The following is a 206,937-nucleotide window of genomic DNA, read 5'->3' on the forward strand; positions in this document are numbered from 1 at the left end:
ATTTACTAGAGGCTAGAAATCTAGACAATGGAGACAACAGTGTCCTGAGCAACAGTATGCAGCATAACCAAAGGACACTATGTTGTCTGCACCCTTTCTTCATTCAACCACAGCTAGAAGCTAAGCAGAACATAGCTCTTCCTCCTCACGCGTCCTGGGCAATTCACTGCCTCCACCTGAATATTGCTGAAGACCAGAGCTGCTCTCAACTGTTCCTGGAGACAGGATGAAACTTTGTCAGACTCCTTCTCCACACTCAAAAGTTGTAGTGCTGGCTTTAAGCATAGGTCTAGGACAGCAAAATGACTGTAGTGCACCAAATCCATACAAAAATCAGGATCCAGCTGCTAACACTGAAGGAAAACTCAATAGGACCAGTAGGTATTGACGGAAGTGATTCATTCCAAGCTCCAGCAGAAGTAGCAAGTTCAACACTCCAGAGACATCTCCTTCCCTTCCCCACACTAGTCCCCTTCTTTTGGCACGCAGTAGGAAAGCCTTGGCTTAGCCACCTCCCTCCACACCTTTGGAGCAGCAAAATCCAAAATCACCTACCCTGCTGAGAGACCTCAAGCAGACTTCGGCATTGCACTTCGGTCAAAAAGGCAAGTTCCTTCACTCCGGTCTTTTAAGACTATAATTCTACCTGCTTTTTCCAAACCTGTCCATATTTAAATGAGCCTGGGAAAGTTCAAAACACCACCTAATTCAAAACAGCCAAAACAATTCTTGGGACTGGAAGGAACTTACTGAGGGATGACATCTTGTTTGCTGGAACTCCAGCAACTACGTCATATAATCTCTCTTCATAAAGGTTAAAGTTCTGCCCTAAAACCAGCCTGGTTTTTGTCCCCATACTCTTCCACTGCACTGTTTCACTTGTGGTTAGAAATCCTCCTTAGCGTTACCAGACCGAAGGCAGTTCATGGCTGCGTAATACACACCTGTATTTTGGCAGTGCATTCGGTTAGCTTGAAGAACTCTTCTCTCTTCAAGACTTTTGCCATCCTCGCACACTTCTTTGTTGCTTTTACTGTGCCAAAGAATGCAGGTTCTTAAATTTGATCTTTAAAGATTCTCCTGATCATCTTATTAGGCCTTTTTTCTACATCTGTCCAATGTTTAAACAATCAGGGGAAGTCTGCACTGAGGCCATCGTTGCACATAAAAATCTCACCGTTGCCCTGGATAAGAACATTACCTCCCAGCTTCTCCTGGATTTCCTCCCTGTGATGCAAACCACAGTCATTTTTTCCCCAGATGCAGCCCTCTGGTGGCTTGCAGTCATTCTATGAATGACTAGTGCATCAAGGTATTTCTCATCTGTCATCTCAAATGAAGAACTGCCCTCAGTTATTAGTCCCTGAAGTCATGACCTTTCATTTTAAACTACTAAAATTCTATTAGTCAAGTCTTAAAGGCCATCTTCTTGGATAATATTCCACTATTCTATTTAGTCATGTTGTCCTTCCCAGTTTGTGTCATCAGCAATCTCATTAACCTAAGCCTATTCCTTGTGCCAGTCGTCTTTTGTTTTTCTTTAAAAAAAAAAAAAAAATAATCAGTACCAAGATCAATTCTTGAGGAAGTCTTATGAAAAACTCTCTAGCTCAAAAGTTTGACCATTAGCACAACTCAAGAGAAGAGCTGCTTCCCTCTGAGGCAATGCTTTAGCCACCTTGGACCTTGCGGACCAAACCGCCAATCTGAGCTGAGATTCATGAATCTTTCCTTAGCAGCAATTCACTCCAGTCAAGAACCTTGCCAAGAAAGATGCACATTGAGTAGATAGTACACAGTTGACTATATTTGAACAGGTAAGTAACATTAAAGTTATATTCACTTATCTGTGATATTGAAATACTTCATTCTTTACCAAATAAGAAAGCATTTCCACTGATACCATGTTTGTCTTAGAGCTTCACCTCAATTCATAATGCTTCTGGTCCTGGAAAAAGGTCATACTTGTAACTTTATAACATTGGTTTTGATCATAGTTGGTACCTTTCTCTCCTGGTTCACTTTATAGATAATGAAGACATCAACCATGGGACAGCACGCTATTTTGTTTTGTTAACAGAGAGACAACATGGTCAACCTCTACTTTTGTAGTCCTACAGTTAGAATTTATTCACTACCCAGTTTGTTCATGCTAATGACAAACATCCATTGGGCATTTCAGGTATTCTTGCCAACAGAGCTCAAATTTATGTCATTCTGTTGATCAGTTTCTGTATCTGATAATTAAAAATTTAGCTTGCCTAGAGATACTTCAAAAAAGACTTACTGGTTTCAAAACCTAAGCTCAGCAACTAAGATTACCCAAAAAAATACTCATTTGAAACAAAATCCTCATTGGATGTATGAAGGGTTTTGATAGAGATTTTAATATTACAGAGGCCCAGAGAATATGACTTGCAGTGGATTTAACATGCTTTCTTTCTCATTTCAAGCCAGAGAGAGCTCGTATGTATGAAGTACAGATTGGTGCCTTTACTGGAAGAGTTGTCAAGTGAAAGGATTAGACGAATTTTTGTTAGATCATCTGTGGTACAAGAACAACTTGTAACCGCAAGCCTGTCATGAAAAGCTTTTTCCACTAAACTAAAAGTTTTCCTCCCTGGCTGTTCACCATTCTGTAAACTTATTTCCCTATTAAAAGGACAAAGAAAAAAGTTCGAGAATACTTAATAAAACAATCTTTTAGTAAACAGAAACTTGCATTCTTACATACTGACAAGTATTGTGGTGCAATATGTTTCTCCAATTAGAGCTCATCTGAAATTCAAATACCTTATTTCTTTTACGTGGTTAATTAATGCAGTTCATGCTCCAAAAATAAAAATTAACAATAAAATATTTAACTATTCATCCCAAAAGAGGTCAGGAAAAAACAAGTCAATATAAAGCATATTTAGTAATCAAAAATTTGAATACTACAGTGAATCTTGTTTTTATTCTCTCTGCCTCCGTGAAGAGTTCAGACATGCAATGGCTAAAGAAACACAACAGAAGAGCTTTGGGGACCGTTGTTCGTAACCTTTAGATTCAGACAAGCCTATCTCCCTACAAAGAGAAAAAAATAACAGCTAATTTCCAAGACAAAACACCCAGGCTTCCAAAACTCATTAGGCATTAATTCATACACTACATTCATGAGCCCATATTCCTAGTAAACATTAACGGGGCAGGACGGTGGGTGCACCTTGGCAAGCAGTCAAGGAACCACAGAAGCACATATGCTGACCAAAACCGCTAGGGCCAACCAGCCAACATCCACACTAATCCCGTGTCAGGGATTTACTTGGAACTACCTTTAGTCTGACTCATAGACTCAACCCCCCGCAGCACCTGGAAAGGTTCAAAACTGAAATACCCAGCCAGTGCTCTCCCATCTTTACTCATTCATTTATACCCCAGCCAGTCTGGTGGGTACGTTAGGAAACTGGGGAGAAGGCAAGAGGACCAGTTCTTCACATGTACCAACAAATGACTATCCTCATAACTGCAATGGCTTAGAGCTTCGTCCTACGTGAAGGATCTCACTTTCCTTTTCTGATCCACTACCGTCTGTCCTGCTGTGAGCTTCTGTGAACGTAATTTTATGTATCAATTTCCTGAGACCACACTCAGAAAAGATGACTGGGACAGAAAGATTAAAGGAAGTGAGACAAAGATTTGGGAAGAAAAGTTTCGATTTGTTCCCCTGTTCAGTCATGTTCTTCATCTGAGCTCTTGGAAAACTTCTAACTTATGCCACAAGCTGGGGTTACCTGTTGAACTTTTGAATAGCAGTTCTCTTTTCCACAGTGATGATTTTCTAATAATTAACAAGGCATTCTTACTACCTGGTGATTGTTTTGCCATAATTTGGAGACAAAAGATTTTACCAGATATCATTTTCTCTGTTGCTCTTCACCAGCCTACACGCAGGTCACCACAGCAGTACGGCAGGAATAACTCCAAGAAGTGGAACTGCCAGGTACCCTTTCATTTCAAAGAAAAGTAGAAATTTGTTTCTCCCTGATTTTTTTTCCCTCTTTCAAATACCATATAGTAAAATTACGTTTATGACAACCTGAAAATCTGCATTAGTTCTCAGGGAACTGGGAGAACCCCACAGACTAATCATTCAGCTACAAAACCAACAGCTACATTTTTCTGAAATAGCTCTGACATATCAATAGAGATTTAGGAAGGATTGCCATTATTTAAAGAAAACTGAAAAAGCTGTTCAAAACCTCTCTGTTTACAAGCAACAAGAGTTGAGAGATAGAACAGCCTAAACACATCGGGACATTGCATCTGCTCAATCTACAGACTTCGTGAAGCTCTATTTAAAGCCAGTGCATACGTTTCAATAAAAAAAAAAAAAAAAAAGAAGATATTTTCTTTACATTTCTGCTGTCTCAATCTTTTTCTTCTTTTTAGCTGTCATTCCCTGAATCTCACACACTGAATATACCTTTTCCAAGGACAAAATCTGTACTGCAGGCTGCGTATTTTTTAATCAAAGTTACTATTTACAAGTATCTTGAAGAAATGTTGAGGATTTTCCCCATCTTTGACTTCCAAGCCTTTAAATTTGTTATCTTTTCAAAAACTAAATCACAGATCCTCCAAAGTATAACAACATCTAAAGGCAAAATACCTTACAAACTTAGGGAGTTAGAGAATTGGAAAAGAAAACAATACTGAATATAAATTTCAGATTAATCTCTTATTGCTAGGCTTGAGTTCTGAAGTTCATGGCAAACATGCATTTGATTTCAAAAGGGCAAATAGTCAACACCCTGACTTCTAATTGTTCTGAAATATCTCCTGGCAGAAAGAAAACTAAGAGTAATATATCATTTGCTAAAATACTCAGACTTTGGAATAGAAATTCTCAGAGTGGTTTTCATGAAAAACAATATGCAATTTGAAAAGTAACAGAAGTTCACATTAAAATGCAGAAAAAAAAAAATCTACAGTTTGCTTTTTTTGTCATCAGTCAGCACTTTAAAAACTTTATATCTCGCTTTACATCTTGCATGATAGCTTTTTCTTAAAATATTCTGAATTAGCTTAACTTGAAGATTAGTATTTCACTCTCAAAGAACAAGATTTTCAAAGCTTTATATTACATTTATCTCAAAAAAAAAAAAGAAAAAATAAAGAGGCAAGACAAATTGTGGAAGAAAATCATATACAGAAGTAAGAATACATGCATTATTTGCAACAAGGTGCAAATCTGAACAGCAGACGAGATTTTCCCTAATACACTGATTATATTAATAGCTACTTGAATACCTATTTGAATAATATTGAATTTGAGTACTATGAATAGGGTTCCATAAAATCAAATCTAACTGAAGCAACATCTGTCATACTAAAGGTGTTGCAAAAGTCACATCTGTAATTTGCAAAATTAGTTCCTTTAAAAGTGTGAAATATTCATCACTCACCGTATTTTTAAGATTACGAGCTCAGAACTTTATGAACACCAGATTTCATTAAATCCCCTTGTTGCATATAAAGACTATTGCTTACAGAGAAAAATACTGATGTATTTTCCATTATCTCGAATACAGCAGTAAGTCTGGAAGTAAAGGCACAAACAACTGCATACATCTGCCAGCTCCCTGCAAACCCTGCACCAAATTACAGGAATATGGAATCGGTTACTTTTAGACCAGCATTCAGGCTGAGTTACTACTTCACCTCATTTCACCTCAGATTTTGAGAGGACTCTTCACCACCACTCCCCTCCACCTTCAACGCACACTAGTAACAAGTTGTTTATAGTTCTGCTCTGATCAGCACTAACTAGAACTAGTACTTCAAATTAATTTGGGAGATTTTTGAAGTGATATTTAACCGCATTTTCACCCTACGAAGCATGCAAATGCTTTAGCATTGTCATTGACAAGGTTTTAAAGTATCTGCAGGCTGTATTTACTAAGTAAAACAACATGAATTTACTACAAATCATCGCAAAGAGTGAGAAGTATTTATCATACTTTATAAGTTAGTGTGATTTTCATGTGACAACTTATTCATGCATAGCTGGAAAACGCAAACAATCTACCAAAATGGGTACTGGTACCATTATGTCTTATGCACTGGAAACATACTTTATGGCAGTAACTGCTAGTAAAATCGCAATTGCTATTTAAATCTCAGTTCTGAAATAAATTGCACACAGATAGGCCACTATGACAAGAAGCAGCTCTGTGCAGAATTAGCGCTTCAGAAGCTGTTTTTATCTCGCTATTTTATCAGTGTAACGTGACACATTATCCTCTGAGGATAAATTGATTGAACAATATTAATTTCTCAAAACAAAATGAATAGCCAAAACACATGAGGGGTTGTCTGCTACAGGTGATAGTTTATATATTATTTTAGAATACGACTCTTCCATAGTACATTTCTTTTTCCTGCTGAAGAAGTAGTTCTTAACTGATTTTATAATCAGACGCATGTTGGCTACTAACATTAGTATATACAAACATTTCCACAAAATTCGACATTTTATTTTTATATAAAACAATTTAAAACCAACAGGGAATTCTGGACATTTCATTTTTCCTTTTCACCTAAAAGAAGTTTGAAAAATAAATTATCATCTGACCCACAACACTTTAACTCTTCACTACCAAGAGCGCATTAGTTAAAGTAGCCCTGTGCAAGACAGAGTGAACTCAACTGCAACAGAAGATTGTGCAACAGAATTGCAATTATTAAATGCAGAGAAACGCTATCCACCTTGTGCTCTTTGTCCTAAAACGACACTCTCTTCTCAGAATAACACATCCTCATGGTCCCAGCTAAACAATGGAACGTACAAAATTTAACTACCTTCTTACAAAGTTTCTTTATTTTCGATTTTACTAAACTCAAATTCTCTTAAAAATATATGTATTTTTCCTTCTCGTAACTTGACAATAGCCTAAAGTTTTCTATCTATATGTATTTCTACATATAGAACTTTATAATTATCACACCTGTTTGAAGATACATGTACATTCCATCCCACCCTGATGATCTGAGGTACTAGTACAATGAAAAGAAATTTTGACACCTTTGAACTTCTAAGATACAATAAAATGTATGACCTGCATACTGCTCTGTACTACTCATTTGATAAAAAGGACTATCTATATTATGTGAAAGCTTTCCCTTAAATCAGAGATACAAGAGCAAAATATAAACAACAGCATTTATAAAATTGGAAATTATCCCCACTGAAAGACCACTGAACATTATTAATAAGTCTTCGCGCAATATTTCATAACTAGAGGAAATCTTTACTTATTGTAATGTGCAAAAGACTGAAGTGGAGTTTAGGAGCCTTCCTAAATAACAAAGTAAAGAGAATGAGGATCTGTCAAGGGTTTCAAAGGGTCTTGGGTTTAGACCCAAAACAAATCATTGACATAGAACGTGTAAAATTATTGGCATAGTCTTTATTTTAAAGGGATCTCTGCAAAACAGTGAAAGACATTTTCCTCAGAAGAAAAGGAACTAGGCATTAATTCAGAAGAAAACTTTTGTAATACCTATTACATTATATGCTTATGCAAATAGAAAAATACTAAAAAGCTATGACACCTTCCCAGGTCAGGGTCCACCTTCTTCTTCAATTTTGTTTTCAAGGACACCCACGACATGTTATTTGGCTATAATAATCACTTGAAAGTAGCTTTTTCTAAACAAATGAGCAAATACCTGTCTTAATGAAACCCAAGCGCAGCAAAAACTGAAAAAGAATCTCGTTACAACTAAAACCAAGATGTATTGCATTGTTCTTCATTAAATAGAGTGAATAGGAGGATAAACACGGGCATAGCAGATACGTTAAAAGAGACAGTTCATTTTTAATAATCTGAGATTTATTAGTAAAATATTATCAGTTAAAATAAATGTTTATATACAATATAATTGGAAATTCTAAAATTAATGTATTTTTCAGGGTTTAGGCATGCATTTTCATCCAAATTGTGATTGTTTGTGACTTTACAATAATATCTTCCAGGTTTGAACACCTTCTCCTAGGTTGACAAGATGAAAAAAAAAACCCACCAGACAAAAGCGGAACTCCATAGGATGTCAGCAAATCATTTAGCATACGCAAAGATCAATTAAGTACTTAATCATACACTATAGTCTCCAGTGCCAAATCACAGATATTATTCAAATATATGAACAGTAATCAAAATTAACATTTGTTTCTTCCTATGCTATTGCAATAATATGGCATCTGAATAAAGCAGCAGCGTCCTGGTTTAAGCACTTCTACTCTGCTTGGTCAACTCAGCAATACCCAGAGAGTTTCTATTACGACTCAAATGAAAGCAAGTCTTTTTCATTCAAAGATCTTAGTTTTCACATTTCGGAGGAAATTTTCTTTTTCCCTGAACTCAGGTTCTTCAGAAACAGGTTAGCTTCTTCCCAGCTCTGTGTACAGAAAAGACTACATCCAGGCCAAACTGTAAGAAAACCTTAGGCTTTAGGTTCTCCACAGCTCTTTGTGCACGTGAACACATCAGGAAAACAGAAGACCAGGGAACTGCAGCGTGTAGCTAGAAAGTTTATAAACCTTTCTAAAGAAGAGATAAAATAATCCAAACTCTTTGTTGCATATGACTAACACTCTTCAGAATATGGATATCAAAGCATATGTACAATAAAAAATACCTAATTTTCATAAAACATCTGTATAAATATATTTCCTTGACACACTCCTCACAGTGATTTCTGTGTGTAAATTAAATGTTTTAAATGTACAGTTGTCAGAACTTTGGGTTTATCTTCATATTTCTATTAGAAACCTTCCTTTGTAAAAGAAAGTTTTAGATAAGAATACTTATACAGAGCACCCTGGATTCATATCAATAAAAGTATTAAAATTCTGATGTACGTATTTGAAAATAATTTAGTATTTTCAAATAGGGATTGATAATCTGCACAGTTCTCATTCCAGTCGTCCTTGTTTAGCATCACCTATTGCTCCCCATACATCAAAGACAAACTCATCTGGAAATGCAAAGTCTCCAAGAGTTTCATCCAATGCCACTGCAAATTCATCTGGGTTTTTCTTGTCTCTTCCAGCTTCCACCATTGTTGCAGCTAAAAAGCAACACACACAAAAAAATGTAATTATCATGAAAGTGACAGCTAACATATATAGTTAGTTTTTCAATGCCTATTTTCAAAACCAGGTCAGCTTAGGGAGATGTAAAGCTTACCTACTGAATTTAGGATTCAAACGGAATTATGTACTTAAATCCCCCTACACTAGCTACATTCTGCTCTGATAAACGGGAAAGCTTCCTTGGAGTGCTGATTATATATTCTTCTGTTTGGCAGAAGTTTAATTTTTAATTCAGCGACCGTTCGTTTTAATGCTATGAAATTATATTCTGTATTCATTACTGAAGGCACACGATGCACAGGTCTAAAACCAAGGTTAAGCACATCTCTTCTGCAACAACGAGACCCACACCAGTTCATCACCAACTTCAGTGAGTTGATACGAGCTTGCTGATCTCAACCAGATCAAAAGGCAAACCGGAATGTTTTGCTCCTTTAAACAACAAGGTAAAAGATCTCGGTAAGTCAGAGTTTAAAGTGGCCAAGTTTTTCAGAGAAAGCCAAAAGGCGTAGGGTTTGAACATGGAAAACAACATACAGCCTGCAGAATAGACACATGCAACCAAGCTCGTGTGGGATTGCTAGCAACAACCCGTGTTTTACGAGTTTAAATGTTGAACATGACCTGTAGTTAGAAAGGAGTAATGATAAATGGGCCTAGAGAAAACACTCCCTACTTTAGGAAACAGGAATTCAAATGCTAGGCTCAACTAAGGTGTGTAAAATACAGAGACAATTAAAATCTGTTTTGTTAAGAACTGGACACAGTATGTTTGGAACTGGCTGAAAGAAGTCGTACTCTCAGGAAACCACCACATGACCTCAAACAGGTTTGCATAATTTTTCATCTTAATTTGATTTAATTAACTTTAGCTTAATTTTTTAACCCACAAAAAAACACCTCCAGGTAGCAAAGAGACTCAGGCATTTATTGTGAGCTACATTATTCTTCTGCTTGGATCTATGTTTTTTTCCATACTATCTAATCTCAAGAGTAACTAATTTCAGTACAAGAGTTTGCTTCAGTTATTATTACCTCCAGCTCTGAAAAGCAAATCTTTAATTTATAGCACCCTCAAGGCTGGGAAAGTTTGTGCTCATGCCACTAGGAAATGAAAAAGATCAAAGTCATTTCTGAAAGTCTCAGCCAGGTGGTTCAAACTGTGCAAAAGTAAGGGAAAGGCCTTGCCGTTGTGCACAATAAACCAGAGCCACCAGTCTAGGAACACCTTGGTACCCAGGAAAGTTAAATCACAGAGGTCTGATAGCACAGAGGTAGACCGTGATAGCTTGTATACCCACGCTGTCTGGCATTTTCTCTTATTTAACACCCAAGTATCAGAATTTATCAAGTTTTAGACTTTAGTTCGGAAATGGCTAAACTGGGGTTGCTGCTTAGGACTCAGTCCTCAGCTGCTGTGCTCATCCCTCACCTTCAGCCACCGCACAGTTCTTCAGATTCTCAGGCAGATTACAAGTCTATCCCAAACAACACTGGATGCTGGCAAGCCAGGGATATGAGAGCAAATGAAAGCTGTGAGGGCTCAAACCTCTCTCAGTCACGGCACCTGCACCTCCCTGAAGGGTGAACAGCATCAGCACAGGAGTTTCTGCTGGTTAAGCTAGGCCAGGAGAACTACTGGCAGCAGATTATCATGGTTTGAGGGATGCAGAAGACTCTAGAACAGCCTCAGCACAAACAGCACTGCTGAATGCAGTTTATTTTCTGAGCTCCTGCTCCACGGCCTCTGTTCATATTCACAGGAAATGAGGGTATTGTACAATAAATGAAACCCTCAAAGTCTGCTTCGTTTCATGATTACCTTACACATCTGCCTTGAACTGCAAGATGTCCTCCATCTTTTCTTATACATCAAGAAACCACCAATTTCTTCATAAGTATATAAAATTCAAGTGTCACACTGAAGGATTTTATAGCCTCCAGCCTTTTCTCAGAGGGATACCCGAGTAGAAAACATGTCCTACAGCGGCTGAGAAAGGGAAGGAAGTTCTGAATCCACAGAATCACGGAATCACGGAATCTTCAGAGTTGGAAGGGACCTCTAGAGATCATCTAGTCCAACTCCCCTGCTAGAGCAGGATTGCCTAAACCACATCCCTCAGGGCTGCATCCAGGCGGGTCTTGAAAATCTCCAGAGAAGGGGACTCCACAACCTCCCTGGGCAGCCTGTTCCAGTGCTCTGTCACCCTCACTGTAAAGAAGTTTTTCCGTGTATTTGAACAGAACTTCCTATGTTCTAGCTTGTGCCCATTGCCCCTTGTCCTGTCGCTGGGAACCATTGAAAAGAGCCTGGCTCCGTCCTCCTTAAACCCACCCTTTAGATACTTGTAAACATTAATCAGGTCCCCCCTCAACCTTCTCTTCTCCAGGCTAAAGAGTCCCAGCTCTTTCAGCCTTTCCTCATAAGGGAGGTGCTCCAGTCCCATAATCATCTTGGTTGCCCTACGCTGGACTCGCTCCAGTAGTTCCCTGTCCCTCTTGAACTGGGGAGCCCAAAACTGGACACAGTACTCCAGTTGTGGCCTCACCAGTGCAGAGTAGAGGGGGAGAATGACCTCCCTCGACCTACTGGCCACAGTCTTCCCTATGCAGCCCAGGATGCCATTGGCCTTCTTGGCGACAAGGGCACACTGCTGGCTCATGGATAATTTGCTGTCTACCAGGACCCCCAGGTCCTTCTCCTCAGAGCTGCTTCCCAGCATGTCCGCCCCTAACATATACTGGTGTTTGGCATTCTTCCTTCCCAGGTGCAGGACCCTACACTTGCTTTTGTTGAACCTCATTAGGTTCTTCTCTGCCCAGCTCTCCAGCCTGTCCAGGTCACGCTGGATGGCAGCACGGCCCTCTGGAGTGTTGGCCACCCCTCCCAGCTTGGTATCATCAGCAAACTTGCTGAGGATACACTCTGTCCCCTCATCTAGGTCATTAATGAATATATTGAACAAAGTGAAGACCACCTTCACTGGGACAGTCTGCTCTCTACTGCATGCACTGTGTTGTATCAACATGCCAAAATCTCTCTGATAAAAAGGGAAACTTTCCCAGCTCTGAAGTTTTATTAAATGTATTTCATATTATTTTGTTCACTTGAAACTCAGCTCAAATTTATTGACAGCTATGAACTTTTGGCAAATAATGTTTGCTGTTATGCAAACTTGTTACAAGCTGTGAGCAAACTTGTGCCATGTTTCACATTGTAGATGTCAGCAGCAGTAATTCTGAGGAAATTTGACGTTTTGGTTTTAACTACGTACAGACATAAGGCTTCAAACTGAATCGCAGTGTGCCAAACTACACAAAGCAATTCAAGGAAAATTTACGTAAATCTTGACAAACAAACTGCTGTGATGGAGACAGTTCAAGTGTAACCCAGCTTCCCGGGCACCACTAGTGGTTCTCAAGGACTCTCAAGACCTGTTTCCCTGCCAGAAGAAACCCTGTCCCTGTTGCGTTGATTCTTTCTGTGTCCCCTGTGAAGTCCCTGGGACGCTGACTCAGAGGAGTCTGGGCAGGAAACAGGCATTAAATTGGGGACTCTCATTCCTGACAAGTGGGAGACAAATATTTGTCCTACCAACGCCACCCTATATCCCCTGACACCGTGGTATAAGAAGGTACCTGCAGAGGAGCAATCCTGGAGGTAATGAGGTGAAGGCTGTAATTTAAACTTCACGGATTTCTGGATATGAACCAGGATACGAAGTTACTCTATAGAGACACTGGGAGAGGAGCCGAGGGAGAAGAGCTGCGCAAGGTGACACAGGAGCAAACATGCCTAGATACAGTCACCCAAGATATTAAAAAAAGTTGCCATCAACAGAGTGAGAATGTAGACAAGTGCTCCAGCAGAAAGAGTGGGAGCAAGGAATTTAGCGAGGTTTAAGATAAATTAGTCGATATATGAAAGAGCCATATGACACAGACAGTTGTGATAAAACAAGGTAACACAGCATTATATTACAGCCCAACTGTCCCAGTCGAAATCCCAGAATTACATAGTAATAAACTGTCGTTAACAGAAAGTGTGACTTCAAACATAATTTTCTTTAAAGTTTGAGATTCCCAAATTATTAAACAGCACCTTAAAAATAGTTTATTAGAGATTTACCAAACTTGAAAACAAAATCCACTAAACTTAGACAATCAAGACAACTTTTCAATCCAGTCAAGTGGGAGCGGGAACGTGAAAGGAGCAGCTTCAAACAAAAGTGTTTTCCTCTGTATTGAGCAACCGTAACCAGCACTACCAGGGCGCATTTAAAGTATTATATTAATGAAAGCACACTCCCCTTCCCAGATTCACCCCATGTAGCGAAATCCTCGCCTGCGGAGAGCTTGCAGGATCGTTTTCGACAGCTTGGTGCTGACCTCCAGCGTCAGCCGCCCCGCACTACCGCCCGAGCCACCCCGCCGCACTGCCACACACAACAACTCGTACCGCCGATGTACGCGAACGCGCAAATCCTGAACCCCGCTTCGCTACGTACGCGCGCTACAGCCCACCGGTCTGCTCTATCGCCCAGCGTACGCGTTCTCATTTCCCACGGGCAGGGGAGGGCATTCCCTCCTCGACACAGCTGTGCAGAACACCCATGTTTACACATTGACATTTGCAATGCCTAATTCCCAAGGCAAATCAAAAACTACCGATGGCCAAGGCATTTGGCAGATACTCGCCAACTTGAAGAAAACTTTACTGGTTCTCGGAGGGTGACAGCTCCGTGCCAAATTGCCTCCTCTCCCCTCCCTTTCCCCCACTGCTTCTTGTAACAGCTGCACAATAAGTGATTACAGGAATTTTATTCCAATAGACTATTTTTCCACATTCCACAGAGCCCCAGTTGTTTTCAGATTTTATTGTGGGTTTTTTTTCCTCAATCTCACTTCAGGCAGTGCTCATACCTGAGAAATTTTTACATAAAATGTGAAAAGTTCAGCAAACTTAAAAGTGATGAAAAGAGTCAGAAGTCTTCTAAACTTGAAATGAGAAGCTCACTAGCAGGCTTCTCAGAATATGAATAGTATATTGGCTTTTTAAACCTAAACTTCAAAGATCTTTCACAAAATCCGTATTTTCACTTTTGACAGACAGATGCAGCACAAGCCATGAAATCTATGATCTACCTGCCATTGTTATCTACCTTACATAGGGGTCTTGCTACCTATATCCTATCCTCTAACTTCTAAAAAAAAATAAAAAATAAAAAATTTCAGAAGTCTTAGCAGAAACTTCAGTATTTATCTTAACTTTTTATCAGAAGTTTTGCCTTCATCAAAAGGCAACAAATATTATTGTTCTGGCCTGACACTTTAAACGAGCTTAAATTCACATTCAAGCATCCTTACAACATGACAGAAAATGAAGCGTAACATTGCAGTTTCCAGTGTTTAACATCACTTAGTTTTAGTTTCATGTTGAACGCTGTCAGAACTGGCACTCAAGTATCCTTTCTTCTTGTTTCTTTTTATTAAGTATTAATTCCTCTTGAAGTGGAGAAGTTTTCTTGTTTAACCAGACTTGCTACCCTTCCCTTTTTCACAAAACTCCCATTATTCTCGCAGAGTAAATGAACATAAACAATATACCCCAGAGCGTATACAAGAAAATCCTTTGGGAAAGGAAGTCAGGTGACAGGAGGAGCAGAAAACAACAGATTCAGGGAGAATATCGCTTTAGTCCAAGCATTTCAAGATAAAAACCTCTATCCAATATTGCTGGGCTGGCTTAGTGAGCCAAGAGAAGAAGCTTGGGTAACAAAAAGTTTAAACCTGTTAAGACATTTTGACTGGACAGTAAGTTTGAAAAATAAGCTTGAGAGTGGAGAAGTGGATTCGAAATTCTTCTAAAGAGAGTTGGAGAATATGCAAAGATATGCAATTTCTGACAATATTATAGGGAACAATAAAAAGGAAATAATCATCCAAACATATGAAAACAGAACGGAGTACCAGTGGGTGAAGAAGCCAAAAGATGCTGAAAGAAAAAATTGGACAGGAAGCGCTTTTTGCCATCACTTTTCCCCATTAGTAGCATTCTGGGGTCGGATCGCATAGATCCAGGCTTCCTCCCACCCAGAATCTTTGGGATCAAATATAGTCCATAACAATTCCAGCCATCAGTGTTTTTCACGAGCACCGCTTCCCGAGTCCCTATTAATCAACTGCTTATGTTCCTTTACCAGAAAGCACTGACAGGATTTAAAATAACCTGAGTTATCTCTCAATGGCGCAATCATGTTATAAAGAAGGCTGAAGTCAAGCCTTGGCCCAATTTCTAACATGCCCATAAAACGGCTGAGGAACACGTTTCCAGAGCCAAGTGTCCCTTCTGCAGATTAAGTCCAGTTTTCAGTAAAATAAAGAGGTAAAAAGGTAAAAGTGCATTCAAAAGGCAGCAGCATTTAGATCTCTGAAAACAAGAAACTGTGCCAGAAAAAAAAAAGTGTATGCATTTCCATTAAATGATTTCCAAGCATTTTGCTCCAACTTAGGGATTTGTGTGTAGATTCAGTCAGACATTCTTGAAACTGTCAAGATACTTAACTATGCAAAAATTAAGGGCTTTATCTCATCTTTAATTCCGTCTGTAATTTTACATTATTTTTTCTTTCCTTTCTTCCTAACTTCTGGCTTAAAACTGGGGCACTGTTTTAGAATTCAATCACACCATGGAAGTGTCATTTTAATGGAGATGAAAGAGCAATATTAACTGACATCCAAAGCTTCTGACAAACAGAACTGCATGGGAGTGAGCAATGATTGAGATTTTAATCACTTGTCTGCTGTCGCATTGTGATGACTTGCATTTTCAACTAATCTGGCTTGAGTAATGAGTGAAATTTCTAGCTGAGTGGTGATTGGCATTCTCTGAATGAATCCTTTCCTCATATTTCATTTTCACGGGTGACTGATCACATCCAGAATATGAAAAACTGACATATGTTAATTGAACAGATTTGTGGCAGGTGATTAGCTCTCCTTTCCTAAGGAGTCCTAGAGCTGTTTAATTGTTTAAAATTGATAAAACTTTTTTTTTTTTTGTCATCACCATTAGATCTCAACTCTAAGATTTGAACTTTAGGAAATGGCTTCAAAAGTGCAAACTAAACCTACATGAACCCTGTAGTCTTTGGTTCCTGACAGTTTCTCTTTGTTTCACTGCCTTTTGGGGAGGAAGAGGAGGCAGCAGTGAAGGGCAGAACAACCACCCAGTTAGGAAGAAGAGAATATCGTTGAGGACAAAGACCTCTTCCTTCTTTGAGTGTTCTTTTAAGGCATTCTTTGAAACTTTCCAAACTACATACTGGGAAAAAAAAAAATAATCAAGGATTTCACGGGAAAACTCTACCAGGCGCTTGGCAATCAGCTCAGCCATATGTGCTGAAAGTTGAACTCCTCAGTCTACTGTACAAGGGCCATCCTGTTACGGTACCGAGAGCCAAGAACACAGGGAACACCAGTTCCCACAGGAACCTGTTTCCCTGTCCCAGTAGACATAGCATACCTCAACATCCCAAGAAACCATGCTCTAGCCTAGGCTCTCGGGACTCTGAGCTGTCAACACCAAAACCAGAACACCAACCCCAGAAACCTACAGCTGCTTGTCCCTGTAGGGCCAGGAGCCTGGGGACCTTGGAGGTAACCTGCAAGGCCAGGAGCTTCCAGAAGGCCAGCTCAAGCTGGGACTGCAACAGCTGCAGGACAAAAACAGCTCCCAGAGGGACGGCTGGCACGAGGCTCGGGAGCTTTGAAGCCTGAGCCAGAGACGGATGGAGCAGCGGAGGCTGCAGGAGAGCGAGAGGACATGGGATCTTCCCTAACCTAAACAGAGGGTCAGCACCTCGCAGGGCTCCCGGGAGCATATCACATGGCAGGGACATCACATATTAGAGTCCCTGCAAACAGAATTTTTGAGAATTTTTAGTTTTCTAGGAATTGCAAAGTTAAGATATTACCTACAAAACAGAATTCACAAGTTTTGGGCAGCTCCACTCCCACCTCTATGCCAGGAAGCCACGTCTACCGTAGGATGGGCGACAAATAATACCTGACCTGCAGTTTTTCCTGTGAGAAAACATGCAGAAGCTGCCAATCAGATGCTTGCTGGTAGGAGCAGCCAACAAAGGACTTTTGGCTATTCAGATAATCTCCTATTGTTCTCATTCCTCCACGCTAAGTGCTGCCTGTCCAACCCTCCTGCTTTGCCCTTAGCTTCGTGCCAGACATGTTTTCTCTTCTGCTTTGCCTCCTCCACTTCTCTCTCATTAAAGCTTTCTTTTCAAGATCGCTTTCCATTTAACTTATCCTTTCCTAATGCCTGGCTGATTTTTTTTTTTTAGATATTACCATAACAGTTAATACCTTCCTCTTTGTCTCAGTATTAGCAGTTCCACAAGGTCGCGTGAGGACTACACCCAGCCACAGCTGGCTTCAGCAGTGCTTCTTACCCAGCTAGACTCCAGCTTCTTCCCAAACAAACAGAAGTTCCTATTTAGTTGTTGTCAGATTAACAGAGACAAGCAACAGCTGCAAGGACAAGTTTGGTGCAGTTCTGAGGAACTTATGACACCAGGATTGAATAGTTTCTTTCACTATCAATTGATGATTATGATAGCTAGAAAATATTCTGGAAAACTTCCCACGTTCTTCGCAACGCAGGCTTTAGAGAATTTGATAGATTTGTGCAATTACTCTGTCAGTTCCCTTGCTAAATAGTTGCCCTTTCGTTGATGAAGATCTCGGATTCAAACTTTGATATGTCCAAACCAAGGGGCAAAAGAGCAAAAAAATAAATAGACATGCTTATCCTTAAATGTGGTATGCACAAGCTTCACTAGAAAAAAATACGCCAGAAAGAATACAGTGATGACAGGTAACAGCAAACAACTAAGTAACTCATGCAATAGTGTATAGATAATATGCAGGAAAATTAATTACATCATAAGGCTTGTAGTGAGAGATTCTTTCATCAGAGACACACATTTGCAGAAATACAGGCAAGTTTTTGAGACTGCATGCTGGACAAACTTTGCTTCGCTTACATCAAGAGATTAAAGTATTCAAATTTTAGACTACAGAAAATGAGAAGTTATTTAATCTTGTAGTAATGTAGCTGTTAAAAACTCACCTAATTCAATATCTCTTATCCCCATGTATGTTTCAAGAAGCTCATCCACTTTTTTAATTGCTTTTTCTTCAACTTCAGTTGGCTGTGTTGAAATAAAGGGAGAAAAAGAGCAAAAGTATAATTATATCCATGCAGATAAGGTCTAATCTACCTTAAATTCACCCATGTAATGCATGACATCTAAATATAGGCTCTCTGTTCCCAGATTCCTCAGCCCCATCCTATCCCTGCAAGCCTTCAACTTTAAATAAGCATTTCTCCCTGCAGAAGGCAGTCGTCTTAAGTCCCACAAGCTTTGTAACATCCAGGTTTTTCCTTCCTACTTTACCTTATCAGCCTTGGGAAAGAATAGATCAGGTGCTAGATGATTAAACTATTGAAGGGTCTCAAGATAACCATACCATTTCCTCCACAGTAGCAGGGCCTTTTGTTCTCAGCCGAAGTGTTTCTCTCCCTCTGGAGATTTTAGCCTCCGGCAGAGTTCTACCTTTGGACCTTGGTTCCAGCTTTTCTAAAGGCAAAAGAAAAAAAAAAACAACAACAACAAGAAAAGAATACCAAACAAAATTAAGTATACGGTACGTCAGAATATGATATATAATATAATACATATGATAATAGTTTTGGCTATTACATTACCTTCACTTTTTATTCTAATCAGCGTCTAGACGTATGTAAAAATTTAATTATAAATTAACTGTATTCTCAGTATAGCTTTGCTGATGATTTCTTGTCTTCAAACTTTGGCATCCACTTGACTGCCCTGAAGTTAGGACTTCCATTAACCAATATACCTTTGCAGGCCTATTGGACTGAACTTCACGTATACACTTTGTACAATTTTATTTCCCTATTCTACAGAAAAGTGGGAGTATTTATTACTTAGTATTAGATAATGGCTGAAGTCACCAACCAAATGCTGATTTATCCTGGTCTTTACAAGCAGATTACGGAGCAGGTTTAGCATTGCAACATCTCCACCTTTCACTGATGCAATGGTGCAAACTCCGCTGCTAAACAGGTCATCATGAGCCACATTGAGTGGAGCTAACAATTTGATTACTAGCAATCACACAGGTGAAACATCCGTAAGTAGATTTCCAGGAGTTCTTCTATTGGTTTCACTGAGGTCGTGATTTTACACCTGAAAAATATCTCTGCCAAGAAAAGTTTACCCAGTTTTCTTTACCTGAATTCAGCTTTCCTTCTTTAATCTTGGGAAAGGGCACCTCAGTTAGCAAACGGAGTATAGAATCATTTAAGATTTGGCTTTCTTGTTCTAGGACATTATTTTACATTCAAGAGTGGCAAGGCATTAATTTACTGACTGACGTGTGAGTTACACAGTCAATCTGGAAAGTGCTAGAAGAGAGAAGACAATTTTGCAGAACTGTTTTTAACTGTGCTGTTTTCTCTACCAGATTATTCCTCCTCTTAGCAGTAGGCCTTTCTAATAAGCTGTCCTTGAAGGCAAGGCTTTAACATGCTATATTCATTTTGCCCAGGTAGATTCCCACTCATCATTCTTGCATAAGTAGTCAAAAATCCAGATCATTGTGCTGAAAAGAATCTTAAAAAGTAAATTTTAATTGTTTTTATTTTAAAAAATAGATATGGCACAGTCTATTACATATATATTTAGGATCAACACTTTTCCTTAATCCTTTTATTGCTTCAAGGACAGTTTAAAACATCCTTAAGATTGTCATCATCTCTGCTAGACTTGTTTCAAAAAGCCATTCCTGATACAACATACATCTTTTTCTAGTTTTGTCACCATTGGCACCTCAAAACAATTTGACGTAACCTTCGCTTGCAATACTTTAGACCAAAACTCTCTGAAAAATAATTTCTATGATGGCCATAGTCACATAATTTAAATTTAAAGTTTGTGTTATGCTGCCTTTGCTCAGTTTCTATTAATTTTCCACCAGTTTGTAGAGGGCTAGCTGGTGACCGGTAAGGACCAATCTTATTCAGACAAGCCTTTAATTCTGCGCTACAAGCCTCGCCTAGGGTAGCCGAGGCAGTCTGTGTGCACGTGGTAGAAAGATATTCAAGCAGTAAATTATATTTATTTCACGTTCTGCTGAGAGGAGGAAAAATAAACGTAATTTCACACACAGACTTGTCTCTTATTTCTATACCCTCACAAACTTGTGTTGAAACTAACGGGAATTCAGCACCTCCTTGTCCAGCAGGATCTGGATCTTGTTTGTCATCTCCTCTGGGGCTATTCTCAGCGTGCTGCAGCTTAAACACTACCGTGAATATATTTGTGCCTAAAGTCTAACTGCACCTAAGGCTAGAGGCGGGATATTCTAACCTATTGGGCACTGAAACTTTTAAATTAATTTCTGTAGGGTTAAAAAAATAACATGCATCTTCCAAAAATCTGTCCAAAAAGCTCCGATTGCCTCTTAATTCGGTGCCAGACAAAAGGTATTGCCACGGAATTAGCATCTACATCATAGGCAGACTAAAAGGTATCTTATCTTAATCACCTGACTAAAGCAATTGCTATTAAATAATGGCTGAAGTCATCAATCAAATGCTGATTTACCCTGGTCTTCACAAATAGACTGTGTAACATGTTTAGCATTGAATACAAATTATAGATCCATATTAAAAAGGTATTCCTATATTACTAATTGCAATACTATACATATGTAATACTACTTTAGCGTAATGTATAACATACACATTTACTTAACAGGAGTATCAATTTATATCCAAACACATTTCAGATTAGCTCATAACCCTCGTTCATCACAGAAACACCGAAAGCAAAAAGAAACCTTCAAATTTCTCTCATTTTCAATTTCTGCTGCTATTCTGACACCAAGTGTCAAGACTGGTGTATGACAGCAGTTGTAAACTACTAACAGATTGAAAAAAAGATTTGAAAAATAAACATTTCAAACTTGCTGCTGTGGTGAAGACAGTGATTTTTAATTTGTTGTTAGTGCAGGCATGCACAAGGACTCATATACGCTCATAATTTAGCAGTATCTTGAAGTTTTTTATTACAGAAAAATGCTACATGGTTTGGGGGGCAACATAAAAAATTGAAATAATAAAAATTAAAACTCAGTCTCTACTTTTTTTTTTGAGTTTACTACATTGATAAAACTAACGTATGTAAGGATTAGCAGTAGATACGCATTCCTCCTATGTAAGTATCACTTTCTCAGAGCCGGCAGGTGGTAGGTAGAGACAGAGCTTTGCCCTACTGCTTTCTTCCAATTCTGAGTATATCTCCTGCATGATTAGAGATCCACAAAAAAAAGTTGGAGAGAGCAGGCAGGCATGCAGCAAAGGAGATGCTCTAGGGAATCCCAGACAGTGTTTTCTGCAGCATCCTTCTGCCTTTGAGACTGCAGTCCCCAGGAAAGGGTTCAGAAATACAAAAGTCTGACACACAGGGGTGTCTAACTGGGGTTATGTACCAATAAAGGAAAAGAGAAGAGGATCAGTGTGTTAGCACTGTGTCTGTGAGAGAATTCCTGTACTTATTTCGCATCATCGTGTGGTGGCAGAGGAATCGAGCAACTGAGACTCAGGCTGAGGCAGCCCATGCCAGGATGACTGCTGGAGAAAGCAAGATGGAATAAAATCCGTTCATAAATTTCCCACTTGAAAGAAAGAAAAAGAAAAAAAATACACTTTTTTGTATCAGTTATGCTACCTAGGGTGGACACCCGCCTGCAATCTGAAAACAAACTCACAATGCAATGCAACGTTGGGATTTCGACATCCAGTGAACAATGTGGACAGTTGGGTCACTCACCAAATGCTTTCATAGGCTCTATCAACTCCAGCTTAAACATCCGACCTTTCTCCAGATCTTTTAGCATTTTGGCCACTTCGTAATGCCGACAATCTGAAACATTTTTTCCATTTATAGTCTCTATGTGATCACCCACGCAGATGATTTTTGTTTGGTCCATAAGGCTACCTTCTTTGATTCGCTATTGTTAAAAAAAAAAAACCACCAAAGAACAGAATTAGAAGTATTTCCTTAAAAGATAAAGAGGTGACACCACAAAGTTTCAAGAATGCCAGTTAACAACATCAATGGCATTGAGTTTATCATACCAGCAGTGCGTTTGGTCTATAAGATTTTCATAAAACCTATTTTAGAAAGCATTATTTTTCAAAGTATTTTAATAAGCATTGAATATAAAATCAACAGGAAAAAAAAAAAAGAGAATGCAATCATACTTAAGAAATTAAGGCTTCCAATTAAGCTAAATTATTGTGCTTTAAAACTGAACCCAAACATGTCAGTAATGTGAATGTTTAATTGCATTTTGCATTTTTATTTTGATTTAATAGCTTGACAAGCATAGGAACAGAACTTTTCTCTTCACAAATACGGTCCAGGGATATGTGTGTGATATACTAAAAAATGACATACAATAAAGGGCTAGTCTTAATAAGACCCATCTATGGCGATAAAACCTCTACCATTTTCCTTATCAAGCTATACAGATGCATATTAAAGTATTTCCTCTGAAATAACAATAAAGAATAATAAATTATTCTAAATGTCATCTCATGGAATACAAATGGTCTAAAGGTCATAAAATGTAACATGTTAGTATTGATAGGTTTTGTGAAGAGGAATTTTAAAAGTGAGAAAAAAGCAATTTTAAAATATCTCTATGATTTATCAAGTCAATTCAAGGACACTTAAAATTTCAGTTATTCTGTTATTGTTGTTATATGCTGTCATATTTGTTTATGATGTGCCTAAATCATGTAAGCCATTATCCTACGGCTATTTAATAGAAAAGCTATGACATAGTAGAATATCTTGTATTTTGTAAAGATATGAATTTCATCCCAATATCTTCATTAATAGCGTACTTTTCAGTAAAGACTGATGCTTTTCAGGCTAATTTTGAGTGAGAACGCTGAGAGAAGGGAGATAAACATATTACCACCTACTACTATAACACCTAGCCGAGCTGCGTAACTATCTCCGAAACCTGCCTGTGGTGTGTGTGCGCACGCCTGAGCCCACGTACGTGCCTCCATCTGAGAGAGTCCGTGGGAAGTGTGACAGTGCTCCGCGTCCTGTAACACACTGCAATAATTTTTAGCTTCAGGCTGAATTTAACTCTTTCGAGCACTTTATTTTTTTTTTTAACCTAGATTAAAACCAAAAAGAAACCTCATGGGGAAGGGGGGGAGGGGGGCGGGTATCGAACGCACACCAGAAAGCGGGTCCCAAATGCATCTCTGTTACCAGACGTCAGGATTCAAAAGCGTGCCCGCCAAACTTCAATTAATGTTTCGTCTAAGTGTTAAATTCATTTCTCACATAGTTTTTCTTCTTCACTTGGATCCTAACACCAAAACTGTTACAGTAATATTCACTGCCTATGCTATTTGCATCATATCTAAGATTTTTTTTTAACATGACTTAGTTTTTGTCATCACTCCATGTTAACTGACAAGAGACAGTCAAGCTACACTGTCACGGTAATTAAGATGCAATTCATCTGCCTGCATTTCAAGTGCTCTACAGTCCATTTAGAAGCTGGGATCTATATCTCCTATGCAATGCCTAAAATGCATCGCACCACCCCATTTTATAATGTCTCCTTACACACCAGTCAATCATGCTTCAAGTTCTACTGTTGTTCTTTGAATGGCTGATGTCATTCCATAGTACATCTTCCCATCTGGCCACATTTGTGAAAGTAGAATGACACCAAGTTTTGTTCTTAGTAAGGCAAAACAACATTCGATTTCATAGGAAAAGAACCTGCAGTTCAGAGTGTCAGGTTTAAAAACTGGCGGGGTTATATATCAAACTTAGAAATGGCCCTGTTACTCAAAATGCAATGAAATTACTACAGCCCATAACGGCTTTCAACAACCCACAGATAGGTAAATTTAATATTAATTCTTAATTAAAAATGGAACATAGTAATATTTTTTCCATTATTATATGTTTATAAACCTATAAACAAAAATAATTCTATCAAACTTCAAAGCAGAGACAGTCTTTGCTTAGTCATTTACCTAGACCACCAAGTATAAAAAAGGTGCAGCTTTTTCTTTTGTATTTTCTATGCTGTTTTAAAAAAATCCATTAGCTAAGCATGCAACAGCAACAAAGCAAGCTCCTAGAACCCCCTTTAAACTGATGCATTCCCACAAAGACTGCGCCATTTTCATTATGCTGCTTATTAGCCCAGCACAAGGACAATGTTCAGGCAATTTGTTCAGGCAAGTTTTATACAATTTACTGGAAACTACAGCCTGTCTTGCTCATGCGGGGAGGGTTTTCCAGTCTGCTGGGATTATGCGGCAGCCTGCGTGATGGCTGTTCTCTCTCCCCGTGTTACCCGCCGAGCACGGGGAGTGACACTCCGTACAGCGCTGCACACGTGAGCTCTAATCGCCGAAGCACTGCTCTTTCAACGCCTTCTTTTAAAACACCCCACGAGCAGCAGCGTGACCGAGCGCTGCGGGCTGCACGGATGCTACCACTAGAAATCCAAGAGTTCTGTGTCGATAAAAATGAGGCTATGATTTTGCCAAACTGCTTACTGAAACCCCCTCTGCATCTCGACTTTCTCAAGCGTGCCCTCGATCACATTTTTCCATGGCAAAGACAAGCAAACCTGTTTCTAAACCCCGTCTTGTTTTATATCCGTGGTAGCTAAGGAACGACTGGAGAATACAACCTCTCCATACAAGAAGCTCCGTTTACGATAGCAATGAGAACAGCGATTGAAACGGCAGTAATCAAAGATAATTGCCAATGCCTCACTATTAACGGATAATTGGAGGAGATCAGGACAAAGCATCTAAAAAAGGCAGAAAATGTGATTAAGGTTCCTAATACCTAATCTGGCAAGAAGGCAGCAGCATTTCCTCAGCCTCTACTTGTCTCAAAACATACTATCTGGAGGTCACACAGAAGAGGAGGAGGAATGAAATTACGGTTAATATATTGTAGATGTTACTGCCCGTAGTTGCTACTCAAGTTAATTGTGGTAAATTATGTTAATCTGTATCGTTAACACCTTTTAATTCACCCTACCTAAGGCAACAATACGGGCAAGCTGAAAAAGCACCGTACTTGCACCTATTCTTGTAACACAAAGGCTCCTGCCCTGAGAACAGTCATAAAGACTGAAAGAACTTGATCTCATTATCACACGAGTGACAGATGTTCTATAAGCACCTAATGAATGACATCATAAAATCACTTTAAAAAAAAAAAAAAAAAAAAGAGGAGGCAGACACAAGCAGTATCTAACACCTACCACCTCAGGGTAGGTCGGAAAATACAATGGTCACATTGTAAAGCTGATACCCGTTACAGAAGCGATGAACAAATGAACTAATTTTGAATGACACGCAGTACAGAAATAGCTGAACTAATTTTGAATGAAGTACCTAAAGAAAGGCAACTTTATTTTTAACTTCTCATATAGATGATAATAAAAGATTTTATAGTTCTAAAGGATCATTAAAACAACAATGAAGCTTTTATAGTTACAGAAGCTTCTATAGAATAAAGCATTTACCTTTATAAACGGGCAGCCAGCTCCATTGTCTGTAATGGTAAGTCCAAGCACATCATCAGTTTTAAGAATTTCCACTTCTTTTCGTTGTCCTTTTATGTGGGCAAATATGAAATCTTCAAGGCCAATTTGCGCACCCAAGAGCTTGTCCATATCGACTTTGTGAGTGTTCAAAGTGCAAAACATGATCTGCGTGGGAGGAAATCAAACACCTTAAGTTTAACGGCGTATTAGGTTTAGTGAGCTTGATAGGAAGATAAAAGGAGAGCATAGTTCTGGGCTCTCTGACAGATCCGGAGCTGAAATGATGATTATTCTCCTTCTCCAGCTGCCCCAGGAGAGGTGACAGTCTCCATCCGTGCGCATGACGGGAAGCATCAATAGCTCAAGCTCTGCAGATAAGAGCTGTCAGGGAGCAAAGGAGAGACGTATCTGTGCGAGCAGCCCCTCAACGGCCCGTCCCAGAACACCCGCTCCGACACAGGCACCTCGAGCTAGAGCTGAACAGCTTGTGCCAGAGGTTAGAGTGAGCAAAGCAAAGAGTCACCACCATCTTCTGCTTCATCGTTCACCCACCTCAAATTCCACGGGATTCAAACATCACGAGGGACTGCTTCAAAATGTAAGTGCTCGAAAGCAGTTTCACGGAAAAAAAGGGGAGCTCATCAAAACAAAAACATCAGGAGAGAGCATGAAACGTTTAACATTGCTCCACATGTTCCACCATTAGCTCAGAGCACATTCTCTCCAACAAGCTTGCTTAGCTTCCTACCCTTCCTCCAGCATTAAGTGGGGGTCATCTCTGTTCCAGCAAATGTTTTCTTCATAAATCAGCCTTTCTGAGGGATTTCCCTTCAGCACTGGGTGTCAGGCACTCCTTTTTCTCCCTATGCTGATACTAGCGGTCCTTTAACAGGGAGGCTCGTTGCCCTGGGCACAGGTGGGATGAGACTAACCCAGCTGGACCGCTCGGGGCACAGACGATGCTTTTGCCCCCACAGTGCGGCATGGAGCAATTTGGCCAGTTTGGGCAGGCTTTGGGCTCTCTGCTTTTTGAGTACAGGCTGTACCAAACAGCCTAGCCAAAAAAAAAAAAACCAACCCAAAAAATGCTCCTCCTTCACAGCCAGAGTAACTACACCTGCCCCACTCCTTTCCGAGCTGCCGCTGGCGCCGAGGGAGGGACACCCTGCCCACCTCTTCTCCTGGGCAGCAGCCAAAACAGAGAAATTCTGCGCTCCGAGAGAAACTTGGAGAATCCCTCAAATCCACTTCGCTGCGGCAAAGAGCAGCCCTAAAGACCATCTGTCACATGCAACTGGAAGCAGGGGAAGAGGAGGAGACTTGCCACCGCATTTAGCCCTCCAGCACAGGTGTCAGAGCCACAGCTGCAAACCATCAGGCAAAGGCTCTGCTGCCAGCGGGACACACGTGGCTCTGACAGGGCAAGAGATAAAAGTAGGTACTTTTTTACCCCTTGCCTATATTTGATGGATAGTGTTTCCCTTCAGAGCACACCTTGGACCCCTTTGCAGCCCACTGCCCGCAGCAGCTCCAAATTCAGAAGCAGAAAAAGCACTGCCGACACATGAAAAGAAGTACATGGTGGGAAGCCAGCTTAGCGTTTGAGGAAAGCCAGCAGCAGGATGTCGCTCGGTGCCCTTCATCTTCGCTCCTGCTCTAGTGGCAGTCCCTGGGGAGCAGCGGGCCAGGCCAGATGCCCCAAAACCCAGGCACAGACCTGTGTCCCCAACCTGACGAAACCCCTGTGCTTCACTGGAAACACAGGGTCTCCTTCCGCCTTCCCACACTATGCTTGTGAAAGTTTCGGGGGTTTCTGCAGCAGAACACTTCAAATGCCTTTTCTTTCCTTCTGGCATCACTGGATGACAGCAGAAAAATTGAAACAAAAGTCACAAATCTATTCGAATCTATCCCGGGTCAAATAAGGGGTGAATACTTTTTCCCAATGTATTTCACAGAGAGTATTTAAGTTTCTGAAGCTTTCTAGAGCTTACATTTTATAACTATGGGGGCTTTGTTAGTAAAAAATGAAAGTTTAGTAGTGAGATGATGTTTCTTGATGAGGGTGGTCTTGTTTAGTTGTTGTTATTTTAAAAAAACAACACAGCCCTACTTCAAAGGCTAATTGCTTATCTCATATAATCCATCAAACACCCACTGCAACCTAATGCTTTACTTAAACAATGACAGCCATAACAGCACACCCTTAGCAGACTTTAGTTTTATTCTCTCGGGCAATGCAAAGATTTTCAGTTAACCAATACTCAAGCAGGAACCTCACCTAGAGAAATTCAGATGGTTTTAAGTAGAAAATTAAATTTTATTTTCTAAATAATAATAATCTCTAATCATCAGCCTTTTTCTTAACCAAGAAGGTTCAATTCAAACAGACTATACAAAGTTCACATATACATTTTCAGTTCTCTCTCAAGCTACATATTCACAACTGCAACTCGGTTCTTGTTCTTACAACGAACAACAAGCACTATATGTCTTTACATTTTAGACGTTAGCATCCTTCATCTGACCTTGTCGAACAGACAATCATCTAGTAACTACCGTCACACCTTTGGATAGATAAAATTGGCAACAGAGCAGAAATGTGATATTTAGAAACTCGATCCAGAGCTTCTCTTTTTAGACCTTCATCTGGATGGCATTCCTACTACAGCCTATAAGTCCGCAGAATCTTCTGTGAGTCAGTTCTGTGCTAACCACAAGGCTGAGAGAGCATCAGCCAGTCAAAAATAAAACTTAAATCATTCTTTATCCTCTTTAGCGAACAACTGTTTTTTTCTCAGAACAGATATGTGCAAAGAGTAATGTACTAAAGATGTATCTGCCCAGGATAATACACAGTTACACCATCTATCAGTTACAGCACAGCTTTTTTTGTACATTACTGAGACTTGCCAATTCAAAAATTATATTTTTTCATAGATTTTATGTAAGTTTAATATAGGTACACAATAGCAGCTTATATACTTAAATAATTAATAACAGCTACTACAGTACACCTTCCATTCACTCTAAGTTTGGTATATTTTTGATAGTAATTTTCTCACCCAGAAACGAAGCAAGAAAAAAATTCAACGTGCAATTTTCATTAAGTCTTTTCTCTCTCTTCTTACCCTCAACCTTCACATGCATTTGATCTTTAACTCAGCATACCAGTGCTGTGACATTTCATGCCAACTTTAGCAAGATACTGTAAATCATAACTGTTACATCAGTCACGAAGTATCTAGGATACCTCCTTCACTGAGAGACTTATCTCCTGCAGCACACAGAACAAGGAAATTCCATTCGGCTGGAAGGGACAGGAGGTTTATGCACAACCTTATAAAATAGATTTGTCAGATAGGATTACTAACAGATTACTCCCTGCATCAGTATTTTCAAGAGGAAGGGACTTTTTATTAGCCAATAAAAACAGGGTTGCACTGCGTGTTATATAAAGAAACAGTATTACCTAAGAAAAAGAGGGTTACGCTATGTGTTATATAAAGTATATATGCAGTACCATACTGCATACCCCGTATATTAATTACATTCTCATCTTCCATATTAAGCCTACACCTCGAGAAGAACTGAAAAATAAGTTGACTGATAGATGACATACTCAGAAGGTATTAAAAGTGCTTTTAAAAATCAGTAGATCTCAGATAACTTTACAAAGAGAACTGAAACACTTTATTTAAGAGGTGAGGAAATGGGAATTCTACTTCTGAGCAAGATGTAACACCCACTGACATATTTCCCTACATACGTAGGCGTCATTACATCAAGACATCACCAACGCAGTTTCTAGGTACCTCACTCACTTTACCCTCCCTGAGGAAAACGTGTGAACCTCGACGAGCTGCAGCAACAGGAAGAGTAACCAAGTCCCCCAAGGTGTAGCGTGCTTGTGGTACTCCACCAGGTACGCAACTTTGCCTCCCCAAACACATTCAAAGTACTACAAAATAAGCATTCAGTGTTTTGATTGTTCTTTTTTTTTTTTAAACCCAGAGCACACAAGAATTACAGCGTAAGTTCTTCCATACAGCTTAAAAGTATCTGACAAACAGATCATTAACACAGCAAGCATCACGCGTAATACGGGTGTGAAATTTAGGCTCTGCCTAGGGGAACAGCAAGCAAACTATTTGTTGCCATAGGGTTGGGAGGAGGTGGTTTGTAGGGAGTGTTAAGTTTGTTCATTTAAAGTCCTCAATCTGTAGGCGAGTTTGCGAACACTTTGTTTCAACAGATAAGCACATACGCTAAAACTCTGAACATTTTGGTGATGAGGATTTCATAAGCTGACCCTTTACTCTAACCTCCTAAAATACACTTGTTATGAGGTCACTTTTATTCAGAAGCCTAAGTTTCAGCAGCGGCTTATTTTTCAGCATTCTTTCATAAAAGTTTAAATTGAACACGTTTAAATCAAACACTTCTATGAAAGTTTAATGCGGCACAGCCTCACAGTATACTTAACTGTATAAGTTAATGAGGCAAGGCTCGTGGAACAACAGCCCAGACACAAGCCCGGCAGCTGAACTCTTGTTACTGGAAGAGAAAGAGGGAGCTGCATTTCTGCCCTTGGTGCTACCGGGAAGGTCTCCCTTTTCCTATATTCCCCTTCTGAAGCAAAATTCCTTCCACCGTGACTGAAACCCCAGCCTCCACGGGCTCCCGACGGACACACCCGCTGAGCATTCGACTTACCTCACCAGCCCCACCATACGTCACCTTCCAAAGCAAACAAAATAATCAAAATCGCAAATTATGAGTACACAAGCCAAAAGTCCCTATAGCATCTGTGGTTTACCATTCCCTTCTCCTCTGGTCAAGAAATAGCTCTGCTGCATTTGCACTTTAATATCCACATTCCCAGTGCCCGATTAGCTTTGAATACTTTAAAGCCCTACCATGTGCTCTCACAGGAGCACACCACCACCAAATGCTCTAACAGACCTACATTGTCCTTTGGTCAGTGCTCATTTATTTATCATACAGGCTGCACTTTCATCCTTACAGGGAATATAACACTCCCTGTCACATTTCCTGACAGCCACAGTGCAGTAGTGATCCTAAATGGCCAAGCCATTTGCATAAGCAAACACTTTTTCAAAATGCTTTTCCTACTTCATCCTCCATAGAAAAAATGGGGGAGATATTTATATTATTTACGCACGTAGAAACGTACACGTAACTGGGGATGGGTTGTGTTGTTAGTTAAGAATTGCACCTATTTATACTTTTTTTTGGCTCTGCGCTTCTTTGTTGAAACACTGTTGAAGAAATCAAGCTAAAAGTCAAGAACAATGCAATCTACCCGTACCAGCACTCATATTAATGTTACAGGCAATCCATTGCTAGAAGCCATCTTCATTCCTCCTCCCTGAGGAAAGGACATTCACGTTGGACCAGGAAAAGAAGAAACGCTGGTCACGGTAAAAAAGAGGTATGCAGAAATGCAGGCTGAATGTCAGTTTCAAAAGGGATAACTAAGATATATGTTCACCTAGGAAGATGGGTGAGGAATAAAATACCTAGACAAGAAACGATGAGTACAGGAAAAGCCTCAGAAAGCTGCTGTTATGGCTCACTCCATAGATGCCCAGCAAACATCACAGGAGTGAAGGAGTGTCCCCTTTGAAGCTACACCCGGTCGTGTTCTGCCCCCACCCTGCCCAGCTCATCATGCGGGTCCGCACAGAAGTTTTTGTCAGCATCTGTCCAACAAATACTGTTTTATACAAGCTTTGCTGTGTCACTGTTGGCAGTCAATCACAGATCAACCACAGAAGCCAAACTCAGCTGGTCCTGCGAGATGTGACACAAAGAGGAAAGGAGGGGCTGTAACCACGCAGAGTCAAAAGGAGAAGCGACAGATTGCACGCATAGCTCATCCCGAACTGTACCAAAACACTTAAGTAGGAACTTATCCAAGAATCCATACGCTTGCCTACACTGCCATACTTGCCTACACTACACATACCGTATTAAACGTATGCGCTTCTGCCAGTTATCCAAATGCTCCCTGCACTGAGCTCTTCCCCTCACCCCCCCACGCTATTTTCCACCTCGGTCACTACAGGGCAGAGATCTCTGTGATAGTACCTGTTTCCGAAGGCATTCCGGTATCACACTGCCCACAGGCTTCGGCACAGCTAGGTCACCGAAACTCTCCTAGACAGGTAACACCTGCAAACGGCATTTGAGTACCTCAGTGTCTTACAGTTTGATGAGGTGTAGCTTCTGGCATTGTTCTTCACACCAGCTTTAATTAATAGATAATACCATTTAAAATGTCTAGTCTTTCCTTCCAGCGAGCTCAGCAGTTGCTAAGAAATTCACGGTTCATGGCACTCCTTGCTGTTCGCTGATCTATCCTACTTTTTCTTGTCCATCCAAAATTTTGTTGCCAGACATTGTTGGCCCAGGTTCCTCGCTCTGCTGTGCCACCTTTACACCAGGAAATACTTTTGATCATTGTTTTAATTTCATACAACTACGTTTCTTAAAGCCAACTGAATTTCTTGAGTAAATGATTTTAAGTTCAACGCCTATAATTCAGCAACAATTCTCCATCCGTTTTTATCCGTAAACCACATTTAAAAACAAACAAACAAAAACAAACACAAAAGCAAACAAACAAACCAGACAAAAAAAAAAATCCACATAGGAATAGGACAGGAGAGAGAAAAAGAGAAAAGAAGAAACTTCTCTAGTTTAGCAGAAGCTGGCAATAGATGCCCATGAAACATGTGGTGCTTCCTCTAACACCTTTGGGGGCATCAGATGCCAGATCCAGCCACAGAAATGGGAGCATACCATTCATACCAAATCGAATTTCTTGGTGAATGCTGTTCTTTGTCATGTCGGTGGAGCCAAAAGATCAGTAACAAAAGTTCAGCAGCGAAAGGAAGAAAATTAAATAGAAGATAATCTGGCAATTATGAGAACTTGAGAGTAAAACTGGAGATGGAATAGAACAAAAGGGGAACAGCAGCTCAGTGTGGAAAGAAAACAGAGAAGCTGGAGGTCAGACAGCAGCCGGGAAGGTCTGGGAAATAGGCGCATTGGCTGGCGATGGTACTGGTGCTTCTTAATTACTTAACGCAACAGTGCCTGGTTAAACTGTATTCACAGCTACAGTCACTGTTCTTTTACAATTTACTGTTTGAAATGCTGCTAGGTCAGGCCCCAGCAGACTCTCAGGACAAAGCCTGCAGTAGTAGTCTTTACTACTTCAAAAGAGCCAGCTACAAGTAAGAAAACAAGCAAAGGCGTAGAGCCACCGGCAGGCAATAACGAAGCGTTAGCGCTTGTTCCAATTCGCCACTCAGAGGTTAAGGTTCACAGAACCACGGAGGAAGAACTCGATATGGCCACCACCTTTTAACTAAGAGAAAACAATGCGTTTACAAACACAAATGAATCATTATCCAAACAATGTTTAAAACTTGGCTCAGAAAAAAAAAAAAGATCAAAAAGGCAGCAGTTAAAAAAAAAAAAATTCCTGTTACAGATTTAAATAGCCTCACTTAAACAGTGGGCCTTTTAAAAGTAATTACCTGTCAAAGCAGAAAACTTTCCAAACATCACATTCAGTTGGAATTTTAAAACGTAGTCAGATTTAAAGCAGTTATAACCCCTGTTGCCTTCATTCTGGGTATTTACCTTCATGGGTTTTTTTGGGTGGGTTTTTTTGGGTTTGTTTTTTTTTTTTTTGAATGTGGAACAAATCACTACAGTCAATAATTCCTGCACTGGAAATAATTATTCCACTCAACTGTAATACAAACGGTTTGACAACTGTAACACAAACGGTTTAAAAACTGTAATAATGGTTTGACAACTGTAATATAAATAGTTTGAAAGCTGTAATACAGATGGTTTGACCCAGTGCTGAAGAGTTGTGTCGAGCAGCAGGCTGGCGGCAAGTTAACCAAGACACTAGAGATATTTTGGTTAAAAGGACCATTGTTTTTCCGCGTAAAAGTTAAATGCAGTTATGCTCATATCCTTCCCCGTACGGCAATGCCCGTTTGGAACGCGCAGAAGGAATTTTTCCCCCCAGAAGCCGAGGATACCCACGTCCGCCACAGCTCGCACAAGGCCCTTGCGGCGCAGAACCGCCCCAGCCCTCCGTGCCCCCGCACGACCCGCCGAGCCCCCGCCGCCCCCGGGCACGGGGGGGGCCCTACCTCGGCGGGGTCGATGCCGAAAGCCTCGGCGATCTTGGCGTAAAGCTCCCGGGCGCTGCCGAAGCCGCCGACGCGGCCCGTGGGGCTGCCGTGCGCCAGCTGCGTGTGGAACTGCAGCCGCGACGCGCTCGCCGACGGGGCCGGGGCCGCCGCCGCCGACGGGGGGGCCGGGGCCGCCGCCTCGCTCTCCACCAGCTTGGAGGTCTCCCTGGACCTGTCCTTCTTCTTGCTCCTCAGACCCAGCGGCATCTTCCGCGCCTGTAACGGGCTCCCGCCGCCCCCGGCTCACCGCGCTGGACTCTGCCCCCGGCGCCGCCCCAGCCCGGCCATGCTGCCGCCAGGTGAGGCCCGGGACCGGCCGCCGCCCCGCCCACGGCCCCGGCCCCGGCCCCGGCCCCGGCCCCGGCCCCAACCCCGGCGAGCTCCGGGCCGCTGTCCCGGCGCCGGTGAGAGCCCGCGGAGTGCGCCCGGCCGCGCTCTGTGCCCCGGACGCCCGGGGACACGGCGGCTCTGCCCGCGGCCACAGCGGGGGCGCGCACCGGGGACCCCCCCGCCCACCGTAGAGCTACAACCGGCCGTTAGTAAAGCAGAGGGACTTGGGAGAGAAGCTCTTCGCGTACATAAATGATCCTCCCTGGACACGATACTGGTTTGCGGTGTTTTTTCCCTAAATGGAAGCCAAGGGCACTTTGAACTGTACCAAAGGCTGGTGTGGTCCATTTTCTGGCCAATACAAAAACATCTCTTCCACTTTCTTCTAATTATCGATTATATAAAGTGTATACTGTAAAGTGCGTTTATGTACCTTTAAAGTGTTTCCCTAAATTGTACACAAACCCTGATCATCAAGGCCAGGCTGGATGGGGCTTTGAGCAACCTGGTCCAGCAGGAGGTGTCCCTGCCCAGGGCAGGGGGGTTGGAACTACATGACCTTTAAGGTCCCTTCAAACTCTAACCACTCTGCAATTCTATGATCAAAAGTTTATCACTAGTTTATCTACTAATAATGAAGTACTGAATACTGATGAGAATAGGTTTATATCCAGGATATCAAAGAAAACGTGCTGTATACACGGACTTCAGCCAGCTCTTGGTTATTTACCACAATTGTACATAGTGTACCTATAAACCTCTAAGGATTAATAAAGCAATAGCCATATAAGCAAATTTTAAGAGGCTTCCTATTGAACTGGACAACAGCTTTGAAGTACTGAGATTTAACATACAAATAGTTGAAAAGTGTATTTTCTAACATTTATTAGGTTTAAAATGTTTCGTTCTTCACCATGAAACATAGAAACGTATTCTATAGAATAAGTTAGATGTTGACATGTTACCGAAGACATCTTCCGTGCTCCAATACAACTACATTTGCCTCAGTGGAACTGCTCCATTTCCACTGGTGTACTGAATCCACTCAAGATGTGAAGAGTGGGAATTTCATAAGGCAATATCCAGCACTTCCAAAGGAACCTGCTATAAAGCTGCAGAGAGAAGCAGCATTGCCTTACCACATCTTCTGCCTCTCACAATAAAAAAGACAAACCACAGGGGAGAAAAAAACCACAAAGGATTCTGGCGCATGGAGTCAGACCAGGAAGGCACAGAGAAGTGAATTATGAGGAGGCAGCCTGGAGGCAAAAGTTTAATGAGCACCTAGAGCATCTCAGAAAATACACACAATTTTTAAACTGCTGCTGTTTTTGGGGAAAAAAAAAAGGTTTGAAGGCAGTTGGATTTCATCTTTCCAGATGGCACATAGTAAATTTAACCAAATACTCAAAAATGCCTTTTATCCAGTTCTAATCTAAGACAACTGGATTCAAGATTGTTATTAATTTTCTAGTCATCTCCACCAATAAAAAGCACGCCACAGAATAATCTTACCATCACACTTTAATAGTTGACTTTACAGTCCAGTTTGAAACCAGAAACCTTAAATTGAAGATATCTCTGAACCTGGAGGAACTGTGTGTACTTTTTCCCATTACTGGAATGCAACTCAGGCAGCACATTGGAATAAATTGGATGAGATTGCAGTGAGGTGAAATTAGACCAATTATATAATAGTACCAAACTGTTCGTGTTCGTTCTGATATTTAGGGGTTTTTGCTGTTTTGCAATTTTAAATGAGCCATTTCTTTAAATACATGCCTTTTTCCATTTACTAAAATGTATTACAAAGGAATTGGTGACGTGGACAAATATTTATGTCTGGTCTCTTACCAACCTTGATGTCTACTAACTCACTCCTTATCTTCTAGAAAGATAATTGAATCAATGTTAAAAAACAGTAAATACTGTTTCTGGTCACTATTGATGTTATGAATTCAGTTAATGTAAATGAAAACAGTCAAGTTTCCATAGAGTGACATACAGAGGTTATGCGGATTTGTTTTATTTTAAAAACTCAAGGACATTGACAAACCCCTAATTTAGATATCTGTTGCAAAACTTTCTTCGGTGAAAGTGTTAATGTTTCCATGTTTCATATGGAGATGGATGGAAAAAGGCAGCTGAAGTTGTAGAACTATGCTGATCCTACTTACAGCTTGGAGGAACAGCATCAGCTTTTAACTACAGAAAGAAAAAAGGAGACCAACAGACCCGACCGAATAAACTGAAGATCACATCGTACTGTTAGATACGAACAGTATGGAGCAGGTGTACGCTATCATTATTTACATGATGTAACAGGTGAAATTAAACCTTTTTGCTGTTGTAAATCAGAGGAAAGTAACATTGCACATATGCCAAATTATTCTTGAAAGCCAAACCTAAAACAGCATCTACATGAAATTGTCATTAGCAGCCCCCAGCTCTGGCAAGAAACTGCGAAGGAGTGTTCAACACTCATTTCACCTCTCCATTACTGCTACGTGTACTTACTTTTTGATAAGCTGCAAATGCTTTTCCACTAGGAAAATACCTGCCACCATTAGTTAATGCACATCAAAAATAGACCATGAATCCAAATAAGCCTCCAGCAATTTGTGATAGCTAGGATCCAAAAATTATTTAAATTTCACTACTTTCAGTAAGTGACATTGTCAGAGAGTTAACCATTTAAATAAAAATGTTAATAATCCATTATTAACCATGGTTTTAAGGGAAAAAATAAACCACGTAAAAAAGGAAAAAAAAGGAAAAACAGGTTTCAGTCCTTTTATCCTATGAGTAGATTGCACACTGCAGGTTTTCACATTCTTCAGTTTCTCAGCCATAGTCCTTAGAATGTGAAAATAGTGGAATGCAACAGCCATTAAGCGTGTGGAGAAAGTATGAGGAATAGAAGAGAGTCATGTTACTGGATACGAAATGCCACAGTGCTATACTGCAAACTATAGGCATACAAAATTGTTTCACTACACATAAAATGTAAGTATACAATCCCTATCTATCTGTGACTTAGGCCGTTCTCACCTGCAAGCATCTATCTTTCCATTCATCTATGTTGCAAATGAACCACTTGCTTAAAACAATTACTGGTATGACCAGAGAACAAAGAGCTGCTTTTAAGATATTTCAGGACCTTACTTTGTTCAGTCTAATCAAAATAAGGCTGGGAAGAAACGTAGCTGGTGTTTGTAAGTATCTATGATAGCATTAAATTGATATAAACTATCTAAACAAAAGAACATTGATAAAAATAAAACTGAAATCTCCTACTCATAGATTGCGTTAAAAATTATTTTTAAACCATCAGAGGGTGCTGCAAAAGAAGGCCTTTCAGTAAGATTGCATTTCCTCCTCCATTTTAAGACCGGAGTTCAAATAGGAGCGCCTGGGACAGGAGGGGACCAAGCTCCATTACCAGCACTTACTGGTCTTTTGAGTCCATACTGCGTTTTGAGTCCATCCTACGTTAAGTATCCATATTTTGTCTCTGACACATAAAAAACAATAACTAGTAAAACCATCCTCTGACTTAAATTTTGGAATTGTGACTTCACAGGGAGCAGAAGGGGATCCAAGGGTTTTTTATTCTGCCTCCTATTAAAATCAGTTTGTTGGCATATAAGGAAAATAAAAATAAGTGGTTTTCCTGGACTGCTCTCAGAAGTGATTCTAGGTCCTTGTTACACTTGGTCACAGCTTTTCTGGCAAGGGCTGCTTCTTATTGAATCCAGTTTATCAACCTTTCTTTGGATATAAAATACAAGCAGTTGAGACACTTTTTTGATCACACCAGAAAGTACTTATCCGGGGAAATGCTATACTGCCTTTCAGGAGCTGGCTGGGTGGGGATTTTATTTTTTTAATTACATAGGGCCGCAGGAGTTTGCAGATGATAATGTGTCCTTGATAAAGCAATCAGGCATGACTAACAAGATTGCTGCATTGCTCCTCCCTTGGGTAAGCCAGTAATTCCAAGGGAACAAAACAAGCACAGGACAGTCATACCTTCTAGACCCAAGGGGAGCAACAGCAGAGCTCTACCTGCGCTCTTTAAAGAATAGAACAATTAATCAGAAGAGCCTGAAGGAAACAAATCGTGCCATCTAATAGTCCATTGCTGAGCAATTTGACAAACGAAGAGCTGAGGTTCTGTATTTCATGAGATTAGTACTGCTATTTGCCCATTTTGCATGCCAAACGGTAAGTGAATATATGAACACCCTGGTTCTATAGGATTTGTTCGGTAAGCCATATAATAAGAACTATTAATGCCATCTGCAAAGGAGGACTAGCATTTACTGACTGGAAAGGGAAAATTGTCTCTTGATGGTATTTACAGTAGCATGTCCATGTCCCATATTTTCTAGGTCTAGCATATGAATTAAAGTGAACAGAATTTCACCCTGAATCACAGCTAATTTCGCTGGTGCGGCAAAAGCTATTCTACCCCCAAAATGTTACCCATGAGTCAGACCCCAAAATGTTCCTCGTGAGTCAGACTTGCACATAAGATGAGCATGCTAGGAAGGAATGAAGTGCATTTAGAAATTTTACTGACTTCAATTCAGGAGCTGTCAGTTGTCTGACACCTCCAGACCTTCTTAGAAGCTTCATCAACTACATAAACTAATAAAGGGGGCCAGGAGAGCCTGTCAGCACGAGAGCTGCCATAACCACTACAACTTGGAGCTCTGTTAAATGGATCCCTATGGGAATGATAATGTTGAAGTCAGGGGAATCGACTCCAGATCTGGCAGGGAGTGCTTTTCAATTGCAAGACTGACCAGATCTTCACATATTTTTTTTCTGTTCTTCTCCACACTCATCTGAGTTTAGCGTCTCTCCCTTCTATTGCACATTCCACTCTTTCTGCCATCTGATACTACAAATACCATTCAGTCACGCACATAATTTTCTCAAACCCCTGTCTATGAAGTACTTGCTACTGGATAATCATGTCAGCCAAACACACAGATCGTCGTCAAGTATGCAAGTGCCTAAAGCAGTGAAATAATACAATCTGTCATGACAGAATGAGAGACATTATGATTAACCAGCCTAGCACTTTTTAAAACCAGTCAGTTGTCCACAAACAGAGCAAAGCCCTTACAAAGGCTATGAACTTCACTCCTTTATCTCAGTAGCATCCCAGATACACAGTTTCTAGAATCAAATTTTAAGACTGCATCATCACATTAGTGAGACCAAGTCATCGGGGAGTGGCAAAAGCACCTTAAGGGCTTAAAGATGGAGGGGGTTTACAGGACTAAGATATTTTGAAAGACTCAAGGGTTATAGACTAAGAATAAAAAGAGACATAAATATGTCGAGGATCATACAGCCTTAACAAGGAAAATAGGTTTGGAAACCACTATTGTTTTCCTCTCTCAATGAAAACTAAATGCCAGCCAGTTGCACCCAGTATGTCTGAAAAAAAAAAAAAAAACAACAAAAAAAAACAAACCCCAACACAAAGCATGACTCATTAATATGGGAAGTTTAGTTCATGCAAGCATAGGCCTAGTGCCACTTACCAAGAAGTAGAACTGATTCTTGGCCAAATGCATCTCCCTTTCCAGGCTGCTGATTTGTTTTGGAACAGGCCCTCCAAAAACCATAATCCATAACTAATAGCAGATTATCCAGTCAAGACAATGGTGTCCCTCCAGTCTTTAAGCAAAACTACGCAAGGTCAAGAATATCATGGCACACTGATACCCGTGCACCGCTCAACCAGGGTCTTTAAAACCAAGGCAGCTATAGACCTTTTCTTCACCCATGCTTTGGCTCTTCAGCATTGAAGGTACAACTGGTCCAAGAGCTTGAATTATTTACTGCACTATGCATCAATCTGATGGATGCCTCCTCCCTATGCTTGGATTTTTGGGAATCAGACATGGATACTGTTTCAAGCATTTACTAAAAATACTAGAACTATCACATCTGAGAATTAGAACACTGATAATCTCATTTGACTGATCACAATACATATTGCTCATCTTCAGCACTGTTTGCGAGGTTTCGAATGAAGGTCATATTGACAATAGGAGTGAATACTAAAAGAGGACATAGAAATGAAGAGAAAGCTTCTACCCTACGAAAGGCAAATGGAAGCAAGTTACAAGATGAAGGCAGTAAGAACAATATTGGAGACCCAACCCCAGTTAGAGTCTGTTACTTCCATAACAAAGTAAACAGGTCAGGACTCAAAACCACTCCAAAAACACATCTGTTCAACACACCACAAATAGGCTTCCACAAGTTTTCAGCATAGCTAATACAAAAAAGGCTTGACGGAAGAGTGGAATACTAATATCCCCATGACATCAGATAGCCTGCTCTGGAGCAATCACAGAGTATAGCAGAAAGGATAAATGGTTGTAATGTAGCTTGCCCTATTCTTCCAACAGCTTGAGGTTATCCAAAAGCTTGATGCTGGGGAGATTAAAAAAAGGTTGTTTAGAAATACAGGTTTTCATAGACTTGTTGAACGAATTCCTCCACAGCAACCAAATGACTTTTACTTTCTATGGCACCTAAGCAACCTTCAGGAGATCAAAAATATCCTTCTCATCCCAGCTTCATCAATGTCCAATTTATTTCCATGTATTTCAGTATTTAGAGATATAGTAGGTGACCGAGTATTTGCCTCCTTCTCCCAAGTAGCCTTTATTAAATAATCAAGTGTTTTTTAAAACATAGCTTTTAAGTACATTTTTTGGATTAGAAAAATATTAATTTTTGTGAATCCTGGATTAGATAGATATTAATACTCATATTTTGAAGTAATTCCACAAGCTATTTTCTGCAACATATACTTTGTTACTTCTCCATAAGAAAAGAAATACAAGCATTTCATACCAGTCCTATAGTTCTGTATTTTGAGCATGAAAACAGTTGGAAAAGTTTAGTTTGCTATACATATATATATATACATACCTCTAAATACACAAGATACTGCAATTCCTCAATTTAACACTACTCCTCTTACCTGAAGATGGTTACAAAAAATAGTTCTAGTTGCTGTAACTTTTTTTTTTTAACAAGTTAGACTATGGTTACAATATCTTGGATTACAAAATGCTCAATTCCATTAACTTTTAAACTGACAAACAGGTATTTTAGGATGATATGCTTTTAAAGTTGTGTAGCTTATAGCATCTGCCATCATAACAAAAGATAAGAGAAAGTTAAAAACCAACTTTACATTTTTTACTTAAAAACCACATAAGAAATGTAATACGGAACATACTGAAATGGGAATTTCTTGAACAAACAATATATAGTGTTAACAATATGCGTAAGCACTAAGCAGCAATTTCTTTCTTTTTGTGATACTGCTCCAGCAATTGTTTAGTTTCTTGTAGATTTAGGACTACAACTAACTAACACTGTATGAAGAGATCTGCAGTTGAAAAATTGACTCAAACAGTGTCTCCCAGAAGTTCTATTTCTTTGATGAACAGAAATGGGATTCTTCTTGTGCTCATTAAAAAGTTATTGTAAGTTAAATCCCAACTTCCATATGATTTACTTTCCTGCAGAAAATCACATATATGAAGATAACACTGTTTTTTCTTAAGCTACCTTACAGAGCAGGTAACTACTAAATTTCCACAGGCAAAAGGCTGACAGCAAGTCTTACATATTTTCTTATGAAGAAAAATATGAAAAAAAAACTTTGAAAATGTTGTTAAAGCACTGTATTATGGTTTTAAACTCAAGTAATAAAGCACGCCTGCAAGGCATTTCTTTCACCAAAATCATGCCGCAATCAAGGGAACCAGCCCTATTACTGTAGTATAAAACTAGACTATTACAGAGGGCTTTCAATTTCCCTATACACCTTTTAACTCTAAAGACAAGTAGCTCATATTTGTATTCAAAAAAAGACTCCATTCAAGCATGTGAAAGTTTATGGGCAATCCCTATCCCACTTTGTGTCTTAAGCAAACTCTCGTTTAGCTAGGACCTAGGCTTTTCCTTCTTCATGGGAGTAAAGTTCAGCCTTTGAAAATAATGAATACTCAAGATCAGTGTGAACTTCAAATACCTGCACTAGCTAAATGCTTTTACAGTGTTCTTTGTGCATCTTTCCACTCAAGCATAGACCTACTCCCTAGGGATTCACGCTGTCCCATCAGTACCACCCATCTTTGGGCTAAGCCTCATTTGCAGGACATGGCCCATAGCACTGTCTAGTGAAAAGTGCTAAGTCCAAGTTCACAGCATCATTTAGGTTGGAAGGAACCTCTTGGGATTATGTAGTCCAACACCCCTGCTCAAGCATGGGTGCTAGGCTACAGCAGGTTGCCCAGGATCATGTCTCAGAGCTACTGAGAAGAGCTTGGCTTCCCCATCTTTATTACCTCCCATCAGGTATTTATACACAGTGGTAAAATCCCCTCAAGCCTTTTCTTCCCCAGGCTGAAAACCTCCAGCTCGGTCAGCCTCTCATACATGGCCCTGTGCTAGACCTGCTCCAGTAAGTATGTATCCTTCTTGCACTGGGGAGCCCAGAACTGGACGTAGTATTCCAGATGCATCCTCATCACTGGATCATCTCCCTCACTCTGCTAGCAAAGCTTTGGCTGTTGTTGCCACAAGGGTGCATTGCTGGCTTACGGTCAGCTTGTTGTCCACAAGGACCCCAAGGTCTTTCTCAGCAAAGCTGCTTTCCAGGCAGTGAGCTCCCAGGGTGTACTAGTGTCTTGGGCTTTTCCTCAGGGAGCAAGACTTTGCATTCCCCCTTGTTGAACTTTATGAGAATCCTCTGTCCAGTTCTCCACCCTATTGAGGTCCCTTTGGAAGGCGGTACATCATCTGGTGTTACCAGCCACTCTCCCCAGTTTTATATGATTTGTGAGTTTGCTGAGGATGCGCTCCATCCCATAATCCCGGTCATTAATGAAGATGTTGAATAGTATTGGCCCCAGTATTAAGCCCTAGGGTACACCACTACTGACTTGCTTCCAGCTGGACTTTGTGCCACTGATTACACCCCCTTGTGCCCACTCATTTGGCCAGTGTTTAATCCACCTCACTTTCCACTTACCTAATCTGTAATTTGTCAGTCCGTCTACTAAGGTCAAGGTAGACAACATGGACTATTCTCCTGTGACCTCACCGTAGAAGGCAACGAGGTTGGTCAAACACAATTCCCCCTTGTAAATCTATGCTGACTACTCCTGATCACCTTCTTGTCCTTCATCTGTTTGGAAATGCATTCCAAGAGGATTTTCTCCATCACCTTTCCAAGGACTGAGGTGAAGCTGACTAGCCTGTAGCTCCCTGAATTCTCCTTCTTGTTTTTCTTAAAGACAGGAGTGCCATTTGCTCTTTTCCAGTCTACCAGAACATCTCCCAATCCCATTCAAAGATAATTAAGAGTGGCCTTGCAATGGCATTAGCCAGCTCCCTCAGCACTAGGGGTGTAACCCGTCAGGCTCACGGACTTCCAGTTTAAGTGCACCCTAATCTGGTCCTCCACCACTGAGATTCCAGACTTCCCCTCTGGTCTCAGGGGCCTGGAATTCTTGAAGGCTTGTTTCACTGGTAGAGACTGATGCAAAGAAGGTACTGAGCACCTCAGCCTTCTCCACGTCATTTGTCACCAGTTTCCATGCCCTATTTCATTTGAAAGCAGACCCACCATTTGCTCTTTATGTACTTGTAGAATCCCTTCTTGCTGTTCTTCCTGAAGGCTGAGGAACTATCCCATAGCAAATGGCTACTCTTGCTCATCAAGCCACATGCCCTTTGCTAGACTCCCAATGCAGTCCTCACAGATTCTGGGGCAATAAAGAAAATGCCTTCATTCCACTAGGGAGTGGTTCAGGAGTCCAAGCTGACTTTCCCAGCCTATGCTTTGTGCAGTGGAAGGCAACATACCAAAATTACATCTTTCATGTTTTGCTCTTTAAAATATCTATACATTTGTTTATTTCTACTTCTATCTCCAATTTCTGTATAAATTGGTAATGTTATAGATGCCATAGAGATACAAGAAATAAAGTACTTGAAGGCTCAAGTACTGTATCAGAAATATGCACTGACTTTGTAAAAACCAACTACATTTTACATTAGGCAAAATAATGAATAAACTTTTCTGATTAGGAAGATGTAAAATAAAATGAGTGGTTTTCCCTGTAAATTTTACTGCAGAAGTCATCTGTATGACTTGTACTTAACCCTTTTCTTCTCATGCAGCATTACAGTATTCCCCCCCACCCATCCCACAAAACAAAAAAAACAAATATTCCACTAGTTGTTACAGATTGCACTTTTAAAGCACAGACTTGCCAGTCTTCTGCATTTCCAGTGTCCTAGTTAAACAGTTGACATACACAGTCTTCGTTTTATGAAACTGGAAGATTTCGCCTAAGTACTTCTTTTGACGCTGGAGAAATGTTATCTGGGAAAATTACTTCAAACTCTATAATTAAGTCTCCACGTTGGTCAGGATTTTTGGGAAACGGCAAACCATATCCTATAATTCTTCTTCTCATCCCAGGCTTGACAACTTCATTTACTGTCATGGGTATGGTTCTTCCTTCTATCGTTGGCACATTGATAGAGCTGCCACACAAAGCCTAAAGAAAGATTGTATCAGGAGAAAAAAGAAATTGGTCAGAATATTATTTGTACTTACAAATTAATTTGGATTATTTAGAAAAAACTAGCGTTCTAAAAAGTATTTCCACTGTGCACTACTGAGATGTTAAAATTCAAACACAGTGCCCTCTCTTCAAAAGGGAAGGGCTTCAATTTGTCATTGAATATCATGGAATTTACCAACCCACACAGTGGCCACTGGAGAGTAACTAAGCTTATATATCCTTCAAAAACTTTATCAAATAAAAAGGTAGTTGAGCAGAGAGCGAACTCTTCACTCATACTTCTCTAGAGATGTCCAGCTTCTAAGTTTCCATTGGAAATTTTGAGTCCTGTTCCATTTTTGTTTGTTTGTTTACATTGCACAGGGCTTTACTCTAATATATCATCAACCCATATTATACCAAATAGCAGAACAACATTTAAGTATCTATAAGCAGATGCATACCGAATTCCACAGCTGTCTTAGGTGAGCATTTGTGATGCTCAGAGAAAAGCAAACAACTATTTTGGTGAACCAAAACTAAAACATCACAGACTTTCTCCTGCTTTATCCAATAGTTTGTTTTCATTACTAGGATCTCTGATAATAACATTTTCATTCCTCCAACTTCACCTGATTCAGTACACTATGTCTATAGTGATAATGTCCAATTTACATAACAGTGCAATGAGTCTAAATAGGCTTTATCTATGAAGGAACTAGATTACCCACATCAGCATTAAATATTGTCTTTTCTCTCTCCTTCACCTCATTTTAGGTGCTTTATCTCACTTCAGATGTACTTTTAGTTAAGAATCCTTTAAGAAGGGAGCTCATAACGTACACAAAGATTTTATTATGCAAGCAAGAGTTTATTTCTCCACCTAATGCTAATTAAGAAGAAAAAACACAACACACAGAGCACTACATTATCTTTTAAATAATGACCACGTCAAAGCTTCAGACTCTTAAGAACTCTGCCCAGTTGTCTCATTTTTCCTTTTGAAAGCCAATGTGTTTTGACTTGTAACAGAATTTTTAAAAGCTACACCATTTTTGTTATTATTTATAGCTTCTATAACACCTGTTCACAATAATTTATCCTCATGAAATCAATCTCTATGTACTTTGAAATCACACTGAAATAACTTATGACATAAAAAGGCAGACTTAGAATTTGCTGGCAGTGAAAATACTTAATACATTTCTACTTTGTCCTACAGAAGTAGCAATCATATCACAGTAGTAAGAAGCATACTACATTGGATGTATTTGTTGATTGTATTTGTGTTTGTTACTTCAGTCTAATACATATTTAGCTAGAAAGGTAAAGTATGACCTTTACTCTTATTCTTCCACCCTCATTCTCTTCCACCTCCATAGTGAACAGCTTGAAATAATACTCCATTTTTATCAAAATAGCTAATGCTTTCACTATAAATAACTGTGCTCTGCAGCCACACACTGACTTTACAAGAGTGAAACATTACTTAAAAAAAAAAAAACAACAAACAAACCACCACCACCATCCAAAACTTTACTGCTGCCATACAGCTTGTGCAGTGTAGCCATTGTTTCATATTGTAACAGGTTTAAACATTTATTAGAGTTCTACCAAAAGAGAACCTTACCTCCCTTAAGCTGATCTTAACAGGATAGATAATATTTGATCCATCTCTCTTGAAGTGAGAGTGAGGTTTATCTTTAATGATAAAAACAATATCAGCTGGAATTGTGTTCGGTGTTTCATCGCCTTCTTTTGGAAAAGTGATTTTGGTGCCTTCTTTCCATCCTCTTTTTATCTCAATAGTAAGAATTTTGTCCTCTGTTCGGACACTTCTACCATCTGGGTTAAGCCTTTTACGAGAAATCCTCATCCTTTTTGTGCAGCCATGATAGATCTCTTCCAATGACACTTTAAGTTCATGGATTACAGGGGGATCTTGTTTACGACGCAACTGGCTACCAACTGTATTCCTTTCCCTTGGAAACCCATTCATACTAAAACTAGTGAAGGATCCAAATGGATCACCATCCACCTCCATGTCTTCAGTGTCTCTGCCACCAGGCATCCTCCTTCCAAAGAAGATCTCAAAAGGATTTGTGCCACCAAAGAAAGCTGCAAATGTAGCATGTGGGTCACCATGGAAGGAGTACCGGAAGGTACCACCCTGTCCATCAGGTCCTCCAGCTCCTCCTTTCAGACCTAAATAACACAAATAAACGAAGTGAAAAACAAATGGAATACTAGTATAAGCTTTCCTATTGTGGAGTGTAATTATACCAGAACTGATGAGTCAATAATGTGTGCAGTAGTGTGAAAGGTCTCCTTTTCAATGAGGACTCACCATCAGACTATGGAGTACCAACTAGTAATTCAATAGCTTGAACAGCAACAATGTTTCTGAAGCTCTAGAATGGCTTCTACTTCAGAAGACAAGTATTCTGACATTGCCAATTTTATTTCATATGATTGAAGCCAGCTATTCAAAGAATTAGCATCTTAAAACAGAAGACAGGTCTGCCTGACTTCATCTTTTTTTGTGCTGCACTCTGGTGGGAGCTGCTTCAAGATCACTTCTGGGAAAATTATGCAGTATCACATGCAACGTTTTCCATAGTCTTCATACCTCAGCTTTAACCCAGTACTTTAACCAGTATTAGTTAGCTTTACCTCTGTCTTCCTGCAATTCAGTTTGAGTAAAAGGTAACATGCCAATAGTCAAGCAGCCATATACTTCCTTAATGTTTAATTCAGAATCCCAAACTTATGACAGCTTGCGTTTCTAAGATATAAAATAGGTAAGAAACCTGGGAAATCTTTTCAATCCAGACACAAATAAAAACAGCTTGGAAGCTCCTACGGCCCATTTGGGTACAAAAATCTTGCATATTTGTCACCATCTCTGTGCAAAAAAATCAGAATGTTCTCAAATAGCTTTGTTCTTTCTCTTCTTTCTTCCACAAGGACAGATCTAAATCTCATTTCTTCCTGATAAGAGTTCCCTTACAATTCACACTGGACACTCCCTTTTAATTCCTGCTTTCTCATTCCAAACCCAGCTAAAAATCAATTTTCTTAAATGCCTCTTTCCCAAAAGATGATCTCCAAGTACTTCGTTGTAGTAGTTAGTGCTCTCCTGCACTGACCATTTCTGGATACCCTCTCAAACTTTTAAGATGAAAGACTGAAAGTCGTCTTAGAAGACTTTTATTTCTAAACTTACATTTGGTTACTCTTTTTTATTTTTTTTATTTTTTCAATCTTACAGCAGCTCAGCACTACAGCTGCTATCCTACTTCCATAGCCGTAACAGTGTAAAGGCTTATATTAATGAAGCATGCACTCCCTCAATTTGGAAGTGGTTGGTTTGGGACTTTTTTAGCTCAGTGTTTTTAGAACTTCCATGCATAAGCTTAGTATCAGTTATCAACGGTAACCAAGTAAGACATTAGAATGAGAATGCTTTCCCCATCTCAATACCAGACCATTTTAAAATTACTTAGCAACATGTAGTAAATCCTTCTTTTGCAATACTGTTAATGTCAAAAAAGCAGATCAGGGGATTTAATCTGTGATAGAAGAAGGACACCTCCCAGAATAGCTAGCCAAAAGCTGGTATTGAAGGTACATCAAGTTCCTGGCTGTCAAAACACTGAGGTTTCTTCCTTCCTCCCACCCCAATCCCTGCCCTTCCCTCACAACTCCTAGTTACACTCTCAAATGCAACTGAAGAGCTTTGAGAGCAATTGAGGCACCAGGAAGTATTTTCAGATTCACCATTCTAAAAATTCACATCTTGGTTTAATATTATGCCCCAAATAAAAAGAAATCTATGTTTTGAACCTCTGTCTTCAAGTACGCAATACCAGGATGCCAAAGGCTGCATTGCTTTATATGCTTTAATTCAAACTCCTTGTTATTTTGGGAAAATAGTTATGATGAGCTGCTGCAGAGGAATCGAAAATGCAAATGAATCCACCACGTAAAAAGGTTTTTAAATGATACACAGAAAGGAAGCAGGGGGTGAGAAGGAAGAAGTGCAAGAAGGCAAAAGACCCAAAGGTCTGCTGTGTTATCTACATAAACACTTTTTTCCTAGAATGTTTCAGTAACAGCACTAAAGCTTTAAATACATGCACTGGAACAAAAGACAGAAAACTTGCATCCTCTGTAGAAGATGAAGGTCTTCTACATTAATTTATGGATGTTAACAATTGTATTAAGTCTTACAGATAACAGAGGACCGAATTTTATTATGTGTTGATAAGAACCCACAATTTTCCCCAAAGTACTGCTATTTAGGTTTCCTTCCTTATATTAGTAAAAAACTTGTCCCTGAGTGAACAGCAATGAGTGGACCTACTTGTCACAACAGAAGTAATCATTTCATGTGGAATTTCTGACACCATACATTAAAGGGGAGGGATGTTAGTGACTTCCTCTATTGCTCAATCTTAAGACTGAAAGTCACGGTGGTAAAAAAATAAAACAACCCTCATCCTCTCCAGATAACCATTTTAGGATAAATACGACATTTCTGAGGCCTCATTCTCTTGGCATGTTATCACTGTTTACAATTAAAGCTAAAAAATTGTTCTGGTATTTCATGACATCAGCCAAATTCTTTCCTCTCCAGGCAAGAAGCCAAGGACAACTACAGACTGGACACCTGGGCTTCTGCTCAGGACTGTCCTGCATAGATCAAGCAGACTGTCCTTTAGCAAAAATTTAAGAAAAGAATAAATATCTTCCCAACCGCACCTTAAAAAGTCCTAGGGCAAGGGAAGACAGCAGTAAGATATCGCAGAAAGCTATTTACGGGTCATACAAACTTTTTCAATTCAGTAACTTTTTGCCTGTCAAGTATCTGTAATTTTTTTAAAAAAAACATAAAAACACATTAAAATAAGAAATTAAAACTAGATCAGCATTAAAACTGTGCAATACATTTTACATTTAAAAAGCTGATGAGTCAAACTTCCAAGCAGTACAAATACATTTGCCTAAAAATCAATACATACCATGTTTTCATGCATCATCTATGTTTATTTTGCTTCATTCAAGACAATTAAAGTGACCAATCAGAGCATAACAGAGATATACATACCTTCCTCCCCAAACTGATCATAAATGTCTCTCTTTTTGGGATCACTCAGCACTTCATAAGCTTCTGCAATCTCTTTGAATTTTTCCTCTGCATGGGGAGATTTGTTCTTATCTGGATGCCATTTAAGTGCTTGTTTTCTGTAAGCCTTTTTGATATCCTCGTCAGAAGCTCCTTTTTCAATTCCCAGGATAGAATAATAATCTTTCCCCATCCTGAGTGTAAGAAGAATTCAGATTTTCCTTGCTATAAAGAAAGCAGTGTCCAGTGTCTTAGCAACGTAGAGATGCTAGAGAAGGAAAAATAAAAATCAAATTTGGAATTGAAACAAACAGAACTGTTATAAATCAACAAACTCCCTGATAAATTAAAGAAACACTAGACAGCTTCTCCGTATTTCATTCCTTCCCCTGTTGCTCATTTATAAATAATTATACACAGTGGACAGAACACAGCCCGCTTTAGAGTCCTCCCACCTACAGTACGTGTCTCCGCTCTTTCTAGAACGACAAATAATACAGGACGTCACTTCCCCGACTGCCCCAGCTGAAACAGTCTGCACAGCTTTCACTCTCTCACACACACACATGCGCACAACACACACACACACACAGAGAAAATGCTGAACTTCTATTTCCTCCCTTCTCAAACAACTAGAAAGTTTAAAGGTTTAATAGTGTGATACAGTCAGCTCTAAAGACATAACTGTCCCAAGAGAAATGCAGTAGCCCATATAAAGTAATTATAGCATTTTACTTCACAGTTTCTATAGAGACAGCTGCACATGTAACTGTTTTCCAAATATATCAAGATGGATTTGCACCCTTTCCAGCAGAGTATGAAGTATTTTACACCCACCTTAACTACAAAGCATCAGAAAACATAACTTACTTTCTTTAAAAACAAAATTAAGCCACCCTCAACCAGAGTTGACTGCAGACCTTTATTATTAAGCAGTAACAAATCAAATCGGAGGAAAAAATATCACTCAATTTACAACAACTCAAGCCACTCAAAGCAGACCAAAACTGCGTTTCCTCCCCACTTCTACACAAGAGGCAACATCAAGACTATTACAGAAGCAAACAGCTTTCACCTCATGAGACAACAGTAATGGAAAAATACCTGGTTCTCACACATTTGTTTTATAATACATAGTGAAAATTTTACTATTGAAGTACTTCTCATGCTCTGCAGAGGGAATGGCATGACATTTCAGCCTGCAAGATTTCTTTTATGTCTCAGTTAAAAGCTATAGGTCAAGAAATCATCCTTACTTGTCAGCATGGTGATAAACTTCACGGCTGATTAGCATAGCTTGAAAAATACTCCTCCCTGGAACAAAGTATTAATATGCCAGTTTTGCTCATACCTAGAAGCTACCTGCTGTAGGAAGACCTCTCTAGGCTCAATTATGACATTACCCGTATGAAGACAATTAGGCTGAACTGCCTACCTTCTAACCATAACAAAGTTTAAGCAAAGTAGCATGTAACAGTCAAGGGACTATCAAACTCAAGTGGAGCACACTAACCTTCTGATTCAGGGAACATTATATTTGAAGGTGTTTTCCAGAACCTGCTCTAACTTAAGAGGCCTGATGAGAAGAGAAAGAAATTTTCTCCTTAAGAGTACTAGAAAAAGATTTGTGACTTTTTTTAAAAAGGCAAACAAAAAACAAAACCAAAAACAAGCCACCACATATGTGTCATCCCTCTATTCCTCACATCATATCTATTCTTTTCCAGTTTCTGCACCAGAATTGACGAGATTCCCTCAATGCATCCAGGATTTGCTTAGTTATTTTCTTTTAAATTTCCTCTTGGAATAGGGGTGGAATAGATGAAGACAGAGCAGTACAAAGAAAAGATTTCATCACAATATTTAAGAAAGCAAGAACTTTTGCATATCTGTAGTTATTATTTCAAATGCAACAGAGGCCAAAGGGTATTGAAAGAAGGAATCGACTACCCTTGCCACCAAGTCTTTCGGGACTTACTTGCATTTTTGGAACATTGGGAGCCACAAGGTTACAGAATCAATTATCTTTACAGCTGAAGAAGGAAGCTGTAGCTGAACTCCACATGGAATAAAGCTATTCTTTAACTAATCACCCTTTTCATCTTTCTTTAAAGGGTGCTCCTTTTGTTAATTTACTATTAGTATTTCAGGCAAATTCTTGTAGACCCATGTCCTAAATTTAATATTTTCTCCACAATGGAATTCTGAAAGCAGTAGGTACAACAGTTTGAATTAAAGCAGGAATTCAGTTGATTTAATACAAAATATAATACCACTCCCTAAGAAGCTACTTTACATACACATTTTAATGGGCAGTTTAACTTTACCACACTCAATAAATGGTTGCAAATATGACAAGTTGCCATCCAAACACAGCAGTTACTACAACTCTGAGCAACAAAAACAAAAAACAAAATTCATCACTATTGACAGAATAAGACTTAGAGCAGCACTAAATTCTCTTGCAAAACTAGCAGTACAAGAAATTATTACGCTCAGCTGTACTCCCATGATATGGTTTGAGCAACCACTGGTGGGGTCATAACTGATATCAATTGAAGTATTCCCACCAGTGAGGGTCTGATAAGGACCCCATGATATATGTGTCACTGTATTGTCAACACAATAGAATTGTCAAAAAAGCGATAGCTCAGATTAGTTTCAGGACTGTATTTTTCATTAAGTTTTTCAAGACCTCTGATCCACCAGAGGGGCAGAGGGTGCATACGCTCGCTTAAAAAACAAGGTATTAAAAATGTCTCCCTTTGAGAATATTATATTAAACACTTACCTCTTCTTTTACATATCAGAAAAATACTCAAGGGTCTGCAATTAGCCAGGCTTAGTGCTCCCCCCTCCCCATTTTGTAAAACATGGTAATTAGTTTCACAGGTTTCATTAAAAAACCCAATAGTCAGGACGACTTCTTAAATCGAAAGTTTCTTCCTCTTGAATGTCAAAACTTACAGAACAAATCCTGGTAACAACAACAAAGTCACACTGGGACTTTTTGCTGAAAATCAGAGTGAGTAAGTGTTCAGGCATCCTTCTCTCCCTACAGAGGAGAACACGCTATTCTGGCATAAGTGCCAAATTATACCCTAATTAGGTAAATTATTCCCTAAAAATGAAATTACTTAAGATTCTGAGTGAGATGTACAGCAACAGATACATTATTTCTACATCCTACCCTGCATGAGATCTTCACATCAGAATGAATTTACAGTCTGGAATTTCATATCTTCTAAGAGCTGATGGGATAATCGAAGCACCTCCTTCTAGAAAGCACGTTCTTTCTTTTTCTTCCATGTTAAGACCTTCCTTTTATCATATAATCAGAGATCTTCTGGAAAGATCTTTTTGGCTGCAGTTCCTCTCCGATGCTTATCAAGTTCTTTAGACAATTTGTAATAGATTGAGAGATAAGACTATCTTAAAAATAGTGATTTTTTTTTTTTTAAATTAAAAGACTAGCATGCACAAGAGTCCTTGCATTTCAGTCATCACTTACTTCAGAGATTGACACCTTGTGTCCAAGTACCACAAGACACCTCTACTCTCTGCACATCTGCTCATCCACAGTTCTAATTGCAGCATACTGGGATGCATGCTCACCCTTTATTTGGACTTTTACTGCAAAGAGAGGTGGTTGCTGTGATTTGGTTTGTTTAGGGAGCATTAAGAGCACAGAACCCAATAGATCCTATGTAGCCAAGGGCGGCCTCGGCTGTGAGAAGCCATCAGCACAAGTGCATCCTGCAACTTACTCAAGCCTCGCAGAAGTAAGCCACTAACCTACATATCCATAAAATAGTTAAGGCCATAATCTAAGACTTCGATTAAGAGTGCCCCTGAGTGAGTGCTAAGCAACTTTTTAGACATACAAATCAAGCAATGCACTTGGCTGTGACACCACCTCGAAAATGCTATTAAAAAACCCCACCACCAATTAGTTACCTTTCTTCCTCATTCTACCACATCAACATTTATCTGACTGATATATCACATTATGAATCAATGAACCATATATACCTATATGATGAACCATCAGCTCTTTGTTTACACAGTCTTCAAATACAACAACTGCATTCCATTTCAGGCATACAGAGAAAAAAGTTTTTATCATCGTTGTATTATCAAATGGTATCTATGAAGCTTTTGCTTGTATTCAATTCTGTAAACCAACTTTCTTCCAAACTATGCTCAATATTCACAATACTACAAAAAAAAAATTAATTGCAAAATTCTGACTTTAGTAGAACCTGCCCTTCCTCCCAAATACCTTATTCGAGGGTGGGCGCAGACATAAATAGGAGAGTATTTCAGATGTCTGTGTAGTATGTAAAATTTCACATATTACAGAGGCATCTGACATACAAGACTTCTATGATGGAAGAATCCTAGCTGTTTGAACATATTACTCTGATTCAGTCCACTTCACATCCATAAACTTTCATGGGGCCTGTCACTTTGTAGACACCGGTGAAAACAAGCACGCTTCCGCAGGAGCAGGTTTTAAGCATTTATTTATTTATTTATTTATTGCTATGTGTATCATGCTAAAGAACTAAAATGTCAAGCAAAGCAAAGATTTTTATCCACCTGTTTATCTACAAGACGTACCTAATAAAGACCAGATCTTTGGCACAATATATCACTCCAAACATTATGTTTAATTTTCAAATAAATTCTGTATATTTTTCTGTTATTTTCTGAATTCTGCTAGAATACGAATCTTTCAGTGCGATATTCCTCGGGACTTGTTAGCTGCTAAGTTTTTAGGATTTCAGTTCAAGCTTTTTAAAGTTGATTGGGGAAAAAAATCTGTGCGTCTTCAACTGTATAAAATTACTAAAAAGCCAAATACACAATTTATTAAAATATTTTATTAATTCTCAGGAAGACCAAATAAAATTTTAAAACCATATAGAACTTGCCTAATATAAGCCCACTCTTATCTGCAGAGTATTTTCTATGTTCTTTGATCAAAAACAAGAAAGTGACACTAACTTTTGTAATACAAGACTTCAGTTTTTTAATTTAAAAATGTCTACGAAATATACACTAGAAAGCTGAAAATTGTTCCTTCAACAGTTCACCTTCACTTCCGAGACTGAGTTTGACTACCCTATTCAGCATTCAGTTAGTATTTCAGTAAAGTGGTTGTTGCTTTTAAAATATCTTTCCCATTAGTCTCTCTGAACAACCACAGTTTAACTCACGTACATGTGGACAACTGCTACACATAACAACTTTGGCAGAACAGCGGGAGCAAGGTCATACCACTTCCAGCTCTTAGAATAGTTGCATTCATAATATTAACTTTGAATTAATTGCTTTCTTTAAAGAAGCCTTCGTAAGAATAACTGAAATTAAGATAAAGACAAGGAAACATTCACAATAACAGACACACTGAAATCAAGTTCTAGATTAATCATGAATTAGCACCAATATAAGGTTATTTTAAGGAAAAGCTTCTAGCAGAACTGTGTCATTATTCCCTGAAGTATCTGAAGTTGAATAAAAATGCTCATTATTTCCTTTAAATTAAACCATTTCTTCTGTATTTCTCACCTATTAAACCTCAGAAACAAAACCCAAAAAGACAGGACTAGATCACAGAACAAGTTAAAGAGCAAACAAAACCACAAAGGCAAATTCCAGACAGATCACAACTATAAATATACATGTGCACATAAATGTCAAGGCAGAGGAGCCAAATTCCTCCCCAGAAAAAACTCTTTCACAATTAAGTATCATAATATTTGCAAACCCACTTTAACGGATGAAATAAATTGACATTTATCTACAATGTTTTGAAGAAAGGCACATCCATGTACAGCAGAAAATTTCGTATAAGATCCCCCACTGTTTTCCCAGAGAAAAAAATTTTGACAAAGACTTTTCTCCCCACCATTTTTAACTGTATGTAGCTGTTGACTGAGCTACGTTTATACTTTTGGACTGTGAATAAGACCCTGTACGTGCAAACCCCATTCATGAATGCATTAGAGTTTCACTACAGAAATATTCAGTACCTGGTCTCATATAGAGAAATAAATTTTACAGTTTACAACAGAAGGAACAAATAAATTTTTTTTATATATCTAACATAAAATGCAATGTGAAACCTGCAGAGCTCTTTCTAATCTATCCATGGCCCTAAAACAAAAGCTTCATCTAGTCACGCACTTCATACACAAGCAACTACCCAAATTTATCAAATGCTTACTTCAGTTCTCTGTACAAACATGCTGCTACTGTGATGGAAGTAAAAAGTTTATAGTACATAAGGATTCTGGGGCTGATTTTACAAGAAAGTAAAATACCACATAAAAACTTAAAACAATTAATAGAATTACAAAGTTATAATAGACAGTGACATTAATTTTGTTGAATAGCATACTTGAGTAATTAGGCACGCTTATATTTTCATATTGCATACATCGTGTCTTTGAGACACACTTACTTTTAAAAAATTCAAATTGAAATGCACACAAAACTATTTACGCCAATCTGAGTGCTACATACATCATAATTTCTTCCTGAGGCACATGCAACAGTGCAATTTAATGCAATTCACTGGCAACTGTTGACTTTTGATTCCTCACAGATTAAAAAGGAAGAAATGTAGTGGAACAGGTATAGTCATCTTTTACAAAAATATCTGGCTTCCATTAGAGATATAGCTAAGTCACTGTGAAATAGTACTTCATAGGACACATACCTACTACACTTTCTATATTTAAAAGTTGATAGTGTTGTCCAGAAAGATCTGGTCTGATTATTTTTGATTCAAGAAGAGATATTAAACTAAACTGCAGAATAGAAAGTTATCCAAGACAATTAAACTCACTATATTTAAGTTATACCAGCCCTAGCATCAACAAAAATATTTTCTATTTTATATTGGCAGTATCTGCTTTAAAATAAAGTTTATAAAGATGAAGTTATGCTCCTGCCAACAGGCCAAAGGACACATTTCTAAGGTCTTCTGTGGGTAAGCTTACTTTAAATATACATTCCAGAGTTGGCATGAATTTACAGCTCAAGTTCAAATGTTAAATCTCAAAATGCACACTGCTATCACTAAGAGATATACTGTTACCACTTCTGAACTTTCAAAATGAATTCTTAAGCCTGTGATTCATGCAGCCTTCAATTTTATTTGGAAAATCTACATGACAAGACAGCAGGCACTGTTAGCAATTTTTTTTTTTTTTTAAACTTACTTTTCTTTTTCTTGTTACTTTGGTAATGGTAGGCCAAATGCTAGAAATACTATGCACAACTGAAAACGTCCATCATATTTTCCACATTAAAACTTACTTTTGTTTATTTTATATTAAGTTCTAGGGTTGGGTTCTTCTCTTCAGCAAATCATTATTCTCACTATATATATATTACGACTTATGTAGAAGTACAAGCAATACTAGAAAAAGAAAATAAACCGATTTAAATCTCAAGTGGTTTTTATATTATACATGGTTACAACTATCTTCAAAAACACGACTAGGACACTAGCCACACATGCACACTGATCCTTCATCACAACATAGCAAATTTACATGTCATTAACATAAAGAATTGCTTTCTCATACCTGATTCCTGTCTACCAAGTCACAATCTCTGCTATAGATGAAGAACAAAAATACACTTGGAAGAATGTTCCAAATTTAACTTTCCACCTCCGAGGGGGAATGAACATCTTCTTGCAAGTACGCAAAGTTTCTAGGACTCAGCTATGAGGTATTGCATAGATGAAAAAGCAGCTAACCCCCCTTACTTCACAATGGCGTGATCAACTACTTCAGTCAAGTACCAGACTTGCACTTAGAAAAACAAAAGGAAACATCCAAAGTATGGTCACACAAAGCAACACACACACGAAGTATTTTCATCTATAGATTAAGGCTTCCCTCCTCTGAAAGAATACAGATTCCACAAGTGCTTTTCAATTCTTTACTTAGATCCAGTGTCCTTTTCAATACCCACCCACATAAATTTCTGTAAAAGGACTCTTCCTCAAAACAAGCTGATTGGTCAACCAGGAAAAATGCCAATCATGCAAAACATTTAACAGGTTCCCTCATGTTACTGACTACGCCTATTTACCACACTCACTATTACAAACTTCAAGTAGTTAAGGACATTGTTGCCATACATACTTTTGTAAACATCTACATAGGAAAGTGTACTGTGTTGGTAAGGAAAAATATCTTCTCACTGTTGTTACAAAAATATAATCAAATTCATAAGGAAGCTGAAGTTCTGCTACCTCCACGGAAATGTTCTGTTTTGACAAGTTCTGCACAATTTACTATTAAGTTATCAGTTTGGGGCATAGAAAGCAGAAAAATATAGTAATTAAAGTTCTTCCTTTCAATTTTATGTAAAACAAGCCTGGATTTTTGTCTTAACTACTAATCACTCAGGAATTTATCCAAGACTCGAGGAATTCTGTCCTGAAACAGCCTGTATGCAAATGATGAGTTAGACTTAATCACACATTTATCACACTGTAGCAGTCAGGTTTCTCCCATGCCACCAACCTTCCCAAGTTGGTTAAATGACAAGCAAAGATGTTAATTACGATGAACAGTTTAAGGCTTCATAATTTTTCACTGTTTCCCTCCAATACTAGTTGCTTTTAATTTGATTGTATTAATGTTTAAGTTTTATAGCCTTTCTGGTAATTGTTTTAAGAAACAATATACTGCTGCAATACAAGTCTTTCAGATTCTCAAGTGGTAACATACTCAGACACTAAATATGTTTTCAATATTGTCACATAGGAATATTTTATTGGTTATACATGTGCCACAGTCTTCCATATTACACTTTTCTCAGGATGAATAGTATACCACATACTAAGATAAGGCAAAAAGGCAAAAAGAAAAGGCAAAAGAAATACTGATTAATTCTGATCAGTGTCAAAAAGAATATAAGATTGCTTGGTAGCAAAAAAAAAGAAAAAAAAAGGCAGCAAAAGAAGTGTTAGGACTTACTAGGAAAGGAATAGAGAACAAAACAGAAAGCATTATTATAGTATCATATGAACAGTATAGTATCATATGAACCGATAGTACATCTATACTGTAACACTGTAGGTCTGCTCCCCTCAACTCCCCAAAACCAACTATAATATTTTTTTTTAAGTGTTCAGAGAAGAACCATAAAAGATTATCAAAGACAAGAAAGTGCTTCCACATGAGAAACAACTGAGGAGGCTTGAGTTCTTCAGACTGTAAAAAAGACAGAAGTCACAGAGGTCTACAAATGATGGAGAAAGGAGGAGGAGACATGAACTCTTCATACTCCTATCTAAGCCAGAGCCACTATGTGAAACTAGCAGAAACCAGTTTCAACAATAAAATTAAGAAGTTCTACAAGTGATAGAATTGTCTGTCAAAGGACACTGAAAACTCAAAAATGGTTTCAGTGGGGCACTGAAAAAATACTGTAGAAGAGATACACTGCGAGTTTCTCAGCAGAGAAGTCAGAGCCGGAATTCCCTGAGCTGCAAATATTTGGATGCTAGGAAGGTGGAAAAGAGGACCAAGCCTTTACTCTGTTCCAGTTTTCCCTGAAGCATCTACTTATGGCCACTTTTGAATGCAAATTACGGGGCTAAACAGACCACTTAATGGAAAACCAGTCCAGCATTCTCTAGATGAGCACCCTCATTAGATTCATGAAAATCTCAATATAGTGCAATTCAGCCACTTCCATGTTCTAAAGAATGAACGCTTGCTAACACAGAAGCTTAAAATGGCAGCATTGGCACTATCTAATCAACCTCAGTGACAGGCAAATCCCGTCCAACTGTAAGCATTGGAAATCCGCTTCAACTAACAGAAAAGAAGTGTTTCAGTACTCTTTATCCTAGCATGCTTCCTTGTCCTGTAACCGGAGTATTATTTGGTGTATGTTTTTAAAAAAAGATTCAACTCATTTATTAGTACTGCCAAGGAGGGTTGGTGGGGGCTTTTTTGTTTTGGGTTTTTTGGGGGTTGGTGTTTTGTTGTTTTTTTGGTTTTTTTAAATGTACATACACTAGAGGCATATTACTTGAAACTGACTTAAAACTACAGTCCAGGGTACCACTCGCAACCATCCTGTCTCTTTCTCTCCTGCCACCTCTCCATCTGTTCTCATGAAAAAAAGTACCAGTTGCCTATAGGCTCTAAGATAATTCAACACATACCCCCCAAAAAAAAAAACAACTGAAAAGATGTGTAGACCTCTACTCTCATCTTCCTACCTGCATATCTGTTTATTATACAAACCTTGGAAAATAAGCAATGGATATTAAGGTTATCTGTATTGTTTTCCATCTAAGTGAAATAAAGAGAGGTATTGTTTACAATAAGCAGACTTTTTTAAAAACAGGTGTTTAGTAACACTTGTAAGGATGTTTCTATGTTCCCGTTTTCAGTAAAAGTGAGGCTTAATTTGACATTAACACTCGATGGATTCAGCCCCACTCTTGCAGCACAGAAGGGGCAGCAATCTCCCTACAAGTACAAAGAATAACCAGCTCATATGCTACTCTTTCTACAGCCCAGTATTCTCCACCCCACAGACAAGGGCCAGCTGGCACAAACCAAAGTAACATTTGCTCTGGGCTAGTTGAGACTGGACACAAGGCCAGCCAGCTCAGACCCTGGGAACTGCGACTGGCTCCCTGCCAGTTCTTCCACCAAATGAATCCTGATGCAGAAGAACTCCTGTGACCTAACAGTAGTGCTATGTACTGATTAACAGGAAAAGGACAATGGAAAAATAGTGCTGGTTTCCACAATAACCCTTGCTGACTTTCCTTCAAGAAACTGGAATGGAAAAACATTTTTTTAAAAGGCATTTTAAATGTGTTTATCTCAATGTGCAACCTAAAGTTAGTTATCACAACTACCTTATCAACCAGGAAACATTAGGATGGGCAGACTGTTTCATTTAATATCTATCTCAATAGAAGTAGCACACAACAGCTCCTCTTTTAGCCTTTCACCTGTAGAAAAGGGAGGGTATCTGCCATCTATAACAATTTATTGGTGTTTGCCTTAACTATAGCAGCAATTCCTTCATTCACAGCAAAGGAATCCTAAGGGGTTTCTTCCACCAAACAATGTAATTAACAACCTGTTGTCTCAGCAAAGAGGCAGCACCACAAAATTCAGGGCACCTGTAGAATAAAGACAGTCCTTACAGGTTAGCTCTGGCTAAAAATCTCTGGGAAGTTGGCACTGGCATGACTCAGACATGACCTAATCTGAACCTGAAGTCTCTCTTTCCAATGGTTCTCAGCCTATCACTTAAGTATTTGGAATCATTCTATTTCAATAATAATAATAAATAAAAACGGCCCCAACACACTGCCAGTTTGGAACATAACACATTATAGAAATATTTTCCTAACAGTGAAGATGCTCTACAGCTTTATACTGAAGAGCGATAGGCTCGTCTAGAATTGTACCACTACTTCACTCATGTTCCATAATTAAGGAAAGACAGAAGTCATGTCTGCAAGGCATTTTTTCTTCTTGCAAAAGTATTAGATTTTTTTCTGGCATAGTTAAAAAGCTATCGGTAAACAGAACAGCTGAGAGAAAAACACTGAATAAACATGACACTGATCATAGTTATGGGTCACATGTAAGAGGGGGAAGGGTAGGTGGAAGATGCCTGCACAATCCTTATCCACACTCTACTTGGTTATTTTTTTCCTGTAATAATGACAGAAATTAATAGTTTCCAGCAGAAAATAACCTATTTTCTCAGTCTTGATGAAGAAAGGAACTCCAAAACAAATAAATCTGCTTGAAAAAGTGACTCGGCTACACTGTATTGTTTTTAGTTGCTATTAAACTCAAACAAGATGAAGGTTATTAATGCATTACCAAATAAGGAGGTGCACACATTTTTGCTGTGGACATGTGACCACACTCTTCTTACATAAGCAAAAGGAGATGGTCACACTAGATGCTTTTTCCAGAACGCGCTCATCAAAATCCCACCCAGCTGCTCTGATTCACACAGCTAGTTTCACACACAAGGCTGAAAGCACACGCACCGAACCGTTGTATAGACAGGAATTTCATAAGGAGATGTCAGAACAACTCTGTTTAAACTGGGAGGAGAACATATGCCAGGACACGTAAACTCACTTGATTTAAGTAGAAACAATAAGAATATACTTCTGTTCACCTACAGAAGACAGAAATACAGGCAGTCCTAGTTATATTTATCAGAACCTGCTGTAATAGAAGTCAAAATAGTTGCTATTTAGTCTTTCAAATGTTTCAACCACATCCCACAGCTCAAATCAGGTTTCTTAGTTGGTTTCCCCTGCCCTTAGTCAACCTAGAAGAGTTTTGGGAAAAGAAGATGGGAGGGGGGAGATTGAAGTTTGATAAACCTACGTTGCAGCTAATCTCTTTAAATGACTTTATTCGTCTAGGTTAAATAGTGCTAGGAAAGAAGGTACAACATAGAAAGATGAACAATTAAGCAGAAAAATATCTAGATGTTCTACAGTGATAATGTTTTAAAGCAATGGCAAATTTCAGCATCTATTCTACTAACAAACTATAGAAATTCTATAGTTTCATGAAAATTTTCCTTCAAACTCATAATAAAAGTTTTAACTTCGCATGGCAGCAAGTCCCAGAAAGACATTTCACTATACAAAGCAACATATTTTCTTCTAACCTTTTACCTCTCCCTTCTGAAAAAATGCAGTATGAAGAATAGCAGTGAATTAGAGGACACCTGCAAATAGAAATTACCATTTCCATGACTATTTAATGAAAACATTAAATAGAATCAGTTCGCTCATAGGACATAACCCTAACAGGCAACAACCTGTACGAAGTAAACAAAAGATCCCCTCTTTATATTTTCTGCAGAAAATACCAATCCACAGCCAAAAGGTTTACAGGTGTATGTGTTTTTTAATTTGTTTAAGCTAAACTTATGGAACCTCCTGTTTTCTTGCTCTTCAGATCAAGTCATATCATGACATCCACATCACTAATTTTTTTTTTTGAGTGATATCTGAGATTAACCCAACAACATTCATATCTTTCCATGTCTATGCAGCATTGTTATTGAGGGCTCATTTTTAAATACAACTGGGCTTTTGATGATTACACAAAGATACATTTAACCACCAACAGATACTGAAGTGGCAGTTAGGATTACAGCTTTCTCTAAGGTGCCTCTGGATATCGATTTATTAAAGAATAAATATCCTTACACATTCACAAACTTCACTACAAACATTTATTTTTCCCAAAACACATGTGTAACCCTTACAATAAAGTTTAAGAGGATTTTCAGTTTAGATAAGCGTGTCATAATCATGGTTTTATGGACTGAAGGGATTAGTCATTTAGAGCTTCTAAAGCATCTCTTCCATTTTTCCTTCCTCACCCTCAGAAGATATTTACCTTTGCCATTTTTTTAATTGACTCTGTGATATATGTACAATTTATTTAAAAATAAGGTGCTCTGAGTCACAAATTAACTAATAAAGACACTAGCTGCAATTAATATCAGAAAGGCCTATGTAATAGGGAAATACACCAATCCCTTTAATTAAGTCTTTCCCATTTTGACAGGAGAATTCTGAACATTACCGCCTTAATTCAACACAATATGTATTTACACACTTATTAACAGGACTTGAATACACATTCTCCAGTGTTCTGCTGATAGAGAAATACAGTAGACACTTTTATCCCCTACAGCTACTATTGCAATAGTTATTTGTTCTCCCTTTAACAGTCCCTCAGTCCCCATCTCTGCCCTTCTTAACCCCCATTCATGTGCAACTTCCATGCTAAGCTCCATCAACCAATTTATTTCAAACAAGGCCTTTCACACTCTCCACCATCTGGGAGGAGTTTTGCAGATGTTAACAGCAAACAAACTCTCTGGGCTCTCGAAACTTTCCTTCCCATGACATCCACACAAAAACATCCACCCTCCTTGAACGAGTAGGACGCTGAAGACTGATGACCACATTATCATGCTGACTAATATTATCCAGCTGCCTTTTTGCACTACATTCATTCTACACAGTGATCCACTGTCTCATTGCATACTTCAGTTGTATTTAAGGAAGAAGTAAATGTTCTCTGATTTAGACTTCTGTATTTGTGACACACCTAATGCAATTTGATAGCCTTCTGTAAACTAGTCAAAATTTCAGAGGCTAGTCATGTTAATCTTTTACTGCTCAACTGTCCTCAAGACCAGAATGAAATTTGCTGGTAGACTTCAACAGAAATCTTGGGGCAAAGACGCCCCTCTTCCCTTTTAAATTTTACTATTATATTTTCTTTCAGCAGCTTCAACCCACTTCTAGCTTGAAATCAGATACATATGAAATACAATTCACATGAGTAAAATTTGCAAGACAAGTGCTCTAAAGAATCTACAATATTTACACAGCTTTTCTTCAAATACTTAATATAGCAAAACATTTTTGCTAAGAAAAGCAGCATGACCAAATGTAAGCCAAAACCCACAAAGACCTGGGGGTTTTTGAAGCTTACTATATAAAAGTTGGTACACAGGGGACCAGTTAGGGGCTTAAGGGGCAAGTTCACTCTTGCCCTTCCCCCAGAAGGCAAGAGGAAAGTTGGGTTATCATCACTGAGTGAAGGCAGATGTGAGAGCAGCTGCAGAATGGGCTGCCCTTCCTCTTCAACACTCCCATCCCCTACACAAATACTTTTTCCTGCCCCTTCCAATTCCTTAGTAGCAACCCGTGCCTCTGCATTTGTCTGGAATGAAGCATAATAGGAATATTTGCTGACTAAGCCAACACAGACAGCCACCACTTGTATCATCCCGGGTAGGTAAATTCTGCACAATGATAGTTTTCTCAACTGCCTATTTCAATCCTAAAAACTGTTCCCCTTGACCCCCATCTCTCTCAAAAGAGAACATAATTATGAGCATTCTCTAGATTTTGTAGACAGTTTAAGTTATGCTTTAATATTAACTGTTTTTCCACCCATACATTCTCTTTCAGATCCAAATTGTGGATCTGAAATTTGTAATTACTACTTCACTGCACGTGTAATAAATATGAAAGCTCATGACAGATCAACAGTTGTTTGGATATAAAGCATGTACTGAATCTTCTCTCAGTAGTTACTTAAGGGAGTTTTCTACTGATGATGTTGCAGATCCTGGACACCCTTTGCCAGTGTGGGAGCACCAGCTGACAGCTAGGATCTGAATCAGTTCATCCAAATCTCACAAAGTGATGAAATCACCAGAAATCGATTGCAAATTTCCCCACACCAGCAAAGAATTGCAGAAAGCACAGTGGGCAGATGTAAAGCTATCACAATGGTTATCCTTCTCTGACAGTTTGAGACTGTAATCACTCTTCCTATATAGGTGTTTAGTGTACTAAACCTCCAAACAATCCAACAATAGAACTCAATGCAAGCATGCACTGAAGTGTCTTAGCTTATGCAGAGGATTTTGGTGAGCTCCACACTTTTACATCTATGCTTTTGCAATGCCTGAACTAGCTAATTTAGAAATACAGAGTATCTTTTGGTAGAAGTAAGGATTCCTTTATACACACAATACTTGATTAAAGACAAACAAAAAAAAAAAAGTGTTTTTTTTTTTTCCCAGAACTCACGACTACTTAGGTCTGTGACAATCCCTGCTATACAAAAAAAGTTTTCTGACTTGTCAGTTATCATTTGAACGAGCTGTTTCTCAGTAATTACATCTACCAGAATGTTCTAGTTGTTTTCAGTAATCATCAGGCTATGGCCTGAAAACCATGAGAGATGTCAACATCTAATAAACTTTTTCTAATCTCCCAAGGAAATACTGAAAGACTTCTTAAAACTCCATATTCTCTTTACATATTATGTTTTTAACATCCAATTATTAAAATTCTGAAAGGTAAGTGGTAGAAGATTTCTCTACTATACATCCTTTAGTAAGAACGAGTTACTGTAGAACTGAGGCTTATTTTTCTCTTGCTCTAGCAGCACAGTGCAAATATTTGCTTACCAATCTACAACATTTAATTTCTTAGAAGGCAGATCTGAAAAATCAGGCAATGAGTAATTTTTGCAAGTGAGAAACCAGACTAAGCTGGCATATGCTGCTGTAACAAGTCAGCAAAGCATTTGAAAGAATATTGCAGTTAGCACTGTTAAGGGGTTGCATCCTCACCCTGCTCCATTAAGAGATTAAGGCAAAGGAATTAATCCCGTAATGATAATTTTCTCAACAGAAGTATCATTTAATAAAGGGAAATGGAGACAGAGTGCTTAAGAGACATGGCTTTCTAGCAGATAGGTTCTAATCTAAGTGCCATCATGGGAAATACAGATAGAAGCAACTCTAACTGTTGATAAAGTTCATTAGATCAACTTAGGAACAGTGAAAATAAGGGCATATTTATATAGTATATAATATTAAAGAACTTACTTCTCTGTAATTTGCTACACTTCATGTAGTAACTATCTGAAAGGCCTAAGAAGTACAGTGACTTCACAAATTTGGAAGACTGAGGAATCATATGTATACTAAATATCTTACCTTTCCAATGAAGCAGCACCTCAAACAGTAGTAAAAAGCCACTAAAAATTAAAAAAATAACATTCACTTATCACTAGTTGTTTATGAATGCAACTAGAACATTTACAGTACCAGACAAGAGTGTTTTCCTTAGCCCAAGGCATTATAACTACTTAAAAATATCATCAGTGTTATATAGCTACTGGCTCGTCTCACAGAACTCAGCAAAGAATCATTATCCCATTTCGTAACAATAAAAACCGAAGTACGTAGACGCTCCACATCTTCTAATAAGCAAAGAGCCACAAAAGACATAGCCAGTAGCCAGTATTAGCTTCAATGCATCATAGTCAACTATTATTGCTCAACTTACTTCTTTGCATAGCATGGCTGGTATACATAGCCAAATTCTCAGTAACAAAGGAAATGAAAAAATAGTTCAAGGTCAAATTATTGTTTAGAAATAGCAAAGAGCCCAGCATGAAAATTAAGTTCCCGCTTTCCAAATCTATTTTTGCTTCCCCTCCTCCCCCACTTAGCACTTTAATGGAAAGTATATGCTAATTCTTCTGAACAGGCTTTTTCAGCAGAAGTATCTCAACAGCAAGTTTCACCTAGCTCTAATAATACACGGTAATCTGCCTAAAAGCATGTAGGAATTTTAATTTTGTGTAATATATTAATCTTAAAACCCTTTTGAACTACGGTACTTCAAAAGTTTTATAGTAGGAAAAAAATCTAGCACACGTTTTCAGCTTCCTTTGGTGGAGTTATCTAGACTGGAGATGCAGGATAATCTGACCTCAGCAGCAGCACTGCATCTTAAGGTCTACTAAAATGATCGCATTTATAGACGGCCAGAATCAAAGGGACCAATGAGAAAACAGGAACTTCTTAAGACAGCATGGAACTACAAGGCTAGACAAAAGACAAGACAGCAAGACACCTTTTCTCATATGACTTCAACATTTGCTCCCTTCCCGCATATAGCCCAAAACTACTCAAAGTCCAAAACAACAGTTTCTTAATTAGAAGTTCTGGCAGAGAAACACAGACTCATTTAGGGTGGAAGACACCTCCCATGCTTCAGGTTAAAAGTACACATTTAAAAAAAAAACAAAACAAACGTGGTATTTATGTAATCGAGGAGCCCATGAAAAGCTACAGTTAGATACACATAAATACATTTTTAAAATTGCAAAGCATCCCCTCAGAATAGTACAGAAAGCAGTTTCACGGCTTAGTTCCCCTTCAGTATTATCTAGTCTCTACTGTTATGATAGCTAAGTAGATATTCTATGACCTTATCTAAATGTGAAGCCTTTGCAACACTGTCATCCATACTCAGCATGACAGTTCATTCCCACCAGGTCACAGGACCTAAACAGGGCGCTGATTAAGGCATTACTGGCTCCAATTTTTCATTAAGGCTTGTGTTTGCGCAGCCAGGAAAAAAAAAAATCCCCTCCCCGTGGTAAGAACTATACAATACAAAACTGTGTGACAGGAGTGATCATTTTCAACTCAGAGATAAACAACGGCGGCCACTGCAGGAGGATGCAAGCAAAGCTCGCCGAAAGGTGAACGGAAGCAGCCTGCCCCGTTCCCGGGGCGGTGGAACGGCCGGGAAGCCGTTCAAAAGAAGGGCCGGGCCGCGCCCGAAGGGACAAGCCGGGCCGAGCGCCGGGAGGAGCCGGGACGGGCCCCGCCTCTGCCCCCTCGGCTCAACGCCGCTACCCCTCCGCGGGGCTCGGGAACAAGCCCCAGGAGGTGCCCCTCGCCTCTCCGGCTACCGTAAAGCCCGCGCCGCCAGATGCCAAAGCTTCTCCCCCTAAAAGGGAGCTTGTGTTACAGTTTTCCCCAGCTGTCACACGGCGGCCACCACCGACAGCGCCAGGCACCGCGGCACGACGTTACGAGAAGCCCCTCCACAGGGCACCGCCGAGCTAAGGCGGGGAAAAGGCCCGGCTTCCCCCCGCTCCTCTCGGGGCTAAGGACAGCACCGCCGCCACCCTCACCTCCCGCTCCTCTGCCAGCCCAGGAACCCAGTCAGGAAGGAACAGAGTCCCCGGAGCGCCCAACGCCTCCCCAGGCGCAGTCTAACGCGGGCAGGCGGCCAAGACGCAGCGCTACAGGTCGCCCCCGGGCTCCCTCCCGTTACCCCCCTCACAGCACTCACCCGACCAACGCCACCTCAGCCGCCCCCCGCGGCCAACCGTGCTCCCTCCCGACAGCCCCCGCGCCTCAGGCACCGCTCCCACTCGCGCACCCCGCGGCTCGCAACCAAGTCACGCGAGATCTACCCGGCAACCCGCCCGCGCGGCCCCTGAAACGCAGCGCCACGCTCCCCACTCCCTCCCCACCCCGCACCACGTGATGCTCACAGCCTATCAGCATGTGCCTCCGACCGCTCGTGCTGCTATGGAAACATCGCGAGCCTCTCCGCCCCCCGCCCCGCACCCCCCCTCGCAGTCAGGCGGGAGGGGCGGGGCCGGTCGAAACGCCGCGAGGGTTCTCCGCCGTTCTCCGGCGCCCCAGTGAAATCTCGGCCCCAGATCTCGCGAGGTTACGCTCCGCTCCCCTCCTCCCCCTCCGCCCCCCCCCCCCTCCCCGAGCACGATGCCGCGCAGGAATGTGAAAGGCGCCCGCCCGCCGCCATTTTCTTTCTTTCTTGGCAGGCAGCGAGCGGGGCAGGAAGCGGTGGCTGAGGGAGCATGGCGGACTATTCCACGGTGCCCCCTCCTGCTTCGGGCGCGCCTGGGGGAGGCGGCGGTGGAGGTGGAGGAGTGAACGATGCCTTTAAAGACGCGCTGCAGAGGGCTAGGCAGGTGTGTGTGTGTGTGTGAGGTGGCCCTGACAAATCAATGGGCCCTCCGGTCCCAGGGCCTGCAGGCAGCAGCTGGCCAGGCCGCGGGAGGAGTTCGCGGGCTGCGCCCGGGCGGCGCTGGGCTCTGAGGAGACCCGAGGAGGGGTCCGCTTCGCCGATATCTGTCCGTGAGGCGGGTGGGGGGGAGTTCTGTCCTGTCCCCTCGTCCCCCGCCTTCCCTTCCCTTCCCGGCCGGGGAAAGCTTTTTCCAATCAGTCCCCGGCTCCCTCCGCTCCGCCATTGTCCGTGGTGCCCCGGCCCGGCGGGATCCCCGCCATGGTGGGGCGGTGGGGGCGAGGGGAGCGGTGGGGTGGCGAAATCTCGGCCGGCGACTAGCGGCGCCTTATCGGTAGCCTGGCGGGCTGCTGGGGCGGCGGACGGGCCGGAGGGAGGGCGGCTCCCCCCCGCCGCCCGTATTGTGTGGCCCGAGGCGGCCTGGGTGCCCGCTAACCTGCTCAGACTGGTTGGGAAGCGCCGCGGCCTGCGGAGCGAGGGCGTCCTCTAAGGAAGTTTTGTATCCCCAAGTTTTATTTGTAACTCTTGCACCACGGGCGATGTTTTCATTATTTCTCGGGCAAAAAAAAAAAATAAAATAATTCGCCTCGTCTAGTAAGAAACCGTCGCGGTTGTGGCAATATTTGAAGAGCCGGTGTAGTCGGGATTACTAAGGTTTGAATTAGTTTTAGTAGTCAGGCCCTCTGAGATACTGCAGTGTTTTGTGAAGAATAGGTAGAAAAGGAAACGTCCCTTTTAGAAAAAAGTTTCTGGTGTTTTAAGGGGTGGGTTTGCGGTTGTTTTTTTTCCACCGATGGAGAAAATACAGGAAACTTTGCTGTTAAAGGATGAGCACAGGTCTCCTTGAAGACGTTAAAAAATAAAACTTATGTGAGCAGAACTGTTTCCACCAGCAGCCTTCTCTTTACTTTTTTGGAGTTATTTTAATATGCATTCTCTAAATTGCTTAAAATCGTTTAGAAGATCTGGAATTAGTGAGGTCTGACTGATTTTTTTTTTTTTTTTTTTTTTTACTCACAACATCTGCCTTTTGTTTAGATTGCAGCAAAAATCGGGGGAGATGCTGGCACATCAATGAATTCAAACGACTACGGTTATGGAGGACAAAAAAGACCTCTTGAGGATGGAGGTATGCGCTCGTTAACTGCTGCATTTGTTTTTGTTGAGTATGGCCATGGTGCCAGAACGATTGCAGGTGGTTTTTTTGTTCGTGTTTTTTTTTTTCCCATAGCACAGCATAAAAACATCTTGTTCTCTTTATAGATCATGACATGCTTTTTCATTTTCAGTTGAATGGGGAAATTTGTTTTAAACCATTGTGCTCTAACATGAAGTGAATGTAAGCCAGTTTTAAAATGTTTTAAATGTGGCTTAAACACTGTAAAGAGGAAAAAGTATCCTGGGGAGGGGGGCAGATAAATTAATGGTTGAGAAACGCTTACACAGGTATGTCATTTAAGTCTATTGTTGTGTAGGACTGATTACAGTTTGCAAATTACAATTAGAATAGGAAGTGATCACTCCTTAAATTCTATTGTTTCATATACTTTATTACTGCACAGCTTCAAATAAAAGTATTAATGCATTTCATTGTAAAAGCATAGGACTTTAAAAAAAGACAGGAAATTAAATTTTCTACCTTGTACACACTTTTGCTTGGTCTAATATTTAAGCCTATAGCATGTGTGAACCCTGCTAAGATCATACTTAAGTCGTCTAACTTGTTGCAGCTTTTTTAATTTGCCTTATATTGGAGTAAAGTTTTCTCCTGAAATGTGTGTGTGTTGTCTTCTGTCTTTTACTAAGCAGCCAGTTTGAACTTAACAGGGTTTGATATGTTTAATATACACACAAAATCGTGGATAAATTACGGAAAGAAATCTCTGAGCTTGTTGAAATGTTCTCATAGGTCTCACAAAAGAGCGATGGCTTTTTTTCCTTTAAAGAGGATTGAAACTCAGTCTACAGAATGTAACTAAGGCTTTATATCAGGAGTTCTTGTGTCCTGTAATAAAGTTGGGTTTTTTTTTTCTATTAAGGGTGAGGTTTTTAATATACAAAAATGAGCTAATGATGCTTCAGATGATATATGTAATGTATTCTTTTTATTTTATGTGTAGATGGCTCTTGGACAAGTCCGAGCAGTACAACACACTGGGAGGGAATGCCCTCTCCTTTTAAAGGCAGGAATTTTTATTTATTACCTGTGTTTAGTATGTAAACATGACATAAACTAGTGGATCTTTCTGGATTGACACAAATATTTCTTGGAATATGTGTCTGAGTTTTTGCTGCACATAAATTATGGTGGTTCATATAACCTTTATTTTGGGGTGGGAAGAAAGCATCTGAAGTTTATCTTTTCAGATATAGGTTAATTATGCCTTTTATTCCTTTACTGTACAGAAAGGATTTGGATGGTAGTGATGTAGTTGCTTTGAATCTGCTTTTTTTTTGAAGTTTTATGCTATGAAATGCTTGATATTTGGATAGGAATTTCATATCAACATTCGGATTGAGATTACATTGCCATGTGATACTGTTGTATTTTCAGATGTTTGATCTAGATTTGTCGTCATTGTCAGAATTTTTTTTCTTTAAATCATTGTTGATTTTTTGGTATGGATTTGATTTTTTTTTTTTTTCTTTTTTACTATAGAAGCATCATTAGCTTGAGCAACCAACAGAGCTAAACTTTGTTCCTTGTCTTAGTTAAGTTTCAGTGACTGGGTATCTATGAGCAATCTACAATGTGTTCTGAAAACTGCCTTTTGTTAAACTACTGAATAGATAATATGGAAAAACCTAACATCTTTTCAGCTACGCTAACCAAGTGCTAAGTGTTCGTGAGATTCTTTCTTTTATTCAGATGATCAACTCCCTGAAATTGGAGGAAAAAAAAAAAGAAAAGGAAAAAAAAAAAAAGGAAAGGGGGACTAAAATACACTGGAAAGTTGCAATTCACACTAAAAGGTGTAAACACTTCTTGAATTTCTTGGCAAAAAAAATTTAAAAAATCTTAATTTTGCAGATCAACCAGATGCTAAGAAAGTTGCTCCTCAGAATGACTGTAAGTAATTTTTATTTTGTTGCCAAAAAAACCCTAAACAAGTGTGTAACATTGTCAGAACAAGAATTTGAAACAGTGTTCTGGTAGGTGATCCTTGAATCAGTAAGATCAAAAGAGTGGCTGGGGGTTTATGTCTTATTTTCTTGAAGAAGTGTGAGTCTGCTTTGTAAAACTGACAATGTTGTTAGCAACAGCTGAGAATCTTTTTAGCTGTTTTAAAATCTCTTGATAACACTTATTAAAAAGTCAACTTGGACAAAAGTTGATACAGTTAAGTTTTATTACCAAAGGAGAAGCTTAGTTGTAAATTATGCTACTTGTTTGAATTTAATTGTAACGATATTTGTTTATAGCTTTTGGAAATCAGCTACCACCGATGCATCAACAGCAAAGGTAAGAGTTACACTAAAAGGAGTTTTCATTTTTACTGAAAGAAAGCATTGTCAAGAAATTTCTCTGAAAAAGTGATATCAATGTATGAAGCAGTTACTCTCTATCTGTGTGATTGGTTGAAATTTAGCTTCAGCAAGTCCCAAGACAAACACTTAAAATGCATTTGCATTGCTGTCTCTCTTTCTTGTCGCAACCTAGGCTGTGCATCAAGCTTAGTAAAAGGAAAATGCATTACTGTTTTTTACTGCTTTAGCATAGGTAGCATAAACAGAAGCTGGAAGTAGATGTGAAAGGGAAAGGGCTGACGCTATCCTGTAAACAAAAAAGAAAGCTAATGGATTAACAAAATAAAAATAAAAAAATAAATTCAGATTTAACATAGTGTATTGCTCAGTCAGCTACATTTGATACAACTTAGTAGTTTTCTCCGCTCGTTTCTTCCCTGAACAACCACATGCAACTATTATGCTTTGGTTGGTTTTGGTAGATGAGATGCTGGAATTCGTGTATTTTCAACGTACTTTGGTGGATATACAGATGAAACTTAAATGCTACACTAGCTTTTTCTGTACCACGCATCTGTTAATAGTGAAGAGGATGAAGGAAAACTTAGATCAGTTTGTATGATACTTGAAATTTTTGTGGTCACTTTTATATATTGTTAGTTTACTTAGTACTGTGCTTGCATAATGACTTTTAAAATGAAGGGGAGGCAAGTAAGCCAGGGTGATGGTGGGGACACTAGCTTTCTTAAATTTAATGGTGGGATATATATAAATTTAATGCCAGCTTGGTCTCTGAATAGTCATTGTGTTCTGTTTGTAGGTCTGTGATGACAGAGGAGTACAAAGTTCCAGATGGGATGGTTGGATTCAGTAAGTAGTGTGGATGTGGTGGTGTAGTGTAGTGAGGGATGTTAGCAGTTGCTGATAATACAAATAATCTTTCTATATTTTCTTTCTCCAAGTAATTGGCAGAGGTGGAGAGCAGATCTCACGTATACAGCAAGAGTCTGGCTGTAAAATACAGATTGCACCTGGTAACTATTTGTGGGTCTTTTTTCTTTGTTTATTTTGGTGGGGTTTTTTGGTAGAAAGTTCAGAAGGCTGATCATTGCTTTTAATTGCCTGAACCTTCATTTAAGGTATATTTTAGTATTTTGTGCTAATTGTGATTATCATGATCTGAAGAAATGTAAAATGTTGTGATTTTTCACTTGATTATTCTACTTCAGTGAAGTTACAGTAGTTTGTATATTATGTTTAATTTCATAATCTGTTTCTGTCTTAACTCTACTGCTAAATTGGTTTTATTTTATGACCATAGATAGTGGAGGCCTGCCTGAAAGATCATGTATGCTAACTGGAACACCAGAGTCTGTTCAGTAAGTAAAACAAATGCCATATGTTCATATTTAATGGTGCAATACACTTCATTTTTTAGATCTAAGTGTAATATCTAGATTGTATGTTTATAATATTATGTTTTTCCTCTATTAAAGAGGCAGTCTGGTGACAATTAAATGTACGCGTAAGAAAAAAGGCCCTGAACCTGCAGTCAGGTCCCTCAACATACTTGGAATGTTAAGACAAAAATATGGAACTTAAACTTTTTTTAAAGTCCAAATCTTGTTGTGGGTAATACTTATCTAACCACGCACTGATTTTATCTTGAGAATGAAATGCATGAATGGATACTAAAAAGAAATGTGTGCTAAAAAGAAACTTCTTTATTAACCTTAAATTGGAAGATCACAGGGAAAATATGGAAAAACAATAACGTGTAAGAGTAGGAGTTGCTCAAAGCCCAGCTCATCAGAGTTCTTAAATGTCTTTGGTACAAATTAATGTATACCAAAAGTTATGAAAGTGATGACTGTGTAACACCTATCAAAAAAGTTAACTTTTATCTTCCTGTGTTCAGGGAAGAGGATGATAGGAGTGAGAGCGCTGGGGTTTTTTACTGGCACAGAGGTTATATAACCTCTTGAAGACCAACTTACCCTGGGTTTGCTAGGAAAGGTCTTAAGTGTAGTTAGTATATTTGCTATTACGTTGCTTATGTTAGCTGCTCTCACTTCACGTTTGCCGGTAAGGCCTACAGGTACATGTTTTCCTTTAGGAAAGCAGACTGGCATTCTTCTCTTATGTTGCAGCCAAGCGGGCTCCTGTTAATGAAGTCATTCCTTTATGGGAATTTTCCTTCTAATTATAGTTTATTCTGCTCATACATTAGAGGGAAGAGTTTTTAACTAATGTTAGCACTGTAATCATGGTTTTACTCTGATGGCAGCTGACTTACGTGTGTGGTGAAGCTGTACTTGCTTTTGTCCACTATCCTGGTAATGGTTACAAGTACAAATGTTCTAACTTTGCATGCTGAATCAAAAATAGATCTGCCTTAAGATTGGCTATTAAAAAATTAAGGAAAAATTACTGTGAAATGAGGTATTACCTGAATTACTACTGAAATTAGGCAAAGTTAGAAAAAGCTTTGTCTGGTGATTTTTGTTTGTTTATTAATGCACTAAAAAGGGTAAATTATAACAATTTCATATCTTCTAATTGACACAGATTATTTTTAAAATATTTTAAAGGACAAGGTTTCCATAATTTTTTTTCTGAATTATGGTTTGATCAATGTAACTATTCAGGGGTGATGGTCGTGTTTGAGGAGGTAACTTTTACTTATGTGTGTTGGGTAAAGACCACCTTTTGTATTCTGACACTGGGGTGGTTTTAGGTCTACCACATTATCTTCCAATTAGTTTCTTAAGTTACCGTTACAGACTTGCTGAGTTTGCCTCATATTTCTTAGTGAGAGTAATTATATTTCTTCTACAGAAACTTTTCAGATGAAAAAAAAAAAAATTTCCAAGCAGAATAGGTGTGGGCAAGTGATACTTGTAGGAATAAATGTATTTATAAATGTATGTATTTCTTAACAGATCAGCAAAAAGATTACTTGATCAGATAGTTGAAAAGGGGAGACCCGCACCTGGCTTTCATCATGGCGATGGACCTGGAAATGCAGTCCAAGAAATTATGATTCCAGCAAGTAAAGCAGGATTAGTTATTGGAAAAGGTGGAGAGACAATTAAACAATTACAGGTATACATGTATCTTCTTTTAAACATATGATAATATCCAATTTGGATTTGAGTGGGTATTGACCTGCCTTTTGTGAAATAGGAGCGAGCAGGTGTCAAAATGGTCATGATTCAAGATGGTCCACAGAACACTGGTGCAGACAAGCCCCTTAGGATAACTGGAGACCCTTATAAAGTTCAAGTAAGGAGCCCTTCACAGTTCAGAGCATTTTAAAATCCATTCTGATGTTTCATTACCTAAATGAACTTTTATTCTTCTTTTAGCAAGCCAAGGAAATGGTGCTGGAGTTAATTCGTGATCAAGGTGGCTTTAGAGAGGTGCGCAACGAATATGGGTCAAGAATAGGAGGAAATGAAGGGATAGACGTAAGCATGGTTGAAAAACTTGTTCCCTGTATTTTGAGATGTTAACATTAAAATGTAATGGTAATACCACTGGGTAATATCTGGTAATACCACTGAAAGCTCCTAACCAGATTCCAAAAGTGGTTGTGGCATGTAAGTATTACTTGATCATTGCTAAAATTTTGACTTTAAATGGTGTGCAGCATTCACTTTACATTAGTAGCAGTTCTGAACTGTTTCAGCTAGCTGGAGTTTTTTATCAAATAAGCAAATAACCTTTATGGCTAAGTATATAATGTCATTATAGAAATTGGACTTTGGCCTTTACAGAAGAATACTTACCTATTTTGCAAGTCATGAGCTTATAACTGTTCATCAGAGGTGAGGCTGAAAGTTCATCTGCTAGAATCTGCATTTTAGGCCCATTAGAACTCTTGTTCTTTGATTGCGAGAAGCATAATGGTCACTGGAGTAGCTGCCACTATGAGAACCTGTAGCGCATGGGATCTCTTTCTTTTTGATCCCTTTGTCCAGTATTTGCTAGGCTTATGACTTGATACTAAGTTTCACACTTCAAAAAGCCTTAAGTCGCATAGGGCTGGCCCTAGTTTACCCTTCTGATATGTGACGCTTTGTGTGAATTTGGTGGGAATGTTTGCATCATTGACATACTGAGTTATTTTTTTTCCTCTCTAAGGTCCCAATACCACGATTTGCTGTAGGTATTGTAATTGGAAGAAATGGAGAGATGATAAAAAAGATTCAGAATGATGCTGGTGTTAGGATCCAATTTAAACCAGGTTGGTCATATGTCTGTAAGTTTTTGTGAATTGAGCGTAAATTTACTGGTAACATATACTGGAATAGTTCATTTTTATTCCAGATGATGGAACAACTCCAGATAGAATAGCCCAAATCACAGGGCCTCCTGACAGATGTCAGCATGCTGCAGAAATTATTACAGATCTCCTTCGAAGTGTTCAGGTTGGGTAATATGTTGTTTCTGTTTAAAATCTCCTGCCAGACTTTTGGAAAGACTTAAAATTTTAAAAATGAGCGTGTAACTAAATAATTTAATGGTATCATGTGATTCTAGTTCGAAGTTCAGTCTGGAGTATGTTTGCTGTTATGGTTTTGCAAGTGTCAGGATGATATTGATAATACTGATTTGAAGTCATGGTAGTTCTTGATCTGGCTGGTTTTAGAACTACTACTTCTGTTGTCTTGTATTAATAGCCAATATGTGGTTACTTTGGGTTGTAATTCATGTTTAAAAGACAGTTTTATCTCTTCTGTAAAAATACCGCTTTAACTATAGAAACTATCTGAGTAGGAAATCGGGGGTTTGTCTTGACAAATGATGTGATGTAACCAGTTGGCATTAATAATTTGTTTGCAGTAATATATATAGAATGTGCTAATTTGTTGCTTTTTCTCTTTAGGCTGGTAACCCTGGTGGACCAGGACCTGGTGGTCGAGGAAGGGGTAGAGGCCAAGGCAACTGGAACATGGGGCCTCCTGGTGGATTACAGGAATTCAATTTTATTGTTCCCACTGGCAAAACTGGATTAATCATTGGCAAAGGCAATATATCTTATATATATATGTGTATTTATGTGTAGTTTAAAATACTCCCAGCTTTTCTATTTGTACAAATAGCCGTACTAGAGAGATGTTTCAAGAGAAGCCTTCGCAAATATTTTCACGTACAGTAGAGCAACATAATACTGCTAAATCATAACACTCGTAATATTCTTTTCAGATCTTCCTCACCAAAGCGCATACCCCAGTAGTTTTAAGTCAAGAACCAATCAATTTATCTAACCCTTTTTTTTTTTTTTAAAGTAGTAAGTACTGAGTTACGTTGTTAGTGTTTGGTAGATTCTTAAGTGATGTATCTTATAATTAACTTGCGTTTGATAGTGCTTGATTAGCCTAATGTTACTGCGTCTGTAACTCGCTTTTAAAACTAATTTTCACATATTCCAGTGAAGATCTTTTACGGTGGGATCCTTTAACAATTTTTTATGTGTGTGTTTATTAGAATAATTACTTCTCAAACAATTTTGTTTTAAAAATAGTGTACTGTATGCTTCTAAATGAAACGCTTGAGTTATCTTATCTCTTGTTTGTAATGTGTTTTCCGACACAACGGACAGGCTGACATAGTTCAGTTCTTGCCCTGGGAGGTTGATGGACTTTTTTGTTTTGGTTTGGTTTTTTTTGTTTTTAAATGCCAAACGACCCCTGTTTTGAAAACTTTGTGTCTACTAATGATAAAATTAACTTCTCAGGATCCTATAAGAGGAAGAACTAGTTTAGGGAATTTAACTTTCTGGTTTTAGTGCAGTGCAAAAAATGTGGACTTTACCAGCTGGTCAGGTTCTGGTTGTTTTTTGTCATCTGTGCTTGCCTACTGCTTTATAGGGAGGTTAGGCTTTAAGGTTGTATTTACTGATGACCGTGTGTATCGGTTGTTATTTGTGTCTAATCTTACATCTTTATATGAATGCAAAAAATCCAGGCAACATTGTAGGAATTCTTTACTGTTCTGAGCAACAATATTGTGGTCTTCTAATTTAAAAAAATAACTTATTTTTAGTGGTTTATTGAAATCAAAGCTCTATACTACACTGAAGAGGTGTTTTTTTTAGTTACTGTTAGAATGTTCTTGTATGGCTGATAAGAATAGGTGTCTTCTCACTTCTCTGTCTTCAGCTTCCGTGCAGTTGACTTTCTCTGATTTGAATCTTAGTATTTTAACTTCAATGCATGTCATAAAAGCTGTATGTTGTGTTGTAGGTGGTGAGACTATTAAAAGCATAAGCCAGCAGTCTGGTGCTAGAATAGAACTTCAAAGAAATCCTCCACCTAACGCGGATCCAAACATGAAGATGTTTACTATCCGTGGAACACCTCAGCAAATAGATTATGCACGACAACTTATAGAAGAAAAGATTGGAGTGAGTGTATTTTGGTTTACTATTGTAGCTAAACAGAATAGGAAGAGAGTCTCCTTTGTGGAGCAGACTTCCAAATTACTTAATTAGATAATATATTGATAATAATAAATGGTAATCTATGTTTAAAGTAATATAAACATGATGCTCCAAAAGAAGCAAAAACTTGAAATGGAAAGAAACAGTTGCTTACTTCAATATAATATAGTGTATTTTTTAATGATGTGTTGTTGAAGGTGCACACATTGTGCATAATGAAAAATTTTACTTCAAAGATATCCTTGATACTGTTAAAGCTACTAAACTCTGTTTAGGTAGAGTTTTAATCCAAGTTTACACAATTTAAATTCACTGCACTTTTGTTTGCATGTGTATGCATGTAATCAAATTTACTACCTGTTTTTTGTACCTGATGTTAGGTTTAATTAGCAAGATTAGCATCAGTTTACTTTAAAACACTGGTAGTCTTGTTTTAGTTTGTGCACTTTTTTAATGCAACTTGTGGAAAAGTCAATGTTTATTTGTAAAATTCTTTGTTTCCTCAAGAATGAACTGAAATAAATGTAGCTTTTTAGATGCTATTACTGCCATGGCTGCTTTTAACTCTCTTCCTTTAACTAGCCATAAGCCTAACTAATCTTCAGAAAGACTTTTTGTTTTCTCCAGGGGAATGTCTTTATTTAAAAATAATCAAACCTTTTAGATTATATTCTTAAAGTGTTTAGATTGATGCTTATAAACTGGTGAAAAATTGAGAACTTCAAGGTTTGTTTTCAGCTGTGTGCCACTCTTGTTACAGGGTCCAGTAAATCCATTGGGCCCACCTGTTCCCCATGGACCCCATGGTGTTGTTCCTGGCCCACACGGACCTCCTGGGCCACCAGGTCCTGGTGCTCCCATGGGACCATATAACCCAGCTCCTTACAATCCAGGGCCTCCTGGCCCCGCACCTCAGTAAGTACTGCTTCAGCTGGCTTCCTTTTTTGTAGGGTGACCTGGGACTGGCTTTCACTCTGTGTATGACTTGATCTTTTGTAGTGGTCCTCCAGCTCCGTATGCTCCACAAGGATGGGGAAATGCTTACCCGCATTGGCAGCCACCAAATCCACCAGATCCAGGTAAGAAATGTCACAGTTGTACTGTAGTGTGCATATACTTTAAGTACATAATTTTGTCCTTCAAGTATATATGTTTCACAGTTCATGTGTGTTACACTTGGCAAATGTGAAAAAGCTCCTATTCTTTGGGCTTTACTGATTGTCAGTTTACGTGTGTTCTACGCTTCCTGCATGTTGCTAGTGGGATGTTGAAATTCAGTTATTACAGTTGGAATATGTTCTTTACTAAACATTACTGATACTGCATCCCAGTTTATGATACTTCTTGCAAGACTCTACTTCTTGCAAGACTCTTGGTTAACTGATTATTTGCAAATCAGTTCATTTTTCTTACAAGGGATGTTTTCACATGAAGTTCCTTAATGAGGATGTGTTTTCTTTCCGTAATAGTCAATGACTTCGTATTTTATTTTAAGCAGTGCTCCTTACAATCTCACTGATCCTGACTTTGAATGGTTTCTGCTATATTACGTATTTCCAGCTTTTGTTGACCTATATGAGGATTCTTTCTTAGGGTCTGATGCAAATGTATTTTGTTCAGCCATTTATTGAGGGATAAAACTTCTGTTGAACTGCTGTTAATACAGTAAAACTAGTTAGGAATACGTGTTGAGCTTTTGCTTATAATAGTTTTGCGCTTTCTTCTGAAACCCATCTTTGTAGAATCTGTTTCTTCTATTTCTGTTTATCTTCATGAAGACTGGGAGTCTTTACTTAATCACAATTTCCCGAAGTTTTAGTATCCTGCTTTTCTTTAAGTTACATCCTTTGGTTGGACTAGAGCATATGGGGAAACGGAACTGCAGTCACAGAAGGCATGGTAAGGCTAGATGCTCAAGTCACTTGTACCTCATTTGTTTGAGGTAGAGCGTTTTCAGAACTTCAGCCAAAAGATCACAATTTTATTTTTGTTATAAATTGAATAAATATTTTCTGATAGCCACTGGTCCTGACACAAGTTTCGTTAGTGAAAAAGGGGATGGCTTTGGAGGATGTTACAATCTACGGAGAGTTCTGTTCATGTTCAAGTCTTATATATATCCTTTCTTGGCAAAGAACCATCTCTGGTTTCATTTCCTTAACTTCTATAAAAGGTACCTCTGCATGCATTCAGTTCGGTATTTAAAAATGCCTATTGTCATTATTTAAAAAGAATGATTCACAGTGAGTTGGCTTGAAGTCTAAGCATACCGAAAGTGTAATTTAATCCAAAACCACTGCCAAAACGTTACAGCCTTTTTCATGCTGCCTTTTCATTTTTTATGAAGTCGTTTGTCTCCATAAAGATCTGTAAGAAAAATGGCAAATATCCACCTTGATGTCATCTTGATTTTATAACAATTTTTTGGATAAATACTCTCTAAAAAGTTAATGAAGTTTTCCTATGTGCAATTGAAGTTGGTGTTTCTTTTGACTAGCATTTATTTGGATGAGTTTTGTACAGTTGTCCACTTAGTTGCTCATTTCAGTGTAACAAATGGGTTATTTTAGTTTTTTTTCAGAGGTGCTTTCTCCAGAACCATGATTGCCTCTTGTCACGTGAAAGTGGAGCTAGTTACTACAGTCAGATTTCTTTGGAAATTTAATGAGTCCTGCTCTGTGTTCTTCTGTTCTAGAGAAGTAGCTACTAAGGGGAAGGAGGGGGGGAACCGAGCAATGGCTTATTTGATATTTGCAGGTAACCTTAGAATATAGTACGTGTTAGTTTAAATCCGCTATTGTTGATGGAAGCAATGTAATTTGAAAAGGAAACAGCATGTTGACGTTGTTTTCTGTATGCTGATAGTACTGTGTGTGTTTAAAATGGTTACATCTGACTTCAATGCTAAATGAAATACTGCAAAAAATTTGTGTAGTGGATTTCTTCTCCCTGAATGCCTTTTTCAGGGGATTTCTTCTTTCTCTTCCATTAGTCACTCCCTTACCTATTTTGTGTTTCGGGCGGAATATATTTCAGTTTCTGTGTGTAGTTATTTTAAAGTATCAGTTGTGTCTATGTCCTCATGTGAAGTTCTCCCCTCAGTTGGCTGCATTTATTTGCAGGTATTTTTATTCTTTCAGGATGCAAACAATGTTAAAGGATGCTGGTTGTGTTGTAGAACGTTATGTTCTCTAATAGTAGATTTGCAGGTTTTCTGGATTGCTAATCTGGTAATGTAATCAATCTCTGTGATTCAGCAAGAATAAGCCATTCCTAAACGCTATATGTGAAAAACTGAGAAATAAGGCTCTAGGAAGTGGCATCGTTGGCCTACCTAGGTGTAGTTAAAAATAAGGGAAACATGCAGATAGCTGCAGAAGATGCAATGTTGCTGCTATTTGTTATTCTAAAAAGCTGTAAGTAAACAGTGATGCTTTATAGCCATGTGTGGGGATTCAGGTTCTTAAAATACTGTGTGGTTTGTATTTTACTGTTACCTTAAAGTTTAACGGACAAGCATTGCAAATACCTAGTAAGATTTGTATTCTTCCGTTTCAGAAATATGTGTTTGGCATGCCTCCTCCACCTGTGCCAGTGTCGTTAGTGTGAGGTTATAAGAAAAGTGAAACTACTGAAATTGTTTGGTCCTAAAATGATTCATTGTTGCTACCGTTTAGTAACATGGCTGTTTGTTTAAACTTGAAAATCTGTTTCTGTTTATCACATTTAAAAATTAGTAAGTGACATTGTAGTAGTAAGGGTTCTAGAATGATTCTCTCTCATCAGTCCTATGAAAGTATACTTCCTACAGTACACTTGTCTGAAACCTGATCAAAAGTTTGTGTTAGAAAGAAAAGATACTTACAGGATGTATATGGTTATTTGGTATAGATGAATTTTTCCTTGGAGGAAAATATGAGTGCTTAGGACAGGGTTGAGGACAGCATTCCGTTCATACTACTTTTAAAATACTTAATGTTTTGCTTTCATAGGTAAGCCAGGAACAGATCCCAATTCAGCAGCGTGGGCAGCTTATTATGCTCACTACTATCAGCAGCAAGCACAGCCACCACCTGCAGCCCCTCCTGGTGGACCAGCTACAACCCAAACTAATGGACAAGGTAGCTGTTAACTAAAATGAATAAATTTGTCATTGCTGGGGGTGTAGATGTCCCATTGTTTTTTATTGTTGTCTTCATATATTGGGTAAACTAATTGTAAGATACCTGGTTTTCTTGGAAAACTCTTGCTTACAGCCTTCAGTATTGCTTTTCTTAATTTCAGCAGTAATAAGGGTAATGTATTTCTCTTGTAATATACTCCAAAGAGAATTTTGCTGCTACTTGAGCTGACTTAATTACGTCTACATAGTGCAGTCACTCATAAGTAAAAATGGAATGAGCCAAACTGTTAATTGCCGTTTGCTTAAATAGTTACATCACTTCCAGGGGTTTTAGGACAATTAAAATTGTAGTATTTTGTTGTATTGGTATAATTGTTATGCCTGGATGAGGCTTACCACTTAAATTGTAGGTAGTATTTTGTACTGGTGAGTGGTGTGCACTTCCTGAATCTCAAAAACATGCTGAATGCTGAACAATTCTTTGTTCCTTTGTGGTGTCTTTTCTAATTGTTTATATTTGTAGTAGCTTGTACCAGGTAGGTTTATAGTGTCAGATTTGAGTGATGTTATTGTTACTGAAACATTCAGCTTATGATTTGTAAATTGTTCTATGTAAGAAACAAAACCCAGTAGTTTTATTTCAACTCTTCTTAATGTAATTCAGGAGATCAGCCAAATCCAGCACCAGCAGGGCAAGTTGATTATACCAAGGCCTGGGAGGAGTACTACAAAAAAATGGGTATGTGTGCAGGGTTTTTTTTCCTGTTGTTGCATAGTAGAGTGGTTTAGGAGACTTGTGTCTCGTTTGAGATGGGGGGGGTTACCCCAAAAGAATAAAAATGCATAATCCATGTGTCTTCTGAACCATGTAGTGCTAGAGGGCCTGAACCCTGCAGAAAAACACGACTTAACAAATTTGTGTAGTGTTAAAGGCATTTACTTGTACTCATGCTAGTAATGAGCTTTGCAAAAATACTTTATACCTAATGAGATATCTATATTTGATCATTTGGAAACAATGTATTTTAAATACTTCAATCTGAGTATTTTTAAGTATATTTTTAAAGTATATTTCATAAGTTTGGGAGTTCAACTTTGATCTACTTTATGAAGCCACTGTTTGTCTTGTTTGGTTAATTGTTTCCTAATGCTTTTAAGATTACAGATGTGGTTTTTTTCTTGTAACTTGCTCTCTGTGTTACAGGTTATTGAAGCATCATAACTGGCTTTCATTTATATCATGCCCTTTTTTTAAATAGTGTTTGCTTTGCAGCAATTAAGAGCTGTGTTTAAACTGCAGGTTATATGTTGTTTCTGGCCTTCTGAAAATATTTTGCTTGAGCTGATCTATAAAACTGAAATGTATTTGCTTGTTAAATTGATAATTTCATCGTTTACTGAGTAAGGAAAGATCTTGATGCATTGTCAGAAGATGCTCTTACCTTTTAAATCATGGGAATGTCTTGCAGGTCAGTATTTTGTCCACAGTGTCCTCCCACGGATATTTTAGTTCATGAAGATTTGTATGTTGATGATTAGTGGGTTTATGAATGCCAGTGCTTTCCCTGGTATCTCTGTTTGACCAGACATACAGCAGCATCTAGTTTGGATTTTTTGTTTGTGTGGGTGGGAGGGTTTGGTGATTTATTTTTTTTTTTTGCCCTCTTCCAACTGCACCTCTTTTTTTTTCATGGAATATTAAATAGCATTTGGAGTTAAGATGAATAGCATGTTTAGTTCATGTTACCAACCTTTTACCAGGTTGATCTGAAATTATTTGCCAGGGCATAACTGCCTTTATTCTTCTTTATTTTGGCACAGCATAAGTGATGAAATGAAGCAGAAAATATATAACGATGATTTACTTCAAGAATTGTGTATCAGACTAAGAAAATTGCAACAGAACTCCCTGACACGTGATTTTTAAGATGTGATGGGCCTTTCCATTTTTCTTTTCCTGTTTCATTTTACTGCTTTTTTTTCAATTTACTGTCTGTTAGTTCAGCTTGCATTCTTCAATGCAAAGTTGTGGGGTTTTTTTCACTGCCTTTTCTAAGAATAATTTTGTTGGCAGGGGCTCTGCCATCTTTCTGATTTGCTGTCTCTGGAAAGCAAGGTCTGGGTTGCACTAGTCTTGCATTTGCTGTAATTAAATAGTAGCTAGTTATAAGGTGTTAGGGTAGAGTTTCAGGGAGCAAGTCCAAAGAAGAGTGTGAACCCAAAAAAAATAGACATTGGGATATGTGAAGAATTGCTCTTAAAATGCAAATTAAAAAAATCCCAAGACAACAATCAAAAAAGAGGAAAAGCAGAAGGGCAGTTCTGATCTTAATTTCTTTTTTTCAGTTCAAATTGAGTTCTTTACTTGAAGGAGAATTCTTGATGTCTGGACCTGTGTAACTTGACTGCGTAAATCATAAGAACTTTTGTTTCTTCAGCATGTTGAAAATCTTGTAATGAAAGATACCATGTGCCTTCCTGCTGGTGTGATATGACTTGGCTAATCACAGAGAACACTTTCCTATTTTTTTCAGTGTATAAAATATTGACTTAAAAATAACTTGTTTTCCAACTCGCAAATACAGTGGCAAAGTCCATCTCCTTTTTCAGACTCTTGGTTTGGTCAGGGACTATTGCTTTGAGTAGCAAATACAATTAAAATAAGACTGAAAAGCACTCTCGTAAGTTACTGTACATGGATCTTGTAGGTGACAGACCATCTATTTTCTTGGTACCCTACTTAATAAATTCAGAAAGTCTGTTTTAAATTTCCCTCAAGTATTGTCAGGTAATGGAACAGTAGTTTAGCTTTTTGAAGACCTATAGATGAAAGTAATAGAGAAGAAGAGCTGAAATAATGATTTGTGTTAACTGGTCCCTAAAAATTTCCCAAGGATAACAGTTCCCTCTAAACATGAAGTCACTTCAGTAAATTATCTGTACGGCACTACAGGAGTTTGTAAAATTATTATTTAAAGTTATTCTAATATCTTGTGGGCTTGATTTATAGCTAAGGGGTTCCATAATAAAGTAGAAGAACTGTTCTTTAATGATTCCTCAGCATTCTATGCTGCAAAGAGGACAAAGAATAGTTTTCTCTTACTAGAATCAGCCCTGATGATTTGAGTAGTGGAAGAACTGAAGAATCATCTGGCACTTTCTTCCTTAGCCCTCCTTAATGGGGAGGTATTCTGTGTTTCTTGTATTTCCTTTGTATGTAGTTTATTCAGTCTTGGTTTTTAGTGTTCCACTTGAATCTGGATATTAATGAGTGTGTACTGTCTCGGTGCAGTTCTGTACACTGAGAGGAAGTTTTGACTAAACTGCTCAATTCCATGTGTAGGTTCAGAATTACTTGCAGTACTTGTAGGAGAATGCTGCAGCTAAAATACTTTGAATTTTTACTAACCCATTTCAGGACAGAAGTCCAGTTTGAGCAGATGTTAAACTTCCTGTAATTGATCTATTATTTGAAATTCAACACTGCCTTGGGATAGCTAGTTCAACGTCAGCAGGTTCTTAGGTCCTAGTGCACAAAAAATGTCTTGGCTTTGACATCAGGCTGTGCTGACAACTATGATATAACTAAATAATTTGTAAGTAGAATTACTATCTCAAATAGTGAACTTGTGTATCCTGGGATAATTTGTAACCATACTAAAAATAATTTTTGTTAAAAATAATTGATGAGAAGTAGAAATTGTAAGTTGCGGGAAATTTTAAGTATAAATTGTGTAAAATATTATTTCAGCTCTTAAGATTTGAAGAAATGTACGTCATTTTTTCTAGGAAAACAGTTGCTTTACTATTTAACCCAAAAAGTGATGCAGAGGTTTTTTTTAATAAATCTGCAGTGTAAGTGGAAAAACTACGGAAGTTGTATGGAGAGTTGGAAAATGGTAGATTGTATTTTGAAGATGTTTAGGATAGTGCTTTGCCAAATGTTGACATTCTCTGCTCACAAGGTTTTTGAGAGGATTAGGAGAATACATGTAAATGTTAGAGGAGTGTGGATAGTTAGTATTCTTCATGTGAATTTTCTGTGTAAAAGTATTTTAACAAGCAAACAAAACCAACCTTCTGTCTGATAGCCTAGAAAACAGTTGTTAGAGTCTTTGATGCTCATGTTCCCCAGAAGGTTGCTCAGTGGCCTTGTATCCAAATAAATGGTGAGGTGGCTTCAGGTAGGACTGAAAAATTTCAGCCCTGGTTGTGTGGAAGCTCCCCCTTTTTCTTGATAGCAGAACAGAAGATGAGGTGCACATGGAATTGGACGGGGTGCAGGCTTGCATTTTACTTGGATTTATTTGATGTAGTGTGATTGGATGTGGCTTTTTACTTTTGTGGGGTTTTTTCGTCATATCCTAGAAAAATCTTGGGGCGCTTTTTGGTAGTATCCTAATTCTGACTCTAAAACTTTGATTTGAAAAAATAACCCTTTAAGAATACAGATCACAAAATCTAATGTCCTATCACAGTGGTAATAGTTGTTCTGTTTTGGAAGTTCAAGAAACTTATAATGAAGCACTCCACATAAAACCCTTCTATGTGGATGCATGCAAGTGTGAGAACAGTTGATTGGATAGAGGATAGAGAGTGTTGTTCTGCTTATAGTCAGGTACATTCTGCAGTGGTAACTGCAGAAGCACCTTTCAGATAAAAAATTGTGAAGAGGATGGTGGTAATAAGTGAAGTGCATTTAATGTTTCTGAAATAAAAGAAGGGGGAAATTACGTAAAGATGTCTGTGACAAACCTTCCTTGGAAGAACAGCATGTCTGAGGTCCTAACAAGTTGGCTGTAATTTTTGTTGATTTTGTTGGAAGGACCGGTAGTTCTCAGATGTAAGTTTGGGAGAGTGTGTTTGTGTACATGTATGTGTGTACATGCTGAGTAAATGTTTACAAAAATTAATGCTCTCTTTGAAAAATATAATCTGCAATAACCTAGCAATTGCCATTAAGAAGGCCAAAATTAGGGGAATGAATGAACTGGCATCTGGTGAATTAATTAACACAGTCTGTACAATAAGATAAAAGTCAATCTAGGTGGATTACAAAAAAGTAATCTTGCCTGTTGACCTGTATTTTAATTTAAACACTTCTGATTGTTTAGGTCAGCAGGCTTTAAAAGACTTCTGCTCTGGAACATGATTCAAGAGGTGGACAAAACATCCTTATGGTTCCTCAGTTTTGCTTTACATGGGAATCATTACATTAAAATAATAGGATGAGTGGTTAGGTTAAAAAAAAAAAAAAAAAAAAAAAGGCAGCCACAAGATTATTCAAAAGCCTTGGAGGAGTATTGCAAGAAGCTAGGTGACGTTTGTTAGGCAGCAAGGTTTTGAAATTTTCTCATTTCTATTGCAACAACAAAGCTGTATAATTTTAATTACTTGTAGGTCAAGCAGTTCCTGCCCCTGCTGGGGCCCCGCCAGGTGGTCAGCCAGATTACAGCGCAGCATGGGCTGAGTACTACAGGCAACAGGCAGCATATTACGCCCAGACAAGTCCACAGGGAATGCCACAACATCCTCCTGCACCACAGGTATAAAGTTTAAGTGTTTTTTGGCTGGCTTACATTTCAGTGGTTGTAGATATTTTTTTGCATGTCTCCTGCTTTGTTACCTTTGGAGTATGCATCTTTTTTCTAGCAAAATAACTATCAGGATAATTAATAGATGACACTGTTTACCTGGTAACTTGAGTTCTGTATCTGTCCATATGTTTGGTGATTATGGTTTTTTTTAAAAAAAAAAAAAAGAAAAACTTTCTCCTCCCAGGGTTTTGAAAACCATGCAAGAAGCCACCATCATTTACATTAACCAATTTTTCTTTCTTAAAGGCTTCACTCCTGAGTTAGCTCGATATAAAGGATTTTCTTTAACTTTTTGTGTATCTCTTATGTATCTCTTCTGCACAGGGCCAATAATAAGAAGTGGACAATACAGTATTTGCTTCATTGTGTGGGGGAAAAAACCTTTGTTAAATGTATGGATGCAGACGCCTTGATGAAGATCTTAATTTTGTTTGGTTAAAAAAAATAGTGTTTTTGAAAATGTACAAAATATCTATCACTACTGATAGGAGGTAATATTTCTGTGTAGAAATGAAAAATGGTTTGTTTTTAGTATTAGTGTAGATGTACACATTCCAGCAAATGTATTTGCAATTATGTGGTCAATGCTTTGTGATATAAATGTACTTTTTCAATGTATACTTTATCACTTTTAAAATGCCTGTTTTGTGCTTTACAATAAATAATATGAAACCTCCTGTGTCGGTAAGTTGGATATGTGGGTATATAAAGAATTATAGGATTGATTTGCAACGCTGAATCAAGGTACCTGTACACAAATGAGATTTTTTTTCCCCCCCCATGAAACCTTGTTGAGTTTAAAAGCTTGTCATTAGCATGTTTTTCCCCTCTTGCAGAATAGTTGTAGATGGAGGATCTCTTTCATTCATTGTATTTTGCTGCCTAGCACCAGTAATTTTGATACCTTAATTTTCTTTCTATTTGATTAAAACTGCATGTGTTTCAGAAGGTTATCTTTTGGCATACTTCCATTGCATTAACAGTGAAATTTCCTTTTATACATGACCACTGTTTCAGCCCTGTGCAGCTGCTATAACAGATAACTTTTGTTCTTAATTGAATACATCAAAACTGTTCCTGCATAACTATTTTATGGATTTTTTCAGACTAGTTATAAAGATTTAAGTGTAATGTGCTTAAGCCTTCAGTTTAAAGTAGTCCACTTCAAAATTCAGTGTAGAAAAGTCAATGTGGTATGCATAGTAGTTAAAAAAATTGCATCTGTCCTTAAAACGCTGTTTTGTTTGAGTGGTGGGGAGTGGTTGAGAACTTCCTGCAGAGCAGATAACTTCTGTTTTTGTAAATACTCAAATATTTGAAACAATTGATTATTTTTTTTATATATACTTGAAACTTCTTGTTGCTCTAATGCTCATACTAAAAATCTGATTCTCTTGAAATCCTATGTTTGCTCTTTGCATATTTATTGGCTCTTTGCATATATTAGACTACATGCAATACAGTCTGTCTTGCCATTGTCTGTTGAAGTGCAGGTTTGATCCAGCCAGTATAGAACTAGCTCTATAGGGGTGAGGAGGACTGTGCTGTGTATCATCCTTGATTGTTCCTTCAAGGAGCATTGCACTGTAAGTACATCAGAATGACAAATTGATGAACTGCAACAGTATCTTTTTGTCAATGTTCCACATAATGAAAATGCCATACTTGTGTGACTATTATGTTGGAATACAGTGCTGATATCTTAGGAAATCATAATTGCTTCTTAATTCAGAAACATAGGTTTGCGTATATATATACATACACATAATATGAGTTTTGTGGGTAAGTATTCTGGAAACGTTTAGCAATAGCTAAAGAAAATCATGTTTCTGTTTATCTGAGTAATAGCTTTTTTTCATTAGTACTCCTGAGACAGCTGTTTCATTCAGTGTTTTAAAGTATGCATATTGTAACATTGAAGTCTTTGGAACCACTTGTTAGACAGAAGTTGTCTTTGTCTTCAGATAGTCTGCAGATATGTAGTGATGTAGGTATGTTTTAAATAATTCTATAACTGTTACTTGCTTTATCTTTTGGAACACCATATTGTTGCTTTGAGAGTAAATTCTTTTAGGGTGGCTGCACAGAGAAGTAGAAGTTAAGGCTTGAAAATTGAAGTAGTTTATTCAGGTAATTAGCAATGTATGTATTGTGCTGTAGAAATAGAAGGAATTATTTTTATCCCTTTTAAAATTAGGAGTTATTCTGGTAGCTTAAAAAAGGCTAGGACAGTATTTTCTCTCTTTAGTGTAGGGTATGAAGTTTAATAGCTCAGATATTTTGCATGGTATTTTGTAGATAACCTTATAGAATGGTGCATTTATTATGTACTAAACTGAGCAAAATTAAATTCACTGGATTCTTTATCATTCACAAAATGGAGGCTGTTGATTTTGATTCATTTAAGGTATAAAATCTTTATTAATTGCAAACAGTGCAATTATTTATACTTCACAGTGCCTTCCCAGACCTTCCACCTTAGGTTCTGCTGCAAAAAAGCAACAGGTAAGCACAACCTAAGGAAGTATATAAATTAATATATTTCAGTACATTAATGTTGTCCCTGTGAGATCTTTGTGGTTGTGTATTGAAAAGCAATCTGCTGCTTCCCCAAATGCATTGTTACTCACGGTTCCATTTCAGTGGAAAGTCTTTTAAGTTTTTAAACAACTGTTTATATTTCTAGGTAAATATGTTGGTTTTTTGGGTTTTTCTTTTTTTTTTTTTTTTTTTTTAGAAAATGTGAGTAGATTGCAGTAATTAAACTTGATCAGAATAAGTAATTTTTGTTATTTTTCCTCAAATAGCTAATTGTTGCAATTAAAGAATCAAAACCTTTAAAAATATATAGGAATTACCTTGGTTAGAAATGTCAACAGCCTTCACAAATGTTTTTTATATTAGGGCACTATTTCCACTTAAGCCCGTAAGACCTAAGTATAAAGAATATGACAACTTGTTGTTATCACTGAACTTGATAACTTGTCTTACAGTTATAGTATGTTAGTGGAATTTTTAGATAACTTAGTTTGCTTATTAATACTTAACATGGTAGGAAAGCGTATTTTGGAGTTTCAGAGATCAGTATGTTTTAACTGAAAAAGCATGTGCACCAATTAAATGTTAACAGTACAGCAAATAATATTTTATCTATATAGCAGTCAGTGTATCCTGTTTCTTGATACTTTAACTGAATTGCTGTATATTTTGATAGTTTAACATGTTTGTATGTCTTATAGATGGTCTGGTACAGGTTTTTGTTTCTGGTTTTTGTTGTTTGTTTTTTTTCTTTTTTTTTTTTTTTTAGCTTAAAGTAAAGCAGCATCTATTTGGTTTTTTGTTGATTATTCTGTTTCTAAAATGTGCTGCTCCTCTTTCAAAAGTCCTGCTTATCTGTACATCAAAGAAAAATATTCAAAAATACTGCCTTCATTTTCACACACAGTGCTGAAGATGCTGCAAGCACCAAATCATAGCTCATAGAATCAGGTCCTGAGATAGTTACTACCAGTAAAGAGGAATCCTTTGAGTGTATGCCATTGGTGAGCCGATGAGCATGGACCATAGAAGGGCTCCATGTAGAAGGTAAAATTGGCAAAAACATAACAGATTTGAAATGTATCCCATACATAATGGTGTAGGGTATAATTTTTTGTTTTGATCACTTTTCATTCTTTAAAGTATTATTTGTTTGACCATAAATGTTCCATAATCTGTTAAGTTTCTAAACTGTGATTTAATAATATAAACCATCTATTTTAATTTATATTTTTCTAAACAGCCAAGCTTAGATATATTGAATTTTTGAACTAAATTAATAGCTGTGCTTCAGTTTCTCAAGCCACTTAATATTTCATCTGTAGTTTAACATGTAACTTCATTTTTGATGTGAGAAAAGGTTAGGTGTGTACCATTTGGATTTTGATACTGTGAATTTAGTGTTGGGGTGAGTCGTTTGTTCACTTCCTTTTACATGATAACTGTTGTTCCTAAAATATCCTAACAGTCTTTCAGTTGTAAATTTAGCCAGTGGGAGGAGATAGAGAAGAAAAAGCCAGTTTATTGGAGTAATGTTAGCGTGTGGAAGATGACATATTCTTGTGTGTAGCGTTTGAGGTGTATTGACTTTCAGCTTTCTCACTGCTGGGCTTACAGACATGTTATTTTGTGCTAAGTATAAGTAGTGCTTATTTTTCAACTGTCTCCAAACTCATAGTTCTTAGGAGAACAGAAAATAGATTATTGGAGTTCTTCTGATCCAAAAAGATAACTGGACTTCCTTAGAAATGTAACGAACTTGTCCAAAAGGTGTCTTTAAATGTTTCCTGCTTCCCTCCCTTCCTCCAGTAGAGTCCCACAAATTAAGTAGAATGTGAAGAGTACAAGAAGTTTAAAAAGGAAGCATAGTGTTCAAAGTAGGAAGAGCATTTTCATATCGCTTTCTGCAGCCTGTACTTTAATAGGACATGAAATAAAATGTCAGGTGGATAATGTTCAGTCTAGCATGATCATAAGTCATCTATTGAAATTGTCCAGGCAGACAGGTTCATTATTCACTTGCACAGCCTATCTTGCAATATCTCCTCTTTTTTACTAGTGGTATTTTATTGGATGATAGAAACTGTTTCTCCACTGTTTCTCTTCCAAAGTAATTTTGGAGTTTTCCATTGCATGCTAAAAGCTTTTTAATTTTGCTTTTTTCTGGAAGTGGGGGGAGGAAGGGAGGACCGGGCTTTTCAGAAAGCATACAGTTGACAGGATTCCCTCTTCCCTAGTAATAGCTTATAAAACTAGTATGTATGCACAAATATTTCTCTTGCGTGCATGTGAAATGCCTTTTCGTCCTGAGAAAAGTGTTCTCTGCAGAAACTACCCGTGTGTAAAAAGAAGATTGGCTTTAAAAGGCAACTGTGATGGGAACAGTGTCTTAGGGAGATGCAGCTTGGACTTGAGGTAAATTGAATGCTTTACAAAAATGTGGTTTTGAGCTTGCATTGACATTGTATGTAATATGGGTACACGTTAACTGTATAATGTTTTTTGTATGGTTTTTCTCAATAAATGTAAACTGATGGATAATAATAGCAATGTTTTTGTCTTTTTTATGTTCCTATCCCTGCCTTTGTGAGTTTGAAATAACAGCTTCAGAGGAAAGATATTGCAGCAACTAGTAGTTCTGTGAATTAACATCACCCACATGAAATGAAGTAAAATATATTTATCTGGCTATTAGGATAAATATCATTCAAAGCATCATGCAGCTTATTACCATTTTTTTCAAGATGCTTCTGAATTTGTAACTATTTTATTAAGGTGAAAGAGTGACTTGCAATAGGTAACTGTACAAAAAGCAGTCAGCAGATTCAACCACAGGAAAATTTCTTTTTGAAATGACTGCATAAATCTAACTTGCTGCAGCTTACCTTGTCTTTATGTTAAGGCTTATACACGTTCTTTAGTTTAAAATGTGGCTATTGTTTGTAAGATTACTCCTACAGAAGCTTAAACTGAACAATGAGATGGTGTTAGCACGACGACATTGGTGTTGGTATCTAGAGGTCTTAGAGAAAAAGAGTACAGTAGCCTTAAGAAGACAATGTTTAGTGATGCAGCAATAAATCTATTGCATTGAAAGAACAGAGATTGAGAAGCAAGGCACTTCCTGAAAATGTTTTTCTTAACGTTTGCTTCCTACCAACTTTAGCTATGATAGGCTCATATTTTGCCAACAACTGTTCCTGTATCATTTAAGCAATGAAAAATGGGAAGTTTTACAAGCAAATGTTGGTACTGTAGAGACTGCTACGAGCCTTACTGAGATTATTTTTTTATTTTGGACTATCAGCTGCATAGGCTGATAAGAGCATAAGTTTAAATCCAAGCCCATTTTGAAACAAAAAAACTAATGCTCTTTGAAACAAAACAACAAAATTGAGCAGTTACGTCATCTTTTATTCTTTAAAAATAGTACACTGGGGTTTTTGAAAATCATTATCAATAAGTATTTCCTTTTGCCAGTTCAGTGCCTCTGGGTTAAAGTAAAACAGCTTAAATATTCAGTGTTCATGCAAAATATGCCAATAGATTTACACTACTACACAAGTTTCCAGATTGTGTATTTAGCTTTATACTATTACACAACAGATGGTCTTCAAATGTGGGAGACTATTATAATTCAGCTTTTTTGCTTAGTTGATCTTTCATACATCGATTCCTTCTTTTTAGCCTTTAATAGTAATTTTTGTATTGCGCAAGGAACCTGGACGCTCTCACAATTTGAAGGTTATTCTTATGTGATGCAGGAATGACAAATCAGTGCGTATCCTTGCTTTCTTTAGTTGGCCCCATCAGAGAAAGAGATGATGCAGTAAGAAAGTTTTGAGGGGAAGAAAGATTCCAGCTAAAGTAGAGTATTAGTAGTCATCAGCTAGAAAATAAGAGTTAAGAGAAACAGATAATTAGATTTTCATAATAGGAAAGATGCAAGAAGAGTGAGAATTAAGCAAATTAAAAGGCTAACTCTTACTTTCAATGGTGAGAATACAGGTGCTAGCAGATGTGCCTCTGTTGTTGACTGCTTTACACATATATTCCCCTTCATCTTCTGGGAAGGTTTCTGGCAAGTAAAGGCAGTAGGTTTCTCCTCTTTCAATATATTGATAGTCCTCAGAGTCCTGCAACATTTCCCCCTCAAACCACCATGTAACTTCAGGTTTCGGTTCTCCAGTAATTTTAACTGTAAATCTCACTGGCTCGCCATCGACAACTGATGTGTTCTTCAGTGACTTCTTGAACCAGGGAGCTCCAGATCGAGCTTGATCCTCCTCATCGTCACAAGTAGAACCATTAATAATGCTTCCCTCCTCCTCTTCTTCCTCTTCTCTTTTCTGTTTTAAAATAAGTTGATTTAGAACACTTAAAGCAGCAATAGCAGTATGATGGCTAGTGATGCATATTTGATTACAGAAAAGTTACCATGTTTCTGAGAAGGGGGAACGCCACACCTGTCCTCACTAGGTAACATAATGCACTGAATCTGCACATGGAACAGGCAGTAAAATGGATTTTAATGAGGCTGGAATCTTGGGGTAAAATATAGGCATGAATGCAGATTCCATTTTCAGACTATTCAAAGGATACAATGAACTTTCTTTGCATTGTACTCTTCAAGACATGTGAAAATACCAAAAGCAATTTTACATTATTGCAGCAATTCACAGCAGCTGTTAAAACAAGTCTAATGTTCCTTTTATGCTTCTGGCAGCGTCACCATCAGTGGTGATCAGATGCTAGATTAAAAGACTCTTAGGACTGAAGAAAAGGTACTTTGTAATTTCTACCTTCTGTAACGCTGCATCGATTTCTTTTTGTTCAAACTGCATGCGTAGTAACTTCTGTTCTTCAATTCTCCTCTGCTCCTCTTCTTCCCTGGCTCTTGCCATTTGCTCAAAACGGGCCTTCATGTTTACTTTATGAGTAAACGGAGCCTCAGATTTCTTGGCTGGTCTCACATCTACCTCATCATCCTTGGAGGGGAAAAAAAAAACAAAGTAGGACTTAATTCCTTTATTATGTTTTAAGTGTATATGATAATAAAACTAGTTTTGTAGAGCGGTAGCTCTTAACAGCAAAGCCACCTAGAGTCCTGTTTTTGTCAGAGGTTTGTTTGATGTTGGGTTTAAGATCAAGTCTCATAATAGTTTATCCCAGGGACAGGGCAAAATACTTGCAAAGTTAATTTCAAAAATGCTGGGCAGAAAAATACTCCTAAAGATTTCTTTTCATATAGAAGTTGAGTACCGTCTTGTGGCAACGGTAAATCCTTAGTGACTTGACTTTTCATGCCACGATGTTACGGTGGCTTCAACACCTAACACAGGTTGACCTTAGAAACACAATTGGCGTCAGTCATTAAATTAAAGCTCAAAAAGATAGGCTTTGAGCCGATACTGACGTGACTGACTACTGTGGGAATGAACCTCAGGACGAGACTCGGACCAAGCTGCCTACGGTTAAGTTTCCTTCACTGGCACGTGATTATGTCATGAAAGCTCACGTTGGTGTTTTGGGTCACAGAGCAGAGTGTTGACTTGGTTAGACCGATAGTTTCATTTCTTGTAAAAACAAGAAATGCGTGAAAAAATGTGACAGGTTCCGGTCTGAAGCATAGATAAGCAGGCATCCTTTTCTGCTCTACCCTAAGAAACAAGATGATAAAAAGGCTTGATCTTCATATGGGATTGCTGTGGGGGTTTTTTTAATTCATACAGTGGAGAATGAGCTCAGGCGGAGAAGCAATGCGTGTGATGATCAATAGATGAATTCTCAAACACGAATGTTTCAAACCCTCAGGCTGGCAGGTTGCAGCTTGTTAAGATGCCGAATTGAGGACTTTAAGCAGAAAAGCGGATCTCTGCTTGAACAGATGACTGATAATAAACTGGTGCTGTTTTTCTTCAGGGATGCTGAGGTGAGATTTCCTCATGCATCCAAAGGGGGGGACCAGGAAAGAAGGGAGAAAATCATTTTGGAAACGGAGCAAACTTTGGTGAAAGCAGCAGCATTGTCCCCTCCTGGATCGTTAGTGTGCTAGTCAAGTATATTATTAACATATACAGAATGTAACTTACCTCTTGAAATTTTTCAGCTTCCCTTTCTCTTATTTCTTCATCCATTGCTCTTCGCTTAGCTCGCTCTTCTTCAATCTTCTTCTGTATTTCTTCTTGAGACAATTGTCCTATTTTTTCAAACTTGCTTTTTAAATTCTTCGCCTGAATAGAACCACTTCTTTTTAGCTTTATTAATTCTTCATATTCTTTGCTTAGCTCAAAAGTTTCAGACTCTTCTTCCAGCTGTTCAGAAATTACAGAATGCGTTAAGGTGGATAATGCCCTAATTTTTACTACCTATTCTTCCCACAGATGGGTGTCACTTAATACACTTCACCAGTTCTCTTAGTTATTTGAAATCAGCACAGAGACCCTTTCCCTCTAATTTCTTTTTTTCCCCTTGCTGTTCTCAGGATTGCTGCATTTGTATCGCATCCAAACTAGATACAGATTTTAAAACATCTTGCTTGAATGTAGCCTTTGTTCAAGGATTGCTGTCAACAAACCACCCTTCACAGGCTCAGAAAGCCAGACACCTAGCGATACAAAAAACTTAGTTATCAGGGATCCATGATTTACCTCTCTGACTTACTTGCAAGATGATAGGAAAGAATTTTCTAAAACCTACTTTGATAGACAGAAAATTATTACTTTTTTTTTAAATTCAGTAAAAAGCTTTCAGGACGTCATGCCTGGAAAAGCAATGGCAGTTCTGGATCCCGTAGTCAAACCACGTCTGAAGCTGTAATTGTTGGTGCTTTACTCCCTCCTTTTATGACCTCTGACTGACAGTAAGGATGTACACGCATTTTACTTGGGTGTCCCTGTCTCTCCCTTCTTCCCCAGGATGTAATACAAAATTTACCTGAGAAGTCTGCAAGCTAGGGCCTTTATTACTCACTCCAGCTTAACAAAAATAAGTAAGTGTAGTCCTGTAACATTCAAAAGGGAATAATAAAGAATTGCCGCCCACAACTAAATGAAATGGAAGCGTAAAGTTCATGAACGTGGTGTTTTAGGCATTTGGTATGCAAAGCAAATTTTGTGTGTGATTTTTAAAACCAACTGTGACAGTCTTCAAACCCTTGATACACTGATTAGACATAGGTTGAGGGCACTGTAATTCTTTCCTAATTAGTTAACTCAGCATTCCCTTGAGGAAAAGAAAGAATTTTGCTCTTTCCTACTTTCACTGTTGTATATTCATTTGGGAACTAGATGTTTCTGTTCTCCCAATACTGTAAATATTACAAAATCGGTTTAGTAATACCGTAGAATTTTCAGAAGTGACTGTAAAATAAAATCATAAATTTGAAATCGTGCTTTTACTTTAAGGGCAGCAAGGGATAAAAGCATTTTCCTGATAGATCAGTGATAAAAAAATATGTATCTTATTATATATAATGTTACAGATTTCAGTAATTAACCGCAATGATCTATTATATTTTTATTCCTAGAATCACAGAGTAGAACCATAGAATACCAGGTTGGAAGGGACCTCAAGGATCATCTGGTCCAACCTTATTCAGAGCATGCTTAACATATCCTTTGATAAACAAACCTCTCCCATTTCTTGTCTCAACTGTTGAAATTCTTGCTTCTCCATTTCCAACTTTTGCCTACGCTCTTCTTCTGTGCGCCTCTTTTCTTCTTCCATTTTTTGTCTCAGTAACTCCTCAAAATTAATTTCCAGTTTGCCAGGTACAAGAGATTCTTGAGAAAATGTTTTAAACATTTCTGGGGATTCATCATCCAGCACCTGCTGGAAATGCAGAGCATTAGTGCTACATCCTGAAGGGACCTGTGATGAGATCAGTGTTGCTCAGACATAAAGATAACTGAGTATTTTGCCACACCTGCCACAGTACAGTAAGATCCAATATGACGACATGGATATTCCTCTAATATTTGGGGGATGTTGTATTTGCTTTAGCTCTTTATTATTACAATATGAAATTTCTATAATGACTATGAAGGTGTTTATTAAAATGCGGCCTTTTTTGCAAGATAATGGAGAGGATGTCCTCTAAATGCAGCTTTGGGACCTGAAACAATTAACTCCTGTTTCCTTCACAGACCATCATTACAAAAAGTGCTTGTGTTTGAATGCCATTGCTCTTAATGACGGAATACATACATCTGTAATCTTTTTCTAAGCAAACTGAATTATATTCCTGTTTGTAAGCAAAATTAGTATTCACAGGAAGGATAACTGAATGCAGTTTTCTACAAGAAACTCTTCTTCTGCACAAATTGGTTATAGTAAGTTAGTTGCCAGTTGGTTGCCTTGCACAACCCAGCAGCAAGGCTTTCCTCCCTTCCCTGTCCTCTTCCCTGGCTTCGGAGCAGGGCTGGGCTTTGATGGTCATTCTTGAGCAGGTTGCTTATTTTGTAGACTCATTTATAAGAAGATGGTAGGGCCCAGGAAAGGCGATTTTCATTACTTCCAAAAGCAGGAAGTGTAAGAACAAGTATTTTATCAGACTGAATTTGCTGAAGCAAAGCATTGCTAAAATATGAAGCTGTGTGCTACAAAAGTGGCCAGGTAGCATGACATGAGTTATGCAGGAAGATTTTAAAATAACTTCTTGATAAAACCTATACATGTTAAAACATGTATACATTACATGATAAAACCTTTACATGTTTGTGCATGTAACTATGTAAACAGTAACAGAGAGTGTCTCGACAGGAATGTTCTGTAGATAAATGCGTGAGATGAGGTCAGGTACCCATCTGGAACTGCGTGGTCATGTGGCTTGAGGCACTATTTCGTCAGCGCATGTTTGAAAAGCCTTTTGGCAAACATTGACGAGCCCAACGTGCCTTCAGTTGTAGGCATTCCCAACAGTAGTAACCAGTCAAATGCTAAAAAGAATTAAAGGAGCAAAACTTCCATTCGAGAAAGTATTTTGGCTAGCTTTATAAAGAAACAGAGAATAAACATATATATTTTTTAAAAGATTCCTTGGCACTCCCTTTTCTCTTTATTGCTACTACTAACTGCCATTGCAACCTAAACATTTCACAGCTCTTTGTGCCATCATAGTTCATGCTGGTGTCTTGACCTACTTTGCCCATATCCTTTTTATTTGTCACAGCTCTTCCAACAGTTTTTTTGACTCAATCCCACTTAAATACTACTATTCACTATAGATTTCCTACAGATTTTCCCTCCAAGTAAGCTTACAGTTGGACTTCAGCCCCACCATGCCTTGCATTCTTCATTCGTTTTGCATAATATGAGCATATTTGTTGAAATTGTGTTGTGGGGAAGCGGTATCAAAAACCAAAGCTGTAAACTATTTCCTTTAATGAAAACAATGCATGGCCACATCGTTTTCAGGGGCTAACCACAGCCAAACCAGTGAAGAAATGTGAAAGTCTCTTGCTTGTGATGCATTAGTTCGTATGCTCGTCACTTTGAGAAGATACAGAGCTAAGTGAGTAGGAGAGGCATTAATTCAAAATTTACCAAGGCGTTATGTATCAACTGTAAAAAGCTGTGTGTACGCGCAAGCACCAGCAGCTGTCTGCTCGTATTTTTGAAGCAGTAAATTATGAAAAGAGAGTAAGCCAACTTATTCCTGTTTAAAAAACACAGCAAGAAATTCGGCTGAATTGTGTGATGCGCAAAACCCTTGTGGTTAGTTCAGTAAATATTTTAGCCGTATTTTGTGAAGCGAGACCACACTGTTTTTTTCTGCGAAGTGGGAACAGAAGGTAGTGAGAAATAGTCCCGCGACAGCCATAACTGCAGCACAGTCAGCCAGTTTTCAGTGGGCAAACGGCGACTGATAGGAAGTGGAATGTTTTTTAATTCTTGCTAAGACAGGTTCTTTACACAGTCTCTAATGGAAGGAGACTGAGAGGGATGAAAGATGAATGCATCTGTCTGAAAGCGATCACCCTGATGGGGGGATGCGTGGAGGGAGAGGTGTAGCACAAGTAAATGTGAAATAGGGAGATCCTTCCAAAAGGAAGCGGCTTTTCTGTTTTCCAGCAACAATATTACTACTTCTATGCGCCTATACTTTCGAAACTAAACTAAAATGAATAAACATGAAAAAGGTTCTAAGATAACTACTTAATTTAAATGCTTACATACAAATTGAATGTGAGGCTTTACTACTTCTGAAAGGGACGACTAATGTGTTCTTACAACATGTAAAAGCACATCTGCGTTGCTACTACATCGTGTAGCTGTGGAAAATAGGGAAAGCACAGGCTTACTTTTCCTGTTACAAGTAATAGAGAGTGTGTTGTTTGTATTCAGGATGCTAATTAGCAAAGTTCTCAAACGTGTCTATGCTGAAAATACATTGCCAGTCAATTTTTTTAAATTACTGAATGTCTTCACTGTGTGCTGTTACAGTGCGGTCATAGACTCTCTGCTGCATCTAATGGATTAAATCCTGCTTCATCAGTGAGGTTTTTCTTGCCTGGACACTTGAGCTCAGGTTCTTGCTATACTGAGTCAGAGAAAAGAGATTCTCAAAAAAGCAGGAAAAACCAGCAGACAGCACGCACTTTCTTTGCTTTCTGTTAGTTGTCTGCTGGCTCTTTGTAAAAATTGTAATGGCAGAAGTCCAGCAGCACTCATTTTTTTTTTCTTTTTGTAGTGGCGTTAGCTTCTATTTTCCCTCTTTGCAGGTATGAGAAGACGCTATTTTCCATAATTGCTTACCAGTACAATATCAAATATAAGTTTACACTGTAGTTTCTCTGGGCTGTCTTTCAGGGTAGAGGTCTTGTCTTTGGCCCAACTTTCAGGCAGAGGGAGCACTGCTGGCAATATCAGTACTTGTACGAAGCTTTAATTTGTCTCAAAAGCATTGCTTTGAATGATGAAGAAAACTTTGTTAGGCGTGCAGTTGGTCTTTCCCAATAAAACCACAGAGGGGAATGTAGGAAGACTCTGCCGGGTGGGCAGGTTATTCCACAGTTCTGTATGGCATGCCTTGCCCTTCCTTTTGAAACAAACAATACTTAGTTTTAGTTGGTAGTTGTGTAATTTAATACTGTATTTCCTAACAGCCACCCGTAAGTAACTGGCTTACACCCGAAATCCTGCTGAAACTTGAAGTTGTTGGAATAAGCATGAAGAATACAGTGAAGAGCTCCGTGCTTGTTATTTTATATAAATAATGCTGTTGCCACCCTCTGAAGTCAGGCATCTTTCTCTGCTTTCAGGCAGTGTCAGTATGCCAATCCTAGGACCCTGAAAATTGGTCTGCAATACAATCTTAACTCAAATTTTAGAAGTCGTTGCATGTCACAAATATCTGTATTTGTCTACGGAAGTTCTATATTACGAATTATTCTAATGGGAAATGCCACAAGTTACTTTTTCTGTTTCTCTGAACAAGCAATGAAATGCAATAAAACCATCAATTAGCTGAGTTCAGTCTTAATTTTTCCTTCCTAAGGGGCTACAGATGACTATAAAATTTGTACTTGTGGTGAGCAATGTTCTAGTGTGCCATTAATTATGCTTTAGTAACAGCTGATCGGTGGACACCCTGTAAAGGTAGGGAGATAAATTTTGAGAAGTAAAATGAATTGCTCTTCCCCCCAAAAACCCCTAACTAATCCTCCTCGGGAAAATATTTTGCTTTCCAAGTTTGTTGCATCTAGTGTAATAATACCCACTAGATACAATATCTGGTTTTGCCTAAATTATTTGAAATCCTTTGTAGGCTTGCTGTTAGGATTGTTCTGTGATGATTTTTGGTAAACGAAGTTGATGAGTTTCCCCCCCACACCCCTTCTAATAAGTAGTGAGGTGAGCTAATTAACGAAGGAGCTGAAGCAGGCATTCCTAACTGTATTTAAAGCTTCTTCCCAGAGCTGCTTTCTAGTTCATTGGAGACTTAGGTAAAAGTTATACTAAACAAAAAAGCCATACCATGTTCTTCCTTGCTTCAGCAAATGCTCTTTTCTCCTCTTCTATGCGTCGTCTTGCGTCTTCTTCTGCTTTCCTCTTTTCCTCTTCTCTCCTCTGTCTTTCCATCTCCTCAAAACTGAGTCTGAGTTTACTAGGGCGGAATTCTTTAACAGAATTTTCAGATTCTTCATCACCACCTTCATTGATCTTCAGAGAAGAGGAAGAGGAAAAATAGAACGGACTTATACAAACATAAAAATATTCTTTCTAGTAAATAAATACTCCATTAATTCCTTTCTGATCTTTTATAATTTTTTTTTCCTCCTGGAGGAAAATTGTATGAAGAGTTTGGTAAGAAACATTTTAGTCTCAATTTTAGCCAGGCGAGGGAAAAAACGAACATATTTCAGTGTCCTCTATGCAGCTTCTATAATTTTTAAAGATCCTTTGAGTGTGTAATTCAAAGAACAACGTGTTATCAGGAAAAGGCTGAACAATTAAGTACATATTTTATGGTCTCAGGGTTGGATCCTTTATTGTAAATCGCTCCCTATTCACTTTCTTTACATCACTTTCATAGACCTTTATTCCATCAAGCCTTTTTGTTTGCATATAAATTGTTTTCACCAATGCACTTATCAGTTAAAAAAATGCTGTAGAGTTTGATAGCAAAGCTAAACCTATTAACGTTTTGCTGTTACTCCAGACTGAGATGTTTGTTTCTTTTCTTTTTAGACATTTAATCATCACTGAAGAATGGGAACTGAGATACTCTGATCTCCTCACTGTTACTTGTCTCCAGTGAACACTTATCTGCTAAGGGAAGCCTGGGGTTTGCCAACTGCAATCAAGAACAAAAGAACAAACCATCTTCAGAAGATATCTCAGAGTACTTTATTTGTTTATGGAGGAAATTGGGACCTGTCAGAGTATCGGTATTCCAGATTTCTCTATACTGCAAGCAGCCCTGGGACTGGTACGTGGGGTGGCCAGTTAAGGGAATTAAAGAAATCTTTTATTTGGAATTTGTGTAGAAAAAAGAAAGAACTGAAGGAAATTAACTGCTGAACTCTTCCTTTAAGAAAACTTTTAACTTCAAATTTTGACGACCAATGACAGCAGATAGAACTGCATGCTAGAAATAAGGAATTTGTAAAGTATATTATTTGGTTAATAAACACATATACATAAGGGTGGGAAATGTGAACAAAACTTCATTTAGAATGGCTAGTGACTTCATGAAGTTCTCTCTCCTTCATTTTCTTCCTTCTTCTCCTTCACTAGTATCCCCTGCCCACCCCCAAATAACAAGAAAAAAGTGCGTTATTGACAGAATGTCAAGGTCACTGGTGCAGAAAGGTGAAGTGATTTATTGGAGGTGGAGATAAAGGAGTAAACTACAATTTGTGTATCTGCCTAAACCTAGAACCCTCTCAGTTTGGACCAGCTGGGAATGTAAGTGTTTCAGCTTTCTGGGGGTTCTGGGGTTTGTTTTTTGTTTTCTTGGAGAATATCAGTTTCCTGAATGTTTTTGAAATACAGTCAACATAGTGATCTCGAGCTGTTTGTCCAAGAATGCCCATTCATAATTATACTCTTTTTAAGTTAGGAAATTCCTAGAAATAATATTTTTGAAGATTTCACGGAAGATTAAAATCTCATTTCTCATTAATCTTCTTTGTATGTGAATTAACCAAGTCATAGTGATCATGATTGTACAAGGGAAAGATATTTAAATACAGAACTTAAAAAATGCTTTTGGAAATGGAGTACAGTGAGGAAATACAGAACTAAACTATCTGGTATATCTTATGTTAATCCTAAGTGTCTGATTCCTTTAGTGTGCTCAAAGAACAAACTATAGTGAGGTCTGTTTATAGTTGATGTAGAATAAGTCTGGCTTATGATAAAGAACACGTTTGGAGGCAGCCTTGCAAGTAATGTAAAACAGGAATTCTGAGCTACACTTCTGACAATCTGGGGCTTCATCTAGTAGTTCCTACTATATTGTTATTTATGTCAATACATACAAGAGAGCTGACCTGTCTGTTTTCCCTTTCTTCATAAGAGGAAAGTTGTAATTGATGTATTTATCTATTGTATTTATAAATAAATATGGGAGTAAGAAATAGCATTCTGTTACTACAGAATGTTTTCATCAAAAAAAACTGGTTTCTGAAACATCTGAAGCACTATCTAAGAACAAAACAGACAGCTAATTGTCTACTTGGGAACTTACAGCTTAAGGTGCTACAAAGTAGGTATAAAGCCTGCTAAGATTGCTGGCAAATTTAAAACATGTAAATGCCCCGGTTTTACTAAAAGAATGTCTAAAGCATTATGCCAGTGTGGTTACTGAGTTAGAACTAAGGCCGAAAATTAATGGTGATGCAATTTTCAGACTCTCAACAGCTTGAAATATAGTTAAGGAATAAGAAAAAAGAATCAGATACAGGAAAGAACATAAAAGCATATCCTATGTGAAAATTCTGTAACTAGATGAACAAAACATGTCTTTACCATTCTCTGTCTAGCTTCTTCAAAGGCACGTTTTTCCTCTTCTAAACGCTGTCTCGCTTCTTCCTCTGCTTGCCGCCTTTGATTTTCCTGTCTCTGTCTTTCAAGTTCCTCAAATGTTACTTTCAGCTTACCCGGAGACAGAGACTCTTGTGTTTCATTCTCTTTATTTTCACCCTGTGTAAGAAAAATGAAATAGTTATATCTTACATAATAGCTATTCATTTCTCAGCTATTTTTAGATGAGTGGTTTACCATGACATATGAAAGGCACTTGGTTTCCTTAAGGAATTGTTTTTGTTCGTCATATTTTAGCTTCATTTCTTCATCCTGTCTCTCTCTTTGGTCTGCTCTCTCCTTTCCTGTGTTCTCAAAGTTTATTTTCATCTTCCCAGGTGTTTTGGTGGGTTTTACAGGCACTACTGTAACTAGCAGTGAATCATCCCCTTCCTGTCCAAAAAGATATTTATTATATTTTCATAAAGCGTGACTTCTAGATATCAGTTTCATTAAGAAATGAGTCTGTTTTTACCTTTGTGCGCCAAAGCTTCCAAGAGAATTACTTGCATTGAGTATTACCAACAAGAATAAACCTATCTGCCTCAGGCAGTCGCTAGTTTTCTTGTAACATCTGAAGAGCATCAAGGCTGAATTATATTTTAAACGTAACTGCTCGCAAGCTCCTTCATTTCTTTACATATTTTCATTAACTGATAGTTATAAATAGTCATGGTTTGGAGAAGAACAGGTGAAATTTTGGATACATAGCAATTGTAGCCATGCTCTAGTTCCAGTCTTGTATTTACCCAGTAAAGGATATACTGCGGTTGGAATAAAGCTAGTAGTTCTAGAGAGCAGTATACAGTTTGTCAGTAATTTTTTTGAAGGATGTTGCTGCTTCAAAACTCTTTTCACAACTTGTCAAAATACATGTTACCCTTCTTTTTTTTTTTTTCCACAAAATACCATGATTAACGGGGATACTGTCAAATAACTGGAAACTAATGTTTGTTTGTCTTTCCAAAACTGTAGTAGGAATGTGATTTTCTTGTGTTAGTGAAAGGCAATAGGATCTTTGGACCTAGCTTTTTGAAATTAAACATCTATTTGCAAGACTTAAAATCCAAATCCATATGGTAAATTAGTGAATTAAAGAAAAAAAAAAGTTAACTGAGGAAGGTGTTCAAGCAATCCAAAGCCATGTGGTGAACTAGTCAATTAGAAAAAACAGTGAACTGAGTAAGGTGTTCAAACATCTGTATATTGACAGAATCCCCTTGTAATTTCAAGTTTAAGGCAAAGAGCTTTTAAGATGACAACTTTCCAAAGCAAGAGGACTTAGAGTATCATTGCCAGTGTATCTCAAATCATTCTGGCGGCTTTGAATATTTACATTTTAGATGTTTTTAAGCACAAACTATTCACAGTGCAGACTTAAATAAATTCACTTCAAGTACAGACATATGGTTTCATATACTTTAAAAAATTGTTAGCTTCTTGGTTGAAGTGGTTGTGTGCCCTTTTCCCAGCCCAAATTACAATAATAAAACAAAGTGAATAAAAATGTAGGTGAACATTTCTTTAAAAAAATCTGATTACCTCTGCTGCTGATTCAGTTCCCGTATTGTTAAAGTCATCAATCTATTAAATGAGAATTTCATATGATTACATTACTTTGGCTCTTTGCCTTAGATTTGCAAACATAGAACTGGAAATTCTTATTGTATCAGTGATATGTATGTAGCACTTAAATTCACAGAGATGGTAATGATTGAACCTTTGCTGGAATACTTCAGGTAGGTTAGCTTGTTGAGGAAGAGGGAACACGACATGAAACATCATACAGAAAGTATGCTAACGCATTCTTAACACTTCAGGGTGAACCGAGTGCTTTAGATGTCCAGTCTTCATGTAAGCATTCCAGAAATGTGTAAAAAGAAGAAAAGCTAAAGCAAATTAATTGATTGTTTCTGATTCAAGTGACATTATCTTCCCCTGAACTCCTGCAAAAAGCCTATTGCTGTATTTGCTTCCTATGGTGTCTTTGTATGTTTCTGTCAAAAACTAACATACTTTCTAAAATTCTATATGGTATGTACTTCTGCCTTTCAGAGTAGATGAAATATGTTAGGCACATTTCCAGTTAAAAGTCTGATTTTAACAATGTTAAAGGTCTTAGTAGAAAATACTGTCCAAGTCCTTGTTGAAAACTGGCTCCTCCTATAGCATTGTTTTTCTCTTCTTACAACAAAACCAAACCAAAATTAAGGACTACTGTCTTTTGGTTAAATAAAAATTGGCTTATGGTTCTACCGTGTCATTTAGATGTTCACTCTCACTGCAGTATTTGCAGCACTGAAGAAAACTTACAAATGGAATTAAACACGATACCCCAATGCAAAATTCTACAAAAGACAAAATTTGCTTTATTGGCATCACCAAAAGTTGGAGTCTGTTCACATGTATATGTAATAAAGATTCACAAAATAGCAAAGGAATAAAACATGATCTGAATCTTCGTGATTTATGATTTTTACTACGTTATTATCTTCTCTTTTTTGCCTGCTGATGGCGGTTTCTTAGTTGTTCTCGCTTGCCTTTGTTCATCTATCACTGAACTGTATGCACTAATCTCTAAGCAAAAATTGTCTAAAGTAAGGATCAGTAAAATACAAGAAACACTTTTAAATTAGTTCAGTGAATTCTATAAACTCTTGTATGCCTATGACACCAAAATTTTTGCCTGATTCGCATTCCTACCAGGGTCATGCCTACCTGGTTTCATCTATAACTCAAGTTTAGTGCTTAAAAAAATTGTTACCATAAAGAAGATGAAGATTCTCTGAACATTATTCCCCACTTCCATCCCATCAAGCATTTTCCATGTAAATCACCACTATCATAAATCTTAAGATCAGATCTTTCTGATCAATGTAAAACTTCTTTCTGGTGTTGATTGTTTACAGTTATATCCTGACTATTGTGATCAGATGAACATACCTCCTGTGCTTTTTTTGCTAATTCTCTTTGGATTTTTCTTTTCTCAATCATGTCTTGTTCAATTCTGCGCTTTCTTTCTTCTTCCGTTCTTTTTCTTTCTTCTTCTTGCCTTTGCTTTTCCATTTCTGCAAACTTGCCTTTAACGGTTCCTGTGAATATGAAATACACAGTTCAGTAGTTCCTGAATTATTATCTGATACTTATCTAGTGAATTATGTGAGCTTTAAAATCAGGCCTCTCTCTTACCTATGAGCTTTGGAACATAACCTTTTTCTATTTTAGATGATTTTGCGTCATCGTCTTCATCAGATCCAAGCAGTTCCTTCATCTAGTTGATGAAACACAGAAAGTAAACTGTCTTTATACCTTAAATAAAATTCCAGTATTATTGTCGTAAAATAATGTGAAAAGATTTTCACTTATAATATTGAATATTAAAATAACACAAAATATTTGCAAAGACAATAACCTCCTGCTTTCTCCTGTTCCATTCTCTCTCTCTAACATATTGTTCTTTTCTTCTTTGCTTTTCATCTCTAGATCTCCTTTGATTTCTTTCTTCCCTTGCTTTCTGCATAGCTTCAAATTTATCCTTTACATCACCCTTGTGAAGCTTGGGCACATAGGATTTTTGGACGGGTTTAGATGAAGAAAGCAGAATCTTGGTGAAGATATAGAAGAAATGAAGATAAGAAAAAGAAAGGTGAAACAGATGGACAGAAATATTCTGATAGATTGGATTAGAAAGAATGTAAGAACGTAAAACAGAAGTGCGTTTGGGATTATGAACTTCGTGCCACTAGCCATCATCAATTAACCATCATTGCATTTGTTCATAAACAGTCATACATACTAAAATATCCAAAGCAACATTTAACATTGTATTAAGCTTAGGCCATAAGTAATTGTAATAAATAGCTACATAAATAATTATATGAACTATGTGAATATGCATTTTCAATTACTGTGGCTTTTTAAAATTAGATATGGATCTATATTGGTGCTTTCAATCATAAGCAGTCACCTGCACCCCCAGCATTTAAAACCGATATAAAGACACAGAGATATAATACAATATCTATGTTTTCTTCTGCAGCAGTTCAACAGCCATATATGGTTTTTAAATAAATAGTATTATTTGTTCATTTAAAACTTCCAGTACATTATACACTTACTTTTTTAATAGTGAGAGAAACTCAGAAGTCCAGTGATTTTATGTTATAAAGTGTCAAAATCACTGGACTTGCAGGACTGTGATATTGACACAGCTACTGACGCTTCTTTGCCAATGCCGACTCTGCATGTGAGGAAGAGAAGTTCCCACTTTTCAGAACTACTGTGGAGTTTTCTCTCTTTTTACTGTAACGACTGCAGGAATGCCTCCATACAGTAATGCTGAGAAAACTGGCTGAGAACATTCCGTGTTTCATATTTTCCACCTAAGGCAATAGTATTTGTTCCTGCTTTTGTTCCTGGTGCTCAGTAAGTCTACGAAGAAATCTTTGAAGTAGCCTAATATTTACATTTTAGAATTAAATGTGAATGTTGCCCTGAATTTCCCCCACATCATTTGAAGTTTCTTCATATTTTTTTGCCTTTATTTTGCCTTCCTCCTTCAGTTTTTTTGTTTAATAACAGTAAGAATGTATTTCACAGATTCCATCACATCAGATACTTTCCTTAAGCTACTTTCAAGCGCCCTTCCATTGTCTTAAAATAACAGCAGTACCAGCAGACTTACAGTATAATTGTTTGTCTTTTACAATTGTTTGTAATTACTCTTGTTGCAAGCGTCAGTTCTAAATTACTACACTACTTTGATTACTTTAAAATTGGTACATACCTCAGTTTTCTGTGCAATGTCATTCATGGCTACTGCGCTGTGCTCTGCACCTGCTACGTTTAAGATTGCTTTCAGTTTCTACCTGAAAGAAACAGTTGTAGTTATATTCCTTTTTTTTCCTTTTAAATGATGCTTTAACCATCTCCCTGTAAATAACATTGCATAGGCTGAAATCGATGTATCACAATTTCATTTGGTCCTCTGAGGCCTTTGAGGACATGAATAGGTTCTAAGTATGCAACAGTGATTAAAAGAACAAGCTTATGATTCACTATTCATGCTCATAACCCCTCTATATAGTCCTAGATATTGGGTTTTAATTTCCATTTAAGAAAAAAAAAGAAAAAAAAATAACTTGGAGCCAAGCTCTGGCTGCCCTGTTTGGTGTGTTACGAAACTGGTTTCCTCCCTGCTCGTGCTAGCAGAAAGGAATGTGCTCTGCACCTCCGCCGCTCCGCTTCAGCCTCGCGTACGAGCCAGCGAGCTCAGGTTGCACCGAGTTTGTGGAGTGCTCAGGCCAAAACCCCGCGGCCTCCTGGAGATGCTGCTTTGCCTTTATACGGCTGAGAGGAGGAAAGATGGCCCGGTGGCCAGGGGGAACCAACCTGTGTTTCAGAGATGCAGCTGGATGGATCTCCTGCCTGGGTGTACGCTCTTGCTTGAGTCGCAGCCTGGCTGGCAACTCCCTCAGCACTTCCCCCAACATGGAAATACAAAATAACGCTTTTCTTTCTCCTGGGGCTACTCTAGGGGAAGCTAGTGCTAAAAACTACAAAATGAGTTAGGTAAACCGCATACATACCTTGGAGAAAGCATTTGTATCATTTAATTGTGTGCTGGAAATTGCACTGCATTTTTTAAAAGAAAAGCATTACAAATTTTAAATTACTCTGTGTATTAGAAACCTAACAGAAAGGCACTTCAAGTTCAGGGCAAGCCTTTTCCTCTTTTTTCCCCCCCTCTTTTTTTTTTTTTTAAATCATCAGGTGTATCGAAGCTCATGGGAGGAAGGAAATCCTGACATGACTGTGGTGCTATTCCCTTCTGCACCGTGCCGATGCCCTGAGTCCCAGCCAAGCCTAAAAACTCAGTGTGTCCAACATGGTGCAAACAAACGGACTCAAAGGCGCAAAGTAAAAAGGGTAGAAAAGGAGCTTACTGCTGGAAGGGACTTCTCACTGGTGGTTTAGAGGAACTGTAGTCAGGGTTTTTCATGATACAGAAAGTTCTTAGTAGTTCTGAGCCTGTAAGTTCTCTATTTCTTAATTACAAACAGATTATAAACATGGGAAATTTTATGTGATGTTAAAAATAATGAACATTAAGAGTTGTTGCCATATAAGCTCTTCGAAAATACACCGTCATCAGTGCTCATTGGTGCTGCTGTAGCTATACACATCAGATGAGATTCTTAGACATCCTGGGATGTTTTTCCAAATGAAAATAGTCACAATATATGAAACAAGCATTTAGCTACCAATCCCTGCCCTGATTTACAAATTCCAAACTCTTAAAATTCAGCTGCAACAGAGGTGTCCAGGAGAACACTTGGGAGTTCCTTTTCAACAAATGAGTATAGAAAGTCATTCCCCCCCAAATCAGAGCTGACAAATACCTCATTTGTAGACTGACGCCGTTCAGTTTGCCACTTGTGAGCGCATGAACATAAAAGTACTAAGTGTTAATTTCCATTTAGACTGTTTCAGATCAGCAATGGCATGTGAAAGTTCTGTTGTGTCTAGAAAGGCAGATATCTCAACTAGCATTCTTGTGGTCTGAAGGTCCCCATGTACTTTAATATCCATTTGCATATTGTGCAGTTGGGTTTGCACGTCTTTGTAGGCTTTAGCCTACTTCATGCGTGTAAGTAAAATCCCCATTGTGATCAGCGTAACAAAACTAGTTAAAATCCTTTGACTTCCTCATTTTTTAAGTAGGTCTTAGAGAAGTTCTCCTCTGTTCTCTTTTTGTTTCTCTGCTTTTTAGATTTCTTCTTCCCTACTTGTGGCTGATAGCCTTTAGCCTTGTACTTGAAATACAGAGCTGAATAAAAGGCTTACTGCACGAACCCATCAGAAAACAAAGGAACGTCATGCGTTGGTACAATTCATGCACCGAAGTAGCCTGGGACATAGAGACCTTCCAGCCTTCACACGGGGCTGGAGCAGTAAGTCCCAAAGATAATCTTTCACAAGGAATTCCATTTCACCTAAACACCTCAAACGAAGGTTATTGCTAACCTTCACTGCAGCAGCATACCCTCTCTATATGGCTTCATCTTAATGTCGTTTGAAAACTGACTATTCCAGAGTCTGATTTGCTTATCATGTGCAATCAATTGTAGGAAGAAGATTAGGTTTACGAGTCCGAGAACGCAATTTAGCTCTTGAGCTAAACCTTTGTCTTGACCCTGATAGCTCCAATTACCTGAACCCCTTGACAGTGCCACTAAGACTGCTGACAGCAGAGAGACCTACCCTCAAATGACAAATCTGAAATTTTCTTTAGAAGTGCAACTGTTGGAAGAAATTTCCTTTGCAATTTCCTGCTGTCTGAATGTCCAAAAATGTGCCAGTCCAACAGGTTGTGGGCCCTCAAGATGGCAGGTACATTACTGCCATTTGGATTACTGCCATATCTCCTATTACTTTAGGCTACTTTCCAGTTCCTTGGCATGACTAACTCCTAATATGCTCGAAGGCTAGCCAGCTGGCTCTAAGACATTTTGCATCTGCAAGTCATCCTGCCTCCACCGTCGATGCTAAAAGATATGGCTATAAAGCAGCAGGGCATTACTAAACACGATATCACCCATGTTTGCACTTTCTTCCCTCCCTGGGGCAGTTAAACCTCGAGCGGGGACAGCAGCGGGACCCTCCCTCAAGGACCCCTCAAGCCAGATGAGTAATTTCCAGTAAGGACAATTTAGTACCTTTCAGAAAAAAAAAGAAGCACTTCTTGAGTTTTGGCTTGGGTCTGTGAAGCTGTGGCCACTGCTTCAGGAACAACAGCAGCGGATTGAAGCTCCTTTGTATCTGCCTTATCGTTAGGAGAGGATCCACACATTCGATGCGTTGTCGCTGAGAAAACCAAACTGGCTAAATCAAGAAGTCCTGACACCTACAAATCGTGGAAGAACAGTGACTCCATCATCTGCCGGTAGCTTTGCACAAAGGAGGTGGTAATAAATTTTCCAACCCAAGGAACTTTTACATGTTTTACTTTCTAACAAAAGCTACTTTTAAATAAGATATCTTCCTAGCCTTTTCAGAGGAACTAATTATATATTTAAGTTGTACATACATCCTTCTTTTGTAACAAGAATTTTCCCACAGAGTTCATCTAATACAAGTAATGCTTGTTTTTTAGGGCAACAAAGGTCTACTTGTACATGTACTTATTTCAGAAGAGATCTGTCCTGTTATGAAGTTGTCCAATCCTTTATTTCCCGAGATCAACATATCTCAGGAAAAGCTGTAAGAGCTCCCCACTGAAGCTTCCCACTCAGAAAAAATTGAAAAAAATCATTATAATGTCAACCATAACCGTGATGAAAGATGAACTCAGCTCGTTACTAGGCTTTCTTTGCCTATCCAGTCTCATCACTCTAGCATTCACCTGACACCAATTCTTTTTTTTTCCCCTGCACATTTTACCTTTCCTATGATTAAACGAAATATCTCTGGTGTTACAACGTTTATACTGAAAGTACTAGACTGCAGTTCCCCTTTCAGAGGAGGTCTACACCGAGACTTTTCCTAGAAGAGAAACTTAACGTCCATCCTTTGATCAATGGTCCTACCTCTGGAATTGAACGGAAGAGAAAATGCCGTTACTAGAATGGCTTGACTGGCTGTAATGCAGAGAGTGATCTCTAAGAAGTTTCAAGGGAAATTTTAATACAAAACCAGTAATGTGTAGGAAACTAGGCAACAGATTGCAAATACTCTGAAAAAAAACCCGCACCAAACAATAAAAAAACTACTGTTCTCAAGCATCCTATGTGTTTGCTGTAAATGGGTAAGCTAACACCTCCAGTGTCTCTTGAGTTGTTGTGGTCGTAGCACTTTTTCAACTTTTCACACAGAATCCCTAAAACCTTTCTTTAGGCAAAATAATCAAAGTGAACAAAGAAAACCGTTAAGGGCACACAGAAGGTTTGATGGCTCACAAGCCCCAAAATCCATCTCCTTAGATTTAATTAATTTCCATTTCTGAAAGGAGGTCAGAGTCCTCAATTGATCGAAAAATATTGTGCAGCTTTAACCAAATAAAAAACCCTGCCACTAAATAACAAAATCCCCCTTCATTAGAAAACACAGATCTTGATCGTCAGCGGAGTGATTACCATCCTCACACGAGGCACAGAAAAACACCAGCATTTTCCTGACCTGAACACTACTCTCTACAATAGGGGTACGAAGCCAGGGCTTTAAACAAAGTCTAGTTCCTCTGTGATTTCTCCGTTCGGGAGGCCCCTGCTGTCCTACGGCTACTGTGAGTTATAAATAAGCCCTTCATGGCACGGGCTAAGTTACGTTTACCATCTGTCTCCTCTTTGTGATCTACTTGCAGGGAAGACTCCATTATATAAGAAAACCATATTGTGAGAGTTGGAAACTCACCACTTGCAGCCAAAGCGCTTAGGAGAGGAAAACACAGTCCACAGTGTTAAAATATTTAACGAAATATTAAATAGAACTGGAAAGAGGAGGGGAAAGAGAGCAATGGCCATCATTTATGTCCTTACTGTAACTCATCTGGAATGACACTACCAGTTGTTGTACTAAATTACAGATACTAAAGTAGATACTAAAATTACCGTGCATAGAGGAAGATCCTGGACTGGCATAAATCGTCGGCTCCAGGGAAGCCAATGAGTTATGACAATTAACACCAGCTGTCTAAACTTCACATTTTGTAAAATACAAAATACAAAGCTACTTCCACTTGCTTGTGTCTCCTTCATTCAGTCTTTAAATTAAATGCTTACCAACAATTGATGCAGATAATTCAATTTCATACACAATCTTTCCTCAATCTTTGAATTTATTGCACTTCAACACTTATTAAGTCTTATATGATAGTAGAATAGTCCTTGCAGATATGGTGTTATTTATAAAACATTTATTATAAAGGATTTTGTCTATGTCTGTTTATTTAACTATAAATACTCTTAATGTGACAGTGCCATGTAGTCCAACTGCTGTGTTAAAAAATAAAATCACCCTTCTCTGTAGAAAAGGTCTGTCTGTTAATTCCTTACTCTCTTCACAGACTGTTACAGGGTACGTAGGTTCCACAGCAAACATAGTAGGGGCTGAGAGTTTGGTCTGTTGTGCGGGGGAAGCCCTGCTGAGATCGTCTGGCCCATGATTTCACGTCCCAAGATATCTGCTGATCCTAATCGTGGGTGTCAGCGAACTGTGAACTGAGATCCCCAAGAGAAAAACCAGCATATTTTGCCCCATGCCATAGTTCTTCCACCCCCTCTTGTGTCACAGCAGCTGAAAAGAAACAGTATGATTTGAGCTCAACTTTTGTTGACTCCACTGACAGGACCTCAGACATCGGGGTACTGGAATGTGGGATAAAACACGACATGAAGCACCACTGAAATTTGCTTCTTCCCTTCTCCAATGACAGGACACAGCCTATCTGCCTCTTCTCTGGACTCCTCGTGGTCAGCTCAGACTGAACACAGCGGTGGCCACTGTGCCTGTGCCATGCCTCTGCCGCAGAGGAGAGGTCTCCTGGCTTCCTGGAGACTGGCTGCTGCTTCCACTTGACCAACCCTACTCTGATGCCCATGAAAACCAGGTCGTGTGCAACACCTTCATCTGAGCGGACATGGCCACCTTTGGTGCACAGCAAAGGGTCCCTCATATTGCTTCCTGAACTGCTCTTGCACCGCTGCCAACCTTCCCCTCTGTTTTCCCACAGCCAGCTTCCAGAGGGCTCGGCCATGGCGCCGTTCCTTGTTAAAGGAGTTTCGAAGCTGAATATCCAAGTATGGTAAATGACAGATTGTCCGACTTCTTTCACGGAGGAAACTACTCATTTAAAATATTCCAAATGCAGTTAGAGAATTCCTTAGGCACGTCTTAAACCGTCAACCCAGTTCTTGTATTTCACCAGAATGCGCTTTCTACGTATACTAAACATACTGCCGTACCTCTGTATTTCATTAATACACTTGTCCCTCTTATAAGGCTAATTATTATTTTACAATTTAATTTAATTGGACATTTTCCTAAGAGATCTAGGGTCTCTTAATACCCGAGATCGAAGGTTGAGAGTACTCTTTTGTAGAATCCAGCTACTTGCTGATTACTTTCCGAAATACTGATGCGTTTTCACTTAACGTGCCTTTTTTCGCAGACGTTTATTGCGCTAGCAGAAGCTCTTATTTACCTAAAGCAAAGTCGACAGCAGCTCGTTCGTAAGCTGTCACGGGAGCCCAGTACGTCCTTCCAGGCGCGGGTGCCTCACGCCCGCAGGTGAAGCGGATCCTCGGGGCGCTGCCAGCCCGCTGCCGAGCGCACCGGCGGCGCGGGGCTGCCCTTCACGCAGGCACCCGCCGACTACGAACGCAGGGGATTTTCCACTAACTTTTCCCGGAGGCACACCACCGCCCGGCGCAGACCCACACGGGAGCCCGCCCCGCGCCTCCCCGCAGAGCGCCCGGAGCCGCCCCGCTGCCGCCCGGCTCCGCGGCGAGTGGAGGCGCGAAGGCGGGCGGGATCCCCCGCCGGGCACAACCCCGACCTGCGACAATTTCATTTAAAACCCGTCGCCCCGGTGGCGGGGGCAGCGCCGTGCCCCTGCCCGGCCGCCGAGCCGCGGCCCGTGAGGGGACCCCGCCCCGGGGGAGCCCGCAGCGCTCGCCGCGTCCCGTTATCCCTTCCCTGGCCGCCCCCCCCGGCTGCCACCGCAACCCAGGGGGCCTCGGCGCCGGCCCTCGCCCACCGCGCCCGCCCGCCCGACCTCCGGGCAGCCGCTGGGCCCGGCCGCCCGCGGGGGCTGTGAGGGGGCGTCGGGCGGAACGGGCTCCCCGGCGGCGGGGCCCTGAGGCGGCGGGTCCGGCCGAGGGGCTGCGGGGGTCAGCGGGGCCGGGCGGCCGCGGGGGAGCGCCGGGCCGAGCGGGGCGGGGGAGGCAGCCCGAGCCCTCTTCTCCCACCCGCGGCCGGCGGAGCCGCTCTTACCTGCGAGCGCTGCCCCGCCGCTGCGGCTCGGCGCGGTCCCGGCTGGCGGCTGCCGAGCGCCCCTTGGCTGCGGCCGCCGCTCCGGCGCTGCAACTTTCCATAAAAGTCGCGACGCGCCGCCGGCGCCCGCATTCCAGGCGAGCCCGGGGCCGCGGCAGCTGTCCCGGCCCGGCCCGGCCCGCCTCGGCCCCGGCCCTGCGGCGCGGCTCGGCACGCCGTGCCCGGCCCCTCGCCGCGGTGGGGGGCGCAGCCCGGCTCCTTCCCCCCCCTCCCGCCCCCCCGGGCGCGGACAGCCGCCCGGCCAACAGGGCTTATTTTGGGCTGGAAGCACCGCGGAGCTATAAATAACCGGGGGAGGGAGGCCGCCTCGCGGCTGCGGCTGAGAGGGCCCCGCGGGCGGAGGGGACGGGGACCCGCCGCCCGCCCGCTGCCGGCCGGCCCGCGGCTGAGGCGGCGGCACCCCCCGGCTTTGCCAGGCCGCGGGGGCGGCTGCCCCAGGTGATGGCAGCGTTCTGTCACCCCAGCAGCTCCTGGTCACCACGTACTTACAGCCACCGCAGCCTCTCAGCGGGACGCGCCGGGCTGGCAGCGAGCGCTCCACCGCCGCTGGTGCCTGCCCGGCCGGGGGGAGGCTTTATACCCGCCGTGGTCAGGCCCCGGGTCGTTTTATGGCAGACGGAGAGCAATCAACTAATAATAGTAATGTGACAGTTAGCCGGTGGAGCGGAGGGGAGTCGAGCTAGTGCCAGACCTGCGGGACGGAGAGTGGCTTCGGCTTAAAGCAGCACCTTTCGCGGGAAACTTTGCGAAGCAGAGGCAGGAACGTGATTTTATTACATCTGCATGCGTTCCTTTTCCTGCCTAAAGATGGCTTGTTTCCTACACGTTCAACTGGAAGGTCCCCAGTGCAGAACCTTCTTCCTATCTCACTTGTGTCTGCCACGCTGGAGCCTAACTTCAGCTGGATTTAGAAGTATTAGGACGATAACTGCACAAGCTTTGGCTTTGCAAATCCGAACAACAGCCATCAAAGTTAAAACACAAAACGTGCTTGTCTTCTGAAGGACAGCGCAGGAGCTTTCCCGCAGTGCACCCTCAGAATAGCCATACTCCCATTTCTGAAGCAAAGGCGCAAGATTTCAGTTAAGGTAGGGCTTTCAACTCTCAGTAAAATACATTTTCAGCAGATGAATACATATAACAAATTTGGGCAGACCGAAGCATGTATACATCGCCCTTCTACAGCAGTAAGGATTAAATACTTCATGTTGTCCATTTCATTTGTATTACTCCACAAAGGAAGTCTTATTCCACGACTGGAGCGCACTAAGGCAGTTTGGTTTGGAAAATATCCTGACAAAACTCTTCTCCTGAAACCAAGAAAAGAGACAACAGCTCGTCTTAGAGAGATGACGGCAATTAAACCATCTGGGTTAATAGCGTGGGCAGGATCTCACCAGCCACCAACCACTGCCTCTGTCACTCCACTTGAACCTACTTTGTCTGCATCGTGTCTGCAAGCCACCACAGCCAACCTTAGGCCGGGGGGTTCTTCATTTAAGGCCTGAATCACTTTTTGGTTTCCAAGACCAGAAACACCAGTATTTGTCTTTTTGGTGGATCACTGGCCGATACGTTGAAAATGTCTTTGTGCTGTGGACCATTTAATAGAAGCAAAATTAAACAGGCCGACAAAATCAGTTTGAAATGAACAGCTCAAAAGCTGTTTCCATTCAGTTTCTTTTTCATGTATACAATAAATTTTGTAATAGTTGGGTTTTGTTGTATTTCAGGGAGCAAATTCAAGTTTTAGATACAGTTATATGAGCAACAGCCATTTCACTGAATTATTTTATTTAATATACACAACTGCATTTCATGTAGGCAATAGAAAGTTCACAAATACGCTTACTCTGACACTTGATTTGACACGTTTACTTTGATAGAAACCAAAGGCTACAAAAGTGAAGTATAATAATCATTAAGAACACATTAAAAGTGAGATTATTATAACAACTAAATTACAAATGATATAAATATTTGATTCTTGTATAATCCCTACACATTCAACATCTCTGACCTCAGGAGTACGGTTACGGCAGAAGAGGATGGCTTTTAAATTTAGCTTGTTCTTATTAGCATGGGAAGTGGCAGTCAAAACTATTTAAAAATTTAAAGATTATAAACTAAATTCTGATTTTGATTATGAATTCACTAAAGGGGAATTGCACCATGCTGTCAGTGCTTTTGGTGCAGCTCTGGCACTTGTGTTTTCAAAGATGGTGGACTTCTGAAATTCTCAAGCCCTGAGGCTTGTTATCAACAGATGTTCTTTATACAGCCTCCAGCAAAAGTGCCCGAACCTTAGGTTATAAGAGAACTGATTCCAGTTCTGTGTTGCAAGGAGACAGCTGTCTGCTGTTCAAACGTACAGCTCCGTCTCCGGAGTTAGGAAGGACTGAAGATGTGAATGCTTTTTGGAAAAAGGTCCAAAGAGACCCAGAGGAGATCAAAAGCCTCCCCACATGTACCTGCACCTTTCCTCTTCCTCTCTCTTTTTCCCCCTTCCCCTCTTTCTCTATTTCTTTCTTCCTTTCTTAACTGTTTCTGAATCAAGTATTTGTTGGTGGTACCTTACAGCAACCAGATACTGTAATCCTTATTTTGGATGGGAAATACATCTGTCCAATTTCCAACCTGATTCTATGGACTTACGAGAGCATGGAATTGCTCCTGATTTAAAGGCACACATTTGTTTAAGACAGATGTTATCAGGTTCTTACCCGTTTTCCAAATATTTTGGTGTTTCATTAGACCTTGTTAATTCTTTTGTTTAAAAAAATCCTTTCAAGTTTCAACAGAAGAGTGACTTAAACTATCTGGAAACATTTATAATCTCGTGCAATGCTGTTGCACTTTCTTCAAGAGCTTTTTATAAATAATATGAAAATCAATCACTTAAATACACATTTACTTCTGTGAAAAAGTGCATTTTTGTTTTTCTGTTTTAAATGTTAAGGTGTCATTTTCTTCACACCATTTTATTAGACCAGACAAACCACAGCAGACAGTTTCCTTTGACACACTGCAACCTCCCGCATTTGCTGTGGAACATGCCCTTGGCTCTGGTACTTCTTTTTCCAGCTATTCCTATTAATTCTGAACCCAACGAGACACGTTATTGTTCCATATAATTTCATTCATAGACTCACAAAAAGCTGCCAAAATACAGATACTTTGGAGTGGTATGATGAGGGAGGTAAGTATGTTTAAGCTAAGTGAGATGGGTGAAAAAACCTTCCCATTCTGGTACGGAAGACATACTTTGCAGAGAAAAAAGTGTAGGTTGGAGCATGGGGCCACGTTCAGCAACTTCAATAGTGGAAGAAGCCAACAGCAGCATTTGGAACTTCTGTTTTATTACACATAGAAGTATACTTTTTTTTTTTTAAATAAAATACAGTCAGTTGGCATTTCACACAAGTCATATGACACATTTTCATCATTTTCATATTTATTCAAATGAGCACAACAAAGGAGCAAAACGTCGGCTTCAGTAAAATCTATGGAATTACACAGGCCCTCTTTTTCAAGCATCATTGTTTTGGGTTCTGTTTGCAAAAAAAGTTGAAATATTTCTAATCAAAGTTTGTTTCAATATACTAGGTTTTAACAACATGCTTCTTAAGTATTTGAATATTTAGAATTACTCTGTAATTACTTACACTCTATTCCTTGACCCAAGATAGATTCCCGTGGGCTGGCTTTGTGTGGCAAAGCGTATCTAAGGGTAGTTTAAAAGCCTAAGAGAACCATGAAACATTGTTGCACTTTACAGAAATTCAAAGATTATAGATCATCATTACTTATTACCTTTAGCACAGGAAAAAAACGTTACTGCAAGCTCCCTCCTGCCTCCTTAGTGTGCTGTGCTCCTAGCTAAAGTTCAGGGTTCCCTATCTGAGCCACAGTTTTGCATTGTACGTACGTGGCCACAATTGCTTAAATTTGCTCTTAAACAGATACCTGACTTCCTACAAGGAAGGGAGGAAGACAGAAATGCTTTTAATTATAAAACACTGCCTTTGATTCCGTTTCATGATTAACAAATCTCACCATACATTCTTATTTAAAAATAGATCTTGAAATGCTACATATGAGCTGAGAATGGTATTAGTTTATTTACGATCACAAGATAAATTACTAACAGTTTTAGAAAAAGGAAAAGTCATAAATTAATTGATGAAGCTAGCATAGCTTTTTGAATATAAGTAAATGCTCTAAAACACTTTCATGATGTTTAGATACTAAAAAAAAAAAAAAAGTAAAAAATGCATACTGGAGGTGATTCCAGCCCAAACGGTGCCTGCATTCCCTACATCACTCTGTTACACGGTAGTACAAAATGAGTGCTTACACCCACACAAATGTAATTTCAGGGCAGTGGCAACATGTTTGATTTTGTAAGTGTGATTACTTTATTGCACGGGTCACATGAATCAGAGACTGCACATACCCCAGTCCAAACACCTGCTAGACCTAGACACACAATGATTTGGAGACTCTGTAATGAACATTTTGTACTGTAAGCCTTTAAAGTAAACAACTCCATCAGCTTCACTTACAAATTATCTGTGCAAAAGTACAGTATTTCATAAATAAACTTTACCCAAATATTACAGAAAAAAGCTTTGGGATACATTAAGTATAAATACAGTGCCAGCTGAGCTGCAAATTTAATTTAGGTATATACAGTAATATGCTCACCAGTTCTTTTCGCAGATGTACGTTTAACCTCCCTGAGTCCTTTTCCACACTTAGTGACATGATACATTTTCAGATGCTTGCTCACTAACAGCGACCATAGCTTCGGGGTTAGAGAGAAAGGTGGGAAGGAGTACGTCAGAGCGCACTCCATCTCACTTCTCATGGATTTTAAGCTTACTGTACTTTTGCTTCTAAGAGCCCGCTGGTCACGACGTGCTCATGACCACTTACACAAGAACTGACATGTCTTAGTGAATCTGCTCCAAGATAAGCCATTAAAAGTTCCGTGTGTCGGATTAATAATTGCATAAGATCTTCAGCCAAACTCTCCATAGATGAGTATCTCACCTTTTCAAAGTCAAAAATGTCTTTGAGGAAGAAAAGCACTTGATCCTAGTGGGGAAAAAAAAAAAAAAAAAAGGAAAAACTTGTGTTCACTTACAAGAAGAAAAAAAGCATGCAACGCTTTTTCACGCATTTCCTAAAAACATCCATTTATGGATTCTTTTGTGCTAAGATAGAAGTGCACTAAAATAGACTTTGCAAAACAGTTCTAGGCTTAAAAAAAAAAAGATATGAAAATATTTATTTTCATGGTTTCTTAATGTTAGTCTTAATGTCAGGAAAATGCAAATGTATGCCTATAAATAAGATTCCAATTTCTTTAAATCTGGAAGATATTTTTTCTAATTTAAGATAATTGATAATTAAAAAAAACATTGCAAACCTTGAAGAAGCAGCATAGGTCATAAAGGGAATTTCTAGGGCCCAGAAAGCCCCACGCCAAAACAGGGCTGATATGTTCACATATGGCATAGAAATGTGCAAAAAATCCATCAGGTACCTAGTGATGTAAAAATCACAGACAAAAGTTACACAGTAAGTTTAATATAAATCTCTGTGACATAAAATTAAGTCTTCAGAAAAGCTTAACACACCTACAGCTTTTACTTTGGCAGTACTTTGCATTTTAAATATTCTAAGATTAATAGGTATATACAATCTAGTCTGACTCCCATATGACAGATCAGATCATTTTATAAACATAAAATATCTGCAAACGTCCATCCTGTTGTTACTTTTACAACCTACAGGTACTCGTAAAATATAACATAGTATAAATTTATATCTCATATATGAATGTACAGATAATTTTATATACTAATAAACATTTATAATTTTACAAGAACAGTTACTTTATAAAATAATAAAAATAGAAAGTAATCATAAATTAGAACGTGAAATACCATGTGAAACTGCCCATAAGTAAACTTAAAGTTCATCAAACTGCTTGTGGTACAGTGAGTCCGAGTCCCTCCATTCCAAAGCCTTCCACGGTGCTTAACTTTATCTACTTTTGAATGACTCCAGCAGCACTGATGAAACTAGTCCCAAGGAGTAAAGTTGCTCACGCATTTACAAACTTACAAATAATGAAACTTCAGTATGCAAAAGAACTACAGAGTAAGGTAGTTCTGCATTGAAATAGAGATTAAAATAATAGGTTACTACAACATCTGTTTTGGAGATATAATCCCTTTATATAAAACTAGTGTAGAAAAGATCTATTTATATAAAATTCCCAACCATACTGACGCAGGGATGTAACGTCTCAAGTCTTGAGACATAACGGTAGCTGAAGACCTTTTGCAAAATACCGACTGCCGTTGGAAGCAACTTTTTTTTACAATTAAATGTTGTCTTCAGCAGTTAGGAGTGATGTAAATAGCTGTTCTTAGAATCAGAATCATACCACCTCGCCTGTGGTATGCAAACCCTAAGGGCTATGGGTGTCCTGTAGCAAGCCTCAACTCTGCTTTTGGACTGGCTATTACAGAGATGGGGCATTTGCCTCCTAGATCTAATAAAAGCCTCTAAAGGGGGAAGCCAGGAGCTGGTGGCGCAGAGGAGTTCTACTTCAAAATCTGCAGAGTTCCTTCAGTGCCAGGTCAGGATGCAGAAGGGGCTGAAGGAGGCTGCAAAAGAGTTCCTGCTGCTGGAGAGGAAGGTGGTACTTCAGGTAGGTAAAGAGAAGGAATGAATTTTATCTAGCTGTGGAGATGATGCAGGCAGATGGGGTTGAGAATCCTAGTGCTGGCAGGTGAGATACAACATTAGTGACCTTGGTCTGCAAAAGTCCGAGGTACATGTGTGGGGCCAAAGAAATTACTGTCACCACCGTTGACTGGACCTAAACTAGGTTGAAAATCTTTCAGCTAGGAATTTTTGCTAAAAAACTAGTATTAGGGCCCCATGAGCTAAACTTCTACAATTGGCCGTCTCTCGTCTAAACTAACACATCTACAGGATTAAGGGTTGGTCTGTAACTTATTTTGCCGAAGCTACAGGACAGAACTTCAAATTCTTAGGAGCTGCTCAGTAACTTTGGTCCACATAATTTGCAAGGCAACTTACCTTCATTTGCTGTCTTTTCTGCTTCAGTACTGACCAACAGCTTGAAGCCACGGCCTAAACGTAAAAAAAAAAAATAAAAATGCCCAAAGCCCTGTGTAACTTCATTATAAGAGAAATCATCTTTGATCTCAAAATAAGTGATCTGCGGAATACCGTATTTCTACATTTTAGGGATTTGTATTTTCTTCAGCTTCAATCTTGTGATAACACAAACTATAAAATATCAGCTGATACAAATACCTAATTTTATACGCAGTCATATTTGTTACTCTCAGATCTTACTTTGCAACATTTTCTTTAGTTTAATTCAAATGTAATTTGGCATCCTTGCCTGATTTTGCAGTTGCAACAGTTAGCAACATTCACTGGGTTTAACTGAGGACCAGTCTCTTATATACCAAAGTGTGTGCTCAGACATAAGTAACTATTTTAGATATTCAGCAGCATGTGAACACATTGAAATGTCCTTTTTCATTTTAGCAAAAACATTCTTGCAATAGCTTCAGATTCAGCTAAGGAGTTTTGTCCAAATATGGACTAGCGAAATACAATATACCAATAGGTTTTTCTCCCCTCAGCTTGTAACTATCCTCTGGTCTGCTTCTCCTTCAGTCCTGCAAGATAATTTACTCCTCACAAAACACAATGTTATCACATAACTGCAAAAATAAATACATGCATGTTACCTTTTTTTTTTCCTTTAGAGGGTATATTTCAATTGGAGGAAAAAAATAAAAGGAAAACTAGCTGTTTATAGATATTAATGGATGAGAGTAGTATCTCTACCAGCTGACCATAGCAGTAGCCTGTATGTCTGCAGCAGAGGGGTGAGATGTATTTGACAAATAAACAGGCACATCTGAAAAAGTGTGAAATATTACCAACATCTGAATCCCTCTATTGCATTAATTGACTTTTGTTTGCTTGCAACGTTGTGCCTTATTGCTAAATCTCTGGTATCTAACAGCCAAAACCTGTTATCTAAGATGTGGCTAAAAGAAACTTCCCTTCTAAAATTCTACTTCCTCAGAGAAAACTCATTTTTGCAGGACAAGTTAAAGTATTTTCTCCAATACATTCAATCGTTCTGTATATCTTGGGCCCAGACTGGTAACTTTTAAATTGCTATTATGAAAAACCTGATAACACAATCTATCTATTTCTTCTGAGGAATATTTCAGGTATATATTCAGTTATACTGGAAGCTGAATTAGACTTTAGATGAAGGATGGTATAGTTTCTTTGCTTCAAAATTAATGCAATTATTAAGACAATATACGCAGTCTTTATCCTGCAGTTGTTGGATTTATTCTCATTTTTACATTGTGCTTTAAGAACATAAAGCGCAGATCGCTGGAAGAACAGTTTCGGCATATACTGAAATTTTATATCAGAATGCTCACACTGATGTTATGTTGATCATACCACCTACTTATTGTAACGTACTACAAAAAAACAATTATGAAAATTACACATAAATACTTACTGTTTCTTTAAAAGAGGAATTTAGCCAGCGGTTATTTACTACATTCTGTATAGATATTGGTGGGTTTTCTAAATCTTCAAATGAATCCATTAATATGAAGTCCAGAACGACATCATAAAAATTCAGGTTTTTCACCTATGTTAAATCAGAACAGGATCTAAGTCACCTAGTTTCTCTTTCAGCAGTGGAATTCAGCACACCCCATATTCTAACTCTGTATTAACATGCATATTTATAATTGTTTTTAATTAATATTAAAGATACTTTGTCAGTAAAGGAGAAGTTAAAAAAATATTACATGCTTTCTGGTACTAAACTGCAGTGGTGGATGCCATTTCTCTAAATCAGCAAAGTAAACAAAAAAAGATCTGCCTTTCCCACCATTCTGAACTGTAAAAATTTATTTTTAGATGTTATGGCTTGCATAATGAAGGGTAAAAGCACTTTTCAGAAATTCAAACTCACCCCTCTAGCAGCAAGTTCCATTTCAGTATTATCCCAGTGATCTGTTTGTTCCAAGAAATATATCATTTCATCAAAGACATCTTCAAATTTCTTTGGATTCTGTAAAGTAAAAGCAAAGACCATCAAGCAAACTTAACAAGAGAGATGGTTTATTTACACTAGAAAGTGACTTCTGGTAGAAGTTACATTAACAATAAAGCACTAGTTAAAAAAGGCTTTTACCTTTCGTGCTCTCACAATTAAAGCAGACAAAATTTTTCTTCCACTCTCAGCAAGAAATATTCTGTTTGCTGTTTCTGAAAGAATTATCTAGAAAAGGTTTCAGAAAATATAAACGTATTAATTCACAGGTTATACAAAGTGACCTTAAACACGTCTATCAAATTTAATATAATTATAACCACTAACATAGTTGGCAAGTTCCTAATAAACCGTTGGTGCAAAGGTTCCAAAGCAACTCCTCTGCAAATATGTCCCATTTTAGAATTACAGCAATGTAAAAGCAACAAGAAAATATTTAATTACAGAATATGTCATAAAAATGCTCACACAGGTAGTGCATTGATAGTTTCAATGCTGTGTACTTTAGGCTTAACAAGACAGACAAAGCGCTCTCCTTACTATTTACCTGAAAAGCTTGTCGAATACAATGAAGCTTAGCAAGGAAGTCACTGTCTCCTAGACATTCAAACATTTCAGTCCTATATAAAATAGAAAAGTTTTCAAAGACCAATAAAAAAAAGAAGCACACGAAAATTCAACTAAGTCTAATTCCTAGAAAAAATACCTGGTAGAAGTAACCTCTGAAAAATGAGTTCTATGTAGAATATTTAACATTAATTCTTGCTTTTCTTGGAAATAATTAAGTAGACATAAATCAGTACCTTAAGACTCGCGAATAAATTTTGCCTTCTTCTGCTAGGTGCATAGCTTCTTCATACAATGGGCAATGGCAAAGGGAATCTAGACCATACGTATTACGAATCTCTCTGTGCTCTGTAAGCTGAAAAAAATATATTTTTTAAGTTCATTAAAGAGCTTGCCAACATAATTTTTGTAAAGATAAAACAAATTAAAGAAATTTTCTTGATATTCTACTGAAAGATATATCTTTTTCTGCATCTGCTTAAAACAAAGGGGCAACACTCAACCAGTAAACAGAAGAGAAACACCACACTATTAACAAGACTGTTACTTCGTAACTTTCAGGAGTTTAATTAATAAAATGGACACAACTTAGCTTTGTTTTTAACTTGCCTAGTCAAATCTAATGGGTCTCAAAGCTGTTAAAAAATAATTGTCGGGACACAAAGAGCAGAATGATTGCATCATGCAAGTCTTTAGGAAGCTGGAAATAGTAACGTGCTCCCACCCCTGGTTTTATTTCACTGGCAAATACCCCTGCTGGTTACCAAAGCACATCCTACGAAGCACGAGCATCCAGCATTTTACTACAGGCTCCCAATAAGGTTTTCATTATTGGCTGTTTTAATTCTGTGGTTATCACATAAATTAACATGAACTCGTAGAGATTTTTAGAGCAAGAAAACCCCCAAACACATTAAGAAATTAAAGCACATAAATAATACAGAGAACTCCTGTTTACAGGATATCATATTTAATCCACAAAACAATGGCTAGCTACAATTTCCACTACAAGCATTACATCATATTATTAATGATGCAAGAAAAAAAAAATATCAGAGGCTTACACATCCTCGGTTTAGTTAATGACCAGAAAATGAATTCTAACTTTTGTTTTTTAATTGAACTATATAGAAGTAGTTACCCTGTATCTTAGAAAGACTAAAAAAAAAAAACAAAACCAGATTAAAATATCACTTTATGTTAAACTTCCATTAAAATTTTCAAATAAATATATGCTGAAAAGTTTTTCCTGTCACTGAGGACATACAGGCATTCATAAAGACATGAAGAAGTATGCTTCCAGTGTGCCCTCTCCACAGACTTCAGTTGAGCCAATTACAGCAACAATTTGGCCAAGTAGACTTGGCTGCTAAAGAGAAGAATACAAGCACGTGCCAATACCTATTTTTGTCCATGTAAATATTTAAGCACATGAATAAGTTACAGAGATTTCAGTCCAGAGCTGGTATTCTGACAAGTGTCACACATCGTTAGATGGTGTATATTTGCTGGAAAGTGACATTTTGAATCACTCATACCAGTATCCCTTTACTGTAAGCAAATACATACAATTCCTTTCATAAAATTGTCAGGTTCCATCTTAAATTGACTTGTTTGTGTAAAAACAAAACAAAACAAAAATATAAAAAACCTCTATTCAATCTGCATTCCTATACAGATTTCTATAGAGTTCTCAAATTGAGACTCAAGCGACAAGATGATAGCCAGGGAATAAGTGAAGGAATAAAAGTTGTAAGGTCCACAAAATGCTATACTTAAATGAGTAATGGACACTTTCAGAACTCATCTAGCTTGAAAGTATTTCCATTTAAAAAATATGTATTTGTTTATCAGTTGTTTTGCTTGGAAGAACAGAGCAGAATAAGCTGACTTCCTAAAAAAGATTTACAGCTATTAAGACCAAAGATTTTATTCCAATTTAGCAAGATTAATCATGGCTCCAAATTGTGTTTTGGATTCGCTAATTCAAAAAGCCCACCTGAAAATTTACGTTCTTACTAAACAAAGGAAGCCACACAGCTTTTAATTGAAAATATATGTGAAAATATATGGGAAAGAATAATTTAACCAACTAGAAGAAACAGGAATATATTGATTTCTTTCCGATGTGAGAAATCAATATACAGACACACACACGTATATATACACACAGGTGTTTATAGTGTAATAGTTAGAACAGGTATAAACAAGAAAAAGTGAAAAATCTTTACTCCAGAATTTGTTTTTCTACATTATGGTTAAGAAAGTATTAACTGCGGAACAATACATACATATTTTCCAAAATAAAGACCAAAACAGAACACAAATAAGTATACTAATTTATTTCTTACCTGATCCAGCTACTACTGAAGCCATAAAACTTTCCATTTACTTTATTTCATTTGCAAAGCATGAGAAGAAATAGGTTGTGAACACATACGCACTTTGTAAACAGCTGCCCCTCTCTTGGAGATAATAATTTCTGTGGTAAAAGGGATTATATTAGTTTTCTCTAGCGAACTTCAGGCAGATCACCTTCTTCAGATATGACTGACTGTGACTGAATTAGGACTTGTGATTTCTACAGCGAGATGCAGGTAATCTCCATCTGCTGCCAGCAAGCCTGAGATGACAACATCTTCAGCACACGGAGATGCCTGATCACAGCCCTTGTGGTTACAGATTAGCATAGAATCTGATACCTGGCAGTTGGGTGAGGCCCTTGATTATATTTAGCTTTTTTATTTGTTTAAACTTCCTCTCATGCTAGCAGATGAAATAAAATAGCTGTGTTACTGCTGTAATGCATATTACTGAGCACAAAGGAAGAAAGCAGTTAAATCAACCGGCTACTAAGTGGAAGAGAAGGGTATAACTATTCTTCCGCTGAGAAGATGGTTTTGATTACAGATCGAAGTTAGTCCCAACCAATAACATTTGGAAAGGGAGTGCAAATTCCTCTATTGCTGACTTCTCTTAGCATGCACAAAGAGAAGAGGAGAAAAAAACGAAACAAACTGAAAAGCAGAAACTAAAACAACCTCTAAGTTTAACTAGAAAAGGTGATTTCCACACAAGCTCTGAAGCTGCATCATAACGCTCCTGGAGTCATCACGGATTTTTTTTCGATGCTTTCTAGTGTTTAAAAATATATTTATATACAAGTATTTTATATGTAGATATAAACTATATGTATATATGTAACATACAGTATTTTATTTTAAATGGTCTTGCAAACATTCAGTAACGGCCATTCTTTTTGAGATGAAATAAGGTGAAAGCTTGCCTATATAAACATTCTGGGTATCTCAATCAGTTGAAGATGCTTTTGGAGCATCCACACATCCACATTTCTAACATAGCAGAGTTCAGCTATTGGAAGAATGGACAAATCATATACACTGTTCAAAAACGTTGAGAAGCATACAACATTTTCTAGATAAGAACTTCTCAAGCTGACATCAAAAGGAAAATAAACTCTTTCATGTAAAAGCCTCCAAGGACTTGTTACCTTTGAGGAAAAAGGTGAAGAGAAAGGTTAGTTTTAAATGAGGTGGTTCAGTACAACTACCTTATACTAATTGGCATACATTAATGATATGTATTCAGATACCTGCTTTTTACCTCACTATGTACCCCTACGCACCGCCTAACTTTCCTCAACAGCAGTTCAGTATTTATCAGAAGTTAGCAGAACGCCCCAGCATCCCACATCCTGTCATCACAGCTAAGTTGAACTCTTGAAAGCTTCTCGAGTCCTTTCTTGCCATTCTGTAGTGAACACTTCCTTGCCCAGCCACTGCCATTTTGAAACTCTTAGCACACCACTAAGGATGAAAAAGTGCTCCATGCATAGCTACTGAAAGTTGTAACACAGAGGTTAGTGATGATGGACCTGACATGGCAGCCTCTGAACATCTGCTATTTCCTCAGTGTCACGTGGGGTCACATGAAGAAGGATATGAAAACGCAAACAAAGAAGAGATGAAAAGATGAATCACCCCATAGCAACAATCTAGTCTTGCAAAGCTTTACTTCTATCCATTCAAGGCTCAAGAAAGAGATAGCAATTGCTGGTGACCACTGCACAGGACATTTATGATGACCCGCAGTGAATACTTCACTTCATTATGTTGCAAGAGTACGTATGTCTTCAAAACTCCAAAGCTTGTAGGGATAACTTGTGCCTCTACACAGAGTGCTGCGAAGCAGCCCCTCAGGATTACCAGATGGATTGGTTTTGTTCAGATACTAATCAGTTTTCATTGGACGGTTCAGCTTTAAGGTTGCATCTTCTAGTAAAGAGATGCTGAAACCATTGTTGTAAAGCATCAAACCTCTGGAACTTGCAATAATTTTTAAGCCTGGGGTTCCCCGACTACTCTGGTCCAACAAACAGACTCAGTACTCTCACTTGCCACCCACAAGTTGCTTCTTAATAAATAGAAAAAATTCTCAGCTGTGCATCAAAGACCTTGTTGACCACCAAAATACATGTGAATGTAGCAAAAATAAACAATCCTAGATCTTTTAGGAATTCTCACTTGCTCCTCCTAATAAAAAGGTCAATTGAGTGGCACAGTCAGCATTCCTTACATTTTGAGAAACTATGCTATATTAAAATGGCTGCTGATGAGCTCTGTCTCTGGGTATCTTTATCTTTTAAAAGATTTATTTTTTTTTTAACTTAAGTAGCTGCTGGAACATGAAGAGATGTTGGTGATTACTAACTGAAACACTTGAGACGGTACTTTAATAAACTGAAATGATAGAGTGGTGCGTTCTTCCTCATATCTGGAAGAAAACAGGAAGGAATTTCATGCCTTTTCAGGAACTCTTTCTACACTTACTTGTATATATTACAAGACACCTGATAAATTTTCTTTGAGGAAAACACACATTCAGAACACGATTTTATCTCAATTATTGCTGCAACTTTATTACTTTTAAGCATAATGAAGAATGTGAATTCACTATGTTGTGTGCATCAGTGGTAGCTGACAGGCAGAATACTCCGCGGCTACGTGCTCTCTGGTACATAGGCTTTTGCCTACGTAATACCTACATGGATTTATTGTGGGACAAAAGTTAGTTCAGTGCTAATATATAGATTTATTACAAATGTCACACATATTTCCTAAGAATTAAAAACTGTATAGTATGAGAAGTCAGCATATAGGAACACACTGACTATTAGAGGAAACTCCTCTTTGTCCTAGAAGTGAAAACATTTCACATACTATGCAAATACCACACATAGCTAAGGTTTCTGTTAGAGGACAAGGATCAACTCCAGTTTTTTTTATTTTATTATTATTTTTAAAGCTTTCAGGGCACCATTTAATGACTTGTTGGCCTAAGTTTTCCTATTCATAGCCACACAGCAAGCAACCGCAGTTGTCCTTGGAGGGAATCAATGGAATCTGGTTCCTGTTCACCACTCTTCATTGCCACATGGAAAGCTTTTCCCCACAATGGAATCTTTTTAACTGGGGCTACAACTATTAGGATGCAGAAGACAAGTAACAGAGAGGAAAAAAATGCCCAAACCACCACAAATGAAGCATGAAGTTTGAGGAATTTGTTAGAAAGAACATAGGAACAGGAGGTGTTTCTCAAAGCAGAACAGAACTTTTCTGTTGCCTATACCACCACTGATATTTATTGGGAGGTGGAAAGCTTCTGATAATGATGATATGAACACACAAGCTTTATCACTGGATATCACGCTTCACTGGACACCATGAAATCTTTTGAGTTCACACACAAGTTGTAGGTGGTAGTTAGTGGCACTTTGGGTACAGGTTCTTCAAAGAAAGAGTATTACTGTTAACAGAATGAAAGACTTCAGGGATTAATTCTTTTCCTCTCTTTCTTCACATGTTTTAAGACTATACATACGAGGCACCTCCATACCTCACTGAAGTTGTTAGAACAGGGAGCTCCATACAATTTGCTACCCAGGGCATGCTAGACTGCAGGACTGCTGTACCATGTTTGTTTTTGAGGCAAGAGAATAATCCACGTCAAATTGGACGGATAACATGAACATGGACAGAGTGTCTAGGATGAGAACAATAAGACCTGAGAAGATCAGATTAGCAATTATGGTCACACTTCTGAAGACAGTCAGAATATAGGAGAGCACATCTCTGATTTTTGAGATCAAACAGGAAAAACACAAACTAAACACCTCACAAACGGTACAGGAATACACCTTACTATTACTTGCCAACATTATTCCTTCTGGTATTCCCTGTTTCAGGAAAGGAATAAAACATTTACCTGGAAACCAGAAAAAAAGGTAACCCTACCTTTCAGTGACAGGGCTCTTTTTGAGCACTTTCTGAATCTAAAATTCAATTTCAGTCCCTTTGAAGGTTTCAGTGCTGTATACAAATAATTACAGGTGTATGGAAACTGGTGTTCTTTCCCTGTTATCAAAGCTTGCTCCTTCCTGCACTGTTTTAATAGATTTGAACTGAGAAAAAGACAACCTTAGTAAAGCAATTACTGATAAAAAAAAAAAAGCAGCTAAGGCTTTATTCACAAGTCTAAAAAAAAAATAAATCTCCTAAACTTTGGAATGAGTTAACATTTTAATAAAGAAAAGTTTCTTTGATAATAGAACTACAGATTTGGTTCTAGTCAAGATATGAAAATAAGACACAATAAATGCATGTGCACTGACAATGGAGAGGCAGCAACAAAGCTCACTGTGAGGGAGAGCGGGAAAGAGCTTCTATTTGAAATATGGAAAAGGAGCCAGGAAGGGGAGGGTGGAGACCTTTATCTGGCACACTCACTGCTGTATTCTTGCCAAAGGTGGTAGCTATTTTAATCACACAGCAGGTAAGTTAGCAAAAATATGAAAAAGATATTAACCCTCATAAACACAAGTCGATGGCAGATAGTCTCAAATGGGGAAGAAAATACCATTATTTATCACAGTATACAGTATCAGTAACGTAATTAGGGAAAATGGTTGTGCTTACCATCCCTTCTGCAGTGCTTCTGAGAGCCTATGTGTGTTTAGGACAGGAAGTCTGTCTGAGCTTGGGGATGGCAACTGTCTGTCTAAATCATCTTTATAAGGATTTGGGCACCTGCATATTATAGCTGTCCAGACTGGCATTCTGTATGAGAAGTCATCAAGTCCACGATCCTCAGCATCCTCTTGATCATCAGCCATGGCCAAGATGAAGTTTTGGCATAACCTACTGCTACCCTGTAGAGCTCATCAAAAGGGCATGTGATTTAAAAACTCTCCCAACCGTCCCAGTTTTGTACAATTCTTTTCTTGAAAGCCATCTTCCTATGTTTTGTCCCAATATAACATAGCAAAACATTCTTGTTGCCTCCTAAGCAGTATCCCTATCAATTTCCATCAAAACGTCTATGTCTTGTTTTAGGATTCCCTGTGTCTTTGCTCTTCTCTCTCCTGAGGGCAATGAACTAAATTTGACTTGACTGTGTGTCAGCTCTGAAACACAGAAACAGCTTCCAGTCTCTAAAACCAGAGTCACGCAAAATACTTAGTCCTGCTCCTTGGGACAGGATGCAATGTAGAAGGAAGCAGGGTAACTGTCAACATGCAGCTTGTACCATGATGTGACCACAAAAAATGCTGCTACTTTGTGATTTACAGGAAGGTGAAATTACTAGTGATTCCAGTAGGGCAAAAATCACACAGCAGCATACACATATACACGTATTTCAGATTTAAAACCTTTGCTAAACATTTCTATCAGCACACAGAGTTTAAGGTAGTTACCAAAATTGTAACTGCAATCAGGGAGCGTACAAGGAAAGAAAAACTGCTTATTTGTACATTAGCTCAGGCAAATCCAAAGCTGGAAAAGCCTCAAATCTCTTAGCTTGAAACATTCCTCTTTTTTCCAAGTGCAAGAATAATAAAAGTAGATAAGCAAGAAGCAGCTACCCAATATCATCATATCTAGAATCAAAAAATCTGTTATGTGAATTCTAATCCAGTTACAGAGTGATCACTGTTCTCTACTAATAGCTGAAATAAGCTGAGTAGTACTTATTACTCCTTCTCCTTGCCATAGTTATTTGCAGTACTAACTTAAAGCATTTTTCCCCCTAGAGGATGGGCAAAACTTTACATCAAGATAACACTACTTTCATAAGAAATGACCAGTTCACAGCTTTATTTTACCTGCACTACACAATGACACCCCAGTAGCTACTACTAGAGAGCTAACTGGCCCTGTAGTTTAAGCCCAGTGGCTCATATTTAATCCAGAATTTTGATGGTGTTCTGGTTTGAAGACCAAACTTCAAGTTGTTTATGGCTTTGTTAATCTTCAGGACTCCTATCAGCTGAGAATTTTAATAGATTCTTCAATAAAACCTGAGAAAGGAGATCAGAGAGCTTGTTCTATTGGCAAAGGCTAGAACAGCTGGAAAGGAAGAGAAAATCTTCATAACTTTGTTCTGGAAGAAAGAGATGACAGAAGTGGCTTTGAAATATGAAAACGTGAAGAATATTTTCAGGATATGTAAAGACAGTTCCATTGCTGGTTTTGACTCAAACATTTCTTTAGCAAATACTGAGACAATTTAGCTTCAGGATAAGATGGTTATTTTGCTGAGGTGACACATCCTGGGGTTTTTTGGTTTTGGGTTTGTTGTTGTGTTTGGTTTTTTTAAGCCAAGCAACACAAATGAGCATAATGGATTGTTCCCATGTCCACATACTTGCAAGCACACTAGGAAAATACATGCAAAAAAAAAAAAAGCTACAGAGTGTACAAATGATAACGGTTTACTGCTCCTCTCAAGAGCTGATAAGAGTTGAAGGAAACTTGAATTGCAGTCTTGTCCGAATTACAGGAAAGAGTAACCAGTCTCTGTAGACACAATCTTAGCTAGGAATGAACGCTAGGCATACCATCACAACTTCATCTGAATTACTAAATCAATATAATCACAGTTTAATGTGAATTACTAAATCAAGGTAATTGTATCATGGAAAAACAAACCATACAACAGGCAGTCAAAAGATTATTTCAAAGAACGTGTATGCAATTCTCTCTCTTTTTACAACTGTCTGAGTTTAGTAGCTCAGTTGTAATGCATACATGATAGCAATATCTAACACAGAATGTATCTATCGAGACCAATTGCCTTTCCTGTAATTTGGAGATGAGTGCTATTCAAGATCACTTCAGCTCGTGAGAGACTATAAAAGGAGATATTCCTCATTCTAGTAAGTGTGTTGCTGTATATAAAATTCTTTCAAATACTTCGAGGGAGCTGTAGCAGATTTCAGCTAATAGACAATGCCCTGTTATCCAAAGATTATTTCTTTATGAATCCTCTGTAGTCTTATCCAGGAGGATTAGGGAAATTTAGATGAAGTATATACTATTGTGCATGGAACGTACTAAAATAGGTAGCTATCAATTTCTAATAATTTTGTCTCCAAAAAAAAAAAAAAGAGAATATAAAAATGAAATTCATGGTGAAAGGAACTACTAGAGGCTCAACTAATTGTGCTTATTCACTCATGCAAATCTGATATATTTTTCAAAAGCAAGTTCTTTTTAGGAGGAGTTGGGGAAACATTCTGCCAGTGCACAAACAAACAAAAAAAAAAAGGCAAATTGATCCTAACTTCATTACTTGAACTGCTACGAGGCTGATTACAACTAAGCAAGGAATGCTTCTTTTTTCCCCCTAAGACAAATACACTTTGTTTACAATAGCGAAAAAATTAAGATTCCTCTGTTCTCTGTTCAAATAGATCAATGAATCTTTAAAGAAGCAATCTTTAAGAGTCTTACCTCAGCTGTGGAAACAAAGGAGTCTGTTGATGCAATGCTTAATGTATCTCGAAGGCAGAAGTCATCCGTATTATCCTTTACAGTAATGTCTGTATTTTTATCTTTAAAATAAAATAAAAAACCTGATTATTAGACTATCAGAAAATTCCATTAAAGTCTTGAAAGTGTGTTTGATGTATACTATAATGTAGTACTTCATTTGGAAGGCACAACATTGTACTACTATGAGGGTAAATTCTCTTATGACCCGCTAACATATATAGAGGTGATTGTATTTACCTGTCTTTAAAGTGGACTTACATCTTCAATGAAGAGAGAGAAGAAAAATATATCTCCTCAGGGGTTTTGCCTTTTCTTTGACAGACTTCTGAAGATGTCTCTATCTGAAGATGTTATTTTGCTATATCGATCTAAATCCTCTGTTGAGTTTTTAACTTGGCTGTGTTATGTAATGCTCAATGTTTTAGATACTGTTCTAAATGAAAGCCATTAATAAAAAACAGGTTTCAGCCTCCCGTGAATTCATTTCATTTTCTGCTTCTCATGCCTTTTTTCACTTGCTGGTTCTTCAGAAGAGCGAGTGAAGTTTTTAATCTTCTCTGTATCCTCTTTCCCCAGCAAGCTTTTCCAGAAGCATTTCCTATAGTACTAGAATTCTTAACGCCTTTAAAATAACTGATATTTTATGCTTAAAATCATCTGCAATACAGTTTTTCTCACTTTTCCTTTATTTTAGTCTCAGATTTCAGCTGTTGCACATATTATTAGCATACATGGTTTTGTTTTCACTGTACAAAAACACTTTCACAGAAGGATTAAATTCATAAGTCAGACTTCGGCTTGATGTGCCCCATACTACACTCTCAGTAGAGCACAGGCATTTATTTTGGGTTATTTTACCTTCAGACATTACACATGCATTGCTAAAATCTGTTTTATTTCCAACAGTTAGCAGCAACCAGCTACCCAATGTCATCCAGATCTGTTGCTACGGCAACACTTCATAAAAAACACAATTACACAGCAAAGTGGCCAAACGCCAATATAATGGAATGGTTTACTCATCAATTGAAATGCTACAAATCCACATAATTTAACTATTATTTCAGTGGTCGTTATGGTTTTATTAGTTACGGACTTGGAACGACAGCTCAAAAATTGCACATAACAATAAATATCTGTCTTTGAGACTATTCACTGAGGGAAAAAATTATTAAAAGTTTGGACAAAGATTTTACTAGAGTGAGTTAGGCAGTTTCCAACTTGTAATCACAACTTCACCAATATTCATATGAAGGTCTCTGTTTTTTTCACATCATTCTTAATAGCTTGTTCTTTTTTCTGACCTCTTAAAACCAGGAGAAAAAGTACAGCAGCATCTAAGTTGGTTGAGAAAAATAACCACATACTGGAATTTGAAGAGCTGGAACAGAAAACCAAACTGTGGTTTGTAAAGCATTTGCTTGAGGTCTGGTAAGAGCAGACAGGTAACATGATGTTTCCTTCTTACTTCTAGCTCATAATTTGCATTAATCCCCCTCTAATATTACATCAAATGCTTTTCTAATATCGCTTTTTCACATAAGCAGTTGCTGAAACTGCAATAATACCGTTAAACATAGGGTAGTACAGGGATGTACACCTGGTTGCAGATTTTTCCACTGAACCTCTCCTTTTGGCTAAGTTGTTTTCCATAATAAATTTGCTATTAAACCAGAAGTTTCTACATCTCAGTTAGAAAAGCCCTCTAGCACCCAGTTCAAGTGCAATTCAAAGAAATATTATTTTCCATAACCCTCCCAGTCTGTAGGCAACATGCAACACTTACTTCATGAGAAATAAACAGCTATATTAGTAAGTAGCAATGCAAATCAAACTCCTACAAGAGCAAAGCATGGGCCATACTGGTAAAGATCTTACTGATGGCTTTAATGAAGATGTTAAGGTAAGGACCCGGCTCTTAGGTACACAAAGGGCAGCTGTCAAGTAGTCTCATATATCAACTTATTCACAATCCACGAACGTCTCCACCACCCTCATACATCACAGACTGAAGCCTCAAAGACTGTGGATATTGTCTTATAATTACTGTGCTGTTGCTGTTATATGCGAGTTTATAGCTCAGTGACAACAACACATCCCCCCACTGAAGTATTTAACACTGGGCTATGTGACCGATTACATATAAATGGGAATAATGCTATTTACCAAAAATTTATTCTGCATATACATAAAAAAAATAATTGGTGTAAGTGAAGGAAACACACAGGTTCTTCTGTAGAGTTTGCTGCTACAGGTTACATGAAACTCTAGAGACAGTCAGATTTTGAATATATTTATATTTGCCAAAGAAGTTGTAATTCCAAGTTTTCTAATATGGGCCCAAAACTGTCACCTAGCCAGTATGTTTTTAACATGTTAGTTGAGTGTGCAATCTCTGTGTTTTCACTCAAAGAAAATCCTCACTAGTACAAAAAAGGCACAAAATTCACATGCTATGGCCAAAAAAAAAAAAATTTATTAAAAAAAGCTTGGCTATGCTGAGTGAAATAGTACCTTTGGTAAGTGATACGTGCATAAAAAGCACAGACCCCACAAAGAAAACAAAACAGCCTTGTCAGTTATTTCTGACTTTCTGGCCACCACCACCCTAATACCCTAAAATACCCTTAGCTAAGCAGGTGCCTATCAATACCCACACTGTGCAGAAAGCACAGCATTATGAAAATGTTAGGGTGAAAATTAAGTTACAGCTGGAGTACATACCATGCAAGTACCAGGAGAACATTCTTAGACACAAGAACATGAAGAAATAGAGACAGCAGCACAACGAGACTCCTGGAATGAACAGCTGCGAGAGGAACCCACCCACCAGCGCCTGCAACTGCTCCCACAGTCATCCCTAGCTCTCACAAGTTTAATACCTTCAGGAAAGGAATAGTAGACACTATGTGAGCTTCAAATACACTTTACTTATTTGAGGAGCCTGGGATTTATTTTGGGTTCATTTATATTTGTAAAGAGGATAACGTAGAGTTTCAGATACGATACTGACAACAGTAATTGCCATAAGACTCTTGGTTGCAGTGCCTTAAAATCCATACATGGTTCTAAAGTTACATTAAGGGTATTAAAAAATGCTAAGAACACGGAGTATTGCTAAAGCTTGTGAAATTAATCCTAGCTTTATAAAATTTTGCAAACAACTACCTATTTGAAACGAAGCAGGCTAAAAAACCCCAACAAACCACAACAAAACTACTTTCACATCTATTCAGAGAGTACTAATCTAGAATATTTATTTGTCTTTCGTCTGGTAGGTTCACGTGGTAAGACCGACCACAAAACCAACCCTCTAAACTCTCACAGCAAAATCTGACCTTAGAGATGGAACTACATGTGAATTAACTTTTCAGCACTCAATTGGGAAGTATTTGCCATCAGATAATGTTTTAAAATTCTGTAAACTGTTTATATGTTATCTTCCCTCCAACCCTGAATGAAACATGGCATGAGTTCGCAAGTGAGTTTGGCGCTTATGTGCAGCAGTTAAAAAAGGAAAGCACTTACCCACTGGCAAAGAACTCACTGTGAGTTAAGGAATTTAGTTCTGAGTGCCACCGTTAAAGCCATGGTTTCCTATTCTCCCCAGCCCTCCCACTTCAGCAGAACATCAGTGCAGTAACACATCACAAGCAGGAAAGCAGGATGAGAAAGGAGAGACTTGGTAGACTCCAAAGAAGAGAAAACCTTGCAAAGGAATCCTCTTATGAAAAGTCAGGGCACCCCAAGAGCAGCGGGGTCCCAGTACTCTGTCAGGCTACCGCACAGCCAGACACTGTGTTGTGCGCTAGTCAAGCCCCTCAGACGTGTGGCTTCATGCCTGGACAAAGGAGTTACAATAATCAAGTTCAGAGCACACAGAAACATTAAGTATTACATAATTCAGTTTCAAAAGAATGTGTCACAGTCTTCTAGCTAGTCACAAGCGCCACAGTGGTCTGTCACCACTGTTGCTGAAGCATCCAAAAGCAGCTTTATTTACATTTATAAATAGTCATCACTCTGGGAGTGTTGACTGAATATTCATTACAAAAATCATCAGTCCTACCAAGTAGCTACCAATGTATTACATGAAGTCTTACAGGATGCTCCTAGAAAGCAGTGAATTTTACTTTATGCCGTTATTTATAAAATGAAAACAATCCCAACCATCAGATCATACCTTCTGAGGACTGGGTCGTATAGTAGCAGGTTAAAAGAGGCAAGCCAAGAGTGGAGAAGGGTGCCCACACACACCTTTCTGGATTTAACAGTTATTGTTAAATTATGTGTTTACATTCACCACTAACACAAATATCTGGGTTCAACAAAGTGCCTATAGCTCATTGTATGTAAGCAAAGCTGTTACTGACTTCAGCACAAAAATATATTCCATGTCAGGGTCTTTTAAAAATATCCAACTAAATCTTGTACTTTACCAGTACGTCAACATGCACCACGAGTTAAACACATTTCCTGATTCTTTGTTGTGTTTGCAATTACACCTTCCTCCTCGTACTCACAGAGCTTTTTCAAGGTAAGTTTTGGCTGAGCTAACTGCTGAGCCTTCAAATTACATCCTTAACAAATACCTTAGCAGTTTTCATGCAGAGAATAATCTCGTTTTGTGCAAACAGGAGGCCAAATCTTACTTCCTCAGTAAAGCTGACTCCACTGAGCTTTCATAATAGTTTCCAAGTAGAGCTGTAATCTTTAAGGTCCACATAAAAGCCTTCCACTACAATACTCTCACACAGGTATAAAAAGGCCCATTTTCCAAGACACTGGATGCTCACCTAATTATCACTATGCAAAACACAAGATGTTCTTCAGTCACACTGTGTTCTGTATTTATTACTTTGATGTTATTTTTAAGACAAAAGGAGTACAGATGATTAAAAGATGAATTAAAAGCATGTGTATAGATGACACTAATAAATTCTTCATGCTTAAATACAAGTAAGTAGAGAATGCATATAAAAATTGAATAGTACAACCCATTAACTTTACGTACACAAGCAATAAATCCACCTGAAAACCGAAATGTTCTTATTTGCAATATTTGCCATCTGGAAGAAGATGCAACTCACCTAAAATATAATCTTCAAGAGATTTTTCCACATACTTTGGAAAGAAATAACAGCACCTTCTGGGATGTTTATAATAATTTGGTTATTTTTAGACCTTCAATATACTAACTTTGTCCATAAAGTTATATTATCTGCTGAGCACTACATTTTTAATGATGTATAAAACAAAACAACATGGCTACTGCTGTTATATTCTAAAACAGTAAAATTAAGCACCTTGAATGCTCTCATTTAGCAAAGGTAAAGACAGCACAAAATGCTTGTGCATAAGTAATCATTTTAGTCTCTCCAAGTAAAAATCAAAGATACTTAATAAAGGAATTTAAGTATAATGTATTTCCTGTAATCCACAGGTATATTACATATCTCAAGAGTATTAGGAAATATTATACAGCTTTGATATTCTTGAATGGTGATAAATCAAATGATTCTTTCAAGATTTAAATTTGCTAAAGAACTCTTCCATAAATTTGCTAAGTGAACTGGAATATTTTCTGATAGTTGCAAAATTTATTTATGTTTTAAGCGAAGAAATTATCAAAAGGCTAGAAATACCATTTTGTTATAGAGAATGTGACCTGTGGAAGCTGTCCCTGAATCATTGTGGCATGCTTTATCGTAAAACCAACATCTCAAAATAGAAAGACCATGAGGAACTCTGCAATTCAAATGTCAAGAAAGGGGCAGAGTAAACACACGTAGTGCTAGATTGACGAAATCTGAATTATAAAAAAATAAAGCAGCATCTAATATGTATCTTATAACCTAAACTAACACATCATATGTGCTGACAGCTGAGAAATCAGCTTAGTAAACACACAATAAATGTATGCATATGTTTACTTCTCTGGTTTATTGCTCCAACTCGGCTTGACACAGACGTATGATCCTGAAACACACTTGAGATGTACATCCCCTGTGAACTACGTGTCACTTACGTCTCTCCCTATCATACAGCTTTTTATTTCTTTGAAAATGTAAACTTTGATTATTTGCAATTGCACATTATAAAGTTTACATTTATACAGTGTTACAGTTTTCTGCAACTTCTTTTCTTTACCCTGAAGCTAAAAATCAGCTGATCTTCCCTGATTTTAAAGTTCAAATCCCTATCCTTTAGAGGAGAATTTGATTTCTGACCACCCTCCTGTTTTCAAGTCCAATAGTTTAGATAACAATTTCTGTACTTGTATTTGATTTGAGAGAGAAGATCTGGCAACCAAGTTCACTCAGCTGTCTAATCTGGACAGGCCCTATTTAGATGAATGTGCAACACAAAGTTGTCACTGTTTCCTCTTCGTAGGGGTACTCCATTCTCCTGCAGTTCAGAAAGCATCACATCTATTTTGGCCACAGCAAAGTCTAGTTTGAATTCCAGTGCTGCTTATTTTAAAACGTAGCTGTTCACTGGGGATTTATAGCACAGCACTGTGAAGACTGCCAGATACCTTAGTCATCAGATTTGAACGTCACTGCCTTTTCTTAGTTCTTCACATCCTAAAAACAAGTGCAACCTACCGCTATTTTTGCGCAGACACGTTCTAGTGACAATGGAATGGTCTGTTCAACCATATTCAGTGCAATGATACGTTAACTCATTGTGATGCAGAGTAGATTCAAAATGCAATGTCTTATTTACAGAAGATGGAAGTACGAGGTTAACTTTGAGGCTTACACATCTAGAATTATCTCCTTTAATACCTTTCCTATGCTAGAGGCCTCCATAAGCAGGGTAAGTAGAAAAGTCTTCTCACCAGACTTGAGAGAGGAGTCTCAAAAGTAAGTGAATTTATCCCTTTGGTCTCAGTTCTACTACACCTTTGTAAATCTACTGAAAGCAGTGAATACTTAAAGCAACATGTTTACACAAGTGCACTGCTCTTTGCACTGCCACCTTCTTGGCTTTCCCACCAAGCATCATTTCATGGAAGAGCAGATAGTAGCACAGGCAGTGATGAAAAAGGACAAGAAAAACCAGCAACTGTTGCTCTTCCATTAAAAGAAAAATATACTACCTAGCAGGTGGTAATTCCACTTACGTGTACAAAGACAGTATCAGAAAAAAAAAGACTGATACTTTTCTATCCCGGAATTAATAGAAAGATAGAAAGACAGAACCAACTATATTACTGGTGATCCTCAGTGAAATAAACATCAGAAGATATCAAATATATATATTTGATTCGGACTAGCATTTGGATTCTGTACTCAGAGCGGAGACTCTAGCATATTTGAGACAGGCAAACTCTGCAGGTACAGCATAATAATCCTAGTCTTTATTTGAATTTCAGGGCAGATCTGTTTTACAGAATTCTGCAGACTCCAGTCAAATGGCTTGGCGATGTGACTAGCTTCTGCAAACCCAGCTGCACACACAGAGCATACAGTTTAAGAACCTAAATTAGCAAGACAGATACTTAACTTTAAACAATAAGACCTAAAGAATATCTTAAGTGCCCTACTGATTGGGGCCTGCTTGCATTCCACTTGCCCCAGAGTAGGAAAGAATGAGATAAGAATCCTTAAAATGTTGTACTGAATGAAGAGTTCTTCCTCTGGATCTTTAGTTTACTAAATAACATCAGTTACCCAACTTAAATTAAAAAACAAATTAATAACACTATAAGGTTGCTAAATACATTAGTAACAACACATTAATACTTGAATTATAATGCAAGTAACGATTAGTGCAACCTGACCCTGGAAGACAGCCTGACACTGATTAGCAGCTATACAAACAGATGTAGTTAAATATATAGTCAATACATAAGATATCGATGGTAAATTAAAGTAAAATAAAACAACGCTTGAATAATAAATAATGTACATAATTTAGGCTATCTGGAAATATGTATATGTTTACCTTTAAATACTTGCAGCATATCTGCATGTAGAACAAGGGCAGCTTTAAATAGCAGTAGAGAAAATAAAGGCTGGTGTGATCGACATGTGCTCTTGAATCAGCTACACTACAGCACTTTGCTACAAACAGGATTATTAGGTAAGGTGGGACATAGTGCACAGACCAGATATCCCATACAGAATTAGAGAATTTACAGTAATTTATTAAAAAAAAAAAAAGTTAAGCTTGAGCAATCAAAAGAGAAATAAAACACATCTCAAACCCAGTTAATTTTTTGCAGCATAAATACATGCATGAGAGAAAAATAACACGTAAATAATAAATTTTACTCTCTGTGTTTTTATTGTTCACAGAACCTTTTGCTATAACTCTCGACGAAAATGGATTTACTCCTATGTACAGGTTCAACATTGAAACATTTCAAGCCGAAACAAAAGTTTAAGAGAATTGTAAGATATAAAAAGGCCTTTAGGAGTGAAATGCTCACACAAGCTACTTGAGCCTCCCAGCAATAGGGTAAACATTTGAAAAAAGCCCCACAAACTATATACCTGGTAAATAAACATGTATTGCTGTAGTGATGGGGTATGGCTAGTGCTAAATAACAAGCCCAGTAAACGAAGTTGTTGAAGACTGTGCCATGTGGATACGCTAAAACAATTTATGTCAGACTGATGAGTCAGAGCCTTTGACTTAAACAGCAGCAAAATTTAAACATAGTAGACACATCAGTTAAGAAAAGTTGTTAGCTTCTTTTTAATTTTAAGCTGTTGAAAATGAATTGCAGACAGAAGTTTATCTATTTTAGTCCCAATAGTTTTGAATTAATAAAGCAACTATAGTGCAGAGAGCTACATTTGCTGATTTTATACAATTCTATCAATATTCCATTTTGATATTGTGCTCAAAAGCAATTGGAAAAGCTCAAAATGTTGTTTCTGCACTTTCAAGATTAATCTACCAAGCTAAGAGAGCTGTTTTCCTTTGAAGCCTTCTCAAACTCTAAACCATCACTGTCTGTATCTCCCCCACCCCATTCTGGCTCTCCTTCCTTCATTTTGCCCAAGAAAGTTTCAGACAAGCCTCTCTTAAAAACAGACTTTAATACAAGAATAAATTGTTTTAGTAGAACTTCTAAAACAGGAGTTAGCCCTATGGACCAAAACATGTTCTTGATCATCAGTTTATATAACCTCATACTGCAATACTCCAGCCAGAAAAATAAACACTTATTCCACCCTCACTACTTGCCATCTGTCTGGTATGATTTTTTCCTGCCTCTGAAACATTTATACTCACAAGCTATATAAACACATAGAAGTTAAATGTACATACATCCGTTTTCCTAAGAAAAAGAATTTGTAAACTATAACTTGTTAAGAAAATACTACAAGAACATACAAAAGGAGAGGAAAAAAAAAAAGCAAGCAACTTCGTGCCTTTGGAAGGCTGTTTCCACTTATTCCATACTTCATTTTTCAAAAGTGTTCAAAATGAAGGCAGTGGTTATTAAATCAAGCCCTGACGTGTGGGAAAATGATCAATTTTCTTTACACAAAAAGAAGGTAAATATGGGTACTTTTCTAAGAGGTTTAAAAAAAAACCACGTAGAAGCTGTTGACTAAAACTAAACGTTAGAGCAGCCAACAAAAAAGATGCAAAAGGAATGCTCAAAAAATATGCTTTTAAAGTAGTCATGTGTGTTTGCAGTTGTGGGGTAAGTGATAAACACAGTGTGCATTAACGAGTCATACTTGAATAGTATTGTGAGGCACTAACTGCATAAACTGCTGTACATCGTTCCTTACTCATGTGAAAACGTGGAACAGCTTCATTATATTTTCCCCTTTTTATCAGGGATTTAAAACTGACGGGCAGAGAAGAAAGGAAAAAGAGAAAGTAATTAGAGGCTGCGCATGTAACTATGTGGAACCGGGAAGAGATGTGGGGAAAGAGGACGACAGCTGCTCACATGTTGTAAGGAATGAGCAGAAACAGTTGAGAAACAGCAGATGGGGTTTGTGTTAGAAGAACTGAGCAGGGAAGCACAGGAACAGCTAACTAACTGAACAAAGTTTGGGAAATTAAATCAGGTAGGTGGATTGTGGCTCTATTACGAGCAGCCTTTACACCTAAAAGAATAGCTTGTATTTAATTTGAAGAGAAGCTCCTGAGGGTGAGAGACAGCCTAAGGGAAAGGAATAATCTGGTCAGAAAAATGAGCAAAGGTGATTTTTATAAACAACAGTGAAGTCCATGACAGAAAAGCAAGTTTTAAATGGACAAGGCAAGACACAAGAACATGACAGGAGCCAAGAAGTGAGAGAGACAAGGGCTTAAACAAGAGTTTTGGTGTGGACAGAAAGAAGACAGGTTTCAGGGATGCCATTTAAGGAAAGGCAGCAAGGTGTATAAATAGCCTGCACGGTTGGATCTAAGAGCAAAGCTGTTGGGCAAATGGTAACAAGGGTCCTCAAAAAGCAGAAACAGACTCTGATCTCACTGAAAGCGTTTTCAGGAATTTCTACCTATCGTACCTCCTAAGCTAACATACAATAAGTGACTTTGTGTTCTCCAAAACTGGTTCAGTGTACAGTAAAATAAATTATCTTGAGCCACTGCTGAAAAGGCACTGCTCATCTGTTTCACCATGCAATGAAATGGCATCTAAGCTTCAGCTTTTAAGATAAACACAAACACATGCTCCAGGTTACCAAATACCAACATAAAGATACAGATTATCAAATACTAATCTTTTTCAGTACCAGTAACTTCACTGCAGGCCCATGCAAAGCTATTTTGTGTTTTTAGTATAGTATTGCCAAAATTATGAGTATCACTGAGAAAGCCAAGCATTACAATCTTTTCATAGACACAACATTTGCAGAAATGTTTTTGTTTACAGTTTCAAGTTGAACTTGTAACCACCAATCTTACTCTGCTATTCAACATTGTGCTTAGGTGCCTTCCGGTAAAGAATTTTGCTGAAGGTGATTTAGAAAGGAAGCATTATTAATATTGGACAAATGTGCCTTCAAAGGAAAGGCTTAAATATAATTGCTAGTAGAAGACATGGTACCCAATTCAAACATCTGCCCTTTGAGTAACTACTGTGAGTAGCTGCAGCAATAAGTTGCAATTACAAGAGACCTCACAGTAAAACGCATTAAGCTTCAGCAGTAATTTCCACAAACTGTGATAGCCAAATTATGTTCAAAATATACATTAATTTTTTTTTTAAAATAGGACTGGAATAACTTTTCTGGGCTTTTCCTCAGACTTAGTAATACTGTTTTCTTTCCTTTATATAAGCATTTATTGGGATGAATATACTTCCACACTTAAAAAAGGAAAAGCTATTGTTTTTTTTCGTTTCGATTTCAAATCGGTTTCAGCCACTAGAAAAAGGTTTTGTCCTTCTACAAGAAACAAAGAAATCATTTAAAGTAAATTTATCTTCAAGGAGATAAAGCAAAGACAAAGCAAGCAAAAAGTTTTCAAGCTACCATGAAAAGTTATGGTACTTTGAAGTTATTTTATAGTATGTACTACTAGAGCACACCTAAGTAAATTACTACAAATTGCTCACCTCCTCACTGGAGCATAAGAATTATAAACAGAAACGTTTCTTGTCCATAACCAAATAAAATATAATACTCTGAATCTAAAATTTTTCCATTAGCATTTCAGAGTCAGGAAGGAAAATGCAGGCCCTAGATATTCATCCATGGACAGTAAAACATCAGTGAAGTCTGGGTTAATAAAATATATAAAAAATGAGCTTTCAACAGCTTCAATGATTATGCAAAGATTTTTTTTTTGTTTTAAGAGCAGTTGGAGAAAAGGTTTATAATATGTAAATATGTTCTCCAAAGAGTTTTGTCACTAGGTTAAAGGCTGTGCTTATTCTCTCCAAAATGCCAGGCATAACTTTGAGTGTGAGAAGAAAATTAAAAAAAGAAGCAGACAAACCTTCCAACAAAACCATCCAACACCACAGACCTTTGTGAGAGATGTTTTAGTGCACTAGCTCAAGCAATTAATTTGTTTTAAATTGTATAATTAATATAAAATAAAAAGTAAGTATTTTTAAAATAAAAGTGTAACCAATGCATAGGTTTTAATATTATTATCAAAAAGTTTAAGGGCCAGTGTGCACGAGTCACTATTAGTTTGAGTGCCAGCATTCCTTTTTACGGTAGAAATCAAAATAATAATATGAAGTATTAGGAATTCAGGACTGACAAGGAGCCCTACAATTTGAGAATTTTACCCTCTGACCTGCAATTCTGCTTGTAAGTAAAGCTATTGTTTCTCTCCTAACTCTTTGCATTCCTCTCAAGTTAGCTTGATTAACATTTCAGTCTGCTAGAAAAGATCTAAAAAGAAAAAAAGAAAAAAAGAGAACTTTCTTCAAGGACAGACTACAGAAAGTATTGGAAGCTTTTAACCCTCTACACCCTCACATTCACCACTCAGAAATAACAAGATGAATATCTTGTTTCACAGTTTTTTGCCAATTGCCTCCTTCCTGATTCAGTGCAGCTTATGCCTGGCTCAGGAAAGCCTGTTTCTGGGCTTCTCATGTTGTTTCACAGTCCTAAGAGGATCAGCATGGAAACAACCGCAGTTTAGCCCCATATACTTGCTTTAATTTAATGTTCAGAAATATTTCTGCTATAGAAATCCTATTTTAGCTTGCTGGTTTATATGATAATTCTGAAAGTCCGGTGGAGAATGCAAAAAACAATGAACATAATTGCGCTCCATTATTTCATCTATTTAAAATGCAAGTCTTTTCCAGGGCTGTATTTGTTGTTTATAACTCAACAATAGCTTACAGAGTTTAAGATTATTATTTGCAGTTCTTTTTGTTATTATTATTTTTACTATTAATAGAATTCTACAGGCAGGGAGAAAAGGTATTTATTTATACCTGTATCTTCTGCACTTCTAAAAGTTGAATATTTAGAGATATCTGGAAGAGAAAATATATAATTTACATATAACTAGGAAAAAAACCCCAAACATTTGGAGGTGCTAATTTACACAAGAATCAAACAAAAGGCAATTAGACTACAGCAGGCAACCTCTTCAAGTGATGATTGCCTGCTCTGACAAGTCACCTTTTACCTGTCACAGCAGACAGAAGAAAAGCACTTCAGGCCACATCACGAAAGGCAGTGGCTGCAGCAAAAAGACAGTGGCTGCAGCAACCGGCTATCGTACTCCCAGGTAACTCATTCCCGACTCTCCCATGTAGCATGCTACCATAGTCTCCTCCTGAAGGCTGTTTCTCAGAGCTGGCTGGCAAACTGTTTATTGTGCCAACCAACTTCAACTAGTAAGTGGGATCACAAAGTGAAAAGCAAGCCTCTGGTAAGATTGATCAATGTCAGCACTAAGACCTTAATTTGATTAGGTAGAGGGAAATGATGATCTGGGAAGAATAACATTTAAAGGATTTGGGAAGGAGCAACATCTATGACTAGTAGACAAGTAGGGGAGAGAGTGGTTTCAGAAGCCCCAAAGTTTGACAGAAGATTTTACACAAAGTTGAAGACCAGAAACTGATGGAAGTTTTTACCTTTGTAAGTTTCCCTGCTGACCAAATTTGGAGCTCATTATAACCCAAGGTTTCTGAATAAGAAGTGCTAGTCAGACATTTACGTAGCAAGTTTTTGATAACACTTAATAGCATTTGTCCAACTGTCAGAGCCCTGTCTCCAGCTGTGGCTAATCACAAGTGCTTCAGATGGTGAAAACTGAAGAAAAAAAATCCACAAACCATATCTAACAATCATGAACATCAGAGAAAAAACAAAGCAAAATGCTTTCTGGTTACCATTGTGGGTCAACAGTTGAAACTCAGAAGCATAAGAGCTGGTTATAAGCATTCTAATGACAAGCTGCAAGTGTTATGAAACTATTAAGGACAACTAAGGCTTTTTCTTCTGCACTCCAAGGCCCATGAAAGACAAAAAATTAGTGACAATAAGGGGAAATGCTTAAATACCAGGAAGACCGCAATGACCATTTACCCCCAAGTCCATCTCTTCTTCTCAAAGAGGAATAAAAACATCCCTCAAAATAGCATTTAAAATAAAGTTTTTGTCTAAAAAACTGAAATACCCTTGACACGCTTCAGAGGCAACTTATTTCAGAACTTAACTTGTTTCACTTTAACAATCAGAAACTGGATCTAGTTATGACTTCAACAACAAGGTCTACAAATCCCCCGGCACCACATACCTTTTCCATGTGTAAGTAGCTATTCAGAACAAGTCAGTCACCTCTCAGTATTTTCTTCAATAAGGAGCTGGACATACGCAACTTAAACCACATATTATCTTGTTTTTCCAAAACATGGATCATTTTTATGGCTTGTTCTGAGCTGTCTAGTATTTCCATATCTTCTGAAATACGAACAACAGAACTGGACACAGTATTCTAAAACCATACAAAAACAAGATCATATCTCTGCCTCTATGCTGATGCTGTCCTTTTCACACAGCCAGAGATCAGCAACTGTCTTTTTTCTACAGCACCGTGCTGAGAAATTACACTGACTGCGATACATAATTTTCCTAATGCATTCCAAGAGTGTTTTTTTTATTACTTTTCTTTTAAAATCTCTCATCTAGATGTACAATCCATACTTGCCTGAATCCAAATGTAATTTGTTAGATTGTAACCATTTAAACAGATAAGTCAGATCAGTATTGCTAACCTTTCCTTTTCATTCAGTGCTTTTAATGCCCTAAATGATTAGGTTTTTTATCAACTTCCAGCTCTACAAATGATTGTCATCAACTACATAGTTGATAAAATTACAGCATTTGACCAAACGTCTTCCCTAGAAAGAAAACCTTTCCCTTAACAGTGGACAGAAGTATAAATAAATGTTCATGTCAGTGAGCTCATTCTTATCATCCAGTGTATGTATGCTGTATCAATCCCCCAAATTGCAGATCTCTCAAAAACCTACAGTCCAAGAAAAATTACCTACCACGAAACCATAACAACTGGCACCAACTTCACCTTTTATTCTCTTGCCTGCGCTAACAGAACTGCAAATTAGCAACTCTTCTTCCACAGGCATGATACTTAACTTGGATGTTGTAGTTTTGGGGTGCCTTTTTTTTTTTTTCTTTTTAAGATTTGGAACTAAATTGGCGATTTCCCAATCATTTGGAACATTTTCCACTTCCCAAGGTCAATGAATAGTAAATAATGGATTAGGGTGCTTTCTTCATCTAGCTTCTTCGAGAAGTTTTGGGTATAAATCGTCCAGGACTACTGATTCTGATTTAGCAGATGCTGCCTCTTTTGCCACAAGTGTTCCTACGGAACAGAGGCGTTTCTGTTTCTGTTCAGAACTGTCATTTGTATTTTGCAGTAGGATTTTATTCTTATTCTTAGTAGCGTAAAGAATGCTACACTATCTTTTTTTCTTTTCGCCATTGAGATTTCATAATTTTCTTGGACTTGCTTATTCGTGTGGCTCATGAACCCTTCCATTCCTGTTGTTATTAATATATGCACACACGTGCGCGCACACACAAAAGAAAAAAAGTGATCAATGTTTATTCTAGCATATTTCTAAGAGAGTAATACAAAGCTGTGAATAGAAGTTAAACAAAATAAGTATTACATGTTAACATGCACATTTTGGGGTAGTAAAGGAAAGTCTGTTTTCATTTTGTTTCACTAGATTAACAAATTAAAAAAAAAAAAGGGGGCAGGGAGGAGAAATAAATCCATAAGACCATAAGAGAGCCTCTAGGATTCTCCCAAATGTACTTTTCTGTCTCTCCTAGGAAAGTTACCAAAAAACCGTCAATCTCAAAAACATCCTACTTCAAACATTCATACACTACACTCAGTGTCATATCCTAAAGGAAAGTAAATTATCTAAGAAGTGTTGAGTGAAGAAATGTTTTTATATCAAATATTGAACAAAAACAAGCCTCTGTATTAAATCTTGCAAGCACCACAGTGCTTGGAGGTAGATGATGTTACTCTGTTTGTGTTCTAAAACATTCTGAAAAAATGAAGCATTCTTTAATATATTACTTGCTGTTCAAGCCACAAATTCAAGATACTGATGAAAAAGCCCCAAATCCTCAACAGTGAAAACACTACTCACTAAAGCACTTCTTTACTTGTTTTCCCCACTCATCTGGGACAGCACAAAAAAAATAATCATAATAAAGTAACAGACACCTACTCAAGAGATCACAAATTATTTCTACAAAGAACATTTGAAAGGAATTAAATTCTCAGAACGTTCTTGATAAACAAGAATTCAGTTATCACATCTAAAAAAATAAAACATCAATTTAAAATACTTCCAGGGTAACCAAGCAAAACAACAGCTAAACACATCGAACATCACATCGAGTCCTTTGAATACCGTTACATTAATTTTGCCTGAAGACAGAAATAACAAGCAAACTTCTAATTTAATAATGGATATACAATGCAACTTTATTTAGAGCTTAGGGTTTCAGACACCAAAATAAAACATTAACAGGTGTACGCAGACACGTCAGAAAGCCAACTCTGACCTAAATTTAATTCCGACCTTACTCAGGGCTGTGTTTAGTAGTTGCAGGATGACATGAGGGCTAAGAGATGAGAGTACTGCCACCTTGCGCCAGTCGAGCTGAAGCCTAACAAACAAGACTCAAACTAATCCCAGAACACGTTCTGCCTTTAAAGTCTGACAGTTATTTGAGATCAGACACTTGATCATGAATTATGAAAGAGCATAATACTATCAGTCTTTAAAATCTTAAGCCAATTCTTTAAATAAAAATAATCAAACTAGCTGTACCTAATCAGCACGTCTGGCAGCAACTACTCATTATATTTGCCATTTTAACATCCTGGGTTTTGCCACTGTGATAAATTTCAATCACCAGGGATAAAAGCTTTGGTAAGGGATTCAGACTAAGCATTTCAGACTAAGTTTTTCTGGTTTGGTTTTGGATTTTGTAAAAAGTTAGGACACACCAAAAAAACAAAAGTCCACGCATACGCAGTTTGACAGTTCAAAAGACATATAAAACTTCTTTTGAAACACTCTAATAATACACCCACACTATAAAAAGGGTCATATATTCTTACTGCATAAATATTTAAATACCCAAGTCAACATAAACTTTAGAAACTTAAGAAGTATTGTGAAAATTCTCAAGTACAATACAATACAAGCACTACATCCAACATTACATAATAATGTAAAGAACGTGATATTTTTTCTGTTTATTTACTGATATATATAATTCTGTTCAGTGGATATTTCAGTGACTTCTCCCCCACCTCCGAGTCATTATTACGAGCAGTAAAAATGTAAAATAGGAGTACTCACCAATATCATTAGCTAGAGAAGCAGGATCAGAGGCCCCAAGGGTGGCTTCAAACTCCTCCTGAAGACGGTAAGCTCTTTGAAGAAGGGATTCAAGCTTATGAATGAATTCAGCACTAATAATATCCTGCAAGAAGACAGACATTAGAAGATTTTCTATTTGTTTACAGTCTGTAAGATTTTTTTGTAAAATCTAAGAATATTAAGCCTTCAAAGAGCAAACCGTGCCACGTTAATTTCCTACAAAGCACACAAGGACATTGTCAGATGAGTACTGCAACATCCAAAATATACACACTTTTCTAAACATACGTGTATTTTATTTAGTGTAATAAAATCTAAATTTTAAAATACTTTAAAATTATCTGTGACGTTTACTGCACTAGAAATAATGAAAGCCACACAAGTATGTGTTTATTTCAAAATATTTTTAGCATTTAGTTCATAGGAACAAAGGAATACAAATAAAGTTTAAGCACATTATTTGCGAGTATTCATAAACTGATCATCTTTCCCAGGACCTTTATCTTTGCTAAGCAGATATCCTCTCACAGTCATAACAGAAACAGACGACCCAAGGGATTTTGTGCAGAGAACTAGTATGCTTGGTAGCTTGATAGTACAATCCAGAAGCAAACACTGATGTAACAGCAATTGCCAAAAAATAAATAACACTAATTCCCTCCCTTCACCCTCCTCCACACAGTAGATTATAGATTGAATATACTCACTTCTACACTTTCTTCTGCAATTGCGTCTCCTGCTCCCAGCTTAATGGAACCACAACTTGCTTCATCTTCAACTTGCCTGTTACGGAAGGTTAATGCCTGCTCCCATCGGCGCAGCGCTTCTTCAAAAAGCTCCATACCTAGGAGAGATCAGGAATACCTGATGCACACAGCTTCCATACGCATTCACATATTAGAGTCACCGGAAAATATGTAGCTAATAAGCATGATTATAGCAGAGATGCTACAGCAATTCCCAGTCTAAAAAAGAAATATATATATATATATATATGTCTTTTTAATAAGATAAAAAAGCTCACGTTATGATCACAATGTTCAATGTATGTTTTCCTATTTACTTTTTAAAATATTTTTATGGATTACTACTACAAATATAGGATTAAAAAAAATACGTATTTTGAAAAACTAACTCTAGATCAACTAAGATTTCATTATTTTATGGAAACGTTCTTAGACACGTGCCAACAGGACACTGTGAAAGAACACCACAATAATATTGTGTGTCACTTTGCCATGAAAACAAGAAGTTATTTACATTCATTGTCGGTAGATGCTGAATATTCTTATTATAACTTACCCATCAAATATAAATTTTCGGGTGTGGTCACTGGAATATTGACAAGCTTAATATCATCTTCATCTGCTTTATCCCAGGAATTAGAATTGGCACAAGCACAACTGTGACAAGAGGTGGCACTCTGAACCTTAAAAAAATAAACAAATTTTGAAGCGCTGTTATATAGAGTATCCTTAAAACTACATTCCTGGCAAAGTACGTTACATCCATGCTATCTGCCTAGAAACTGCTTTTACTATGTAGTAAGCACAATGGCCTTCTCAGCATCTCTAGCCTTCTGCGTAGCTTGTTCAGGAAAGCTGTTTCAGCTCAGTGAAACCATTAGGTGCACATTCAGTGCAAGTTAACGGACATTCAAGAGCCTTAAAACACTTTCACTCACCGAGGCCAGGCTTTGAACTGAACCAGAGTATTTACTGAAAAGTCCTCCATTTGCATAGATACAAGACTGAGATCCTTTTTCCTTGGCAGAGCTCAGAGAAAGAGTCAAGTTTTGCCGACTACTGGAACAACTAGAACCTAAAAGATACACTGATTTTAAATCCGCTGAAAACTCAAAACACTGTATCTTTCGCTAGTAAGATCTATCAAGAATTAAATTTACTTTTTTCAATAAAATCCAGTTTAGAAGCAAACAACTATTATTCTTTAATTTATAGTTCTACATGAGAAACTACAAATTGGAATAGCCTATGTCTATAATAATAACCACACATTTGAGCACAATTATTTTCCTGTTCTATAAAGAATTAAAACTGCTTTTCTCAGTATTGAGATATGTCCACAAGAATGGCAAACCCCCTATTGATAAAAAAAATTTTAATACAAATTCATGATTAAAACTTCAACTTTGAAATTTGCACAATTTCTACTTCAACAATTCAATGCTCAGCATGAAAGGAAAATAGTTTGGTTTACTACTACACACTGTTACGCACACCCATCCCCTCACACCCCTTTTCCTCCCCTCCAAGAAAACAAAAAAAACCTGGGTTTTCCTTCAAGTACCTTTTTCTGATGCAGCTGCTTTGGTACACTCTAATACTAGATGACTTGGTTCCCATGGTGGCACTTTCTTGTTTTTCTTTCCACGTCTTCTTTTAAAGTGATGGGCCAGAAAAATAAGAGATATTGCACTCACTGCTGTTACCGTGAAAAGCTTCTTTAACCCAGGAGAAAGCTTTATCTGAAAATAAAAGAATATGACTTTATGGAAAATATACACTCCTTCACTCCCACCTTTCCTCCTTTTGGTGTGTTCAACCTAGGCTATAGCTCGTCTGAGGGAAATAAGAGATTTTTTTTGTAATTTCTTTTTAATGCCAGGACAACACAGGGCTTCAATTAATTCCCTAACAGCAAAAGAATACTGAGAAGAAACTCAGCCTTCACAACTAGACTATTTTCTTGCACTGTGAAAGAGCAGAGGATGCAAAAGCTAACATTTGCATGGTTTTTCAATTTGGGAAGAACACATATTAAAACATATTTCTCTAAATAAACAATCTTTTTTTGGTTTTTACATTTTATTTTGGATACAGATCAGTCACAGGTTTACAGACATTTAAGCTGGCAAATAAGAACCACATATACAAGCAACTGCAACGAAAAACCATTAACAAAGTTTATAAAATTCAAAGTGACAAGATATACAAAGAAGAAGAAGCCATTTAACTGGGAACTAGAGTCCACATTCACAAAATCTTAAGGAAATCTATGCTGCTTGAGAAACAGACTGCTGGGAGAAAACCCGATCTGCAGTCCATGGGTCTAATATAGTGTTTCTGAAACATGTTTCCTCATATGAGAGAGCGCTGGCCACACAGTGTACCACCGCACTCTGGCAGTCCCTGGTTGCTGTGCAGTTGGCTAATACTATCAGACTTGTGTAATCTAAAGAAGCATTAAAGGCTTTGCTCTGCCTTGAGTTTGCAATCAACAAGTCAAACATCTTTGACTTGAGAACCCTGTCCTTAGTGGTACTGTATCTTGACCAAGACTGAAAACCTAACACCGCACTCTGTGAGGAAAACGAAATCCCCGAAACACAGCACACATACTTACAAAATACTATTATATTTCACAGAAAAGAGTTAATAATCAAATAACTGAGGTTAAAGCCTCGAAGCTCACAGAATTAAATGCTAGAACTAAAGTTTCAAAGAACTGTAAGTGGATTTTTTAAAATTTGTCTGTGCCTACAAACATCATCATAAATAAACTAACAGTGAAATGAAAGCCTCTAAGAAGAAAGCTATCAGTTGCACATAATGGACTCGCATGCGGTATTTAAAAACGATACGAATACACTGCAACGGAAAAAAGAAATCAGTGATCTTGCCGTGAAAATTTTAAAGTATTTTAAATACAGAAAAACGGTGAAAATAATCAGATGCAGGTAAGACTGAGAATATCCCATTCTGGTTTTATATGCAATAAAACTTTGAAAAGCATTTATATACAAATATGAAAAATGACATAGCTTTTGCTTACAAGCATTTAATTGAGTAAAAATAAAATACAGTCATATTCATGACATGGGTTTTAAAAGCAGAACTTTCTTAGGATCTGCTAATACCTATCTTAAAAAATAAATAATTATTGGCATTCCTAATTATAAACTTTCTTTTTCCTTTTAGTTATCCTTGTCAATGATTCAGCATACACAGAATGGAAAAAAATCTATTTTACCATATTTTGTACAGCCAATTAGAGACTTTTTTTTTTCCTCCTGTGTATTATGGCACCAGAATACGGCTCACTCTTCAAGAAATTTATTCTCTGAGGGATACAACTGAAGCCTTAATATTTTCTCAAGTAATTCTGATGTATTTCACTCTATCTCACATACGTAGTTATAGGCAAACAACGCCTACCTTCTCTGAATCTCTGCAACACAATTACAGCTCCTCCTCCCTGTCTTTGACACGAAGGTGCTCTAGGGACAAATCTTATGAATCCCTGCAGACAAGGAGTATCAGCTTCACAATACTTACAGCTTTTGACAACCTGAAAACTAAGATCATAATGTACTCTTTGCCCAGATTTGACTGACTGCTATCCATGTTGCTACAGCGAAAACTAACCTATAATATCAATGAAAGAAAATAAAAATAAAGCACTCCAGGGACATTTGTAAAAGGAAAAATTGTGATTAATAAAGCCTTAGATTTTCTTCTAAGATGATCTTTCTGTAACTAAAACAAATGAACAAAATCAGCAAAAAGAACTGAACTGGTTCAAAAAACAGCCTGCTTTTAAAGAATCACTACCTTGTTTTAGTCGTGTGCCACTTAAACAGAAGAAGTGATGCAAAAACTAGAACAAGGATTTTTGATTTACATTAACGAATTACCATCCAGATTAATCTGGTGAGTTGTATCAGCAATCTAGAAAGTATTTCAGACGACACTCAGTACTGTTATTCAGAAGTTAGTGACAGTTGTATTTAAATACCTAAAAAATTCTACACCAAAACAACTTGAAGATTTTGATATTTGATTCCATGAGAATTATTGTGCTGTTGCAAAATGAAGACATACAGACATTGCAGATAAAGCAATCTCTTCAGTCCGATGTATGATGATGCACTACATGTTTATTAGCAAAAAAAGACCAAAAAAAATTCTTATTTTAGTTCAGTGTTCTAAATAAACTAAAAATCAAGGTATTCTGTACAAATTTAATTCATGTTAAGCTCAGGAGAGAGAATACAACATTGCAATTAAACTTCTAAATGCGTATCAGAAGAGACAATATTTAGACAATGTGTATATTACCTGGTTAAGAGAATAATACCAAGAAAGGGGAAGATGAAATACCCGTAAAGCTACTGTCTTCAGAGAAAGTCGTGTCTCAGTAACAGCTTCTTCTGACATGGCTCCTTCTCTCCCATAACCTCATTAAGTGGAACTATCTTGAAAACAGTCACAGATGGTCTCTGGAATACTCTGTCAAACGAAGGACACATACTAAATTATGCAAGAGAAGCCCAGGACACCTTTCTTCTGCAAGCTCAAGCCCCTTACATAACAGGTATATGACTTGTTTGATTGATGTTTCTGAACAGAGATAGGACTTGTGCTTAATGAGAAGACAGCAAATTTGCTGGCTCAGCTTAGGCCCTGTTCCTTCCAACTGCTCTGTGCAGAGACCTGGATCTCCAGAGGACTCACTCTGCTTTTATCACTTATTATATTCTCTAAACCATACGTGGCAACAATCCTGTTTCTAAGACCGTTACTGTCGGAAGAACATATTCGCCAGCTAAAAGAGTTAAAAGATTTGAGGGTAGCCAGAAAAAGTTTATCTCATTCACAGCCCCAATTTTGTTGCTGACACAAGAGGAGGGATAAATGCTATCGCCTGAGGTGATCTCCCTCATTGGAAGGGACGTCCCCCTCACTCTCTGATGCTAAGCACAGGGCAAAGCCCCCGACGCCTGACATCCAGGGCTGTGTCAGGGAGAGAGACGAGAGGAAAACGCGGGCCCGCAGGCCGCGGAAGCGCTCCGCTTTAACCACCACCTCCTTCCCCCCCGCCACAGGCGCTGCCTCAGGGCAGGAGCCTCTCTCCGCCGCGGGACACCGAGCGGGGCCCGGCCGGCCTGAGCAGGGCAGCGAACCCCGGTCGCCTCGGGGGCAGAACCCACCTTCCCCCCAGCACTGCCCAGCCCTCCCCACGCACACAGCCCCGCCGTGACGGTCGGAACCTTTGCGGCGCCTCAGGCGGGTGATGGGCAGAGCCGGGCTGCCGGCTCCACACCCCGCTCAGCCCCCATCCTCGCCACTCCCTGGGCCCAGGTCAGGTCCTGCTGCGCGTCAGCCCTACTGTTTGTCGCCCTCTGTTACCTGCCGAGCCCCAGGACAGGTACCGCGGGCGGCTCCCTCCCCGCAGCGGCGGCTGCTAGGAGACCGACGGGGGAATCTGCTTCCGGGCCAGTGAGAAGCGGCCGAGGTCGGCTGGGAGGCAGCCCCTGCCGCTGCCACGTGAGAGTGACCCACTCCGTTAGGAGTCCGCGTCGGCCATCTTTACATAGGGCAGCCTTCCTCAGCGGGCAGCCGGGCAAGATGGGGTGAGAGCCTGGCGCCGCCATCTTTGTGCGGGGCAGCGCTCACGTGAGTGGCGGAGACGCTCGGCGCCGCCATCTTTGTGCGGGGCGCGTCCCACGGACCGGTGTCGCCGCAGCCGGTGGGCGTCTGCGTGAGGCGGTGCCGGCGGAGCCTTCTCCGCGGCCTTCTCCGCCACGGTGGCCTTCTGCACTGTGGTGTCCCGGGCGCGGGAGCGTTGCCTGCCCGCCCGCCCGGCAGGGCCGCTGCTCCCGGAGGCTGAGGTTCGCCATCGGTGTAAGCTGCGGCTAGGCTTAGCTCCGCGCACGGTGCGTCTACCCGGCTGCTCTGGTAAGAGGGGGCAAGTCCCGCCGCCGGCGGGAAAAGCGGGTCGGGTCAGGCGTCTGTGAGGGGGGGAGAGGAGCGCGGCGGGCGGCGTCCCCGACTGGTCTCAAAGTCCAGGGCAGGGCGGCCCGGCCCGCCGGGCGTGTTGGCACGGTGATGGCCGCCGCCGGCAGGAGCCGCCTCGTCAGGCGGGGAGCTGCGGTCCCGCAGGGCTGGGTGGGGGCCTGGTGGTGGTGCACGGCCTATCGCCCCCGCTGGGCGAGCTGGGGCGCAGGGCGACGGGACGGTTGCCTGGGCCGCCCGCCCCGGCTCAGGGCGGCGGGTGGGGAGGGTCCGCCCGCCTCCCCGCCTGCTGGAGGCGGCCGAAGAGCCGCCACAAACGCCGGCCACAAGCGTGTCGACGGCCACAGATATCCGCTAAAGTTGAAGCCATACGGGGACGGGGTTGTGGGTACGATGCAATTCCTAAAAACGAATAATTTACCTATAAATTACTGTTCGTTCCCTGAGGTATCTGCACGCGTAGATGACCGCGTACGAGGGATGAAATAGACTGGAGGAAAAAAAAAGTCTGGTGTAGCACCTAGTGGAAAATCACTGTAGACTCGGGCACAGGCGGAGTTGGGAAAATCCTCTTAGAAACAGAAAGGTCATCTAATGGGCTTCAGAGTTAGGATTTAGGGCGGTGGAAGAAAGGAATGAATGGACGGGCTGTATACCTTAAAAGGCAACATAAAAATGAAAAATGGCGAACCCTGTGAGAGGATATACCCTTAAGCGTTTTTTTAAATGTCATTTCTCTTTGGAAACAACGCATCATGACAACGAAAAAAAAAAAATCTAATGGAAGTGACTTAAAAAATTGTGTTACGCTTGAATGGATAATTCTTGGTGCCTGAAGAGAAGGACCAGGTATCTTTCATCACCTTACTGAGTATGCTTTTGTAATTTACTGGGAAAATACCAGGTTTTATTCTAAGTAGATAAAGTAAGTTTTCTACCAAAGTTAGTACTGGTGGTGTCATTTTTTCAAGAAAACAGGATGCTCGTGTTTGGAGTTGATGGATTTAAAAAGGTAGAAGTAGGGAGGGATGGGAGATGAAAATCAAAATCACCTGCTGATTAACAGAATATAAAGGAATTTAGTGTGTGAAATTAAGATTAATCTTCCCTATTTTTTAATATGAGAAGACTATTCTCAAGGTCGGTAACAATATTATTCATGTACGTTGTTGTGCTGAAGTAATTTCTGTAATAATTGTCAAAGAATCCAATGAAGTTTTTAAAGAGCAACACAGTTCTTTAGAGAATTGATAAAAAAATGTGCATCTTAAAAAATCTGAATACATATGCCTAAGGCTGTATCTTCAATGGGCGTGTGGAGTTTGGAGTGAATGCTGGTGGGTTTCTTCTGCAGTGGAAAGAATATCTGTATGACAAGTAATTACTGAAGTTTCAGATGTCTTTAGTATTTGAAGTAATTAAATGTTCAGTTACAAAATTGCATCCCTGTGTCACTTTTATTTTGTTGCTGTAAAATTAAAATGAATGTTAAATGCAATTGTTCCAGTACACTAGTAAAGTAACTGTGAGTGCAGATAAGAAGCCTGAACTTAGAGTTTACTAGTTTGATGTGCTGTTGTTCAGAGCTGTACTGGCAAAATAATAAAAGTCTACAATGAAGATATAATTACTGCTTCAGGTAATTGCTGTTTTCAGAATGATCCTTTTACTCTTAAAATCTTCTATCAGCATTCCGTAACTGAACCCTGTAAAATGATCTGATAAAATGGCTCCATATTTAGGGACATCAATGGAATAAAGGTACATATTTGTTTATTTAAACATCTGTTGAAGTGTTAACTAGTATAACCAGGCAGATGAAAACATTAACTTTAATTCAGAAATTTTTTGAGAGAATTTAAGATCTGTTATGTTTCTTCAGGACCTATTAGGCTCGATGCATAAGCCTAAGATCATTTTCAAGATCAGTTGAATTCTCTTAGTGTTTGATGGGATTCTTCTGCGTGTGTGATAGTTCTTCCATGGTAGGCACCACACAAATCTGTGATGCCATGGAATTCTGCTGAATAATAAATAGGTTTCTGGTCTTGATGCTTTAAGTTATGGTTCACATTTTTCTAATGGCTCACATGAGCAAACGTTTTTTTCTTAGTGAATGCAAAGAATAAACAGGAACAAAAAAGCCTGGAGATCAAGATAAGTTTTACAGGCTTTTGGTTTTTCTTTGAAGTATGACTCGCTATGCATGCGCTAAACAAAAATTTGTTAATAAGTTGTTCCTTTGAACATTAAATTAGTCAATTAGTTGAATGATGTAGTGTGATACATTGACACAGGTGGACTGAAACAAACCTTCCAGTGGAAACATTGGAGAGAGCTGGGGGGAAGAAGGGAGAGACTGCAGAATTCTCTCCCAAATATATGGGAAGCATTTGATGAGAAGCTTATATTGCAATAAACGTTGATGAGAAGATCATATTGCATGAATATGATCATGAACAGTTAGTGTGAAAACTTGAGTTCTGTTCCCAGTTAAGTTTTACTTCATTCTTAACCTAATAGTGAGATGAAGATGCTTCTTGTATCTCACGTTTAGGTCCGTGGTTTTCGGCTTGTGTTTTTTCTAAGCTTCCTGTGAAACTATGGAATACTTCTGAAGGGTGAAAGGTGACAGAAATAGTCTTGTTACCACGGTCACGTGATTGGTGTCTAAGCATTCATGCCTTGATAACAATTTTTTAGAGTTCTTCAACCTGAGGAAGGCTGACATTACTGATACAGATCTTTCCAGAGCCTTTCTCTGTCTTTCTAACATATAAACTTTTGGTTCAGGAAGATGAAATGCTGGAAAGGATTCAGGGAAGCTATACATTCTTGTAATATTTTTGTTCTTCTCTGGCTGTCATCTTTTGGTCAGTAGTGGAAAGAGGATACTGCACCTTTTATCTGACCCAGTAGAGCTGTTCATGTAAGATATTTAGGCACCTTCCCAGTACTATCACTTATCACTGGAGGCACAAAGTGGAGATATACTCCAACTTCAGAACAGGAGTATAAAATGGAGTGCAAGAGAAAACTACAAACATAGATTTTTATTATGGTTTTTTTTTTTAACTACTGGAAATGAGAAGTGACATTTGAATGAGGTCAACACAATGTAGAAGCTTGTGAAAAAGATGTGATAATGAGATACACCAGTAGAGGAAGATAAGCAATTTTTTCAGATAGAGTAGGAAGTGGTGAAATGGAGGAAGGGCAGTGAGCGAGGGAGGGGCTACCCTGGGCTTGCTAGGACTTGGAGAGATGAATCATGGTTTTGAAATTAATTTTACAGTTTTAGACTTTAACATAAAATTTTACAAAATGTGTTACCGGTATATTAAGCTACCAAGGTTATATCAGTACAGTGCGTTATCATGGTTGCTACAGGATGGAAGAAGGTGTGTAAAAAATTTTGTCAACAAAAGATGAAAGAAAGGTCATTCAGCTTTTCCCATATAACAACATGTAAAGCATCTGTAACATTAACTAGACTTCTGCAAGGGATGCTCTCCATATCGACAGGAATAGGGACCACATCCATAAGGACATGAGCTTCGACATGCTTTGGTCTTTCTAATGATTATTATGAGGAGAGAGATGCAGACTGTATCAAGAAACAGAATCTGGCATAAGCAGAACTCCTGGATTTGGCTTTGTTCAGGACCGCGGGTTTGGATTTGTGCAGTTCCGTGTGTGAAAAGTAGCTATTAAATTCAAATCTGGTAGTGTGAGGTGAAGTCTCCGCTTCATTCATTGCTTTGTATTACTTGGAATAATGCATTCAGAGAGCTGCTTCTATAAAAAAAATTAAGCCCAAAGCTTTACTAATCTCATTATATCGGTCTTTCTAAAGCATTTGTGTTAAATCAGCATTAATTCACACTGAATTTTTTTTAAGGTTGTCAGGGCTTTATTTGAAGCTGACTTGTTCATTTTTAACGTTTTAACAGACCTTGCAAAATGTGCAAGATGAAACATACATTCATGTTTCCATTTCTGTTCTGAAAAGGAACTTTACAGTTCAAAGCAGAATTGCTAATATGACTGAAATGAGGAGGTTTGGCCTGAAAAAGTAGCGTTGTCATATTTGAAGTGTCTTTTAGCAATACTGCACATAAATTACAAACAGACTCTGAACTGAGGAAATATTTCTCCAGCTGCAGCTTGTGTTTGAGAGTAGCGCTTTTTAAATGTCATACTATTGGTCCAGGAAGAGAATTTAGACCTCATCTTGACAAAGATCCTGAATTATTAATTTCCTGTTGTATTTCCAGTCTTGTGAGATAAGTTCTTAAATATTTTATTGAAAAGCTGTTAATGTGACATTCAAAAAGGCTAAAAGATACACATACTTCAGTATATATACACGTTATACAAGACACTTATTATATATATATTATTTATATATAAATAATTGTTTATATGTAAATAAATATGTGTAAGTACGTATATGCGGGTATATACATGAGTATATATAATAAATTATATAAAGTATTATATATTATTTATGTACTACTAATAATACTTTAATAATATTATTTGTAAAGGAATGTTTGTAGAAATAATATAGATTATTTATACACATACAGACACACATAAAAAAAAAGCTTAGATAATCAAAGAGAATTGAAATGGCTCTTTTTTTTCAAAGGGATGTTGTTGCAAGGCAATGGAAATAAAGACCAAGTCAAAGATGACAAACTGAAAGTTTACTAGGAAGTGCAGAGATGCCCACTAGGCAAGGTTTGTTTTCCCCCCATGCTGTCAAAGCTCTAGGTTACTTAATATTCAAAGGAGCAATTGGCCGTATAATGGAAGGAACAGACCTAAAGCTGCCAAAGCAAACATGCAAAGTGGAAAGAGATGTTGATAACAATGATAAAGGCTGCCACTGTCAATCAAGCAGTGCGTATCACTGAGTTAGAATGGAGTTTTACTCCAAAGTTTTGATAAAGTAATGCTAGATTGGACTGATAATAATTGGGCAAAGAAAGTTTAAGATTTCTTGGGTTTTAGAGAGATTGAGCCATCAATAGTAATTGTTTAGGTGACAAAACTGGAACAAAGTTCTTAGATGGTTCTTATCTGCATGAGTCAATTGGAGTATTTATATAAAAAGAACCTTTCTGAGTTCGTTTTTTAATTTTCTTTCTGTGAAACATCATAGCTTTCTGTGCAACTGTCAAAATAATAATGACAAAGTGATTGTATTTAACATTCTGTATTTCTGATAAGTTTCTGTGTCTGCACCAGAGACCTTGGATGGACAGAGAGAACTCAAACAAGAGAAAAGCTCACTGAGTGTTCAGTGCTACATGTGAATTACAAGTTTCAGTTTGCTTTTGTTATATAATATGCCTGAATCTAGAATGTGTCTTTGTACATAAATAAAACCAAGATAAAGTTTCTGTCTCCTTTGGCAGACAAGTCATGTGCTCTTGCATTTTAGCCTTTACAGTTTCAACATACTTCAGCAGTGTTGCATAAGATCCCCTTCCAGAATATACAGTCAGAGCCACCATTAGTTCTGGGTAGGCTTGAAAACTGTCTTTTTTATGTCTTTGGGGTGCCATGGTAGAGACAAGGAAGTTAAATAATTCATGAAACAGCTCTGCTCCACTCAGGTTTCTGTTAGTTTATGCCCTAAAAGTCAGAGGATCTTGTTTTAGAAGTCAGCTGTGTCTAATTTGGACTATTGGATTCTCTTACTGTTAATAAAGTTATTTATACTGACTTACTTTAGAAAGGCATATTCTTTTTAAAGTTATGTGTATGTTGCATATTAGACCTCTAATATTGCTGCTTACTGTAAGGAACTGGGTTTTACTTATTCTTACTTCTGTTGACAATTGATTCCCTGGTCTTGAAAATTCCAGCTACAGGATCTCAGAAAATACAACTTCTAAAATGTCATCGCCCGGCAGCAATTGCCCGCATTTGGAATCAGTTGGAGAGATAACAAAAGAGGAATTGATACAGAAATCTCATGTGAGTTGTAGCAGCTTACTTTCTTCCTATCACAGTAACTCTGATCACTTATTTTAGCTACATATCTTGTCATGTATTATTACTTATAAGATGTGTTTAAGCGTTAAGCATGGGTAAAATCTTCTGTACCAGAATAGTAAGGTTTAAATGAAGTACAGGAAGAATTATGGACTTGATAAAACTGAAAAACTTTTTTTTTTTGGTACTTAACACTTTCCCAGCAATGTCTTCCAAAGCAAGTGGTGTTTTAATGGAAATATTAGTTAAAAGAGTTAGCCTAACACCAAGATGAACTTCAATTTCAGACATTGCCATTGTAGCAGTTAGTTATTTGGAATGTTAATGTAATATATCACGACTGACCTGACTTCAAGTAGAAACTATAACAAAGAAATCCATGTTTAAGTTTTTCTTAACCAGCAGTTCACTTTTTGATGGAGGAGCCACAGTTTGAGGAACTGTCCCTATCTAAACTCTCGGTGTCCAGCTGGTATTAGCAAATGGAACACAGAAAGATCTTGTAACCCACTGTAGTGTCTGGGAGGTGATGAAAAGCCAAACCTTTTCTGTCCATGGTGCTAAATTTCTGTATTCGAAAAGTGCAACCGTTAATTTGCTGCTGAGGGGTATAGCATTTCTCCAGGGTTACATCTTTTTTTTTTTTTTTTTGTAAACTTTTGCAGGTAGTGTTGACTCTCTGCAAATCGGAATATTCAGTTATTACAAGTTCTATCGCTTTCAGTTCTTTTTATGTTAAATTGATAGGAAAGACCGATTTTGAGGATTTTTGTAATAATGTGATGTGGTATATGTTTATGCTTTATTTAGAAGAACAGTTTTTGGGTTAAGATGAAATCTCAGAGAGATCCAAGGTTTTACTGGAAAAATATACTGATCTTAAGATTATATGAAGCAAATAAAAAATTAAGTTGGTTATCAACACATTCTTTTTTGTCTTAAAATTATTTGGCTGATACTGAGCTTCACAGTATTTTTTTCTCATTTTGTCTTGAATTTGAGGTTTACTAGTGAAAGTAAATGAAATAATACTTTGCTTGTGTGTTAATTTTAATAGGGCACTTGTCAAGACTGTAAAGTCAGAGGACCCAACCTTTGGGCATGCTTAGAGGTAAGTTGTTCTGTTGTTCCATAGCAGGGTCCTTTTCTAGTAATCTGTAGATAAAGTCGGTAGCATTTTTTTTTTTGAAGAAACAACTGTAACCAAGTTCTTTAGCTTCTTTAAGTTATTATTTAAAAGCAAAGCCTCTTGTGCAGTTTTCTATTTTTAAAGTTATTTACCCTCTATCAGGTACATATTTCTTATACTTTAAGAATACTGTGTTTGAAATGAGATTTTTTTTATAAGAAGCTAGCATATGAAGGTTTCTTTTTGAGTTATGGTATTTCTTTCAGTTCTTGAGATTATTTTTTTTTTAATCTTTTCCCCAGATCTGTAGATCTGAAAAAAAAAATACTATTCCTGAATTAAGTTACTTTTTATAAGCCTCTCTTAGCATTTGTAGCAGTAACACCTAGCAATAAATGCAGACTTTTTACAGCATAAAAAACCATACTCTGTCTTTTTTCTTTGTTTTGCTTAATAATAAAAAACTTATTTTGAAATTCGTAGAAGCTTGTACAAACATTCTTCAAACCTTGTATGAATTTTGTACAGTCTTTACCCTGTGTATAGTTCTTGCTTAAATATGCTTTTGCCGCCTTCTTCTTGCTGTCTACAAAAACCATATTTTTCAGTGTATTTTAAAGAAAAAAAAAAGGTTCTGAAAACATTGCTTCTGATTGATCTATGATACCAACGGAAAAGTATGTAGCTAATTTGATTTTTAATATGTCTCATGACTTCTTCATACAGCTGTTCCCAGAGATTGAAATTTTACTTTGTAGGCCTGACTTAATTTCTTGGCAACATTTGTGTAAGTTGTGTCAGGAAGATACCTAGGCTGAGATGCCAGCCTTTAGGTGTATGTATGAGTATTTTAAAAATCTACTTCATTAGTTCCCTAATAATATAAGTGGATTATGATAACAGTTAAAAGATGAGATTATTTTGCTCCCTCTATCCAGCAAGAGATATAAGTGAAGGGGGAAAGAATCAGTGTTTAATGTCTTCTTGTTAGGTGGTTTGAAGTTTAATTAAATATAAAAACCCTCATGGGAGTAGGAAGAGGTTTTCAGGGGTGCATCAGCCTGGCAGGTGGGGAAATGCTGTGAAGCTTGAAACACGTTTTTTATTTCTCACTTAGAGCTCTTAAACTGTTACTGAAAAACTTAATTTCATACCAATGTTTCCATAGGAGAGTTTTCTAATTGCAGTAGGACACTTAATGTCATAGAATTGTTTTGTTTGGAAAAGACCTTTAAGATCATAGAGTCCAGCTGTTAATCTAGCACTGCCAAGTTACCACTAAACCATGTCGCTCAGCACCACATCTACCCATCTTTTAAATACCTCCAGGGATGGCGACTCACCCACTCCCCTGGGCAGCCTGTCACAATGCTTGACATCCCTTTTGGTGAAGAAATTTTTCCAAATATCCAGTCTAAACCTCCCCTGGTGCAACTTGAGGCCATTTCCTCTTATCACTTGTTATTTGGGAGAAGAGACTGCCCCCCACCTTGCTACAACCTCCTTTCGTGGTGTTGTAGAAAGCAATGAGGTCCCCCCTCAGCCTCCTTTTCTCCAGGCTTAAACCACCCCAGTTCCCTCAGCTGCTCCTCATAAGACTTGTGCCTGAGATCCTTCATCAGCTTCATTGCCCTTCTCTAGACCTGCTCCAGCACCTCAATGTCTGTCTTGTAGTGAGGGGCCCAAAACTGAACACAGTATTTGAGGTGCGGTCTCACCAGTGCCGACTACAGCGGGACAATTGCTTCCCTAGTCCTGCTGGCTGCACTATTTCTGATACAAGCCAGGATGCTACTGGCTGCCTTAGCCACCTGGGCACACTGCTGGCTCATATTCAGCTGGCTGTTGGCCAACACCCCCAGGTCCTTTTCTGCCAGGCAGCTTTCCAGCCACACTTCCCCAAGTGTGTAGCGCTGCATGGGGTTGTTGTCACGCAAGTGCAGGACCCGGCAGTTTGCCTTGTTGAATCTCATACAATTGGCCTCGGCGCGTTGATCCAGCCTGTCCAGATCCCTCTGTAGAGCCATCCTACCCTCATGCAGATCAACATTCCCGCCCAACTTGGTGTCGTCTGCAATGATCTGCTGTGATATATCTCCTCTTGGATGAATTGACATCTTGCCTTCACCTTTGTCAGTAGAAAAACTTGGTGAGATCCCAGCATGTTAACTATCTGTAACTTAACTAATATCTGTGATTATTTAATACAGAAAATTGACTGTGTTCAGCTGCTATTTGGTTGTATAAATTAACTTGCTTAGAGAGTTATACAGATAACATGCTGTACCCTCTGGTGTGATTGTCTTGACTCATGCAAATGAAGAATTAATGAAAATTGCTTGAAGATTGTCAGCTGCAAGATTCCACACTCAGACAAATATGTTTTGCAATTAGCACAATTAAAATCAACAATTATTTTGCATGTTATACTAGAATGTAGTAAGTACTTAACCATACAGTGCTGGAAACTCTTATTTAAAGGTGAAAAAACGAATTCATTTTGAAGTAATACTCTGATAAATAGGCACTGCAGATAGGGGCATACAGGCATTTTTTTAATAAATGTGTCATGTTTTGAGTCTGTTGCAATTCAGTATTTTAGACATTGGGATAATGTTATATCTTCTGTAACAATCTCTTCCAAATCATGAATTGTAAAAAATACATGTTGACCTTAATCTGAACAAATATATCAGAATGGCCAAAAATATTATATTCCAAACACATTTAATGTCTAACACTGCCTACCAGTGAGAGGAGTTGAGTTAAATCTTGCAGCATCCTTATTTGCTTTAGGTGGTATTTATTTTAACATTTATTGTGCACGTCTCTCTGTTTGTGTAGGACTCTGCAAGTTTGAAATTTGAGTGAATTTTAAAGAGACTGACAGTATGTTCCTATTCCGTAAACCTGTTTGACACCACTGTTTAATTCTGTGTACTTCTTTATATCTTGCTCAACAGAACAGATGTACATATGTTGGCTGTGGTGAATCCCACGTTGATCACAGTACCACCCATTCCCAGGTATGTGTATGTGCTAGCAATACAGTTACTCGAAGCAGTGAAGTAGAATGAGAGAACTTTTTTTACTCAGTGAAGTTAAGAACCTGTGTTAGCGTAACTGTTTGGAAGTTTGATTAGCTATGATTGTTTTTCATCTATAGAAGCAGGTCTTGTTAATTTCGGAGTATGAGTTTACAGTCTTTGTGCAGCTGCATAATTATGTATGTAATTCTGACATTATTGTGCTCCTTAAAAGAACATGGTGAAAATTAAAAAAAGAACAACAACTACTGATGATTTTCAAGATGTGTGGACAAAAGACATCTGAAGTACTTCAGCTTATGTGTAGTACTTCACTACTTCAGTCTAACTCTTTAGGATTTTGTCTGCCTGATGGTTAAGGGGATAGAAGTTGGGTTAATGAAGATGAGAGCTGAACAGGTGTAAGATAGGAAGTATAAATTACCAGAAACAGGTGCTTTGTTTCTGCATTGTGCCCCCTGTTGCAGCACCTACAGATGAAGAACCTGTAGACTTAGATGAGTATATCCTTTCCTGCTATGTCCTGTTTTTGGATCCAGCTTGGTAGGAGCAGTGGAGTGTGTGCAATATGTTCCCCAGCATGCCGAGTTCTGGCAGGGTTGGACAGCTTGAGTGCATCTGTTTGGGTCTTAAATTCACTGTCTGTTCTGTGCACACTTGCCAAAGTGAAGCCAATGGGATACATCGTTCTGCCCTAACAAATATACTGGAGACAGAGGGATGGCAGTTTTGTTAACATGTCGCTTCAGAATTGCTGATTTTCCAATTAAATGAAATTCTTGCCACTGGTTTACAGTTCGTCTGTCAGAAAATACATATAAACAATTTTTGGTCCTTAAAAATGCTAACCCCCCCCTAGTGAATATTAAAATGAACAAATAGTATATACAAGGGTTTTACAAGAAGTATATTTTATGACTGCATTTTACCACCACTCCTAACTTTTTTTTTTTGAACCAGGGCCTTGAGAAGAGTGCATGTTTATACCAATTGTTAGCATGTTTATATAAATCTATATAAATACAATTTTTTTTTTGCCAGCTATTTAAGCTAAATCACAGTTCTAAAGTCTTTGTAATATGTACATATATAAATGAGCTGCTTGTAGTGCAACTGGGGAACTGATGGTTCCTGAATTTCTTCCCTACAATTTTATACCTCTTGGCTTTCTACAGTTGTTTATTCCTGATTTATGTGCTGTTTTAGCAATGTTATGTATGGCCAGGTAAAAGAAAGGGAATGGATAGTTTGCTTGCTGTCAGGGACATCCTTGTCTTGATTTTCTTGTTACTTAATTTTAATTTATGGATAGTAAGCCCTCTTGTGGATTTTTTTCTCAGCAAAAATCTCAGTAAAATGAGAGAAACAAGGTTGACATGAATATGTTTATTTCTGCTTACTTCAGTTTCCACAAGCAAAGCTCCCTGTACTGCAAATAATCATGCTTGTTGTGTCCACTTCAAGAAAATGAATAAGCTGTTGCTCCGGAGACTTGTAATTATTTATGCAGCTGAAGCTGCAGAACCAAGTATATTCTCATGCTTAAAATTGTCTGAGAGATTAACGTAATCTGTTTCTGATGTTTTTTAGTAAGGAGAGGGCTACTTAATGAAATTGTAGCCTACATTTTGTATGAAAAACATTGTTCTTGTACAAGGCCTTATTAAATGAGGGGAGGAGAAACTTTGGCATCCTGCAGCAGTTGTGGTATTTTCCTAATTTCTAGTAAATCCTTCATTGTCTATAAACCTGGCTGCTGCTGACATAAAAGGAAGAAATACAGAAAGGATTGGTGGAAATATTTGGAGGATGATGGCAACTATGTACACAAGCTTACTGTAAGCGAAGAGGTTAAAAAAAAAAAAGATGAATATTAGAACAGTAAAAATATTCTCCATCTGTCAAATTTTTATATTGCTTCACAGTATGAAGCTGTCAACAAGAGAACTAATTGAGTCTAGAATGCTTGTTTTGATATGAGCACCTCTTAATGTAACTGAACTACAAATCTTATCGTACTCTTCTGATTGATTGCTGAATAGCTTGAATTTCCTACAGCAAACCAGTAGAAATAAACACTGCCCTTATGGTAGAGGAGTTGGCTGCCATTATGGTCATTTCCATTCCTGGAAAATGTGTTTGTTCTGAATTGTAACACTTCTGACAACAGGCTTTCCTCTTATTTTTGTAATTACACAGAGGCATGTAAGATATGACAGTGGCTTAGATTCTGATTGTACCTTGTTGGTAATTTGTGTGACTTGTACTAAAAATGAGTGTTGGATAAGTTTGTGCTAAAATTTCAGTAATAGAATTGCTATTTTTTTAATATTCTAACACACATATTTGTTTAATTATTGAAAGATCTAGAATTTTAATATTTCTGTTGTAGCTTGCATATTGCAGTATTTAATTATTCCACATTTCTGAATCACAGTTTTGTTTTTTATTCTGTTTTAGGAGACAAAACACTGTCTAACTGTCAACCTTACTACACTCCGTGTTTGGTGTTATGCCTGTAGTAAGGAAGTATTCCTGGATAGAAAATTAGGATCTCATTCTCCACTACCAAATGCAAGACTGTCTCACCAAGCACAAGAAAATAGTGTGCAGGTATTTCTTAACCCAATGAGAAAAAGGCAGCTGTAGCTTTACAGTAAACATTGTGTCCTCTCTCAAATGAGAAACTGACTTTTCCTCTTTTCGTATTGCTGAACTTTCTATTAATTTCTCTCTATCTTTATAAAGACATTACCCAGCTTCTCTGTACTGTCTCTGTGTACTGCATGCTTCCGAAGAATGCTTTTTTCATTGTATTGTCTAATTGTTTGTAATCTACAATAAACTGTAAGGTACCAAAAAAATACAGGGTTAAATTTAAGGTTACAAAATTGGAATAGTTCATCTGTGCTTCCCCATTCTGTCAGCTCTTGAAAATGGTACTTAAAAAACTCATTACAGTAATTGCTGGCTAACTTACAGGGAGCAACAGAATGCCTTTTAAGCACAGTACTTTCAGAGAAATACATGCTAATTTTTTACCTTATTCACCTGGTAATATAAGACACTTAAGAGGATTCCTACAGCTTAGTTTCTGAGGTTTAAACATGTCTAGTTTTCAGTTTTGATAAATGACTGAAAAGATCTTGATTTTTGAGTATGTGTGTGTGTGGCAAAATTTTTCTAGTGGAGTGGTATACACACAAACATTCCTGAATAGTTACGAATATAACTACTGTACTAGAGTTTACTAAGAAGGCAGTAGTAACCTGCCTATATTCTATACATATGTGTAATTTTGGTGTAGAATGATAAATATATTGTGTTAGATTCATGTGGAAAAATATGTATCAGACTAGAAATCAGGAGAATGCTATTAGTGTTCTTTGGCAGCTAGGATTGCCAGAGTATAAATATGCCGAGGAGAGAAATATGGTCAGTATCTGGGAAGTTGATATTAGTTGAGTAAAACACAGGCTTGAGATGGTAGCATTTGATATGATTACAGCATCAAAGACAAGCCTTTATAAAAGTGCTTAGCTGTTCCTAACTTCACATTTATTGACAATTAACACAGTAGCTGAAGGGCAAGATAAAGAAACAAGCATTTGCTAGTATTGGAGACAAATTAGAAGGGAAAAAATGAGCAAAGCAGATGTTATATAGGGAATTTTGAAATATGCTGTTTGCTTGTCTTGTTTTCCTGCAATTTCAACAAGGTTTCTTTAGGTTTGATTTGTTGTTTTGTTATGTTTTCCTGGTTACATTAGTCTTCACTGGCATTGGTACTGTTTGCTCTGATAATATCTTCTCTAGATGAGTGTTGTCTTGGAGAAAGTTATGCTGCAATTTCTTAAGTATTATTGTTTGGCATAATGTCTGTATCTGAGAAAAAAAAAAGGTGTTATTTCTTTACTTCATATTTAATGTACTTACATAAAAATGACAGGTAACTCAGTTAAAACTGACAAGTACTGACAAGAATATTTCTAAAATTGTTTTTCTTGAGGCATAGAGCTATGGAAGAGATATCGCGACGCACAGGTTGGACAGAAAGATGGGCAATTTTTCAATGTATATAGAGAGGAAATATCCTTTAATATTTTCACTTCACAGTTTAGTATTTAATATGAACATAATCTGACCATTTTCTCGTAAAATGCCATCAGTTCAATTAGAACTGATTCCAAATCAGTTGGAATATTTTTAAAAAGTTTCTGTTGTCTTGATATAAAGCTGGGTTTAGATTTCTGAACTTCTGTTCTATTATACTTAACCTGTTTTAATCTTCCAGGGAAATGTGTATAATATACAGGGAAATCAGTAGAACTTAAACAAAATGTTTGACAGACTTTTTAGAATTTTTATTTATATGCTCACAAAAAGAGCTTGTCATTCAATAAATGTCTGCCTGCCTAATACTTTGTGTCTCTGTGCATTTTGCTTCCAACAGTTTAATTTGTCATCTTTAAATGTAGTGAGCCATCTGGTGGCGTATCAAAAACATATACGCTAACTTTTATGTGATGACTACTGTGTTAGCTTTTCAGTGCCGGCTTACTGTTTGTTATCCAAGGGAAAGAAATGCTATAAATTGCTTTGCTTTGATTCTTCAGCTGTTGTCATAAAATCATGCGATGTTGTCACTGCTAATCTGAAAACAAAAATGTGGGGTTTTTCTTAGTAAACTTTATCAGGGTAGCTGTGGAATCCTATTATTCTCACTTCATATGCAGTGAGATTTCGAAATGCATTCACGTAATTTTCAGTTCCTAGACTTGATGGTGAAATTATACATAAGCTTAATTAAGAGGAAAATTGATAAATACAAGTAAATATGCTTTTTTCTTTTTCTCCTTATAAGGATTTCAAAATACCTAGTAATCCCACCCTGAAGATTCCGCTAGCAGCTGTATTTGATGACTTAGATATAGAAGTGGAAGAAGATGAGTTAAAGACTAGAGGTAATAAAAGCAAAATCTAGTGCTTTATTGCCCTTTACTACATGTGTATGTCTCCAAGTCTGTTCTCCAGCTACCTACTGGTTCTCTTCTAAGTGGAACTGTTTCCTATTCTGCTCCAACTAAGATCTTTATTTTTTATTTTCACCTTTATTGCATCAGTCTTTACTTACCTTCAGAGCAGAGGCTGCAGTGGTAAATGTGCACCTGTGCAAGTAGCCATGAAATAAGAAAGCATGTTGGAGTAATGTTTAGTGTAGCTGCTGTTTTAGCCATTCTGGTAGAAGTAGTTTTTAATAAAATCTGTTCTTATGTTTTCTCCTGTCTTAAAACGTTCCTGATTTGAATGCTTTCCTGCATTTTGGGTATTTGAGCCTGTAGTATCCCAGTATGGGTTTTCTGTTTGTTTTTTTTTTTTTTGTTTTCTCTGTTTCAGTAATGGATATAGTTTAATATTAAACTGTTGTAAAGATGAAAATGACAGTGGATGAAACCCCAAACAGTGAAGCCTTAATTTCTCCTTTCATAAGCGAACATAATTATTATTATTTCTTATGAGTCTCAAATTTGTGTTGATCATTTTAGAAAAGGATATTTGTATTTGTTAGTGAAGAAAATATTTCTACCTGCCATTTTCTCAGGAAAATCTGACCAACAGATTGTTAAACTATTGTTTTTGAGATGCCAATGCATATGTCAAGGCAGTTTGTTTTCCATCTGTGATAAAAGAGCTATTCTAGTTTAAGGATCTCATTTCTCCTTTACTCATCTACTACCAGCTTTCTCTCTCCTAAGTCTGCTAGCGTTGGCCAAAAAAATCTACTTTGCCCCTTCTGTTGTCTGGCACGGTCTTTCTGGATATGTCACCACCCCACTAATTTGCCATCTGCCTTTAAATCATTAAACCATGTGTTTTATTCCCATTAGTTTCTCCTAACAATGTGTATTTCTCTATCTTCTTGCCTACTAATATTTTGGGGAATGTAGAATTGCATTAAAGTTCCCAGTAATACTAATGTGACTGTGTTAATACACTTCTCAAATTTAAAGGAAAAAACCTTCTTTAGCTCCATTTTAGCTTTGTTAAAATTTCTTTTGAAATGCTTTCGATGAAGCAAACATTAGAATATGTCTTTACAAGAGAAGTCTATTGAAAAACATTACTTGTGACACTGCAGCCTGGAAAACTGCAGTGAGAGTATCTTCCTGATACATCTGCTGTTAAAAAAATAAAATAAAAAATATTAAAAAATCTTATGACTGTTTCCAATTGCAGTAAAAATGACCGTCTCTTTTGTAGCAGAAATTAGAAGGGCAGAATGCAGGTTCACATGTGGGAAGCAGGACTGTATTTCCAGTCAGACACATAGAAGGATCTTTTAAAACTTAAAAATGAAGTTCTGTGTATTAGAAAACTCAACTGAAATAACCAAACTGTTTTTCAGATGTAAAAGGATTTTCTTAGTAAATTTTATTTTTCTGCCACAGACTACAATGATCAGGGTAGTTCCTATACTTCAAGGATTACATAGAGACTATGGTGTTGACTGCTGAATATTTTAAATTTTCCAGTCTTATTGATTCTTTGCTTATAAATGTTACTGTTTTCTCAAACAAAAGCAATTTTATTTTGAAATTAATTACTTCATTAATTTAACACTAGTAGCTATGAATAGCAAGTGATCAGATTATTTTTTAAAATTGAGATCATATGATAATTATGAGTTGTTTAAATAGCCTCTCTTCAAATATTTAGAGAGCATTTTTCATGACTCCATAATCACTGTAAAAAAAACTATGTGTTAATTGTAACTTTTATGTGTAAGGAAAAAGAAAGTAAACAATCTGAGCTTGAAAATAAATTCTGTGGGGAAGTCTCAACTGAGCAGTCTGTGTATAAAAATAAGGGTATGTATTTGGCATAGAAGACAACTGATCATAGGTAACTATAATTGTGATTCTGGGATAATCACATGCTGAGTAGGTTTTGAATGTTTAGTATAATCTGACTACTAGCGTGAACTTGAGATAGAAGAATGAAATCTTCCTTGAGAAGCTTTTGGTAATACTGTTAACAGTTGCGAATGCAGCAGAGCATCAGTTTAACTGAACAGGTAATTCATTAAGTTCAAGTAAAACTTAGATATTGGTAAACATATTTTAAATTACAATCTGCAGCTGACATAAAACATCAAAAGTTAGTAAGACGAAATACGCTCTACTTGTCTGAAGTGTAATAGTCAGCCAAAATAAAAACACTTAATTACTTCTTCTAGTTAGATTAGTATTCCTTTAGGAGTCTTATGTTTCTTTTAGTTACAATTTGGCATCAGAAGTGTTACACGAGTATTTTAATTAGTACGTATTTTCTAGGAATAATTTTCCTTAATATGTCTTGTATTGGATTAACAGATTTACTGAATATTCATTCTGTCTTTCAGGTCTAACAGGATTAAAAAATATTGGAAACACTTGTTACATGAATGCAGCTTTACAAGCTCTTTCCAATTGGTAAGGAAAATGGTTGTAAATGTAATTTTATATTTGCTTATACATGCATTTTCTCAAGATACCTTAAGGCTTTTGAAGGGTTGCACTACCATGGAAGAAGGCATGTTTTTGTAAATCTCAGTCTTATATACGACAAGCAATTGTGTTACTGATAGGGAAAAAAACTATTCTGATATGTGGGTTACTCATATTTTTCCCAGTTTCATTCTATTTCCTCACTGTCCTAAATATATGCAGCTCTAGAAACTAGAAGAAAATCTGATAAAAGCTATTAAATTTGTGAGTTGGGTTTCTTTCTGCTGCAGAAGAAATCAAAGGAAATACGTAGGAATAAACCCTAATTAAAAAGGAGAGGCATGTTAAGATCAAAAGGTCCAAATTCAGTCCTTACAAACAATACATCTGGGACATGCTATGCTAAATCATCCTAGGTGTAGCTAGAATAAAAAGTCTTCTCACTCCATGGGGATACCAGACAAGTTCTTGAAGGAGAAATCTACAAAAGTTGAAGAGATAAAGGGGGGTTAAAGGGAGAGAAGTGAGAGAGTATGTGAGTTGGCAACGCTGCATGAAGTAAAGAGATAAATAATCATTTAAGTAGAAATGATTTACCTACAAACATCATGTGGCGCTATTGGATTCTAGAGAAAAGAAGATTTGTTTAAGATGCTATTTATGGACTAGGCTTACGGTGATTGTTGCTGTAGTGGTACATGTGTGCTTCTGTGATGGCTAGTAGGAATTGACTTGAATTTGAATCCTGTTAGACAATTCTGGTGCTTTAACAAATGTCAGAACACGTTTGAGGAGCGGTGTTTCTGTACTGCCAAAGTTGTCCTACTGGGAAATGTCTGGTTGCAGCATTTAAGGATGTAGGAGATGAAATTGTTCAATTACATAATAGTATTTTTTGGTTGGTTTTTTTTTTTTTTCAAATAATCTTGTATGAAATGCAGATTTCCTGTTGTATTTTAACAACCTGAAAAAAAATACTATTTTCTTCTTTTTAATCAGCCCGCCTTTGACGCACTTTTTTCTTGATTGTGGAGGCTTAGCCCGAACAGATAAGAAACCGGCAATTTGTAAAAGTTACCTCAAGCTGATGACAGAACTCTGGCACAAAAGCAGGTATTGCATCATTTTGGTGATGAAATGATTATAAATAAACTCCACAGCCATGAAGGATGCATTAATCTGTCCTAGGTTTCTAGTTTTTATTTTGTATGTATGACAGAATTACCCTTATAAATTAAGGAAGGAAAGATTAGCTTGCAGGATTTAAATAGTCCTTATAACCTGTTCTTTTCGGTACCTACCAAAGATAGGACAAATAATTGATGTAAATCGTAGTAAGCAAGATCTGACAAGAAATAGATGATAAACACTATACAGAGTAGCATTAAACTTTTAAAAATAACTTTGTATGTGCCAGAAATACATCTAAAATGTTTAACTGCTTCATCCTCTCTGTGTCCTTCATTCTGTACCAATGTTTATCAATTTCTGTTATTTCCTTATATGGAATTTCTGTTATCTCCATCTAAGAAAATACTTCAAAATATAAGTACAAAGGTGAAGAAATAGTAATTGTGCATAGTGCCAAGAGTGTGTCTGATTTGTCATCTGATTCTTTTACAAGAAATGTGGCATAAAAGGCCTGATACAGTCTCTGTTTCTGTTGGATGACAGATTTTTTTTTAAAAAAGTATAGTTAATAATTCAGTACCAATATTATTCAATTACCAATATTGGTTAAGCTTAATATTATTGGTGTTAGATGTGTTATAGTTCAGTTGCAGATAAATTATGATCCCAGTAAAGATAGAAAATTCCACGTAAGTGCTTGCTTTTTTGTGCATATTTATATATGTAAAACTTCTTTCTTTTTTTTTTCTTTAGGCCTGGTTCTGTTGTTCCTACTGGTTTATTTCAAGGAATTAAAACTGTTAATCCAACGTTTCGAGGCTACTCCCAACAGGTAAAACTTTCTGATGTTTTTTAAATCTGCCTAAGCCATAAAGTTATCTCTTATTTTTAAACGTAATGCTTAGGATACCATGCTTCCTATATTCTCAACTTCTGAGAATAACTGCTTTTCCCTTTTTTCAGGAAAATTGAAATAATGCGTATCTAAAACTTTTCCTTTGTGTGAAGTAATCCTGCTAATATTTGAGCAGTCCCAGAAAACAAAATAAAGGTGTTCAAAAATGAAAAAGAATATAATAGATTTTTATATGTTTATCTACCAGTTACGTTTTTAAAAAAATTAAATACGCAGTACCCAATTGTCATTTAGTATCTTGGAAAGAAAAACCCACTGCTGTGTCTTTTGTAAGCAGTATGGTGGGAACTGTAAGTTGATAACTTGTTAAATAGTCACGGATTACTATATAATAAAGGCGTTCTTCAGTTGATCCGTCATGCAGTATCTTGCTGCATTCATACGGTTTGCAGTACTTTATTAAAAGCTTTTGAGCTAGATGAAAATTTTAAGCCCTGTAATTAGAAAAGCTTACTAATATCTTCCAGGACTCTGCTGTTATTCAAAGGAATTTTGCTGTTTCAGTTAGCATGTTTTAGATTTGTGGAGTGGAGGAATAGAACGCACATTTTAATGTTCTAATCCTGCATGTAGCTGTAAAGTAAATTTTTACATAGTAATCTGAATTTTTTTTAATTTACTCATGAATTTCTTAAGAGCCACATGAATTTCTGGAAAAGTAGAAAATCAGTCTTGATAACCAAAAGGAAACTGTATGGAAACTTGGTTCTCATAGCTTTGAACACTGATGAGAACGTCTTTTTCCATGCAGAGCAACGCTTAATGAGAACTTTTTTAGGTTCTGCCTGGATCACACTTCAGTTGTATGTTTAGTAGTTTTCATGGCAACAATTAAAACAAAGCAGGTCTTTCATGACCAACACTCTCCTCTTGCCCAGCCTTGCCGATTGTGCAGCCAGTTGGGCAGCCGTGTCCAATATTCAGGGAGAAAAAGGAATTCTTTTGCTCAATTAAGAATGTTTATCAGTTAATCTGTGTCTCAAGGATTGAGTCTTCTTTTTTTTTTTTTAAACGGTTACCAGCAAATAGGCATATTAATTTTTATTTTTTTTTCATTACCCAAAACTTGAATCTGGTAGTTGTAGTTTTTAAGAAAAAGAATGTTTTCTAGTCAGCAGTTATAAGCTTAATAAGTAATTGCTATGATGGATGGGAATGTTGCGCAGCAAAAATTACTATTATGAACAACCAAAATACAAAAAGGAAAACAGAAGAAAATAGAAGCAGTAATAGTTGCCAAGAAGAGGCTATTGTTTTCTTCCATGCTTGCTTTATTAGATGTTCTCTATTGCCAGGAATCAAGCTGCTGTGTTGATTGTTGAAATTTGGTGGCTTTTAAGATACTTCCAAACACGGATTAGACTTGTAGTAATACTTGACAGCTCTTTGTGGAAACACTGACAGTTAAGGAATCTTGTCCAGGCTTGAGAAGAAGAGTTAAAATCTTTTTGACAGTATGATGCAATTGGAAAGATGGACTAAGTACATCATCATACTTTTTGTTAAAGTGCTTTCATGCCCAGCGAAAGCAAGTCTCTGGTTGCTTTGCTGAAGGTGCTGCCTAAGGTTTTAAAAAACTGTCCGTAAAACATTCCATTACCAGCAGAACTGGAATCTGACCGCACTGTTGGTAGTTGCTTGTTACATTTATCATTCATGTAGGCTGTGGCAGTAGTTTTGTTAAAGTTGTTGACATAAGCTTTTTAGGAATTGAAGTGTTTTGCAGGAAACTTTTACAGGATTACTTATGACATGCAAGAAATGGATGCAGGAAACAAATATGTGGTCTGGAAATGAAACTTCTTTTGAACATTAAACCTGGAACAGAGGAACTTACATTATACTTCTTTAAACAGCCAGCTGTAGCTTTTATTTTAGTTATCTGTATCTTTTGCTGATGTAACTTTAATATCTTCCAAATACAGTGGAATAACACTGGAAAACTTGTTTAAAATCCTAGGATGCACAAGAATTTTTGCGCTGTCTAATGGATTTGCTTCATGAAGAACTTAAAGAACCAGTTGTAGAACTGGAAGATGCCCAGCCTATGAGTGTTGAAGAGAGTATGGAAGAAGACAAGAGCCAGTCAGATGTAGGCTTTCAGCCTTGTGAATCCTGTGGTACCTGTGATAAAACAGAAAATGACACTATTTTCAAACCTGTCTTAGAGGATCCTGCAGAGACAACCATGTTAATTCAGGATGATGATAACAACTCAATGACATCCAAAGACTGGCAGAAAGAAAAAATATCAAGCAACAAGCTTAAACGAGCAAATTCTATGGAAGACTTGGAAAAAGACACAAACACTGCTTCAGAGACCACTGAATTTTTAAATAATCAAGGAACTGTCAAAGTACAGATACACAGCAGATTCTCAGGTAATATATTACTAATGTGCAATTAAAATAGTCAAAATTCTTAGCCAGAATATCTGTGCGAGTGGAAATGAGTTGTGGAATACAGTAGGGAGGTATAGGTCAAATAGGGTTGGGTTGGTGGATTCACTTGTAAACAACGCACTTTCTTAATGTATTTTTTTAGTTTAGGTGTCATGAATTCAGTTTGAATTTCCTTGAAAAACTAAAGATACGTTCTGGTTAAGGTTTCAGATTACCCAGAAGAATGGGGTTTTTTGGTTTTGTTCTTAACTTAAAGGTATGTGAACTGAAATGGTGCTTCATTCCTGAATGTCCAGTGACCTGACAGTGTGGTTAAATAAATTACGTAACGATTGTGTCTGTTCATTCTGCAGTACATTTTTTTGATAGAATTTATTAAATAATGCAAATATTAATTGCAGAGTACATCAGTGATGTCCACATGAATGATGTGTCTGCAGCCCAGACGCCATTATCAAATGGCTTATCAAGCAGTCCTCCAAAATCATTCTCATCATGCTCTTCACTGGCACCAGTCCACAAAAAAGGTACAGGCCCTTTATTTTCTTCCTCCTGGTGCTGAATTGCTCTGTATTAGTTTTCATTTTGTTGTTTCTGGTGTAGCAGTGCAGTATTGTTCTTAGGGTTGTTTTTTTCTTAATCCCCTATCCCCAGTGGGGAGAGGGAACACTAGATAAGCTGGACATAGAAGTCCCATTTAATTCCCCATAATGCTATGGGAATTCCTTAGTGTGCTAGGACTTGCATCTGGGCGGCTAATACCTAATTACAACACACCTATTCCCTTCTTCTCTGCTGTTTCCCCCTTGCCAAAAGCGTGTAGCGTCTGTTGGGTGCCACAGTTCTAAGATGCCCCTGGCTTGTCAGTGTTTTCCATTTCTTCCTGCTGTTTGTTAGTGTGGATAAATACAGCACATCCTCCACATGGCTGATAAATGAATACTTTAGAACCATCTTAAAGCAGTTTAGCGTCAAAATAAGTGATTGAAAGAAACCTTGGAGAATTTTGGGCAAAAGGCTGTATGAGGCAGTTTGTGTCCACGATATATAAAATACATCTGATGCGTTGTGGAAAAAAGGTTTTTCAGATTACTTCTAATGGCTGTTCTTTCTGCTGGAAGTACTTTTAAATTCAGACTTTACTATTATTTTAGACATCTTTCTAGGCACATGATGATACAGGGACAATATATAATACTGCTGGACTGTAAAGAGGCAAAAGTACTTGCTTATGGGCAAACTCTATATGAACAAAGGAGCCTTGGGAGGTCGTGTTCTATATGAAAGATTTATTGGAGTAATTCAGTTTCCTTCTCACTGTAATTATTTCCATGTTTCACTGCCTGGCTTGTTACTGGCTATCAGCATTTTGGCAGAGCTTGCCTTCGACTCCTACAAGACACTTGAGTGGTCTCTTGGGTAATATACTGACTCCAGGAGAGGTTTTGTGGTCTTCATTTTAGCCTACCGTTTCAGTAATCTGTAGAGCCCAAGGGACTGTTCCGGTGTGTTTACCTAAGTAGTAGTGGATTTGGGTGGGGAGCACGTTTACTTTTTTTTTTTAATAAGCTGCTGCTAGGCTGGACTCTAATAGTAAATTTAGTCTACTTCAACCTACCGTCATATGTGTTGTGACAGAATAAGCTTGTGTATGAACTCTTCAGCCCAACATGGTTAAACTTCCTGGAAAGATGTGATCAAAATAAACATCAGCTAGAATGTGCCTTTTTAAGTTTTTACCTTGGGGGATTCCTGCCAAGGCGACTCTCGTAGCAGTAGGCTGTAGATTTCAAGACTGGCTGTTGAGAGTTTTACCCAAACACAGGCAAAATTTTCTGCTGTTTGTCCCGCATAAACTGCTTGAGAAACCTGCATGAATTGCCTGGTACTAACAGCAATCTGGTTGTGTAATTTCTAAGAAATATTTAGTAAACAAAAAACGGGGCCTGGCTCGTAATTTAATCCTAAATATGTGTGATCTCCAATTATGTTACATAAAGTTGAAGGAAATCAGAATCCACTGTATCTTGATTTACTTTCAACGTTTTATTTTTGTCATTTTATAGTTTCAACTGTATCATCACCAAAAAGGAAGAAGCGCAAGAAGTACAGGAGTGTTATCTCTGATATATTTGATGGGACTATAATAAGCTCTGTACAGTGCTTGACTTGCGATCGGGTGAGTAAGCAGGGGAAGGTCTAGCTTTTAATAGAGCTCTGGGCTTTTTCCCCAATACAAATACTTACAGTTTTACAAATACAGTCATTCTCTGGTAACTTTGTTCTTCTGTGGCAGATCTCCTCAGAAGGTTAGATTGTTTTGTACTTGTTCACTTTAATAATAATAATAGCAGCTACTACCAGCACTTCATGTTTAGACTAGTTTGCTGTCATTGAGCTGGGTATTTACTCAGAGCTAAAAAAATAACATTTTGAGAATCGATTTACAGCAAGGATGGAGAAAGAGGCTTGCTCTTCCACTTCACTTAGGTATGATTAGTTTCTAGTAGTGTTCTAAATACCTGCTACTGTCGTAAGTTCTCAGGTACATAATGTTACAAAGAAAAGTGACAGACTAACCATACTGCTATAACAGTCTTATCAGGTAGATTGAGGCTAAGAATATTCATGTCTTTCAAAAAATCCAGGTAAGACACTTTTACAGGTTATATGAGTCATTAGCTGGTTTGTGAAGTTGTCCTCTACTGCAAGATGTGGTGTGATATAGGAAAAGTTAATTTTTTTCTGTACTATTTTCTCCTAGAATTACTTGGAACAGTACACGAGATCATTTAAAAAAAAAAAAACCAACAGTCAATTATCTAAACATGCCTAGCGTACTACCTTAGCTTCAAAGCAATAGTGTCAAATGTTGGATATCCAAATCTTTGCACTGGGGACAGATTTCTCAACATAAAGTTTAAATCTAACCCTGATGCAGTTGCATGCCCTTACTGCTTCCCTTGCTCTAGATCTAAGAATACCGAGACCTCAGGGTAATCTAGTGAGCAAGTTCAAACAACAAATAAGAATTCTTAAAGTTTGCTTGATTTTTTTTTTTTTTTTTTTTTTTTTTTTTTTACCCTGGGACTATGTGATCACTAAATCTAGCATGGGAGAAAGAAAATGCACAGCTGTGTCTCTTTTGCAGTGGGTGCAGTTACATCAGGTCAAGATTATGTTAAACTAAAATACCATCAAAACCATGGGCTGAAGCTTTCTGAAACTAGCTTGTATAACAAGGAGCCTGAGGCAAAAATCATAGTTCTTTGTATGACTAGTAGGAAGACAAATAATTAATAATGACTTTAAAAAAATATTTCAGTGATAACAATGTGCAAGTTCACTCTAAAATGTTATTTTTTCTTACTCTTTTTTTAGAAAACGAATTCTTACATCTCCTTATTTGTAATTAATTTTCTATCTAGCGGAATTTTCAACTATACAGAGACTTAGTGGTTAACTGGTGAACTCTACAGAATTCAATTTAATTGCTATTTCTCTTCAAGCTTAACTCTATTTTGTTTCCTTTGTTTTCTTCTTTAGCTGTCTGTAACCCTGGAGACCTTTCAGGATCTGTCCTTGCCTATTCCAGGTAAGGAAGATCTTGCTAAACTCCATTCTGCAAGTCATCAGACATCTCTAGTCAAGGCAGGGTCATGTGGAGAAGCGTATGCCCCCCAGGGATGGATAGCTTTTTTTATGGAATATTTCAAAAGGTAAATAATATTTACCTTGTTTTATTTATTTGTCTATTTTGAAATTCCAGTTTCTGCTCTTCTGGCAGAACACTTGTTGGTTTTCTTTCTTTTCTGTCAATGATGTTTCAGGTTTGTTGTCTCATGTGTTCCTAGCTGGTTTTGGGGTCCAGTTGTAACCTTACAAGATTGTCTTGCTGCCTTTTTCGCCAGAGATGAGCTCAAGGGTAAGAGGTTAATTACATGAACATGTTTCTTCTGGGTTTTTTTTTAAGATGATTAATATCTTCTTAGCTTCACGCAATTAAGCAAAGGCCACCTGTTAGACTGTAATACAGTGATTCCTTGCTCTTACGGGATCATTCATTTCAAAAAGGTAAGCTTCTCACTCAACTGAATATTTGAGGCAAGAAATGCCTGTGAAAGCTGTTTTAGAAATGTCAAGTAAATCTGAATTTGGTTTAATGAAATGGTATCAACTGAAGGTTCGTAAAAATTTAAAAAAACCACTATATTAATACTCATTCTCATAACCTTAATTTGGATTTAGTAGTTTACTTCCCTTTTAAATTATATAGCATCATCTCTTGAAATTATGCTGTACTGCTTCATAGTTGAAAGCATAAAACCGAAGAACCTTTCTATTTAGTTGCTATGTCAACACTCTTACGACTGTTAAATATTGAATGCAACCTAAAGATAAATTCCCTTGAAACCTTTATATATCAAATGTATGCACTTGAAGGATAACTATTTGGATCTAGAGAATAATGGCTGTTTTTCTTCTCCCTGATATTTGCAGGTGATAACATGTACAGCTGTGGAAGGTGTAAAAAGTAAGCTGTCTTTTACCTTTGTTTTAACTTGTCTTAATTTAAGTGCTTTAAGGCTTCTGTTAGTCAAGAGACATTTACTTCTGTTGAATATGTTGCAGTACTATTAATCTTTTGATACTACCTTGTGTTCTGGCTGTCAGAAATTTAGTGTTACAAAGGGGCAGGAGTCAGGAAGCACTGACTCACCGTACCATGTTGCAAACCAAATGTGCTTAATTCTTTTTCATGTTCCTTACAATTTTAGACCTCTCAAAATTGTTTTTCGTTGATAAAATAAAAGCTTTCAGCCCCCTATATTACTGTCAGTGACACAGTAGGTCACTTCAGTGTGTTAAAAATAAATAAATATACTACAGCTTTAAATATTAACAGACCAAAAAGGGAAGCGGTCTGAAGACTGCTCAGAGCCCTTTACGGAAAAAGTGTTGTTCCTTGCTATATAACTGGTGATCTGCTGTAGGTAATTTCTTAAAAATAAACTTAGTTGGTTTTTCTTTTTTCATGAAGCTTAAAGTTCTTTCCTTTATGCTAAGAGAAACTGTTAGCTAGATGGAACTTGATTATCTGTACTTGCTGCTTTGAATTTTTCAGCAGTACAGATTGTCTTCTCTTCTGAAGCGTCATTGTTTGTATCGTTTTGGCTACTCCATGTCTAGTCTACATTCCAGAAATATTTTGGGTTTACTAAATGTAATGTTCAGCTTAGACTTTTGCTGATCTAGCACAATAAACTAAAACCTTTTCAGAACTAAGTAATGGTTGTTTCATTTTTGGGTTTTTTTTTTCCTTTTCTTTGCTTAGGTTAAGAAATGGAGTGAAATTCTGCAAAGTGCAAAAATTTCCTGAGGTACTGTTACTACATGCACTTTAAAGCACTTTTTCTGCATGATTAGGAATGTGGTAAGACTAATGAGTTGCATGGAGTAAACTGTTTATATGGTGAAAGCGTATCTTCATATTGGCATTTAAGAATGTGAGCAACGTTTGATTATTCGTGCTGTAAGAAAGTGAACCTTGTACATGAAAAGTAAAGTTAGAAGAATGGAGTTTTTCAGGGTTGTTACCGTCAGCCTGCAGAACTTATTTATACTGTAGATCATAGAACTAAATACCTCAGCCAGACTGGAAAGCTTTTCTGTAAGTAATACTTGTAAGCTTCTGTTTTAAAAGTCATCCAGTCTTACACTTCAAAACACGAGTTGATGGCTGCAATAATCAGAAATAAATGTCCCTCGTGACAAGATTGTGCAATAGGTGCATTGAGGAAGAGAAAAGGTATGTCGTTTATTGCTGCATCAGTGTTAGTAACTGTTCAGGACTGTTTTTTTTTTTTTATATTGTCAGTAAGGTAAGTTTTTGATAATTACAAATTCATTTCTAACACCTTGAGCTGCAATTGATTTTAAAAAAAAATACCTGTAGAACACAGAGCTTGTGATAGTTCCTCTGGCCATAGAGAAAGTGATCCTTTTGGAATGATAAAAGGAAAAGATGGCATGCACGGTGTAGTTATTAAATATGAAATAGTAGCATGTATAGTTCTTGAGCAAATCTGTCGATCCTTCTTACAGATACTGTGCATTCATCTCAAAAGATTTAGACATGAACTTATGTTTTCCACAAAAATTGGGACCCATGTATCCTTTCCTTTGGAAGGCCTTGATCTGCAGCCTTTCCTTGCGAAGGACAGTCCCGCTCAAATAGTGACATATGATCTCCTGTCTGTCATCTGCCATCATGGAACTGCCAGCAGTAAGTGTGCAGTTGATTTTGTCTTTGCAGTTAATGTTCGTATCAGCACTTCTGCTTAAGGATGATATCAATATACTGAAGGGTAACTAGATGAAGCATTGGTACTTACAGTGTGAAAGATAAATGCTGTGATTTTTACTTTGATCCGTAAGAAAGCTTGCTCTTAAAGAGCTGACACATCTTTGAAATTGTATGGCATACCTAAATAAAATTGTAGGTGGAAAAAAATTAACAGATCCTGGAATATTAAGTAAAAAACCTGTATGCACTATTGAAAGTGAACAGTATAAATGTACTTTATAAATGTATAAATTTATATGTATATATGTATGTAAAATGCATAAATGTACTGCTGGCATGTATTGTATAAAAGTTACATGCCAGCAGATGACCAGATGATCAGCTGTTCTACACAGCTGATGTTTGTCTAAGGTTTTGATGCTATGTATGCCGTACTTTTTTGGAAAGAGTTCACACAGCACCACAAAGATGCCAGTAATTTTGTAAAAAGATATTCCCTTGGATGATCGCTGACAATTAACCCCAAAACAGGCAGTAACTGCTATTTATGGGTAGTGATGAGTAGCTGAATAAACTTCTTGCTGCTATACATCAAGCTTCTGCCCAGGTGCTTTCAGTATCTATAAGATTTGGAAAATAGGAGAGAAAAGTTTGAAGTCAAAAACTTCATAGGTTTTTATGGAAGTTATCCACCCCCTCATACTCCTCAGACTTGAGGTATCCATTGTTTAGATTAAGTTGTTTACGTTTTTTCTGTATGCTTTTGCATCTTCCTTCTAGTGCTTGCTTCTTGTAATCAGTTTAGTAGATACTTGAGTCCTTAATTATTGGCAGTTGAATATGTATTCAAAAATAGTAATAATTTAAAATATGTTATGACTAGTCTTCAAAATACAGTTAAGTATGGTCTTGATATCATGTAGCCATTACATATCTATGCTAATTTCTACTATAAACATACAAAGATTTGAAGAGAGTCCATTGTGAAAAGTGATGAGGGTAAATTTTTCAGACAATCTTACTTTGATTTGAATAGCATGCTTCAGGAGTGCGTTAAACAACAAGAATATGCTGAAAGTGGTGTCCAACTTTCCACTAGCTGATCCTGAGTTTGAGAAAAGTTAATATCCAGGTTGTGTCTGCTAATGATTTAATGTTTCTTCCATTTGCTTTTTTGGACTTAATTCCTTTTCGTGTATTGCAGAGTAAAATGGGCAGCTCTGAACGCTTTTTAATAACTCTTGCTTCTAACACTCTAGGTGGACATTATATAGCTTATTGTCGCAACAATTTAAATAATTTGTGGTATGAATTTGATGACCAGAGTGTCACGGAAGTGTCAGAATCCACAGTGCAAAATGCAGAAGCCTATGTTCTCTTCTACAGGTAAGAAATTAAAAGTATGATCATACTCATGTAAATCAGGTGTGTAAATAACTTTTAAGCAGTTGGGCAGCTTTCAGAAATTAGGTGCCCCACAAGAACTGTAATGGAAGAATTTGACTAACCAGATAAGCCTATGCTGGAGAGAGACTTAATCCTTTGGTTATGTCCTTAACACTTGCTCTGTCACTGCTAAAACATGTATGGAACTTGAAATTAAAATTAAATCTGCATAAATAAAGCATAGTAAGATGACTAGAAAGAGAACTTTAAGCAATTGTTAGAACTATCCACCAATTACCTGGTTTTCAATTAGAGGAAAGGAATTCTGCACAAGGGGAGGTTTTCCACACAGACTTTTAACTGTTAGAGCTCTAAAGGGAATTGTGCAAAGTCTTTAGCAGATGGGATGTGGAACAACAGAGATTTTACTGTGTTGTAGTTTAATTTCAGGGAATTTGTAGGCCGGTCTTTTCCTGAAAGTTGAAATGAAAGACGAGAAGTCATGTTATCACCTTCAGTCTAAGGAATTTTTGTACTTGAAATAATAAAAGCAACTTAATTTTCAAGTTCTAAATTTCTGGTACTAAGATCAAATTTCCATTAAAAGTTGATGGTGAAATAGACTGTGTCAGAGTTGCACAAGAAATGAGATGTGTTCGGAGAATGTTTTAAGTTTCATTAGGAGCACTTGTACCTGCCACTGTCTGAGCTAAGCCTGTGAGTCTGATTCAGTAGGTCTTCTAAAAGGAATGTGGAAGTCATGCTGTATTACCAAGAAAGAACACTGTACCTGATTGTGGGCAAATATATTAAAATAAATAATAAAAGAATAGCCTTCATAAAATTTGGTTTTGAAAAAGAATACACCCACAAAATACTACCACACACACAAAATAGCTTTCTAAAATGTACTGAAAGAACATCTTACTGGGGATATGTATGCATGTTTAAGTTACAGCTAGAAAGTAAACTTACCTACTTGAATTTCATTTTCAGACTTTTAAGATTTTTGTTAAATAATTTTAACCTGAACTTAAGCAGGTAATGTGTTTTAATTGGGTTCATAGCGTCTGTTTTTTCCTACTCTTTTACTTTTGTTTTGCTATGCTGTAAATAGCCTTGTTGCTATAGCCATTAGGTCTACCTAAAGCTTTTCTATCAGCTGTTTGTGTCAACTTTGACACTGTAAATTAGCTGAGGTGGCACAGCTTTTGCGTGATGCTGAGTCAAGTTTCAGGTCCCTGTTTTGGAGGATGTAATGAATAGTTCAAGTCTGCTTTTGGAGAAGAGAGATTCTATTCAATCTAAAAAAAGGAGAGCAGCCGTACTCCCGGTTGGAGAGCAGCAGCATCATCCTCGATGAGAAAAGTAGGGAGATAGAGGAAAAGTAAAATTACAGGATCTAATTAATGTTCAACCTTACTTTTGAAGGTAAGTAAGGAACATCTGCCCAAGAAGTACAGCTTGCAAAGCTTTAGCTCCAAAGATGCAGGGAGGAAACGGGCAGGTGGGCAGAGCCTTATCTCCTCCTGTGGTAGTAATCACCTCTGCAGTAGAGTCTGCTGTCTCTGGTGCAGTCCAGCTATTTGCTTTCTCAGGCTGGTAGGTTGAATGTGAATGGTCAGGGGTCTTTGAGTTGTTGAACTAAGCAGGCAAAAGCTTTCTTGTAAGCATGATAACAGCTGTGCCATGGCTTGTCAGAACGAAGGACAAGCACAGGTTTAACAGAGCAACTTGTGTTTGCTGCCCTTCTCGTGCTGTACTAACTGTACTGACTCTTGTGACACATGGCTCTGTAATGTGACAGTCCAGGTTCCTGCCACACACTCAGATGGTGGCTTTGGCTCTGCATAAAAGGTGCAAGTTTTTTCACGTGCTAAGTCAACTACTTCATGCTAGTAGAACTTTGAAGTGTAGACGTGGCCCAGATAATTTACATGAAACTACAATTTTCTTTTCACAAAGTAAATTATCTGTACTGTACACAAGTACATATATTTGTTTAATGATTTCTATTTTGGTAATAGAAAGAGCAGTGAAGAAGCACAGAGAGAGAGACGGAGGATATCGGGTCTACTGAATATGATGGAACCAAGTCTTCTGCAGTTCTATGTTTCCAGACAGTGGTTAAATAAATTCAAGACTTTTGCAGAGCCAGGACCAATTTCAAATAATGACTTTCTCTGTATGCATGGAGGTGAGACTGTAACTGAATATCATTTAAGAATTTATCTGTCAACTCTTAGCTGTACAGGGATGTACATTTGTTTTAATTAAAGGAATTTGAATGTAGTAAGTTCATATTATAACTTCTGTAACTTCCTAGGTAAAGCAGATTATTTCTCTCATTTTAGTAGTTGACTAGTTAGAAATGGTAGTCTGTGAAGTTCTAATTTTTTTTTCTTTTCTCTGCACAACAAAACAATTTGATTTTGTTTATAAGCTTTCTTGATTCTTAAAGAGGAATGGTTTGGCTTATCTGCTTGCTTACTAGACTCGTATATTCCCATTTTTAAAAATCCTGTCACTTTATCATCATCCTTAATACTTTGGTCTGCCAATCAAAATCTTTTTCTCAGCTACCTGCTAGAAGCAATAAGATGGTTTGAAAGCTGAGGAACAAGAAGTTGGTCTGATGCAGAGTATCCGGTGCATAGCAGCATGAAAATAGGGTATCAATTCTGTATATTTTGTATAGGAGCATAAAAATTTTACTTTGTGCTAAATGTTAATAAAAATGAGTAATTAAATTAAGCAAAACATATTTGGGGAAATACCCATATTTGAGTTCCAGCATTCCAAGAAATCGTGACTATGTGGTGTTCTTATGCCTATTTTCTAATAAAAAAAATACAGCTATATTAGATTAGCAGTTACAGGTGCTGCCCCTGTTGCTGAACCAGACTTTTAACATAGGAATATTGCGCCCGTGGAGCAAGTTGCAGTGTGTGTGTACACGTGAGCCCTTGTGGCTGGGACTTGCCTTTTGCAGGGTTACAGCAGATGAGTGGTACAAACTACTGCCCGAGCTACGGCACTATTCCCTCTTCAAAAGAATTCCTGCATAGCACATGGCTGCTTATCATGTGCTTCAGCTGAACACTTACAACTTTGCAAGCCCGCTATTTTTGCCTCCCTCAAAATTTCACTGCTTTCACGCATTCGTGTTGTTTGAAGTAATTCAAAAAGGTCTACAGCAAATACATGAATTTTGAACAGACAGTTTGCTAATGTGTTTACATGCATAAACAAAATATTTAATCACTCTTTAACATTTTAACTGTATATCTTAAGAAGCATTTTGCAATCAGTATCTAAAAAGGATTCTAGCCCTTTAATTTCTCTTTCATGTAGTTTGCTTCTGCTTTTTATAAACTTTTCAGCCTCACAAAAGACTAAAATTTGAGTGGTCTCTTTAAATACAGTAATCTATTATACTGTGGTAAAACTTGTTCCACATGATTTCTTTGAATTCATTGAAAGGTTGTATTTCTGTTTTATTTAGAGACCTCTAACATAGTCTCCTCCTCCCCGCCTCCCCCCCCACCCCCCCCATAAAATCTGCAAGTCTCTCTCTTTTTTTTTTTTAAGTTTATTTTTTTATTGCTTCTGCAGGTGTTCCTCCACACAAAGCTAACTTTATAGAGGACCTAGTTGTAATGCTACCTCAAAATATATGGGATAATCTATATAGTAGGTAAGTCTTGTACTGTAACTTTTTTAGAATTAGTGGCTCAGAAAAATATATGTATACCCTCTAGGCTTAAAGCTAAGTGAAGGGATTGCAAACGGCCAATTTATAGAATTTGTTTGTGCAAAGTAATGCTAAAAGCATACATAAAGTAGTGTGTTACTGGGATAATACTTGAGTATTAAACCAATAAACATGTATGGTATGTACAAAATGACACAAAGTAGGTCAGCAAAAGTACGCTTTGCAAGAGGTATTTTGAAGGAGCTCTGTGTATCGGCTTCCTGTTCTCTTGTTGGCTGGAGACAGCTTTTCTTTTATGTTGGCTTTGAATCCACAGCCTCAGCTGCCAGTGCTGCTTCAAAATAACTTATATCTAAGCGTTCTGTATAACTACTCCATGCTTTTTAATGTAGGTCAGTTTTACGTGCTTGCTTTTAAAGGAGGGATTCTTACAAGATGCATCTCCTTTTAAAGTTACAAAAAGCCATAGAAGAGCTTTGCTAATGACCTTAAGGACTCTGTATTGCATTAAATATTTTTAGCTGTTAATTTCCTGCCACTTAAGCAATATAGCTAAAGGGTTGGGGTTTTTTTGTTTTAAAGTTTCAATGGCCACAAGTGAAAAACAGAAACAATACTTTTTCCAGGTTATTTCCACTTCCCTAGATGTACTGAATTTTTCTTCCACCCATCTGACAAAGGCATTATCCATTTTCTGTATGCAGAAATACTTCTTTAATCTGAAGGAAAATGTTTTTAAACTTCTCATTAAATTGCCTTGTCTATAAAACTTTTTAACAAGATGTCAAACCATTCATTTGATAGAAAGGTAGAAGTCCCAGAGATTATAGGGTCCCCCAGATTTTGAGTGTTATCTCCTAGGTAGAAAAGATGTATAAGTTGTTAGCGCTAAACATTTGTCTGTTCTGTCTGGCTTCTTGACTGGCACATGCACCCCTCAACATAGAGTAGTTCTGAAGCAACCATCTTTTGCTTTTTGTCTTGCTGTTACTTGGGAATTATGGGAGAGTACCATGGCTGCAGTGGGTGAGAATTTAGGGTGAGGAAGCCAAATATGGTAGAAGTTGACTTTTACTGAAATATTATTCAGGAAAAGGAGATATGCATCTAGGATGCCAATTGCCAGTCCATCTAAGTCCCAAACACATTTATTTTGCTGGTGACCTGGCATTACTCCTATGCAATTCCACATACTTTGAGTTCAGAGTTGCTTCAAGATGATATAGCATAATCCATACTTGACCTATTTCAATTAAAACCTTGTGAACTGATCAGTGCAGTCTAAAGACAAAGTGTTATCTTCAGAGGTACAATTTAAGTGGTAGGTGACCATTTTATGAAAGATATGTTTAAGTTGGGATGATTGCACGTATAACAAAAAACGTGTATGTACAAGTGCTGTTGTACTGAAATGATGCTTTAATTTTCAGTTAAAATACAACACTTCTGTATTTGGGGGGGTTGGAGGGGAGGGTCATGGAGAATAACTTTTTAAGAACAAAACAATAAACCAGTTTAGAAGCTGGTGTCAGGGGGGCAGCAAACTGATGAAGAGCCTGCAATGGAATGAAGGGACATGTTTAAGATAGAATTGGCTGGAACATTTCCATAAGCTGTTTCTTAGAGGCCTTTAATATAATCACACATGGTGTACGTATAACAGAATACTTGCTCACTGACACGTTCTTCCCATACTAATGCCTTTTGAAGTATGTGATACAGCAGAGTTTGAGATGGTTTGTGCTGGCTCTAGGCAGTCAGAACTTGTAAGAAGGTTGTGTCTTAGGATGGAGTACAAAATATTACTAGGAAAATAAATGATGGCATTTGTGGATCACTGTGACTGGCATGTATCGGACTTCTCTTACATATTATGAGAAGCTGACACTTCTGATGACTACAGGTGCATCACCTTTTTACATGGTATTTTCCATGAGGTTAACAGTGTTTTACTTTTACTGCAGGTATGGGGGAGGACCAGCTGTTAATCATCTGTATGTTTGTCACACCTGCCAAATAGAGTCTGAAAGAATTGAAAAAAGAAGAAAAAATGAATTGGAAATGTTTATTCGGGTAAAAAAGTAAACACTTATTCATTATGCTTTTCGACATCACCTGATATTCATGAATTGACCCAAGGGGTTACCAGAAGTGCATAGGTGATTCCTGTAACAAATGGACTTTATGAAATATCTGTACACCTATATAGAATCCCTTCTTTCCTGTTGGCAGCAGTAATGTTCTTGTGCTATCCCAAATAACTATTTATATGGAAATGTACTTAAGAGTAAATATTTAATGCGTTTCTTAAATTGCTTTTTTATAATATGGAAACAGATTGCAGCCACGTGAGCAGTCTGATAAGGCTTAAGTGCAATAATACTGTGCCAGCAAAAAGTTAATCATAATCTTTGTCTTTGGTTCTAATTTAAAAAAATATCATTAGAGACATAAACAAACATAAATAATTCAGTAGGCAGTAAATACCTTAGTATTGTAATGGATCTGTAAAATTAATATCAAGCAGCTATTATATTTTCCATGAGTTAGAGATTATGGGCATGAGTCTGAATGGTAAAGTGACTAGAAGTTTTGAAGTGAGAATAAATGCAGAGATATTGGAGTCCCATTTCTGCAATCTTAATTCATAAGAGGGAGAAGAACATAATTGCAAATGCTCTTTCAGTTCTATCTGTGCTTTAATTCAGAAATTGTGTCAGCTTTTCCCTATTTTAATTGCTGCTTGAACTTCTTAGTAATTTATTTTTCTTTAGTCTGGGTTACCACTGCATAATAATTATTATTAACAACATTGAGTCAACCTCATTTGTTTTAGTGATCAGTATTTTTCCAATATAAACAGTGATTACACGTGCACTGTTGTGCAAGTATTGTTAGTGGTTAGCAGACAGAAAATTCTGTTATCCCCTATAAAGATTGCTTTATGGAATGATTGCAAAACTTATTCTATCTGAAACCTCAAGAAGTTGTGTTGATGGCTTCAAGAGGGAAGTATAGCTATAGTATTACAGAGATAAAAGATAATGTTGTAAAGGTTTAAGTGACTTTTTGTATGTTTCTTAATAACATTGTGAAAAGATCTGTAGTCTCTGATAAAGAATAAACTTCCTAAAATCTTAAATATAAAAAAATATTTTTTTACAACAATAGAAACAAATTTAGTTAAATGCAACTGAGACTTTTTACTCAACTGTTTTTTGTAATTTATACAGTCACTTACATTGCCTTGCAACAGAAACTCAGAAAACCAGGATGTCATTTTTTCGTTTGTTTGTTTTTTTTAATTTTAAAGTAGTAGGAACAAAAAATATTTCGTGTTTTTTAAACTGAAGCAAAGAAAAGTCATGAAAAGTCCCTTTGCATTAGTTCACCATGCCTTGCTTGGAATCATACTGGCATCTGGTCAAAGTATTAGGGGAAAAAACTAACATAGATGAAGCTATAGTTCATCACACAGAGGACCTCCCATAAAATTATGGAGCAAATATTTCAAAACACTGTTTTATTATACAAAAATAAGTTTTCTGCTTTCTTTTGCTACTTGAAAGTTCAGCCTTCACAGTGATTATCCAGTAGTGTTTGATGGGTAAGCACTTGTGCTTAAGAAGAACTTGTTGCTGTTTTCAGGAAAAAAATAAATTCTCAAGTAAAGAATAAGTCATCTTTTAATATGAAGGCTACCACTACATCAAAGTCTCACCTTGGGAATTTACCAGGTGTTTATTGTTCTGATGGTTAGTATTTTTTTAAAATGTTCTGTAGCGGTGTAATACTATGCTGTCGTTAATTATGGTAGTTAAAAGAATTCAGGAGTTTAAAGGAAAAAAAGCATAAAAAACACAGATTCTTTTTCTTTTCAGCTTAATAGAGCATTCCAAGAAGAAGAGTCTCCATCAACATTTTACTGCATCAGTATGCAATGGTTCAGAGAATGGGAAGGATTTGTAAAGGGTAAAGACAGTGGTAAGTTGTGCTCCATTTCAAAATGTTGGGTAATCTTTTATATTGTCATGTAGTGGTGCTGTTTAAGTAAATAGTTTCTGCTTTGGTAGAAGGCTGTAGGAAGAACAGATAGAGAAGGCAACAAAAGCTCTTAAAATTAACATCTAAGACACAGGTTTTATAAGTTACAAATATATCCAGGAACCAAATTACAGAATATAGGCAAATAATTCACAAGAATGGATAATGGGATAGTTGTGGAGAGAATGTTTCTTGTTTGCAGGTGGTTTGCTGTTAGTAGCAGCAGAAAAATTGGATCTAAGTACAAGGGGGGGATGGATTTTGCTGTGCAAACTGATAGGTATTGCTTCAGCTTCTGGAGGAAAGGTGACCTCACTGTCACAACCTAAACTCATAGATAACTGAGTAACAACTACAATAACATCACTTTAGCCTCCTTGAGGTGCCTCTGAAGTTTTGAAATGGAAACACTGAAAACATGTATTACTAACGTCTGAGTCTGCTCTAGGACATCTTTGCTAGGGGTAAGAATTAGGATTAACTTGTGTTTTGTATTGCTTGAAGACTTAGTGTAATTGTGAATGCTTTGAAAAACTTGCTCTTAATTGAAATTCCGATTAGCTTTTAACAACTTAGAACACACTGTCAAGCAGGACAAGAACAAGCAGTAATCAAACAAGCTCTTTCTCCTTCCATTTGAAAACAGACCCTCCAACCTGCCATTTGTTTTCAACTCTCCCAATTTTAATCATCTTTCTGTCACACTAGATCCTCCTGGGCCTATTGATAACGCTAAGATTGCAGTAACAAAATGTGGAAATGCTGTGCTAAAACAAGGTAGGTGTCCAGTATTGCTGCAGCTTTGGGTTCCTTCTGATGTATTTGCTGAAGTTTGAAAAATTTATTGTGAATTCTTTTTTTAACTGTTATCATAAAAAGGCAATTCCTAATGAATCTCTGTTGTGCCCATTTTGGGGGGACCAATTTATCCTTAAAGTGAAGAATTAGCATCTGTTATAGACTGATGCAAGTACAGATGAATGTAACAGGACGTGCAGAGTAACTTTAAAATGGTGAAAGTGTCTTTTGGCTTTCTATCACTTGGTTTGATTTGGGTTTTCTTAAAGTAAATTGGGAGATGCTTCGCTTTTAGACTGTGTCTTATATCTGTACGTAGTTATTTTAATCTTGAAACCTAATTTGAATTGAGAGCTACTTCTAACAGAGGGAAATAAACCACAGTAAGTAAACGCTGTGCTCATTTTTCTTCAAGTTATTTGCCACTGTACATTGCAAAAATTTCTCTAGCATGCAAAGAGATTTCTTTGTTATTCTTCAGAGTCAGATGCTTAATACCTTTTATTTGAAATTTGTGGGTATAGAAAAAAATAATTCTGATATGGCCTGCTTTATGAAGACTTTAGACTTTCTGGGAGTATTTAAGTTCATTGTAGCCCAGCTTAAAAAAAAATTACGAAAATTGCAGTATTAAGATTAACCTTTATTTAACTGGATTTTTTCCCAATTTAACTTAATGCCACAGCATACAGTGGACCTACCAATCACAGTTCACTGGAGGCCACCAGGCCCTGCATAAAGCTCACCAATTGTAAAATGTCAAGAGCGTATTTAAAAAAGAATGAGTTCTTGCACTCATGAGTTTTGTGCTACTGTAGAATTCAAATACAAGGTATAAAGCATCTGACTGACTTGTAGCAAAAAGAAATAAAATTATTTTATAATCTATAATTGATAGCAAATTAGCCAGTTGTTGACTTAATTTCAGCTACATTGATTCAAATTAGAACTTGGGTAGAAATTGAAGATGAATAGGCTGTGGAAAATTTGTCATGACAGAAAAGGTGGGAGCACCACTAAATAGTGTACAGTATTACATATTTCTGTGATCCAGTGGTCCTAATCTCAGTTTATTAGTTCACTGTACCTGTTCAGTTAAACCTGACCATTAGAAGGGTTGGAATCTGGATATGGGAGTGAAGATCTACTCCTGTGCCTCCAGAGATGGAGCTGATTTTTGAGTACCTGAACCTAAATGAGTAGAACTGAGGCGTAACGTCATTAGTACTGGCATAGGATCTGCATCATGACTTCCAGATGACGCTTTGCATGGTTGAGTTAGTGTAGGTAAACAAATGTGCAGCTGTTCGTACCCTTCCTCTTTGGAAACTTTTGGAAACATAAAGTAGAGTAGGAGGCTCGCTGGAGCAGGTGGCGAGGACAGAAAAGGATAGGAGGCAGGGGGAGAAGTCCCCTTGTTATGGTGCCTTTTTTTTTTTTTCTTAAGTAGAAGGGTGCTGAAATTAGACTTAACAAGACAGATTAATAGTATCTAATGAGGATATTGGGGAAAACTTGCTGCACGGCAGGTTTTTAATGAGTTGCTTAAAGAAGAGGGGTTTATTGTGGTAGAATAGAAATTTGTCCTCTCTGCCTAGGTTAGTGTGAAGAAATCATGTCAACTGTATCAGAAAGGATCCTTGTGCTAAAACCTAGAGGGGTGATGTGCTGATGCTCCCTTGCCCTTTGCCACTATAAAAGGTTATGGAAAATCGGAAATTACTGTTGGATGTTGATGTGAGACAGGAGAGGGACCTCTAGCCAGAGGAATGGAATCATAAGCAAAGACTGATCAGTGAATGAAAAGAAATCAGGCTGACACATCAGTGCTACATAGAAGGAGAATGAGTGGGACTATTAATGTCCTAATGGCCTTTTCTCTCTGGGGTTCTGAGAATTTCACTCTGTGGTTCTTGCACTTTTATTCTTTACTATCAATATTAATTTCTTTGATTAAACAAGAATCTTGAGTCCTTGAACTTCATTGTTTAATTGATGGGACTGCACGTCCTTTCATTAATATGAATCGTTGTTTCCTGTGTACCAAGAGCTACCAGTTGTCAACTTGATTGAAAAATGTCAGCTAAGATGTTTATCATAGAACATTTGTGTCTTTTATGCTTGAGGTATGTGAAGTACTGGATAGTTCAGAGCAGGTAGTTGTAAGAATCGAAAAGTATGAAGTTAACACAAAATACGTCATTGGGTTTGGCAGTTGGTGCAGGATAAAGCACAAATTCAGCTTAGGGCTTTGAATTTGAATCTATATTCTTTTTTTTCTTTTTGTATTTGTAATGAACTTCAAAGAAATAATGAAAGAATTATTCCAGATAGTAATTAAAATTTTAAACGTGTTTTCAGGTGCAGATTCTGGACAAATATCTGAAGAAACATGGAATTTTCTTCAGTCAATCTATGGTGGAGGTCCAGAGATTATACTCAGACCACCTGTTCCTCCAGTAGAACCTGATACCTCGCAAGCAGAGGAGAAGATTGAATTAGAAACTCATGGTCTGTAGCTATTGAGAAAAAGATGAACTTGTAAGGAATCCAGCTTCCTTACAAAGTGCCCAAAATACATTCCTGTAAGTTTTATTCTCTTATGTCTGTTGGAGGCACAGTTCACTGGGCATTACACTAACTACAGAATAGTAAGTTGAAATAGGTATTACAGTTTGTTTAAATAGAGGCTGTTTCTCTGTTTTGGAAGGCATGTGGTTTGTACACTTTGGAGTGTTTGGTCAATGGAAAAAAAAAAAGTAATTTCTGAACTTCTTGGTATAACTCAAAATCCTGTTATATCCTTAGACTTGAAAAATGGGTACAAATTTTAGAGATGTTCAATAACCCTTCTGATTCCTGATTAGGCTTCTGGTATCTACAAACTTTTGCCTGTCTTAATTGTACAGTCTCGACAAGCCTAGGTATATGCGGAGTATATTTTAAATGGATTGCAATCAATAATAAAGAAAAAGGATTTACATTTCCTAAATGCTCAGGAAAAAAAATCTCACTTATTTTGCACTGTAAGTATATGAAATGGGTAGTAGATAACATCCAAATACTTATTGTATTTGAATGGATCAAACATTAGTGTAGATTGAATATTGTTTTAGTCAGCAAATGTTATAACTTATTACCTACTAAATTTTACATCTTATTATAGTCTTCTGTAACTCTCTAAACCTGGCTAGTGTCTTTAACAGTATATGTGTCAAAAAGATTTAGTCTTCTCTAGGGTAATGTTTGAGAGCATGAAGTGTGAAATGTAAAATGATTATGGATATGACTGATATAAATTTCAGAAATTAAATTGTCTGGTCTCTTGAATTACATTCATAAACAGTTCCATTTGAAGGATTTTATTGTATTGTTAAAAATTTTCATTGGCACGATGACCTATAATGTCAGAAGCTGGATAAAATGTATATATTGCAAAACTTTATTGAATGATTCATATTGGAATGCAGAATGGCACTTGCTCTTGGTTTTGCCTGATATTGTTACCAAGTAAGCAGCATTATTCAAGGCTGGATCAATTGGAAAAAAAATAATAAATAAACTGTGGAAGAAGAGCGGGGAAAAGCTTTCTTAAGCGTTTTTCATTCATTACATCAATACAAAAACTTTTGAAGTAATGCCGTGGTACTGCTCTCACACCCATATATTTCTTGACCACTTCACGTTTAGACAATGATGTTGACAGTTGTAATTCCAAAGTAAGAAAATGCTGAAGTAACGTTCTTCTGGATAATTTTATATCTAGTATAAAATCAAACTGGTTTTGAACTTTGTAAAGCACTTAAAGCCATTCTGGTTAAAAAGCCACCGATGAGCCCTAGACAAAGTGTCCTCTAACATTAAGTACTTGCTACTGATGTGCCATGTAGGAGGAGTCAGTTCTGCCTGAGTGGAAGTCCCAGTATTTTCCTCAGCCGACCTGAGAAAAACTAGAGCTAAAAACAACACAGTGCAAATGAGAGGGGTAAATGGGCAGCAGTATGAAGCCAATGATTATATGGCTGGTACATAAGGAAAACATTTTTCAATTTTAAACTGTATCGCAGGTAACTCTTGGCCACCCTGTTAAGTTTCTGAGCATGTATTTAAGTGTTCTTTAAACTCCAGAGGAGGTCACAGGACATTGGCAGCTGAGAAGCCTTGCATGTGCATAGGAGTAAATGTAAAGAAATGCTGAGCAGAGACTTAGTGTCTGATAGTGCATTTGGACAGTTCTATATTAGTAGGTAAGGCAACCTGAAGTTCATATCAAGTTACTCCTGCACGTAAACACATCAGTTACTACTACAGACTTGTCTTACCAATGAAGATAATGTTAAGTTGCTTATGAACAGTCAGTAGTAACTTTCTGACCTCGGCCTGTGGAAGGCTGTTGTAATTTCCCACCCCTGGTTTTTGGCCCTTTTTTCATATTAGGGTGACTAAACTAAACCTGGATTTGTACTGCCTTTTTAACTCTTTTTTTTTTTTTTGCTAAGTTTTTATTTGGCTTAAGCTGTTCTTAAGATTTTCTAACATACTAAAGCTAAATAATAATTAATAGGTCTGCATACTTCAGGAAGGATTTTTCCTACACAGTATTCTTAATTGGAAACTTGGGAAATATTTTCTTTGTTAAATCACTGTATGATTTATCAATTTATTCAATGTTTTCATTAATAATCTGGATGGTGGAACAGATGGCCAATATAAAACTTAGAAGAGAAAAATGGATTGAGCGTTAGGGACATCGGGTTGTCAGGGGAATGAAGCAGTTCTGTGCTAGGTATTGAGAGTATTACAGCAGATCAGACTAAGAGTTAAAATCCAGTGATATGAAAACAAAACCTGTTCTGGGTAATAGTAACAAAAGCATCAGATGTGAGGCACAGGAGGTAATTATTCTGCTCTACTTGGTGCTGTGCTGCTTGTGAGATCTCATCTATAGTGTTCCCAATTTTGGATGCTATATGATAATAAATACAGGTTTGGGAGAGGTTATCTCAGAGAAGAGCAACAAGACTTAGTGTTGAAAATGAAGTTGTTTTCTCGCTTAAAAGAATGCTGAAGATGCAAGCCTGCCAATGTGAAAATAATTGCTGGATAATAGTGAACAATTTTTCCTAGATGAGTAGGAGTATTTGCCTCAGCTTTAGCAATGGTGACTTGTGCTGGTTTTATGTAGCTTATTAGAAATCTAGAAATCTTCCAGCAGGTTTGTTGATTTTTTTTTTTTTCCACCTGGTGTCTAGGAATCCAGAGTCAAGCATAATTTTAAATTGTGATGCACATAGATCAGTAACGAGACACTCTGAACTAGCAGAGTTTGTGAATGCCTGTCACCACAGTAAAAGGCATCTTCACACTACAACTGTCGTGCTTTAAAAAAAAAAAAAACCAACAAAAAAATCCCAAGTTCGCAGAAACTAAATGTATGTGTTTGTGTTCAAGACAGACAGTTCCAAAGGGATGACGGTCTTGCTTTTAGTCCTTTGAGAGCTCTACAAAGGATTTTATGCCACAGAAGTGGAAGTAGCCTTTTAAACTAAGACAGCATGGGAGAACTCCAGATGGATGGCTCGTGTACGCTGGAGGGAAGGCAATGCTTCAGAGTATAGGTAAAGGAGAGGCCTTTACTGTGAAGAGCTGTCTGATTCGCAGCAAAGAAAGAATGCATTTTAGGAAGGGGCTGTGGAAATAATTTTTTTTTTTCCATAAGCCTTTCACCAGACTACTTGGATTCTTTGTTCATTTATTTCCAGTTGAGGAAACACAGCAATGTGTTCGGGTGCCAGGGAAGCTGTCATTTCAAGAAGGGAAAAATCCAGTGGAGTCCTTGTTTTAGGCCTGGGAATCTAGATTTGGGCTGTTAAAAGCCTGCTGTTCAGTCTGGTAACTTTAATCCTTCTCTTCTGAAGAAAACTGCATGGGGGTGTGGGGGAATTACCAGCTCAAAGCTTGATTTCTCACATTTTTTGAAGCTTTTTTGCAAGTAGTATAGCTAATTGTTCCTCTGAACCTCCAACATCAAGGAGAGTGCTTCAGATACTGTGTCATGTAGCTGAACAGTATAATTGGAGGGAAAAAAGATTATTGGAAGAGCTATTGAACTACTTAGTAGTAAAATAAGGCACTTTTATAATGCATTTCAGAGGTGAGAGCTAAGTAGTCTGTCTGCTTAATAAAGCAAACAAAAATGACCTGCTTGTTAGCTGTAAATTATCCTATGTTATACTTTTACTGACTTAAATGCCAGTCTCTTCCTTTCCTGTGACTGGAACATTAGGAAATGAAGGAAGTTCTGAAGACAATTCTGTGATGAAAATTCATTGTTTAACTTGGGCAGTCCAGAAGGCTGTTTCTGCAAGTATAATCTAAATTCATCCTGTGTCTAGGGATAGATATATATAGATAGATAGATATAGATATAAATGCGTGTAATCTATTTCTCCAATCTCTTAATTGAACTGTGGCTGGAGGCACTATAGT

At 37.9% G+C, this 206,937-nt stretch overlaps 6 protein-coding genes across 88 annotated transcripts; 2 read left to right on the forward strand and 4 right to left on the reverse strand.

Annotated features, from left to right (window-relative positions):
* Window positions 1-7,838: 7,838 nt before the first annotated feature.
* On the reverse strand, window positions 7,839-34,421 carry GIPC2 (GIPC PDZ domain containing family member 2). Of its 2 annotated transcripts, none has more exons than XM_074598262.1 (6): window positions 34,066-34,421; window positions 25,841-26,026; window positions 22,078-22,258; window positions 18,689-18,798; window positions 18,288-18,369; window positions 7,839-9,114 (listed from the first exon to the last, which is right to left on the reverse strand). In XM_074598262.1, the coding sequence occupies exons 1-6, from the start codon at window positions 34,312-34,314 to the stop codon at window positions 8,960-8,962; spliced, it is 963 nt and encodes a 320-aa protein (XP_074454363.1). In that variant the 5' UTR covers window positions 34,315-34,421; the 3' UTR covers window positions 7,839-8,959. The 2 variants fall into 2 exon arrangements, with proteins under 2 accessions (XP_074454363.1, XP_074454364.1); XM_074598263.1 differs by lacking the exon at window positions 34,066-34,421 and adding an exon at window positions 26,414-26,491.
* A 6,254-nt stretch (window positions 34,422-40,675) lies between these two features.
* DNAJB4 (DnaJ heat shock protein family (Hsp40) member B4) lies at window positions 40,676-69,120 on the reverse strand. Of its 3 annotated transcripts, XM_074599358.1 has the most exons (5): window positions 68,936-69,023; window positions 66,778-66,818; window positions 50,173-50,458; window positions 46,693-47,267; window positions 40,676-45,056 (listed from the first exon to the last, which is right to left on the reverse strand). In XM_074599358.1, the coding sequence occupies exons 3-5, from the start codon at window positions 50,381-50,383 to the stop codon at window positions 44,823-44,825; spliced, it is 1,020 nt and encodes a 339-aa protein (XP_074455459.1). In that variant the 5' UTR covers window positions 50,384-50,458; window positions 66,778-66,818; window positions 68,936-69,023; the 3' UTR covers window positions 40,676-44,822. The 3 variants fall into 3 exon arrangements, with proteins under 3 accessions (XP_074455459.1, XP_074455458.1, XP_074455460.1); XM_074599357.1 differs by lacking the exon at window positions 66,778-66,818 and having other exon boundaries at window positions 68,936-69,120; XM_074599359.1 differs by lacking the exons at window positions 66,778-66,818; window positions 68,936-69,023 and adding an exon at window positions 50,646-51,014.
* Window positions 69,121-69,357: 237 nt separating this feature from the next.
* On the forward strand, window positions 69,358-104,991 carry FUBP1 (far upstream element binding protein 1). 24 transcript variants are annotated; one of them, XR_012588852.1, is made up of 24 exons: window positions 69,359-69,584; window positions 70,676-70,766; window positions 71,758-71,820; window positions 72,669-72,707; window positions 73,061-73,100; window positions 73,926-73,975; window positions 74,068-74,139; window positions 74,427-74,484; window positions 76,048-76,210; window positions 76,292-76,390; window positions 76,474-76,575; window positions 77,252-77,354; window positions 77,438-77,538; window positions 77,997-78,138; window positions 79,357-79,517; window positions 80,314-80,468; window positions 80,553-80,632; window positions 83,546-83,674; window positions 84,341-84,415; window positions 89,077-89,222; window positions 90,762-90,859; window positions 91,731-91,778; window positions 92,719-92,858; window positions 94,140-94,350. XR_012588852.1 is itself a non-coding variant. In XM_074599019.1 (22 exons), the coding sequence occupies exons 1-22, from the start codon at window positions 69,471-69,473 to the stop codon at window positions 92,722-92,724; spliced, it is 1,989 nt and encodes a 662-aa protein (XP_074455120.1). In that variant the 5' UTR covers window positions 69,358-69,470; the 3' UTR covers window positions 92,725-94,350. The 24 variants fall into 24 exon arrangements, 15 of the variants coding, with proteins under 15 accessions (XP_074455120.1, XP_074455117.1, XP_074455114.1 ...); XR_012588853.1 differs by having other exon boundaries at window positions 90,767-90,859; XR_012588851.1 differs by having other exon boundaries at window positions 92,719-94,350.
* NEXN (nexilin F-actin binding protein) lies at window positions 95,205-119,087 on the reverse strand. 50 transcript variants are annotated; one of them, XM_074598967.1, is made up of 14 exons: window positions 118,884-119,041; window positions 111,130-111,211; window positions 109,756-109,947; window positions 109,533-109,614; window positions 109,287-109,435; window positions 107,886-107,927; window positions 106,542-106,736; window positions 106,290-106,463; window positions 103,791-103,976; window positions 99,444-99,641; window positions 97,904-98,125; window positions 96,614-96,799; window positions 95,800-96,160; window positions 95,205-95,700 (listed from the first exon to the last, which is right to left on the reverse strand). In XM_074598967.1, the coding sequence occupies exons 2-14, from the start codon at window positions 111,154-111,156 to the stop codon at window positions 95,687-95,689; spliced, it is 2,028 nt and encodes a 675-aa protein (XP_074455068.1). In that variant the 5' UTR covers window positions 111,157-111,211; window positions 118,884-119,041; the 3' UTR covers window positions 95,205-95,686. The 50 variants fall into 50 exon arrangements, with proteins under 50 accessions (XP_074455068.1, XP_074455065.1, XP_074455070.1 ...); XM_074598964.1 differs by having other exon boundaries at window positions 99,444-99,644; XM_074598969.1 differs by having other exon boundaries at window positions 111,130-111,207; window positions 118,884-118,940.
* Window positions 119,088-121,738: 2,651 nt separating this feature from the next.
* MIGA1 (mitoguardin 1) lies at window positions 121,739-161,672 on the reverse strand. 4 transcript variants are annotated; one of them, XM_074598770.1, is made up of 18 exons: window positions 161,472-161,610; window positions 160,401-160,571; window positions 157,630-157,807; window positions 157,004-157,140; window positions 156,622-156,748; window positions 156,027-156,163; window positions 155,299-155,422; window positions 137,928-138,028; window positions 128,352-128,470; window positions 128,096-128,168; window positions 127,690-127,776; window positions 127,468-127,566; window positions 127,003-127,137; window positions 125,517-125,570; window positions 123,829-123,945; window positions 123,450-123,494; window positions 122,060-122,137; window positions 121,740-121,945 (listed from the first exon to the last, which is right to left on the reverse strand). In XM_074598770.1, exons 2-17 carry the CDS (start codon window positions 160,497-160,499, stop codon window positions 122,063-122,065), a joined length of 1,707 nt encoding a protein of 568 aa, XP_074454871.1. In that variant the 5' UTR covers window positions 160,500-160,571; window positions 161,472-161,610; the 3' UTR covers window positions 121,740-121,945; window positions 122,060-122,062. The 4 variants fall into 4 exon arrangements, with proteins under 4 accessions (XP_074454868.1, XP_074454869.1, XP_074454871.1 ...); XM_074598769.1 differs by having other exon boundaries at window positions 121,925-122,137; XM_074598767.1 differs by having other exon boundaries at window positions 121,739-123,494; window positions 161,472-161,672.
* Window positions 161,673-161,732: 60 nt separating this feature from the next.
* On the forward strand, window positions 161,733-204,033 carry USP33 (ubiquitin specific peptidase 33). 5 transcript variants are annotated; one of them, XR_012588842.1, is made up of 24 exons: window positions 161,733-162,020; window positions 167,957-168,068; window positions 169,144-169,197; window positions 172,179-172,241; window positions 174,723-174,875; window positions 177,127-177,226; window positions 179,665-179,734; window positions 180,749-180,862; window positions 181,634-181,712; window positions 183,757-184,177; window positions 184,600-184,725; window positions 186,265-186,377; window positions 187,745-187,917; window positions 188,053-188,123; window positions 188,699-188,732; window positions 189,534-189,579; window positions 190,304-190,484; window positions 191,765-191,891; window positions 193,919-194,088; window positions 195,507-195,588; window positions 197,571-197,687; window positions 199,488-199,590; window positions 200,359-200,427; window positions 202,810-204,033. XR_012588842.1 is itself a non-coding variant. In XM_074598765.1 (24 exons), the coding sequence occupies exons 2-24, from the start codon at window positions 167,988-167,990 to the stop codon at window positions 202,965-202,967; spliced, it is 2,721 nt and encodes a 906-aa protein (XP_074454866.1). In that variant the 5' UTR covers window positions 161,733-162,020; window positions 167,957-167,987; the 3' UTR covers window positions 202,968-204,033. The 5 variants fall into 5 exon arrangements, 3 of the variants coding, with proteins under 3 accessions (XP_074454866.1, XP_074454867.1, XP_074454865.1); XR_012588841.1 differs by having other exon boundaries at window positions 187,745-187,916; window positions 188,019-188,123; XM_074598765.1 differs by having other exon boundaries at window positions 188,029-188,123; window positions 197,571-197,679.
* Window positions 204,034-206,937: the final 2,904 nt, after the last annotated feature.

Source organism: Larus michahellis, chromosome 8 (assembly GCF_964199755.1).
Source record: "Larus michahellis chromosome 8, bLarMic1.1, whole genome shotgun sequence".
NCBI lineage: Eukaryota > Metazoa > Chordata > Aves > Charadriiformes > Laridae > Larus > Larus michahellis.

Excerpts from the sequence above, each read along its gene's own strand:
- FUBP1 (XM_074599012.1), top strand. The coding sequence starts at position 69,471 with ATGGCGGACTATTCCACGGTGCCCCCTCCTGCTTCGGGCGCGCCTGGG. Across the intron at positions 70,767-71,757 it reads AAGACCTCTTGAGGATGGAG|ATGGCTCTTGGACAAGTCCG; the intron begins GTATGCGCTCGT and ends TTTTATGTGTAG. Across the intron at positions 83,675-84,340 it reads AACCCAAACTAATGGACAAG|GAGATCAGCCAAATCCAGCA; the intron begins GTAGCTGTTAAC and ends AATGTAATTCAG.
- NEXN (XM_074598959.1), bottom strand. The coding sequence starts at position 118,466 with ATGCGGGCGCCGGCGGCGCGTCGCGACTTTTATGGAAAGTTGCAGCGC. Across the intron at positions 107,928-109,286 it reads TAGCAAAAAAAGCACAGGAG|ATTGATGACTTTAACAATAC; the intron begins GTATGTTCATCT and ends CTCATTTAATAG. Across the intron at positions 103,977-106,289 it reads AAGAAGCTAGACAGAGAATG|ATCAATGAAGGTGGTGATGA; the intron begins GTAAAGACATGT and ends TCTTCTCTGAAG.
- DNAJB4 (XM_074599357.1), bottom strand. The coding sequence starts at position 50,383 with ATGGGGAAAGATTATTATTCTATCCTGGGAATTGAAAAAGGAGCTTCT. Across the intron at positions 47,268-50,172 it reads TGATCAGTTTGGGGAGGAAG|GTCTGAAAGGAGGAGCTGGA; the intron begins GTATGTATATCT and ends TGTGTTATTTAG. Across the intron at positions 45,057-46,692 it reads TTAAGATCAGCTTAAGGGAG|GCTTTGTGTGGCAGCTCTAT; the intron begins GTAAGGTTCTCT and ends ATCTTTCTTTAG.
- MIGA1 (XM_074598767.1), bottom strand. The coding sequence starts at position 160,499 with ATGTCAGAAGAAGCTGTTACTGAGACACGACTTTCTCTGAAGACAGTA. Across the intron at positions 156,749-157,003 it reads CAGTTCAAAGCCTGGCCTCG|GTTCAGAGTGCCACCTCTTG; the intron begins GTGAGTGAAAGT and ends TATTTTTTTAAG. Across the intron at positions 138,029-155,298 it reads TTCTCTAGCTAATGATATTG|ATAAAAATACAGACATTACT; the intron begins GTGAGTACTCCT and ends TTTATTTTAAAG.
- USP33 (XM_074598764.1), top strand. The coding sequence starts at position 167,988 with ATGTCATCGCCCGGCAGCAATTGCCCGCATTTGGAATCAGTTGGAGAG. Across the intron at positions 174,876-177,126 it reads CACAAGAAAATAGTGTGCAG|GATTTCAAAATACCTAGTAA; the intron begins GTATTTCTTAAC and ends TCTCCTTATAAG. Across the intron at positions 194,089-195,506 it reads CTTTCTCTGTATGCATGGAG|GTGTTCCTCCACACAAAGCT; the intron begins GTGAGACTGTAA and ends TTGCTTCTGCAG.
- GIPC2 (XM_074598262.1), bottom strand. The coding sequence starts at position 34,314 with ATGCCGCTGGGTCTGAGGAGCAAGAAGAAGGACAGGTCCAGGGAGACC. Across the intron at positions 26,027-34,065 it reads TCGGCATCGACCCCGCCGAG|ATCATGTTTTGCACTTTGAA; the intron begins GTAGGGCCCCCC and ends CCTCCCACGCAG. Across the intron at positions 9,115-18,287 it reads GATAAGAGATATTGAATTAG|CTGCAACAATGGTGGAAGCT; the intron begins GTGAGTTTTTAA and ends GTTGCTTTTTAG.